The following is a 288,358-nucleotide window of genomic DNA, read 5'->3' on the forward strand; positions in this document are numbered from 1 at the left end:
CAGTATTACGTTATTGCCCGAGAACGTGGGAATTCAAACATCAAAATGAAGAACAACGATAGGATAATATTTCATAATAATTTTGTGGTAAATTTGTATGCAAGTCTGATAAAATCAGCAAATTGTGATAGGAGACGGGCAGTCTGGGTGTGATAATGTTCGTAGCTATGTATATAATTAATAACATAAATATTTTAGAATTTCACCAGCTCCATATCTTTTAGATTATCACACTCGACTTAGAGTGGCGAGACGCGATGTGACGCGATGTGACGCGATGTGACGCGACGTGACGCGATGTGACGCGACGAACTTTCATCTAGAAAGGCTACATTCAAAATAACAGATTTGACAGATTCATAATAAATGACAATTACTCATTTTATGCCATGCCACGTCTCGTGGCATCTCTAGTAATACCTCACATTTTTTGTTTGGCAAAACTCCTATCTTGATGACGTATTTTACATATGTACATACTTATAACTGGTTCGACAAAGGCAATTTACAATAAAAATATATTGTTCTATATTTATATTAAAAGTCTATCCACTGGCGGAAAACAGTTAAAACGCACATGCTGTCCCTTACACCCATCTCAACCAATAGGATTTCGCAAGTACAATGTTCTATTGTCTGTAGGAAATACTATTGGTCGAGAAGCGGTGTAAGAGACAGCATGTAAGTTTTTCAAGAGTATCTTTCTACAGTGGACCAACTATAGTAATTTGGGTACCCTATGCAGGGCCGCCGAGGCTAAAATTCCAGGGCCTGGAATACTTGAGGGACCCCGTGTTGGGACGTTCGACTGATCGATATTGATATTTTATATTATTCTACATAAAAATAAATATATTTCTTCAATTTCCGCGCATTCTTTGTGTCCATGTGAAATCGTATCTGTTCTTATTCGAATATTTAAAAAAAAATAGCATTTAACATATAGGTATTTTTCTAATAGTTCTGATAGATTTTTCGCATATTAAAATTTTTCGGTTTGTTATAGGGTATGGAATTATTTTCCAGGGTCCGGGATTCCTCTCGTATTTATTATTGCATGGTCTTAATCACACACAGGCAGTCAATAGTTTGACTCCAGAAGGAATAGAAAACGTCATTATACTGATTAAACACAAACTAAATTTCGCGGAGTGACTCTTTCACCTGTGGGGACCCTACGATGTGGTCGAACATGGGTTGCCATCCTGTGAATTCATGCACCGATTCGGGAATGTTGTTAGTTTCCAATATAATTCCTTTTCGCCCGTCTCATATATACAACAACATCTTCGTTTCACTCCTACCCCCCATTGTGGAATAAGTAAAAATAATAGTTCTCGATTGAAAATCACTGCCTTATTTAAATGAAGTTCGTTCCGTCGCATCGCGTCGCGCCACTCTGCATATAATCAAAGCCATCACTGTGATTAATGCGGTTATTTACATTTGTGTGTATCCATATATTATTTTAACGTAATAAGATCCATGGTAGTAATTTCAGTTGCTTGGTCAATGGGCTGAAAGAATTATATTACATTATTGCATTACATATATTAAAATTACATATCAATCCACTTCTCATAGAACAATTCTGTGTATTACAAGCATTATCTATTTTTATTTTATTTTAATCCGCGAATGGATCGTGTGATTTGATCGCCCGCACACATGCAATATCCGTGCTGGAATATAATGTGTCCGAAAGTAAAAGTAATTGTGCGGTAAATTTGCAACATTAAAATCTACTTTTTCCCGCCGCATACAGGAAATACGGTCGATTGTTGAATTGGAACATTTTTTATGTCACGATTTCGATACACAAAGACGAATGTGCGAGAGCTTCGATATATGTATGCACATACATACATATATTATATTAAGGCTGGAGCGAAAAAGGCGAATTTTAGATTCATATTGATGTACCTAATGGAAAGCTTGCGTCATAGCAAGGAAATGTTAAATAAAAAATTTAATTTTAAACAATGTCCCGTGCCTCCAAATAATTCGTCAAAATAGGGCATTTTGGCGTCCTTATACATACTTCTTTTCTTAAAGTTCTTAAATTTTTTCAGCATAAAGGTCTGTTCATACCTATCCAGCACGACCTGAATCCTGCAAGTATCCTGCAAGTACGGACAATATTCTTTAGTACATTCTATATGGACGCGCATGAATGCGTAAATGCGCATGCGCGAATGGAGTATGAATACGTCCATATAATGTACCAAAGAATACTATCCGCACTTGCAGGATACCTGCAGGATACGGGTCGTGCTGGATAGGTATGAATAGACCTTTATTTGTGTTTAAATTATAGTTATATACCAAAGGAAGCTTCCAACGACTTTTATTTTCAAAATAATGACGGGAACATGAAAAAAATGTCGTTTTTCTAACAAGAATGCTTCCGTCATATAAATGATCGTTGTAAGCGTGGCGCGCTTTGTATAGGAGTTTCAAATAAAACGGCGATCTTAAATTCTCGTTAATCAGTCAAAACTTATCATAATCTACAAAATTAAACTGAAATAGTCAATATTAGGGTTTATTTATTTTTTAAATAGTAAATTGTTCTAAAAACATACGTATATATGAAAAAACCCGCTTTTTTGAAATTTTCGTCGAGATAAATTGATAAGTTGGGGCACAGGACATTCATTGTTCAAAATCGATAAAAATTCAACCGTAATCCGAAATGCGCCATTTTCGCTCCGGCCTTATTTTTATTTTATTTTACAAATATATATACCAGGAAGGCCTAACAGGTAAACCCCAATGCACCTTCCTAGATAATTAAATCCAAAAAAATAATTAATTAATCCATAGACACATCTATGGATTTAGACATGTAGGATGGTTTTTGCCAGTTTGATGAAGTTTCAACAATGAAATCAAATAAATTGGCAAACTCTGATAGGAAACAAATATCCAAGTCTGACCAGCAGCATTAAAGATTAACATGGGATCGAACCCGGTAATTTCTCGGTGCTAAATGCAACCACCGAGCCATATTGCTGGCTATGTACATACATACATATGTGTGCTATCGTAAAAGACAAAAAATTATAAATCCTATCATTTAACGTAGTGAAGTGGTAAAAGTCCGAAGATGTTCTTATCGCAAGATAAATTGGTTATTTGTGTATAGCATTTTTATTTTATCCATCTTAGATACCCAATAATTAAGAAATACATTATTCAATAATTAAAAATGAATGAAATAGTTAAGTGAAAGTCCGAAATGGGAACGTTTACACACCGTTTTTGAACATTTATGATTTCACAATAGTAAATGCTAGGATTTATCGGTTTTCGGTATTGTATAGTATGTAACAGTGAAGAATGTAGTGTATATATGTACATATTATAGATATGTATATTCAACAGTTGGACACATACGGACCTGTATATATAAATGAAATAATTTCACATGGGACATTTTTTTAATGCGAAATACCATTTTTTTTTTTAACGTGTGAATTCTTGAAAATTTAATTTTGGCCTGGTGCAGAAATTGCATCATGAAGTGTTGGAGTTGATATTTTATGAAGCAATCAATCTGGTAGGCAAATTCGATGATAAAATAAACTTATCAACTTTCAATATAAAAATGCATTTATATATATTATATTAATGATTCTTCAATGTTAGTACAAACAAAATTATATATTATTTCGTATCGTATCTTCTATATATGTACATATATAATAATATGATTAATTACAAACGTTAAAAATTTCATTATAAAAAGTTTTTTAAAAACATACCTCTTCTGTAATTTGTATATAAAATTATTATTTTGAATAAAAATACTAATAATTTTATTTTACTACCGCCATCTATGTTTAAAACTAAAAACTGGATAGACGTCAGTCACTTTTCAGAAATTCAAATTTCAAAAGCGTCTTACACGATATTTTTGCACCATCGTAATGGCGGAGGATCCATTTACTTATATTGATGACCGAAATGAGCAATATGGCAAAGTATGAAAACGATCGCATAAGAGGCAAATTTTTTTCTGAATTGTAATCGTAAGTGAAACGTAAAGGAGGTATGTAAAAATTAATGTCTGTCTGTCTGTGTGTCTCGAATAGGCTCCTAAACCACTGAATCGATTACGGTGAAACTTTCAGGATTTGTTGTATGCATGTCCGGGAAGATTACTGTGAAAAAAAAAACGGAAAAAACGGGTTGCCAGATGGTATCCAAAAGGAGGACATGTCCTCCTTTTCCATGTTTTGTCCTCCCTTACCTACTGTAAGTCCTCCTTTTTGCTAAACATCGGGCGGGACTTATTTATGATGATTTAGTTTCATGCATTGAGTTCTTGAGCATCAGAGGTGTAGAGATTGACGATGTTAAGCTACACGATCAATTTTGTAACTTGATTTCATTTCTTAAATCAAAATCAGATGAATATGAAGCATATTATGATTTGAAGTTGCACGAGCAGTGGACAATCTACTTCAAAAGTGTTAAAAACATTGAATGTTTCTCAGAACTGCTCAAGATCTGCAAGTTTTATTTTTGTATAAGCGCACATAATGCAAATGTGGAAAGAGTTTTTTCACTGATTAATACTCAGTGGAGCAAAGAGAGGAATAGACCAAGTGTGCAGTCAGTTAAATCTTTAATTCTTACTCAATACAACTTCAAAAACATGACATGTGAAGATTTTTATAATTATTTGTTAAAAAACCAAGAACGTCTTTCCAAAATTGGCAGCTCAGCTAAATATGATTAAAATAAAGTAAAATAATATAAAAAATTCGTTTAATTTCTGAATGTCCTACTTTTTTTACAGAAAATCCTCCTTTTTAGACCCATCTGCCCTCCTTTATCAAATTATCATCTGGCAACCCTAATTGCAACGCATGCCGGGTTCAGCTAGTATGAAATAAAACAAATACATATTTGTAACTTCAATATCAAAGTGACCTTTTGGTCATTTACTATGGTTTCTCATCTACACATATGTACACATGTAAGTATAATTGATATAGTTATTCTATTCTGGAAATGCATGCTGGTGATGCACATTGCGTAGTATGAATAAGTTAAGAAACCTTATGTAGGTAATTAAGTGAACCGTTGAATGAAGTCATACAAACAAATTAAGTAAGTACTACATAGTAGGTGTAGTACTTGTACACATATTTAAATACATTTACATGTAGGTATATAAATGTGTAAGTTTTTCTATGTAGGTATTTTAGTGTTGTCATACTAAACAGAAAAATTGAAATTCAATAGCCATACACGGATTGCAGAAAATTTCTGCTTGTTTATTCAACTCGGCGAAACCTACATATTTCGTAAACAAATCTAACAGGCCACATACATGAGCCGTCCTTATGTGTTTACGATTGAGTTCAAAACCATAGAATACCGCGGTTTTTACTAAAATAATAATGAATGTTATTTGCCTTGTAAATTTGCACATAATCGATATCACCTTTTAGAAACGCGGCTAGAAGATCTTTACCGAAATGTACTATTAGGTCGTTTCGTGAACATTCAAATCAAGTTATAAGTTCAGCTTGCTTTATTACTCAATCATTTTTTTTTTAAATAATGATTATATATTATCTTCGGTTTTTTTAACATTTATTATTCGCCAAAAGAATTTTTACTGAGATTGTGTAGATAGTAATTCATCACAACAGCAGCGTTCAGAAGTAGCTTTCAAATTGCTAGCCTCGCAAGTTATGAGTCATACCTAAGAAATAATATGTAATTAGTTTGGTGAAAAATTAACTCATCTAAGGAACGCATAACTCATTTGTGAATGTGTGTAACATTATATTCCAAATGAGCTAACAATATATGTCATGGCAATAATTTGTTCAGTAAATAAAATGGTGAAAATAAAAATTTTCAATCATTTGACTCTAACGTGTTTATAATTGCTATTGTCAACTGAGTGTTGGTGCAATTGCTGTAACAGTCTAAGTCTGGGTCATAATCCTGAAAATTACGTTCTCGAATGTATACATTTCTTCTTTTTATTGACTAATTTTCAAGACCTTTTGAAATTGGGTCGATACGGACTCTTTCAAATTGTCTTGACTACGCTCAGTTTTTAATTTAAACCATGAAACATTTGTTCTTAAATAGTTGTACCTTAAAATACTGTCACGATGTCAACCTTGAATATAATGATCGAAGTTGATGTTCGTGAACGTGCGTCCTGAAAACAAAATGAAAAACATCCGTTGGTATGTTGATACTTGATTCAGATGAGAGGAGAGGGTTGTGCATTTAAATGATTTACTTTGTACATACATATGTACATATTACGATGATGTCGATCTTGCTTTTTACATTCATACTAAAATTGTATAAAGTCCGTTCTCTATAATTGCAGTTGTAGCAGAGCTTGGAAAACAATTTATTAGAATATGAGTTTAATTTTTCATCAGTTTAAGTGATTATATTTTCAATTAACCCATTAACCTCGGTCAGTTGATAGATTGGCTCGCTAAAATGTAGATTTAATCTTGATAAAACATTATACGCAAACGCATATGAGATGGGTAAACGCTTATTTCTTATCTTAAAATAAGAATTTAAATTGGGTATGCTGTAGTTATAAATATTAAAAGATAAAAAATAGCGTAATAAATTTATATCAATAGTTGTAGAAAGTATTGCACTGATTGGAATAACAACCTGGACATTTGTAACCTTATACCTAACTATAATTCCATCTCTACACTGAACTAGGATTTTACTATTTCAGTAAATAAAATTTTTGTTAAACTTTAAAGGTTGTTGCATGTGAAGTTTTATTAATTCCATGCATATTTCGGAGAGAAATAAATATTTGACGGTTTCGCGTGTGGTTTTTACGACCACTGCATAATACATTATCATCATCATCAGCCAATTTAAGTGCATATTAGACGAAACAACTACAATACTGCAATTTCATGTGCAACGACGTTTGGCAATGATAAATGGGTGTAGTACTATTCTGTATTTATGCAGCACACGATAGACTTCTTGTCGAATTTTTCAGGTTCTGAATATGTGAAAGAAATCTGGTCTGCTTTGGTCGTATGCGAATATTCCACTTAAATACTAATAAAAAGCATAGTCAGAACCTGTCGGTATACACAACAGAAAAGCTCACTGTGCGATAGCTCTAATTTTATTTTATTATTACGGACTGTTCAATATGTTCAACAAGATTTGTTCAAATTTTAGTCACTTATGTGAAGAAAGTGGAATAAGTCCACTTTTCTTCATTTCGGAAAACTTTAAATATAATATTTTGCGTTTAACAATTTTTAAGATTATTAGTGATCTGTTTTACGTTTATTCTGCTTTTCCGAAAATCTGGACATATCGAATTTAAATAAGTGATGAAAATCTGTAAATTAAGTCAAACAGAAATAGTGTTTTTGGAATTGAAAATGGGACTGTCGTCACTGTGAAATATAACGGCTCATATATAGGTGTCCCAAAATTCACGCAAGATTTCAATTTTGCGCCATTTGTGCAAAATTGAAATCAAAACGAAAAAAAAAGATAGCGTGACAGCTGACAGTTCAGGGCAGAGAAATGTAATATTAATAGAAGTGGCTTTCCACGGACAGATCTAAATAATTTTAGCATCAGTCGTATTTGACGCTTGGTGCTTGACGTATGTCCGATAAAAACTTATCTGTTTGTTTATATTACTCGCAAGATGGACAAGCATCGGTAAAAATTGCATAATATATTCAAAAACACACAATAAACAACATGGGATATATTTTTATAAGTAAATTGATCCGATTGTATTCCGTGCGATGTAGCGTATTTATAGAGACGTACCGCGTAAAATTGACAACAATTATTTATTCGTAAGTGCCCCTCTATTCTTATTACATCCCTCTGGCTCAGGGTTATTAAAAGTGAGAAAAAAAATATCAAAATAAGTATTAAGTAATTCAATTACTGCTTGAGTCAAACGGGAGGGTAATTTCCTGTTTTGGTGATTAGAATTGGCTGTCCAGATTATGCGATTTAATACCTTTGGACTTTTTCTTTGGGGATTTTTGAAGTCTAAAGTTTATGTCAACAAGTGCTGTATCAAAAATTATTAATTATAAAACTGTATTTTCTATCACAATTACTTCTTGCTTGAATTTTGAGACATCTACATATATATGTATGTACGGTAAACGAATTATTGTGCAAATTGCCATCGCGCGCATGACAATCATTGCCACAAAAATCGCGAATACCCGGAACTCGAGTTCTCGTTAGTACAATATTTCGCGTGATTACTTTCGATCGATGGAAAGTACTCACGTTTTTGGGTGCCTGATGTTCCGTGATCGAGATTTTAGTGACGTGCGTGAGATCGCTTTTTGCGGAATAATCACCGAAACATATGTACATAGTTTTAATATACACATTTATTATATTTCTCATACAGAGTTTCTAATAGCGAACGGCAATAAAGGAATTTACGGTCAACTGGCATTAATGCATTATTTTAATCCAAGTGACCAACAACTATGTATTCCATAATCGTCACCTGATATTTCTCCTACTATACATCGTTTAATTTTAATCCACCTTAAACAAATTATAAAATCTTATTATTATGGAGAGATGAACGAATGAGACGACTGGCATGTTAATGCACGTGTTTATTATATGACAGCTGAAGACAGAGTGAGTAGTAGCTCTCCGAACCCAGCCGGGTTGGTCCCCACTCGCAGGAAGGCAACCAAACTCGACCATGTCGTATAAGCGAGCCGCCACATTATTTTTTTTAGATAACTTAAATGATTACGAGAGACCGGTGGACACGATGCTCAACGGCTAAAAAAATGTTTCACTATTGTCAAATACCATTGCCAACTATTTTTTTTTACTCTCTTGCTTTCTCGGACTATGGCACCGTTAACACTAGCGATATCTACACCGATATGTACGAAATTTTCCATATCCAGTTCCCATATTGCAACCTGTGGAAATGGAACTGGATATGGAAAATTTCGTACATATCGGTAATTGGACTATTCGTCACATTGGGGTGGTCACAAAGACAATTTTTGTCATGAAAATCGCGAATACACAATATTTGGCACTCAAGTTCTCGTTACTATGATAGTTATCGTTAGTATGATGGACTTTTCGGCTGCCAGATGTTCCGTTATAGAGATTTTAGTGACTTCGTGACGAGTAATTTGTGACCATGTAATCACCGAACCATAGATATCGCTAGTGTTAACGGTGCTAATGGAAAGGTCTATTGTTATTTTAGGGCAGCATCCACGCCGTCTAAGTCTGATGATTACAGTTAATTTTCTTATAACGCTCTAGATCTGTTCTTCAAAAAAACAAAAATAAAACTAAGAAGGGAAAAGAAAAATAATGAAATTGTAGGAAAACAATTGTACATGATATACCGCCTTTCTAGATTTTTATTTATTTTTAAAATTTTATTTTATTTTCTGACGCCTTTTTGATTAACCGATTATATATGGTTATATGAGGGTAGAATGTATTTTTAATTATTCATGGTCTGATAAATAAAAAAAAGTAAAAAAGCGGAACATGTTGAAGTTTGACAAGTGAAAAGATCATGTTGGCAGCACTCGCTCGGTGATCCAGCCGGCAGCAGTCGTTCCTGTCTTCTCTATCTCATTCGTCGGACGATTCGTCAGTAGAGGTAGAAAAAGAACGGCTGGTGAGGGAATCCGCCCCCTTTCGATTTCGCCCCCTTCTCCTGCTTCCGGCTCGGCCACGACTAGACCAGTCTACACCCCTCACATAACCTCACTTACCATTACATAATTCAAGATTACCTCTTTTGACACTTTCGCCTCTTCCACCAATCTCCTACTACCGCCAAATTTGTCACACACTTTAATTACAAATCATCACTCACACTTCATCTACTTATAGGAAAACATCACGACTGAAAGTACATACTTATGAAAGTACATATCTATATTGATTTGTGCAATTTTCTTTAAAGATTTGGGTATTCGATTAACAATAAATTATTTCAACCCTTTATATACTTAAGTCGATATTAATAGATTTTCAATGATTTGTCATCGAATCTTATGCACGCATTACAATTTGTAAAACTTTTGTCTGTGACATTTTATCCATCAGTTTTACGAAAACATGCATTTGAAATATTCACAGAAAAATCAATCGTTTGCCGATTATTTCATCAAAAATTCAAAATCTTAATTGATGAAAATTCTCTCATGTAATAACAAATCTATATAAATTACAGATTACAATGGCTTTCACACTTCGCAGTGCTCGCTTGTTGGCAGGTCGCGTCAATGTCTTGCGATCCATGCAGACCAGAGGATATTCCGATGAAATGGCGTTTACATTTGCCGCCGCTAATCAAGTGATTATAAATCCTATTATCGATAAAACGACCCATCTAATATTGTTCTATTATCCATTTAAATGATTAAATTGCTTCCTTACAGGTTTTCTATGACAACGTCAACGTTAAGCAAGTAGATGTACCCTCATTCAGCGGTTCATTCGGTATCTTGCCCAAACACGTACCCACTTTAGGTAAATTCATGAAATTATCCTGCTATATGTTGAATATTTGCCAAAAATTCAATTTAATATTTTCTTCCAGCTGTTCTTAAACCTGGCGTTGTCACTGTTTATGAAAATGACGGTAAAGTCAACAAAATTTTCGTATCGTCTGGTACTATCACAATCAACGACGATTCTTCCGTCCAGGTTTGTGCATAATGATTATTGTTTTGTACACTTTATATAATTACATACTAACTTATGCTGCGTTCAACATTGTAGGTTTTAGCTGAAGAAGCCCATCCCATCGATAGCTTGGACAGATCTGCCGCACAAGAAGCTTTATCAAAAGCTCAGCAAGAAATGAACCAAGCCTCTACCGATATTGTAAGTTCATTCGTCTATTTAAAACATGTTTTCATAATGATTTTTGAGTTTATATAATTTCTATGATGTTTTCAGGCAAAGGCAGAAGCTGCAATCGCCGTAGAAGTCGCTGAAGAAATAGTGAAGGCGGCTTCCTAAATTATTTTCTAATTAAATGTTAAAATAAAAAATAGTGTATATTTAAAAACAATAAAATAATTGTAAATTGATTTGAACTGTTTTTATTCACATTTGGTCCATTTATTAAAGCAATATTACAATAATACATATATTGTTGAGAATATCCTTTGGGACTTTGTGGAGTCAAGGTATGGATAAAATGAAATAAAATCAAAAAACAAGTGTTTAATCAATTTATTGGCATACAGATTATAAAACACTTTGGTACAAATTGATTAGGATAAATAAGACAAGTGACTTACATTTCGTAAAATGTACGTTTGCAACTTTAACTATGAGATTTATGATTATCTAAAAAATATTCCGTAAAAAATTTATGGTTCTGATGTTTAACTATGAAAGAGGATTGTATTATCTAGCATTGAGCAAATTTTTTTGTGATTAAATGACTAGCCTCAAAATGCTATCCAAAGTGCTTTCAAATAACACGATTTGTTAAAAATAGTTTTCATTAACATTAAAAATATACAAAATTGTCAAAACAAGATAATGTCATATAAATATATATATAATATAATTAATGATGGCGAATTTACAGGTAAAAGTATAAAACCAACGTTTATTTTGGATTATTAATTTGATAAAAAGCAAGCAAGTACACCTACGACAAAACACTCATTGGAAAACATTTAATTGTATTTGACATTAAATATGTAAGACTTAGACATTAATATATATCTTAATCAATATCACTATATAAGAGATTATATATGTTTGAAATAGAACAGCTGGAGATTATAATTTAATAAACCTCAAGGATTAGCCACTGTTCGACAGAGACGCAGCCGCAACTTCGGCACTGTGTTTTCAAGATTTTAACTTATAATTACAAATACTATTAATTATGCGTTGTTTGAGGCGGGTCTCGCCATGTAAATGCTTCGTTCAAAAACATATTAAATTTTCATTCGTGATTGTTACATCACGATGGCCACGTCTCTGATTTTTCTCTCGCGTAGAAAAATTCCTTCAGACTCGACAATTTCGTAATGAGCTTCACACTACATCTGTAATCTAACAGCAATGAGGATTAAACACCTATACATTTATATTATACAATAGTCTGATTTGTTTTCATTTTTCTATATAAATATTATAATGGTTAAACTACACTTAGTACAATATATTTTAAAAATTTGCCACAATTGCATTTGCGTGACTCAAAATGCAAGGAAATAATGTTACAAACAGATTACAAATGCATTTTTTTTTATATATTTTATTTTAATTAAAGATCACATTTCAATTTTAAAAATTCAAAATTGTTATTTTTTCCAAAAAATTTCACATGAGATAATTAATTAGTCAAATTCTACACGTAATATTGATTAAGAATATTTCACTACATTTATTACTTTTTATTATTATTATTTTAATATTAGAAAAAAAGAAACAACAGCTAATTAAAAGTAATTCACAATTAATATAAAATTATTAAAAATTACATATTGTATAGCATCCAAATTTGAAAATGATTTATACACAAAATTACATAAGATTATTTTAAATTGGGATAAAAATATCACATGTACAATGTTGAGCTTAATTTATGAAGAGTAAGAACTCGTCTTCCGATCAAATAAAGACACTCAAAAACGTTTAAACGAAATTAAGCTAACAAAAATGTACCTATCCCAAGAGTAACGAAAACACGACTAAAAACCATCAATTGAACAATTAAATTAAAACATTTTTAAGACTCGATAAAACGAAAACGAAAAAAAGTTCATATTACGTGAATTGAATAAAACAAAAATGGCAGAGAAACACAAACAACAGCGTGACTAAAATCACCGCAGTTTGTGCTTCACAGTGGTACCGGTTGTACACGACGACAACGATGATGATGACTACGACAGCGAACGACGGACCTCACATATCCTCAAACCGACGATTCAACGGTATTGCTACACCTGCCAAGACTTGAAAATTGCTGTTGCGATCAGAACTTACTCGGATCACGTGCAGTTTTTCCCCCATTAAAACAAAATATAACATAATTTTGCACAAGTATACGAAAGTCAACAAATAAAATAACTCGCTTTCAGAAGCCATACACAACCATAAATTTCGCAATAGAATAAAACATAAAAATGCATTTAATAAGACTTATCATATAAAAAGTTCATAATAGGGCAAGAAAAAAATCATACAATAGTGTTCTTGATTACATACACATTAATCGTAATAAATATATATATATTATATATAGTACATACACACTGTAATCCCAATTCACTTTTTAACAAATTCAATCAAATTTTTTTAAGCTCAATTGTAATTAAGTCATGTTTGTTGTCAATTCAATATGTATAAAAAACGCAAACGTCATATCAATTCATTCAGTTTACAAAAATGAGTAAGAAAATCCTCTAGTATTAAAATATAATATCAAAATTCAATTACATTGGGACAACATTGTATATATATATAAATACAATACAGTACACACTTGAAATCTTAGTTATCTATAAATATCATATAGTTTATTAATGAAGTAAATAGGATATTGATATAGCATATTGAGACATTAATACGGCAACATTTATAGTTAAATGCTCTCGATAGATATAGTATTTACGCTTAGTAAATTTTTATTTAAATGTACAATAATTGTAATGGGGCATCTATCGAAGGAGTGAGATAATTTTGACACAATTTTGGTAGACAAGCGAACGTAAACGTACGGTAATTTTGAATAAATTAATTAGGTTTAAAGAAAATCAATATGGTGTTTACAGATTACACTGCCACAGTATCGTAGGTTGTGAGTCCCCCGCTGCTTTGGAATTGTTGGTGGGAGTTTGTTGCTTCGTTTCTAAGGATGGGAACAACGTCAACGGTTAATCAGACTGATAATAAAATTCACTCGTAACATATATAACACACTTAATCATGCACATTCATCGTGTACACGCAAATGTGTGCACGAATACAAGCAAGTGTACACACACACTCACTCAAATACTCATTTAGTGTTGGGAAGCTCTGTTGAAAGGTATAGCTTTCCTGTTCCATTCATGTACAAAGAGAAAAAGTCAAGTTAATAAATCAACTGAATATTAAATATTGACATTTTATTTGCTCAGTTGTCCTCTATTCAAGTAGTCGTAACAACATTTATACTATTTTTATTATATACATATTTTGTATGACTTTTAAAAACACTAAGAAAAAATGAGCAAACAAACAACAGCATATTATACCTAGCAAAGTATAATACACATACAATATATGCACATATGTATGTATCAGTGGCGTGCCGTATATGGATGCTGTGGATGCGGCGCATCCCTTAAAATTTACGTCAAAAATATTTTCATACTGTTTATTTCTTTTATTATAGTTTTATTTATTTTTCATTTATTTTTGATTATGTGATTATGATATATAATATCTTTTGTCTGATCCAAAATTGACATAAAAGAGCATCCCCCGTTGAAGGGCTAGAAGGGCCCGACCACTGCCGCAGTCGGTGCTCGCTTCACTTCAAATCACTTAGCAAGAAGCCTTGGATGCTGAACTTTTCTACAAATCTTTTAGCGCATGCACAAAAGTGAGCTCTCAATCTTGCGTATGTCTTGACACTTGACTGAGACACTCTCACTCTTGACACTTGCTGAAGCTCTGCTCTAAAAGCAAAACCGTTGATTGATATTTCGTACGTTAGTTATTTACTTTCATTATTTTATTGTAATTTATTATGTCCTTATTATGTATTATGTATTGTAATTTATTAAAGTATTATTTAGTATGGCTCTAAATATGGCTAGCCAAAGTAACAATGCAAGTGGATTTATCGCCGTTGTTAGTAATAATTGCAATTGTTTAATTAAAAATGTACTAAACAGGACATTTGCTTCTCTACCATATAATGAAAAAGAGATTATTGTTAAGAGTCCAAAACCCACACCAATATTGAATATTCATTCGAAAACGAAGACATATCAAGGACATTTAAATAAGTATATATGTATGTATATATGACAAAATTTCGAAAAATGAAATATTATTAAAAAAAACAATTGATTGTTTTTTGGACAGCATCCTCAGGTTGAAAAGTCACCGCACGCCACTGGTATGTATGTACATATATAACTATAGGGTGAATGATTTTAGTAAATGACAATAATAATAATGCATTTACATATGTCTATTTTCAGGAATATAAAATTACGTCCAAGATAGAAAATAATAGGTTTGTATTGTATTAAGATTTGAGAAGTTAGTAATTTGTTTTTTTTTTAATTGATTAAAACACACGAATGTACAATATTATCACACAGAAATGTGTATAGAAATCATTTGAGTTAACGGATAAAATAAAGCAACAATTAATTCTACTTTTAACAATCATGCAACGGTTAATACTTACGGTTTCCTGTAGATTGTTTGTCATGTAATAAATCACAAAAAATAGGCTAAAATTCGTGAAATATGTATGTGTGTATGTTCAAATTTGTTATATGAATCTACATAATTTAATGAAATTTCATAAATTGTCATACTTGATAAAAAAAAAATTATATATATGTACTTATTAAAAAGGGAACAATTTAAACGTTCATTTTATAAAATAAATGTGCATTTAAAAAAATTTTTGTACATGAAAAAAAGTTTCTGTAGATTACAAAAAAAATTGTGTGTATTTCTAAATGATGGATACAGATTGTATTAGAAACTTTGCTTTGATCATTGAAAAAATCATTTGCTACTTAAAAAGCGGATGAAATGTGCATTAAAATTACACATGAACTGTATGTAACGTCGCGGATCCCAAAATATGAACCTACAACGACCAACGCTTCTCTCTACTGGATTCCTTCTTTTTTACTCTTCGGCTTGCGAGCTTCGACACCTACGACCTTGGCTTCGACTCTACGACCTGACATCATCATTCATATTCATACAAAATATGTAAACAAAAGCAAACACTTTTGACAGTTGACTGCAACGTTGCCACTTTTTTTTAATCTATTCTAATGCTAAAATCTATTTTTTTGAATGATTGTTTCAATCTTTTTTTTAATGGTCACTTTATGTCAAAATATGCCAAAATATTTTACTCGATACACAATACGAGATTGTTTAATACACCGAAAATAATGCAATTTTTTAATGCACAAACATTTTTTTTAAGATACAAAGTATTTTTCTCAATGTACAGTTAAATCGACCCTATTAAAAATATGTATGTAACAAAATTTAACTTAATGAGTGATGTAAGATGCGAGTTATTTATAAATTATACAACAAAGAAACAATATCAAATGATGTGAATTTATTAGTGTGTTATTAAATGTGTGTGAGGCTGATGGTAGTCATAAATGACTGACCTTTCAATCAATTTTCTCATTTCTTCGGTGGACATGCCATCCTTGGTATTGTGTGCTCTAACTGCAATTACAATACAACACATGACATCACAAGACAATATCATATCATCGCAATACAAGAACACATGAAAAATCAATCTACATTTACTCACCAATATCAACATTTATAAGTCTACCGTTGAAAATTTTAATGTTTAAATAACAAACAAGCAAAATAATGCAAACATATAAAAAAATTAGTGTTTAAAATGATATTGGTGTGTATTTTTGGTGAAAATATATTAAAAGCGTAACATATAGTATTAAACACAAAGCTCAAAAACATATTTAATACGGTCATATCATACATATATAATAATTAGGGGTCCACCTCACGGCACCAAAAGTCAAAAGATCGAAAGAGCAAATATCGGAAGGCAAAGATTGAAAATCGAAAGATCTTAATAGATCTTAGTACTATGTATATATAATAAATATGTATATCAGTGGCATACGGTGAAATTATCTCTCTTTTTGTCATACAGCCTTGTTTAATGTGCGCGCGCAGGATACCGGAGGAAAAGCCTGTTCCTCTTGTATCCTGCTCGCACAAATTAAGTGAGGATTTAAAAAATTAAGTGAGTTTTACCGCACGCCACTGATATCTATACTAAACGTTTAGTATAGATATCAGTGGAAAGATATCAGTAAAAATCGAACATTTTCGATTTTTTTACTATCGGTGCGGTGACGGTCACCCAATAATTAGACATACATATGTATGTATGTAGATATGAAAATTTTGCAACAAATAAATGTATGATATTATTGGTAGTAACATCGCAATTCACAATTTTTTATAAAAAAAATAGCAAATGCAATACTTCATAATACAATGTATTAAATATATGTAATATAGAAGCTTTCTTTATAATAAAAAAATACTTATTATAAGATAATTGAGGAGTTTCATGAGAGTACCTTTTAAGTATTGCATTTTCTATAAAATATCATGCAAGATTAGTCAAAAAATTAAAACACGTATAATATTATCGACAAGTTTGAATAAGTCACAATTGTTATGAAGATATGGAAAATGACCTGTTGTTAAGTATGATTACATAAAATGAATTTCGGAAATATGTGTGTATTAATGAAAAGCATTTTATGCGTAGTTAAATTAGTAAAAATATAATAGGTAATGCACAGACATATGTTATCCAAGGGTAACAAATGTTTAAAGGTTTTAATACATATTTGAAAAAAAACCTGAAATGTAAATAGCATCGATATCATGAATGGTATGTAAATGTGTATGAAGTCATCTTAAAAGCTACGAATTCATTTTCAATATCAAAATATTTCACCAATGGACTTTAAAAAATAAATAAATTTACTCTTATTCTATCAAATCAAAGTTTCAAAGTTTTACAAAATTTTAAATTAGCTACTAATTTGAACGATCGCTTCTCGGTTTCCTAAAATACCTGCAATGGCGCGTGGTTGATCGCATTCAGCTTCGGAAATTTCGTTAGAATCCTTTGAGTCATTGAAAGATGAACCATTTCCATCTCCGTTAGGAGTTTGATTCTGATTGCGTGGTGGTGGTGGTGGAGGCTCGGGCGATGCATTCAAATTGCGTCCAGAACCAGCTTCAAATCAAAGTCAAAGAAACGTTTCAAACAAATAAAGAATTTTAACTGATCTAAACAGCTAAATTTTGATATGTTTATATATTTTTTTCCAACGTGTAGAAGAAAAAAAACTAAATATTAACCGAAGCTTGGGCGAGATCCATAGTGTTCATAGGGGGTGCCATATTGTCCGGTGTATTGATCATCTTCAGGTGCGCAAGAAGCGGGGTCATCATATTCGGGTCCACCAGCACGTCCATATGTAGGGCGAGAATAACGGTTGCGCTGCAATAATACAAGAAAATAATATAAAACGAATAAATATCACCTATTATATTACACTACTGTTGTGCCCGTTGATTTCAATGCATGGTTTCGGAAAGGAAGTGATACACAAATTAAAATAAAGTTATATGTTATCTATATGTATATATATAAAATTGAATGTCTGTTTGTGTGTCTCGCATAGGCTTCTAAACCACTGAATCGATTACGATGGAACTTTCAGGATTTGTTGTATGCATGTCCAGGAAGATTACTGTGAAAAAAAAATCGCCCGAAAACGGGAATTGCATGCGTTATTGTGGCATTGCAACGCATGCCGGGTTCAGCTAGTATATTAATATAATGTAAAGCATTCAATTCGATATTTAAGAGCATTCAATTTATGGATCTCAACTTTAATTAAAAGTAGCAGTACAAAAATTTTGTCTTCAGCGCAACAAAGAAGTATAGAACGCTGTACGCTTGGCATAACGAGAAGATATTGAAAACGGGATTCGTGGGTAAGAATGACAAAGGTGGTTGATGTAATGATGAAAGTAAAGAGATTGAAATGGTGATGGGCGGGTCAAGTAGCTAGAACAGTGGTTCTTAGCCTTGTTGGAGGTACTGACCCCCACCAGTTTCATATGCGCATTCACCGAACCCTTCTTAATTGGCACCTGTATCATATGAATCGGGTGTGAGTCTTGACTTCCACTGAACCTCTGAGACTGACTCACCGAACCCCTGGGGTTCGATCGAAGCCAGGTTAAGAATCATTGAGCTAAAAGAACAGACGATAGATGAACGAAAGAAGTGCTCAAATGGTACTCAATTAGACGATCTCGGGATACCGGGATCAATCCCAGGATCGTGATTATATTTAACTAGTGTTGTGCCCGTTGATTTCAACGGGTGGTTTCGGAAAGGAAATAAACTACTTGTTCTTGTATAAGCTGTGTTTTACTAATTTCTTACCAAACATCCCTACAAAGAATCCCACATATATAAATATAATGTAAGGTAATTTATAGGCACGCACACACATTAATAATAAAATTTTGAATGCGCGCATTACACACTCGCTGATCCAACCCGTTCATCCGTTCGAAATGATGAATGATAGTGTGTCACCGTGGATTTGTGTACGATAACACGCAGCGCATCTGACGCTGACGTAACCGCTTTTAAGTCAGGTGCTCAATATCAGGAGCACATGTCAGACGCTCCACACCCACCCACTTCCCCACTACCCTACTTCCCCGCGTCTCCTCGACACGATCGGTCGTCACGCCACATCCCTATAGGGGATGCTTAAAATGCACCCATTGGTCAGAATGTATCGTCGTTGCTCTAATTGGACGTGGACCACTCCACGCTGATTGGCTTCGCTCGGTATTTGTAATATAAACCACTTAAACATGACCAATCTAATAGTAAACATTTTATTAAATTTCAAAATTATATATTAGATATCTCTAGGCACAACATATACTCCTAGAATTCTAAAATTTGTTTTTCTGAAATTTTCACTTGTTGACGCGTCCGCCACATACATACATACATCGCGTCCGTTTTCATTTATATATATTAGTATTATATTATACAAATATGACTAAGGATACTGACATATTGGTCTTCTTCGGCGCAGTTGGCTGGGTCATCGTATTCGGGTCCAGGAGTGTAGATAGAGGTTCCACCTTGAGAGTTCTTACGGGCATAACGGTTATTCTGTCTTGGCTGAAGAAAAAAGCATGTTAAATACGGCCATATTCACGCACATTGAGTATTAGTGGATTTGTTTGCAAGTATACCATGCTTTGAGATCCTGAGCGTGAATGAATATTGTGAGAGTTATGATGAGGAGGTCCCATTGTTCCAGCATGAGGTAATCCATTGCCATGGGGGAATGTTTGGAAGTTCAAGCCGGCTTTGGTGGGGTCCATTTCTTCGCGGAATCCGAGTAGGTGGAAAGTGGCGTAAGGGCAGATTTCATCTTCCATACCAGCTGAATAAATTATACAACGTAACAAAATGAATTTAAGAACAGTATAATTATTCAAATAATATTTTAATAAGCAGAGATCATGAAATATGATGTGTAGCACAATTCCGCACGAGGAATCCAAGCCACATGATAAATAATTTGAGTATCATGCGGTTTGGATTTTCAATGAAAAAAAAAGTCCATTTAACGGCATTCACAGTTACATTCAATTAAAGTAAAAGCTCAAAAGCATGTACCTCGATATTCCGATGACGAGAGCTAAAATATAATATTACTCACCTTCGGATGGATGAATTTATGTTCGTTTTGATTAAAATCTATACTTAAAATGTGAATTAAGATTATTATACCTGGTCTATAGCCGTCACCAGATCCTCCTCTTCGGACGCGTCGTCCTCCGGATCGCAAGTCCTCATATTGGTGACGACGTGGATCCCATGTTGAATGTGGAGATCGCATTGAATTACCTAATACCATAATAATGAGAGCAAAAAAACGAACACCAAGCAATTTCATACTGTAGAGAATAATAATAAAATATGGATTGATTTTTAACTGTTTTGTAAAATTAATAAATCAGACAATTAGCATTCAAAGGGAATTATAATATTACAAGCTTATTTTCTACAGTATAAATGATGGGTAAAATAAATAAATACATCAAAAGTTTAAAAAAATTAAAAAAAAGGTTGATATAATTTATGATTTTGGAGTACACCGAAGAGCTAATTTTACCAAGCATGATATAAATATAATCAATGATTGAATATATGTATGTATGTAGATATAAATGAACACTTAAATAATGTATACGGATGGGTGGGTATATGAAAAATGTAGCACATTGCTGACCAAATTTCAAATTAGTATGCAATAACAAGAATATTATAAAAATTAATTTCTTGCAACATGAATTTGAAGGCTTTTAACATTTCATTGGCCAGAAATGTGATGAAAGTAAATATGAATCTATGTAAAAAAAATAATAAATATTTAAAATTTATTATTTACAATATAAACATGCTTGTTACCTTGTTATGATGTCATGGAAGAATATGAATAAGTTGAAAAATATTTATATGTAGTGATTTAATTCCATTGGGATAAATTTCACCCAGCTCATATCATTAACCTTGTAAAGAGTTAAATTTGTATTTTGATGAAATTCGATTTTAATTAATAAAAAATGATTGAAAAAGGTCGATATTAGAAAAATTTATAAAATTTGGATCGAAAATGATTAGATGAATCACATAAACGCAAATTTATATAATGAAATCTTACTTATGACCGTTCCCCGTTTGATTCTGTCGCATGTATTGTAGTTGGATCCGGGTACAGGAGGCAATTTTCGGTTCGGTGGTGCAATATAACCAAGTTCGTCTCTCAAAGATGGGCGGCGTTTGTCGAGTGTGCCGGCAGGATTCATCATCGATTGGTTATAAACTACATCATCTGTTAATAAAGAACGTCATGATTAAAATAACAGTAGATATAACTAAATCAAGCAGTTTCGGTTTAAAAAAAAAAACACATTATTTATTCATTTAATCATCATTAAGTAAACTACGTACATATTACCAATTTAAATATATAAAGTTTAAAACGAAAATGACGGCACAGTTACAAATAGAAAAATACGTATATAATAGATTGTTTGTTAAACTATGGTGACGTCAATTGCAAACATTTGGGATTGATGAAAAATATGCTATGATACGGTCTCTCGCCAGATTATTATTGAAGGTTTTATTCTCAAACCAGCAATAAAATTCTAAAACAAGGGAAGTACACTCGGAGAAAATATAATTCAAATATCATCGAGATATGAGCTTCATCATCAACACCATGTATTTATGATCAACGACTATTATTCTAGTTTTAAACACATACATGCTAATTTTTAAAGAAAAACATTTAGCATCTAAAAATCAAAACGAAGCAATTGATAGATTTGCTAAAAAAAAACTTAATATCTGTGCAAATTTACAAGATATTTATGAATTAAATTTCAATTATAAATAAAAAGTATGAAGTTTTAAAACTTCTAAGTAGAAAAAAAATTTAGAAAAAGTATAAGAAATAAATTGCGTCACCCAAGACTACATACATCTAATTAATTAAAGTTGAATGCATTGCAATTAATTCAAAGAGACGTGATTCAACAAATAAGTATGAAATTGATGATGAAAAAATGTAAATAGAAGTCGGTTTAATCCATTAAAATAAGTACCATGAATCTGTAACACCATAAACACATTTTGAGAACTAAAATTTCTTTGAATACATTTTTATATCGATTTTAAACTCGTCTTCAATAAATATCAAAAGTATTATATCTTGAAAATAAACAATTGAAAAAAACATTAAAATAAAATCAGTCCACTTTTAATCTTAATACTAGTTGAATTTTAAATTTGATATATAGTAGAAATTATGAGAATGAATTTTGAGATAATGATTTAGAAAAAATATAGAAGAAGAAAAGCTGCATTCTTCATGCCACATTATACATACAATACACGTCCTTCTGACCTCGGAGTCTTTGGGGTTGATGCCTTCTTGCTAATGTAACGCAAATCACCACAATACCCACAATCAATACGACAATTGTAGCCAGAATAGGCACCAAGACTTCTGGTTCTAACCAAGCTTTGAGCCAGACGGGAATTTCGGCATTTGTTATACTACTAATGCCGCTTCCAGGCAGAGGTGCAACAGTTCCTATGCGCAAAGAGAAAAAAAGTAATAAGTAAAAAAATAACCTTTTCCGTCATCTCGTCCACCTCGAACCACACAGATAACAACAATTGCAATAATTATGACCAATATAGCAGCCACAACCGGTACAATGAGGTTCAGATTAGACAATAACAATCGTAAAGTTTCTTCTGTGGTTAGCGATGGAGTGTCACGAGCAGGTGAAACGGTACCTGAAATTCATTCACACCGAGTTAGTTTATCAACTTAGCCAAATTTTTTTTAAAAATTTTGCATATTGACACAAATATATTTACGAAACTTTATGAAATTGGCTTAAATGATAAAAATAATCGGCATGAATGAATTTACATAATGAACTAAGACTTAAAGTAAGTACTAAAAACTTCAACATCATTAAAGTTTCGTTTGCGTGAATGCAATATTTTGATTTATAAAAATCTAAAATGAAACACAATACAATCATCTTTATACAATTACAATTTTTGAAAATCAATACTAAAAAACTAAAAAAAATATTCATAAATTAATTATACCTCCAGTTACAGTAAGAGTAGCAAATTCATATTCGGCAACATTGAAACCAGCATTATTGTGAGCAGTGATACGTAATAAATACCAAGTGGCAGGTTCTAAATCTAATACAACAAAGTTGCCTCCAGGTTTTACACTATTTGAAATCTGATTCCATTCAGCAGCTCCCCTGAAAAATTCAATCAATTTAAAAAAAATTCAATTTCATAGTAGTTACATATACATAATTTTTATAAAAATATATACTTCTTCTTATTTTCTACGACGAAATGAGTCATGGGGCATCCACCGTCTTGCCATTGTTTCAGATGAAGAGTTACACTACCGCTAGATACTTCCATAAAATCAGCAGCCCTAGGAACAATTGGTTTGGAACCACGAGTTCTTGCGTTGAGTACATCGCTAGCTTCACCTGTTCCAATGCTGTAAATTGTTATAGTAAAAAAATTAGCCATCACAAATAATATTAACAGGATAAAAATAAAAGTCAAAATTACCCGTTGTAAGCCGTTACATAAACTTGATATCTAGAACCGCAATACAAATTCTCTAATGTGTACGTTGTTGCTTGATTTGAGACCTGAATTTTAAATAAAGTAATCACAATTCAAACTTTAATATGTAGTTTTATAAATTTTAATTTTAATTATTGAACTTAAATACCTGAACAGTTTCCCAATCGCCAAATTCTTGTTTGTAATGAATAGTGTATCCGTGAGTAGGTGTGGCATTAACGGGTCGAAGTCTTAATGACAATGCAGAAACACTGCTTGAATGTAATGTAACAGTAGGTGGGAATGGTGGGGCTAAAATAAGCAAAAATAAATAAAACCTATTTCACATGGTTTGGATACTATTTGAACAAATAAAATTCAGTATATTTCACCATGTACTGTGAGCTTGTGAGTTACGGTATCAGTTCCGAATTGATTTTCTACTGTGCAAGTATAGTCTCCGGCATCATCACGAGCAACTCCAGCGATAAACAAGGATCCTTCGGGCAATTGTCGAACTCTGTCAGACGTTTCTAATGGTGCACCTTTAACCTGAACAAAAAAAGAAAAATAATATTATATGCACAATGTTATTATTTTATCGAAGATATTTTATTATGAAATTTATGAATTAAAATTACCTTCCATGTGATATCCGGTGGTGGAACTCCGACGGCAAGGCACGGTAATTTAACATCCTCTTTGTATGTAGCAGTGAATGAATCATCGAAGGAAGCAATCTTGGCCGGAACTAAATTTAATATGTGATTGTTATTTTCGATTTTAAAACATTGCGCTATGGATTAAAAGCACCGAAACTATTCGCTACCTTTGGTATTTGGACTTGTGGAAACTGTTCGTGAGGGTTGTCCCTCTCCGATCACGGTGGATGCAGTAACCCAGAAATCGTAACGTGCTGGTTTCAAATCGGTTGCGGAGTAGCTCATTTGTAATGCGGCAACCTAAAAAAATAAATTTAAAATAAAAATTCTAGTACATATATTCAAGTATGTACATTTCTCTATTAAAATGTATTTACTTTATTGCTATGTGGTTCAGCTCCTTGCATTTGTGTGTAAACGGTGTAGTGAGTTACGATGCCATTTGGTTGGGTTGGTGCTCTCCAGGATACGAGGATCGAATCAGTGCTCATTACTAAAGCCTTTACATCAGTAGGGGCTTCAGGAACTATAATGTCAAAAATACAGAATGAACAAATTTAAATTAAAATAATTAACATTCACTTATTATAAAAAGTAAACACATATGCAAATCGACAAATAGTTAAGTTAAGTTCGTAAGCCAAGAATAAATTAAATTAATACCTATTTTATTACAAAAACTGCTAGTGTTTCAGGTACATATAGTAAATAAATAAAAAATAAATATGATTTTGTAAATTCCTAATGAAAAACTGTATACTATATAATATACTGAAAAGTTCCGCTCAAATTTAATGATCCCATGTATTTAAATTACTTTATTTTTCCCTTGTAAGGTCTCACCTTGAATTTGCCCCAATTATCTGGTCACCTTTTTATATATCCCATATTAATTGTATTGAAAAAGTCCAACTAAAATTTATTAAATCCTTACGCTACCGTTTTCCTATCTACGCCCATACTACTGTTTCCGATATTTTAAAACTCCTATCCTTTAATAATCTTTTTATCAGGCGACGACTCACTAATGCCAAATAACTTTTTAAGCTTCTAAATGGTTTTCTTGACTGTCCCGATTTACTGAGTAAGGTTGGTTTCAGGATCCCAGTTAGGTGTTCTAGACACGCTGCACTCTTTTCACTTAATCCTTTCAAAACCAATTCCCTAAAATATTATCTACATCGTGTTTATCGTATGTTTAACAGGGAGCTGAATTACGTTGATCTATTCGGTATTTCCTTGCATCAATTCAGGACAGCCATCAGGAGGATCTTGATTGATCTATTTTTATTTCCATGATATAATTTGTATCCAATATTATATCACTTTATGTCACTTAGTCTATGTATTTATTCATGCTTTTGATATTCTATTCTTTTCATTTGTTTGTCTCTATGTACCATTTTATGTAATTTGTAAAAATATATAATTAGGCTCAGATGTTATTTTGTTACATTTATTCTTTAGTTTCATGCATTTCTACATCCGTTGTCTGTTGATTTTTCAATAAATAAATACAATAACGTTTCTTACCGTCTTGTTCGGTTTGGCAATGAATAGGGGTAGACCTTACGCCATCGCCTCCGGAAGTGGTAGCCAAAACTTCCATAGAATAGTTGGTGTACTTTTTCAAACCGTGCAAAATAGTTTCGCTGCTTGAGGTGATTTTAGTGTCCTTTGTTTTTTCATCTATATCATAAAATTAACAGTACACGTGTTCATCAGAATGATACTCATACAAAATATTCCATAAATATAATTTAAAATACTCACCATACCAGGTATCGCTTGGGCCGTAGATGACTTTGTACGATTTAATGACACCGTTGGCAGACGCAAGTGGAGGACTTACCCAAGAGACGCGAATTGTTTGAGCAGTAAGAGTGGTACATAGAGAATCGTGTGGGGGAGCGCTAGGAACACCTTCTGCTGTGTGAACTTTGACATCTTCAGAAATTGGACCCGGTCCGATTTTGTTGAAAGCTTGAACTACCACAGAGTATTGGGTGTAGGTTCTGAATTAAAAATCAAATTCCATATGAAAAATATACAGCACAACTGAAAGTTAATAGTATGTATGCATGTAGTCAAGCTCACTTCAAGTTGACGATCTGCAAGTGGTGTTCTTTTCCGGTTTCCTTTGAAATGTCAACAGTTTCGAATACATATACTTTGTCACTAGAAGCCAATTTATACCCGACATAATAACTGAAAAAATATAAAATAGATATAAGTATAAAATAATTAAAAATCAATATTTCAATTCTGGTGCACATCTTTTATTACCCTTGAATTTCACCATTCCAATCTTGGGCTGGGGGTGGCTTCCATGTAACCTTAAGAGTGTGTTGATCAAGAGGATCCACTTTCAAATCACTTGGTGGTGCAGATGGTGCTATAAATTAAAATATATAGGATTTAACAGCAAGTATAAAAAGTAAAACATTCTCTTTTTAAATAGTCTACCTTCTTCAGCTGTGATAATAGTAACGGTATCAGAGGGTTCGGATGTTCCCAATTCATTTTCAGCGACGATTCTCAAATGATATGTGGTGGCAGGGTGTAGACTGTATACGCCGGCTTCAGTTGTGCTTCCAGGTACAAGAACGCGGTCAATATCCTTTTCCCAGGTGCCCTTGGATCGCTTGTATTCAATGAGGTACTTCTTGATGGGAGAGTTTCCATCGTAGGGTGCAGCCCATGAGAGTTGTACGGAACGGCCAGATTTATCGACAACTTTAAGACCATACGGAGCTTCTGGTACTTCTATTATTTGCATACATAAAAATAGTGTTAAATTACATACATTGCATTATGATGCGTGTTAAGGATTAGGTTATTTAAATAAAAAAATATTGAAAGTAAGAATATATGCCTTGGATAATCATGTTAATGCTAGTGTCATCTGATCCGAATGAATTGGTGGCAACGCAGGTGAAAAGAGCACTATCTCCTCTTTCAGTCCGTTTGATTGACAAGTCAGAAAGTACGCCTCCAGGTAAGATTTCTTCACGGATTGTGTAACGGTTGTCGCTCTTGGGGTCAAGTCGTTTGTTATTCATGTTCCAGAGAATTCCAATGGGTTTCTCGCCACGAGCTTCGCATTGAAGTACGGCTGGTTCAGTCCTCCTAGCAGTTTGGTTTCTTTGTTTGATTTCGAATTGAGGTGGTGCTGAAAGAAAAAAAAGATGAAATTAATTGATAATTAATAAAAAAAAATTAACTGCGATGGTAAAAAAATTATACCTTGAACGCTAATAAGAATTACAGCTGATAGTCCGGATCCAATTCCATTCACGGCCTCACATAAATAGTATCCTTCATTAACCTTTTGAATGTTTGCAATTGAAAGAGTACCATCGACAACCTTAATATTGGGATTATTTGGTTTCAAATCTTTGTAATCGCCAGGTGTGTCGCCTAAAAATAAAAATAAATCATAATTCAGCACATATTATTCCTGTTTATATACAATGAATTAAATTTATGTTGTTTATACCTTCAGATCGCTTCCATGTAACTTGTGGTTTTGGGAAGCCATCAGCTTTACATTCAACTTGAGCATCAGATCCTTGAGCAAAAGCTTTATCGGTAGGCTCAAGTATCCAACGTGGAGGAACTAAAAATTTAAAATAATTAGCATGCATGCCAAGTGACTTAAGTTTTTATTTTAAAATTATTGAGTATGTGTTTAAATGTTAGTGTTCTGCTGTGTGTAATTGGTTTCATGGGATTTGTATATGTTGAGTGAGATGTGTGTGTTATGTTTGGGATATTGTGTTTTTGTATACTGAGTATATAATGTCCCATTATATGTATATCAACTAAACAAATTTTAATTAATTTAAAATATCATGTTTGAGGAAAATAATATCAATATATAAATGGGTTCATTATTATTGAATTTGAAAGTGTGACAGAGTAAGTGTATAGAAAGCAAAATAATTGCATTATACTTGGTTTAATTTAACCATTTCACTTGTCATGAAATATACGAAATAATTAATTATATTTAACAATCTCTTCGTTTTAAAAATGATCTAAAAATACTATGGTTGAGTAGGTTTTGAATTTCAATGTATAAAATAAATATTCGTAAGTTTTATGAAAGATTTATAAAAGCATTAACAGCAATATTCCGACAGCAAAGTTTTGTTATTAATATTAAAAATAAAAAGTTAATTACTTTTTAATATCGTACATCGATTTCTAAAAAGCATTCAGTGCTGTTGTATTTTAATAAATATAATATGGTTTTAAAGTTTAATGCAAGTATTTTGCTGATTTCATATATAAAATGATATGCATTTAAATCTATCGATTTGTGATAGATTTAAATTCATAAAAATTGACTATCTGATTTAAATGTTTTATCGTTTAATTAAAAAAAACAAAGATTTACTTAAAAAAACCTTAAAAAATGTAAAGATTTAATTTGTTAAATTTATGCATGAATCAGATAATCAAGGTTTCGTCATGGCTGCTATATTAATGACCGATTTCATTTTAATATATATGTATATTAAAATATACAGCAAAAATTTTATGAAAATTGAATTGAAAATCGAGCTAAATTCAAAAGAATATTTACATTTTAGTAATTTACACAGGAAACTATTGGGGTATGAAATTAAATGGTTAAATTTGCATAGTAAATGAAATAAATTATCGGTCATCAACAAAAGCCTAATAAACATTACTTATGTTTTGAAATACATCTTCCCGAAATTTTAAAACATAAATAACATTTCAATAAAATAATAGAGCTTTCAAAATTTAAGAAAAACGTATGTACAATGTTACAATCGTCCACGTTGGATGTAAAAAATATTTAAATGGAAATTTTTTTTATATCAATATATTAAAAATGATTAAATTAATGGTATTAGTTCTCAAAAATGTTCAATTAAAAATTTTTAAAGCTCTATTATAGTCATATTATTTTATACTGTTTAAAAATATAAATGAAAATGTTAAATATATTATATTATAAAGTTAATGAAATATGCGATTGACTGAAATTTTGTATCAAGAATGTGGTAATTATGTAATAAAAAAATATTTTCTTTATCAGTGCATATTATTCATACATATTCGTGTTAGTAAAATTATCCGACAATGATTTAAGTATAGAAGAAAACGACTTCAAAACCCTGATAAATGTATCATTTGTTAAAATTCTTATTAATTTTCATTTATATTTTTAAAACGTATGTGATTATATACATAAAAAATAAATAAAAACAAGCATGTCTATTAACTTGAAAACATAAAAGTAAATATAAAAATTATATATAGAGGAAAATATAAATGAAAAGTTATATACATGTGATTAAGTTAATAGACAAACATAATAAAGGAAAACTAAAATATGTGAATAGGTAGGGAAAGAGTAGAAGGAAAGGATACCTAGCCCCGTATTTTATTGTATTTGAAATAATATAAAAGGCATGATTCATGCAAGATACAATATCATAGAATAAGTTAAGAGATCTGTAACAGATAAAGAATACAAATTACATACATGAAATTAATCAATCGACTTTCATAAACAGAGTATCAAATGTCATTCTTGACAAAAAAAAGTTTTAAAAAAAAGGAGAATTCATACGAAGGGGTGCATACAAAATGCAATATTGTGTAAAATGTGTAATGATTTGAGAAATTGTGTACATATCTAAGAATCCTCATGACTTTTATTATTAGTTGTAATTTTCTTATAGAAACTAATTTACCCAACGAATATTATAATTAAAATTTTATTTTTATTTTTATTCTAAATATTTTAGTTGATATTATTAGAGTTTTTGTTTATTTGCTGTTATATTTTTTTGTTACAATTATTTAAATCAGTTCAGTTAGCTTAAAATAAATACCCACAACAGTGTGTAAAAAATATACCTTGATTGTTAATATTATAAATGTATACTAAGAATCTTATTAACATGTGTTACTCAGCCAATAGTCCAAAGACGTAGTTTCGAAAAAAGATATAGAATAAATTCCATGAAAAAATTCAATTTTAATTAATGTTTTTGGTAATTTAAATCCCTTGAAAACAGAAGCGAGATTTCAACAACTTTTTAAAAATAAAGACATGAGTATTATTTTTTATATGTTATAATTTCTATATAAATTTTGAAAATATAATTTCATACAAGATGATCGTAACTTTTTAAGGCTTCCGCAAGTTTTTGTGCCGGACAAATAAAAATGAGCACTCAAAATTTCAATTCATTTAATATCAGGGGGTTGAAAGTTGATAAAGAACGTTAAAATTTTCTGATAAATTATTATAGTTCATAAATAAAAATCGGTACCATAGTGCCATACGTGTATTTTTAACCAAGGAGATAAGTTTCATCATTTTGGAGATACAATTATTGCACGTGAAAATTTTAAACAAGAAATGGTAAATGATTTCAATTCATTTGGAGAGAACACCATTGATCGTATTTTAGGAATATGTATCAGCTATCTTGCTGAAGATGCCACTTTTAATATTCCATTAGAAATATTTGGTCATTTATCATTTGAATACATACACAGATGAATAAAATAATACGTAGAAATATACATTAATAATTACCCTTAACAATGAGGGATGCTGTTGAATTAGAATGTCCAGCTAAGTTTGTTACACGGCACTTGTAGAAACCGGCGTGCAAGAAGGTAACATTTTGGATCATAAGCAGACTCGTCTGCTTGCCAACAGTTACAGAAGAGATTCCCATTTCAGTTGATATTTTTTTGTCATTGAGAAACCACTCGAAAGCAAGAGGAAAATCACCCTTGGAAACTATACACGTAAGTTGCACATAATCTCCTTCGGATGCATATTCTGATGCGAAAGACATTGGTTGTGTTTGGGGTATTTCTGTGGAAAATGACAACACCCAAAAATGTGCATCAAAAATAATAGTAATAAATTTTAGAACCAACATTTAAAAGCCAAACTGAACATAAAAAAGAAATCTCTTGAAGTTTATACTAAAACAAACCCTTCACTTTCAAAATTGAAGAGTAATGCGTTTTTCCTGCCAGATTTGAAGCAACACAAGTGTAATTCCCCGTGTCGAGCAAATTCACATTTTTTAACACCAATACAGATGTATAATCATCTAAGCGTTGAGCCAGTCTATGGTTCATAGGGATAATCTCTCCATTTTTCAGCCACTGAATTTCTAATGGTAGGTCACCAGAAATGGTGCACATTACCCGTGTAGATTCTCCAAAATTAACACCATGGGCATGGAAATTGAATGGCTCTATCTCCGGTAATACTGATGACCATAAAAAAACGCCACTTAACAAAATTACATTCACAAAAACCGAACTCCACAATGTAGGAAATGTAATTTCATAATTTATATTACATGATATTGTAATTGAATAATAAAAAAAGCCTTTTTAAGAAGTAAAAGATAAAATTTGACGTTTATTTATATAGTTGTAGAATATGATTACTGCTATGAACAATATCCATCGGATGATAAACTGATGATAAAATATATATGCAAATATCTGAAATGGTATTTTTACAATATATTAAATAAATAAATTGTAAAGAAATGATTTCTTTTATATGAAATTAACTAAAAAATAATTAAACTCAACAAAAATAGGTGTGGATATAATAATAGAGTAGAATTTTAAATTCTAAAATAAAAAAATGTATTTAATAATAATAATACGACAGCAAAATAATGTATTGAATTATTTTGTAGATGAATACATGGAATGGATTGTACGAAACTTGTTGAATACATATGTATATAATTTTTTATAGAATTCATCAGAAATTCAGATTATTGTTGCTTTTTTAGCAAAAAGACCGCCTAACATCAATTTTGTCCGAAGTAGCGAAAGGATTTTCATGCGGGATTCAAAAGCCTGTCAAGCAACAAGTGATCCACACAAGTGAAATAATACCATGAATTTTCAAGGAAGCTGTATAGTTCACAACGCCAACAGGATTTCTCACGGTACAAGTGTAGTTGCCAATATGACCCGAGTCAGCGGGATCAATTAAAAGTAAACTAGCACGATTGCCGATTTTATTTGTGGTTATCCCATTTTGTGAACTCGTATGAGACGCTTGGAAACTCCAACTTATATCAATTGGATGGTCCCCCTCATTGACAAGACAAGTGACTTGCGCTGCTTGGCCCGCAAATATTGGGGATTCAAATTCAAATGGTACAATGTGAGGTCGTACTGAAAATAAAAACAACAGGTATCCTTCCAGAACACATTTATCATTTAAATAAAACATTTACCCTTCCATATTTAAAATTAAATAATGGGAGGTGTTGAAAGATCTCAAGATTATTAAGAAAGGAAATGAGTACCATAAAAGTTTGTGCAATTTTGAGTATGTGTAATAGATAATGTTAATTGTTTCTCGGGTTAAATTATTTCATAGTTAACGTGCCATTGACAACAAGAGTTGCGGCAAATTCACTTCTTCCGGCAGTGTTTTTAACAATGCAAGTGTAATTTCCTTGATGATTAGCTGTCACAGAGTTGATCATCAAAGCGCTCGATCTGGCACCCAACGGTGTAGTTACAATATCCTTTAGAAGAGTTGAATCCATCGTATCACTACTAAATGTCCATGATATGTCTAAAGGAGTATCTCCTTTCGTAGCAAGGCACGTCACTTGTACAGCGTCACCAGGATTAAAAGGGGCTTCACCGAATGTGAAAGGTATAATTACCGGAGGTACTAGATAAAAGTATAAGCATATTTTAAGACGTATTATAGAACATTTCTTAAAGCTGAAAAAGTAAAATTTTCATTAAAGCTGAAAATGTCGATAGCTTCTCAATGGCTGAAAACGAATAACCTACCTAGACCGAATGACAAATCTAAATACATTACGACTTTTTCTGATTTAATATAGTTAATTTAAATAATACAATTTTATTAACAATTATAAACAACGCCAATTTTACAGGGATCGGGATATATGTAGTATATATATAAAAATAATAAATAAAGGGAATGACTATAATATGTATAATTTTTAAGTTGCGACAAACCATCAACAATCAAAACAGTAGAATATTCAACTTTTCCAGCCCTGTTTCCTGTCGTACAGGTGTAGTTTCCGGCATGATCCGCAGATACAGCATCAATTGCCAAAATGCTACTTCTTTTAGAGTGGGTAAGCGAGTAAGCGGGATTTCGAGATGATATGACATTGTTATTGAAAGTCCATTCAAAACTAACAGGAAAATCTCCATGTGAAATTGTGCACGATACTTGTGCATATTCTGCGAGACGAGTAGACTCATCACCAAACGAGAAAGGAATTATTTTTGGAAGAACTGTAAAATATTAAATATGAACTGATTAAATAGCCATAGTCAAAAATAATGCGTTTTCAGTGAACACATGTGATTCAGTGAAGTTTGAATGTTGTTTGCATTTCAATATTTAATCTTTAAATGGGATTAAATGCATCCTGTGAAAGAAATATCCATACAGCATTGTATGAAAGTAGAAGAAATTCAAATTAACAAGAGCCAGAGATAAACATCGAGCTAGTGAATACAAATTAAATGGATTTGGTATCAAAAAATGCATACATATGTTTAGTCAATGTTGTAGAAAAACTGCTTACGATATGCATGGCAAATTTGAAACCAGTAAAGGATAGGTAAAATGATAAAAACAAAGGGAATAATTATACTACATTATGATTAATTTTTATGCAAGATATGACAAACCATCAACAATCAAAACAGTAGAATATTCAACTTTTCCAGCCCTGTTTCCTGTCGTACAGGTGTAGTTTCCGGCATGATTAGCTGATACAGCGTCAATCGCCAAAATGCTACTTCTTTTAGAATGGGTAATCGAATAAGCAGGATTTCGAGGTGATATAACATGGTTATTGAAAGTCCATTCAAAACTAATAGGAAGATCTCCGTGTATAACAGTACACGTTGCTTGTGCATATTCTCCGAGATGGGCAGACTCGTCACCGAACATGAAAGGAATTATTTTGGGAAGAACTGCAAAACATCAAATACTATCCGATTAAATAGACATAATAACAAGTATATGAATATTTAATAAACACGTTTGTGTTATGAAACTGGTGCATGTCAATAAAAATAAAGTTGTTGCTTTTGAATATTCAACCATTTATCAGGTTTTCAGGTTTCCTGTGGAAGAATTTTTACAGGAATATAGAACGGACGAAAGGAACAACCTTAGATAAGCAGATTTGAAATTAAGTTTTATAATGAAGGATGGAAATGGATTTATGTATATTAGTGTGTTGCATGCATCGATAGATACATTATTTTTTCACAATTGAAAATTGTACTAATTTCGTAGGGATCAGGATATACAAAATGTAGAAATAATAAATAAAAAGATTGACTATGAATATACATAATTTTAAGACGTGACAAACCATCAACAATCAAAATAGTAGAATATTCAACTTTTCCAGCCCTATTGCCCGTCATACAGGTGTAGTTTCCAGCATGATTCGCTGATACAGCATCAATTACCAAAGTGCTGCTTCTTTTAGTATGGGTAACTGAGTAAGCAGGATTTCGCGGCGATATGACACGGTTATTAAAAGACCATTCAAAGCTAATTGGAAGATCTCCGTGTATAACTGTACACGAAACTTGTGTATATTCTCCGAGACGAGCAGACTCGTCACCAAACGAGAAAGGAATTATTTTAGGAAGAACTGCAAAGCATCAAATATGAACTGATTAGCCACGATTTCAAACAATATGATTGTTTAGCAAACACTGAGTGTTCTGAAACTTCTGCTTTTGAGAAAGACGCAATTTTTAACGGGATAAGGACTTGTAATAAAAATAATAAATAAAGAGAATGGCTACAATATGATTAATTTTCAAGATTCGACAAACCATCCACAATCAAAATAGTAGAATATTCAACTTTTCCCGCCCAGTTTCCTGTCATACACGTGTAGTTTCCAGCATGATCAGCAGATACAGCATCAATCACTAAAGTGCTACTTCTTTTGGAATGGGTGATTGAGTAAGCGTGATTTCGAGGTGATATGACATGATTATTAAAATTCCATTCAAAGCTAACGGGAAGGTCTCCGTGTGAAACGGTACACGACACTTGTGCATACTCTCCGAGACGAACAGACTCGTCACCAAACGAAAAAGGAAGTATTTTAGGAAGAACTGTAAAACATCAAACATGATCCGATTAAATGACCGTAATCAAAAGTCATGCGAATATGCAGTAACAATTTAAGTAAAATGTGTTGTTGTAAACATGTAGAGTTGTCTCCCTTTGGGTATTGAATCATTTATGTATGTAATTTTTGTTGGATTCTGTATGAAATATTTATACAGCAACATAAATATTAATACAAGCAGAGTAAAGTCAAATTGGCAACAACCATAGATAAACAAATTACAAGTGAAATGATTTTTTTTGTATAAAAATCAATAAACATGAATATGACGATTTGAATCAGCATTCCTTCCCTCAACTTTCACTCTCCATTCTATGTGGAGCAAAATGTGATAGCTGATATTAATTTTTTAAGTTTAACTAAAACAAAATTATTATTATACTTATATTAAAAGATTGGATAAGTGATTGGAAAAAAATATGCATTTTATAAAAGAAAATTCTAAATGCAAAGGTACCATTTATGATCAATTCAGATGAGAAGGTGGTTTTTCCAGCCACATTTTCAGCTACACATGTATAGTGCCCTGCGTGTGTATCGGATACTGATGCAATACTCAAAATGGCACTGAGTTCCCCAATATTTATCACCGACATACCCATGTGAGATTTAATAGAATGTCCATTGTACAACCAACTCAATTTGAGTGGATGATCGCCTTCAATCACGGAGCAAGGTTGAGTAACAACTTGTCCAGGATTTAGAGCTTTTTCTCCAAATGAAAACGGTTGTAAAGTAGGCGGTACTATAATAATGCGTACAATATGATTTTTTTAATAATTCAATTAATTGGCTTATCAAATAATTTAATTATTTGATCCACGTTTTGGGAATAATTACTCTGGATGTTGATGTCTTGTTTGAAGATCGTAATGTTGGATTTAACGACTAGGCTGTTAAAGATAAATGGTTCGTATTGTGCAAAATACATAGGTGTGCAAAACAAACAAAAAAAAAACAATAATAAATGGGGTCGATATGATGTATGTATAATATATAATAGACGTTTTGGGTGGGAAAAATTCAGCAAAAGCATGTTTCAAGTAATTTAAGGTTTACAATAGTAAAAATGTATGTTATTTACATGTGATTCACGCAGAGAAGCGTCGATTAGATGTGTAATCATGTACAAAAACTATTATTAATGTAAACCTGAATTTACAATGTAGGCTAACGATTGTCTTAACTAGTGCATATTCCTTGCAGAATGAACACTTGGTAAGAACAAATCAGAACATTTAAAAATGACAGCATTTAAAGAAATCGGACGAATATTTTACAAAGAAAAATCTTAAATGCTGTTTATTTTTGCAAGCCTTTTATTAGTTTCACTGGTTGTATCGATCAAGCAAAATAATTAAAAAATTACCCTTTACATAGAGTAGGGCTGAGTGACTAGTAACACCAGCTAGGTTTTTAGCAACACACGTGTAGTTTCCACTGTGCACATCCATGACGGAAGAAATAAAAAGAAAGGAAGTTCGATCATTCATCTTAGAAAGTGCAATTCCCAAGTCGGGATTAATTTCTTGACCATTAAATCTCCAACTGATCACGACAGGAGTATCACCTTTTGTTACGTGACAAGTCATTTGAACAGACTCTCCAGAAAATATAGAATCTTCTAATTCAAATGGCATAATATGTGGTCTAACTGATAAAAGCAAACATGTATTGATCAGTTATATGTAGATATAAAATAATTATATGCATATACATGTGTATGCACACATGTATGTCTATAGGGGGAAAAGGGAAGAATGATTACATATATAATATATATATATATATACAAAAGGTAATAATATTAGAACCTAAACTATCAATTGTGAATCAGGAAACCAATACCATTCACGAGTAATGATGTTGTAAATGTTGACGCCCCCGCTTTATTTTTAGCAATACAAGTATAATTTCCACTATGACTTCCCATTATAGAAGAAATAGCTAAGAGCGATGTTCTATCACCGACTTTAGTTGTTGTAATTCCGAGATGGGTTGACATTTCTTGTCCATGAAAACTCCATGAAATATCAATAGGTGTGTCTCCTTTCGTTATGTGACACGTAAGCTGAACAGATTCTCCAGAAAAAACCGACTCGTCTATTTCAAACGGCATAATATGCGGTTTAACTGATGAAAACAAACATATGTATTGGTAAATTTATCATTACAGATTTCGGGAAGCGAGGAAGGGTGATTGATTACAAATAAGGGATGTATAGAAACCCAAACTATCAACTGGTGAATCAAAAAACCAATACCATGAACGTGTAATGTTGTTGTTAACGTTGAAACCCCTGCTTTATTTTTGGCAATACAAGTATAATTTCCACTGTGACTTCCCATTACGGAAGATATAGCTAAGAATGATGTCCTATCACCAACTTTAGTCGTTGTTATTCCGAGATGGGACGACATATCTTGTCCATGAAAACTCCATGATATATCGATAGGTGTATCTCCTTTTGTTATATGGCATGTGAACTGAATTGATTCTCCGGCAAAAACTGACTGGTCTAATTCAAGTGGCATAATATGCGGTATAACTAATGGAAACAAGCATACGCATTGATCAATTATACAGTATAGATTTTGGGAAGCGAGGAAGGGTGATTACAACAGAGGATATATTAGAAATCCAAAACTATTGACTTGCGAATCAGAAAACCAATACCATTCACGCGCAATGTTGTTGTTAACGTTGAAACCCCCGCCTTATTTTTAGCAACGCAAGTATAATTTCCACTATGACTTCCCATTATAGAAGATATAGATAAGAGCGATGTTCTATCACCAACTTTAGTTGTTGTAATTCCAAGATGGGACGACATATCTTGTCCGTGAAAACTCCATGATATATCAATAGGTGTATCTCCTTTTATTATGTAACACGAGAATTGAATCGACTCTCCGGCAAAAACTGCCTGATCTATTTCAAATGGCATGATATGCGGTGTAACTAAAGAAAATAAACATACGTATCGGTCAATAAAACATCAAAGATTTTGGGAAAACACGGGAAAGGGTGATTACAACACAGGATGTTTTAGAAACCCAAACTATTGACTTGTGAATCAGAAAATCAATACCATTAATACGTAAAGTCGTTGTATATGATGAAACCCCTGCTTTATTTTTAGCAATACAAGTATAATTTCCGCTGTGACTTCCCAATACTGAAGATATAGCTAAGAATGATGTTCTATCACCAACTTTAGTTGTTGTAATTCCGAGATGAGTTGACATATCTTGTCCGTGAAAAATCCATGATATATCGATAGGTGTGTCTCCTTTTGTTATGTGACATGTGAACTGAATTGATTCTCCGGCAAAAACCGTTTCGTCAATTTCAAACGGCAAAATATGAGGTACAACTGGGTGATACAAAAAAAATTAAAAAATTAAAAATGGATCAACATAATTTAGAATCCTCGAATGGGAAAATAATGTAGAATAAATACATGTAGATATGTATATGTATACTGTAAATGCGCATGTATTATGTATAACCATTGACTTTTAAAACTGTAGAATAAGAAGTTGTTCCTGCAATGTTTTTGGCGATGCAAGTGTAGTTTCCATTATGATTTCCTGTTATCGATGGTATATTAAGTATAGATGACCTAGGCCCGATTTTTGTTGTTGTTATTCCTAAATGGGAAGCCTTTTCCAAACCGTGGAAATTCCAAAAAATTTCGATAGGAATATCTCCTTTAGAAACGTGACAATTTAACTGGACTGATTCTCCGTAAAATAATGCCTGATCGATATCGAACGGTATTATACTTGGTGCAACTGCAGATAATAAAAAAATGTGTAAAAAATAATTGGCAAATTAAAACACAAGAAAAAACATAGATCAACAAACTAAAAACATTTCTCCAGATAAATAAACACATGAATGAATACCATTGACATTCAATAAGGTGCTATAGCTGATAAATCCGGCTTTATTTTTAGCAGTACATGTGTAATTGCCACTGTGACTTGCAGTAACAGTTGGTATTGACAAGAAAGAAGTCCTATTATTTATTTTTGTAGTAGACATGCCCAAATGAGAAGACATTTCTCGTCCGTGAAAGTTCCAAGATATGTCTAACGGCAAGTCACCTTTCGTTACGTGACAATTTAATTGTACTGATTCCCCGGCAAACACCGATCCATCAGCTTCAAATGGAACGATGTAAGGTGCAACTGTGATACAAGCATTAGCAATAAAATTAAATAATAAAAGAAACATTAATATTTTGTGTTAATCAAAGAAGCGTGCAAGTGCGGATGAGGATTGAGATTATAGTAGTTCCCTAAATTTTCATCTACCCTTGACATTTAATGTAGCCACATGAGTCGCAACACCAGCCTTGTTGGTAGCTATACAAGTATAATTTCCACTGTGACGAGACGTCACAGACGATATGCTTAATAGAGATGTTCTATCGCCGGCCTTCATGGTAGTGATACCAAAATGAGACGACAACTCTTGTCCGTGAAAATTCCATGATATATGAAGGGGTAAATCGCCTTTCGACACGTGGCACTGAAGCTGTACTGACTCTCCAGAATAAATTACATCGTCCAAATCAAATGGAACTATGTGCGGCATTGCTAATAAAAATAATGATTAAAGAATTTGTTAAAAAGAACAGGACATTTGAAATGGAGAGGGAAAGAGGTTAATACAAATAAAAAGTTAACAAATCAAATAACCCAATAAATACTTAAAACTCATCATTTATATACCCTTAACGTTCAAGATGGCAGTATAGCTGACAGTACTGACGGGATTGCTAGCTGTGCAAGTGTAGTTACCACTATGACCAGCCATTGCTGATGATATAGCAAGAATAGAAGAGCGACTGCCAAACTTAGCAGTTGAAATACCAAGATGGGATGACATTTCCCTCCCATGAAAATTCCATGATATTTTAAGAGGCGTATCCCCTTTAGGGATATGACAGGTCACTTGTACGGACTCGCCATAATAAACCGATTCATCAAATTCAAAAGGTGAAATAATTGGGGCAACTGTGAACATTTATAGTAAATAATTAACATTTAGATATTAAAAGTGACAAAATCAATTATAACAAACAAACATTGTTATTGACAAGTAAATCATATAAAATATATCTAATTAGCGCCTAAGAAATATTTACAAATTTAAGGGATAAGGAAAGGATAATTATAACAATGGAAAATATACATAAATCATTACATAAAAATAATTTCTTGATTAAAGATAAGAAATAATTTTCAAAACTGATTTATGAAGTAAAAATATAAAGCATATTTAAAAAATTGAAGAGCCCACAATCAATAGACTCTAGATTAAAAAAAATCAAGCAAGTGCAATCGATTTACCATTAACAATAAGTTCCGCTGAATGACTAGCAGATCCAGCTTCGTTTTTTACAATACAAGTATATAAACCTTGATTATCGTACGATACAGATTCAATAGTTAGTTGACTTGTTCGTTTCGAAGTTGTTATTATAACACCTTTTTCTCCTGACACAATTTCTTTATTTCGCAGAAGCCAAATTATATTCAAAGGAAGATCGCCCTTGCTGGCAGTGCAAGTAACAAGCACCATATCGAGCGCATTGACGGGATCATCGCCGAAATCAAATGGCATAATTTGCGGGGAAACTAAATTTATAAACATATCAAAGAATAAAAATGAGAATCTCATTTGAAACCGAAATGAAAATACTCATATATCACATGTTTTCGATATTTGTATGAGATGGGAAACCTAGACCGTCTCAAATTTAACATTCAGAAAGAAAAGGCAAGTAAAAGGTATCAATTAAGGATTTAAAATGATATTTAACTACTATAAATCTAATATAAAACAAAATAAAGATCAAATAATACCATTAACAATTAATTCGGATGTGTGATTAGTAGTTCCGGCTTTATTTGAAGCAACACATGTGAATAAACCACCATGTTGTGCTGTTATTGATTCGATACTTAGAGTACTGGTTCTTTTACTGGTTATGCTAATTAAAATTCCAAATGAAATTTTCTCTAACTTGATATTATTAAAGTACCATTCAATAGTGATTGGAAAATCTCCTTTATTTACAGTGCATTGAACGGAGGTCATATCGCCTGCATTCACCGGATCCTCGCCGAAATTAAATGGCATTATTTGAGGGGTCACTTAAAAATCCATAAACAAGTGTCATAATCAGAGATTAAAAATATGCAGGAAAGGAAAAAAATCAAATTTAAAGATGTAATAATTAAGAAAATCATATAATATTAATTAAATATATTTATGTATGTATATATATATTGTAAATCTAAATTCTACCATTAACAAAAAGATAAGCAGCATGTTCAACTACTCCAGCTTTATTACGAGCTACACAGGAATAGTTTCCTATATGTGTTGCCTGGATGGACTCGATGCTCAAAATAGATATTCTGTTTGTAGTTCTACTGTAAGTAATATCTCCATTATTGGAACGAATTTCCTTTCCATTAAAATTCCAATAAAATGTTATTGGTAAGTCGCCTTTACTAACAATGCACGTTAAATAAGCTGTGTCTCCAGCATTAAGTGGTAGATCGCCGAAATCGAACGGTGAAATTAGGGGAGCAACTGATTTCAATAGTAAAAAATATATTAATTAAAATAGCAGAAGAAATTTTACAATTGTACGGTTCTATATAGTGAAGGGAGTTACATATTACCAAATATTACATAAAAATAATATTTTTTCTTAATAAATAATAAAGGAAGATAAAATTAATAATTAATAAATTAAAAAATATATAATTCTAATCGAATTTCTACCGTTAACAGAGAGATAAGCAGTGTGGTCAACCATTCCAGCCATATTACGAGCTACACATGTATAATTTCCTTTGTGTATTGCTTGATAATTGTGTAATACATGCATATACATGTGTATGCACACATGTATGTCTATAGGGGGAAAAGGGAAGAATGATTACATATATAATATATATATATATATACAAAAGGTAATAATATTAGAACCTAAACTATCAATTGTGAATCAGGAAACCAATACCATTCACGAGTAATGATGTTGTAAATGTTGACGCCCCCGCTTTATTTTTAGCAATACAAGTATAATTTCCACTATGACTTCCCATTATAGAAGAAATAGCTAAGAGCGATGTTCTATCACCGACTTTAGTTGTTGTAATTCCGAGATGGGTTGACATTTCTTGTCCATGAAAACTCCATGAAATATCAATAGGTGTGTCTCCTTTCGTTATGTGACACGTAAGCTGAACAGATTCTCCAGAAAAAACCGACTCGTCTATTTCAAACGGCATAATATGCGGTTTAACTGATGAAAACAAACATATGTATTGGTAAATTTATCATTACAGATTTCGGGAAGCGAGGAAGGGTGATTGATTACAAATAAGGGATGTATAGAAACCCAAACTATCAACTGGTGAATCAAAAAACCAATACCATGAACGTGTAATGTTGTTGTTAACGTTGAAACCCCTGCTTTATTTTTGGCAATACAAGTATAATTTCCACTGTGACTTCCCATTACGGAAGATATAGCTAAGAATGATGTCCTATCACCAACTTTAGTCGTTGTTATTCCGAGATGGGACGACATATCTTGTCCATGAAAACTCCATGATATATCGATAGGTGTATCTCCTTTTGTTATATGGCATGTGAACTGAATTGATTCTCCGGCAAAAACTGACTGGTCTAATTCAAGTGGCATAATATGCGGTATAACTAATGGAAACAAGCATACGCATTGATCAATTATACAGTATAGATTTTGGGAAGCGAGGAAGGGTGATTACAACAGAGGATATATTAGAAATCCAAAACTATTGACTTGCGAATCAGAAAACCAATACCATTCACGCGCAATGTTGTTGTTAACGTTGAAACCCCCGCCTTATTTTTAGCAACGCAAGTATAATTTCCACTATGACTTCCCATTATAGAAGATATAGATAAGAGCGATGTTCTATCACCAACTTTAGTTGTTGTAATTCCAAGATGGGACGACATATCTTGTCCGTGAAAACTCCATGATATATCAATAGGTGTATCTCCTTTTATTATGTAACACGAGAATTGAATCGACTCTCCGGCAAAAACTGCCTGATCTATTTCAAATGGCATGATATGCGGTGTAACTAAAGAAAATAAACATACGTATCGGTCAATAAAACATCAAAGATTTTGGGAAAACACGGGAAAGGGTGATTACAACACAGGATGTTTTAGAAACCCAAACTATTGACTTGTGAATCAGAAAATCAATACCATTAATACGTAAAGTCGTTGTATATGATGAAACCCCTGCTTTATTTTTAGCAATACAAGTATAATTTCCGCTGTGACTTCCCAATACTGAAGATATAGCTAAGAATGATGTTCTATCACCAACTTTAGTTGTTGTAATTCCGAGATGAGTTGACATATCTTGTCCGTGAAAAATCCATGATATATCGATAGGTGTGTCTCCTTTTGTTATGTGACATGTGAACTGAATTGATTCTCCGGCAAAAACCGTTTCGTCAATTTCAAACGGCAAAATATGAGGTACAACTGGGTGATACAAAAAAAATTAAAAAATTAAAAATGGATCAACATAATTTAGAATCCTCGAATGGGAAAATAATGTAGAATAAATACATGTAGATATGTATATGTATACTGTAAATGCGCATGTATTATGTATAACCATTGACTTTTAAAACTGTAGAATAAGAAGTTGTTCCTGCAATGTTTTTGGCGATGCAAGTGTAGTTTCCATTATGATTTCCTGTTATCGATGGTATATTAAGTATAGATGACCTAGGCCCGATTTTTGTTGTTGTTATTCCTAAATGGGAAGCCTTTTCCAAACCGTGGAAATTCCAAAAAATTTCGATAGGAATATCTCCTTTAGAAACGTGACAATTTAACTGGACTGATTCTCCGTAAAATAATGCCTGATCGATATCGAACGGTATTATACTTGGTGCAACTGCAGATAATAAAAAAATGTGTAAAAAATAATTGGCAAATTAAAACACAAGAAAAAACATAGATCAACAAACTAAAAACATTTCTCCAGATAAATAAACACATGAATGAATACCATTGACATTCAATAAGGTGCTATAGCTGATAAATCCGGCTTTATTTTTAGCAGTACATGTGTAATTGCCACTGTGACTTGCAGTAACAGTTGGTATTGACAAGAAAGAAGTCCTATTATTTATTTTTGTAGTAGACATGCCCAAATGAGAAGACATTTCTCGTCCGTGAAAGTTCCAAGATATGTCTAACGGCAAGTCACCTTTCGTTACGTGACAATTTAATTGTACTGATTCCCCGGCAAACACCGATCCATCAGCTTCAAATGGAACGATGTAAGGTGCAACTGTGATACAAGCATTAGCAATAAAATTAAATAATAAAAGAAACATTAATATTTTGTGTTAATCAAAGAAGCGTGCAAGTGCGGATGAGGATTGAGATTATAGTAGTTCCCTAAATTTTCATCTACCCTTGACATTTAATGTAGCCACATGAGTCGCAACACCAGCCTTGTTGGTAGCTATACAAGTATAATTTCCACTGTGACGAGACGTCACAGACGATATGCTTAATAGAGATGTTCTATCGCCGGCCTTCATGGTAGTGATACCAAAATGAGACGACAACTCTTGTCCGTGAAAATTCCATGATATATGAAGGGGTAAATCGCCTTTCGACACGTGGCACTGAAGCTGTACTGACTCTCCAGAATAAATTACATCGTCCAAATCAAATGGAACTATGTGCGGCATTGCTAATAAAAATAATGATTAAAGAATTTGTTAAAAAGAACAGGACATTTGAAATGGAGAGGGAAAGAGGTTAATACAAATAAAAAGTTAACAAATCAAATAACCCAATAAATACTTAAAACTCATCATTTATATACCCTTAACGTTCAAGATGGCAGTATAGCTGACAGTACTGACGGGATTGCTAGCTGTGCAAGTGTAGTTACCACTATGACCAGCCATTGCTGATGATATAGCAAGAATAGAAGAGCGACTGCCAAACTTAGCAGTTGAAATACCAAGATGGGATGACATTTCCCTCCCATGAAAATTCCATGATATTTTAAGAGGCGTATCCCCTTTAGGGATATGACAGGTCACTTGTACGGACTCGCCATAATAAACCGATTCATCAAATTCAAAAGGTGAAATAATTGGGGCAACTGTGAACATTTATAGTAAATAATTAACATTTAGATATTAAAAGTGACAAAATCAATTATAACAAACAAACATTGTTATTGACAAGTAAATCATATAAAATATATCTAATTAGCGCCTAAGAAATATTTACAAATTTAAGGGATAAGGAAAGGATAATTATAACAATGGAAAATATACATAAATCATTACATAAAAATAATTTCTTGATTAAAGATAAGAAATAATTTTCAAAACTGATTTATGAAGTAAAAATATAAAGCATATTTAAAAAATTGAAGAGCCCACAATCAATAGACTCTAGATTAAAAAAAATCAAGCAAGTGCAATCGATTTACCATTAACAATAAGTTCCGCTGAATGACTAGCAGATCCAGCTTCGTTTTTTACAATACAAGTATATAAACCTTGATTATCGTACGATACAGATTCAATAGTTAGTTGACTTGTTCGTTTCGAAGTTGTTATTATAACACCTTTTTCTCCTGACACAATTTCTTTATTTCGCAGAAGCCAAATTATATTCAAAGGAAGATCGCCCTTGCTGGCAGTGCAAGTAACAAGCACCATATCGAGCGCATTGACGGGATCATCGCCGAAATCAAATGGCATAATTTGCGGGGAAACTAAATTTATAAACATATCAAAGAATAAAAATGAGAATCTCATTTGAAACCGAAATGAAAATACTCATATATCACATGTTTTCGATATTTGTATGAGATGGGAAACCTAGACCGTCTCAAATTTAACATTCAGAAAGAAAAGGCAAGTAAAAGGTATCAATTAAGGATTTAAAATGATATTTAACTACTATAAATCTAATATAAAACAAAATAAAGATCAAATAATACCATTAACAATTAATTCGGATGTGTGATTAGTAGTTCCGGCTTTATTTGAAGCAACACATGTGAATAAACCACCATGTTGTGCTGTTATTGATTCGATACTTAGAGTACTGGTTCTTTTACTGGTTATGCTAATTAAAATTCCAAATGAAATTTTCTCTAACTTGATATTATTAAAGTACCATTCAATAGTGATTGGAAAATCTCCTTTATTTACAGTGCATTGAACGGAGGTCATATCGCCTGCATTCACCGGATCCTCGCCGAAATTAAATGGCATTATTTGAGGGGTCACTTAAAAATCCATAAACAAGTGTCATAATCAGAGATTAAAAATATGCAGGAAAGGAAAAAAATCAAATTTAAAGATGTAATAATTAAGAAAATCATATAATATTAATTAAATATATTTATGTATGTATATATATATTGTAAATCTAAATTCTACCATTAACAAAAAGATAAGCAGCATGTTCAACTACTCCAGCTTTATTACGAGCTACACAGGAATAGTTTCCTATATGTGTTGCCTGGATGGACTCGATGCTCAAAATAGATATTCTGTTTGTAGTTCTACTGTAAGTAATATCTCCATTATTGGAACGAATTTCCTTTCCATTAAAATTCCAATAAAATGTTATTGGTAAGTCGCCTTTACTAACAATGCACGTTAAATAAGCTGTGTCTCCAGCATTAAGTGGTAGATCGCCGAAATCGAACGGTGAAATTAGGGGAGCAACTGATTTCAATAGTAAAAAATATATTAATTAAAATAGCAGAAGAAATTTTACAATTGTACGGTTCTATATAGTGAAGGGAGTTACATATTACCAAATATTACATAAAAATAATATTTTTTCTTAATAAATAATAAAGGAAGATAAAATTAATAATTAATAAATTAAAAAATATATAATTCTAATCGAATTTCTACCGTTAACAGAGAGATAAGCAGTGTGGTCAACCATTCCAGCCATATTACGAGCTACACATGTATAATTTCCTTTGTGTATTGCTTGAACAGAATCAATGCTTAGTACTGATATTCTTTTTCCATTTCTATTGATGGTTATTCCATTCTGAGAACTAACTTCTTTGTCGTTAAAGGTCCAGTGAATTGTCAACGGAAGGTCGCCTTTACTCACAGTGCACATTACAGAAACGGTGTCTCCGGCATTTAAAGTTTCATCGCCGAAATCGAATGGCGAAATTTGAGGAGCAACTACATAATTACAATACAATGAAACATTGTAAATCATAATAGTGAAAATTATGTTAAGGAAGAAAAATTTCGATAGTTTCGATAGAGCACTAATAATTAAATGAAATACATTTTTTAAATTTACGGGGAAGAAAGGCATAATACTAAAATAAAAAATTATAAGTAATATAAGAAAGCCATAAAAACTTGTTGTTTGAATTGTATGACTACCATTAATAAAAAGAGTGGCGGTATGTTCAACTGTTCCTGCAACATTTTGAGCGTAGCACGTATAATTTCCTTTGTGTATAGCTTGTACGGATTCAATGCTCAAAGCGTGCATTCTCTGTCCTGTTTTACCGAGTATTATTCCATTTTTGGCACTGACCTCTTCGCCATTAAATTTCCAATGAACTTTTAATGGAAAGTCACCTTTATATACAGTGCAGGTTAAAGAAACCGCATCACCAGCATTGAGGATATCATCGCCAAAACTGAATGGCGTGATTTGAGGAGCAACTAATTACAATACAGTAAATCATAAATTATTATACAATAGTGAAAATTGTGTTAATCGAAAAGAAAATTTCGGATTATGTACAACATTATAAGCAGGAACTTAAAATAATATTTTTTTACACAGGGAGATGAAAATAATGATAAATAATAATACTATAAGGAATAATAAAATATGTATACTATAAAATCTGTACTAATTTGTGATTTTAATTGAATGACTACCATTTATAAAGAGAGTGGCGGTATGTTCAACTGTCCCTGCAACATTACGAGCTATGCACGTATAATTTCCTTTATGCATAGCTCGTACAGATTCAATGCTCAAAACAGATATTCTCTGCCCCGTTTTACTGAGTATTATTCCATTTTTTGCACTAACTTCTTCACCATTAAAATTCCAATAAATTTTTAATGGAAAGTCACCTTTGTATACGGTGCACATAACAGAAACAGTATCTCCAGCATTGAGGATATCTTCTCCAAAATTGAAAGGAGTGATTTGAGGAGCAACTAATTAAAATACAGTAAATCATAAATTATAACACAGTTAATGACAATCTTGGATTTTGGAAAGAAATTTTTGGATAGTGTATATCATGGAGTAATCATTATAAATGGAATAAATAAGATATATATGTAGTGCATTTAAGAGCTGTACAAATTCATTGTTTTAATTAAATGACTACCATTAATAAAGAGAATCGCAGTGTGCTCTACAGTTCCAGCTAAATTGCGAGCTATGCAAGTATAGTTTCCTTTGTGCAAAGCTTGAACAGAATCGATGCTCAAAACAGATATTCTTTTTCCTGTTTGAATGATCGTGACTCCAGTTTTTGCACTGACTTCTTCGCCATTAAAATTCCAATAAATTTTTAATGGAAAGTCACCTTTATATACAGTGCACATTACAGAAACAGTGTCTCCAGCATTGAGGATATCCTCTCCAAAATTGAAAGGTGTAATTTGAGGACCAACTAACCAGAAGAAAGTAATTGTATATTAGATTATATAAAATAATCGCAAATTAAAAATAAAAATGATATATGGAAATATAAATTTTGAGGATGAACTAAAAATCATTATAAAGGTAGAAAATTATAACAATTTTTAAAAGAATATAAATTAAGAGCACTACATAATGCATGTGGAATGTCTACCATTAACATTAAGATGGGCAGTCTGATCATCTATTCCAGCTATATTATGGGCTACACATGTATAATTTCCTTTATGTATAGCTTGAACAGACTCGATGCTAAGAACAGATACTCTTTTCCCATTTCTATTTATAACTATTCCATTTTGGGTATTAATTTCCTCGTCATTAAATTTCCAATAAATTGTCAATGGAAGATCGCCTTTATACGCAGTGCACATTAATGAAACTGCATCTCCCGCATTTAAAGTTTCATCACCGAGATTAAATGGTGAAATTTGAGGAGCAACTATATGGGTGTAAGGTTTATTTGTATAAGTATTAAAATTATATTGTTTTACAGGAATAGATTAACATTTCTATCTTGTTAGGAATAAACGAATAATATATTAAAATCATAATATGGGAAATAATACGAAAATAAATCTTAAAAAAACTATACTATTTGAATTAAATTTTAAATTTAAAAAAACTATACTATTTGAATTTCTACCATTAACAGAAAGAAAGGCAGTGTGATCAAATTTTCCCGCCGAGTTGCGAGCTATACATGTATAATTTCCTTTATGTACAGCTTGAACAGACTCAATGCTCAATACTGATATTCTCTGTCCAGTTCTACTGATGATAATTCCACTATTTGGATTAACTTCTTCACCATTGAAATTCCAAAAAATTGTCAACGGAAAGTCGCCCTTATTTACAGTGCAGGTCAAAGAAACCGCATCTCCGGCATTCAGCGTTTCATCACCAAAATTAAACGGCGAAATTTGAGGAGCAACTAACAAAATAATATAAGCAACAATAAAATAACTTTGTGAACAATATCCTATATTATTTCACACAATTAAATTTGGGTATATGCAGTTGATCAAATGGGGTATGTGAGGATCAAATTAAATAAGAAATAAATATAATATAAAATAAAATACAAATAACTAAATCTAATTGGCTACCATTGATAAAAAGAAAGGCGGTGTGATCAACTGTTCCAGCCACATTCCGGGCTGCACATGTATAATTTCCTTTATTTACTGCTTGAACAGAATCGATGCTCAATACTGATATTCTTTTTCCATTTCTATTGATAGTTATTCCATCTTTAGAAGCAATTTCTTTTCCATTGAAATTCCAATTAATTGTCAACGGCAAATCACCCTTATTTACAGTACATGTTACCGAAACTGTATCTCCAGCATTCAGAGTATCTTCACCAAAATTAAATGGCGAAATTTGGGGAGCAACTAATCAAAATAGCAAATAAAATCGTGAATTAATTAATGAAAGATTAATGCCGAAAGAGAGACTATTTTTAGAAAGAAAAATTATACTAAAATATCTATTGTAAATCGACATCTAACTATTTAAGAACTCGGAGGATAAAAAATCCAAATAATCAAAGCGAACCACGCAATTTATGTTATTCAAAGGATTTGTTTTTTTTTTTGGATAGAGGAAAAAGTAAAATAAACTAAAATTAAAAGAAAAAATGGAATTATATCGGATGTCTACCATTTACAAGAAGGTTAGCGGTGTGATTAACTATTCCTGCTGCATTACGAGCTACACATGTGTAATTTCCTTTGTGCGTAGCTTGAATAGAATCAATGCTCAACATAGATATTCTTTTTGTGTTTCTGTTAATTGTCACTCCATCTTTAGAACTAACTTCTTTATCATTAAAAATCCAATCAATTGCCAACGGTAAGTCGCCTTTATTTACTGTACAAGTTACAGAAACAGTATCTCCGGCGTTCAGAATCTCATCGCCAAAAGTAAAAGGCGATATTTGAGGAGCAACTAATTTAATATAGCAAATAAATTAGGAATTAATATAAATTATACACCAAGAAAGACGGGTTATTTTTATCAATTAGTTTAAAACAAAATTCGTTTTTCAAGAAAAATTCCTCTTCGTATTTTTCTGTTCCATAACTTTAGTAAATAAAAATAATAGAAATATTAATTTAATTTCTTAAACCTTAAAAACATTCAAAAATATAAGCTTCAAAACTGTGTATATTTATTTTAGTAATAAACTAAGTAAATAAAATTGCAAATATTCAATATATAATTTAAAGGAAATTGTATAGCAAAGGAAGAATATAATAAAAAAGAAAAACACATAAGATAGAAAATTAAATTGCATGGGATGTCTACCATTAACCAAAAGATTCGCGGTGTGATTAACTGTTCCTGCTTCATTACGAGCTACACATGTGTAATTTCCTTTATGCGTAGCTTGAATAGAATCAATGCTCAACATTGATATTCTTTTTCCGCTTCTATTAATTGTCACTCCATTTTTAGAACTAACTTCTTTATCGTTAAAAATCCAATCAATTGCCAACGGAAAGTCGCCTTTATTTACTGTACAAGTTATTGAAACAGTATCTCCAGCATTCAGAGTCTCATCGCCAAAAGTAAAAGGCGAAATTTGAGGAGCAACTATTTAAATATAGTAAATAAAATTTGGAATTAATATAGATTCTACACCGCAGAATATGGATTATTTCTATTATCAATTACTTTAAGACAAAAAAATTCTTTCTACAAGAAAAATCCCTCTTTTATTCTTCTGTTTCATAGCTTTGATAAACAAAAATAATATTAATATTAACTAAATAATAGTAATTTAATTTCTTAAACCTTAAAAATGTTCACAAATATAGGCTTTAAAATTGTGTATATTTATTTATGTAATAAACTAATTAAATAAAATTGCAAATATCCAATATATAATTTAAAGGAAATTTTATAGCAAAGGAAGAATATAATAAAAAGGAAAAACACAAACGATAGAAAATTAAATTGCATGAGATGTCTACCGTTAACCAAAAGATTCGCGGTGTGATTAACTGTTCCAGCTATATTACGAGCTACACACGTGTAGCTTCCTTTATGTGTAGCTTGAATGGAATCTATGCTCAGCATGGATATTCTTTTTCCGCTTCTATTAATGGTTACTCCATTTTTGGAGCTAATTTCTTTATCATTAAAATTCCAGTCAATTGCCAATGGTAAGTCGCCTTTACTTACTGTACACAATACAGAAACCGTATCTCCGGCGTTCAGTGTTTCATCACCAAAATTAAACGGCGAAATTTGGGGAGCAACTGATCACAATCACAACAAAAATTAAAAATTTAATTTAAATGTAAATATCTAGCATAGATGAAATTCGGCGATTTGTCAAATTTTCTTATAATAATTAATTAAAAGTCACCAATAAGTGTGGGCATATTCTAAAACCCTTGATAAACCGCTACTTCTATCAATATTCATACACTGCACAGCTAAAGCATTACCCATAATTTAACAGTACATATACCATCATATGAAAAAGGTATAGTTTAAGGAACAACGAATAGGATAATCGGAGTTTATAGCAATCAAAATAACTTTTACTACTTAAAAAATCAAATAAAAATCTGTTTCTACCATTAACATATAACTTGGCAGTATGATTAGCAATCCCAGCTTTATTCCTAACAGTACAGACATAATTTCCTCTGTGCTCAGCCGAAACGGAATCAATACTTAAGGCAGATATTTGTCTATTCACTTTGGTTATCGAGATTCCAATATTATTTTTTGGATCGATTATTTTATCATTAAGACTCCATAATATATCGAGAGGAAAATCGCCTTTGTTAATGGCACATTGTACTGAAGCCATATCACCAGCATCGGCAGTTTCGGACCCAAATTCGAATGGCGAAATCTGTGGTGGTACTTTATGTAACGAATTAAATGATAAAATCATAGTGACGACACATTAAATTGCGCAAAAGTTGAAACAAAATAAACATCTTCAAGAAGAAAATCAATTAAACGATACGCTTATGTATAATATAACCCCACATTATTTTTTTAACATATATAAATAGTAAAATCAGTGGTAATAAATGTATTTTATGCACCATAAATATAGTATTACATTATATGTACCTATGGTTGGAACCTAATATGTACATACAAGCAAGTTTAAAGAATTCCGGATCGCACTATTGTTTCCTGAAAAGAACTTATATCTAACAAATAAATTGAAATTACACACATAAATATAATAATATATAATGGTATACCTGAAAATTGAAATAAAAAATGACATTTCCATAAAATAGTAAAATGAAAAATATCAGACAGCATTTTTTACCAGTCGTATGAGTATAATTGTCTTATTTGATTATTCAGTCAACATTTTATACAGCAATAAACAAAATCGTATCATGTATTTCTTGATTATAATTTGAATAAAAAAAAATCGTTTAATGATCAAAAATTTGTGCATTAAATTTAGACGTCTGATATTTTACATAAAATATGACAAAAAAAAATCGAGATAAATAATCTAATAGTATTAAACATTTCAATTTAAATACAAAATATTTTTTTAAATGACCATCATGTTATATATTTATAATTAATAAATACTATATTATACAAAAAAATTCTTTTTTAACTTTTTACAATTCTTAAACGAAAAATATACATACTTGTCAATAAATAAAGTTGAAAATGTTCAAAATTTAAAAGATTATTTATCTTCAATGTAAAACGTACAATAGACCACATGCTTTTGTAAAGAAAAGTATGTATTTGTTTTTATTAGTAAAATACTAATATTTAAAATATACTGTTTTATTTAAATGCATCTGGTCTCCTTGTACGTTTTCAAGTGTCTTATCATCTTTGTTTATTATTATTATATTATGAAATTGAGTGAAAGCTAATTATGTATGTATTATATGTATACATACATATCTATATATATAAATATATTAGAAAATGAAATAAGATGATTACCAATAATAAACAAAGATGAAATAACATAATTAATCATCGGAGCTCTTTATGTTCAGTTATCTGTTTTATAGCAAATATCGCACAGTATTTAAATTTATTAAATGAAATTAAACGATATATAATATATACATACAAATGTATATGTATACCAGCCAGAAAATATAACTATTTTTGGCAGTTTGTATATTCAAAATAAACAATGTGAAAGCAATGAAATCAAAACCAAAAACTACATTTATTTCTAGGATTGTATTTAATTTAATTTAGATAATTTGCTATGAATGAAATTATGTAAATGTGTACATACATTTAACAATGACATGTGTATTTGATTTCAGTTTTAATATTATGTTCAAAAACTGAACGTAAAGAGCTTTAATTAAATGGCAATAGAGAAAATATTTTAATAACGAGGATGCTTGAATTATTAATTTTATTAAAATTAAAACTATCTTAGCACAAAAATTATTGAATTGAATTGGAACTTCGGTTCTATTCCAACAACTAAATATTCGCATATGTATCAAAATTTAAAATAAAAAAGATTGACGATGAATGACTTTATAAATGTATCACTAAGATTTGTGGTTTTATATATAATACTATCACTACGCCGTAAAAATATGTCTGAAAAATGTATTAATCACATGTATGTATATTTAAGAAAATATGAATTTAAAAATTCAAGCATCCTAGTTGAAAACAATGTTCAATGAAATAGTTTCCGACTTACCCATGACTTTAACTTCGAGTGTTTTCCTATCTGCATATCCTTGAGCATTCTTGGCTACGCATGTATAAGTGGCTTCATCGCTCAATCTTTCAACATTTTCAATGACGAGGGTTCCATTCGGGAAAACTTTTTGTTTTCTATTGATGGGCAGAACTCGGGTTTCTCTTTCCCAAACAATGGAATCAATTGGGTATCCAGCGACTGGGCAATGTACGATGAGTGTGTCTCCGGCAACAATAGAGTGTTTATCCATGGGTCTGACAAATGGAAGTCCATAAACATTTACTCGAGCTGAATGTGATGCGCTTCCCACCTGATGTTTGAATTTGCCCAAATTTAGTATACGTACATTTTAGGTTTATGCACATAAATATTAAAACTGATTTCAATTTTATTTCTAAAAAATGTTTGAAATTAAATTAAGCTAATTTTAAAAATGTTTTTACCTTGCTGGTTGCAATGCACTTGTAAAGTCCTCCGTCGTTTGTATGAATGGATGAAATATTCAAATGTGATACGACATTTCCATCAACAGTTACATATTGGCCAACCTTAAAATAATAGAATACCATTCAATTTTTCTTTGTATGAAAGTTTGGATATTTATCCATTTCAATGGTAGTATGTAAATAGCTTAACGTTTCTAATACATAATTTAATTAATTATCATTAAATAAAAGCACAATCAAATAGTGACTAACTTGGAATCTCTCTGTATTTTGTAGTCTCTTTCCGTCTAGTTCCCATGACAGTTCAGGTGTAGGATTTCCAGATGCAATACATTTCAAAACGACGGCGGGTCCAGGATTCAAAGTTTGTTCAGTAAAACTGTGTCTGATTTGTGGTGGTTCGACTACAAATAATTATTAATAATTTTAACCAACCTTCTATTAGAATGGTATAAAACATTTAAAATTAATAACTCACATCGGCCTCCGAGTTTTAGCTCAGCACTAGCACCGGCACTTTCTTGATCATTACGAATAAAGCATTGGTACATTCCCTTATCTTCTTTTTTAACAGAATCGATCCTGAAATATTAAAAATTAAAATGAAATGTTAAATATACATTTTATTAGCGATAAACAACATGCTTATACAATAAAACCATTAGATAACTTTAAAAGACGAGAACATTTTAAATTAAAACTTTATTTAAACAAGTATAACCTGAGGATAGCATCATGATGGTTAAAATCTTTTCCATCTTTCAACCAGTTAATAGTCTTGATTGGATTTCCTTCAATACGGCATGTGAACAATGCTGGTCTGCCAAAATCTACAGTTTGTGTAGCGGGTTCAATAGAAGTCTTTAAAGGAGCAGTTACAGTTAGGACAGTTTCAACAGATTCACCTAAATTAAAATGGATTATTTAAAATAAATGTACATACAAACATACTGTACATATGGATATGCTATTTGATCAACCGATTCTTACCGCCAACAGAGTTATTCACAACGCATAAATATTTTCCAGAATCTTCAACAAGTGCTTCTTTAATGATAAGAGTTCCAGATACTTGTTTAACCCTATCGTTCAGAGTGACTGGTTGTTTTCTAGAACTTCCTTCAATAAATTTATACCATCTGAAACAAAACAGAATTGCATTCAGTATTACAAATAAAACTTAAAGACACAGTCTGCAACCCAAAATGCTGAGCTCTACATTATTACAGTATTTTAAATAAGAGACAAGAATAAAGATTTTAAAATTACAAAAAGAGATATTATAAAAAAAGAGTTATGTTGTTATTTGAATATACATAAACAGTTAGAGCATTTTGTAAAGCAGACTGTATTCAGTTTAAAATTTCAAAATTATTCATATTTTTATTAATAGACAAGAAATATCCCATTGATAAATATTCAAAATATTCAATTTAAAATCAGATATATTCAAGTATTATTATGAAAAATAATGCAGGGAATTTAAATCGACGTATAGGATATTTCAAGATAAAAGAAAACAATATCTAAGAAATAAATGGACTGTTTAATATCATTAGAATTCTAAAATAGAGCATACATAGAACCAAATATTATGAAATATTGGACAAAATAAAAAAAGGCAAATAAATAAATAAAAAGACAAATGGATCCATGGGTGGGGGAAAAATTTGTTTGTAAATAAAATAAAAACATATTAAATAATATTAATTTAATACCTTTCCCTTTGAGCAATTTTGTTAAGATAGATTTATGACAAAAATCATTTTCAAACTGCAAATGAATCTAACGCCATTGAAATCCAAGTAGAAATATTGAAAAACTTTACTTACATTTTAAAAATGATGAACACTTTTTTAAAAAAAAAAGTATATTTGATCTCACAAGCAAAAAATAATGTAATAATAAAAGCAACATGCATACTCACCTACAGCTTTTGATGAATTAAATGGCAATACTGTTTTAAATACTTCCTATATAATAAAAAAATTTCGATATTTTTAATTTAAAATATCGACGAAATATATACACATTAAGATATTTATATAATGATACAAAAGATGTATGTAATTTTAGATTCATAAATTTGAAATTTCATTTTAATAAAGTTTGTTAATTTGCTATAAAATTATCGATCATCATCATGTACTCATCATGATTTTATTTCAGTGTCAAAATTTTACATTCTTGTATGAATATAAATTTCCACATTTCATTAAAAGTACCTACTATAAAAATTAAATTATTTTTTATAGCGACACATGACAAAATTTTAGGTTTTAAGCTGTAAATGATAAAAGCAACAACAAACAATTAATAAGCATCACCCATGCACTTACCAAAGGGTGAGCTCATGCCGTCAATCTATACTCTCTAGTGTAGGTAGATCACCACGCCTTCATCATATCACAAGATAGTGGTCTGCAACACACCACACATTTTTATTTAATTTATGTATATCTAAGAGTACATAAAACTTAAATGAATCAATTTGAAATGGAAAATTCAAATGAAAAGATGAATGCGTGTGATACCTTTAAAATTAAAATAGTACAATAACTTTCGAATTTCTATCGGGTTTATGCATTAATCAATAATATGTATATGTACATTCATTCACTCACAACATATATGTATTTTCCTACAACCAAAAACTTACCTTTCAATAAAAAATAGAACATCGACTTTATGTATGTTTTATTCTCTTTAATAATCAAATAACTACTCTAGTAAAGAACTACAAACTAATGATTAACAGCCTATGAATCCATTGTGAGAAGGATAACCAATTTTTTTTTAAATAAAAGCTTTCAGTAATACCAAAACATTTTAAACAATTTGTAGTAGCTATCTTGAATGAATAAAATTCTAAATTACATACAAATTGTATGTTAAATGAATCCAAACAAACCTAAAGACAGGTGCAGGGTAACTGACCACATCACATGTAAGGAAAACATTTCCTCCAATTAAAATGTCAGAAATTTTCCAGCCTTGGAAATTTTCTCCATGTTTTTTAGGTGCAATGTTATTAGTCGGTTCTGTAAAAACATATATCTGACCATTTTAAAACACAATTTGAGAATGTTAAATTATTAATATATGTCTGTGGATAGTTTTTAACATATTAAATTTAAAATATTTGAATTTTGTACGAAAAATTACTTATTTACAATATTCAAGGGTATCCTGTATCTATTGCTTTACAAAATGATGAATAAAATTTTCCTTGATCGATTATTTTATGTCTATCAAAAAAACTATAACCATATGAAAATGAAATTTTACAAGATCTATAATAAAAATTAAGTTTGTAAAACCGAAATTCTACAAAAATAAATACTACAGCTATACACATATGTATGTATAATATTTACGAACCTGAACATAGGTACCGGGTATGCTTGAGCTGGGCAAAGCATAGCGAGACCCTCTCTTTCTAGTGCTATGGTATTCCAAGATTTTACAGTTGTCGGAACTTTTGGGGATGTTCCACTAATAGGTTCTAAATTGCCCAAAATATAAAAATGTAACTATGCAGAAAAACAAGTAAAAGATCTATTGCCTGAATAGAGGAACAGGAAACGCTTGAGCTTGACACAATAAACCAAATCCTTGTCCTATAGGTCGTACAAATGTGCTACTCTTTGAATCGCTCGAAAATGCAGGAGCTTTAGCACCAACTGGTTCTATAGTTACAATATAATAATTTTAAGTCGTACAGAAAAACAAAACAAAGGATTCATAAAATCTAACTTGCCTGACTAATGGTACAGGAAACCCTTGAGCTTGACACAACAAACCAAAACCTGAGTGGATCTCTCGCACAAATGTGATACTTTTCGCATCAGTAGAGAATGTAGGTGCTTTTGATCCTACAGGCTCTATATAAAAATATACAACAGTTTATACTGCGAGTATAGGATATTACATAATAGTGACCCTTACATTGTCAATATACATAGATTTAAATCAATAGTAATTACAAAATAAGCTACTTGCCTAAATATTGGACACGGATATCCTTGTGCTTGACACAGAAGACTAAAACTTTGACCAAGAGACTTTCGAAAAATGCTACCCATCGACTCGGACGAAAATGTGGGCATTTTAACACCAATGGGCTCTTAAATATATAAGTGTTACATATAATCATAAGTTTAAGCAAACAGTGTGAACTTGCCTGAATATGGGAACAGGAAATGCTTGTGCAGGACACAGAAGGGCAAAGCTCTGACTTTCAGAACGTTTAATTCGCGATAAGGAAGAATCGGTGGAAAATGTAGGTGCCTTAGATCCAACTGGTTCTACATGAAAATCAAATATAAATCTCTTAAAGAAGTGAATTTTGATATTATATATCAATGAATTTATACGATATGTACAATACATATTGTGAAATTGGATTGGAGGAATTAAATTTGGCCTATTTTAAAATGCAATCAATTCAGGGATATACGTATGTAGTTGATATGATGATAGTTTGGATATTTTTAAACGTACTTACGTCTTTAATGTAGAACCATGTTAAACACTTATGTACAACGAATTTTCAACTAACAATAAAATTAATTTATCATGCAAATATGTATGTAGTACGATTTCACTTAGCTTTTTTATGAAGGCACTGATGTCGTTTCAATATATATAAGTTTACAAAATAGAAATATACAGACCTTATTATTGAGCTGCCGTTTTTTTTTTTTTAGTAAAATGTAACAATGAAAATACAAATATATATTCTTATGAAAATATTCTTACCGGGATATCGGTATTGGAAGAGCTTGCGCTTGACAAAGAAGAGCAAAACTTTGTCCTTCATCACGCACAAATATACTACCCTTAGAATCAGAAGAAAACGTGGGTGCCTTCACACCGACTGGTTCTAAGAACATCCATTGATAAATAGTAAAAAAAAATCACAATAATAAATTAAATACTAACAGTAAATAATGCTAACAGTTAAAAAGAATTTTAAATTCAACGGACCTAAATAGCGGTTGTGGGAAACCCTGAGCTTGACACAAAAGCACTACTCCTTTATATGCATTAACTTTTTGCCCATATGTGGTAGCAGTATTTGGAAATGATGGGGCTTTTGCGGATATAGGTTCTATATATGAAGACATTATTTATACATGTGATTTTATATTAACGAACATACACTCACCTAAAAGAGGGTACGGGGTACGCCTGCGCTTGACAAAGTAAGACAAAGCTATAACCATATTCTTTAGTAAGGGCAGTACTCTTAAATTCCGATGCAAAACTGGGAGCTTTGGCACTTATAGGTTCTAAAATTAAGTTTCTTTTTTTAATACACATTGGAAAATTCCATTACCTGAATAATGGGACGGGATATCCCTGAGCCGGACAAAATAAAGCGAGTGGCAGTTGAGAATGACGTTCAATCCATGAGCGTTTTGTATCGCTGGGAAAAATTGGACCTTTGCCACCAACTGGTTCTAATAATTACCATAATAGAATTAGGAATAATAAAATTAATAATATGAGCGTTTCTATTATTTAATATACGAATAGTTATAACCAAGAATTAAATACGCATTAAAGAAAATAAAAACATAACACACATTTCCTTTGGTAAACCAACCTGAATAAAGGTACAGGAAATGCTTGGGCTTGACACAATAAAGCGAAATTTTGGCCTTGATTTCTCGTGATTCCAGAAAATTTCACATCAGTTGAAAAAGTTGGTGATTTTGATCCAACTGGTTCTGTTTCAAAATAATATGCATGCGTGAATTGCATGTAAATGCACATAAAGTATTTATATTAATCGCTAATTCTATCATCGGAATACATATATGTAACTTTAATGTTCATAGCATTTGCGAAAAAGAGTACATGCATATAATTGTTTTAATAAAAAAAAATTACCTAAATAATGGAACGGGGAAACCCTGAGCAGGACAAAGTAAGGCAAAATCTTGGTTTTCATTTCGTACAAACCATGCAAGCTTATTATCAGTTGAAAATGTTGGCGATTTAAAACCAATCGGTTCTGAAATAACATTTTTTTATAAATATGTATTATACCAGAAGATTTGTCGACTAACTGATAGTCATAATATAAACAATAAAAATAATTAGTGTGAAAAATATATTCGTTTTTAAATATCTTTTTAAAGAGGCAAGGAAGTTTATCTATTTTTAGGAAAAAGTCCCAAAAATGAATTGAATTTTAAAATTACCTGAATAATGGAACAGGATATGCTTGAGCCGGACATAAAAGTGCAAAGTCATGGTTTACATTCTTCACAAACCATGCCAATTTGAAGTCCGTGGCAAATGTTGGCGATTTAGAACCAACAGGCTCTAAATATAACAATAAAACATACCTTAATTTGTTTTCAATAAGACAACGATGAGGAGATTTCAAGACCTTCTATCATACATTTAATTTAATAAAATATTACTTTAAACATACAAACGCATACGTTTACCTGAATAGTGGTGTAGGATAAGCTTGAGCAGGACACAATAACGTTGTGGGAGAATAAATAGAACAATCGATTAAGTCGATAATCTTTGAAGCAATTTTAGGTGCAGTACTGCTGATAGGCTCTGCATATAAAATAAAGTAGGGAAGTTAAAAAAAAAATGTTTAAGCTACCTGAATGCTGGAACGGGATAGGCTTGTGATGGACAGAGTAAAGTTACATCACTGTTTAAAAAACTTTCAAAAGTTCGACTTTTGTCTCCACTGGGAAATTTTGGAGGAACACGACCAATTGGCTCTGAGAAAGACATTTTTTAAATAGGGACAAAAAATGGCAAAATTTACCTAACCATTGGCACTGGATACGCCTGCGCAGGACACAAAAGACTTATATTGTGGTATAATATCAAATCATAGGCATTGGTTTTGCTCACTGAAGAAAATTTCGGGGGCACTCTTCCAACGGGTTCTAAATAAATATTATTAAATTTAAACAATCGTTGAATGAGCATCAATGTACACATACATACAATATACATAATGATTTTAAATGTTTTATATTTAAATGATTAAAAAGCCTTTACATAAAACTTTTTATATTGAAATATATTATATTATATTATATTATTTATGCCTATCAATGGTCACCCGTAGTACAAGAAATATATGTACACATCGATCATAAATAATTGAAAATAAAATCCAAAGATAAATTCTATAAATATGGACCATAAAAAACAGTCAAAGAACGATTTTACAGAAATAATTATATTAACTTGGGATTAATAGCATAATTTTTACAAAAATCTAATAGACGCATTATTTCGATTTGATCAAAAAAAACACACATATATAATACAATTTAATATAATATATGTAACTCCTATTTTTAAGATACATAGCTCATAATAATAATTCATACATATACCTACATAATGTGTATTAACATACCTTTTAACCATAAACTTGTTGCCCGGTTGTATCGAGATTATTATAAATATAAAAAATACTTACCAATCAACGCATAGAACCAAAGTAAATGGAAATTTTACTATCGCTGATTTTCAATTATTTATGAAAATAAATTTTTTAAGCATATTTTTTTGACATTAATTTTGGTAACTGAACTGTACTGTGCAATAATAAACTTTCCATGTAACAGAGGTCAAGATTATAAAATAAATAATAATAAAATACATTTATGTATGTATATAAAAGTACCTAAAAAGTGGAGGTGGAAAAGCCTGTGCTGAACATAAAAGTGTAGAACTATCACCTTCAAAAGTTCGAAAAGCTCTACTCGTATCACCAGTTGGAAATTTGGGTGATACTTGACTAACTGGTTCTAAAATTAAATTTTATTGTTTTGGAAAGAGATTAGTTTGTAAGGTTTTATTTGTGGAAAAATTCTTGAGTCAAAATGTATGAAAAATAAATTAATATGTATGTTAATGTTGTATAAGTTTTGTTTTAATGTTGCCTAACCAATGTAAAAAATGGCCATTTAATAGAAAAGTTAAATAGGTTGACCATTACCTGAAAGCTGGTATGGGATAAGCTTGGGCAGGACACTGTATGCTCAAACTACTTTCTTTATGAATATCAAATCCACTAGTTTTTAAAATAGAAGCAAATTTCGGAGGTACTCTGCCAATTGGTTCTATTGAAACAATTTTATAGACCTTAATAATTATTTTTTTCATTTTTTACCTAAATGTTGGTATACGGTATACTTCATAAAATTGCAGTTAACACAAAATAAATAAATAACCCCCCCCCCCCCCATTAAAAAATAATTGTAATTGAGATGTTTTAAAAATATATAAGTATATAGGATAGAATAATTTTATAAGGCATTTTTATCAGTACCAGTCCATATATATTTTAAAAATAACACGCAATTATTATGTTAATTTAAAAAATAAAAATATTGCTCGACTATCTACCTGAATGCTGGTATGGGATAGGCTTGTGCGGGACATTGCAATGTAAAGGAATCATTTAGCTGAGTGTTAAACATCGTTCCTGTAAGGATTGATGCGAACTTCGGGGGAACTCTTCCAACTGGTTCTGTAGAGAAAGACATAAAAAACAGTTTGAAATGTGTTCTTTAATTTGATTGAAAAAGTACCCACCTATTAGTTGACATAAACGGAATGAAGATGTGCCATGATCCATAATTTTTACTATTATAACTAAGACTTACCGAGACATTGGCACTGGATATGCCTGTGCTGGGCACAACATTGTGATGCTATTACCAATGTCAGCACGAAATCCACTTGTAGTTAGAGAATTTGGAAATTTTGGTGAAACTCTTCCCACGGGTTCTGCGTTTAGAGAAAGCAATGTTCATTTCAGAAAAATTTATGTATAAATTGGCTTACCTTGTATACGGAAGATTTACAAACGAGTAGCAAAATCTTACCTGAATTTGTGTTTTTATTAGCTTTAAAGGTATGGGATATGCAAGGATGTGGAATTATTTTACTGAGAAGAAAGGATTGATTGCCTTTGTATGTTTAAATAACATTTTGTCCAAAGCCCAAAATTTTATCATTCTATTATGTGTCAACTTTGCAGGGTACCCTATCCCAACATTCAGGCAATGTTTATCAATTAGCAAATGTTTCTTAGGGTTGAAAATTAAAACGTATACATAGGTAATACTCACTTATTACTATTTTTTTTTTTAAATATAATAATGTATCAAAAAGTTTTAAAATATTTTCAAACCTATGAAAACAATTAAAATATTTACATACATACACACATACACACACTTGTGCTACTTTTGCATTTTAACACAATAATTATTTGAGAATTATTGAGATATATTTTGTATTCAAAAACAAAAACTTTATATTATAAATATTTTTAGCATCACAAAATTAAATATTTTATCGGTCTATGCTTTTAGTTTATTTATGCATATAATAGATAAAAATTCAATGTTAGAAAATTTTTAGTTTTGATTTTTAATTGAATTTTAGCACTAAAGGCTAGCCATAAAATATTAAGATTTTTTGAAAAAGATTTTATAATTCTAATTGCCAGGTGTAAGTTTAATCATGTTTTTCAATATACAGATGAATGTATGTGTGTATGAAGTAACATTAAATGAATTATATTTATAATTATAAGGGAATTGAAAAATGTAAATGTACTCATTTGTAGTATTAAAAAAATACATTTAATTCAAACAAATAAAAAAAATATTGTATAAAATCTTTATACAATATCTGCATCACTGTGAAAAATATTTTATTTTTATGACAAACCTGTATATAAATAAACTACCTTGTTTACATTTAAATTTTACTAAATTTCATCTGTAATAATTTAATTAATAAATGCGTAAAAAAATGGATAAACTCGTGACATTCGGTACGAGACATTTACATTTTTTCCCAATTCAGATTGAATGAAATACATATATGTAGTTCAAGTAAATTTATTAAATGAATCAATGACATAATTCAAGAACAAAATTATTTTTTATATTATTTATTGATTAATTTTCAGAATCATAAATTCATTTAATAAATACAGAAGCAAAATGATCATTTTGATTATAAAAATTAAAAATTTTACATAATAAGGCAAATTGAAGTATAAATATTTTATATTTTGTAATTGTTTGAAAGCCAGATATGAAAATCTCAAAATATACAGTAAAAAGTACATTAAACAATTAAAGCATCACGAAAAGAGAAAAAAAAATTATTAAGTAATTATTTTAAGAATTTTATTGTTATCGTTGATTGAATAATGATCAGTTTACTTCAAACTCAATATGTATATCAAATTATAAAATGCTTACCAGTGATAACGAGTCTTCCTTTGGTAGCGCTAAGTCTAGTTTCTCCAGTCAAACGATGACGGGTTCTGCATTGGTAAGATTTATAACCATCCTCAGGTCCTACATCTCTGATATGTAATTCTCCAGATGGGAGTACAAGATATTTGCCATCTAAATAACACAAATAAGAAATGTTATAATATGTAATTTTTTTACAATTCAATGTTAATCTAGAATAAGAAAACAAATTCAGGAGTCAATAGTAGCAAATAGCAAAATTTAACAAATATTATGAATTTAAAATAACTTTATAAGCTCAAAATTTATAAACTTTTAGTTTTAAAATACATACATATGTATGTATGACAAGGAAAATGAAAATCAATTTTGTAACTATAAACACACTCCTAAATATGTTTAAATCATTATTTTTAGTGAACTTCCAAGCAAATGATCATTAAAAGTACTCAATTTTTTAGATGATTTTAAGAATAAAAAATAAGCAATTAGTATTTTTTATATTAATCACTGATATTATGTGAATAATTTATAGTTTGTGATAAGTATAATTTGTGATTTTAAAACAATCTAAATTAATTTAGAGTTCACTCACTAAAATGATTATAATTTAAAATTACAATTTAAAGCGTATGTTTAAAGAAGCACTAAATATTATATTTATTTAATTAATTTCAAATAATTTTGTTATATTATATAGCTCATTGTGTGATTTTTATATGAAGTTAAGATAGACATTTTTAAAATGTTTTATAAAAATTGTTAGATATGTACTTCTAAAAACACATGCTTTGTATATATTATACATACATGTACAATGAAATCTCTTAGAAATATGTATGTAGGTATATGACGAATTGAGATGAAGTAAAAAACTACATATATCATGTAAACGTGATCAGTGATCTCGAGTTCGAATTTTCGCATGATCACAAAACTTCATCTACTGTTACTACGTACATATGTAGATAAAGTAACTAGGTACACGAGGAATATGATTAATATACACATATTCAAATCATACAAATTCAAATTTATAATTAATAAAAAATTAATTTGCAATCTACATAAAGTGTTTTTGAATTTGTGATTTTTACTCAACTAGACTTTGTATATTAATTTAATTATATTGAGAGATTCCATTATAAGCGTATGAAATAAAGAATATAATAGAGTAAATGAAAACTTTTAGTCAAAATCATGTATGTAGTAAATCTAATCAAATATTGCACGATATTCCATTAAAAAAATTAACTAAATAGTTTCAATTCCTCCATTATATGTGTATATTTAACTTTTAAAAAAATTAATAATATACATTCATATGTACGTACTAATTCCATTTCAACTTCATAAGAAAAGATGATAAAATAAAATGTTTTTATAAATTTACTATGCATTCAACTAGATACAATTTCATTATTATATTGTAAATATTTTCAGATAGATTCAAAAAGGTTCATTTAAAACATTTAAAAAGGTTCATGTTGTAGTAATTAATTCATTAAATAAAAAAACAGCATCAATATATTATGTAAGAAATAATTTATTTAATATTAATAATTGAAGTTAAAATGGGTTGAACATACATATGTATGTATGTGCATATACTTAAAGAGAGTACCGAATATATGTTAAATTTTTGGAATTTTCTTTCATGATACTAAAAAAATTTTAATGTAAAAAATAAACAAAATACTATAAATTTTTAGAAACGAAAACATTTGACGGCCTTCTTTAAATATATTATCATTAAATATAGCTTATAAATAAATGAAGAAGGATAATTAAGTGAAAGGTAAGCCGTGAAGCTCATGGAAACACAGGATATTAAATTATAATGGGTTAATGTAAAACAAAAAATAAGATGAATCCTAAAATCAAAACACCTAATATAAAATGTTTACAAATTTTGTGCCCACATTAATTTCAAATAATCAATAAAATCAAACAATGAATAGTCTCTAATTTTATTTTGTGGTGACGATTTGTTTTAAAAATGGCAAACAGCACTCAATCGATTAAGGAATGGAGAATTGTTACGAAAAGAAAAATATAGGTACTTCAGAACTGAGCGCATCTACCATTTGGATCAGATAAAAGTTCTGATGTTATTTCCTTCTTGTCGCCTTCCTCAAATATTAACCAGGACATAACTCCAACATAGTCAGCAACAAAACTCGGAATATGACATTTCAAGATGGCCGCATTACCACGTAACACATACTCTTCCATAATGCTCACTGCATAAGACTGGGCAACGACTGAAAACACATGATTCAGAACATAAAAAATGTACTCGCAAATTAAATCTGTTTTCGGTACGGTGGATATGGCTATCGAAAGCCCACTCATATATATAATAAATATATGATTGAAACACTAGATAATATAAACGGCAGTGTGGAGAAAAACATTGTCGCCAGCAGTCGGTTGTGAAATTCAACGTATTTGTGTTGTGAGGATTAGAGAAAAATGGATTCCAGGACGTAAAATAGGATTTGAAAGGATAGATAACATTGGTACAATACCATAAGCTGAATCATGTAAATATTCCCCTTTGTCTGTATCATGCCAAGAAGTAATTTCCACGTGATCGGAAACGAAAGATGGGATGTGGCATTTGAAAACAGCAGCATTTCCCTTTATAACGAACAGGTCATATACTTGTGGTTCGTAATACTGATTTACAGCTGAAAGGGATATATGAAGAAAAACTTAGTGCTTGTTGCGGTTAAAAATGAGTACATTCGGGGTATGAAAGTTAACCTAGTTTCTGCATCAAAGTTAATTCCTGTAAACGAAATGGATAAAATATGAGGAAGGACTATTGCAATGATGGTTGGAAGATTTTAAAAATTGATGTTGCATTTTTTACCATTATTAAGTGATTCATTTTCATCGGCAATAGAAGGCCTATAGGATGTACCATCATTCATGATCCATTCTAAAACCAGCACGTAATCGGCTACGAACGAGGGGATCAAACATTTAACAATGGCTGTATTTCCACGGAGTACATATTCATCAATAACTCGCGGTTCGTATGATTGATGTACGACTATAACAAATTTATAGTACACGAAAATACTATTATTTATTGCTCAGTATACAAGTTAAAATACTAAAAAAATAAAATCATATAGATTTTCTGAAATTATTGTAGCAAATTCGAAAAAATTAAATTGTGAACTGCAACAATATCAATTCCTGCAAATGAAATGGATAAAATATAAGGAAGGACTATAATAATGATGGTCGGAAAATTTTTAAAAACCACTTTTTAATTTTTACCATTACTGAATGAATCATTTTCATTGGAAAAAGAAGGTCTATAGGATTCACCATTATCCATGATCCATTCTAAAACTTGTACGTAATCGGCTACGAATGAAGGTATCAGACATTTAATAATAGCAGTGTTTCCACGGAGAACATACTCGATATCAATTACTCGCGGTTCATACGTTTGGTGTACAACTATAACAAATTTGAAGTAAACGAAAAAACTATTACTATACACATTAAAATACCATGGAAATAAAATCATATAGATTTTCAAAAATTGTGAAACTGGGATTGCAAATTCGAAAATGGGAAATGTACGGAGGAGTGAATAGCACGTGGATTCAAAATTATTGGAGACCTTATTTTAGTTACCATGATTGGAATCTGTAATATTGGGTAAAAATATTGCACCATCATTCGTATGCCAGCTAACGATATGTACAAAGTCGGCTACAAAAGAAGGCACTATGCACTTGAGTAGAGCTGTGTTTCCGCGCAGTACAAACTCATCATTGACACGAGCTTCGTAAAACTGATGTACGGCTAAATAAAAAACAAAAGTTAAAAGGGGATGTTTAATCAACCTAAAATAACCTGAGGATTGGGAGAAACTAATTGTTGGTTTGAGGCTGAAGTCCAATTTGTCGTTTACCATAATCGGAACCGGGATAGTAGGTGCCACCTTGGGAATCGCTCCACATTTCAACAGAGACAAAATCCGACACAAAACTGGGTACTTCACATTTCATTACGGCAGCGTTACCTCTGATTACATACTCGTTGTCTGCTTCGGCTTCGTAAGACTGAGCGACAACTAATTTAAACAAATGTGTCAACATTTTTGCATTTTCAAACCACAAAAACATGTACATACTTATATGACAAATACACAAGTATCAAAATTTGTGAACGTCGAAATATTTAATGGTTATCAAATGATCAGAAGCGCGGTTTGGGGAAAATAGTGGTAAGGATTTTGGAACGCTGATACTTGTATTGTTGAACAAGTTACCGTCATCCAACTGAGAATTTCTAGTATAGACTTCATTAGTATCTGAAATCCACGCTTCTACAATAACGAAATCGGCCACAAACGAAGGAATTTTACACTTCATAATAGCAGCATTTCCCCTGATGACATATTCATTTTCGGCTTCCGTAACGAAAACTTGTGATACAACTGCAAATATTGTACAATGCATTATTTTACAATTATGCTCATAGTATTTAGGAATCGCTGATGAGGGAAAAAAGTTTGGTACAGGATAAAGAATGGCCCTTTTTTATTGCTTAGTTTTCAGATGTTTTACCATAATCACTAGTGGCAGTCATGACATGTCCATTTTCATCAACCCATGAATCAACCTTGACAAAATCTGCTACAAACGACGGGATAGAACACTTCAACACAGCTGTGTTTCCTTTTATAACATATTCTTTTAATATTTCCGCTTCATAAAACTGGTTGACAACTGCGGGCACCAAATTTAAATAAAAAAATAAATACTAATCAAAACTGACATTAAATCAAACAAAAAAAAAAGGAATCCAGTAGAACTATAGGGAAATTTTAAGGAAAAAGATGATTATTTGCAGATAATTTTGCTATTTCTTTTACCAAAATTGTCTGAAGCAAGAAATTCTGATTCATCTGATCCAACCCAAGCCTCAACTTTCACAAAATCGGCTACAAATGATGGAATGTTACATTTGAGAACAGCTGTGTTTCCCCGAATAACGTATTCGGAGACCACTTCGGCTTCGTAGTACTGGTTGACAACTAAATAAATTTTGGGAATAATTACAATAAAATAAATTGTTTCTAAAACCACATGTGGATTTTCAGATGTGGATAGGAGAATTCAGGATGTTAAGCCTAGAAGTCAGAATGCTTTTTTTTTATATTTTGTACCAATTTCAATAGACGGTAAACTGGCTTCCATTGAGTAAGTATTACCAATATCATCTTGCCAAGATAACACCGATACAAAATCCGCAACAAATGAAGGTATGGAACATTTCAATATGGCTGCGTTTCCTCGGATGACATATTCATTGTTGACTTCTGCTGCATAGAATTGCTGAACGACTAGTAAAAGCGAAAACCAAATATTTACACAAAATATCACAACCATGTGTAGGATAAAATTGGACGTATGGATTATCGGGTGGTTCGGAAGGATTGAAGGACTTGTAGAACGTGTAACTGAATCTTTTCCTGACCATAGTTGTCACTAGGATAGATGTTATCGCCTTTGTCGGTGTGCCAAGATAAAACGGTTACAAAGTCAGCTACAAAAGATGGGACTTGACATTTTAGAACAGCACTATTCCCAGTAATTGCATACTCCTTGTTCACATCAGTATCATAGTTTTGCGACACAACTGTGATTTCCAATAAAAACATTAGTTCATCAAATTTTAAAAAAATAATACCTCTTCAAATAATAATGAACCTTAAATTAAGAGAAATATAACAAATTCAATCTTCCTAAGTCAATTAAAATATCTCGAAGAACTCATCTGAAAATGTAAGCTATGTACATATTATATATAAAACACACAATTAAAATTTTAAATAAGCGAACCATTGCTAAAAATTGGAAAATGGTACTGTACTTGAAAGTAATTTACATACAGAAATTCTATACAAGTAAATAAATTAAATATCCTAAAAATAATAATAGAATGATGATAAATAATATTGTATTTTTTAAGCAAATTCGAATTGCTTTATCTGTTATTTTCAATTGTTTCTTTAAATGATATTTGGATTGTAGTTATATACAAATACTTAATAGCATCCAAAGTATCTTATAATTGTAAAAACAAGAATATAATTTTTTAATTGTATAATTTGATAAGACTAACAGTGTGAAACTTTAAAATACAATACATTATTTACGCATTAATCTATACATAAGTACATGTATAGCAAGTAAAATTGAACCGGTGGGTTTGGTTTCACTAATTCTCGTTTAATGAACTCTTTGTTTCTATACTTGAATATAATTTGTCATCAATTTTGAAGAAGATTAATAATTTTACATGCATATGTATGTTATGAAACCAAAATTTTTTAAATTGAAAATTCTAGGATAATAATATTGTATTTAAAATAATCAATTTGCATTTAATACATATTGAATTTAAAGTTGAGATAAGTCGGAAAGAAGTAGAGATATTGGAATATGTTTCTGGAATAATTACTATGGTGATCCTAGTACCATTTCGACGTGACAAGTATAGAAATGAAAAGTTCATTTAACGAGAATTGATGTTTCGCAGTGGACCCCAAATGAACATGTATTAAAAATAAATTGTAGTCTGGATTTTTTTTATTTTTGAACACTTAAGCAACCAAAAGATTGACGATCGTATTTTAAATCGAAAAAAATAATAAACAAAGTTTATTTCATAGTGAAAAGCTAAAGCTAAGTTTAGCTTTTATTAATTTATTAAAAAAGCTTAAAATTATGTATACGCCATCGATATATTTAATCAACTATTGGATTATATAGTTAAGTATTTTATATTGGAAGTATGCGTACTACTTTTTTTAAGAATTTAATTCTATATTTGAAGTAAAAAAAATCCATCCTGGAAAAACATTGAATGACAATCGAATAATAAGCTTTATGCTTAAATCAGTTTAAAAAAAAATGAGGATTCTCACCAGCTCTGACGTTAACATCCTTTGAGTGAATAGATCCTACTGAATTACGGGCGAGACAAATGTATACTTGAGCGTGAACTTCTTGACGGTAATCCTCAGCACGGAAAGGAGGAAAAACCAAATTGCCATTAGGTAGAACCTGAATAAAATTAATTAGTCTATCAATTTGTATACTAATCAATATAATATACACTCAACAAAACATTGAACGTATTTGATACCTGTCTAAGGCCAGGAACATCTCCAACAGCAGTACCGTCAGCTCGTACCCAAATAAGATCAGGAGCAGGTGAACCTCTTGCGCGACATTCGACGATAGCACCAGTTGTATTGGAGAAATCAATTCGGTTTGGGGGTTCCTTCACAAAAATCGGTCCAACGGTATCATCTTCAGCAGCCACTGAAAACAAAAAATAAATACTATGTACTTCTGGTTTTTCCACATGCACATCAAACATATACATTTACTACGTAGCCTTGATCCATATATTTCAAATGTAAACAAAATTTTCGACACGGCTAATTCTAAAATCCCACGCATCCTTAATACATGGGTGGGTTACAAAACACGTTGAATTCTCATTGAATTTATTAAAACGGGATTTTGCTAGTTATGCGGCCAATCCGATTGGTCAAATGAGTTTGTTAGATCAGACGCTTTTTTTCCCTCGATGACTAACAAAAATGAAGAAAAAAAAGAAACTGTCTTTATATTTTTTCATGCTTAAAAAGGTAGTGCAACCATGTGTGTGAATAGAATGAACTTCAGAGAAGCCAATAGTCATTCCATGCACGTAAATGCAAAGTAAGTTGTAACTAAACGCAAACGCGAGACCAGAATTTTTGTGTTATCAGATACGCAGGCTCGAGTAGCCTTAAAACATATGGATATATAAACATAAAACCTAATATTATGTTACAGAAGAAAGTTCTTTAAAGTAGATATACATTTATTACAATGGTTCTGGTATCCAACATCTACCGACTTATGATTTTATCAAAACATTTCTTTTGAAAAGATAAACTTGAAAACTTAAACGAATGCTAATGAGAGCGTGGTCTGTGGTATATGTAATACGTTGAATGCAACGTTGTTTTGTTGCACAATACTCGTAGTGTAGTAGGACGATGTTTTATCAACTTAAATACATAAACACAAAGCGAGAATGGTTTATAGTTCTAGATATGATATAATATGGAGATGAGATTAATGTAGTGTAGTGTAGCTCAAAATTCTACCCACTGATTCACAACTAAGGGGGGGGAGGGAGATAAGAAGTTAAATCAGGTAAATAAATAAATAGATAAATCAGGTGTACCCTATCTTAGTACAGGCAAAACTATGAAAATACGTTTGCTTGAAATAGCAGAAAATAATCAAAAGAGAATATGTATGGGTGAGAATAGAACGAGTAAAAAGATTTAAAAAAAAATCGACAGAAGAATCGGTAGAGAATTGACAAAAGGATATGCTCTGTACTAAAATAATATGTAAGAGGATGCTGAAGAAAGTAAGCAGTGAAGGGGACCAATTGAACGGATGCACACAAGAAAGTGTTTAAAATAATAAAGAGAATTTGAAACGTTTCATTCCAGCGCAGTAGATGGTAATAGTCTGACGATGTTTTCTGAAATATCTAATCATATTAGCCGGATGGATAAAGTGGATAGAGTGAAGAGATTGAAATGAACGAAAGGTGGACAAAATAAGTGCTAGAATGGTATCCGAGAGAATGCAAAAGGGTAAAAGGAAGACCGCAGGGAAGATGGGTAGATGAAATTAGGAAAATGTGTGAGGTGAGATGGATGAGGGTTGCGCAAAACAGAGACGAGTGGAAGAGTGTTGGAGAGGTCTTCATTCTTGAGTGGATGGTGAATGGTTGTAGATGATGATTAACCCGATGGAGGCTTTTCTAATATATGTACCTATACTACATTCGTCCATTTAATTTCACACAGTTTTCTCATTTTGACCTATGGTATTCGCTCTTTTCCGGCATTGTCTTGGGTACCATTCAAGTTGCATAGATTGATCATCCGATAAAAAATACACGAAACAATAACAGTTCCAAAAATGGGTCCTATACAAAACCCATCGCACGAAAAACATAAACGCTGTCCATAAAAAATATTATAATGCATTCATTTTAACAGCGTATAATAATTCAACACAGAACATAAAAAGTGATACGATCATCGAGACACGCATTTTTGAGACATCTGTTTAAAATGTGTTCGGAATACTAGTGTAACCGTTTTCTTCGTGAGTTTCAAAGCTAAAGTTTTTGAGAACCTTCTTAAAAATGTATTTTGAGAATGGTTGTAGTAAATATATGGTATGTGGGTGTCTGTCAAACCCGAAGTTTGGTGGGGTGAGCCGGTAAGCAGTAGCACCTGTACGAGGACAGATGCTGCCAGCGAGCCTTGCTATTGGTCCAGATCTGCTTCACCTCGAACTCGCCAAACTTTTGGGATGGCAGTTAAGAATCCGTTAATTTGCAAAAACAACGGACTGGATATTTTCTTTTGACATTGAACGTCAATTTTTTATGCAGATTTATATAATACCAATCTGATACAATGAATAACTGGTTTCGCAGTTTTTTTTTGGACAGATAAATATTCAGTGAAGTGAGAAGCGCTCAGAAATTTCAATTTAACACATGAACGTTTGGTTATCTCATTAAGTTTCGGAACACGCACGTGTCACGATTGGAAGACGGGAAGTCGTGGCAGCTTAAGGAAGTGCGATGATTACGATACATGGTAGAACGATTGACAACAATGGCCCCGAAGGACAAAAATATAGACACGAGAGCTGTAGTCCTTAGTTAGCGAGTAATTAGGCAGAAATGATTCACTTGGAACAAGACCCGAAAAATGTTGTGTGCACTGAATCAAATCTGTTCAAAGTTTCAAGGTAAGCACAATCAAAACGGCAGATGGCGAATGGAAGTGGAACTCGAGGACTGCAGGTACACAAACGAGAAAAAAATGCGCCAGGTGTTAGCGTATAGCAGATAATAGGATCCTCTAAATCTTGATGCACTACGATGCTGTGTGTAAAGAAAGGACTCGCACACACTTGAATGATGCGGTTAATTCATGCATACGTGAAAAGCATTGTACATTGTGTACGTAGTGAGGTATGCGAGTTCAAAAGAATCTATCTATACGAGTACCTCATACCAGTTGGAATCCAACTGTAGGATGGTTACTTTTACTCAACAATGACTTTGTACGTCTCACATCAAACGTGGACGAATGTTTGCAATGTGAAGACAGTGGTGAAACTTTTTAATGTGTGTAAAGTATTATAATAGTCTAACCGTTGTCTTCATCATAGTTACTCATTTCATTGAATGACTCCAATTAACTTTAAAAACCCACTCTAGGTTTGTTCGCCTTCTTCTATGTACATCTTCTTGGGTACCATCGAACAATTTCTTGGTTCATCTGCCGTCTTTTTAACTAACCTTTCCCTAAATACATATGTATGTTAATATGTTTCACCTATTTCTCTTCAATAATTTTTTATTGTTCCAAATATATAGGTACATACTTGAAAGCTTTGGCGCCCCCTAACAATAAGGCCCTTTTTATTAAATTATATCTACATACATATGTACATAGTTGTTACTTATAAGTAGATATATCGAATGTCCACATCTTTTCAAACACAAATATAAATTTTCCAAACATATTCGTATTACTTCCGTTTGGTTTGATGTATGTACATATGTACGTAGTATTTTTGGGATCGAAAAAAAGTACATACATATCCATACATACATATGTAAGTACGTCATCACTAGAAAAAATTCTTTGATGGAAGGCTTTTTAATTCGCATATTACAAGTGCAAACTACGCTATTCGATTATCTAAAAATACTATTTATAGAATTTATGGCACATTCTTCAACTATTTTTAGAAATAAATACACAAATCTTATTATTCTTAATTTCGTAGTATGTACATACATATGTATATCATGATCATCATCATTTACAGGCATTCACCATCCAATGCTGGATGAAGGCCTCTCCAACACGCTTCCATTCATCTCTGTTTTGTGCAAATCTCATCCATGTCACCCCACACATTTTCCCAATTTCGTCTACCCATCTGCCTTTCCCCCTTTGGGCCGGGACGCAACGTGCAACTTGCGAGCGACTTAGTTGAGGGCGACCAGACCAATGCATGCAGGTAGATGGGACATGCCACACCCGTCAACTTGCTTGTCGCACACATTTCCATACATTTTTACGTGTCGCGCAACTAGTCGGCCGACAAAGTTGCACGGTGCGGCCCGGCCTTTTTACATTCTCTCGGGTACCACTCTAACACTTTTCGTCCATTCATCTAGCTACGTGACCCGCCCCGCATATATCCATTTTAATCTTTTTACTCTCTCCACTATATCCACTACCCTTGTCTCAACCGTATTACATTTTATCTCCTCGTTATGCCGAGCATACAGCGTTCCATATTTCATTAAATATGTATGTGCATAATTGATAGAAAAAATCCTTTCTTGCAATTTGTCCTAGCTATCAATAATTGATCCGTTATATTTGAAAGTGGCATAAGTCCATTTTTCTTCATTTCGAGAAATATTTCGCTAAATATTAAATATAATATAACATTTTGCGTTTAACAATATTTAAAAATATCGGTGGCTTGTAATACGTTTATTATGCTTTTCTGAGATTCTGGAAATATCGAATTAAAATAAATGATAACAATTTGTGAATTAAGTCAAACAGAAACAGTGTTTTTGGTACTGAAAATTGGACTTCCGCCACTTTTTACATATTACCATGTTTTATGAATTATAGGGGGAAGAAATTAAAAATTGATTCATAGCAGTAACTGTTGAAATAGTGATACAATGTTAAAGGACATGATATTTCAATTAATTCAAATTAATTATGTATATTCTTCCTGATTATAGACAAGATTTGATATCCATTTACAAGATTTCACAATCAAAAATTAATATGAAAGTTAGAAAGAAATTAAAGAGAAATATAAACAATTGAATTTAAATAAATAAACAATATTTTGCTATTGATGATATGTATGTATATAAAATGAAAACTGCTTCTAGAATTTGTTGTGTGAAATTATGCTAGACTGAAACTAGACTAGGATATTCATAGCAACTAAACAGATTTATGCAAATGAGAATATTTACATACATAATTATTTGTCTATTCTCAATACTTAAAAGTTGTTTCCGATAAATTATGTATGTATCCTGTCCTTACACGGAACAAAAAAGTAATTATACGACTTTTTCCTTAAAAATTTTACATTAAATTACTGATTATTCAAAAGAAAATACTCAACAATTATATCGTTAAATCACACATTTTGTATACAGCCATTGATAACATATTAACAAATCTTTTCATTCACACAAACCGCAGGAAAATAACGAAATCAATCCTAAAAGCAACACTCAAAGTAGACAGTAACAATTTCACAATCTAACGTCGATTGTACAATTTTGTAAATAATTGCACAATTTTGAACGCATAATTCGAATTGAAACTCTTAGTAAAATTAAACATATTAGTGAGTTGCATAGTTGATGAATGATATTACCGATCGGTGAGACGTGAATTTACATTCATACAGAATATATTCTTCAACACACCGATGTGTCGTAACCTTTAAATGTTGTATAAAATAACGGTTATTTCGCAGATGATATCACTTTTTCTTTTATGTATATTTTAATGAAGCACATGCGATCGTCGAGTCTTATTTTCACACATGTACTAATATAAATGCGTTCAATTAAACACATTTGCCATGTGGATAGTCTGACGTTTTCATTACTGAACTATCTGATAAAGAGCGATTCTCAACTGGTCCATTAATAAACACTTTTTAAAATATTTATTTTATAGATACAGCCCAATACTATACATACTATACATATGTACATGTATATAAATGTCACAATGAAATTATAATTTCATTGACGTTTTAGTGAAATCATAACCAGTCATAGTTCATAAAATGTATAGTTCAGTGAAATCCTATCCAATAACATTTTCACTGGCTCCTATCAGTGAAATAGTGCGTCGCCGATACGAATCACCCCACCCCACGTCACAACCCCGCACCTGTCCATTCCCTCTCTTCTCATGTTCCACGATCAGTTTCGATTTGGCTTTTTTTAATGCCGCAAGTGTGGGACTGGATGCGGAGGCAAACAGATCTTAATACCTTAGCAGCCAACACTTATTTATTTAAGGTTAGGTTAGGTTAGGTTAAGTTAGGGTTGGTTTTATTTATTTAAGATTAGGTTGTTAGGGTTGGTAGTTGCAATTCGAATTCGTACGCTGTAATTCGAATTACAAATTAACGAATCACAAATACATTGAGAAGTGAATTTTTAATTCTATTGTTATATCAGTGAAATTATAATTTCAGCGACAAAAACAGTTTCACTGTGACAAATATACAAAAAATGATAAAAAGAAAATTTCCGCTTCAATGATTCAAAATATCAAAAAAATGTTTTTAATCGTCAATAAAGAAAAGCTATGGTTTAATCTTCAGTAAAGAAAAACTATGGTTTAATCTTAATAAGTAAAAGTAAAAAATCTTCAGGCCAGTGTTTACTTAAATATTTTTTTTCAAATCCAACGATCAAATTAAAGTTACATATGTACATATGTAACTTTATTCATATGTACATATGTACATATTCGCTTCCAAACATCATTCAATCTTTTTTATTCGTGTTAGTCTGTCACAGGAATAATTTCCTTATGAACGAAATATTATTTAGAAATATGTAGCACGCAACTATGTATGCTATTTTTTCATATAAATATTTTAATGCTATTTCGCTCTTACAAACATACTAATGTATTTCTGTCGTGCGATTTAGAATGCTATCTCTTTCTTATATAAAATCATCATCCGTTAGGGTTAGTCACTTCCATTCCCTACAGTCGATACAAAAGTGGCATAATGTAGTTTCTGAGAAAAATTCCCGATACACTGGAAAAAACCACATGGAAATCGGTTGTGCCGGTTCAATGGTATTTGAAAGATTAGACACAAGGCAGACACTTTTTTATATTGATTTGACAACTATTTAATTCTTACAGCAGTACCAGAACTGGATATGCAAAATTAATGACGTATGCCACTGCAAATAATTCAATTCGGACTATGAACTTGCAATAAAACAATACTATCTTGAGACAAATTAAAAAAAAGTCTCATCTGCAAAATCAGTTGTCATCAATCACTGTTAACATGGCAATTAACTTGTGGTTTTTTTTGTATTCAAGCTGTAATTTAGTGCTAGTATAATATTTAGACTGATACATTTAACACAAAACAATAGGATGCTTCAAAAATTAGCAATAAAGATTCGCCTAGTTGATTGGTCGATCGTTTCGCCATTATAACCAGTATTGATGGAATTAACGTCAATGAAATGATATCAGAGTCTTAATATAGATGTGAATGTCGAACAAACTGCATTAGCGCATTGAAAAATAAAGATAATACAAATATCTTGACATAATATATGGACGACGCTTTCATGTTGACACCATACGCCATGCAACAAACAGGTCAAATTTGATAATGGTAACTGAAATCGATTGTTGTTATTTTTTTTGGATTCAACACGTTAAAAAAAGAATAAGGAAGTTAACATGGGACAACACCTAGTAATATAATAATTGTAGTCGAGTGCACTGGACTGTCACGTAAAACAGAACCAACACCATGGCCAAACGGTCAATTGGGGTCCCCAACAACACGCATTGTCAATTTGGGTTCATGTTTCCCAAACATTACTATAAATTCAGTCAGCAACCATTTCCATTACGTTCGAAAAAGTTCGCTGGGAACTGCAATATATTTCAAGATAGAATTAAAACAAACGGTTAGTCGATATTCCAGATGTATTGATATCTATTTCTTTTCTTGGCCGATGTTCAAAGTTGAATTTGTATTTTTATTGTTTCACTGTCAGTTTTTGCCCAGCTTGATTCCGTTATGTTCTTTTAGAGAGGCATTTCCTTACTGTCTACAGCTTTGTGGTGAATAATATACAGAATGGACTGAAGTATTTGAACAAAACGTTTTTACAATATCTTTTGCTAAATCGTTAGATTTGTCTAGAAGTGGTTCCATTCACGAAGCCCCCCCCCCCCCCCCTTCCTACTCCAAGAAAAAGATGCGCAAATTAATATCATATACTGATGGTTGCTTTAGCGCACATTTTTAAGGAGAGGGGGGGTGGGCTTTCGTAAATGAAACGACCTACTACAGTATTTTGATTTTTAAATGCTTTTTATTATTACGAAATTATGTTCACAATACATCTTATATCTATTTTAATAGCTACTGATCTACTGATCATTTTCTATTTTACAATTTTAATTTAATTTGGTTAGTAATTACAGTATTATATTATTCTAATGTTAATCTAAAGCATAATAGGAAAAAGAGCTCAAAAACCTATTTACAATCCTTACCTACTACAGTATAATTTAGTGATTTATATAGAAAAATAAACTAAAATGAATGAAAAGTATTTTAAAATATACACATTTGCATCTGAAAATGCACTTTACATACATACATATATACATTCTGTCTTATCAAAGTAGCTTTGAGAAACTAGCGGAGAAATATGTTTCCTTAGATATTTCACTACAAAGCGTCAATCAAAATCAACTTTGTATGCAATTAAGAAAAAATACAAAATAAAAACTAATACACAGTATAAATATATTTCATGTGGTAAAAGTGAAAGAATCACGTATTTTAAATCCAAATTCTGATTATTTTTCGTGAATTTTTATTATGAACACGCAAAATATGACACATGCATACAACTATATATGTTATATACACCAGGGCTGTGGAATCGGTTCAAAATTTTCCGATTCTGACCCCGACTTTATTTTATGATTCGACTTCGATTCCGACTCCAACTTGAGCGATTTTAGTAAGGTCGACTTTTCTTACCAACATATAAAATTATACATAAGTAACTAGTGGTTTTACCCGGCTTTTTTCGGTATTTGTAATATTAACAGCTTAAACATGGCAAAACATTTTTATTAAATTTATTTGAATCGAAAAAAAAATATTTAACGATTACGATGTCGTCGTCATAGAAACTTTAATTTGTTTTCGATGCCCCCAACAAACCTTACAAAGTCTCTTTAGAAATTGTATACTAGATTAAAAGGGATTTTCAAAATGTAAAAAATTAAAGGAATTAAAAAAATCAATATAAATTGACACGTTATCCGATTTATTGAATTATTGATAATGAAACGGGTATAAATATAAAATAAGTACATTGATAGTATATGAATTTCAGAATAATAATTCACAAATAAATCAATGAGAAAAAAAAGAGTAGGAGACGGAGGAAACAATCGGTTTTGGCCACAACACATCACAATACGTACAATTCAATGATTTTATTTATAACTAGTGTTGTGTCCGATGAAATATCATCGCATAGTTTATGGCATATTAAGTTATTAAATTTAAAAAAAATAAATATGTCGGTCTTGTGTTCGATCCGCACGCGATCGAATTTTTTCAAATACCTTTTAAATATATTTAATTTAATGTTTATATAATTGTTTAATATGAAAAAAAAATGGTAAAAACTACTTACCTACCTATACATATAAACAATATAAAAAATAAATTAATTAATTAATTAAATAAATTTTCAATAGATGGCAGTAAATGCTCAGAGACTTAGCGCTGTCTATAAGTTTAGAGGAAACATTGGTAGCAAACACTATATATAGGAGATTTTTTCTTTTGTTATTATATTCGTACGTTTTATTGGCAATGTTAATTTTAAACATATACATATGTAGAAAAAATGTGGCATATAGAAAAAATGTGTATCCCGTTATCGGTCACTGTCAAGCAAGGATAAATACTACCATACAATTTTATCGACATACCTAGGTCGAATGTGTTGTTTTGAAAGGACTATCCCATGCACGCGTCCCATGACCGCCACATTTTTTCTATGTTTAAAACTATCTAAAAAACACCACATGCCACATTCACTGCTGTCTGATTTCACCCTTATAGTACGGCGAGTGTTATCTTACACAGACACACAGAATACCGATATTATATATAATATATATACATACATATGATGTAATTTAATTTTACAAAGAAATCATTAAATTAACTAGTGGAGTTACTTCAATAAAATTGGAGACTTAAACTAAATAAAATAATAAATAATAAGAGGCTTGTAATAATCGTAAGTGAAACAAAAAGAAGTTTGTAAAAAGGAGTCGGAGTCGGTTGATTTGTTATTACTAGACACCGGATAGTCACAGTGCTATCCATTGTTCCATTGTTGTAAATCCTTTGTAAAAAATGGTTCGGCAAACCTTTAACAATGCATTTACAACCTTTGAACAATACGCAGCACTTTCTGGGTCCGGTGTCTAGTTATTACCACTCCGACTTCGCTTGAAATGCTCTGACTCCACAGCCCTGATATATACATACATAAATATGTAGACAAGTAATTTTTTTGTGTGCATGTGTTGGGTAAAATGTTAAAGTTTGCGGTTACAATATATAAATACTGATGACATTTAATGGTTTGCTAAACACAATCGTAGTGATAACTAACTCTTCTTAATAACTAACGTTGCTTTAAAAATTTAAAGCAAAAATGTCACATTCATTAAATAGCTAACCACATTTGTTGCTCTTATATTCTACAACGAATAACATACATATGTACATCAATGTCTGTACTTATAAAAAGATTAGAAACTGTGTGTATAGTGAACATCGTCGATCCCATAAAAATTCCTCGGAAGGAACTTGCATATATTTATAGCAAAAGGAAATATTTTTTGTTTACTTTATAATCATTCTCGTGAAACGAATGCATAATTGCATTCTGCAACAATAGAAATAATAAACATAATTTTCATTTTGTTCTATATATGGCTTTGACCATATTTGTACACGGCATAGAAGAACGTGGGTTTGTTGTCAATTAAAATGAACTAACGTAGCTTTTAAAATGTAATAAAAAAAATTTGCTAGATTCAACCACAAACAGTTGGATGTACTTGTACATGTGTAAATACAAAATTTTGCAAAAAGGATCTACCCCACACAATAATAATAAACAACAGCGTACCTTGTTGATGTGCATTGTTAAGCAATGATAGGCAACTAAGTACATACTTATCATACATACGAGTTGGCTATCATTAATAAGTGTACATTAATTTACGATACAAAAAAGAATATGCACTAAATTGATTAATAATTTTTATTAAGTACTGTAATATATTTACCAACCATACATAAATATATAGATAATATTGTTTTCGTTAATTTTTATTTACATAAACATTGGCAACCGTCATTTTTATCAATGTTGATTAGGACAATGTAAAAGTGCCATTTTTACTTAACATAAGATACCATTAATGTGTAATTCTAATTCTAAATAAAACTAGATTAAAAATTAACAGTGCGTGGATAGTGAATATATTATTACAAATTAAATATTTTTTATTAATTATAACGGTCTCAGTTTCGACACTTCGAAATTTGATATTAAATTACATACAAATGTTCGGCTCTACTTTTAACTGGACTATCAAAGTACACCTACACTTCAAACAGCCATATTTGACATATCAAGGTCAATAATTGTATACAATTTCTTTTCTAATTTTTGTAGAAGTAATTTGGGAAGTGGAAGTGGCTCTGGTCAGATGGGTTAGCCGATTCTTCCAGCCGCCATCAGTCTAAATTTAGACGAATTCCCTCTTTCGTTTCCCCTCTTTGTGGCTAAGAATGCTGGTGATCTCCTGCAGAGCCATAACAATTTCCCAATAAAATATGTTTGGAATAAAAACAAACACAACTAAGTCTTTCCCATCACCAAAAATGTGATTAATAAAGCAGGAATTGCTCCCAATACTTTTTATCACATAGTTCAGTGTGAAGTTCTAACCTCCTTTTAAAATTCTTAAACAGCCTTACAAGAATGTTTTTTTTATAATTTATTTATTTATTACCGGTGAATCTTGAGACGCTGAATAATTCAAGATTTGCAAGCGAAAAAGGGGAGGGAAAGCCAATTTTGCAGGAACTGTTTCAGAGGAAACTCTGATAGGAAACGATCGACCTGGAGTCACAAACCAAGGTGACCAGTGGGACTCGATAACCTAGCAGCAACCAGTGGGACTTGAACATAGCGAGATATGCTAACCACTAGTCCAAATTTAATTTAAAATGCCCTTCATATTCAATAAATCCCCGGCTTCTCGAAGCAATATGCAGTAATTTATGACTAATGAAAATATTGCACCATTTGGAATAAGTACCGAAGGGAAAGCAGTTGTTTTATTCTTTAGAATAAACACGAATGAAGACATCTTCAAATTAGTGTGACAAGATCAATGACTTGGTAAAAGCAATAAATTCAAGTCAATCTTCAAAGGCGAGTGTCAACTATTACGACTTGTTCTATTAACCGGACGCAGAGTGTTAAATGTTGCGATAAAAAAGAATAGGCATGATTTGAAATGGAAAAAAAAATATTTTTAACGACTTCACTACGGAAGTTTAATATATGCAGTTTGGATATGGGTATGTAATTCAACCGGCGCATAACTATGTATGTGCAAAAACGTTTAAACGTTGAAATTTCATGAAATATTTTATATATTTTATTTAGCATTGAACATCGGCAGTTGATGAGTTGAATTCCCCACATGGCGTAGTTGAATTGGTTCAAATTGAAGATCACCCACCACCCAGCCATTTCCTGCACTCAGAACTGTTGGGTCACACAAGTCACCGATTGTGAACGACTAAACGCACTGGCCCTTTTCACCTCGATTCATCACGCTGGTCATTCACAATTTAAATGACAAGAAACTATCATCGTAAGCTTGGTAGTTTCATTCTTTATTATTTTTACGTAATAACTCAAATAAACCGCTAGGATTTCATAAGTTTGCTCCAAACTTTTGTGGAGTCGTTAAAGAAAACACGACTTGGTCATAATATACATAAATACATATGTACTTGAAACTAATACAATGGCATAACGGATTTATCAAATACCAAATCTCTCCTCAATTAACCAGCAGAATAGACTAGTGGTTAGCATATAATGTTTTGGTGGTTTCTGCTGGCCAGACCTTGGATTTGTGACTCCAGGTCGATCACTTACTATCAAAGTTTGCCAATTTATCTGATTTGCATTGAAAAAGTTCCAACAAATTGGCAACCTTACCCATTTTCTCGCAAAATCTAGAATTTCAGCAATATCGAATTTCGCTGAATTGTTTAAAATGCTGCAAATTTACAAATTTGATCATAGATCTCTTTGAATATTAATTGATAAGTATTTATGTACTTTGTATAATACTGATAATATTATATTTGTATCAAATGTACAATGTTTCTGGCCAGGAAGATGCATTACGGTTACCTGTTAGGCCTCCTGGTATAAATTAAATATAAAATAAATAAAAAAAATTTGACCCAAACATGGGTCAAATTTTAGACAAAGATTTCAAATTGTTTCAGATATGAATACATTGGGTATTGGCGAGTCACTCTTTGTTAGTAGAATAATTCAATATTCATGAATATTAATCAAAAAAATCGATTGAAACGCGAAATCGAAGTCGGAGTCGTTCAATTCTTAATGAATCCGAATTCGACTCCATAGTTCTGATTCCAAGTACGTAAAAGTTATGGGGAAGTTTGAGACGTGAAAATGATTTCAAGTTCAATCTCGTGGCGTATTGCTCAATTTAAAAATACCGGTATATCGTTTATTTGTAAAGCTTTACTAGACTGTTATGTTCTTAACTTGTGGACGACGGTTGATGTTCGAACATATATTTTTAATTTGAACCGTACTTATGAACCCCCGGTATTTCAATGTATATTGCATGTGCCACATGCAATGCATGTGTATATTTTACGTGATTTATGTGGTGCAATTCTAATGGCCTTATTTGACCAAGCGTGATTCTAATAGCCTTATATATTAAGAGGAATTGAGCAAAACTTGAAAAGATTTCTCCACCATGAGAAAAATCTAGAGGCGTCGTTTCAGTTTCATCACATTACTTTTGATTTGATTTTTAATTCAATTTTTGTATATTTTGATTTACATTACAATTCAACGGACAGTTACTAACAATTGTATATATAAATACCTACGAAGTTTTCTTAGAAAAAATGTTGTTTGCCGACTTGCGCACATTCTTTAGTTGCGACATGTCAATTTCAAGCACGTCAATTTTCGTCAACTTCAGGCTTGCTTACTGAAACATATTTTTCTTCGTAACAACTAAGATAGGTTGTTTTCGAATTAGCCAAAATGTCGAATTTTCATAATACTGTTTAAGGTAAGAGTACACTCAAAAGTGCGGTACGGGACGCGTACGTGGACTTCAGCGGTGAAAGCAGTATCTTTATGTCATTATTAATTCGTACGATCTTATTATTTCGACAAGTTTCTTCCATGTACATTTCTTCAAATATGGGAATCGATCTTATCGATCACTGTCAAATCTATGTCAATACAAGGAAAAAATATCACCGAAAACACTCCAAGGGATGAGGCTTATGAAGATACACGGCGGTACAGATTTGACGTACTGGAATATGGCTTTATTTTTTTTTGAAAATATTAACACTTTCCTCACTGTGCTAAAAAAATCCGCTAGCCAAAGTGTTGGCCTCTAAACAGCCAGTTAAAAATGTGTGAGTTTAAGTTTAAATAATGCAAAATCTGTCAGTTTAATTATTTTAATTAGCTATAAAAATAATTTTATCAAGTATTAAATTAATATACAATAAGTGCAAGAAATGAAAAAAAAATGACATCAGAGCCGTCATTCCAAGGCGGATATCATTCTTACACTGACCGTTGAACGCGGCGCGTACTGAATTCCACCTGTGAGGCGCGTGTACAAGGGGCTTCCCGTGAAAATTATTATTTCTATAGATATTGATCCATATTTTTACTTCGCAATGGCGTAATTTGAATCATAAAGGTTTTGGTGAGGAAAATTAAAATATAAAAACCCTGCATTCAATATATTTGAAGAAATAAAATAAAATATAAGTCCTGGTCACTCACTATCCATCACAGTACGGCAAGTGTTAACTAACTAAAAAAACACGTCCCGCATGCCTCTCTGTGAACTTTCGCATTTACACATATGCATATACATATTTGCACATGTATGTACATATCATCTTCCACTGAGTGACCATTATGGTAAGGACACATTGAATCGTACGGTACGGATGTGCTCTTGGTTACCAGTTGGTATGGGGGTATCTTCATGTAATTGTTAATTCGTACAATCTTATTATTTCGATAAGTTTCTCCTACATTTCTTCAAATATGGGAATCACCGTTATCGATTACTGTCAAACCTATGTCAATACAAGAATGAGATATCACCGAAAATACTTCAGGAGGTGAGTTTTGCCAAGGATGCAATGGCATAGATTAGACTTGCTAGTATTTATTTTGCACGTGCAAAACTATCTTTAAAAATATACGTGTCGCGTACCACTCTGTGTGTCTGCACTTTTAGTCTTTTGGAATATTGGGTAGTTTACCTGAAAGCTACCCAAGCTTTCATAAATCGGTTTAATTTGAGCTATTATCAATATCATAGTAAAGACGATCAGTGTCTGTAGAGAAGTAGTCTTTTGTATAGAGATTAGCTTGACGTGTAACAGAATAAATGATCTAGATAATGACTAGGCGAATGCATATCGTTATTTGTACGCCTTGTCTGTTCTTAATCATTATAAATAAATTATTAAAGTAATTGTGTTTACCTCCAGTTGAGACGATGGCCATCAGTAGTAGTAAGGTCAGCCAAACAACACTACACACGCACATTTTCAACTTAACCCACATGACTCTGCTTTGAAACACTGCACTGATCACTTTAATCACTGTTGATGCTGGGAAGAAACAACCCTTGCGGGCACGCGTGGCCCCTTTGAGGGAGACCAGTTGTGGGGAGAAGATCGTTAGCTGAAAAAGAAAATGGGAAAACGAGTCAGAAAATGAAATATTGAGGTTTTTTGTTAATGTTTTTGAACTTTATGGTGTCATCATATCAACAAATATTTATCAGTAACATTCCCAGAATATGTATGATATCTCCACTTGCTTAAATTCGTGTTCCAAACAACTATTGAAATTTATTTATTTAATAAAGTTAAATCATGATTTCAATGACAATTCTTCTACAAATTGAATGTTGGAATATTTCCGTGTGCCGTTAAATACTTCCTCATATCATATATTACATATTGTATGTCATTCGTTTGTGTCATAACAAGAGTAGAGTTTTTCAGCTCTATATTTTAGCTTTCAATATTTTAAAAATTCAAATCATAGTCATGGTTAATCTATGCTATTCTACCCACCAAGTCTTTGGAAAACTCACGCAGCAGAAAAATTACAGACGTGTCTGCAGACAAATCTACATATCTGTGCCCATCTTTAGATCTAATCTTAAGAGCTCAGATGTCCTTAATTTTGTAGTTTGAAATATATGTGTGTATAAAAGTCATACTACTATCCATTCGTCGTGAACAAGAGAGCCATCATGTTAATGCATCGTTCATATTAATGGTATTTTTTAAATTAAAAATTCAAGCATCGTAAAATTCACTGAAAACTAAGTCAAATAATGTGTTTTCCCATAAAAAAATGAAATTCAACATTAAATACACTAAGTAACAAACAACATTTTTTACTTACTGAGCGGAGACTAATCAATCAATGACAATAAATTTTGTTGGTTTCTAATCGTTTAATAATCGCAATTTTTACAAATTATTTACCGCTCGAATTAGTACGTTAAGATAAAAAAAATATTGAGATTAAAAACCAATCCTTGTAAACGTAGTGGAATGTAAAACTGCCCCAATCGATAAAAATGTGTAAAAAAAAGTATATTTTTGACTTGAAATTCGCTAGATAATTAATTATGAGTACTTTATGAGAAATAAAATATCGAATTCAATAGAAAAAATCTGTCACTATTGATTCTAATACTTCCTTTTGACACAGAAATACTAGATGTTGAGTTAAAGACTGCAAAAGTCAAAAATCTGTAAAAATTGTGCATTTTTCAATACGCTAATTTCTCATAAACAAGAGAAAATCAACAAAAATAATTGGGATATTCAAATTCAGTGGATTAAACTTAGTAAAGATTGATTAGTCTCTGCTTCGGTATTTTTTTTTGTTGCTCGGTGATATTAGAGCTGGGGGGGGGGGGATTATTACTTTTTATATTAAAAAATGATTAATATATTTAAATTAGAATTAAAAATAAAATAAATTATAGATTTTAGCTAGACCAGTATAAATCCAAATTATTAGAAGAAAATATAACATTTCAACTTCAATAAAAATCAATATGGATGTTTATATTTCGTTATAATCATAGATAGAGTCATACTCAAGATGACCCAGTGAAAAATCATGAACTGCATAATCCAACAGGTACAATAACCAAGTCACTAAAGTGTGGGTTGGGTAACCTTCACCTAAGAACGTCCATGCATACATACATATATACTAATTGTGAGTCACAATTCTGATGTTATATACATTCCGAGAAACACATAAATATTATGACGAATTTAACTATGTGCGCATATTATATTTAATTAAAAAGCGTAACTTCTGACACTGCTAACATGCATTTGTTCCAATGGAGGGGGGAGGAATGATACGACACACAGGGATGTTGGGGTGTAAAAAAGCGCATGCTCCGTGGACACGTGCACCCTAATATCCTGGCAAAATGACTCATGCACAACACATTTAGCATTAAATTCATCGGTCATGTGTACACATACATATACTTTGAGAAAATTAACAGAGTGCACATGGGTGTGCGTTATTGTAATTGGTGAAATGAATACCAGTTGAAACGAGGATACGGTCAATTCGACCTAAAAAACGCGAAGATTAGTGCGAAAGTTATGTATGTACTATTGTAAAAATTGTACAATTTAAGTCGCATAATTTACTCCAGCTCTTATCTATGGAGAGTGATGTAATTGAAAAATTGCCGATTGACTATATTGTGTGTAAGATAAAGCGTGTGTGAATTTCCTTTAAACCGTTCGATAACTCAAATCGATAGTTACTCGCGTATTGTTTCGAATTGTAATAATATTGTACAACAGCATGCGGTCTACTATTCATGTATTGCAAACTGTAGGGTCGATGAACTCATAAAATTATTTTTATGTGCAAAAATAAAAACAATAGATTGGATTATACGAGTAAATAAAGGTAGCTTTGTAAAAAAAAAAGGATTTAATCTACATGAGTCAATATATTGACATTCGTAATTTTGAGTATTTTTTGTTCAATGTAAAAGAGTAGAAAATGTAAAATCGGATACGGATTTATTAGTCATTTCACATTAAAAAAAACTACAAATAAGTCATATTTATATCGTCTTCGAGGTGAAGCTCTCGAAAATTTAATAAAAATAGTCTACATGAATCAAAATATTGCCTACATGTGTCAATATAGTGACATTCATCTAATCGACATGAGTTAATTTATTAAAATTTTTAATTTTGAGTATTTTTTGTTCAATGTGAAGGAAAAAGTAGAAAACGTAAAATGAAATACGGACTTATTATTTAGTCATTAAAAATTTAAAAAAATTATCATATCGTCTTTGAGATGAAGTTCTCGAAATTTTAATAAAAATAGCGGTGAATTTCTATTATTTCAATTGAATTTTAGTTAATTTAATTATTAGTATTAATTAATGAGATTTAAATAGCAATAGGCGGGTCACGAAGCTAGAAGAACAGATGGTAGACGAACGAAAGAAGTGCTCGAATGGTACCCGAAAGAATGTAAAAGGGTACAAGGAAAGCGACAGGGGAGATGGGTGGATGAAATCAGAAAAATGTGTGGGATGAGATGGATGAGAATTGTAACAAAACAGAAACAAGTTATAGCGTGTTGGAGAGGCCTTCATCCGGTAGTGGATGGCGAATGGCTGTAAATGATGACGAGGTGCAATAATCGTAAGTGAAACGTAAAAGACGTTTGTAAAAAAAAAACCCACATATTTGTGCGATTTTGTCGCATTTATTTATTCTCATATTACTGTTTCCTAAAAAATTTATTCCTTATTTGTTATGTTAGCTTTAAATTGTATGCATTTTATAGATTCGATTTATTTTGAAAAATATCTCAATAGAAGCTAAAATTAAAAAAAAAAGAAATAGGTGCTGAAAATAGGGACCTAATAATATATTATTAAATTTTACCAAATTATAAAAAAAGCGTTTAAAAAAATTGATAAGTTGATAAAATTTTAATTATAAGCTGTTATAATTCATCGGTTTGCGTATATACGATATTATATATGCGACATATTGCGTATTTTTTTAGACGAATTTGAACACCACAAGTGAACTTGGCATTGAAACGTTTTCAGTGAAAGTAAAAATCGAGATGAAAATTCTCAGACACGAACATGTGGAAAAGCCAATGGTCAATAAAAGCGCATGTCTTCCACGTTGCGTTTTCCAGACGTCTGTCTGCCGGAAAGTGTAACCGATTTTCCGAAAAGAAAACTCCGAACCTTTTCGTTCGATTCGAGAATTACACTGTGTTTGCTAAGCATGAAAAGAATGGCCGATTGAAATTTTCAGTACATACGTATGAAAAATTTTACATGGCAAATGTTAGAGCCCGAAAAGGGTAGTCAATGAAACCATGAATGAAAATCTAAAAAGGATATTCGCAAACCCTGTCAATCGCTAAATTCTCAACACACACTCGCAAACCGGATACGACCGGCATTATTCGAATTCATTCAGTAATGAATACACATCGATCTTTCAGAATTCTGCGAATAAAACAGCACGACAACAATAGCTGTCGATGAATGGGCGTGTGCAGAGATCGCACGCTTGTAAACACGGGCTCGAAGTCGGCTCGCGAGATTCGGGACGGTTAAATTTGCACTGGAATAAATTAGCATACATCGATATCAGCCGAGAATTGCATTGAGCATTGAGATGAGAGATGAGAGATGAGAGATGAGAGATGAGAGACGAGAGATGGAAGTGGAGGGCGAGCGAGGCCAACAACCCGCCGTCTTCCAAAACGCACCCCCATTAATATCGATTCGATTTGGCGCGCGGCGAGGGGCGAGGGGCGAGGGGCGGCTGCAGGGGCAGGGGCGGAGGGGCCGGGGTCGGGGGCGCAGGCTCCGGGGGCGCAAACTCACCTGTGGCCGAGTGTCGGAAGGCGTAGTCGGGTCGGAAGTGAGATCGAATCGCAGCCGGCAGTCGGCAACCGGCGAAGCGCGACACGTACGAAGAGCACGAGACGCGCGAGGCGAGTGACTCTCTACGGCTACGAGACGGGGAGCGAAGGGGGCGTCTCCCCTCCCCTTGCCGCACGATCGTTTCCGAACTTGCACGACTCTGGCCGAGCTTTTGAACGGCGGCCGTTTCAATTCACGAACTTACTCATTTCTTATTAATGTAACGTGTATGTACGACAATCTTCTTTTACACAGTTTAGCGGCTCTCATTTTTGTTTTTATTCGATGGAAAAACACAATACTGACCATCTTTTTTTTGGCTTGTGTTTTACTGGGAAGTATCTTTGTCAGTATGTATTTACCTAAATATGAAAGCTCAATATTTATATTAAATCACCAGTATCCATCGTTCAGTATATAAGTGGTCAGTATAAATAATAAAAAAATCAGTATTAAACATAGATGGTAAGTTTTATTTTGACGAATGACCAGTATTACAGATTTTTTGATTAGTACAACGCAAGATTGGTACGATCTTGATAGACAATTACATCCAACAAGCATTGCTGTTTGTTCTGGCGAATCTACATATGTACTTCAGATTTTTATACTGTCCATTTATTATTTACACTGACATTTAATATAATACTGACCATTTTTTAATAAAAATACAGGCAGAAATCTAATTTATATACTTACCGAAATTGAAAGGTATCAAAAACGTATAAGAGGTTAGTAAAAATAATCAAAATATACCCAAAATATAGGAAAGAAATTAAAATTATATTTTCGAATTATTATATTACTTTGATTAAAACATTATATTAAATATAATTTAAAATATTGTAATAAAATTATCAGTTTTTTTCGTTTTTATTTCGAACTTCGCCTAAAAACGATACATAGTCTAAGGACGTCACCAATTTTCGTCATAATTTCTCTCCCATTACACTATTTGCCCTTTCTTGGATAAATTGATAAATACCGATTGCTGTTCTCTGTGTTTATCAACGTTACCAGATGATTGTTTTTTCAAATCGGGATTTTTACTACGTAAAATAAAAAACGTATAATTCAATATTTCTAATGTTTATTTCTGTAATATAAATTATAAATTACATAACATAAACTATCAAAATGATAATATAACACAATATTTTTTCCGACACTCGCCTATTTGTACTTGGTTGAAGATTTTACTTTAGCTTTTTTCTGTTGTTAAATATATTGGTAAAATTCAGCAAATGAGTATAACATGTTGAATATAACATCTGAGAAAATGCCCGTTCGGTATAGCAATTAAATATTGATATGCTTAAAATGACGAAATTAGCTTTATCTTAATCTAGGCGTCTTATTTGTATTTGTTAAATAATCGTGAATTTAGCTATACATACAATGCGGGAAAATTCAATTTTGATTTAAAAAACGAGACGCCTCGCAAAAAGCAAAACGTCTGGCAACGCTGGTTTATATTAACAAGAGCTTATTATTTATTTTTTAAATCAAGTAATTTCTGCATAATTATTTTGAATAAAAATACCAATAATTTTATTTTACTACCGCGATCTATTAATGTATAAAATTAATGACTATAAGACGTCACCGATATTAAAAAATTTCGATCTTGAAACGCTTCTTAAACGGTATTTTATCTCTATCGTAATGGAGGAGGATCCATTTACTTATATTGATGACCAAAATGAGCAATATGGCAAAGTATGAAAACGATCGGATAAGAGACAAACTTTTTCCTGAATTGTAATCCTAGTTGTAAGTAGAGTAAAAAAAAATAAGACAGCTGGGGGTGTTTTTCACATGGGTGTGCTCATGTATAATGCCCTCCCTGAGTGCATCAGGTCTGCTAAGACCATGGATGCAATCTTGCGAGGTGCGAAGAGACACCTCTGTGACGGACAGTACATATAGGTTAATTATAAATTTTAGAGTTAAGTAATTAAGATGTATTTTTTTTGAATTAGCTTCATAGCTAAGATATATATAAATAAATAAACAAATAATCGTAAGTGAAACGTAAAGAGGTATGTAAAAAACGCCAAAACCTCAAATCACGTCTCCGTGTATCGCTTTTTATCTGTATAGAAAATTTTTATAAAAATGGCTTCGGGAAAAAGAAAAGAAATGATGTAAAGTCCTAAACGAATCGTATGCAATGCAATTATTTTAAATTGGAAAGCACCATAAGTATTCTTTGTAACGTTTTCATCACTCAAATATTCGATAATATTCATCGTTTGGATTTAGCAGTCATGGCTGTAAGTAAAGTGTGTCGAGGTGCGAATTCGGCCAGTTGTGCCAACTATCCCTGGGAATGTGCGGTGACGGCATTGTGCAATAAAAGATACGTCAGTTTGACGTCTGCGTTCAGCGTGGCGCGTCGTCTGCTCTTTTGATCCAGGCTTGTCAATTATCACTCACCGGACAAAGCATGTTAGTCATCACGTTATTATACTTATCTGCAATTGCGGTTAAATCATATTTTTTCTGCAAATTGTTATTATCGTCGTCCAATTATAGCCAGAAACACTACACAATCCTCGACTACATATCAAACATATTTCAGCTTTTTCACTAAAAATTTCCGTTTATAGCGGTGTCGTATTACTACTTCGATGCCGAATCTGATTCTGTCGTTATGCGAATAATATTTAGTCGTTGGATTTTTTAACGTGGAAAACAATATACACGGACTCATGTTTTTATTCTTTGTTGTATTTGAGTTAATGTAGCGTTATTTAAATGAATTCTTAATTTCATACATGTACGATATGTTTCAGTTGATCATTAATATGGTTGATGGAACATCGTTAAATATCATCAAAGTGAGTTCGAATTAATATTATTAACATTGTTTATTTTGCATGTTTTTACCTTGACTCATATAGGCTATTTTATTAGTGTTGTTCGCTGAAATCAATTTCGATTTCAAAGGTGAATATGATGCATGATTTTAAATATTTTAATTTGCTTTTGATTATATTTTAATAATATATAATTTTCTACTTTAGGCAGCTTTGTGTTCTGGTTTTTATCGGTATTATAAAGTTACATTTTGTTGAACATATGTTTGATTTCTCACACTTCGTTTCTAAATTCAAGTATATTATAAAAGTATCCCCTTGTTTGATAATCAGAAATTCATCCAGAGAAGAAATGTGGCAACGTTAAAAATCACAAATTAAATTATGAAAATTGAAAGATTTTAATCTAAACTTTCACTGTAATGTTGCTTTGTTTATATGTTCTTAAGTGAGAATATTTCCAGAAAGAGAATTCGATCTGCACGGTCAAAATGTAATGTTTTTAATGTGCAAATTTGAAAATATTGCTTCTACGCTCAATAAATATATTTAAAATATGCATTAAGGTGTGGTTATCAAAATTATATTCCATTATATTGTACTTTTTTGGAGAACAATGCTTGGCTGATTTTTTTTTTGTTTCCAATGTACGAAATATGTCATATCACAATAGGTTAACATGGTGTATCGAATGACAAATAATGTAACCGATATGTATTTCTAGTCAAAACAGGCATATCAAATTTGTTCGACTATAAATTCTTTGATTAATAAATATATAATTAATAGTTAAAATACATTTTAAATAATTAAATCATCATTACTACAGAATAATATATAAGAAAGTATTTCATAGAGGCAAATTACTTTTATTATTGCACTCTTGAATAAAAATATGTCCAATATTCGAATTCTATTGTATGGAAAATTTTGCCATACAATAGTACGTTCGTTTTATCTCTTGACCTACTATTTTTTGCCGAGTAAATTGACTTCAGATATTCTAACAGGTCATGATTCTGAATATTTTTATTATACAATTATTACATATATGATAACGTGATTATAAATAGTATTTGAAGGCAATATTACTACATACCTTGAATTTAAATTTAATCAAATAGTAGATAGATGCATGCATACGTTTGTCATGTGCGCTTTAGATTTGATAATTTTTAGTACTTTCAAAATTCGCATTTTTTATTTATGTATAAACATTATGTTTGATTAAAAAACTTCTGACTTGTTCTTTTAGAACAAAATGAAAGACGAACGGCAACCGCTTCTCATCGCTACGAACGATCCAGAAGCAAACGACATTCATCCGATAGATGTTATACCGTCTTCGATAGTATCAGATCAAGGAGAAAATGAAAATAAAGATTCAGCATCGGAAGCGGGAAAGTCTACGCCCAAGAAAGACTACAATCCATTACTCGAAAGAAATTTAGAACATCCGACTTCCAACCTGGACACACTTATACATTTACTTAAGGGCAATGTCGGCACGGGAATTTTGGCTATGCCAGATGCTTTCAAAAATGCAGGGCTGATTGTCGGTAAGAACTTTTTATTATATTTGAGTTAATGCTTGATTTATCTTCCTCATAATCATTAATATTGTATAGGCTTTGTTGGAACTCTCTTGATGGGTGTGATATGCACCCATTGTATGCATATGCTTGTTGGATGCGCTCACGAGCTTTGTTACCGTTGCCAAATACCATCACTGGGGTTTTCTGATGTGGTTTGCGTTGCATTTGAAACAGGTCCTCAAAACCTTCGAAGATATTCCAAAATCGTAAAGTAAGTTTCATCGATTGATCCGTCAACATGTATTAACAATTATACAGATGTCAATTATTTTAAACATTGTTTTTAGGAACATCATTAATGTGTTTTTATGTATAACACAGTTGGGTTTTTGCTGCGTCTACTTTCTGTTCGTGGCTGCTAACATACAAGATGTCATGTCTAATTATCTTTCGTACAATATCGGAGTGCATTGGTGTTTGTTTATGATACTGATTCCGATGATGCTTTTGAATTTAGTGAAGAATTTGAAATACCTCACTCCTGTATCTTTAATTGCGGCAATATTGACTGTATGGGGATTGGCTATCACCTTTTATTATATGCTACAAGATCTTCCACGTGCAAGCAGCGTCAAAGCTTTTGCTTCGTGGAATCAATTACCCCTGTATTTTGGTACCGCTATATACGCTTTTGAGGGCATTGGGGTGGTATGTATTTTACAAGGCTTATTTTATTAAAATTTCCAAACACGTTTTGTATCTAGTTCCTTTCACTATACTTTATCCAGCACTTATGTATTAGTAAACAGTATTTTCAAGATGTATCAAAAGTAAAACATAAAATTAGATGGAACTAATTAAGCATTTTTCTAAAAATAGTTGATGCATATTTTCATCACTTATTGGTAATTTTTAAAATCAATGAAAATTTTAGGTTTTGCCTTTGGAGAATAATATGAAAACACCTCAAGATTTTGGAGGTTGGAATGGAGTTTTGAATACTGGAATGGTCATTGTAACCTGTCTATATACGGCTGTTGGATTTTTTGGTTACTTAAAATACGGAGAAAATGTTAAAGGCAGTATTACTCTCAATCTTGATCCTAACGATTTGTAAGTACTGCACAAATTATTCAATTTTAATTTAATAATTTAAAACATATATGATTTATTTTTTTTCCTTCAAAATATAGTATGGCACAAAGCGTGAGGGCTATAATGGCTGTGGCAATTTTCATGTCGTACTGTTTACAATTCTATGTCCCTATGAGTATTATGTGGCCAATAATCAAACCAAGATTTGAGACGGAACGAGCACAACAAATCGGAGAAAACGTTTTGAGGATAATTCTTGTACTATTCACATGTAAGATTCTTTAAATATAATTAATTTAAATTAAAATATATATATATTCAATTGTTTAATATGAAAACAGAAAAAAATGGTTCAAAACTTCGCCACATAAAATTATTATTACGTATTTTTTATATGGCTTGAAGGAGCAATTTCGATTAATATTGACAAAAAAAATCTCAATTAAAGAATCGACGATGGCTTAGTGGCCAGAAAATCTCAAATATCCTCTTATAGGTATATTCGTAGAACTCGAATATACCTATAAGAGGATATTTGAGGTTGCGGGTTCGATACCGCGGCAAAGTCTCGACGAAATGAATTTATACAAAGTTTAGGCTTTTTATCGATTGATTATGTTCGGCTAGCGTTATGACACACACACATACTAGGGCTTCCAAGCCGGCTTGAACCAAAACTGAAAAACCAGCTTTTTGACCATTTTCAAAAAACCGGCTTTTTAAGGTTTCCTTTGATTAATGTTTTTTTTTTCCTCAACAAACTATTATAAATTTTAATTTCTATGAAAGATCAAAAAAAATGTGTATTGGATCCAAACTTTCTCAGGGAGTAGGCATCTATTTCTTTGAGATTTGAGATAGTAATGGACGAATACCAGGTCAGAAAGTAGTTTCAATAACCTACAAAAGGCTTTTCAGAATTTCGCCAAATTGGGTTTTCCATAATTTGTATGTAGTTTTTGCGCGTTCTTCTTCTTGATAGCTCTTTCAATCATTTACTAATTTTGTGCGTATTTAGGATCTGCCATTTTACGGCCGTGATATTTGTAATAATGATCTTATGAAAGTTCATAATGTTTATAACTCATTTTAATTTATAAGCAATTATTATTTTGCATAATAAAATATATATTTACAATTTTTTTTCGATATAAAATTTAAAACTTAAAAAAATTTTAATTTTTTGAAACCGGTGAAAGCCGGTCAACCGGCTTTTTATTTGTAAAAATACCGAAAACCGACTTTTTCTTTCGGGCGGCTTTTTGGAACCCCTACACACATACAGAATAGCGTCTTTATATATAGTAATAATGAGTTTAATCATGTTTTTAAATACAAACCATTTTTTTTTTATAGTTGCTTTAGCTGCTATGATACCGAACCTGGGAGCGATTATTTCTCTAGTGGGAGCTTTCAGTAGTTCGGCCCTTGCGCTCATATTTCCGCCATTAATTGAAATTATCACGTTCTGGCCCGACAGACTTGGACAGTACAATTGGGTGCTTTGGAAAGATATCGTCATTGTTTTGTTAGGTTTTGCTGGATTTTTCTTTGGAACTTATGCTAGTCTTGCGAATATTTTGGTAGCGACTAATTAATATTTAAATCAATTTATTATTATTGTGATTTTTTTTTTTTTTAATTTTTGAACAATAAGTTGGATTATACCTATTGTGGAATATTTTTATGGCATTTTTTTTGTTGTTCAAAAATTTAATTAAAAATGGCGTTTATACACAATTTGTTTTTTAAAGTGCTTTATTTATTTTATAAAATTATATGAACAAATTATACTAATTTAGTTATTATTCAAAATACGTATATCGATTTTTTTCAATAAAAATTGGTTATGTATTTTATTTGAGAACAAATTTTATGTGCATTTTATTGCAGAATCTAATATCATCATATTTATCTTGTATATGAATGTTCAATTCTATGTTTATGAAATGATTAGGTTTATTTTAACTGGGTCCAAATGATTTTTTTGCTAATTTATTTAGTTAGAACTTCTGATTTTTTCTCAAAATTATGTCCCTATTACTGATTATTCCACAAAATATGTGCCACGAGCCAAAAATTATATTTAGATTATTTTCAAATTAATGTATTAATATTTTTTTCCTTGTATATATATATATATATACATAGTTTTATTAATTTTAGCCATGAAAATAACGACAATATACTTTAAGATAAAGCTGTGAATAAAATGATTTTACACAATGTCCAATAGTTACCCAGATGTTGACATCATCTGAGATTAAACACTTATTCACACTTTTCTTTTTCTATCAAACTATTAAGTTTGTAAGTAATTAAAATATTTACGTATTTTTATAGCTCATTTTAGTTTTTTCTTTAATTCCTGTGATATATTTGTTAAAATATACTACTATTATGTGTAATTTATTGTATTTTGTAAAGAAGCTCTCAAAAGTATTTTTTGTGTATGGTATTTTAAATTTGTGAAATCATTTTGTGTTTAATATTTAAATGAAATACATGTGTACATATGAACATTGTTCGTGTAATGTACATATATACTACTTAAATAATGCTTATTATGTATAATATAAGGTACTTGCTGTCAATGTAACAAATAAACGTGTACTCAAAAGATTAGCACCATTTTTAAAACATTTTCCACACAGGAAATATAACTTTTGTTTGAAAAATATCTCATTTATATGTAACAATTTCAATACATGTTTGTATTTAAATATTATGCCATTCCCATTAATATATGGAGGCATATAAGCTATAGATGTAGCTTTTACATTTTATCAGAACAATCATCAACATGATAAAAAATGTATGCCTTGTATCATTCCCAATTTTGTGTATACATGAGATTCAATCCTTTGTCCTGCGTACTTCCATATACAACATACTCCCGGTATTATTATTATACCTACATATGTATATATCTTAAAAAAAAATACATATATCAATTCACTACAGGAATTGAGGAGCTATTTGAATAGACGTTAAATAGATCTCTAGTATCTGGGAATAAAACTGTAATGATTATACATACATCATTGTAGTTTTTCTTGCAAGATAAAAATTTCGAATCGTACACCAGTCTCATATTTCCGACTTAACCAGATCCTTAATTATGTACGTATGTTATATTTACTTTTTAGTTGTAAAAATATGCATATATTATTTGCAAATTTGATTAATTGACTGTGAAAAACTTGTTAAATGTATGCACTATGAAATATACGTATTGTGGATCTCAATTTTGATGACATTTTAATTAAATTATATTGTAACATAATACAATAAATAAGACAATAAGCTTTATATGATATAAATGTGTTATATTACAAAATATATTTGAATGCATTTTTGTAAATGTAATTGTAGACAATTTGAACATACTGAATACTAAATAATATAAAAATACTATTTATTGTATTTTCAGAAAAATGTTTATAGCAAAATGTATAATAAATAAAAATAAAAGCATATATAAAGATGGAGTGTTAAATTTATCTTAACAAATTATTGTATCACCATGAAATCGTTTTATCTGATAGTATGTCTTGCAGTATGTTTTTTGTGATGAGTCTGAAAAGATATAAAACGTAATAGAAACGTCTATGCAATAAAATTTTCATTACAAAATATAATATAAATCACCTCATTGTTGTAAGTGGGACGACTGAAGCATACAAAACGCAACAAATATTGTGTTCTAATTTGTATGCATGACAATTGTGATACTCGGATCGCCAATATGTTTCAGTTACGTTACTTTCACTACTATCTTCAATACTGTTTTTAGTTTCTTCATTTTGATTGATCGGAATTTCTAATGGTGTTAAATCTTCATCCAGCAATCCAAAATCCTATAAACATTATATTTATATGTTCAAAAAAACGCTTACTGTCATGTAAATATTATTTTAAAAACTTTCCACATAGAAATATTACTTGTATTGCATGTAGATAAAATGTCCGAAGAATATCAAAATGATGGGCCTCTGTTAAAAATCTTCTTCCGTAAACGACAGGTTGTAAGCTTCTGGAGGCTACATATTTCTGCTCTTCGTAGTGTGATAGTAAAACCCTTGTAATGAAGCCAAATCGTTATAAGTTTAATTACCAATTTATAAGAATTTTAATTAGTATGTTGATTTTATTTACCCCATCACTCCATAAGGGAATTGTAAAGAAGATGGAAAATTTCTTGGATATCGTTGCTTAGCTATTTGAAGAGTATCAAAGTGCTGCTGCCACGAATTTAATACAATATCATTGACTTCAGACAAAGCAGGGTTTGCTCCGCAAATCACTATTACGTGAACTTCCGGAACCAGTTGGCATATCACTGCCCGAAATGCAACCTTAAAAAATGTATATGTATTTAAAATTTGTGGGTAAAAAGTATTCAACATAAAGCTTGAAGTATATGTTACATTGGGACTACGCTGACATAAATAAACAGCAGTATCTCTTAAAGATGCTTCACTATCTATGGATACTAATCGTAATAGCAAATGCTTTTCATGTGATGATAATGTCCGCCAACCGACAGTTCCGCAAGCGAACCGTCCGTAAATGCATAAGCTTCCAAAAACGCTTCCCATCCGTGATGTAAAATATTCTAAAGCTGGCTGAAGATTTAAAAAAGTTAATACATACTATAGTTTGAAATTTTAGTTAATATGCGTAGTGATATACCTCTAATGTTTGATTTTCAGGACACAAAATTGCCTCAACTGAGTTGAGAAGGAATGCTGGATGAGCCGTCGTGGTGTTTTGAGAATCCAACGACTCTATTAACTTATCGATGAGCGGATAGCAAGGCCTCAAATCTCTTTTCAATCTTTCCAAATTGCGCGGACTCTTCAACTCGTCTAAGCTTACGAACATAATCATTGCATTAAAGATTGCATCCAACAATGAACTTATATCGCATTCTAGATTCCTATTTGTTACGCCAATCAAAGTTATACTGAAAGTGAAAAAAGGTATTGTATTAAATAACAATTTTCATTGTAATTATAAAATATGTAAAACTTATGTACCTGCCAAAATAGTCTTTCCAAATGATTACACCATTGTTTATTTTGGTACTTTTTAATACAATATCTTGACACTTACTGTACATGCTAACACCATTGAGGGAAGCAATCGATGAGAATGGTAACTAAAAGTTATAAAGGTCAATAAACTTTTGAGTATTATTCGGCGTGATTTAATGATCATTCAATACATTGTGTTTTACAGTTGAAATAAATTGGATTGTTAAATTATATAAAAGTTTTTTACAAATTCAAGATTGATAGAAACATATTGCAGTATTGTATTGATAGAGCCTTCCGTTGACTCAATTTAGGTTATGGTTTAATTTTGCTATGAATAAGAAAAGTTGAGGGAAAAAAAATCACTTATCTATAGATCATTATTGAACTTGTTAACAGTAGACTTGAGTATTAGTAAATGTAGTTTATATATATAAATAAATAAATAAAATGTATAAAATAACTTTTTTTTTATCTCCACGCTTTTTGGCGAATATTGGTAATCCACTGACTGTGGCCAGGGCTAAGATATGAGTCGCCATCGATAATTCGCAATAAATCCATTCAATAAACGAATCGACAATAAGAAACTTTCTGCTAAACGAAGTATAAACAAAGCAGTGTTGCCACATACAAAATACATACGCTACAAGCTTTCCTCCAAAAATAAAATGAAATCGTGAATAAAATGCATGGTTTAAACAATTATATTAATTATTTTACTGTGGAAAAGACACTTATTTTATTTAAATAAATATTTATTAATTTATAAAACTTTTAAATTATCTCTTTTTTATAGTACATTAATATTTTATTGAGACCGAGATCATTATTTAATAATATATTTATACAGTAAGGTTGAATTTAACAGAAAAAAAACGATTATATTGTTTTTAGATTATATACGACTGCTCCAGTTGCCAGAAAATTTATGTTACTTCACTAGTTAAAAAAGTGACCGATACTACATATCTAAGCCACTAATGGTACGGTGATTATTCCGCAAAAAGCGATCTTACGCAAGTCACTAAAATCTTGATCACGGAACATCTGGCACCCAAAAACTCCATCAATCGAAAGACACACACGCGAAATATTGTACTAACGAGAACTCGATTGCCAGATGTTCCACGATCAAGATTTTAGTGACTTGCGCGAGATGGCTTTTTGCGGAATAATCCGTTTACCAACAGTAATCTATCGTCGCAAGAGCGTATTTTAAGAATTATATCCCTCTGGAACAACCTGATGGCTAACAAAATTTTGTTAGAAATATAAAAACTTTTAGGTACCTCGATCAGTTTATTGGAAGGCCGTTTGACAAAATATTACAATGATCCGGGTAGTGAAAAATGATAAATACACTTTTTTATACAAATTAATTAACCAAACTGCTTTAAAATACAACTCAGTGGCGTGCGATGAAATTATCTCTCTTTTAGTCGTATAGTCTTTCTTAATGTGCACGGGCAGGATATAAGAGGAACAGTCTGTTCCTCTTGTATCATGCTCGCACAAATTAAGTAAGGCTGTACGACAAAAAGAGAGAGATAATTTTACCGCACGCCACTGATACAACTAGTTCTTTTTGGTCTGATTGAACAAAATTTTATTGTAACGGAGACATTTTCAGAAATCCCCTCTAATCTAAATCATTTGGAAGAAGTTCTCCAGATAATAATAATAATTATCTGGAACATTATTAAAATACGATTTTATTTATTGTAGTATGTTTCCTGTAAAATAATTTTTTTAAAAGGGTTGTTTCTGGAGTTTTGTTCATCATTGTGAAGAGTTTGATTCCAGGTTGAATTTTGATCATTATGAAAACATGAACAACTATGCTGAAAATGAGTAAGTTAATTGTAATCGCTTTGGTCACCCTGCGTGGTTGCTAGGATGCGAGCGATCGATCTAACCACTGCAGTCGCCGCTGCGGAAGTGTTCGGTCGTCCTTCGGTTATGTACGTCTCTTTGTTCATCTATTAAAACATTTATCTCTTTTAATTACGTCAATTTTTAACCGAATCGCATATATTGTAATTTGTGTAATATACATATAGAAAACATAATATTTTTTAATTGTTCTATAGAATTTTTATTTATTGACCTAAATAATTATAAACTTTTAATAAAATAAAGTATGTAGTTCAAATACTATTCGATTACTTTTTGTCCTAACGTCTTAAAAACGTTGGCATAAATCTAAAAATGTTATTATTTATTAATCCAAATGAGTTTGTATTTGATCATTCAAAATTTATTCAAAATACGCTGAATATCGATTGTAAGAATTGTCTTTGTTTTGTAAGTTTCGTCAAGTATGTTTAAGAAATTTCATAAAATATGGCGGGAAGTTTTCAAAAGCATCCAAATATCGGACTAGTAGTTTTTTCTTTATTTCAGAACTATTTTCCTGCTTTTGTCTTTAATGAATTATTAAATTTTATAAGATTTCTTAATAATCGACTCTTTGATTTTTTTTCAGTTTTTCATGAAGTGATAAAAATAATCATTTGGAACTTTTAAACACGATATTTCACAGGAAGATAGAAGCTATATATGTATATATATATTTTTATATTTCTTGATCATGATATGCTTCAAAAGTCATGATATGCTTTCGTGCTTTTTTTTTGTTTACCTCGAAAAATACTTCTAGATCACAAATATCATTTTATTAATAGATTCTCAAATAAGTTCATTCTTGATTATAATCTAATGCAAAAAGTTTGAGGGTCGACATTTTATTTTTTACAAAGCTTTTCTATGTTTAATTTATACACTTATGTATGTATATGTATGTACCTATGACAAAAGATCCACTGTCTAATAACTTGTTTTTGAAAGTTTAAGTGATTACACTCTCCTCCATATCTGCATATTTTGATTTATTGATGTGCAATGATCATAATGGTTGAAATTTAAGCAATGCAATCTACCGAATAGGCAAAATAATTTTGTAAAAGCTATTTACTTTTATTGTAAATTTTCAGGGTGTCCGTGGGCGGCACGCTGGAGGGATGGTGGGGAGGTGGTGGAGGAGGTGCAGGAGAGAGTGGAGTCCCGGCTTTGTGTGGAGCAAAAGTTCATCCAAGTCCGGGAGCAGCACGTGGAGTTTGGGCTCTTCCGGCTCCCCCTGCCTGTGGATGCGGCGCTGGAACCGATTCGGATGCCCTCTCTTGCTCTGATTCTTCAGACTTACATGCCCTGACTCCTCATGCCTCTGAACTCATCTTCGATGCCGTCAAGTCTGGGTATATATGAGTATTCCTCACTCCATCCAATACAAGTTTGAACCAGAATATCTTTAATATTATTTCTTTCCAGGGATGTTTCAGATATAGAAGTATTAGTTGAAAAATTAGGCTCGGAAGCATTATGTGCCCGAGACAAACACGGCTATACCCCGGCTCATTGGGCAGCTCTGGATGGCTCAGTGGAGGTGATGAGATATTTAGTAGAAAGGAGTGCACCCGTTGATTTATCCTGTCTTGGAACTCAAGGTCCGAGGCCGATTCATTGGGCTTGTCGGAAAGGACATGCAGCCGTAGTTCAAGTACTATTGCAAGCTGGAGTAGCTGTAAACGCTGCAGACTTTAAAGGTTCATCATCATCATATATATAATATAATATCGCTATTCTGTGTCTTTCTCGCTTCAATCGACAATTATAATTTTAATCACAACACCGAGCAACGCGTCATCATATGCAATTATATTTAACAGAATTAATAAGGAGACAGCAGGTCGAAGACAATTTGTTCGAATTGTTTTTGGACAAAATTAAAATTTTCTGGCTTCCGGAATCATATATATATATAATAGCGCTATTCTCTGTGTGTGTATCTGTGTATCTGCAATAACGCTCGCCGTGCTATAATAGTCGTTTCGATGCGACATACGTACGTCACAGTTAAAACACTGCCAATAAAACGTATGAATATATTAACAGATCAACAAAAAACTTCTATATATACTGTTTGCTACCAATTTTTCCTCTAGATAAATTATTTTACTGAGAATTTAGCTCCATCTGTTGAAAATTTATTTAATTTATTAATTAATTAATTTTTCAATTGGTGTTTTATATTGTTTATATGTAGGTAGGTAAGTAGTTTTTACTTTTTTTTCATATTAAATATAAATATATTTAAAAGATATTTGAAAAAAATTAGACCGCGTGCGGATCGAACACAGGACTGACACATTTCTTTTAATTTTTTTCTATTTAATACATTAATATGCGATGATATTTCATCGGGCACAACACTAGTGCGTATTTTTATATGAACCAGAAAAAAATAAAGCTATAATTCTTAGAAATTTTCTAAATGTTAAAATATTATTGCAAAAACTTAAATATTTATATATAATTGTGTCGATAACATAATAACCTCTATGATATCATTTGAGCGACTATCAATATTTGTTTACTTTTTGATTTGTTGTTTTAATATAATACATAATTTCAGGATTGACGCCGTTGATGACAGCTTGTATGTACGGTAGAACTGCAACAGCAGCATATTTGCTCGGAATGGGTGCTCTGACCCATCTGAGTGATATTAATGGCGACACTGCCTTACATTGGGCAGCTTATAAAGGACATGCTGATTTAATTCGGTTGTTGATGTATTCAGGCGTCGATTTGCATAAAACTGATAACTTTGGTTCAACACCCTTGCATTTAGCATGCCTTTCGGGAAACATTGCTTGTGTGAAACTGCTCTGTGAAAAGGTTGGAATCAGTTTGGATCGGATTTCTCAGTTGAAACGATTTGTTTGATTGAACATTTGTGTTGCAGATAAAAACAGAGCTTGAACCGAGGGATAAAAATGGAAAAACGCCACTGATGTTGGCACAAAGTCACCGTCACGCCGAAGTTGTGAAAATGTTACAATCGGAGATGAAAAAAAAGAGCCGGTGGCTACCACCGATATCCGAGTTGTGGGGTCTCTTGTTCGGAGGAGCTGGCGATTCAAAAGGTCCTCTGCTGTTATTTTTGATTTCAGTCCTTTTATGGGGATATCCCATGTATATTATCAGGGTAAATATTTTCAATACAATCAGAGTTGTACATAATGAGGTGACACAACATTAGCATTTCAAATATGAGCGCACCATAAAGCAGTATAATTTCAAGAAAATTTTCTACTTTCAGTGTATACCTATAACGTGGAATAGTTTACGAAGATCCCACTATTGTTTCATATATTGGAATGTTGTGATGTGGCTCAGCTGGGTGATAGCTAATCGGAGGGATCCCGGGTACATCCCTTTAAATTCAGACACATACTACAGAGCCATCAAACAGATTCCGTATTTCGACAAGTGGAAGAAGAGAAATGTTACTTTGTCGCGCTTGTGTCATAGTTGTAGGTGTTTGAGACCACTGAGGGCGAAACACTGTCGAGTTTGCAACCGTTGCGTGTCTTACTTTGACCATCACTGCCCGTTCATTTATAATTGTGTGGGACTACGCAACCGGATGTGGTTCTTCTTGTTTGTCATGAGCACTGCAATTAATTGTTCGTTCACCATATACTTCGCATGTTACTGTGTGATGATAGAAGGATTCGGTCTTCTTTACATTTTGGGACTCTTGGAAGCTATAATCTTCTGTGGTTTAGGATGGATATTGACATGCACATCTGTAAGTATGACATACCTTAAAGCTAAAATATGAACTATACAAAGTCCAAAGGGGCTAATTGGATTTTAAAGTTTAAAAAATCATCAGAGGGTAGCTTGTATGTCCACAATAGTGCTCGTGTTCATTATTAACCCTTTGAATGCTGACCAACGCCGATCGGCGTTTTGCCAACAAGTCAACAATTTTGAGTTTGTAAAAAATAAACAAGAATACTACCCGCTAAGCCTTCCCAGGTAGCATTCAACATGGGTCGTGTAATCTGTGTCAATGTTTATAAAGACTGGTTTACACTGGAATTTCTGAATTTACAACCATAGCAGAATTCCCCGATGGAAATCCCTAGCTGCTGAGTATTTTATTACTGAGCATTACATTTTAACAACAATGAAGATGTAACTAGTTTTGGAAAAATACATTCATTAATGGACTTCTATTGCTTATTTTATATTGTTGCAAGATATATTAGAGACTAAATACACCTTTACAAAACTCGATATCTCCGGCGGTAGTTATCTAGGGGTTGTTTGGATTAGCTACAACTTTTATACCGGCTTTCTATTGGATTTTTAAATAATTCTAGTTGGAAATGTTGGCGAAATTTTCAGCGTGGCCTTCTTTCAATAGAAGAAGCGTCAGCACTCAAAGGGTTAATCGACAACAGTATGAATGTTGACTAAAAAAATTATATTTACAATTACGGGCTTTGCCCAAAGGTGACACCTATGGCCAAATTTGTACATATGTACTTTATATGAATCTATAACATAAATTTGAAATTATATTCAAATAATGGTAATAAATGAGGATGGGTTGTTAATTTGTTTGGAAACGTTTTAATAATTAAATCAAATAGATTGTCAAACTTTGATAGGAGTCAAATATGTATAAGGTTTGGTCAGCAACACCGGGTCAGGGATCCAATCCATATTGCCTCAGTTGATAGCACTATATATGAGTTTAATCCTAATTAAATTACTTAAAACTAGCCAAGTGTAGTTATGATTTGAGGGTTTTAAAATTGATTATATATAACAGCGTAAGCCACGGGAACCATTTTTGGGCGCGAACCTTCTAATAAAGGACGAATACCAATCAAGGAATTGATATTGATCTCGCATCTTTTGAAAGGATGGATAGGAAAGGAAAAAAAACTAGGTTCACGCCTAAAAATGGCTCCTGTAGCCACTGCTGACATATAATTCAATAATTTTAAAATAAAAAAAAGGTTTTTTTTTAAATAAATTATCAATTTTCAGATACTGCATGCATGTATGAATTTGACGACAAACGAGATGTTCAATTATAAAAGATATCCATACTTGAGAGACAAGCGTGGACGATATCAAAATCCATTTTCTAGAGGTCCAATTTTGAATTTGATTGAATTTTTTGTTTGCCTGCCTGACAAGTACGACGAACAGGATGTCATAACGGAAGATCAACTTTGATGTGAGAAGTGATAAAGAAATAGCAAAAAAAGCTTAAGCTAACAATTTAGCGAGTGTTGCGTACATTTTACATGCTTATAAGATTATATTACATATATTATGAAGTTTGTTAAAGCTACAAGTTTACGAATAAATCACACTATTTTTTTATGAGAATTAATATATGTATACGTATGTTAATATAAATCGTGTATTTTTATCGGCAATTCAACGCTGCTTGAATTACCGTTCACACATTTTCACTAACATAATATAATATGTATATACATATTATTACACGTTCTTGCTTTCGTCCAACAATGGTTTATTGCTATTGTCATGGTATGATTTGCAGTGGAATTTCTTCCACGACGTTGTAAATTATCGATAAGCTTCTTATTTATTCTTATGACACACTTCGATGTAACTCTTGTAATGCCTTATTAATTTTAAGACTCTGTTGACTAACTCGAAATATAAATTATCCAGGCTTTGACTGACTATTCTTTCCATCAATTTTATGTTATCGGTCAATTTTTTAATTAAATTGCGAGCACGTAGTTCGAATGAAACGAGTGGAATAAAAAAAAGACATGTGTTATACAAGTATAAAAAAATTTCTGGTGTATTTTAAAACCTTTGGTATATTAAAAAATCGTTTTTCAATACATTATACGAAATGATATGAATTTTATATTAATAAAGCACACATACACACGCACACATACGATATCTAGAATATTAATTAAAAACATATTCCTTATACATACGAAGTATAATTGTCCAAAATAAATAACATAAATATTTACACACTAATTAAACAATCAAGTCAAACATTATAATATAGAATGTCACATTGATTTGGCAGTATAGAAAATTAAAAAAAAAATCACAATATAATATATTTATAATACATAAAACATAATACTAAAAATGGTAGTTATCACATCTTAACTCGCGGTTACATGCAACACAATCAAGTTTGTACATTTTTTATAAACTTAAAAGTCTCAATGTTCAATAGGAATGATAATACTCATCTATCTGCATCTAATATATTACATTATAATACGACGGATCAACACGATCCAAAGTACATACGTATATGTAATCGTAAAAAATGATTTTATATTTAATTATTGTATAAAAATATAATTCATCTCTGCATCGTAATAAAATAAAGCAACGGTGTATGTCGTAGAAAAATTTGAAAAAAATAAAAAATGTTGAAGTGCATATTAAGACGTGAAAAAATACTGAATCAAATATGTTTTTGTTGAGCATTGCAGATAGGTAAGCGTATCGTTTAACATTAACACTAAAAAGCATAAGGCTGGGTTAATGTCGGCATCATCGGCACATCTCGTCTCTCTCCTGAAATATTAGACGGCTGACCGTCTAATAGTGATCCACAACTCAATTTTTTCACTTTCGCACTAGTTTCACAATTGTCTGAACTCGACGTCACGTCGGAGCTGGACACCATAAGACGTGTGGACGCGTGACTTCTGTTCGATCCGGCCGCACTGAGTTTGCGCGGAATGGTGCCAGATAGAGACCCGTTCGAGGATGAATGGTGACTAATTAGAGGGATCCTCTCTCTGGGATCGCCGAGCGAATGAGGGGGTCTCTGCCCCGAAAGGGCCCCACTAGATTCCGAGGTATTATCGCCCCCATGCACTATGACGCTCGATTGGATCCATTCGCTTAATCTGAAAATATGATTTGCATTTAATACTTTTTTGAGAAAAGTTAATCATCTTATCGATTTGCAAAAGTTAGCATGGAGTTAAATTGGCTATATATGTATCTGTACGTATAAATATTTCAATACCTATTAGATATGAGAGTGAAATTTGGCCGTCTGGCTGGTGTTTGATGCCAACATTCTCTCATTAGATTGAACAAAGCACGAGGACATTCAGACGGACACTGCAATAGTTCTCGACCCCTCACCATTGATATAACTTCTTGATTACTATAACTGAAAACGATAAAATAAAATTTCAATTTATTACATATACACAAGTAGACTTCATTTTTTTGATTTATGGTAATTTCATTGTATCCGTTTAACAGTGGATATTCCATGTCGACATTAACCCTAGTACGGATACTAAAATTTTCTAACAAACAGATATGGATATATTGGTTTTCTTTTTTAAATGTTTTATTGTGCTTTTAATTAAAGGGTAATCTTTCTATACATATAAAAAATCAATGTTTGTCTGTCTGTCACGTATGCGTTCCTATACCATTCAACCGATTGCGATGAAACTTACATGAGTTATTGTGTGCATGCCCACAATGGTTTCAGTAAAAAAAATCCCCCAAAAACGGGAACGGGAAAACAGGAATGAGTGGCATTGCAACGCATGCGTTATTGTGTGCATGCCCGCGATTGTTTCTGTATAAGAATTCACCCAAAAATGGCAATGGGAAAACAGGAATAAGTGGCATTGCAACGCATGCCGGGTTCAGCTAGTTTATTATATAAGTTATAATATGATTTCTATTGATTAAACAAAATATATTTAATTGAAAAAAGTAAATGGCACTTAAGATAAGATAAGTAAGTTAGTTGATTTAGTTCTATATTATATGGGTATTATTTTGATTAAAAATAAAATTAATTGATTTATATCGATTAAAATAATGTCTCACGTTCGAGCCGTGATAAGCAATGTGTGGTTTTTGGTGGTAAAATTGCATACTTAAAATATGTAGTTAAATTTTATTCCATACTTATAGGGTTTTTCATAACATACTGTCGAAATTGACATTCAAAAACTCATTCTGGCTTATTAGATGAATGTAATGAATTGATGATCGAATATAAGGTTATCTTTGGACATACAATATTATCGTATATTATCGTTTATTTTATCATAAATATCTTACATAGATATCTTACATGATTTAGCATTTTTTCCTCATTTATATTTACTATTTTAATCATTGAATGTAATAAAATGCAGTAGAACTTCGGAAATGCATAATTTTATAGTGATTGACTATGTACTTGTATCTGGTTGCAAAAATTCGTTTTATTTTTTATTTTCTAACAAGGTAATTAGTCGATAAAGGAAGTAGTAGAAGGATATTAATTAATTTGTTTCTATAATTGAAATTTTAATAAGAGGCGAATGGGTACGTTGGAACCATCTTAAGGCGAAAACACACTGAGTGGTATGGGACTATACGTGTCTTTGGCTTCCCGCTGTGCACATGCAGAATGCATATTTTTGGGAGGTCGCACGTGTATGCATATATCCATATGCAACCGACAATTTTCTCCTACATTTCTTCAAATATGGGATTCATCGTTATTCAATCACTGCCAAGCAAGGATAAATATCACAGAAAACACTCCAGGGGGTGATTTTTGGGACATAAGTGATGTTTACTTTAACACAAAGTTGTTAATTTCAATTACAAAATAATACTGACCCATAGTACGGCTGGAGGCCGTAGCTATAAATTTCCCATAGGACTACTCCATAAGACCAGACATCACTTTCAGTTGTGAATTTTCCATACAGAATGGATTCTGGAGGCATCCAGCGGACAGGTAGAAGCGATTTCGATTGTACCTGAAATGTTTCAATCCATTATCAGCACTCGTTATTACAAGTTAAAAGTGTGTGACAAAGTGTTAGGTACCGACCCTATAATAATCTGAACTGTAAATGTCTCTCGACAGGCCAAAGTCGGATATTTTCACGACAAGACTATCGGCAACGAGACAATTTCTCGCAGCTAGATCACGATGTACGTAATGATGGGCTGCTAGATATTCCATTCCGGCTGCTATATGATGCGCAATCGACAAAAACTGCGAAGAAGTGAGGCCTGATCCTCCCGGAGGCGCTTTACTCACGAGGAATTCGTGAAGGTCCCCCTTGGCCATAAATTCAAAAAGCATACATAGCGGTTCCTCGCGTAAAACGACCCCTAAAATGCATACAATGTTATCGTGACGAAGTTCAGAAATGAGTTCGATCTCTCTTCTGAAGTCAGATTGCGTTTTGGGAGACGCATTTTCTTTCAATGCCTTCACAGCTACGAATATTGCGTCGGCTCCTCGGTTAAGTTCGCCTTTAAACACCTTCCCGAAAGCACCTTCTCCCAATTCCTCCACGAATTTTATTTGAGAGAGGCTGTAGTGGGGAACTCTCAAAATTCTATTGGTGCGCGATCCGGAATTATTTCCCAAGGAACCTTGGCCGTTGAGCAGATCGGTCAGTTCAATCGGAGAATTCAATCTCGAGTTTCCGTAAATGTTTTTGTCAGCGTTCGGTAAGTTTATGTTTCGAATGGCGGCCGTATTGTTCTTAGAATTCTGATGACGAAGGCAAATGTATACAATACATAAGGAAAATAGCGTAGTTAAACCGGCGATGACCGATATAATATATATCCAGATTCTTTTGGAACATTTTGGTACATCGCAAAACTGCTTTTCAATTTTAGAACCCTTCTCGATAAAACACCAAGGTTGGATTTCTATCCCGCCAGGATTCCGACAGTAACTATGCCCGCCGGCCAATTCCGGATTGTCCGTCATTTTATATATAAACTGGTGGGACCATTTGATACAAGGCAAGCCAGAATTTGCCACATTAACGTGGCCCGTGTAATCCAATCCAGTTTCCCAATAGCAAGTGTCGGCTGAACCAGAGTGTCTTTCAATACCAATCTCCAAGCAATCGGAAGCGTCGAATGGAAGATTAATGCACTCTTCCAATATCAACTTTTGACCAATTTCTGGATGTCTTTTAGCGATGGCATATTCCTTTTGACAGAGTTCGTTTTCTAAGATTTCGCAATCCTCTCGACAAACTCTTCGGAGAGGAATTGCAGCACGAGACATGCTAAATTCTTCAGTCGGCTGTTGCGTAAATTGAGCCTGCCGTTCAAACCTCGTCGGTAATTCTTCTCTGACGACTGTTTTGGTTTTGGTATCGATGTGAAATTCGACATCAGGTTCCGTATATCTGAGTTGTGGCGTTACGTTCGTATCGAAGAAAGGGGTCGCGCTGGGATTTAAGTGAGGAGGTAGCCCTCCAGGTGGAAGATTGTCGAAGAATATTCGAGTCGAAATATCGTCGGAGTCTGTTATACGAGAGATTTTCTTGATCGAATTATCTCGGGGATCTTTAGCGTTTTTCAAATGTTGCAAAAATTGAAAATTCGTCTCGTCCGGTGTTTGGCAGATGGGAAATGTGGAGAAACATAAGCTCGGTTGAGCGTAACTCTCGCAGTTGGAACTTATTTCATTCGAATAGGATATGACGCTGAAAGCTCTCGTGAGCTTTTGCTCTAGGGCAGTTTGAGTAGCCGGATACGGAATGTATACAGATTGATTTTGTAAGAATTTGGAACAAGCGGCTCCGACGTACTGTTGACACAAAGTCGGCAGCGGTTGAGTGTCATTGTGTAGCCGCAGTTCTAATTGTGGTTCCGTTTCGGCGGAGAAGAGTGGATCGAGACCGGCGGCGGGGAAGTCGTCTTCCGTGTCTATGACTTTGACTACGGCCGAGGAGGAAACCTGTTTGCGACCCTCGGAGACGACGCACTCGTAGAATCCCATGTCGTGGATTGTGACACTTCGGATGCGCAGCGTGGAGGTGACGGACGTGTTGGTGGACGAGCGGCGAGTTTCGATGCGACTGCGATTGTTGATCTGCACCTCGTTCTTCATCCAGCGCACTTTGAGGCGGGTCGTCGGCTTCAGGGTGGTGACGGAGGCCTCGCATCGCAACTTGAGCTGGTCTCCCGCGTTCAGTGTCTGCTCGGAGAGCTTGCGAGTTATCGCCAGCGAGTCTTCCGGTTGTGGTGCAGTTTCGCCGGCTTCAGAGGTTTCGGCGGTTTCAGCGGTTTCAGCGGCTTCAGCGGCTTCAGCGACCGCCACCACCAACAGCAACAGGGTCACCCCCGCGCCCGCCCTCACCTTCGCCCTCGTCCTCATTTCCTATTGAAGAGCCCACATTTCAGTTATCTCTCCCTCCTGTACGATGAAGTTTGACAGACGATAGACCGGTCGCCGCACCCCACCGATCACTCACCACCGACGGCAGCACCTCGACACTCGCAACCTCAACACTGAATAAATATGCCCATGCTCGACGCTTCTACAAGCTGCCAACTTTTCATTTCTTCAACTTAAAACCCCAAACACGAGAAAATCACACTTTCTCATTATATAATAAATGTGAATAGAATATTATGTAAATACGAGATATTTAAGTAGAGAAAACACTATGTGCTAATGGCGTTTACCACTTGGATTTTAAAATTCAAAAATAAGTACCCCATGCAGGGGCGTCATTTCAGTTTTTCCTAGGGAGGGGGATAAAATGTTTAAGTAAGGTATAGGGCGGGTTAAAAATCACGTAGGGGTCACTAGTTATAGGGTGGATTAAAGGTTTAGACCGTTTCCCGGCCTATGGAAATTCAGTTGTATTTTGAAGAGGATCTTTATTACTCGATTGATACAGGTGTATTTGTATGTACAGCGAATTAGGTAGGTGATTCGCTGGAACGAGCCAGGCCAAGTCCCTGAAGCTCACTGGCGTCTGGGGACGATGCACTGGTTTATAAAGGTGTTGCTTGAGCAACGTGTAGCTGGGCTGGTGAGATCACGTTTTGGAAGATTCCAACGGGGTCGAGGTCTTCCTTTGTGTTCTATGTTTGATGCGTAGTTGCGTAGCTCCTTGGGATTTCCTGTGTACTTGTGATTGCGTATCTGGAGCGAGTCGAATCGCCTTTATGGGTATCGCTGGACAAAGTATTTCGGCCACGGCTGACTTTCGAGTTCGAGAACAGGACAAGATGATGTCATTTGTACAGATTAAGTTCGATGAGGGAAATAGGTGATATTATCGACCAAGTTTCGTATGGTACAAGTCGTGCTATATCCCTACAAAGGAATGACTTTCTAGGGGCGGGAGGAGGGGGTATTATTTAAAAAAATGAGTGTATATTAAGTACAAAATAATCTCCTGAAAATATTTCAAAGCAAGACAAACAAAACAAAATATATTTGGGAGTTAACATTTTTTTTTCTGGGAAAAATCGTCATGTTTATACCTGATGGTTCTAAAGAATTTCAATATTTTATTTTTGTCGGTTTAGTATTTTAATACAAATTCATAATAATCGTTTAAACAATGTGGATAGTCCCGTTTAAATCTAGGGGGGGGCGGTTGCCCATCTCAGCCCCCCCAAATGACGCCCCTGACCCCACGACATTAATGATTTAAATTTATTATTATTGTAACGCAGAGATTAGATGACTGGCAATCATTAAGGGGCGGGAAGTGAAATAATACAGCACATTGCGATCACCCAAAAGACAATTTTTGCCATGAAAATTGCGAATACGGAATATTTGACACTCGTTAGTATGATGAACTTTTCGGCTGCCAGATGTTCCGTTATTGGGATTTTAAGGACTTTGGGCGAGCGCTTTGTGGGCAATAATCACCGAATCCAAAGCAACATGGTCGTATCGGTCCCAACTTAAAGGATGGTGACTAAAATTAGACCATATCGTAGAGCCGCTACATGCTTAAATGTAGGCGCACCGAATATATTGCAGAACCTATTTTAATATTATCTGCATTGCTGTCATGCACTTTGATTAAAAAAACACTGGAAAGCCACCGTCGAGGAAGCTATTAATTAATGAACAAGTTATTTAAAGATAAATCCGCGTGCCGTCTTATGTATTGAACAATTATTATCAAGACTCTCGATGAACTTGATTTATTTCGTCTAGTTGCTTCAATCGACAGTTATAATTTTATGGAGGATGAACGAATGAGACGACTGGCATGTTAATGCACGTGTTTATTATATGACAGCTGAAGACAGAGTGAGTAGTAGCTCTCCGAACCCAGCCGAGTTGGTTCCCACTCGCAGGAAGGCAACCAAACTCGACCATGTCGTATAAGCGAGCCGCCACAATTTTAATCACAACACCGAGCAACGCGTCATCATTTGAAATGATATTTAGCAGAATTAATTTGGAGGCAGCAGGTCGAAGACAATTTGTTCAAATCGCTTTTGGACAAAATTAAAATTTTCTGGCTTCCGGAATTTAAATTATAATACTAATTAGTAAAAAGTGATGTAACTGAATGAAAATTGTGTCAAATTGTGTCTATTGTGTGGAAAATGATGTGAAAATTAATTTATTTTATGCTATGGATTACACTCGTCGCACACAAAGACAATTCATAAGTCTTACCTACATAGCGCATGTTTGTTGTGATATTTATAGGTAGGTTGGTAGTTCCGAGTGTCAAAGAAAGAAAGTACATATATAGCCATATTGGCAAAATAAAGCAGTCGCGCGCTGGCCTCGGCGCGATGGAGTCGGCGGTGGGTCTGTGCGTGGAGGGCGGTCCGCGGGTGATGGTAGTGGCGGCTCGGGACTGCGATTGCACCAGCGACTGCGACTGCGACTGCGACTGCGAAACGGAGACCGAGTTGGCGCCCGAAGCAGAGCTGGAATCCCGCGAGCTCGTGCCGCCCCACCCCCCGCCCTCCCACTCCCCCCACCTCTCCAAATCTCCCCACGACAACTACTACATGGTGTACTGTCTCTTCTACCTCTATGGAATCACCTCGATGATGCCCTGGAACTTCTTCGTCACGGCCAACGACGTAACGTGCTTTCCTTTCTAGCTACCCGCAGCCACAGCCGCAGCCTTTCGATTTCGATGACTAACACGACGCACTTATTGATTGCTCTATTCGAATTATTATTTGCCATACGTTGCTTCAATTATGGCGATTATTTGCCGTCACATTGAAATGGTGTTTAATTAACACTCCCATTCACGCTCCTTGGACATTTCCACACAAAAATAAATACAAATTATTATTGCACAAAGTTGAAACGTATACATGTAGTTTTCGGTACTACCCTTTTCATGATCCGCCTAAACATATTGTAAGTTTTTAGTATAAAATGTTACTAATGATCACTGGAGTTATAAGAATATCAGCTCCTATTCCATGTCTTATGAACGATGAAAAGTCAAAGATATCGTCACTTGGAAACTTTTGATTATTTAATTTTATATACGACTTAGTATGTACATATGTCACAAATTCAGGTCAATTTTTGACTAGCGATGATATCATATTTAAAATTTGTATAAATGTCGATTATCCGGATTGTTAAAAACAAACGCAAATTTTACGATTTTGCTGCTTTGAAATGCATAACATAAAAAATCGAAAATAAGACAGATAAATTATCTTAAAAACAGACAGTTATCTTAAAAATTCAATACTCGAAGGATATTTGTTTCTTGAATGTTTAATATTACCAATATGGAAAAGAAAATGTGTTGTATTATCATTAAAAGACAAATTATATATAATCGATGCTTTTTAAAGCGGTTTCTAAGGACGCTCTTTGTCAAATAAATATGGTGTTGGAACGTCAACGATCTCGGATATAAAAAAAAACAAAGTGAAAATATTTTGAGTTTACTGATTCTTTAATGTCAGTAGATGGTAGCTCATTCCATTTTATTTGGTTCATTCAAAGACGATCGTCTGGACAGCCAATATCTGGTTCATTATTGTATGAAAAGTATTCGCGATTTGGTAGCTTCAAAAAGAACAGCTAACTTTAAGCAAAAATCCATAATTGAATTTTTTAATAAAGAATAATTTAATATTGATCTTCATGTTATTACATATGTATGTAAAGGTAGACAAATAAAAATTATTCATACTGAATGTACACGTCTTTCCCCATCAATTGTAATGGACTACCTTTATGCCGAATTAGTCCAGATAATCGAGGCATACATGCTATATTAGAAAATCTGTATTTCAATGACGACACATAAAAGGTCAAAACTTGTTCTAGTGTTATCGTTAATTATGATTATTATATATGTCAGTTTAACAATACGTATGTAGTTGTCCATACAATAATAGAATGACAAATTTTATCAAATCAACTGGTCCGATTGATAGACCTCACTATATATTCTCATTTTGTAAAAACGTCGTAGCTTACTTATTATTTAAATTTGCATTTCAGTATTGGATGTATAAATTTCGCGATGTGACTCCACACAATGGAACTATCAGTATAGGAAAAACTTCTTTCCAAGCAGAATTCACGTCATATCTAAACATCGCTGCTTCCATTCCGAGCACTATTTGCCTGATTTTCAACATGTTTATCAGTCATTTGTAAGTTTATTTAATTTAATTGTGTCTATGTATGCATATTATCTAATAAATAGTACATAATTGCATTGAAATTTCAGAATTCCTCTAAACATACGTATCATATCTTCTTTGTCGATCATCACGCTGTTCTTCGCATTGACTACTGTTTTGGTTCAAGTTGATACTGACAATTGGCAAGATGAATTTTTCATTGTCACTATGATAACAGTTGTGATTATTAACGGTTTGTATATAAAGTTTAATTCATTCGTCTTCTGATTTACATCGTTAATATCTACATATGTGGTATATTATACGTATTACAATTAAAGAACAAAAGTTAGTACGTACATAGTGGTTGTGTCATCAACAGCCAGGGCCGGCCAACATGGGAGTGTTTTTGTACCTCGAGCATTAATGGGACCCCAAAAAATGAAAAAGGTCACGTAGCTAGAAGAATGGACGAAAGGTGCACAAAAGAAGTGCTAGAATGATACCCGAGATAATGTAAAAGGGGGAAAGGAAGATGGGTAGACGAAAAATGTGTGGGGTGAGATGGATGAAAGTTGCGCAAAACAGAGACGAATGGAAGGGTGTTGGAGAGGCCTTCATCCAGTAGTGGATGATGAAAATTATGTAAATTATGATGATATGTATGTATGCATATTTTTCAGTATTAATCTGATTTATACATATATTTATTATCACAATTTTGCCATAGTGACAATCAGGGCCGCTGAGAGGGGGGGGGGGGAAGTTGGGGCTGAAGTTCCAGGGCCCAGACTACTTGAGGGGCCCCATGTTGGGACGTTCGATTGATCGATATTGATATTTTATATTATTCTACGTAAAAATATATATATTTCTTTAATGCTAAATGTTTATTATTTTTCGATCTGTGCATTCTTTGTGTCCATGTGAAATCGTACCTGTTATATCATATGTATGTACTTACTTATTCTATTATTTCAAAAAATAGCATTTAACGTCAAGGTATTTTTCTAATAGATTTTTCGAATATTAAAAATATATCTATAGGTATTTTTTTTGGTTTGTCATGGGGTATGGAATTATTTTTCCAGGGTCCAGGATTCCTCTCGACGGCCCTGGTGACATCACAGAGTAGTTCCAAGTTGTTACTATGGCTAAACGAAAAAGTAAAAAAAGGATACAATGAGAAAAAATAAAACATTATAAAAAAACAAAATTAGCATAAATATAAAACAAATAATAAAAAAAAAAAAAAGTCATCATCCACAGCCATTCGTCATCCATTGCTGGAATGAAGGCTTTTTCAACACGTTTCCATTTTTTTCTGTTTTGAGCAACTCCCATGCATCTCACATTTCACACATTTTTCTGATTTCATCCACCCATCTCCCTTGTGGCCTCCCTTACACCTTTTTACATTCTCTCGGGTACCATTCGAGCACTTCTTTCGTCCATCTATCCTCCGTTCTTCCAGCTACATGACCCGCCTATTGCCATTTCAATTACTTGCAAAATATATATTTTACCGTTTATTTAATGGCATTTTATGCAGACTGATAACACATTGTACAAATTCTGACTAAAAACGAGTCATCTCAAATAAATTTTTTTTATATTATATTAATGCAATGTATTATTTAAAAAAAAAAATCGCACCCATCAAAAGAAGGCGGACCCTGTCAACAGCACGTATAATATAAAGTAGTATACATACATATATCTATGAATAACTCAATATTAGTCAGAAGTATGGTGACTCATGGTGTAATATTGTACCCGATGATGCTTTAATTTCTTGCAAGACTTTTCATTCAATAATGTGATATGTTTTGTTGTGTCCGTATTTAATATGTTTCTTTTTGTATTATTTAAGGTGCTGGCGCCGTTTTCGGGGGTAGTCTTTTCGGAATTGCGGGTAAATTCGAATCTTCGTATATGGCGGCCGTTATCAATGGCCAAGCACTTGGTGGGGTTATTGCAGCAATTGCTCAAATTTTATCCTTAGCTTTCAAAGTGTCGGCGACGCATAGCGCGTTCATATACTTTATGATTGGTGATTTTATGATAATGTTTTCTTTATTCTCGTACATCCGTATTTCGAGAGTTGAATACTTCAAATACTATATTTATGGTTCCTTGAATGACACTGGTATTTCGACAAACAACCGTATGACTTATGTCTCTAGTCTGAATGTGCTTAAAAAGATATGGGTATACGCACTTTCATTGGGAATCGTATTCGTCACCACGACGTCGATTTATCCCGGTGTAACTGTTTTAGTTGAATCTCATCATAGTGGTGCTGGTGGTGATTGGAATAGTACGTATCATTATTTTATATGAAAGATATGTATATGTGTAATTATGGATTTAAAAATGCGATTTTGTTGCAGATGTATATTTCGTCCCAGTTGTTAACTATCTGATTTATAATACCGGCGATTATGCAGGCAGGGTCTTAGCTGGTTTTATACTCAAGGTAATTGTTTTGCTATTGTGTATTTTAGTAATTTTTTAATAATTAAAAATGGATAAGATTTAACGGTGCATTTAAAAAAATAATTTTGCTCATTAAAACGAATCATTTGCGCATTCGAATAAAAGAAATGACGCACTAAATAAATATATTTCTCTTAAATAAAAAAATTTACATTGAGCAATAGTTTATTTGTAGTAGGAAATAAAAAAAAAATATTTCGATCACTTAACAATTAAAAAGTGCGCAGAAAATTTGCAGTTTAATTCACAAATTCCTAACCCTAGAGTTATTAAAATTAAACTCCCTCTTATACAGAATGGGCCAACTTGGGCGGTTGCCGGTTGAGACGTTGCTGATCTTATATGCGAGATCGTTAATGCGCAATTAATTCATTTTAAGTTGCTTTTTATGTTGTGGAAGTAACTTATCAAATGCCCGCATCATATATACACACATATAATATCGCTATTCTGTTTGGCTGTGTATGTATCTGCGATAACGCTCGCTGTACTATAATAGTCGTTTCGATTTGACATACATATGTACTTCACAGCTAAAACACTGCCAACAAAATGTACGAATATAATATCGAAAGAAAAAAACTTCTATATATACTGTTTGCTACCAATGTTTCCTCTAGGAAAGTCTGAGCATTTAGCGCGATCTATTGAAAATTTATTTAATTAAGTAATTTTTCTATTGGTGTTTTATATTGTTTATATGTAGGTAGTTTTTACCATTTTTTTTATATTAAACAATTAAATATAAATATATTTAAAAGGAATTTGAAAAAAATTCGACTGCATGTGGATCGAACACAGGACCGACACATGTATTTTATTTGTGATTTGCAATTTTTCAAATGACCAAGTGTTTTTTTTATTTATTATGGGTTTTTAATCTTATTTCGTATTCTATTTTTTAAGTGCACAAATATTATATTAAAGAAACAAGACTTTTTATGTTTTATAATTTAACTTAAATTTTTTTCTATTGCTGTTTTTTTTTTAAATATATTAGGAATTATTTTTAAAATTTACGTTTACTTTTTAAATGATATATATTTTTTAATTCACACAAATGTTATGAAATGCTTACGATTCATGCGCATTTAAATTGTACCCATTAAAAATTTTGTCGATAAAAATTTTATACGATTGTTATTTGTATATTCATAAGAACATTGATCTTTTTTATTTTAGCCAAGGACAAAATCGTGGATAGTTGCTGCGATTGCAATTGCAAGAATAGCCATTGTACCATTATTTATGATGTGCAATGCCCATCCCCGATCTCATCTTCCTGTTATTATTAATTCTGATACGCAATACATTCTGTTGATGCTGATTTTCGCTATGACAAATGGTTATGAAGCTAATATTTCAATGATTAACGCAGCAAGGTAGTATTTCCCGTTTGTTTAAAATTACATTTATAAATATTGTTCATCGAAATATTTTTTGCTAATGTCATATAAAAAAAGATAGTAAAGTCCTGTATTTTTTTTAGGGTTGTTGAAAATCACGAGAAGGAAAGAGCTTCTATTTTAATGGGTGCTGTTTTGGGTATTGGAATCAGCATTGGGGCGGCCATCGGAATGTGTCTAGTGAGATCATTATAGTCACATTGTAGCAGATTAGACAAATTTATATTTTATTAGAAATAACTTGTAAAACATATCATTTGACCAATTATATAATTGTGTATCACGTGATATTTTGCTAAAATTTAACTATACCAAAGTACATACTATATTTTAATGTGATCTGTAGTAGAACTTCTTCTATTGACAATGTGTTTATATGTATGTTTGTATTGTCCCTTAATTGTTTAAATGTATTTCAATGAGATAAATGTTAACGTTGTTTTGTAAAATAGCCATTTTTTGTATTATGTTTTAGATTTATCGTATGTAATCGTAATGGTTTTAGTGTAGGTATTTAATGATGGAAATATGTGTACTTATTATCGAAAGAATATCAGTTGCTTGCCATAACGATTTCAAACCGACACATGATTGGATAAACAGGGAGTTTATTGTTAAAATATTACACATAAGTATTAGAATAGTGTATTGTATGTATCCGACGTAATTTATATACATAACTTTTCATTACTGATGACGTTCCTCAAAAGTCCAAGAAAATCTGATAAATTTTTATAAAATTCTACATTCAACATCAATGGAACAATAGGACGAATATTTGCACAAAAATATAAATAATTTCTGTATATATTACGTCGATATATTATATCACATATTTTATAAATTTTTCGGATGGTTGATGAGAATTATCCAAAATATTATAGTATGCACACATACATATGTATATAAGAATATGAAAAAATATGTTGAATGAATCTATGGTGTATAATGCCAAAAATCAGTAATTATTTTTTATTATTATTTTATATATATATATATATACATACCTATACATAAAGTGCATATGAATTTACACAGAATATTTTTTTATCAAATCATTTAAAAAAGTTTTTGAATTAAAGTGGAATAAGTTTATTCATTGTAAAATAATGTGGTCTCTGTTCAAGTTTAGTATAAAAAAAGGTTGCAAAAATATAATGTTTACCAGCGCATATCTCGAATTTGAAAAATGGACTTATCTTACTGTTTTTTAAAACGGTTTATTTCACAGTACTATATGTGATAATTTATTTTTAACGTATGTATGTATGTAAGTGTTAGAATTATTTATATGTATAATATATTATGTGTATTTCTATGTTTGTAAAAATGGGAATTATGTTTGTATTTTTTTTAAACAATTTCAAGGGTGTGATATGTAATTTGTTTTATTTTAAATTTTCAAAAGTTATACACATATATATGTACATCGTCAGTGACATTCCTAATTTGTATGCAATTATTTTTTTTTAATGATTTTAGTATTGCAGTATATGTACTTATTTATGAAATTATATCATATGTATTATTATTAATTGTAATCAAAAAAATGAATTTACTATAATGTAATAAAATATACCTATTCGTGTTGAAAATAAAAATATAAAAAGCCTGTTTCATTATTGTTTATTTTTTTTCGCTCTCCGATCACCTGTTTGGGCAAGGAGCTTCTGTAGACTGATGGTTTGTTCAACTAGGAATTGTCACTGGCCACCACTGATGTATATGTATGTACATACGCAGTGGCGTCGCTAGTCAAAAGTTTACAAAGGAAAAAAAAAGAAAAAAAGTTTGGATAGCCTGAAATATGGCTGCTAGATCTTTAAAGGTTGTTGATCTGATTTGGAGTTTAAAATGAAAACGGTCAATGCATTCAAACATCGCTCTCACGTTTTCTCTTTGTAATCTTTGTCTTCTCTGCCAATATTTTTTTAACCCTAGATCTTCTCTGTTGCGATTCCATGATCAATTGATTTTAAAAGCACCTGTTCAATTGCGTGTTCCTAGGACTAGGTGACTGCGCTCCTTTAGATGTCTTCTAGCTTCTAATAATGATAATGGTACCTCTAGCCACCCTTGAGTTGAAATGTCCTTTCATTTATTTATTTTTTGCATTGTGTTGGAAATATTTCTACGAAATTCAAGTAAACAAACATATTCCCCAGATGGACGAATCGTTTCGGCTGCGCATTAATTCAATTAAAATTTGTGATATTGTGGCAACCCCAATTTTTTTTACATACCTCAGGTGACAAAATATCTAGTGACATAAAATGTAATGTAATAAGTACAAAAAAATCAAAATCATGTTTTAAAAATTATCGAGCGCTCCCATTCGTGAAAAATTTCAAAGAATTCGATCCTTAAAGTCTTCAAGATGGGTCCGGTGATTATTGTTCACAAAGCGCTCGCCCAAAAGTCACTAAAATCTCTATAACGGAACATCTGGCAGCTGAAAAGTCCATCATACCAGCGGTTCTTAACCAGGGATGCGAGAAGGCATATCAGGGGGTGCGGCAGGATTTTCTAACAATATAAATTTAGTTTTTTGATATTTGAAAACTATTTTAATTTTCGATGACTTTTTTTCATTTCCAAGATGTGACGAAAGCGCTTGGGAAGCTATAACTAAAATAATATAATTTATAGCAGGATATCGCGTCAAGCTCTCTCCTCATTTCTCGCAAAGAATAACGACAGTTTTCTCGGAATTTGCACACCGTCTGCTCCATTGGTATACTGTTTACAATTGTTTTTGCGACAGTGGCAGTATAGCAAAAAAATCTTGAGACTAGCATGTGTACATACACGAAAGTTAGATTGCAAACGTTATCTACCATTTTAAAGCAGAAACAAATACATACTTAATTGTTCAGTGATTAAAGCCCGAATAGGATATATTGATCACACAAACGTAAGAATTTTTCTCGCAAAATTTTGAATAATATATTATTATTATTTTATACGTTCTTTCTAATTATTATTTAATTGAAAAAAAAAAACGCCAGTGGAAAGACGATTATGTTGGTTTCGGATTCACTTGTACAACATAAAAATATGGTACGTAACGACCTCAATGCATCTTATGTTCCAAGATGTTTTCAAACTCCAATCTTAAACCATCAAAGTTGTTAGAACGTTTCAACAATGTGCATGGTGGTGAAGGTGCAGGTCATAGTCTGAACATCTTGAAATCAAAGAAGGCTCGATTTGATGCCAGTGGTACAATTATGTGGCGCAACAATTAAAAAGCTCTTATTCGAAGCGTCCTATCAAGTGGCATATCTGTGCGCTAAGAAAAAAGCCTCTTGATTGCTGAGGAATTAATTACATCTTTTGCATTAATAATTGCTAAAACTTTATTAGATTCTGAAGCACAAAAAAAAAAAAATCCAGCAGATTCCATTATCGAACGATATAAATCGATCGCGAATGTGTTTTTAAATAAACAATATATCTTGCAATAAATGTATTTTTCTAAATTAAAGATTCCAAAACTCATTTTTCAAGAGGTTGCGGAAACACATTTTCAGATTCAAAGGGGTGCGGTTAACTAAAAAGGTCAAGAGCCACTGATCATACTAACGATAACTTGAGTGCCAAATATACCGAGACGGTCGTCCACCATTATTGCACAAGAACAACCAAACATCACTTCTCTATACAAAAACCACAATGTACGTACTTAAGTACAAAATAAACAACAACGCATGGAAACATAAAGGTGTACATGCATTAGAAATTAATAATTGAATTGTTCGGTGCGAATGTACCCACCAGAGAAATGTTATAATAATAGAAGCGCACTTTCGAATACATTTCTTGTTTCAATAACACGCGTACTGTTTCCATAACTACGCAATATTGTACGCGTATGCGTATGCTATTGCCGAATGATAGCTGTGACGCTTTCATGAATAATATGCTACTTAAATGATAAATTTACTTATAAAATGCATCCCATGTTGTTTATTGTGTGTTTTTGAATTCATCGTGCAATTTTTAACGATGCCCTTGCCCATTGCACTTGCCCAGAGAAGTTTTTATCGGACATACGTCGACCACCAAGCATAGGCGGATCCAAAGGGGGTGCCATGGGTGCCATGGCCCTCCATTGGGACGAATTTAATTTCATATATATTGTAAATTTTTAATATTTCCTGAATGGGGTTTTACACCGTAATAGTTTTATTTAAAAACAATACTACAATGTAAGTATCATATCTACTATTATCTATATCGTAATGTTAAATTACATAAGTTTTAATTTTTTTTTATGTTCAATTTCAAAATGGCACCCTTCTTGACCACTTTCTGGATCCGCCTATGCCACCAAGCATCAAATCAAATACGACTGATGCTAAAATTATTTAGGAATGTCTGTGGACAATCGTCATTTGACAAGGGTAAAAGTGAGAACGCTCGACAGGAAAAGCGGGGCTAGATGTTGGTTGCCATTATGCCGGCGCCAGACATGTTATGGGGACGAACGAATGAGACGACTGGCATGTTAATGCACGTGTTTATTATATGACAGCTAAAGGCAGAGTGGTAGTGGCTCTCCGAACCCAGCCGAGTTGGTTCCCACTCACAGGAAGGCAACCAAACTCGACCATGTCGTATAAGCGAGCCGCCACAATGTGTTCAAAGATGTGATCAAATAAGTGTTCACATGTGTGGCAGGGGCATTTGATACTATTGTCACATGTTTGATCACTTAAGTGCGCTTTGCCGTTCCGTGTCGGTTTCATCAAAGGGATAAAAGTTCAAATGTTTTTTGGCGTGCCACACTGCGCGAAGCCCAGTTGCGCGAGCCTAGTTGATCAAATCTTCGAACACATATCTGGCAGATACAACAATATGTGACCAAATGTGTGAGCAAAGTCTTCAAAAAAGTGATCACTTCTTTGAACTCATGTTTGGCACCGGCATAATGGCAACCGACATCTATCCCCGCTTTTCCTGTCGAGCGTTCTCACTTTTACCGTTCAAAGATTGTAAATGCATTGTTAAAGGTTTGCCGAACCTTTTTTACAAAGCAGCATAGCAGCATAGCTCGGACGTTAAGCTTCTGCTTACCGTCAAGAAGGTGCCGGGTTCAATCCCTGAATGAAAATGAATTTTTCAGAGTATGCTGTTGGTCAAACCTGGATTTGTGACTCCAGGTTGATCGTTTCCTAACAGAGTTTGCCAATTTTCTCTGATTTCATTGTTGAAACGGTTCCCGGAAAAAAAATTTGGCTAAAAATCCTTCCTACCTACTATGTCACCACTATTTGAAATTTGATTGATGTACAATAAAAAATTATGTACAATTCATAGATGTCTCGTTAATTTGCGAGTTTTTTCAGTGTCTCGCAATTCAACGACTTATAATAAAAATGCTGCATTTGTATTTGTTATTGGCCAGGAAGGTGCATTGGGATTTACCTGTAAGGCCTTCCTGGTATATATGTAAAAATAAAATAAAAAAAAAATTACAACAATTGAACAATAAGCGGCACGTTTCCGGCCCCTGACACGCACACTTAAAAAATGTAATGTACACATTGTGACGTTAGATTTTTGTGCAATGTAGAGTGGATTGGCAAGCGTGCTATGTGTGGAAGAGGAGAGAGGGTAAAGCGTGAACGACGACGGAGAGTAGTGAGTAGCGAGAGTGGGAGGGGAGTAGTAGTGAGTCGAGTTGGAGTGGAGAGCGCGCGGTGAGCGGTAGTGTGACGGGTGTGCGGCAGTCGGGCGACGACAGTCCTCGGAGACGCGCGGCGCGGGCGGGCGCCGGTGATGGTAGCGCGCGCCCGCCCGCAATGGTCGAGAACGGGCTGGCGGGCGGAGCGGGGGCGGCAGTGGGCGGCGGATGTGTCAGCAGCGGCAGCGGCAGCAACAGCGGCGGCAGCAACAGCGCTGACAGCCCCGACGAGGATGTGGGCGGCGGAGGGGGCGGCGGGGGCGGCTCGCTGCTGGGCGCGGGGGGCGCAGGGGGCGCGCTCGAGACGTGGGTGCGCGCCGGTTGGCAGAGGGTGCACGTCCGGCTCGACGGCGACTACCTGTCGGTTTGTTTGGAAGACGGGGGCGGCGTCGGCGTGGGCGTGGGGGGCGGCGTGGGGGGGGGCGCGGAGCCCTGCACGGCCCTGGCGGGCGGGCAGCCGCCCCCCGACACGCCCAACGGCGAGTTCGCGGAAGTGCCGGACGCCGTGGCCAACCGGAAGCGGCTCGTGCAGGTGGTCAAGTCGGACAGCAACGGGCTGGGCATCTCGATCAAGGGCGGCGTGGAGAACAACATGCCGATCCTGATCTCCAAGATCTTCAAGGGCATGGCGGCCGACCTGACCGAGCAGCTGTACGTGGGCGACGCCATCCTCTCGGTGAACGGCGAAGACCTCAAGGACGCCACGCACGAGGAGGCCGTCAAGGCCCTCAAGCGGGCCGGCAAGGTCGTCCAGCTCGAAGGTAAACAATCTCACGTGTCACTTTTACATACATATATACACAAACACAAATACAATAAATCCTTTTACTGAAATCTGACTTTTCTAACTTTGTTCCAACTTTTTCACTTCGACGACGATCCGAAAACTTTTTTTATCACCCGAGATACTTTCCGAAGACTGAAGTCGTCCTCTGTGCTGAGGGTCGTGGTCTCCCAAATCCGCCGCTCATCTGAGGGCGAAATCACACAGGAATTGCCCAACGGTTTAATCTCAACGCAGTGAGATCTATTGGTCGATTAGTCGCGAGATCTCATTGGCTGTTGAGTGAAGTTCGCTCATAGGCCATTGAGTCCCGATTGTTTTTAAGACGATACAGGCGAAATCACACAGGAAGAAATGCGGCACATGTTTTTTTTTTTTAGATACTTTTCAACATGCGAAAAAATGTGGCATGCCTTGCACACATTCATGGCACACCGTCCCAAAATCACCCCCTGTAATGTTTTCGGTAAAATTTTATCCTTGCTTGCTTAACGGTGTATCCCATATTTGAAGAATTGTAGGAAAACCCCCGCAGCGGGGAGCCAAGCACACGACGTGCCATTCTTCCATGTGTGAGGGCGAAATCACACGGCAGCGAATGTGGCACATAGTTTTTTTTTATATACTTTTAAATATGCGAAAAAAATGTGGCATGCCTTGAACATATTCATGGCACGCCCAGCACACCGTCCAAAAATCACCCATTGTATTGTTTTCGATAAAATTTTTTCTTTGCTTGCCAGTGATCGATAACGGTGTATCCCATATTTTAAAAATAGGAGAACCCCACAGTGGGCAGCCAAGCACACGACGTGCCGTTCTTCTCTGTGTGATTTCGCCCAATGGATTCGGTCAAAAAAGAGCCGGTAAACCTCACCCTTTCCTGAAAACCCACCGCATGTCCAGTCGGTTCCTGGAAGAATGCACCCAAATGCACTGAATAGTGGCGCAGTATCCTAATTTCCAAAGGCGCTCGAGAAGAATTCACGCAAAATGTAGGATTCACATAAAGCGGTCAGCACTCTTGGATAACATGCAATACCCTTTGATGATTTTTTGTGCAATTATATTGCGTACCTTTGAAAGTTTGGATGTCTCGAGAGTGCGGCTCTTTAGGTGCATTTGTCCGATCACCGTCTACACCGTCACAAACTATCCGGCTAGAATTCTTTGAAGACAGACCGATGACTAGACTTCGGCGTTGGTTTGGTGCTCTTTTTATAACAGACTTCTCAATTAGGTAACAAAACAAGACAGCAAAAAAGCATGGTTGACGATAGTAATTGACAATGGTGAACAGTTTTTTTTTTCAAAAAGCATCGTCCCAACGCTGATCTCTGCTCACGGCCTATTGGCGATCTTAACTTCCTAGAGAACATACTTATTATTTCTCCTATATTGCGCAATATAAAAATTGTAGATAACTTACATTATGTACTCAAAATCAACTGAAAATATAAAATTCTTAAACTCAAAAATAAATGAAATTTATTTATTATTTATATTTGCATACATAAAAATATTTTCATAAGACTCTCATGTCTGGTAGTAAAAAAGAGGAAATAATGATACGTATGAAATTAGGATGAAGTGCATTTGAGCAAAACGCCACCTGGTATGAAGAAAAAGATCTTCGATCAATGTGTTTTGCCAGTGATAATTTTGGCATTAAACGCCCAAAATGTTGCAAAAAAGTCCTATGCACTTAAAAAAGTATGAAACGCTGTATGTTCGGCAGAGCCGCGAACAGAAAATCTGGGCCCTCGTATAACTACGTACGAACCCGCGCATACGCCGAACCCGCTCGGTTTTTTTTCATTATTACAACCTTTTTATTAGCTTCACTCTGTTAGTTCAGTCACATTCCTGCCCGTCAAAAAATTATGATTTGATTTTGAACCACTTTCACTCTTTAGGTCACTTTGATATCTTACCGAAATACGGGGAAGGAGTTTAATCATTTACTAAATCATTAAAATTTACATCGGCATCTTGTGTCGGATCGGAGTGATGACAGATCGCTTTCCATCTCATATTAACTTAATATTACAAGCTTTTATACTTTTAAATATGATAAAATATGACCCGGTTCCTGGTTATTAGCATCGGCTGGTACCCCCCTGTCGTCAGGCCTGATACTCGTCACAAAGAAGGGAGATTTGAAACGGAATACGTAGGTCAGTAGGTGAGAAGTATGACAAGGTTAGTTGTTATACATGAGGGTGAAGAGGCTAAAATGGGAGTGGGCGGGTCACGTAGCTAGGAGAACAGACGAGAGAAGTGCTCGAATGGTACCCGAGAGAATGCAAGGAAGTTCACAAGGGAGATGGATGGACGAAATAAGAAAAATGTGTGGGATGAGAGTTGCGCAAAACGTAGACGAATGGAAGAGTGCTGGCTTCGTCTAGCAGTGGATGAGGAATAATAGCTGTAGTTGGATGATGTATGTATTTAAATAATTTCAGCCGTATATTTATTTTGATTATTTTTCGAGGAACAATTGTATTCATTGTGCGAAACAGTTTTTAACAGGGTAATGTGATTTTTATTGATTAGAATGTCCGAGATTCGATAGAAATTCACGTAAATTAAAAAAATTGAATAAATATATGTAGACCATTATGGAATGTTTGATTTTTTTTTAAATAATTTAATTTGTCTTTTGTTTTATTTTACTTAGATTGGCAAATATATGGAAGTATGTATGTAATTCAATACGTTGACTATGAATTCAAATTTGCAAAAAAGGTCCAACCCACGTGAGTAATATTTTGATTGACGCAACGCAAACATAATCATAAAATTGAATGAAAGTTGGCACTGGTAAGTTAAAAAGTAAAAAAAATATACTGTTGCCTAATGTTAGATTTGATTTTAATGTCCATATATCATGTAAGTTAGATTTATTTGCAAAACTATTCTCGATGTCGTACGATAAAAATATAATATATTTTTGAAACTTTCAACCGATTTCAACGTTACCAAAAATATCAAAATAAGATAATATATATATATTTTAAGGAAGCATTTCTGATCCTTTCTAATCGCCCATATTTAAGAGTACAGACAATTCAAACGATCTTTTGTATATAATATTATGTTATCTGAAAAAATATACTTGATGAGACTGCATCAAATGATCAATTGCAAGATTGATTAAAATTTCAACAGAATTGAATTTAAAAGTTTTAATTGTCTTATATTGTATATAATTATTTGAATTAGAAAAAATCATTCGTTGGTAAAATATAATACTTCGTGACTTAATATTACAATAATATGCTTTTTTCTTAAATAAAAACAAAAATGGTCACGAAATTTAATAGTCATTTAATCGGCGACTGGATTAGATTTTTTTTGCATGAAACATTAGTTGGCAATTGCTCATTCGAGAAACATACGTAATCAGCGTATTTTACTGTAATATTTTCATTCACTTGTTATCAGACGTATACTTTATTATGAATTTGTGACGAATTCTGGTTTGCGCTTTCTACGATTATGATTTTTATGTAGATTTATTTTCTTATATGTTAAACTTATCTCGGTAAGGCTATAAGGAAAGAGTTGCCTTTTCCACGAATTTTCATTGTGGTTCTTTGTTTTAGACGATGCGTTTTATATATGTCAAATTACATTTTGGTATTAGATTTGTGCATTTTATACCAATATTTATATTTATCCAGTTACAAAGTATGTATGTATGTATGTATATGTACATATGTACGGCTCACATATTTTTCGTCTGTAATATAACTTTTCTCTCTAGACATAGGAAAGTTGGCAACCTGATATATGTATGTATGTAGTACTACTTTCAAATATGTTGTTTATGTTTTTCATACGGTGAAATTGATCTTTTATTGCAGTTATATATCTTAATGCAGTTTCTATAATACCAGCTCGTATATTATAATTAATAGACTTCAGTTTAAATATATATTCTTTTGAACGAAGACGACTTCTCAATCACGAGGAAATGACTTTCTTTTTTTTTCAATTTATATTTTCTCATGATGTCATTATGGGTTGCCCTTGAATGACATCTGGTATTAAATTTTGACATATGTATGTATGTATGTATATGCATTTGAAATCAAATTCATGTAGTGATGACATAGTGGGTAGGATTGTTTTGCCAATTTGAGGAATCGTTTCAACAGTTAAATCAGATAAATTGGCAAACTCTGATGGGAAACGGTCAAAAATATCCAAGTCTGATAAGAAGTCTCCAGAAATATTCCCGAATAAACTCAATTCAATCGAAGTCAACTTTGGGCTTGAACCCAGGAACCTCTCGGTGGTTAACATGAATGCAACCACCGAGCTATACTGTTGGCAAAGCAAAACAAATACTACGATCTGAATGTTCTTATTAGTGTAAAAAGAAATTTGTGATTTATTTTAGGAAGTACATACATTGAAAGTAGTTTGATTGAACACATATATATGTTTTTTTATTCAATTAAAATGTATTGATCAAGTCAAATATGCAGAGTTTTGCTTTCATATGATACCTATATGATATCATTTTTTACTGTATTATATGTAGTATTCAATACATGGGCGAAACTAATAATCGCTTATTGCGCAATATTACCACAATATTTTGTTAGCATCGCGTTTATTTATTCTCAAAAACCTGGTACAAGTCAGCACCGTCATCAGAATGCACTTCACTATGAGAGAATTGTGCAAACCACCCAAGTGTGGCTAGACGTCTTTTCTAGCCATCGTCTCGTATTCCCAGCCGTAATGCGCAGTATCTCAGCATCGGTGCAATTGTTTTCGCATGAATCAGCCGGTTTTAACCTTTAGTCTGCGCCTCGAGCAATTGTCATTAATAAATTCACTAATTGAGAGCGTCCGTATCCAGTTGCGATTCGGCGTCAATTAGTGACAATTGATGAGATTATCATTGAATTTTTTTTTGCAGTCAAGTATTTAAGGGAGGTGACTCCTTACTTCCGGGCGGCCAGCATCATCAGCGAGGTGGGGTGGGAGCTCCAGAGGGGTTTCCTGTCTGCGTCGCCTCCGCCCCCTGCGGCGCGCCCCCGTAGGCCGGATGCTCGGCTCGTGCCCCTACTTCTGGCCTACGTTGCACGAGGACTCAGACATCCAGACCAAGGTAGGATCGCTTATTTTAATATTGGCGTATACGCAAACCTCCTATAACGCGATAGATCTGCAAGAAAACGAAAAAAAAGCAACGAGGAAAAAGAAAGATAATGAAGTTATAATTTAATTTTCACTTCTTTAAAAAAGTTACTTCTTTTTGCTCAATTGATTTGGCGCGTTATAAGAGGGTTGACTGTATTTTCAAGCCAAGCCTCTTCTATGTTTGCCTTCACTTTGATACATACATTTGGATTTGATATCCTACATTCATCCCATCGTTTTGAAACTTTGCCATGTTGCGCGGTTTGGTCAACAATATATATTCAAATTAAATCCGCCAGTACGGTGGTGAAAAATAATCGAAATAGACAAGTTTTAAAAATGCTACAATTTTGACCATCCTGACGTCTAATGGTAAGTTGCCGTATTTATTTTCCTTTTCACCTATAACTTTATCTTTTTCACACTATATCTTATAAAATTTGCATTATAGGCTCTCATTATCTCTCATATATATATATTTTTTACTTTATCTATATACGTAGTAACAATAGATCATGCGAAAATTCGAACTCGAGATTTTGACTTATTCGAATTCGGAATCAATCACTCGGAAAAAATGTGTGTGTCAGTGTATTTTGGGGATTTTTTTGAACACCGTTCGTCCTATCGAACCGAAACTTGATATCTATCGGTTACTGAAATTCTTATCGAAAATACTTTTTTAAATTTTTAAGTTGACCGGAAATGGTACCTCCCCTATAGGTGTCCTCTTTTTTTAGTTTTTGAATTCAATTATCTCCCAAACCGCTAACTGAATTGGACTGAAATTGTTTTACATGCAATGAAATTTTGGTTATAAAATTTATCAGATTTGAATTGCTTAAACGCCTACAACTTTTTTTTCACTGTATATCTTATAAAATTTGCATTATAAGTTCTCATTATCTTTCATATGTATATATTTTTACTTCACTCATAGGTTATATAATTAGATTTATGCGATCTATTAAGTTATGTCTGCCTTCTATCCTGTCTCAGTTGTGCAATGTATGTAGCTCAAAGTAACGAGTGGGTGCTAGAGTGCAACGTTCATATTTTACATATGAAGAATGAATGACTATTACAAAGTTGACATTTCAATTATGGTATGAGATCTGATGCCAGATGGGCGATGACTCCAGTTAATACGATCGCCACTTTCCAAAAGCTGAAAGATGTTTGAATTATTTTAGTTAATCTTTATCCGTATTTGTTCTTGACTGAATCAATGTTATCGCGATTTTCTGAAACTTTTACATCATGAAGGGATTCTGAAAAGTTGAAGGATGAAGTTTTGAAGTTAGAAAGAGGTAGAATGCATAGAGGCGCAGACACACAGAACGGTACGTGGCACGTTTTTTTTTGTAGTTAGTTTTGCACATCTAAAAAAACGCTAGCACTCCTGATCTATGCTATGACATATGTAGGCTTGACAGTGAGCAATAATGGTTATTCCCATATTTGAAGAAATGTAGGAGAAACTTGTCAAAAAAAAAAAGTTTACGGGGTGAGACAATTTTTCACCACAGGAGGCCAAAAACGCGCCCTTGCCGTACGATTTTGTGTTTTCGTCTTACTAAGCATCAGGAAGATGTTAGTTATAGAGTACTAGTTGTTTTACCCGGCTTCGTTCAGGATTTGTAATATAAACATGGGGAATCTAATAGTAAATATTCATTTGTTTTTTTATTAAATTTATTTGAATCGAAAAAAAATAATATTCATCCAATCGAATCGTCGTCATAGAAACTGACTTATTTTCGATTCCCAACCAAAAATACTTACAAACTTACAAAGTATCTTTCGAAATTATATATTAGATTGTGTTCTCATACGGATATAATACAAAACGGGTTTTTACTTGTTTAACATTTAAATATTTAAACTGGTTTTCCAATGATTTTATAATGGAATTCAAATGGGTGCTTTTAATGTATTATATTGGTATATTTGTTATATTATAAGTTCAAAATTGATTAACGGAAGGGGAGATATATTTTTTTTTTGTAAAATGGAGATCGTTATATTATATGTATATGCACAGTTAAAGTGTATTTTCAGTTGTAATATATTCTAACTGGCGTTTTAGGTTATTCATATTCGAATACAATTCAACTGGTAAATTATATCTCTACAAGCGCAAATACGCTTTCAACAATGTGCGTCAGTTGTAATATAACAGTCGATTTTTGACAGCATTGATGTTTTTACGAATGCTTTAGAATTCAATAATGCGTTAATATTTGCTAGATATTACGAATAAAGGTAATGAGTACTGTATTAAGATAACTCTATGAATGTGTTCAAAACGAAAATGTGACTTTCCAACTCAATTTAGGTACTGGTCGAGTAACGTTTACACAAAAACCTAACATCTCCATCTAACCTGGTACCGACTTATAGTTCATCTGTATTTTGAGTTGTAATATATTTTGACCAGTTGGAATGTAATTCGCCATATGAATCAACTTAACTTGAGTTAGACGGGATGTATTCCAACTAGTCAAAATATATTAGAACTGAAAATACAATTCAACTATAACGGTAGTTGGTACCAGGTTAGATGAAATATATTCCAATTATTTCAAATATATTACAACTGAAGGATATACTTCAACTATAACATATACACGTTTTAATTTTTTGTTACCAACAACAATTTTTCACCCAAAGATAGTCGAGATCGCTTGAATAATATACATATGGGTAAATGGTATGTTGTTTTTACGATGTTGATATAAACCTGTATTTGAATTTGCGTACATCTTGATGTTTTCATCGTCTCGTTTCCATATTTAAATGTCAAAGCTGATTTTTAATTTCTAATTTCGTTACTAAACGATAACCAGCTGCGTTCCGTTGCTTTGGTAAACAAAGCGATAAACCTTTTTGATGTTTGAATCTCATCATTCCGAACACTTTGGGCCTTTTTGGATGTACATAAATCATAGTTAAATATGTTTTGATTTGATACCGTTAGTTAATTTTTGGTGTGCTTGTATTGAGTTGTTTGCTTACATTCAAGTTTGTAAATGCGTGTAGCTATGAAAACTTAACTATTCCCTCGTCACCTACGCTGGAGGCCTTCTCAAATACCTTTGATGAGATTTAGTTCGATAATTATAATTTATTTATAGAAAAAGGGATATATTTCGCTGAATGTATTTGAATTATGTTTCATCCATTTAATACACCCGAGACTGATGTGTTATTTTTCCGTGTTTTATAAAAAACTTTTTTAATTAAAATTTTTATACCGAACATCCTTGACATATTGTAAACTCAACTCAGCGGGCTCAAATATTTGAAATATTTGATTTTTTATTGACATGTTGATGTATTATATTATACACATGTATAGTAGTTGTAATCATTGGAACGTCTAAATTTGTATTGGTTATAAATACTATTTACGATTTCAACTTAAATGGTCAACATATTAAAGACGGAACTATTGTACATTGTACATATGAACGAAGACTTCAAAAATACACATCTCAAAATATACAAGTTTTGTTGCGTGAATGTGAAGAGTGGGTTTCCAGATCGGGGCGAAGTATGCAGTGGGTAATAGTAAAAGTAGTTTTTTGTTCACATCTTGGACAGCCAGTTTCGAATGAATCAACGATCGTGATTGATCTCAACGATCGCAGCTTCTCGCAGGGATGATTTGTGGAGAAGTGATTAACGCTAAGGGCGAAAACACACAGCGATGATCGGTACATCATGTACTTGGCTCCCCGCTTTGGGGGGTCTCCTACATTTCTTCAAATATGGGATATACCGTTATCGATCACTGTAAAGCAAGGATAAATACAGGGATACAATTTTACCGGAAACAGTCCAGGGGGTCATTTTGGGGTGGGGCGTGCTGGGCGTTCCAGAAATATGTGTAAGGCACGGCCCATTTTTTTTGCATGTTTAAAAGTATCTAAAAAAAACCACGTGCCACGTGAATCGCTGTTTTCGCCCTAAGTAGAATTAGTGCATTATACGTGATATATGGATATTGTAATTGCTATTTACAATTCTCAATTTATGTTATTGGGGTAGTAATTTTAAGCTAAGGCTTAGTAACCATTTGCGTCTATTTAACCTATACTTATCTTCAGGACGTCGACGGGCCTTTGATTTGAAGTGAATTTAGTCTCACTAAGAATCAACAGAGCAATCCGTCGACCATTTAATATACAACGTTTAATCTCAACGCAGTGAGATTTATTGGTTAATTAGTCGCGAGATCTCATTGGCTGTTGAGCGCAGTTCGCTCATAGGCCATCGAGTCCGGATTGCTTTTAAGACGATGATTGTTGGCCAAACACTGTTAATAAATTAATCCATAGAGACATCTATGGATTTAGACTTGTACATATTTTTTTACATATTGTACATAAATCAAATTCAGAAATTTGTAACAGCGGGTAGGATGCCAATTTGATGGAGGAACCGTTTCAACAATGAAATCAGATAAATTAACAAACTCTGATAAGAAACGATCAACTTGGAGTCACAAATATCCAAGTCTGACCAGCAGTATTAAAGATTAGCACGGGATCGAACCCGGTAACCTCTCGGCGCTAAACATAAACGCAACCAACGAGCCATACTGCTGTTATAGTTTGATAAAATATTCTTAGAAAGATGTCTCACTACATATGTGTGTCGCAATTCCTCTAGCTAGGACAAATTTCGTAGACAGACTTCGAGATACTATACAGTCTGGCGAAAAATCGCTACTCAACTTTTCGCGTCAATTGCCAGAAAAACTTTATAATTCTTTTTTTGCAGAGGGTCGTACCCTGGAAGTGCACTCACCAGACGGAGTGCACACGCTGCGATTACGTGCTGCTGATGCTGCAAGTGCAGCGAGATGGCATCGCGCTCTGGCTGCAGGGGTTCGTCGAGCTCAACGTTCAGCTTTGGCGCATGCGCGTGCAACACTTGCACCGCTTATTGGAGATCTTCGTCGAATGGGATGGCTAGCCAGAAGGCATGCAGACTCACAGGTATGTAGATACGAGTATGTTGTCCAGGTCAAAGGTAGCCTTTGTGCCCGGCTTCGTGCGAACGTTCCACCCCCGAGCTAATAATCCCGATAAACCTCTGTTTGAAGTCCTGGGTCAGTTTGAACTGGAACTTGAGAACTTTGAGATGGGTGCATAATGTATGCAATTCAGGCAGACCAGCTTACATATATGAATCGATTATTTCTGTTCAAAAATTTTGCTCATTTTCATAGTTACTATATTTTCGTTCGAGTATTCGTTTTGAGAAGTATCACACATACTAATTTATGTACATGCACACGTTTCAATAACTTAAACAATACCTCATTTCATTTTATGTTTGTATTATTATGTTATTTGCTTTTACCAGTATGTTCCTTGTTAATAGAAGTTTTACTTCATTTCGAATAGTCAACCCTTTTATAACGTGCTGGATTGGTTCAGAAAAAAGGCGTTGGAAATACATGTAAGAAAAAAATGTGAAACTGTACGAGGACGCCAATATCATTTATTTATTTATTTATTCTTGGGAAAAACGGCATAGCCGATGGACCCAATTTTATATTTTCCCAAGATACCGTTATCGTGTTCCCCCGAGTGACATCTATGGTATTAAACTTGTACATGTATAAATTTGTAATATTTTTCAAATAGTGGTGACAAATAGTAGATAGGATAGTTTTTGACATTTTTATGAGGAACCGTTTCAACAATGAAATCATCAAATTTGGCAAACTCTGATAGACAACGATCGATTTAAAGTCTCAAATATCTAACGTCTAACCAGCAGCACTACATATACTACTCGGAATAAATTATTTTCAACCGAGGTCAACCTATGGGATAGAACCCGGTAAGCTTTCGGTGGTTAGAATTAATGCAACTACCGAGCTATGCTGCTGGCGAAATAATGTATCATGTTTTATTTACAATTTAAATAGTTTTTTTTTTTTTTTTTTTGGGTTGTTAGTTATTTGCGTTTACATTTTCATTAATCAGTTTAATTGAAATGTATGTATATGTAGTTTCTTAGCACATCTGTTAGTGTTAGGTCATTGTTTTTAAAACGTAGTCAATTCAAAATGACGTTATCGGAATTAAAGACGATTAATTTTAATTATAAACCACGTTATAATTTTGTTAACATACGGTGGGATTATTATTGCTAATGACCTAAAATGATTATTTTTTATTAAAATCAGCAAACAAAGAATAAATTGTATTTTTTTACTAACGTTTTTTTTATATTCATTGTGCGTTAATAATTTTGGAGGATCCGGTTTTACTTTTTTTTGGCAAATTTATTACGAGATTTTCTCGGTAAATATTTTTACGTTTTGCGAGTGTGCTTACGTAGGTATGTGTGTGATTATATTGGGTTTTAATTTATTCACAACAGTTGAAACAAGATATCTATTTAATGTGGTAAACTTATTTAATCAGGATATGCAGATAAACTAGAAAGTTTTTTCACATTTGCCGAAATTTATACATATGTATTATGGTGATGGTGTTTAAAAATAATTTTATTTTTTTGCAGACTAGTCTTTCGGCAAGCTCTGAGAGTTCCGAAGAAACAGATCGTTGGCAGCCTGTTTTTGCCGCTATTACAGATACAGAACTCCGGTAAGTTTTTTTGACAATGACAGATTCTAGTGTCCCTATGCCGTAGTGAAAACCTAACTTATGTGAAATTTATCATTTAAATAAAATTTGAAAAATTTCCATTCAGAACGATATCCACCGTTATACGTACATATATCAAATTATGGAAAGTAATACGTATTTCCAACTCTACTGCTAAAAGTTTTTTCAACGAAATTCCATCTGCATGTTTTTGTTATGCGCCGTCATATCAAAAAAGATTGAAAACATGCCCGCGAGGTGCTCTTAAGTTTTGCAGTTTTTTCCCCCTCGTAAGTCGGACGGTAGTTAAGGTTCGTTTATACCAGTACAGCTCAAGCCGGAAACTGCACATAAACAGTAGTATGAAAAATATTCTTTAGTGCATTCACATGTTCCGTAATTTGTACGTGGCGTATCGAAACAGTAGTAACCGACACAATCTATTAATAAACTGCAGTACATGTCACCGAAACGTATCAAGCAGAACTGTTTTTCACGCTTATATATTCATCCATGGCGTAGCGTCATAGTGGCGAGTGCACCCGTACTAATGAAAGTGCTGCCATGTGCATATGAATATTTTCGGAAACGTCATATTGTCACATTATTGACTCGACGATACCACGCAAGCAATATTGCGCCGTATAGTCGCGGTCTGTAACGTACATGTAAGCCGATTTTACCTTGCACTTCTAAACTAGTATGGACGTGTAGGAATCGGTCGGTGCTGTATTTTATGAATAGAAATAGTCTTTTCCGTGCAGTTGTACCGAGCTGTTGACGCACAGTGCTGGATAATATAAACTAAGGAGACCAAACGTCCACCTTTTGGAAACCTTGTCCTCAAAAATTGTGTCCTCCTCTAGGGAAAATTGTCCTCCTTTAATCAAATTTGGTAAACGGTAAAAGACAACGACAATTTTTTATTTGGCAAAGTACAAAGTCAATCATATTATTAAAGAGAGTGGACAGAAGATATAATTGATAAGAAATGGATGACTATTTTTGATTTGTTGAAATATCGAAATATTCCCCATGACAATATAAAATTTTTGATTGAAATGGCATTAATGGTGTTTGCCGGGTACAAACACCATTTACCATTACGAACATTTTCCTATTGAAACGATATCTGGACAGATGAAAAATCCAGACTAGCGGTTGAAACATTGGCAGGAATGATAATAGTTAAATGTAATATAAATCTAGATTGCATATCGTTCCTGAATTAATTGAAGAAAACTGAAGATTTACTCAAACATACAAAGAAACGATAAATAGAGTTGAGTTAGCTACATCAAGTTACTAAGTAAATTTTCAGTAGTTTTCTAAAGGTTTTTGACCTTTGAACTGGTTTTTTTTGGTAAAGTAACATCGTTAACATTGTAATAAATCGAATATATGATCAATAAAGAATGTTACTAAACGATTTTTTTAAATCTAGTTTTGCCAAAGTGTCCTCCTTTGACATTTTCAAAACCTGGTTACCTTATATAAACGGACCTTAACTCGTCACTTTTGAGTAGCACACAAATGGTTTGACTTTTCGCAGAGTACTCGAAACGATTACGGAGCTAGATTATTTCATTCGGAATTATTTCTATGCGAAAAAATTGCAGGGTTTCGTTTAAATTATGAAAATTTAATGGAGATTATTGAGAGACCCTCCCGGGAATCTTTCAAATCATGACAATCTGCCTTAATGGGATTTCGCCCTATCGTTTTGAAGTCGCGGAAGCTTAATTTTAAAGCTTTCCGTTCACCGTGCGTATTTATTTTGTGCATGGCCCTTTGTCTTCCGAGGAGAGGAGGATTTGTTTATCAGTTTGATTTCGATTATTGCTCTCATTTAGGCAGCTTCAACAGAGCGCAGTCGTTGAACTCGACTGTAGTCTCTCGTTGATTTCAATTACGTTTATTGGATTTGTCGAAACGGGGATTGCTATTACAATTCGTGCCTACTTCAATATCAATACTAATCAGTGTGAAGCGACGAAAATTGTTCGAATGTACATATTTAAGATTTTGAACTTGGAATCCAGATATGTGTAGAATGTGTGTTGTGTAGGTTTGCGTTTTACATTTATTTCAATTTTCGTTTTGATGCCGAGCACGCGTGTGCTCCCCGTGTTAATGGAAAATCGATATTGTTGTAAATGTGAAGATTACGCATTCCGTGCTATGAATTATATACCCTCTCCGAAACTAGTCGGAATTAGGCACTTTCGGGCCCTTTCCTTTGGCCTTTTCCTATTTCGCGTGTAGAAATCGGGTATAATTGACTTAAATTGGTCGAGTACGAGTCGCCTTCGACCATTCATTAGCAACATGCAAATGTCGGCGTCTACGCCACTGGTTTTCTCTGATCACCGCTGGCGAAATCCCAACCCCCACCATCGTTTTTCCGGCGTGCTTTTCGCTGTAGACTGGTTGAGCGTTGGGTTTATGGACTCGCTCCTTGAAGTACGTTCAAAAATTCTGTGATGCTATCACTATTCAGTGTTTTTATGTTTAGCGGTAGCCCAGATGTACGAGATATGCCAGGCAGCTCGGTTTTTACGCATGCGAGTATGTAGACTGGTGCTGGAAACTATGCGAGGTGTAGGTTTGGTGGCTGGAGGAGTCGTATTGAGAGTGACGTAATTTGACAGTGATGTCAAAAGTGACGCATTTTGAATGCTCGTGTATGTAATATGGGATATACAGTTATGTGCATATGTATGTATGTATGTGTATCTAGAAAATCAGTAGTTGCGTCGCTTGTAATGTGGTTATTTGTCATGGTTGCCGCTTTATTTGTGAGATTATCGTTTGAATTCAATTTGATTTCTCTTTTTCAGTTTTGTTCTTTCACGAAGTAAATTTTTTTTGCTATTTTATTACACAGTGAAATTTTCTTGAGAAATTGTGGAAATGATTTTGATAAGTCATTTTAGTGAATAGTTCCAGAAACTGACTTTAACGGTTAATCTGGATATCATTGGCCGACGGATATTGGGCAAAAGTATAAATAAAATAATAATCTGCATCGATATTTTCTTTGTATCTTACTTATCCCTTTTTTCATATTATAAATAAATTTAAACAACTAAAAATTTCATTCGTCCTATTGTCTGTCGGCCGAATGTCCGCTCGGCTGAATATCCGTTCGGTCATATGTCCGTCGACCTAATGTCCGTTCGAACAAATGTCCGTCGACCAAGTGCCGTTCGGCCAAATGTCCGCGCATGATTAGATTATCGCTCAGTTATTTGTAATGTTCGCAATTATTATTGAAATCTCATTGGGGATATTAACACGCGGATTTCAAAACAACCCGAATTCACTACTGTTTATCACGATACTAACCTATTACACTATCAATATGGATATTGATAGGCCTCGTTGTTTTGGCGCACATATGTATTTTCATATACTTAATACGTCTTTCGAAAATAATTAACAATATTATGTACATAAAGTCAATGACTCACATATACGTACACACATATGTATGTATGTATGTATATACATATATTTAGTCAAAAGCTCATTTATAAATGGTGAACGACTATTCCTTGTAAGAGGATTGCCCATATGAATATTGTAAGTATTGCTTACACAAGGATCCCACATACAGAATCCTTATAATAAATAAAAATATAACCTATGGAAAATCCGTATTTGACAGTCTTCTTGTCGGGAATAATCTGTTCACCATCTATAAATGAGTTTTTTTGATTAAACACTAGTGTTTTTACCCAGCTTCGCTCGGTATTTGAAATATTATATAAACTGCTTAACCCTTTGACTGCTACAACAACGATAAATCGTTGTTTTGAAATCGGCGAAGATTGCTACGACGATCGTTGTTGACGTCATTAATTGTCGTATTTCAATACTTTCTTTGAGCCACCAGCGCATCAGTGGCACGAAACATTTTTTTTATATACGTATTTATATTTATTTTTCAATCAAGCTTTATAAATATTTATCAATTTTTTAAATAAAAGCTCTTCAATTTCGGGTTCATCATCAAAGTAAATTTCGGGTTCGTTGTCAATGTCATATAAGGAGTTATTACTTGGGAATTGATTATTGTCGATAAATTCATTTTCAGAATCAGTAGAGCTGCTGATTTGTCGAGTTCCTCGGCGAGGAGCTATTATTTCGCTTTCATCACTTTCACTGTCCGATATCATTTTGCAGAGTTAAAATAAATGGCAATAAACAATAGAAATCCGCTTTCAATTATATAGGTCACGAGACGTCACGAATTCATGCAATCAATCAATTCAACTGAAATGCATACAAAATGTTTATGATACATGTTGAAAAATTATTTGATTATTAGAAACTTCGCATCCTTGTGTGTCTCGCTCACACGTACACAATTAAAACCAAGAAAGAAAGAGAGAAAGACCGCTACCTGTTTCGAATATATCGCATGTTGTAAGGATACATCGATATCTAAAAATAGATTATTGAAAAGAATAAAGCGTCGGAAAAAAATCGTCAAAACTTATTTAGTGTATATATGTAGGTATCTCTTTCGCACGCACGCATGTAAAAGCAAGACAGAAAGAGAGAGCACGAGTCCACGACTGCTTCTTAAAAATGTATATAAAGTATTATAAAAATTACGAGTGTTCGGCGAAGTAAGTATGTAAAAAAAAATATTATATTTATTTTTTTTCAAAATAATTACAAATGTTAGCATTTTTCACTTGGACATTGAAAAACCTCGTAGCAGCCAAAGGGTTAAACATGGCCAATCTAATAGTAAACATTTTATTAAATATATTTGAATTGTTTTATTTTATTTCAATATTCATCATTATTTAAATTTCAATAAATTTATTTGTTTTTTACTAACCTCTTCTTATTATTTAATTGAACGTCACGAAATCTACGACCCAAACAAACATATATACATAAAAAGTCTCTTTCGAAATTATATATTAGATATGTACATATGTGTCGTCTAGTTCCAAAACCCGGTAAAAGCATTTCACTCATTTGTTGGTAAACGCAGTTTTTCTGCCACAACTTTATTTAGTGGATTTCAATATCAAATTTTTATTTTAATGGAAGACATACGATTTAAAGTTATTTTGCAATTCAGTTTTTTGGAAAATTTTTGAGATTAAATGAAATATTAAGACTTGAAAACGATTTTGCCGAGTTGTCCTTTCACGGCGATTCCGTTCCTTTGCTCACGATTTCTTTTGGATTGTTTTCTTTCTTGTATCTCCATCTTTGTTTTTTTCAATACTTTGAGACAGATCGTCCATGATAACAGCAATTACGAAGGAAATGCGGAATGACAGTTGCACCCAGGTAACTGGCCGAAATGGCCGCCATCTTGCCATATGCAGTGTTCTGATTGGCTGTCGGCAGTTTTGCCGTTAATTCGAATAAACAGAGAATTTTTGCCGTTCTTTGGAACAAAACAAGATTTTAAATATTTTTTTTTAGTCATTTAACTTGGTTTTAGAAAGAATTCAAGTATAGAGTATTGTGTGAAAATATTCCTAGACTCGGAATACATTTTTATCTCAGTTTTGACCAAATATGCAGATACCGGGTTTTGGAACTAGACGACTCATATGTACGTGTATCTGAGTCATTAGATTTCCTTGCAAAATACATTTATTCATTACTGCACTAGGTACTCTTCAAACCATTTTTCATCAAACCACTTGCTAAGTACCCTTTCCAAAGCACTATGGACATAAAAATTTCTGAAGCAGCTTGAAATCGAGTGTGCATTTCGAGGGAGTGATTTGTCTGTTGTCATAATTATACGTTTTCATAGGTTGTACGAGGTAGCTCCTTGGTCTGTGGAAGCATGGGGTTCTCCAGCCGAGTGTCTTCCATTGGCAGCTTTACGACTGGTGGGATGGGCTCGCGCTCCTGCAGCAGGTCTCGTGCTCACCGTGAGATGTGGAAGTGCACGTGGAGTGCTGCAGCGTGCTCTACGTGCGGAAACGCATCGAGAGCTGGCTGCGTGGGCGGGTGCACTGGTGAGCGGTGCACACGAGGCAGTCATGCACCAGAAAGAGTTCGTGTTCCCCTGCCTGCATCTGGGCAGGAGTGCACAGCTCTGGTTGCACTACGAGGTCGGCGCCACCCTTCGTGCCGGAGGCCGAGTTCTCTGGAGGGCGCCCTTCCATCGACTTCGATCTTCCGCTGATGATGGAGAGCGTCTACTCTGGCTGGACTTTGGTGGAGACGAAGGAGAAATTGTAAGCTCTTTTCTACATCTTAAACAGGCTCGTTCTGTCTTGATCATCATATTACATATATACATATACCAAACCAGGTAGGCCTAACAGGTAAACCCCAATGCGCCTTTCTGGTCAATTACAAACATTGCAGCAAATTATAAGATACGTCGCTGAAATACGTGCACGTGACAACGAGACATCTATCAATTTTAAACTTATACATAAATTTTATTGTACATGAATCATACTCAAATAGTAGTGACATAGTTTGTAGGATGGTTTTTAGTTCTGTTTTAGATGGTTTGGTTTTAGATAATAATAAAATCAGAAAAATTGGCAAACTCTGATAGGAAACGATCGACTTGGAGTCATGAATATCCAAGTCTGACCAGCAGTATTACAGATAATATACTCAGAATAAATTATTTTCAATCTAGGTCAATTCACAGGATCGAACCCTGCGACCTTTCGGTGCTAGGCAAAAGCCATGCCATGCTGCTGGCTAACAGTATCATTCATAGCTTCCAGTTTTTAGTTGAATCTCTGCTTCTATAGTAAGTAGCTTCGCTACAATTACAAACTGTGCATCTGTGCCATTTTATTTACAAGACAATGGCTTCTTTTATCCACATCTCTGGTGGGTAGATTTTCTTTCATGATGCATAAGAGTGCGATTGAAGGAACTGTAATATGTAGAATGCAGCCTCTCGAGTAACAATTTAGCACATTGATGTTTCATACTACGCCGAAATGGTTGTTTCACATATGCATTATATATATATATATATATATATATATATATATATATATATATATATATATATATATATATATATATATATATATATACATATATATATATATATATATATTTTTTTTTTTTAAATTTGATATTAACCTTGTCAATCACTACTTCATTATGATTCGGAAAATTTTTTTATAAAATTAAAACTGAATTGTTTTTTTTTGATTGACGTGTAATTATGTTGTACCACGCCTTTTAGATGGGAAAACGTTTTTGTAATATGATGATAAAGGTGGTGCCACCCCCTGTATATTTCATACGAAAATAGTTAGATGTGTGGGTGAATGTGTAAATTGATCGATTTGTGTGGTAGGAGTTGGATATGGAGGGCAGTCCCAAACCAGCAGTATTCATTTTGCACAACTTCCTGTCGGCTCGAGTACATGGACTACCACCCTAGTGGGGCGCCGGGGACTCTGGCCGAGATTCTATCGCCGATGCGAACTCTCCGCTCGATATTAAGGTATTTTGCATAGTTTACATTGAAAACAAATATGGACATGTCGTGCCGAGGACGTTATATTGTTTACATTTGATTATTTTCTTTTTAGTCCCCATTGTGTTGTGAAGATGTACAAAGTGTTTTGCCTGAGTCCAATGGCGCTCTGACTTCCTGTTAATGTTGTGTTTGTATTCTTGAAGACGTATTATATTTCTACTTTTTTTTTTTAAATTTTTTCTACGATTATACTGATTAAGATTCAGTCCAGCTCTTGTCTATTTATGGTTCACGCAAAAAGTAAACTGATTTAAAATTTAATGTTAGCTGTGATCAGTCGACGAATATCAAATATCGCGAGTCGACTCGATCTGAATATCAAATCAATTCAATAAATGATAAGTTACTTCATATATATATGCATCACTTGCTTTTTGTATAGAGGGAAAATTTTGCGCATTGGTTCAGATGTTTGAACATTGTATTAAGTCGCATAAAATGCGTTTTGTATATAATAATTACAATAATAATAATTTTATATCATAAGGTTTTTGGGAAAGTGTTTCATTACGTATTATCGCTACATATCTTTTAAATATTCCTAAATTATTAACAAATATAATTCTACTAACGCATATTTGAAGGAAAAATACATCTTAAAGTTTTTCGTTACTACTTATCTAACACTTAATATGGTACTCGAGTAAAAGAATATTAGTTCAAATTAATTTCGGCGGGCATTTAAAGCCTCAAATTAAACCAATAGGCAGTCATGTAATTTTTGTAGTCGTCAAAAAAATGATCGATATTCAACGGAAAGTTTTCTTTTTATGCAATGTTGAAAACAAATACATATAGATCTAGTGGAAAATCTTTTTCATACTCATATCAAAAGAATCAACTATCTTTATATTATAATAAATAGATGTAGTTTTAAGACTGGATTAAAATTCATTCCATTTTAATTTTGTTTGTGTTGATTATTTATAAATTGTATTTGAATCTCAATAATAGGATGTGTTTTATACAATTATCATCTCAATGTATAGTCAATAAATAAAGGCAATTTTTTAATAATACTCAAATACTACATAATATAATCAAAAAGTGTTAAATGTGCGAATTTCATATTGCTATTTATTTAGCTTTTTAATGAAATCTTCCATATATTATTTGTCCATATGTTTATTGTTGAAATTGTATGTTAATGTTTTGTAAAGTTTTTATTTATACATATGTATGTAGATAGATAAAAAACGGCCGTAATTTGAAACAATAAATAAAAAAATGAATCTCATTGAAATTTGGTATAGCAGAAAAGTTCTTTTTCGGAGTGGTTATGGAGGGAGTGAAATCTTCCAGATTATATTGTAATCGTTAGGTAAGCGAGAATACTAGATTTGAAATGATGATGGTAGTTGGAGAAAATATTTTTTTTAATCATTCTGTGATAGGAATATGTGTATAATATGTCAATTTTACTAAAGTTGTATATTGGAAAACATTTCAATAAATAAATTAAAAAAGTAAAAGAAATTGTCAATACCTACTCGTATACTACATATAAAATGTAAATCATTTTTGGACTCTTTGTTTTAATCATGTTTTTGAAAAATATTTGGCTTCATTTATTGGCTTTTCAGAAATACTTTGTATATGCATAAATATGTACAATATTTGATTCATTTTTGTTTCAATGTATATAAATTAGACAATAAAGTAATTTTTCAGAGATTGTTATATAAACATATAAAATGTGTTAATGCTTCCCAAGTGCTTTTTTTTATCACCCTATATTTGATTATAAAAACTTTCAAAATCTAAATATACAACCCTATGTCGACATACATACGTACACATGTATGTGTGTGTGTGTGAAATATAAATATAATGCAAATGCATGTCATACTTGTATGAAAATATGCGTATTTTTTGAAAGTCATTACTCTACACATGTAATATGTACAGATATTAAAAATTGGACTTTGCCACGTTTACAAAAAGTCTTACTTTTTAAAAATTATTATTAGCAAAAAAGAGTCTAAAATCGGAACATAGCCCGATGGGGGAAAAGAGGTCGAGATTGATTGGAGATGAAACCTTCGTCGCATGTTCATAGGATGATAAATGACAGCGAGCTTACTGGCAACAAAATGAACACTAATGGAGGGAAAGAGAAATGAAGAAAAATGAATAGAAGTTTTTAGTGACAAAGGAACTTCGCCTGTGATGTCCCAATTCGCAAGGAGCTTTCTTAATGGATTTTTAATATTTATATTCTTGAAACAACCGATTTTATATAATGAAGACACATACGCACACTTTTGGTATACGAAATCACTTAAAAATATGTATTATTTAAAAAACCTTAAATATTGAACATCAAAGGTTAAACAAAATGGTGGAATGGTTAAATGCTGGAAATCTTTTATTTCGCTGCAGATAATTGGGTATTTGGCAGTTGAATTCAAAATTATATGTACGTAGTTGTACACGCATTTTCTACGCAATACGATCATAAATTCTTGTGCTACGGTCGTACATATATGCAAAAGCCTCTAACGTGGTTATAACGTGATTCAACGTATTGGAATAAAATACTTCGCAGTAAATAAATCGCAGTTCTACATCAAAACAACTCTTTAAAATATCACGGGGGACAACACTGTTTTTCGTATTTTTCACCTTTATATAATAATACACAGGGCCGCGCCTAGGAGTTCGGCCGCCTGTGTCCAAACTTAAATCGGCCGTTCTTTAATGTTATCAGCATTTGTATAAATCATTAATAAAAAAAAAATGCATTGCATGCGAGTAGTGCAAAAATTTTACCTTTTGTGAGAAATATAGTGCTGAAATTTTGATCACAATAAAAATTAACCAGAAAAAACCAAAACGTTTAGTTCTGAACATGACCAGAGAGACTGAATGTTTTCGAGTTCATTCGTGGAAATATAGTGTTTTTACCCCTAATCCCACATCTAGGACATTGTTCTTTCGATGATCAACCAATACTCAACATCATTGGAGAAATAAATCTAGCAGTCGTAAAGATAACATAAATGATCTAGCGATATGTGGACCGAAGCTATATCTGCCATCCCGTTATTTCATCGAATTATAGTTCGGGTGTGTTACAAGTTGTAACTTGCAACAGCAGTCCACAAGTATACAACAAAAGTACTATGTATTGTTTCGTATTGTTAAACGAATACAATCTTTTCGACTCTCATTTCTTTCGGTCGCCTGTGTGCATTGCACACATTTGTACACATGGTAGGCGCGGCCCTGATAATTCATATATTTAAATAATATTTTGGGTGGTACATCCAATCAAGTTAAAATTAAATAATGTACAGTATTTTTATTTCACGTTCGCGAATGGCCTTATTGACGTTAAATCGACGTGCTTTTTCCCCTCCAAATAAGTTCACTAATGGTAAGAACTAAAGAGCGGACCCAGAGCGCGCTGTTCATTGTTCACGTGTTGTAAAAGCATTGTTAAAAGGTTTTCCGAACCTTTTTTACAAAGCATTTACAAGAATAGAACAATAAACGGCGCGCTTCCGGTCCTACCTCTAGTAAGAACACACTCAATAGTACGGCATGGCATGCCCAGGAGGACTAGCTATAGGCGTCCCTTCATGTCGTTGTTAATTCGCACGATCTTATAATTTCGACAAGTTTCTCCTACATTTCTTAAAATATGGGAATCACCGATATCGATCACTGCCAAACCTATGTCAATACAAGGATAAAAATTCACCAGAAACACTCCAGGGGTGAGTTTTGCAAGAATCGCGTTGGCATAGATTAGGCTTGCTAGCGTTTTTTGTATATAATAATATAAAAAAAATACACTTGTGTACCATTCTGTGTGTCTGCATCTTAATACATGATTTTTATGCGACTGTTATCTCGACACGTCTGGGCTTGTCCAAACGTTACAGTTTATTAATATATGGCTCTTGTGTAAGCTTGCATCCCGCTCGCGCATATATAGTCTTGCTTGCCAGTTGCAAAGGTAATTTCATCCCCTAAATGAGTCAGGATCCATTTCATTGTGATTTTAGGCCAAAAGTTGGTAATGGTTATTTTAGTAATTGATGATCTTTGGTTACAAAGTTGTTGCGGATAGTGTTTATATGAAATAATTGAAGTTTCGTTTTGGCTGTAAAGACTGCGTAAGATTGCGTGACGCAATTTTGCATAATGCGTATGTTACGACGACAATGGCCATGAGCAGTGGCTCTGCGACGGTTGTTGTCCATTTTAAATGGCACGGAGACCCGACAAATGTGCTTAGGGGGGTAGGAATCTGACGACCGAATATCAAAAGACCGCGTCAAAACAATGATGCGGCAAGCTTCAAACTTGCGCAGAATTAAACGAGCTGTGGGCTCACCGGAAGTGCTCGGCAATTTCCCGGGAAATTGTGGAAACGGGGTGCGTGCTCGCAGCAAATGAACGGTGTAAACATTCCGCCGTTAAACATCGCCCAGAGCTTTGGGACTTCGAACCCTCGATTTTGGACCCTGTGTGTGAAAAGAGACGTTTTATACAGGTGCTATAAACGTGTCGTCGTTTTCAGTACATACTCGTTTTTCACGCCAATATAAAAAAAGAAAATCGGTCTGAAGCCCGTTATTTAGATCGACGATCTGGTATATGTACATACGTATTTGATGGATTGTGTGATGCTTACATATGTTGAAATGGAAAATGTTTTTTGTCTAAATACTACATAAACCTTTTTAAATTTGTATGGAATACATGAAAACTAGCGTTGCAAAACAAATGAAAAGTATATTTTAAATTAAATTGACATTTGACATGTAAGAGTGGAAAAATTGGAGCTTTAATTGTTTTAAATGCCAATTTACATATTTATTTATTTTAAAAACAAAAACAAATAGCATTACAACGTACATATAACATTGAAATCAGGAGGGTTTCTAAGAATTAATAATAACGATCAAAAATAAATAAATGAAAAGGAAAAGCATTGCATAGTGGTACATACGTGATAAGAAAAATGATCAAACAATATATATTTAAAGGGAAAAGGAACAACAAAAAGATCAAGATGAGGAAGACTATTGTTAAGAGAAGAGCAAGATCTATACAAAAATAAATTACATGAATAGTTGGTAGAACAGGAATTAATGTGAAATAATTACGGTGGGATCTGACATTGGACATTGGAATAAGATCTTACTTAATAAATGAAGACTATCAATTATATTAATTCAAAAGCTTAAACAAAAAAGCATAAATCATAAATTTTCCTCTCAGATTAAGGAAACAAAACGATCATTGTGAAGAAATCTGGAATTGCAGTAGGGATGGAATTGTTAATTTATGTGTTCTAGATTATTAATATACTTATGTATGTATATATGTACATATATACGCGATAGAAAAGAGTCCAAACAGTATTAGCAAATTCCAGATGACCTTACAAATGAATTACCTATGTATGTATGTATGTATGTATAGAGAGATAATGTAATTATAGAATCCAAAAAATACATTATTGAAAAATTGGTTCATTTAAAAAAACAAATTTATATTGGTTTAAATGGTCTAATGGTTTAAAAAGTGGTTTAAAAAAACGAAAGTTTTTGTATTGATTCAAAATGAATTATCTATCGTAAAGATCTATATATTGTAATTTTAGCAAGTTTTTAATTAGTTTTGCCAATATACAGTTGAAATTTAAGTCAAATTATTCCCAGTTCTACCTGAATATACATATGTACATACCAATGTATCAGGTAGATGCTAGTTTTTTGAAATAAGACTATTGTTTCTTCGAATAAGGATAAGAAATGTTTATTTTCAGTAATATAATATAATGTATGTATGGGCTTTAGATTACGTGGAAAGTTTTTGTCGAACGATTTTTTTTTCGTTTTATTGGAATTCAATTCCAAAGTTTTACCGCAATAAGATTATTAGTTTTTCGTTCGTTATTTCTTTTTCGTTTTCGATAAATAAGCGCCTTCTACATATTATACATAGATGTAACTTTCGTATTGACGTTGCCTGAGGCGACTTGTGCCGGATAATCGAGGCTTACGAGAAGATTAAACTTTATCCGGCGCGGACTCGCCAACTTTTCATAAACCTTGGGTCAATTTTGGATGATTTATTTAATTGCTTGCGAAATTTAAAGCTAAACTAAATAATTCCACACCCAGACAGTGGTCATTACATATTATGAGGATCTTGAACAATCACATACATACATATGTATGTATATACCTATACTACGGCTCAGTGTATAGTGACTAAAATATATATTATATTAATTAAAACCGTCTTATTGTGTAACACTATTTATGGTAAATGTTCAAGGCTTTATTTCAGCCAGTTACGAAATTAAAATCACTACAAAAATTATAATCCTGCCCATCGAAGTATTGACCGTTCTTTCGTTTGATTTTTTTTTCCAAATGATAGGCAATATTGTCACCCTAAGTTATTATTCCAAAATTATACAACAATATGACAGACATTAAAAACGTGTCATACTGAAATGGCAGGCCAAGGCTTGAGCTATACAAGTGTTTAAAGGTGCCGAAACATAGTGATACGTGTTATGTATTTTTTTCATACAGTTTTGCTCATTCAAAAGAACGCCAGTACGCCAAGTCTGTACCACCGCATCTCTTCGTAAGCCTCATCCTCTGAAGTGAGGATGCGAATATTCATATTTAAAGAAATTTACGTGAAACTTACGTGAAATAATGAGATCGAACGAATTAACAATGACATTAAGACGTCTATCACAGCTGAAGTCTACCTAGGTGTTCCGTGCCGTACTTTCGACTGAGTTATTACTGGAGGTCGGAATCTGAAGGGGCCGGAAACGTGCCGGAAACGTGCCGCCTATTGTTCCATTGTTGTAAATCCTTTGTAAAAAAGGTTCGGCAAACCTTTAACAATGCATTTACAATCTTTGAACAATAAACAGCCCCTTCAGATTCCGGGCTCTAGTTATTACCATAATATACGACCATTTATCTTTTTTAACATTTAACAAAAATGGAGGAATTAAGCGAATCGTCTAGGACTGGCGTCGGCAACCTTTTTTGGCTGCGGGTAAAAATTAACCAATACATATGTGATTATTAAGAAGATGTTTCGGGTCAATGTATATTCTCTTTTTAAAACAGTCTTTTAGTGAATAATTATGTAGCGTAAGGATTAGGTGATTGATACTCGTCGACCACTGGTTAACAAGCGATAATCACCTGTTCTCACGTTTGCGCCAAAAAGGCCTCAAAGTATAGACGAGCCGTATACAACAAACATATGTCTCTAACCGTGATCGATGATCTCTGTGCGGAGAGTATCCGATGAGCATAACTATTCGGTGGTTTTAGTCCAGGCTTCATACGGAGCTGGCAGGTCGATGGATCAAGAACAATACACTACCTCTACCACTACTGCCGCGTCTTTCACTCCGATCTTGGAAGCCCTTCTACACATCCACGCTATATTGGTGTCAGACAAGTGAATTCTTAACCCGTTAACTCAAGTTGGTCACTTGAAATTGTCAAATGAGTCACTTGGTGACCCGTGGATCTACATATATGCATAGGATAAGTTTGATTTAAATCGTTTGAAAATTTCCAGTGTCAGAAATAGTTGTATATATACATATTTCGACTCTCGTTCTGAAATGGAGTGATTGCGTAGCTACATTTATTTATATTTGTTAGATCCGATTTGGATGTGACATGTGGTTGTGCTGGAAAAATAAGACTCATCATTCTTTTTTGGCAGAAGCACATTTCATAGTACGAAATATCGTTTGGGCTATTATATCATGTATTTATGTATGCAGCTTGTGCACGTATTAATGCATGTGTACATATTTTAATTATCAAAATAAAAATAAATTTCCACGAAAATTGGTATATGTAGATATTCATCTGCGTTATATGTAATGGTGAATGATCACGTTCCTCTCGCACAAATTTCCATATCAGATTGATTTGAAATATTTGAATGTGATTGGCGAAGTCCTCGTTCGGCCCTGGTAATGGCTTTCTTATTCTCTGGAGAGGTTTCCTTTGGTATTCAGAGCGCGGCGCGTCACGCTCCCTTTATTCAGGCTGTCCTCGAAAACGAAATAAAGAAATTGGCCCCAGGGCGCTGCACGCTAGCCGCCCTGAATAAAACAATGCATTTAATAATGCAAATTTTTTTGACAATTTTTTTATCTAAATTTAATAAAATATATATTATCTGTGATCTGTGTGCGTGATACTCCAATTATTTTTGCAAAATTCCAATTAAAATTTTAATAATAAGAAAATCTAATGTGTATTTTATATAGAATTATGTCAAGAATTCAATATGTAGGTATATTAAAGCCGTTTTGTGGCGAATTTAATGAACGTCAGACGTCCTTGTCCAGTATTTCGTTTCGTCGGCTCGGCTTTTCTTTTTTTTCTCAATTACTCGAGGATATCCTTCAATGTCTTTTAAAGGACTCGTGTTTTTTGTTTGTGTCAGCGTGCTCGTTGGTGGCAGGAGACAATTTAAAGTGGAGACAAATGTTCGTTTATACGCTCCACTCCTTAATTATGCCGGTCTTATTAAAATCGCTCTCGTATAATATAATATAAAGTCTATATATATAATATTATATGATATATCGTTTTATTCAAATGATCATTTATTCAAGTCAGATAAAGTAATTTCAATTACTCAACTCATACATATAATTTTAATATTACTCTAATTGGTCTGGCAACTTCGTATTCTGTAAGCACACTCGTGTTCCAATCTACAAATTTACATTAGTTAAATGCATTAAAGGCAATATTGACTTTGCTTGGGAGACGGAAAGTTTCCAAAACTTGTTACTATTCAATATATCATTTTCGTTTGCCGAGGGAGCGACGAAAACTTAACAGTTAGGTACTTAAACCGACGTCTGATATGCAATGTTTAATATGATAGGGATGGTTATGGGAAAACCGTTCGAAATCAATTGCTTGTAAATAGATGTCGTATTTGCATTTCGGTAAGTATCTCATTATAAATTTATGTTACAGTCCAAGTGTTTACTCCAGTTCGTTCGTGAACATACTACATAGTTTGTTCATACACGTAGCTTTTATAGCTCCGACAAATGTCGCTGTCAGATACTTTCCTAGATACGTCATCTTAGAACCATGTCTTTAAAATATGTATATCTATAATATGTACTTATCATCCCCAACCACTGCTGGACGAAGACCTCTCCAACACGCTTCCATTTGCCTATTTTGCGCTCATTCATTTTACCCCACACATTTTCCTAATTTCATCTACCCATCTTCCTTTTACCTTTTTACATTCTCTCGGGGTACCATTCTAGCACCCACATATTCCGTTTCTTGTCTCTCCTCGTCATTTGGAGCATACAGCGTTCTATACTTAGCATTCAATGTCCAAGTTTTACATCCCTATGTCATCAATGAATATACATACATATGTACATATGTTATTATATTTGAAATTGGACACTAGTCCACTTTTCTTTATTTCGAGAAATATCTCCCAAAACAAAACAGCGTGTAACACGTACGCGTGCGCCTATAAAATACCTTACATTATATGTATTCATATATAACATATAACTTTTAATTTATGTATCAATTCCTTTCCGAAACCACCCGTTGATATCAACGGGCACAACACTAGTTGTATATAATTGTCCAATGCGTGCGCACGTGCGTGCGTGTGTACGAAGTGCTGACCGTTAACATGTTCGGTCTCTGTTTCTCCCCTTGGAATCTTATATCGTGGAAAAAGACGCGGCATAGTGTGGGCTTTGCGCATATCACTTCGTTCACATTTATAATATTCAAAATTTAATTCATTTTTTTTTTTTTAAAAATTCGTATTTGTAATTTATTCTTTTGTCGGCCGAATAAATGGCGGCTTCCGTTAATCCGAATCGCGATATTTTACCGAGTGCAGAAGTACATATGTATGTGCACACAGACCACTAGTTTTCTGATAAAGGTAATTTACGATATCTGAATGTGTGCTTGCACATAGTATGTACGTATGTAAATATGTACATATGTGCTATGTGCATAAGGGATGCAGTCAAGAAGACTTGATTTTCCTTTCTATGTACTTATCTTGGATTGCAGTGAAATCCAGATTGCCGAAATGCATAATGCATGCATCAATTTGAATGTATACATTTGAAAATTTGAAAATGTTGAAGGGAAACTCAGACGTGCACTGTATAGGTACATACATATTTTAATATAAATCCTTGTTTGTTTTAAAATATGAGTCGAATAAATATATCGACGTCGGTTCGTGTAATAAAAGGCTCGTTCTCTGGATTGTGTGATAAAACTGATTCGTACGCGATGTAATCTACGATCCCTTTTTAATTCGCCAACGTTGACCGGTGGGATCGTTGACTGGCACGTTGCGATTAAGGGATTATTTCCTCGGGTAAAACAAAAAATAAAAATAAAAACAAAAAAAGGTAGCAATGGAAACAAACGAAAATGAGGAGACCTTCAGTTTATGTGTGGAATTGCGATATTAAAAATTGCGCGGGCGTTTCACGGAGACAGAAGCGGTTTACGTGGATTTGCACAGTCTGACGAACGAGCTTTTCATTATTTGCGTTGCGATAGAACTTGGAAATAGTGTCAGTGGTTTTAATTTTGAAAGTGTGTCGAGTGCGCAGTATTTTTCATTAGTAACAGTGCTTTTGCTAATACAATATAATGCGCACAGGGATGTAATGAAATATGTATGTATGTTTGTGTTATACATATGTATGTACACATATTCAATGTTCTCAGCGAAGATTAATTTATTTCGTAAATGTTGAAACATATCCTAAAGTTCTATAGGTAATATCAATTTGTGTTCCTTCAAATCAAACCAGCAGCATATATCAACGGTTCGCGTGTAATGTTTTCATTTGTGTAAACTGTAAACAAGTGACACATTGAAGATCCTACGGAGGATAATACAGGGCAGAATTTATTCACGGTGTGAAGAGGCGATTGGCAGAGAGCAGTTTGGGTTCAGACGGGGCTTGGGTACTCGAAAGGTCCTTTTCAGCATGAAAATACTACTTCAAAGATGCAAAGAAGTCAGTAAACCCGTGTACATCTGCTTTATAGACTTTGAAAAGGCCTTTGGCCATGTCCAGCACGTTCGCCTGATGGAAACTTTAAGAAATATTGGCCTGGATGACGGAGATGTCAGATTGCTACGAAATATTTATTGGAATCAGACTGCGATAGTGCCTGTCGATGATCAATTCACTGATGAGATTCCTATAGAACGGGTTATCAGGCAAGGATGCATCCTATCCCCTACTCTTTTTAACACCGATACCGAATCTATATTTTACGATGCTCTCAAAGAAGCAGAGGGTATTCAGGTAAGCGGCGAAACAATCACTAATATGCGATATGCTGATGACACGACACTAGTCGCTGACACTAATTTAGCGGACTTGCAAAGGTCTCTAGACCGCGTGCATCAAGAAAGCAATCGAAGAGTTCTGCGCATAAATATTATATAAAGAATGTCAGTGTTGCTATATGGGTGAGAAACGGGAACTCTGAAGACCAGGATGATCAGCCGCATCGAAGCTTTTGAGAAATGGGTCTACAGGCGTATGCTGAAGATGCAATGGACCAAAAAAGTCTGAAATGAAGCTGTCATCAGCATGGTAGGGAAAGGTAGGCACTTGTTTCTGTCATCAAGCGGAGAAAGATGTGGAGGAAGATATTAAATTAATTGAAATGAGGTGAAAGCAGACGGTATGTAATATATATAATATCGCTATTCTGTCTGTGTATCTGTGTGTCTGTCTGTCTGAGATAACGCTCGCCGTACTATAATAGTCGTTTCGCTTCGACATACATATGTGCGTCATAGCTAAACCTCTGCCAAAACGTATATTCGAATACAATAACAAAAAAAACTTCTATATATACTGATAGCTACTAATGTTTCCACTTGGCAGAAAAATTTCCGCCATCTATTGAAAATTTATTCAATTAATTAATTTTTCTATCTGTGTTTTATATTGTTTATATGTAGGTAGTAAGTAGTTTTTACCATTTTTTCATATTAAACAATTAATTAAATTTAATAACTTCATATGCCAACACCCATACGATGATATGTCATCGGGTACAACACTAGTATATAAGTATAAAAGTACTCAAATGGGTTTTGAATTAAAGATGTTAAACATTAAGATAATACATATATAAAAAACCTAATTAAGAAATCACCAATTCTCTCCGTAAACTTTGATCATGAGTATGGCAAAGTGCTCAATCTGACATAGCGAGAGTCAGAACAGTGTGGACAAATGGGACAGTTTGGACGATAGACGTTACCGTGAAGGAAGATGCAGTATTTTCTATTATTCCACTTAAATTGACAACCAAACCGAAAAAATGACAAAGTTTGAAAACGATCGGATAAGAACCCAAACTTCGTCACACGACTATATCGTTTGCAAGCTAAGAACAGGTAAGTAATAATAATAATAAGTATTAGGTAAAAAATGATTAGAATTCGACGAGATAAACGTCTAAATGATTTAGAAAATTAATATGAAATTAGTACGGATTCAAACTGAAGGTGTGTTAGATCTCAGAAATATTTTATTACAGGTCTCTGTGTGAACTACAGCTTGATGAGCATCCTCTTTCTTTTGGCTTTTCCCTTTAGTGGCGAGGAGAAATGCGAGGGTTACGATTTGGCGCCATTTGGAATTTTTCATTAATAAATTCGGCGCCGCTCCATCTGCATTCATGAATACGCGGAATAAATTCCCGTTTTATTACTCATTTGTTGGCTGAGTCGTGCGCTCCTTTTTATAATCTCATTTACATGAATGTCCCCGTTTTGGGTGTGCGGGCCCCCCCCCCTCCCCCCTGTCGAATACAATTTCGCTTCAAAGGATTTTATAGGCAATAAAAAAAAGTCCCGCGCCGGCCCTGCCTCGTGCTCAACTGCCACGTTTAGGGCGCCCACCCCCCCTCAGTACGTATTGATTTCGCATACTCGCGGTTCTCAAAAATGATGCACACTGACTCTTCATTTGCATTGGCAATCTTACGATTCGATCTCGACATTTTTTTTAAACCAATATCTAGAATATATTGTAAATTGCAAACATCAAAAACCGACTCGTTTGCAGTATGTAGTGTATGTATTTAAAACATGCTTCTCGAAATATAAACTGTATCATTAATAAAACAAATATAGTGCAGGTGTGTGTGTGTGTGTCGCACGGTAGACGTTAAACTTTCGAGTTGTAAATGTAGCAAAACAGAGTTTGTATCTATGTATGTACGGTCACCTGTTAATGTACTGACCTCTTCCAATGTTCCTTATCTTATGATTTTTACTTCTATCTAATGACAGTGATCGATCGTCGTCAAATTTTTCATCTACATTTTCGAGTTAAGGTCAAATTTTGGAATTTTTACATGTGCCATGACAAGTTGCCCCAAGGCGACACCTATGGCAAAACTAAACAAATCTAAACACATTACAATAGCGGCGTTCTATAATGTAGGTAAGCATATCGGTTTTACCACTCCAGTATAGAGACAAAGAGACAATTATTTCTGTACTCTTGTACTACACTGGAGAACTATGTATATATGTACATATACAAAACAACAACTGCTACCGTGCTGTCTTCGGGCTACCAAGAAAGGGGTGGTAGTGCGTCGCAGATGTTTGTAGAAGAGCACGTGCCTCAATTTGAGGCCATTCTCAGGATGAGAACGGCCTCCCTACGCCGTCGGGTATTTGTATCCTCAAATTGTTTTCTTGCTGCCGCGTCTTCTCATTTCCGCTCATCACTGTATGTTCGGTGGATGGAGCAATGTACTTTACTGACCGCCATAAATTGACTGTCAATTGATTTATTAATTAATTATTGTTATTATATGTACATACTTGTTATTATATTACAGTGAGCACCACATGGTGCTCACTGTAAATGGAATATTATATTTTTATTTATGTTTATTATTATTTTTTGTCTCATTATACAACTTTCTTTTTATATTTTATTCTGTATGTGTGCCTATTTAAATAAAAAAATAAAATAAAATATGTATGTATATGTTTATAATTATTATAATTTTTATTATATCATTATATTATATTTATTTATTTTATCATTCATTTGTATTATCTATATATGATTTAAATGAATGATGGGGATTGCACTATTCTCCCTATCGTCTGGAATAAAAAGTTATATGTATCATAATATTATTTTTATCATAATAATCAACAAATTCGATATGCGACGAATTTTCAAAAGTGGCGAGATGATGCTGATTTTTATTGGATGCGTCACAATAATTAAGCTAGATAAATTGGCAAATTCTAACAAGAGACAGTCGATTTGTGTTTACTAACCATCCAGATCTTGCCAGAAGTGTTTGAAAAGGTTCTACCTAACTAACAGTTAAAACAGGTAGCAATATACATACATATACTAGGCCTAATAGGTAAACCCCAATGCGCCTTCCTAACCAATTACAAATATCGATAACACTTACATCATAGACGTACATAACTATGGAAAAAAATATATTAAGAAATTTCGAGAATGCTATTAGCTTTAATTTTTGTAAGAGAAAGCTTGCCAATTTGGTGGATCTGTTTCAATGAAGTTAGATAAATTGGCAAACTCTAATGAGGAAATGATCGACCTGGAGTCTCAAATCCAAGGTTTGGCCAGCAAACACCGGGCCAGGGATTGAACCCATGACCACTCAATTGAAAGCATTACACGCTGACAACTGAGCGATGTTGCTGTTTGATATATAAATGTTATGTGAAGTGTTAAGACCAATATTAATCGAGGTGTTGTCGAGGACAATAGAACGTTAGCAACGTATTGGTTCAACATGGTGTATCGGTTTGTGGCCAGCCATCGAAGATGCGTGTTATTTTATCGTGTGGAATTGATCGATTTAGACTTCATTTATGTGCAATGGTATGTCATATTTTGGAATTTTTAAATATTTAAGTTTTTGCTTAAATTATATATAAAATTTTATATAAATATTCGATTGTTTCGATTGTTCAAATTTTCAACCGCTCTCTTAGTAGGTAGACTTTTCAATCTGAAAATTTTGTATACATTTGTAATTTTTTAACAAAGGTTATTCTATTCCATGGATTATACACTTATACATTTTAGATTTTGTAATGATTTTTTGAATCTAGGCTGTATTTTTAAGACTGAATTTTAAACCTGTTCGACTGTTGCCGAATCTATGACAATTCTCCCTTAGTCGCAGCCATTATGTTATCATTATCTGCAGTCGAGGCTTTCATTTGATTGATGCTCGGCGTTGTAAAGTGGTGACTTCAATAACTCCAAATGTCACCACCTAATACCTATCTCCTTTTCTTCACTAAAGCCTCAGTTACTTAACGAAAATCCTTTCAAAAAGTCGACGACAATTTTCTTTTGTCGTTCAAATTCCGGTTTTACTTTTTTTTTCTAATTTTCATATTGAAAAAAAAATTGAAATTTCAAGAGCTATAAAATGCACTACCGATGTCGGAAAATTTTATGGCTTGAAATGGGACACGCTGCATATAACGACCGTCATATATTTGCACATCTTCACGAGCAGTGCACAGCAAAAAAAAGTGCATGCGCTTGGTACAATTCAACGTTGACTTGCATTCCACAATTTTCCCAGACGAATTTTAAAATATTTTAGCATGAACATTACTTTTGAACCTTTTATGTGTAAGAACGTTGTCAAATTCGATACACGATACTTACATAAGTCGTTATACATCGTACACGTGATTTGATTTCCCTGAAAAGCTATTCCATTATGTTAGATGTTTGTCCATGATGCTGTTTGTTATCATTATGAATGTGTAATATTCGCCTTTAATTGAATAAAAACAGTTGTTTTGCGCACTCGCTGTAAAATACAATAAAAAATAATTTACGACGAATATCAAATGAAAATTTTGCACGAGAGGAACCGTTTTTACCAACTCGATTTGATTTTCAGACACAACAATGTTTTAGCTCCCTTTAGCCATATTCATTTTTGCCGAGGGTTTTCTTCGCTTGTGTGCAAGTGTGTGTTTGTACGGGTGTATGTGTAATACATCGGGTTTCCTTGTTTTCCCTGGTCGGCTGGCGCTTTGGGAAAACGATTTTTACGATGCGTCGTAAATGATGAGTGCTAAAATGGAAAATTGCGGTGTTTTTCACCGCACCTATACCAAACCGAAGGGAAAATTGTAATTATACAGGCCAGTTATGTATGTATGTACATGCATACATAAATGTCAGATACACACACGTACACGTAAAAATTTTACACAGATTTCGGACCGTAATCCAAAAGTACCCCAACCAGAATACCCTTCAGAATCTTTTATGAAAAATAATAATGGTACATAAGAATATGTTTTTAGAACGGCGGGTAAAATCAAGCAACATTTATATTTATGTATCATCGGGAAAAAATATCCAATAGACATTTTCTTGGTAAAATTTTTAAGTTGCCTTATTTTATCTACATAGTGTTGTTGGTAAAATTTGTAAATATAAACTATTTTATAAATTATTTAGTGTGATCTAGGAGTGAGCAACTACCATGCGAGTTGTTGTATGTATACATTTGGGATGTTTTGATTTGAATTTATAAATACTTTCTAGATTATTTTCTTAAATGATGTCGTGATTTTTCTAAAATACCCATCTTTAAGGTGCTAATGTTTTTATATTTTTAATTTAGCCAGCAGTATAGCTTGGTTGTTGCGTCAATGCTAACCATCGAGAGGTTTCCGGGTTCGAGCCTTGGGTTGACCTCAATCGAAGATAATTTATTCGTAGTATTTCTGCAGAGGTGCTGGTGCCGGAATTGTATATTTGTGACTCCAAGTTGATCGCTTCCCATTGGAGTTTGTCGATTTATCTGATGTCACTATTGAGACGGTGCCTCATAAAACTGGCAAAACTATCCTACCTACTATTTGTCACTACTGTTTGAATATGATTTCAAAATTATAATATACTAGTTGTTTTACCCGGCTTCGCCCAGAAGTTGTAATATAAACAGCGTAAACATGGCGAATGTAATAGTAAATATTAATTTGTTTTTTTATTTAATTTATTTGCATGGAAAAAAATATAATATTCAACCAATTGAATTGTCGTCATAGAAACTTTATTTTTTAGAAGTTCCCAACAAAAGATACAAATCTAAAAGTCTCTCTCGAAATTATATATTAGATTAGATATGTACATATGTACAAGTTTGATATGTGTCGCTCAGGGTTAAAACCTGTAAATTTACATTGTCGCTTGATATTGAAGCTATTTTCGATTTATTTTCACAGAGACCTTTTGTATATGACAGTGTATATCATATTATTTCATCGAGTTTATTCAGTGTTGTTATATAGCGTAGGAGAATTACGTTATATGACAATTCGTGCTCGATATCGCCGCTCGGTCATGGCGCTCCAGGTTTGTCATGGTTATTTTCGTTGTTTTGTACACTGTATTTTCCATTAAACAATTCAGATACATACAAAAACATATTTTTCATGCCCCATAAAACCTACGAATGTAAATAAAATTACTCTGAATTTGAAATAAAAACAAAATCTTCAAAAAAATAAAAAGCCTGGACTGAGGAGGTTAACATTTACAATATTAATTTGGTACATCGAAAATCGTTTAACATAATTGTTTATTTACTTTTTCATACATTTTTGAACCAAAAAGATTCTGAAAACTGGGTGGTTATAAATAGTGGATTTATTAATGAAGTCATTACGACAAACTATTCTTTATATAGAAAAACAATATGTTTTTCTTTATAAAAACTCTTTGATTAGATTGTTCGAAAGATATTGACGGCGCGAATAGCTCAGTGATTTATATCCCAAATCGTACATTATGTATATAAATAAGCGAATGTTCAAAAATAGTCAACTAAAATGAAACGGTTGATATTTTTTATGTACACCGAACTAAACGCCCAAGTTAAATTGTGCGTAATCATGTGCGGTACAAAAACGTGAAATTTCCCGGAGCGTAATAAATAAACCAAAATGAAAATACGCAAAAATGTAAACGCGAAATACGATTTAAAAACGTCTCGAAAAAATTGCCGAAGAACTCAATCTCAGGTCATGTTTATGAAGCAATCTCAGCGTATAAGATTAAGCCCGGTCGACCGGGTTGAGCCGCGAGCCTCCGGGGTATTCGCTCTTCTCAAACCCTCTCCAGCCCCCTGGGGAACCACCGAAGATGATTATCTTAAGTCAACTTGCCAGCGGATAGATATACCCTATCAAAAGGGGATTTAGATAACCGCCGACAACCATTAATTGGATGCGTCAGTGGTCTTTGAGCCGCGGCTTGCCGTTCGTGTTCGGAATAATCCGGAAGTCATCTCTCATACAGCGGATGAAAGTGACTTTTGAGATATTATTATTTTTACTGTGTACATCTGGGTATTTTGTAAGATTTTTGCAAGCTTTCCTCATTCAATTATGTATACGTACATACAAATGTACGAGCGACTAAAATATAGCGTATATCTTTGAAAAGAGACTGTATTGAATGCAGAATGAACTAAATTTCCCGTTTCATACTAAAAAAAAATGAAAAGTGAATATTTATTATTAACATTATTCATATGAGCCGTTAGAATTTTTACGTGTCATATTTTTACACTCGGAAGAGTGAAAATGTTAAATCGCTTATGCCGCATTACTAGACACTCTTACTGTAATCTCATTTTCGCCCACTTTTTGCGACCATTTCTCACTGTCCGAATTTCATTAATTTTATTCCTTCTGTTTAATTTTAATTAAGCTCGTTTTTCCAACGTTGAAATTGTATCAAGAAATTCGCTCAAGTGTATTCGGACGCTGTTCAAAACATTTTCTTCGTTTTACGGCAATGTCACTCAACTAGAAACTGTAAAAATGAGCGTAATTAAAGCTCGTCTTTCACCGAATCGTTTTGTGCACACCTATAAACGATCCTCGTTCAGTATTTCTAAAGTATTATTTGTTTTTTTTACATTTTATTATGAATCATTATATTGGAATGACTAGAAACATCGACGATGACAAATAGAAGATTCACGAATGCACGCGATACAGTTGTCATTATTTGTATGTATATGTATGTATGTACTTGTACAATTTACATTGGTGACGTGACGTGTTGCACTCGTACAATAATGTACATCACGTACATATAGTACTTACTGGATAGGTTGTGGTAAATTAGTTTACTGCGTTATTGACGTTTTGACAAAATTTTAGAATAAATGGAAGTTGTTGTGTTGACAATGACATGCGCACTCAGTCATCCACGTATAGTCTCGTTTAGTGAATGTTGAAAGGCCATGTTTGACCATCGAATGTGATGTGGTGGACTCCGTGATCCTGTCAATATGGTGAATGGTCAACGAGTAGGCCACCATGAGCACTGATCAGTAACTGTAGAGACATCTACAGGATAATTAAAGATTTTTGCGGTACATTTGAATCTGTAGAATGCAGAATTCAATTTTGTGTCGCACTGTTATTGGATTGGTTGGTTAGATTTGGTTATAAGATTGGAAATCAATGATTAGGATTTGTAAACGAGTATGGATGCGGCAAATGGACGAAAATTTTGCCAGACAAGATTGTCTGAGAGATAATTAATGATTTTATAGTGAAATCAGTAATGATCTATGGAAAACCGACTTCTTGTTGCGACAGTTATTCAACTTCGTTCAAAATAATTGGAGTGTTTACTCACTTCTGATATTTATTGAGAGAAGCAATCTAAAAATTTTAAATGAAATTTAATGTTTGAGCTTGTTTGACTCGAATTTATATTGTACGCGGTTTTTAAAGAGCTTGGAGTCCGAAGTTAAGGGGATCCTTACAATATTTTCTATTTATTTCTTCAAATTCTAGCCAATTCGGCTGGTCACATAAATACACACAAATCGTTATAATTTAAGTGGCAAAAGCCCACTTTTCTTCATTTCAAGAAATATATAATGTTTAAAAATACTGGTGACCTGTAATTTGTTTATTTTGCTTTTCCAAGATTCTGGACATATCGAATTAAAATAAGTGATAACAATTTGTGAATGAAGTCAAACAGAAATAATTTTTTTGGAACTGAAAATTGGACTTCCGCCACATTCAAATATAACGGCTCATACAATGATTGCTTGATGATAATGATTCAATAATTTTGTGGAATTTTTTATCCTTAAATTCTACACGTTTCCTTCAGAATGTAATTTAAGTGCATAAATGTACAATTTTAGAATAATTCTGAGTAAATTTACAGTAAGATATATTTTTTAAAATCATCATAGGAACCATATTATTTTCCCTGCCGTTTGTAAGGAATAATTCAATGCTATATATGTATGTACATACTTTTTTTAAGTAAATTTGAAGTATGCAATTTTATATGTCTATTATACATATATGTACATATACGTATAATAGACATGTAAAATTGTATATCGTACACGAGTTTAATAAAAAAAAGAAGTAAAATTGTATACAGAGCGCATCGTCAGCTGTGCGCTGTACGTATACGGCAAAACTCAATTTTCACGTTCGTTCAAAATATTTGCACTGCACTTGTGCAGTGTGAAGACCAACGAGAGTGTCGGAGGGTTGACCTTCTCTCTCGGTGCAGTTTTGTGCAACTGTGTAGGTGAATGCCTTTCCACCGACTTGCATCCTTCAGACAACAATGGTCCGTCGGATAGAGGTGGATTGGGAGCGCTCATAGAGCAATCTTCCCTGACGGAATGGCATTTTGGCCAGTTGATAATGATGTCACGTGAAAAAATATGAAAATAAATCGTTTACCGTAAAGCCATGAAGAATTCATGTCCCCGATGTGTTTCGAGTGACGTCCTCCAGGAGCGCGGAGACAGAATCCATTAAATTGATTGATGTATCTCCTCGGTTGTGCTAGTGAATGCTCCGCGTATACATACATGTACAATTCATGCGAGTCCTATATATGCATAAACCAGTGGCGTGCCGTAGGTTTTGACGCAAAGGTAGCCATTATTGACCAGATTTATGCGGGCGGGAAAATCTTCTCTGCAATTTAAATTCGCAGAAGGGATGGAAAATGCATAGAGGCGAAAAAAATATCTTTACGGTATATAAGTTTCGGGAAGAATGCCCAACAGTGGTGTATTGTAATTGAAAACTTCAGCGCTCGCCTGTCGAGTTTCTTTCGTATGCGCAATGAGCGGAAACTCTTCGGTTGCCAGTACATACATATATTGCATTTTATTCAAAGTTATTCGACTAGTATAACGCCGAAGAAACTTTTGAATATTTCAAACAAATCATAAATGTATAATCGAAATAACAGCAACTAAAAGACTTTCATCTTCCATAAAGTGGGTTTTTTATCATTTTAGATTTGAATTCACATATGAACGTGGTTCATTTCATAAAGTTTCATACAAACTAAGCGGTAGATATATTATACGAAAAATCACGAAAAAGTGTTTTCGAGAAAGAACAACATTGTCACCGTATCTTACATACATATGTACACTTGTAGATAGCTTCGGTCTCATACGTCATTGTATAAATTCACAGCAATTCACTGCTGGATGGAGGCCTCTCCAACACACATCTATTCGTCTCTGTTTTGAGTAACTCTCACCCATTTCCCATGTAGTCTTGCACATTTTTATACTCTCTCGGGTAGCATTCGAGCACTTATTTATTCCATCTATCGTCAGTTCTTATAGTTACGTGACCCGAACATTGCTATTTCAATTTCTTTACGGTCATCATTACACCAATCACCTTTGTCATATTTTTAACCCAAGCATTCCGTTTTCTATCTCTCCTCGTTATGCCAAGCATACAGCGTTTCATAATTCTTTGAGCACACTGGATCTTATGCAGGGTTCTGGAGTTCAATGACTAAGTTTCACATCTATGTATGTATGTACAATGGTAAGACACATTGATCGAAGATCTATTTCTTCAGGCACAGTGATATTTCAGATTTGAATACGGCATTCATTAGGCCAAATGCACTCCAATCTTATTTTATTATTTCCTTTTCTTTATTACCGGACATGTTAATGATTTGAACCAAATATAAATAATTTCCAACTATTGTCCTTTTGTCTAATGTAATACTATGAAGCAGCAAATAAATAAATGGGTTTTGACACGATACGAGAAAACCTAGATCGCACCCAATTCATCGTGCCTTTAAATTCATTTGAATGTCCAGATTCTTCTATTCGCTGAACGGGAGAAAGCTTAATGAATATATAGGGTTTACCTAGATGAATTTCTAGATGTTTATCAATATTTCCACGACAGCTCCTACATATATTTCGCAGTAACAGATCCATCATTTTAAAATTTTCCAATTGACGATTACGTGTCAAACTCGTTTACGAGTCACTTATACGTCCAAGTAGCTCGTCTGAGATTTACTCGTATCGTGTTAAACGAGAGTATTATCAAGTATATAATTGGTAACTATGTACATATGTTTACATATTATAGCAGTATGGCTCGGTGGTTGCGTTCATGCTTAGCACCGAGAGGTCACTTGGTTCAATTCCATGCTAATATTTAATACTGCTGGTCAGACATCATTTCTTATCAGAGTTTCAATCAATTTATCTGATTTCATCGCTGAAACGGTTCCTCCATCAAATTGGCAAAACTATTCTATCTACCAAATGTCACCACTATTTGAATATGATTTCAATTTTCAAATTTATAAATGTTCGTAAGTTTAATACCAGGGGCTTCCCTTAATGGCACCCAATTAAACTGCAATAGGTGAATATTAGGCTTTTTTTTTTGATAATATATGAGAAAACCCCCGTTTTTTTGAAATTTTCGTTGATATAAATCGATTGGCTGGAGGACATTGCCTATTATTTGTCACCACTTTTTGAATATAATTTTATATTAATAATATATAAATTTTACGTACAAGCTTAATCATAGGTGTTGCTTTGGGGTAACCTGTAATGGCACCATGGTAAACATATATGTACATGAAAAGTATGCATATGGACATACAAACGTATGTATTAGAAAAAAAACGATTTTCAATTAAAATGTTATACATTGTATAAAATATTCATTTAATTGTTGTTAAGGTAATTTTAATTAGATCTATGCAGTACATATATGATCATATTTCTCTTGTTCCAAATTAAGAACAGAAATTCAGAAATTATCGGGGGACTTATCAATTGAACGAATTAAAATTCAAGAATTAAATCTATAAATTGTACAGTTCGTCGGCTTTCGCATGCGGTCGCAGTATCAAAAGGAAAATTGTCGGTTAGCGCATAATATTCAAATCTGATAATGAGAAAGCGGTGAAATATATCATCGTGAAAATTATATGGTTTAATATCATACTTGGCTATTACGGGCGTCTTCCGGCTGAAGTATTATTACGGCGCCGGCGCTGCGGATAAAACTTTGTTTCTGGAATGGGCCGTAACTACCACTTGCGCCGACTCTGCCCGCTGCCACCAGGACCGGAAAAGGGATTTTTCAACATTATTACACTTTTTTGAGAGTAAATCCACCAGGGAACATCAGCGCAAACGCTTATTTTTCAATTCAAATTCAACGACTGTGCGACTATGTCCGCGCCTTGAGACTTTCTAATATGCTATGTATGTATGTGATATGTATGTAGTATGGTATCGTGAAAAAATTCTACGCGCTTTGCGAAAAATAGCTACGCATGGACCGAATACGTTCCCACCTTTATAAAATCAATATGGTCGAGGTAAGTGAATGCTGCTTAAAAATACATACGCTTTTCCCGGGAGTATCGTCGGTGAATAATTAAATGCGAAGATTTTCGGGAAAGCAGTGTTAATTTTAAATATTTTTAACAACGTCCGCGGTGGCCAAGTGAACTCATTTAAAATTCGACGAAAAACCGCATTAATGTTTTACAATGTACATACATACCTGTAAGCCGCAGAGATAGCTCTGCTAAATACTGAAAGGGCTGACCCACGTAGAAGTCGGTTTTTCTTATTATGAGTATTTGCATGTTTTATCAATAGTGGCTTCGGCTAAATTTTTTTTTACTTAGATATGTACATATGTATTTCCATTATTATTTAGGCGAAACCATGTGCATCTCAACCATGTGCGTTTTTAACGTTTGCTTTAAAATAGCCTTTTAAAAAGGGTGCCATTTATCGGCCCGGCAAATAAAAAGAATACGTTACAAAAATGGTAACAAAAATATAATTTGCAAAAATAAAACTAATTTAACCTAAGCTAACCTAACCCTTAAATAAATAAGTGTTGGCGGCTAAGATATTACGATTATTCAGTGAAAATGTAACTGGTTATGATTTCACTGAAACGTCAAATTTTATTATTGTTACTGGCAACCCGTTTGACGTTTGATTTGACATTAAATGTCGTTTTGATATTTGTCGTGTAATTTAGTTAACAGTCGTGCCAAAAATATTATCCCTTTTAAAAAGAGCATTATTAGACTATTACAAAAAAGTTTTTAGTTAAGTTTGAGGGAAGTGCTAGTAGAAACTAAAATAATATTTGCAAAAGAAAAAATTCATTCCATGCTTACTACATTTCCATTAGTAGGAAATGCACTGGATGTATTTAAAAAAAAAAACAATAACATCGCGATGATCCACAAATGTTTGAAATCGAGTTTGCGTTATATTTATTTATACAAAAATGTATCCAGAATAAGTACGAAGAATATATTTCTCATCTCTTCAGTTTTCTTCCAACGCTTAACCAGTTTTTCTCGGGCAAAATAGACAAGTAGTTTCCCCGCCAGGATACGGCTGGCATTGATCCACTTTGCTCGCTCGTTTTGTTCGCTTTTATCTACTGCTGGAAACAATACGTGTCTCTGGCCGTTTTCAGAAGACAACAGCTGTCCTGGTGCACGTTGGAAGCGTGTTTCTCGACAAAAAGAGCACTGGAAAACGAGACGAGACGTGGGCAAAAATAGGCAAGTAAGTGCACCCGTTGCAAACGCTCTGATGGACAAGCTCTTCACCAAAACATCCCGGTGAAAACGATATCTGGTTTATTTCGAAATGAAAAACCTTGAATAATTAATTATTGGCGGTTTGCGATATAAAAATGTTGTAGTTTCCTTCAAAAAGGATCGAACTTCTAACGAGTGCAGCTTGTTAAAAGTAGTTGAAGTGAGTGAATTTCGCTTCAAATTATAAGTACCTGCTAAAAGTTTTATTAAAAAAAATGAGTTATGAAGTAACGATATTCAAAAAATAGTGAGAAATTTGTTTCTAAGTAGGTTTAATATAACATTATCGCGTAATATAATCTTTATATATGTATGTACATATTAGTAATATGACGTATTATGCAGGAATAAGGTATTAGCAGGAATTACATTAGCAGTGAATATTTCAACACGGTGTAAACGCGAAGAACAATGATTGATGATATGAGCGAAATTATGGTAAAATTATTCCATGTCTATTTCCATTCAGAAATTAGTTTTCTTATGGCGTTTATGTCAATTATGGCGTGAACTATTTCCCTAGAAGCGTATTAATGGAGGCAACGACTTTGGCTCAAGGAGCGCTTGCGAGATGATATTACGATCCTTTCGCATCGGTGAACACAAATGTATCATTTTTTTGTTGTATTTTTTATATGTGTTTACAAAACTGTAAACACTTCAATAAATTGTTTGGCTGGGTTTATTAGCAGAACACATTTTGAATTGTTCTGCTCCAAATTCAGCTTCGTAGTAAGCGTTTACATAATTCGAATTTTCAATGTTGAAAAATAGATTTTTTGTAATACAACAATGTTAATAAAGTATTTAAATAGTTGTCTCACAAGTGACGAGTATTTTTTTTAAATTAATGATGGAAATAGTTAAATATAATTGAACTTTATTTTTAATAGTAATTGTACACGGAACTTTATTTCAAATACTTTAAAATGCATACTATTCACTTGATATACCTTGAATTTATTTCGAATACTTTTAAAATAAAAAGTGTTCACTCGGTACATCTTATCTTTATTTCCAAAAAGTTAAGATGTACCGAGAAAAACATTGTATCATAATTTTTTAATTTAATGTTTTCAGTTGGTAATTGCATTTTTGAGATATTTTTGAAGATAGATGATATAATTTTTCTTTGAAATTGAGTTGGTAAGGGCTTTCGTTTCATCTTTGGCTTACGTTTGTTGTGAAATATTGCAATTGATTGTCATTTTCCGAATCATTATTATTGGCTAATTAAATAAACGATAAAAAAATGATTAAGTAATTTTTAAGTGCAAATAAATAAATTCCAGTGATAATAATTTTTTCATGCGCAATATACATACATATGTATGTATGTACATATATATGTATGTTGCATATTGGAATAATATATTTAGTGTTGAATACATTTCAATAAAGTTAAATTATGTATTGCTCGTGCGATATATTTGTTGTGAGTATAGATTATTATTATGAAAGTGAAAATGGTCAAAATTTAAATTTAATTAATTAGCATCCAAAATTTATTTTTTAAAGCAGTGAACCAATTGAAATTTCTTATGTTTGCGTTCTGGGTAAAACCATTTTGCTCCGCTGTTTTACGTTCCAGGTCTTGATTCTACTCCAAAGCCTTGGTGAATAATCTGAATTTTAATATTGAATCAATACTGATTGAAAAAGAGGTTGAAATCGAAACTATATACCTACATAAATATAAAGACAGGAGTTGGAAAAATTCTAGCAACTGTAACTAGTTTTGTAAAAGAAATTCATATGAAAATATTCTGAGATAGTTGGATAGGTGTTTTTCGGTGAGTTGTGAGTAGGATGAAGTGGGAGGTGGGAGGTTCGAAGTGGAGGTAGAAACACTTGAACGTGGGTTGTGTATATTGAGAGCGGGTGCGTTCCGGTAATAACGTTGATGAAATCCATAGGTTTCCCTGGAATTCAGGGCCCAGGGTCCCTAGGGGGCCTAAGGGCGTTATCGGCCGCAGGGATTCGGGGGTAACGGTGCCTGTCAACTTATCAACTGACGTACCCCTGTCCCTCATCCCAGACTTCCGCTAATCCCGGAAAAACTCCACAAATGAAATAGACCATTGCGCGACACATTTTCCAGCCGGGGGACAATTTGGCGGAATTGAACGAAAGCGTTGACGGCCAGTGACAAGTCGTTGCACACGTTCAGGTTTATTTTATAGTATAGATTGGGTACACGTGCCGATGTCCCAACTTTTCCTATATTATACGCACGTGTATATATATTATATAGTATATAGATTGTCAGTTTGAATGTCAAAGTTTTTTGAGCGGTAAATTCGTTTTTCGTTGAAGGTGTCTTTCGTTCGCAAGGCGACTTAGCGGAGTTATTGACAATTCCGCTTGAACTTTTCGTGAAAAATTTCATCCCATGTCGTTCCAAAGTTTCTTTGAGTAATTCAATTGTCTTGCGGGACTTAAAATAAACTCTGCCTTTAAGGTGATTCAATTCGGGTATTTTAAAAGATTATATGTTAAAAATGTCAGTGCTACCTTACAGTAAAATTAAAAGTATGTAGGTGGTTTTAATTTAAAAATATCTATTCATTTAAGCCAGCAGTATCAGGAGGTTCCGGATTCAAGCCCTAGGTTGACCTCGATCGAAGACAATTTATTCGGAGTTTTTTTTCACTGCAGACTTGGATGTTTGTGACTCCATGTCGATCGTTTCCTATAACAGCTTGCCAATTTATCTGATTTCATTGTTTAAACGGTTCAAATTAGCAAATTCATCCTACATACTATTTCAAAATCAGTCTACCCTTATCAGTGTTAAAACCCGTGATGGTATCATGGTACAATATAAATTTAAATAAATGAATAAAAGGCAATTATTAACTGAATGATTTTTTTTATACAAATGTTGCTAACCATTTAATTTGAAAATTACTGGATCAACTGAAATTATTGATTAAATAGCTCAATATATGCCATTTACTAAAATATAAATATTCTACAAGTAAAATTATAAATGTAGATATAATATGAAAGACTTAGTTAAAATTGTATTATTACTAGTAGTCGACAGTCTCTATATATTTTAAAAAAAAGAAGATACATTTGTGCTTCACTTTCGTTTAACAATAATTTTTTTCTACGTTTTGTATCGCAGAAATGTTTGTATTGATTAGTTTTGTAAAGTAGAAAATCGTGTAGCAAATGAAGTAAAATGATTTGAATGGGGGAACATTTTTCGTAACGCTTGTGTTCATTTCGAAATTGTTTCAATTACACGTATTTTCAATATTCGATGAAATGACAAAGAATAAATAATAAAAAATAAAAATACGTCTCATCAAAATTGAATACAAAATAAAAAAAAGTTATTCGCAAATTTCAACTTTTTTCTTTGGTGTATTTTTACTCATGATTTATACACGTGCGATATCAATTGTTGAGAAAATTAAAAGTTTAGATGTGTAGGTGACAAAATACGAGCGAATGTTTGCCTAAGTACGTAATATGTAACACCGAGGGAAATTTTCACGATAGATGTTGTGAGAGCTTTTTACTCTTCAATTTCTCATTTCCTTTTTCACAAGGATCGTTAAGAACAGTTTTTTGCAAGAGGCCCCGCCAACAAAAGTCCAATTCATTTTCTTTTGTGTACCTGACAATTCAGGTTGTATCGGGAAAATCCTTACCGGGGAAAGGTCGTGTTGTACATGATGTGTTTTCAACGACAGCCGATTTGTTAACCGTTGCAGGGAAATTCACGACCCCTTTAGTGCCTCAGATATATTTATGGTGTGAAATTAAATTGCGGAATTGCAATGCGGTATCGCTTAATATATTGATTAAGAAAAAAAATTTGAAAAACCAAAACGATATTGGAAAGCCTGTGTCGTTTTTCAAAAGAAAAACTAGGTGCAACTTTTCGCCAACTTTCCCGGTACGATTTCCCTCAGCCCGACAAATCCCGTCGGCTCATCCGCTAACAGTAATAAAGAACAATTTATATGGACCGTTAATATCTCGATGTGTATTTTCCCTTCTAACGTTCTCCAACTTTATTGAAAATTATATAACTTTTTTTTAAAAATCAAACAAAAGCATAAAAAGCATAGAATATTATTATTTTGATCAAGAATATTATTATTTTGAAGTTTTGAAGATAGAGATGAATTATAGATTGCTAGTCAAAATTAAAGGGAATCATAAATTTTACTGCAAAGGGGAAAACATACAAAGGGGTACACGGCAAACGACGACGGTACAGGTCAATTCTGTACCGTTGCATTCCTTCGTAAAAATCACCACTTTGGAGAGTTTTCGGTGATATTTTATCCTTATATTGACATACAAAGGTTTGACAGTGATCGATAACGGTGAATCCCATATTTGAAGAAATATAGGAGAAATAATAAGATCGTACGAATAATAATGACATGAAGATACACCTATTACAGCTGGAGTCCACTTACGCGCCACGTGCCGCAATTTTGTGTGTTTAATATCTATAAAATAGTCTATCGTGGATGTGTAGATTATTTTCCAAGATTGGAGTGAAAGACGAAGCGAGTAGCAGTAGAGGTAGTTAATTGTTGTTCCGTCGACGAGTTAGCTCCAAATGATGCATGGAACAAATCCGCCGAATGTGTACACAGCGTGTACTCTCAGTACAGAAAGGTAATTGGTCACGAAATCTTACTGGTTGTTTTAAAGAATACTTTCTGGTTACGTGCAGTGCTAGTATGAATAAACCTTAATTCATACAGCGAGTCATTTTTTGCACGAATGTAAGATCAGGTGATCAGCGTTAGTAAACCAGTGGTTGACCTAATCTCCACGTTACAATAGTAATTTAAGGTTTATCGAAAAAGATTTCTGACTAATGGTGTATAACGTTTGTAATTTTACTTGTATATATATTGATTATTCATTAGAAAGTAAGAAACGGTTCAGCTCAAACCGAAGTAACGGCCAAAATTATAAATGTTTGGTATTTGATTTGACATGATGATTATGTATATTATACTTAAACGTAATAATTCACATTTATAATATAACATTATTTATTTGCTTTCATGCATGAATTGTATTTGTAATTGCACCTAACGAGTCGTATAAAAATCGAATAAAGTCGCCTGATGATTTACGTATTCGAATTATTTTTTGGGAAAATTAGTCTTTGCTCATTCGAAATTATTATTTTTGATATTAATTATTAGACAGACACATATTTATAATAATATTGTTGCGTAGGGGTGGGTGGAGGATCCAAGTAAAAGGCCAACAGTCGTATCACAGCATTTATTGATGATTAAGGAGATACACGCATTGTCAGTGCTAAGTCCAGAATTACATGATATCGCCTACGTACCGCCTTATAAAGGGTAGATCTCACAGGACGCCTAATCTGTTTACCTGTTGTATAGTCACGTATTCGGATATGTATTTCCACGACATTGGGTCTGCCCGTACCGATTCTGAGAAATAACTAATAACGGTCATTGTTTAGCCTAAATGCACTTAGAGTCCAGATATAATCTTTGGAAGTAAGTGCATGCATTTAGTTAATCCGATAACAGATATCCGTTGGTCTAAGTGCAATTCGCTCAATCCGCGGCGTACGTAACAATATTAATATTTTTTTGTTTTTAATGCATCTATTGTTAATATTTATGAGTAATCTTCAACTATATATTACATATACATATGTGGATGAATTTGAAAAAATAAATTGGAATCGTTTTACGCCAGAAAGTACTCGGATGGATTCGATAATACGAAACGTTTTAGAAGCGTTCGATTTTCTATACGATCCGTTGAGGTTATATCTCGTTGGCGAAGACGAAATCCGGTGATAGAAGTTCGTATCGCGCCGTTATGATGAAGTTATCTTCAGGTCAAATCCAGCGCCGTGCGAGCGAGACGGCGCTATAGGGCGCGCCGTGTGTGCGACAAGGACAGAGCATTCGCGCAAGCGGTGGATGGCGGATGCCGAAGCCCGTTGGGGCGGAAGAAACGGAACAGGACATTGCTGGTGGGTGGGAGGGGTGTGGGAAAGGTGGGGTTTGGCGAGGAGGAGAAGAGAGAAAGACCTAGAGTGAACTGGGAAGCTTTTCCCGCGCCGGTGGTGTGGGAGAGGATCTGGAAAACGGGGACGGCGAAAGGGGAAGGGATAAAAGTATGCGAAAAGGGGTAGGACGTAGGATGCGGGCGACCTGTGCTAAAGGAGATTATACCAAGAAAGGGCCAACTTTTGCAAGTAATAATTACAGTTTGACCGGATTAAAAATGCTGATTCCCGTCTTATCAGAAGAAAATTCGATTAAGAGCCTTTTCCTTCGTTGTTACGCCGCGCCTACGGAAAATCGAATTTGCCTTTGAAATATGTATTTTAAAATGAGAAGCAATGTTTATTTGTAAGCATTACATTTGTAGTAGTCTGTGTCGCCTACATTTAACGCGACGAAGGTTCTTCTTGATACGGCTTTTTCTTCAGCGGTTTGATATTTTGGAGGTGACGTAAAATGAAGAAAAAATTTAAGAAGACTTAATTTGATAAGAAACAAATTCAACACGAGATTTTATTTGTTACTTGTAACAGGAGATTTCCCTACAACATATGTACATTGTACCTATACATATTTTAATTTAATTTAATTTTTTTATATAGATATATGTACATATACCAAGAAGGACTAACCGCGCCTTCCTATACAATTAATTATAAAAATTGCAGCATTTTTATTACAGAAATCGCTGTATTTTCGAGAGGTTGAAGAACACGAAATTAACAATTAATTAATGAATTAATCCATAGTCATATGTGGATTTTTTACGTATTGTACATAAATTGAATTAAGATATTTGTGACAAAGTAGTTAGGAGGATTTTTGCCAATTTGATGGAGGAACCGTTCCAACAATGAAATCAGTTAAATTGACAAACTGACAAGAAACGATCGACTTGAAGTTACAAATATCCGAGTCTGGCCAGCAGTATTAAAAATTAGCATGGAATCGAACCCAGTAACCTCTCGGTGCAACCACCAAACCATACTGCTGGCTGGCAATAATATAGTATTGCAACGGTTCAGCAGTTTCTTCTTAAATTTAGTTTATAATTGTTTTTTAATATCAAAGCTTCATGCTCATGGGCATCATGTATAAAACTGTTATAAATATTTTCAAAAATCTAAATTCTGATACTACTTTCATTTTCCTAATTGACACGACGCATTATATTATTTACATATTATATAAATTCATACGGATTTTTTTTTTGTTTACCGTAAAATATGTCGGAAATGTCAAACATTTGACGAAATAACAAAATAAACACAAGACAATAGAATTCGTATGTTATGTTTTATATAACATGTTTTCGCGTATTTTCCTGGAATGTAATTCGAAATGGCACGTAATTTGAATAAAATATCCTAGCGGGCTCGCCACCGGTATAAAGAAAGAATTAACTTTGATTTATAGCAGACTTGACGCTAACTTTTATGCTCCAGTTTCGCAAATAAACTATAACACTCACGCGGATAAACTTTCTTACTGGAGGCAGTAGAATCTCACGCATCAGCGCTTGTCAAACATCACAGTCGAACTACTCGAGCTGTATCATTTTCTAAAATCGAGTCACCTCACAATTTCCACTTTTTTAGAGCGAAAATGGCTCAAAGTGAAATTCACGATACGCGTCAATATATATTTGTTCATACATTTTCACGCGTGGAGTATGGTGTGAGCGCGAAACTCGGCAGTTTGGAAAACACACGGGGGAAAATAAAAGTTCGCCGTGAATCATGGCGCGTTTTTATATCAAGATTAATATTTAACGGCTTCAACATTACGCTCTTTAAGGGTTACCCTGTGAATTATTCGAAGGGATTCGCATTCGGATGGCGGGTGGGTGTGTCGTCATTGTGCCACAGTGACATGAACGGTTTATGTCTTCGCGACAACTACTACATATGTACATATTTATAGTGAATTTTAGTGTTGCGAACTTTTTCCACTCGCATAAATAAAACGAAACTTTTACATCTTGTTTTCGAAGGTGCATTTTTGCGATGTCAATCTGTTTTATTCTTTCGTTATTAAATCGACAGCATAGAATCGATGGCATGGCAGTAAAATAACAACGCAGAGAATAGAAAATTTTGATACAATTTAGATACATACAAAGTTGAGTTATATTTTATTTTTTAAATATGGACCATTTTAGAAGTTGAAATCAATATAATTTACTTAAAATTGCGCATAAGTATTACGTTGACTGATACTATGTAAGTTTCGGTCTGGATTAACGGTGTTCGAATTGTCTCGAAAATATACAGAAAACACTTTTAAACAAGAACATACTAAAACACTAACATACAAACACTCACATTTTAAACATAAAACCATGCCAGCATGCCATCAGTAATCGATACTAGATACAAATCTATAGAGTCGAATTTTCTTAAGATCACAATACATAAATGTGTATTTCATCCATTGATACTCTACGTATTGTCGTAGAATCGTTTTTTTTAGGCAAAACGATTCGTTAAACTAAATATATACCTATACATACATATAGCAACCAGTAACACAGCTCAGTGGCTAGCGAATAATGCTAACAACTGAGGGGTCACGGATTCGATCTCTGATCTGATCTGTTGCCGGCCAGAACTTGAATATTGTATGTGATTACAGATCGATCGTTTCCTATCAGAATTTGCCAATTTATCTGGTTTCATTGTTGACACACTTCCAAATTGGCCGCCTACCCTCATTATTTGCATTTAATTTTCAAATTAAATTTTTTCAAATTAATAATATTATAAATTTTGATATGTATGTATAGTACACACTTATGTATGTACAAAGTTGGCCATGGGGGCTATCCCAGATTGACACCATGGTAAAAATAAACTATCTTCAACATCGAAGTTTGGGAAAATTGTCTTTGGCAAGTTTCATTTCTATTAAACAGGTATTTGATTTTTAAAAGATTTTTATTTTCATATATTATGTATGTTCACAATACAACTTAAACCTGTTTTGATAGCTACCGATCTTGTGATCATTACTTATTTTACACATTATTTTTCTTGTTAGTATTACATTTACAGTATTATCTTATTTTGATATTAGTGCTTAAGGCATAAAATGAAACAAAAGCTCAAAAAACTGTTAACAATTAATAACATAACTGGTAAAATCTTATCGTTTTTGTATACATTTAAAATATATAAATCTGAACACATGAAATATTCACTTTTTTGTGAAATTGTTATTTTTTTAAATTTTATTTGCATCTATGTATGTAAATGTGTAGGGATGTTGGCGAGCATTATATGTACATACATACATACTTAAAAAGTATTAAAAGTAATAAACAGATGAATTAAAATATACTATAGTATATATAATAAACTAGTGCTATTAACTTTACAAGTGTAATATTCTTAATTTCCAAATTGTGAGATATTTATAATAATATAAAAAAAAGAATATTTTTGTCATTTGTGTAGATGAATTTATGGAAATCGCCGGTATGGATTTAATACGGAGAGTTTCGTTATTTCACCCTTTAAAATTCGACAAGTGGAGCTTACTCGTAATTCGTGTAATTATTATAATAAACGATAGGTTACATTATATTATGTTAATTTTATTCAGTGCTTAAATGTAACTAATTTATTAAAAATAACCGGACGACTGCTCCAAGGTGAATTTCTTTTCGTGTTCGGCAAGGGGGGCCCCGGCTGGTAATTATGGCCCTAATAAAACGTCAATCAAAAGGTTGATCTTAATAACATTTTGTGACGTAATAATCATTTGGCGAATTAGCCAGGAACTGCTAGACCGGCTAATGAACAACCCTGGCCACTGAAATCGCAATCGGCGAACAAAGTAGTACATATGTAATGCGATCGTATGGTGGACTATTACTATCATAAGCTATTGAGTGATTACATATGTATTATACATACATACGTACACACACGTTTGCGTTGTATACACAGAGGTTCACTTTTCCATAAATATTTACATTTTACTGGCACTGTTTTGACCTATTCCGATGTTATATTGATGAATTTTTGTAGTAATGATGTTGTTGATGTAATATCGAGACTTTAGTTAGTCAAAAAATGGTGTGTGGGTGGATGAAGAGTTGTATTGTGTGAATGTATGAAATATTTTGTGAATGTAATGGGCATGTTGTAGTAATTTAAATCAAATTTTAATAGCAACGTCGCATAGTTCAAGAGCAAAATTGTCGACCACTTCTGAATCCGGTCCTGTAATATTTCACCGCAAACGGTAGTGCGGCGGGAAAAAAATAAAATTTTCGCTCATATATTTTTCTCTCACTCTTTATGATTCCATTTTCTCTTGTCATTGTGTTTTTGTCTTTGTCCAGCCAAATATATGTTTTCAATTGAATTTTTTCTAATTTACGCGAATGTATTGTTTGGTAAATTTACGTACGTAAGTATGTACGTACACTCCAAGAATGGTGAAATACAGTTGGATTTTAAAGAATTCGTCTTTAATTTAAGTTTAATAACTAACGCATTGTTTTATATACAAAGTTGGAAAGACTAAAAACGTTTTTTGTGTTGGACGTTCGTCGAGGGAAATTTTCAGTTGAAAAACACGTTAAGTAATGAAAAGCGTTTTCATTTTCTGTGTTTTTCATCATTAAGTAATTAGGCGCTCGCGAGGTTTTGTTATGACGGTTCAATCTATTATAATTTATTATTTTGATTGAAAACGTCTTTACGTAATTTTAATAATAACTATGCCATCGCAATTGCCGTTATAATGAATATTTAATTACAAATGTCTAGAAATATCGGTATTTATAATGGATAGAATTATGAAACGGAAAGTATTTTGACGTTTGATATTAGTAATTATTAAACTTCTTTACCAAAATTAATTGCAATTAAATGTCAAAATGCGAAAGAACGATATCGTTTTTGATATTAAATTAATAAGAAATTGTGTTGTCACTTTTGAACGGGACCAGTTAAAATTTTTATCATGTCTATAAATATTTCCATATCAGGGGTATATACTTTTTTTGTCAAATAATTTTTAGCAAAATTATTTTTACACATTTGGGAATATGTCACTATTTAACTTCTAGGAGTTTATTTTGAGCTATACCGAACATTAAAGTACATAATATGACGGGCTGAAAACCAGACTGGTACAAGTAGCATTTAAAAAAAAAATCTAGTTTAAGTGCTAAAATAATAACATATATGAAATGCTATTATTTAAGGACTTAAACCAGCTTTTTTATAAAATGTCACTTGTACCAGTCTGGTTTTCAGCCCGTCATATATTAAAATAAATTTTAACTAAAAATCAAATGTAATTACGACTACCACACAATAAATCATTTATATGTACATATGTATGTATTTACATATATACATATCCACATACAAAACTTGATCAATATCTTCAAGTGTTTGTCAATAAATTTTCTATTCTAGATTCTATTCACGAATTCAATTCCATTACTCAAATCCCTTATTTTACTTAAGACCCGTAAACTGTCACTTCAGCTATTTTCACCAGATCTGGCATATACAACATAAATATGTATATGTTACGCCGAATCCGCGAAATTGCCTATCACATGTAATCGCCAAGAGAATTGCCGAATGTGTAAAAAATGCAAGCTCCGTCGACCAGTTCACGCAGTCGGCAAATTCTTTGCCGATTACTTGTAATCGCCAAGAATTTGTTTGCTCAATGCGTGGAGTCGGCAAATAGACAGCAGCGCTCCGGTGTTGTTTTTAAGAACTCATCAAATGTCATTAGATCAACGGTCACCAACATTTCGGACCTCACGAACCACTTATGTCATATTTTTAAATCCTGTTGACCACTAATATGATAATCATGACACTAATTCTTAATAATAAGTTGACTCATTTTTGTCTTCATTTTTGGCTTGAAGTAAAACCTGCTCTCTATATCATATGATATAGAGAGCAGGTTTTACTTCAAGCCAAAATCATGAGACAAATAAAAAATCATGGTTTTTGCAAAATTCATGTTAAAATTTAGACGTCATGCTGTGCTTTTATTGTTTTCTTTCTCCAGTACAGATCGTGGATTTAGTGCGAAACATTCTCATGGACTTAATATTAGATTATGGAAAAATAAAACAATCATTAAGCCCGATTGTAAGAAACGGTTGTCAAACATACAGCTGTCAAAACTGTAATCGTCACAAAAAATAACCTATAACTTGGGAGCATCACCTACAACTTTATATTTTGAATATCAAATTTATAAAATATTCTATATATAATATTATAATAAGAACAACATCATGTACCAATTAAATTATAATTTAATTCTTTAACAGGTCACCACATATTCGCAATAGTAAAAACCAGACTAATCTAGTAATCTATTAACTAGACGCTTGTTACTTTTATTTTAGAAAAAAGAAATGTGATCAGACAGATACAGACAGTACTTTAAAATTAAATAAATACTTTAAATTTGGTGCATTTCACAGGAGTTGTTAAAGTGTAAAGAATTAATGATAAAAAATAATGGCCACTAGAAATAATGAAATTTCAATTATAATTGAAATGCATATAGCTTGTGGTTATAAAGGGGAAAAGAAAACCCAAAACAAAATTTCAGAACACTGCAGCAGATATACATTGTATTTGAAAATAGCAGGCAGCGAATATACATATTCGAAATTATTGCCATGCAATGACAGTCATTCCCGTTTTTCCCGTTTTTGGGTGATTTTTTTTCACAGTAATCTTCCCGGACATGCATACAACAAATTCTGAAAGTTCCATTGTAATCGGTTTAGTGGGTTAGGAGCCTATTCGAGACACACAGGCAGACAGACATTCATTTTTATTAGATTAGATTATTGTGTGATGAGCAACATGGTTTTACACCATGTCGTTCCACTACCACTAATCTCGCCTGCTTCACACATTTGATCATGTCTAAAGTTGACGTTGGTCAGCAAGTTGATGTAGCCTACTTTGACTTTCGTAAAGCCTTTGATCAAGTCAATTATGACGCTCTTTTGATCAGGTTAGCTGAAGTGGGTTTTTCAACGCGTCTTCTTAAACTCTTTGCTTCTTATCTTAGTGATAGGAAGCAATTAGTTAGATATGGTCTTTATGAATCTCCTTCATTTTTTACTCGATCTGGTGTTACTCAGGGGTCCACTTTAGGCCCATTACTATTTACAATTCTTATTAATAACCTCCCTAGAGTTTTATGTAATGCATCATGTCTCTTGTTTGCTGACGACGTTAAATTATTTTTTGCTGTCAAGGATGAGAGGCAAGCCTCTCTCCTTCAAGCTGATATTAACGCTGTCTTGGAGTTCAGTTCTAGTTTAGGCCTTGAACTTAATTTAAACAAATGTGCAATTATGAGCTATGGACGTGCACATTCACTCTATTGTCACGGATATTCCATTAGATCCGTCTTGTTGAAGCGTGTGGAATCTATTGTCGATTTGGGTATCACTTTTGATCCTCAGCTCACCTTTCACAACCATATCAAGAAAGTCGCTGACGTTTCCTTTCGTCGACTTGGATTTGTTTTGAGATATGCAAGATTATTCTCCAATCCTTTGTCTTCTCGCTTGCTTTTCAATTCGCTTGTGAGAAGTAAGCTAGAGTATAATGCGATTGTGTGGAATCCGCATGAAGCAAATTACTCTCTGATGATTGAGAAAGTGCAAAAAGCATTTTTTCGTTTCCTATATAGGAAAGAATATGGGTATTACCCATATCTCTACCTCACTCCTTTCCTTTTGGGCATGCTTGGGTATAATTCCCTTGAACTTCGGAGAAACTTCTCATTAATTCGTTTCGTTCTCCTGCTCTTACGTGGTAATACGTCATGCCCGTTGTTGCTGGAGCAGTTGGGACTTTATGTCCCTAATCACTATGTGCGTGGTAGACATCATCATTTGCTGGCTGTACCTCCTGCCCGCACAGTCCTTTTTCGAATGGCTCCTATTCCAAGAGCTATTCGACTTCTTAATGAAATCGTTGCTGCCGAGACTGAATGTGATATTTTCCACCTTAGTGAGCGTAAATTGTCGGAAATTACTCTAACCCATTTATCTGGTAGTTTGCGCTCATCATTGTTTTCATGATTGATTGTGATTTATGAGTGAAATTTTGATTAACTCTCTTCCATTTGGGCCTTACAGGGATGTTTTGTATTTGTAGTTGTTTCTTATATATTTATTGAAACTGGCTGTAGGTGCAAGGCATTTCTTATGCTATATTTTATTTGATATTTTTACTATATCTGTTATTATTAAATGCTATTTTTTATGTTTATGTATGGATGTATTTATGTTTATGTTTAATTGTTATTTTTTTTTTTTTTGTGTTATATTTTTTGACCATTGTGGCGCTTTAGGAATCCCTGTTATGCCACAATGGTCTGTTAAGAATAAATAAATAAATAAATAAATTTTTATATATTTATTTATTTTAACATATTAGCCACAGTGACATTACAGAGAGCTCCAACGCGTCACTGTGGCCGGTCATTCAATAATAATAACATGATAACAGTAATAATAACTTATTATAATAACAATATTAACACAACATCATTAAAATCATAAAAAAAATAACAATCATTCATATTTATAATAGGCAAAATCAACCACTGGCATTCCTCAACTATATAGATTACCCAAAATATTTTTTAATTATATTCGAAAAACAATTTTCATATCAATCAAAGTGACAGGGCGGCGACCTGGCTCAAAAATAAGTACCTGGCCCAACTACACCACTGAATATAGGTATGTACATAAATGCAATTAGCCTCGCTTCATCCCAATTTCACTATCCACCCTTAATTGGTACATACGAATGCATCCGGAATTGCATTGAGCGCAGACAACCTTTGGCTACGTCGGATCGGCTCGGGATTTGTGACCTAGCCAAGTGAACGGACACGATGAGCAAACGGTGCGAGCCGTGACGTATTTGATTGCGGGGTGAAATTGCGTCAATGAAACGGCGGCCCGTTATTTAATTAGTGTGACCGGTTGGACGCCCCTGTCCAGCTAGTAGGGTTGTTACGGCGTCGGTGTCGCGGCCGTAACGACGCAATTATTCTGCTAACACGTCCCCCGCCGACGACACACACACTCAACACTATATTGCCGGAGCACACCGTACTCGTAATGGCTAGCATTATTGTCGACTTGCCATTATTACGGCTTCAAATTTTCAAACTGTGGTGTTTGGATAGTGCATGCGCGAAAATTTCATCTGAATTTCTGTCGTGCGAGTCAAAGGGGGCGGACGGCTTTGTCTTGAACTTGAAGCAGTGGTGTATCGTCGACAATATGGTGGCATATCATCGACCGGTGACCGTCACCGCATCGAAAGGTCGAAAAATCGAAAATGTTCGTTTACCATGAATACATATGAAAAGCGGGTAGTATATATATATATATATATATATATATATATATATATATATATATATATATATATATATATATATATATATACATATATATATATATATAAGTGGCGTGCGATAAGACTCTCTCTCTCCCCCGTTGTACAGCCTCACTTAATTTGCGCGAGCAGGATACAAGAGGATCAAGAGGAACAGGCTTTTCCTCCCGTATCCTGCCCGGGCACATTAAGCAAGACTGTACGACAAAAAGAGAGATAATTTCACAGCATGCCACTGGTATATATTATATATACATAGTACCGTTTACCATACATACATTCTTTTGGATCTTTCGATTTTCGATCTTTGCTTTCCTATATTTGCTTTTTCGATATTTCGACCTTTCGATGCCGTGATGTAGAACTATATACATATATATGTACATATGTAGAAGTTTCTTCTTTTGTTATTGTATTAAAATATACGTTTTGGCAGTGGTTTAGCTGTGACGTACATATGTACATATGTCGAATCGAAACGACTATTATAGTAAGGCGAGCGTTATCTCAGACAGATAGACATACACATAGACAGAATAGCGATATTATATATGTATATATGGTACTTAAAGGAAGCTCTCAGCGACTTTTGATTTTAAAATAATTACGGGAATAGGTCTCTCTAAATCCTTAATCGAAAATCCAAAATTTCGCTCCAGTCTAGAAAAATATACATATTTTATATTGCCTGAAGATGTCTAATATTTGCTGAGGTCATGAACGGTGTAAGGTAGTTTCTTATATGTATATGTATGTACATATGTACATAAGATAGGAAAATATGTGATAGGGAAGAGGACTTTGTGCTTCAAGAATCAAAGAAAATGGTTTGCGTAGAAGTTATAAGAATCTTATAAGAATTTTTGTTGTTGCTTTTTTAAGTTCTTATAAGCTTCATTTTAAAAGGCAAAACATCGTTGAATAGCTGCGGAAACAGCATCATTTTTAAATTTTCATAATTTCGTGACTCGTCTTTCAAATATAAAAAAATATAATAAAGCATTTTTTATAGTTTGATATCCGTGATATCCATATAATTATAAGAATATGCACACAGTAAAATGAATAAAATATCTGAAGAAACTTAATTACTGGATGGGTTAACAAGTGGAGTATATAGAAGCGATTTGAAAATAAGTAATCGATGTCAAGGAGTGGCATAGTTTACTCTCCTGCAGAACGAATATTTTTTCGAATTATGTCGAAGCAGTTACGGGGAAGGGGTTATATTAACGAAAAACATATATGTACTATAGGATTGCTAACTGAGAAGTAAAAAAAAAGGACATTTATCAGAAAAATATTTAGTTAATTTCAATCGAATCGATTTAAAAAATAGAAAATCCAGATATTAATAAAAATTTGGATGGACTAGTTTTATTTAATACAAACTCAATTTTATTAAAAGGGTCCGTCCCGGAATAGAAAAGATATCTTCTTGAAAGGATAGAAAAGAATAACGAAGTGGAATGAAGATTACTATTATTTTGTACAGAGCCTAGTATAATACGAGTAAATGAAATTAGCTTATTTTCACGGGAGATAGATAATTTGCGTTCATTGTATGTATTGTATGATGGTACGTAATACCAAAATATTCCCAGAAACTGTAAGTAATATTCTGAAAAATATTATATATTTTCCAATTAAGGCCAGAATTGGGTTTCATGAATATTTTTCTACGACCTGAAAGCAAACGTAGGCAGTTGAAACAATGTAAATTTCCCGAAAAAAGTTCGCAGCCAAAGATGTGGCAGTCAAAATATTACTCGTGTATTGTGCCGCTCAAAGCAGTCGATCTCATTGTGGAATTTTAATTGAAATCGCTGAATTTGAAATTCGCGTCCGTCGCGCCTCACCGGCCCGATTGATCTTCAATCCTTTTGTTCCGCGCAAATATTGAGATCAACTGACGCGAAAAACCTTCCGACAAATTGCGAGATCGTTTAATGCCGAAAGAGATAAAAATAAAATCAATGTTATCGTTGAGGCAGTGGCCGACGCGGAAAGCACTCCATTGAATGCTGGAGGCTTAGGGAGTGGGCAGACCGCGGGCTTAGACAAATACAGGTGTCCTGTCCTGACCGCAATCCCTTGTCCATCGAAGGAGGCCTCGATTGATTGGGGCTTAAGGCTTATCGGGGCTTGGGCATCGCACCTGAACCCCCAATACGGAACTGGATCAACATTTTAATGTACCCCCGGATGGCTTATTGTGGACCCACACGGCAAAATCTACCCCAGACCACCCCCCCCTTCTCCGAATACAAAATAGCACACCCCTTCGTAACAATAAATACGGTGGAATTTTACTTTTGACTCGACCCAATAAAGTGTATAACAAAACCGCGCAGTCCTCCGAAACGCTCGAATACAATATCGCAGATTTGCATAATGGAACGAGTTTAATTAAATTTAAAATTAAACGAAACACAGCTCGGCAACTTATTAATCACCGTGCGAAATCAATTCGGCGCAATTTTCGAAAATGATTCGATGCAATTTTTAAATGATCTGCCCGCGTTTATGTGCAATTTATAAACGCTTTGTTATGAAATGTTAAAGATGAACTATATTTGTATATATTTATGTATCTCCTTTATGCAGACAGTTTCCTGTTACTCGTTAGTCGTCTGACGGTTATCGAAGTTGAAGCGTTCGATTCCCACGAGGACGAACTGTGTTCTAACGAGTACGTTGGAAAAATGTTTATCGTTTATTTTGTAAGCAGTGAGTCGTTGCTTGTGTGTCGTCTACATTGAATCATTAGCATCGCGGTGTACCAGTTATCAAAATAAACGTGAGAGTAAGTGTGGTATTGTCGGTCCGAGATTGGGAAAAGTCGACAGGTACTTAACAGTTACTACAGGTGTGCATAAGGGTCGAGGCTCAAAAGAGCCCATTACGGACCGAACTCGGGGTAAAAGGGAGCCATTAGGACCCAAGTTAAAACAAATGAGAGTTTTATGCAATTATTATGTAAGAAAAATTAAATTAAAAAATTCCATTAGACTTTCCTTGATAAATTTTGGCGCACGACGTTTCTAGAACTTTTTTTTATACGCGCTTGCTAAAAAGAATGTGGCGAAATTTTAATAATTTGTGAAACGCAAAATTTTACATTTGAGTCGCATTAAAACAAAATATATTCAACAAGAAACAGGAGAATATATATTTTTAAATTAAACACTATAATAAGTTAATGTTATGGAATAAATATGAAGGATTATTTTAAATAAGAAAATCATTCTTACGGAATTCTAGCTATGTAATATGTTATTTATAATTACAATTATATCAGGTTAATTATGTACAGCTTTGACAAATTTCATAACATTTTAGAAACCTACTCTCATTTCACGCACCTCGGTAGGAAATTAGGACTAAAAATTAACGTAAACCAAACTAATGTTCAACAGTTATTGTATATTTGTTATCATTACATTACATGATAAAAAGGTAGAAGTAGTCAACACTTATTTGTATATATCTAATATATAATTTCGAAAGAGATTTTATATATACATATACATGGGCGCCCGCAGAAAATTTTCTATGGGGGGCAAAATATTGTTCTGTCTCTCCACACTTTCTTTATGCTAACACGAAGTGATTTAAAATAAAAGTAACATTATTTTACAATTTTCAATCAATCCAGGAGGGGAGGCAAGTGCCCCCCCCCCTTTGCCCCCCACCTGCGGGCGCCCATGAACATATATGAATGTATTGTTGGTTGTCGAAAACATGAGATTGGACATTTTTAAGCGGTTTATATTACAAATACCGAGCAAAGCCGGGTAAAACCACATATATTTAGGGAAATTTATAGACAATCCAGTTGCAAATAAGTGGAAATAAAGAAATGTGTAAAATTGCATTTCCGCGAATGAACGTCGTTTTTAAATAAAAAATGACACTTTGCCAGAAGAAAAAGATTTTGACACAATTTGTATTGCCAGTTTTGGCCAGAAACTAGGACATTGACCGCGGAATGTTGCATACAGTCCAATTCATTCAAAGAAGTATGGAACTTTGTATCTTCGGCATGACGAAGATAGATGGAACAGAATACGTGGATGACAATTTTGACAATGGTAATAATTGGTATAGTGAAGAGATTGAAATAGCAGTAGGCAGGTCAAGTACGTAGCTAGAAGAATGAATGACTGATGTACAAAATAAGCGCTCGAATGCTACCCGAGAGAGCGTAAAAAGGTGAAAGGAAGGCCATAAGAAAGATTGGTGGATGAAATTAGAAAAATGTGTTAGGTACGATGGATGAGATTCGCACAAAATAAAGACGAATGGAAGCGTGTTGGAGAGATGTTAATACAGCATTGGATGATGAATGGCTGTAAACGATGACGAAATTAAGTTTTGTCAAATATTTTTTAGCTTAGAAATAATTAATTCTCGTACACTTAAATTTTGTTTTGTTTATGTTTAAATGAAATTTTACATATGTATGTAGGCATGAATAGTAATAAATGCTTCCTAAAAAAGATTATATATGTACATACATATGTATATTTTATACGAGACGTTTTGACATGTGACAGCGTAACGTACTAGAAAAGTGTACTAGATTAAAAATACTCAATAAAAAGATCGTTTGACATTTTTTTTTACTCTTTTTTATATTTTCAAATATATCTGTGCGATAAAATCTTGCGAAAAATCTACGATGTGACGTTAAAATTATTAATAATACTAAAGAAAAAAAATCACCCTCTTCAGACCGCTGTCAAGATAGGTCTTCACAAGTCGCGCCCTTTTTGGCTTTTGGGGTCAAACGGTCTAGCGCATAATATTGAATAAAATTTTATTGTATCTGGTTTTGACACAGAACAAACAGGATTCAACTGAGCTACTTTTCACATACATATATACATTTATATGTACATATAACAGATACGAATGGAATTGGACCAAGTCAATTTTCACTGTGGATGTCACTTAAAATTGTGTACACGTCTGGATGGGAGGGTGTACATTGCCGCTGTGAGATTGGAATAATTCTCGTTTCAATCACGAGGACGATTGTAAAACTACTTTGTTCCGGAACAGTCTGTAGCGGAGAATGCCCCGAGATACTGTAAATTTTAAATGCCAGCCTTTGTTGTTCACAATGTGTGACTCTTGTGTCGTGCCAAGCTGCCAACACATATTTTAAATAAAGTTATCCGTGTGATATATTTCAGGTTTTAAAACTCCACTTTGAAAAAATATGCCGAGTGAAATTTTATACGGCAAAACGAATATTAGAGTAGCTCGCATTTTGCCGAAAATTTGATTTTTTTTTTTGGTATTCCAGTATCGCGCCCATTTCGGATTGAGACATTACTTTTATTTTTTACGCTTCGACTTCATTCCTAAGAGAAAAAAATTAAACTATGCCGACTTTTATGTGTACTCAGAATAATTGGAATATAAAATATTTTTTTTAACCACTCTTATTGTATACATATGTATGTTGACTGTACAGTAAATGATTGAAGTGCGTTTGTGTCTGTGGAATATTTCAATCAAGAGGAAATCTTTAAATGGAAAATGTATTTTATGGCGCAGAATGTGGGGAAATAAGGGGAAAATGCCTCGAGAAACAGATATGGCCGTTCGACTGCGACATATCTTAAGATTCAATTCGCTAAAAGGTTTTTTATGTCTCTTATTCTGTCTTTTATCAGACAGAGCAAGACCGACGATATGGGTCATTCATTTTTAACCGAAACCTTATAGATTATGTACATATATATATATATAAGAGATTTTTTTCCTTCCGCATCGCGGTACATTCATATTACAGAGGGTGTGCGGGTGTGAAACGCATTTCAGATGAGTAAACCTATAAAGTAATCGACCGAAAACACCACACTATGTTACTCGTAACGAACCAAAAACCAAACATCATGTACATACCATGTGTAATGTATATACGTATTATTATTTTATTGCTAGGTGTTGTACGACGTTTGATGCTCGAAACTGTCGAGTACAATTTGTATATGAATTGATTAAATTGGACATTAAATATACCGTTCTGAAATTATTGTCAATGTCGCTTGAGTTTCATATAATCAAGCAGTATTACTACACACAGTATTACTAGTATAATAAAATATTATACGGGTAACTTTTCTAGGTAATTCAATCTATTAAAGATAATCCGATTTTAATAAATTATGGATGGTTTGAATCATGTCGTAATTTGATTTTTTCGGTAAATTTTTCGGATAATAAGAATTTTATAATTGGATCTTTTACGGACGATTCGAATATTGCGGAATACTAATCTGAAGCTGCCCGAAATTCGAAACTTTTGTTGTTAGTTCCCGGACCAACTTAGTAATTAGACTTTTTAGTCGAGGATATTGAATACTATTAGCGAAACGCCATTTGCATGTTGAAAGCATAATTTAATTTGTATGAAACGTAATGGAATTTGAAGTTCGATTTGCGAATGATTGCGATTTTCTGCCTTCATAGCCGGTAACTTTTATTTTTTTAACTATTACAAATTGGCTTTATCGTCACAATTAATCAAATGAAGATCATTTTATTTAAAAAAATATAACATATGTATTTGATTTGACAAAAATTTTATACTTCTTCTTTTGAATATCAATTAAATTTGCTTTGTGAACATTATTGGAATTAAAAATATCATTTTGAACATTTTTTACATTAAGTGATTGACTGCAAATCTAATTTTATTTTTTATATTAACACCATTTTAGACAACATTTTTGCGTTGCGACTAATACCCTCACGAATAGACGTATTTATACAATATTTATATAGTCACGATTCGCAGTAATAAAATAGACATAATTTTTTATCTCGAAAAAAGTATCAATTCCAATAAATGTTTTACATTTAAATTTAGCCAGCAGAATATGTAGCTCGTTGGTTGGGTTAATTTAATTCTAAAAATCGAAAGATTCACGGGTTCGTGCTCTGGGTTGACCTCGATTGAAGAGAATTTATTCGGATTATTTCTGTAGTGCTGCTGAACAGACTCGGATATTTGTGACTCGAAGTCAATCGTTTCCTATAACAGTTTGTCAATTTATCTGATTTTATTATTGAAACAGTCCTCATCAAATTGGCAAAATCCTCTTAACTACTATTTGTCACCACCATTTGAATATGTTTCAAATCCATAATCTATTAATTTTTATATGTAAAAATTTACCAAACCGGTTTAGCATCTACCGGTAAAATTTCATAAACCAGTAAACGGTAAATGATTTTTCCAACTACCGGTATACCGGTATTTACCGGTAAATGAAAAAAAAACCAAGAATTAGATAACTGTATGTATTTGGTTAGTTTTCCTAAAAATGTTAACTTATATTGAATAATGATATATAAATGTATTTAAGTAAATTAGCAACAATAAATAAATTCAATTTTTTATTTTTTATCATTTTAAAATTTACCGATGTTGAAATTTTGTCGATTTACCGGTAAACCGATATACCGGTATTGCAATCTCTAGCCATAGGTGTCACTTAGGAGTAAAACCCGTAATGGCATGATAGTAAAACGTAATTAAAAAAAACAACCCGCTCAATTTAATACACATATGTATGTATGTGGGTTGAGCGAGCTCGGTGCGGACGTGTGTTTGTGTGTTGTCCCGATAAGTATGTAGAATTTTGTGTTAAATTGGAGCTAAAGAGGAGGTGCTGGGATGAGTATTTAGCTCTTCTGGCGCCTCGCAAGTTAGTACATATTCAGAATCATTACCTATGCTTGATTTCATATTTTTTTTTTAAATGGAATTTAAATTTATAATATTTTCATATTTACATAATTACCCACATAATTTCGATCACATTTCTTTTGATAATAATTTATTATTAACGTCAATTGATTTATTAATGATAGTATTGATAATGTTTAACGTTGAATTATTTCATATTTAATATTGAGTGTTGAATGGATTATATTTCAATGTTGAATTATTTCATAATTGATTATTTAATATTGAGTGTGAATTTTATTTAATGTTGATAATTTAATATATTGGATACTTGTACTCAACGTTAACGTCATTGTTTGGTACTAATTTCATAAATATTATGATTGTGAATAAAATGTCAATATATGTAAATATATCATAAATGGAAACACACGTCCGTCCGCACGGAGTAATTACTAAGCTCAGAGCAGAGCTCCATGCAACCGCTCAGGTCCCCAAGTTGCAAATAGGGGAACGACTCTTGTAGTCAACTACCATGGCGACATGGTGGTCCTGGACAAGGAGCGCTGAGATAAGAGTGGTGATGAGTGAATCCGTGGTAAGTTTCACTCTATAAAATGTCACACAACACTATGACGGTCTCAGGTCAGCGGCGAGTAAGTGCCGCCGCTTAACAAAAGCACAACCCGGTTTTGAAAGGTACCGTAACACCTTTCATAGAGAAGGAAACTCCATAAAAAAATTCCCTGGCAGTGGGCAGCAGCTCTGTCAGTACCATCCACGGCGGAAGTATATGCAATATACTAAAACGGCAAAAGATGGAAGATTCAAAGCGACGTGGCAGCCACTCAATCGGTTTGAATTCTGCGGAGCAGAAGGTTTGGGGAAAACTACTGTGCTCTCATATCCCTAGTATAACCACCATGAAGAGAAAACCTAAAACCACGGCCCCGAGTCTCCGGCGTCCCTTCAATGGGACAGGGGTGCTAAGAATCCCCGGACTCAAAGTGGTGAACATACGAAAAATTGGTACATGGAACGTTAGGACCATGTATCAAGCAGGTAAAATTGAAAATCTGCAAATAGAAATGAAAAAAAAAACCAAATACAGATGCTCGGCATAAGCGAAGCTAGATGGCCTGGAGCAGGAAAAACGATGCATTGCAATGGATATACGACTTACTACTCGGGATCGCTTGACGGCACTCATAAGAATGGTGTTGCTGTGATTCTGGAAGACGACATCAGTAAAAGTGTGAGAAACTTTATTCCGTTATCTGAACGAGTCATGATGATACAATTAGCAGGAAAACCTATAAATGTTAACATAATACAAGTGTATGCCCCCACTTTTGATAAAGAAGAAAATGAGATTGAAGAATTTTATCAACAAATCAAAGAATTGATGACATATACGAAAAAACATGATGTTAACATTATAATGGGAGATTTCAACGCCAAAGTTGGAGACGAAGAAACAATGGGTATAACTGGTCGCTTCGGACTTGGAGAAAGAAATGAGAGAGGAGACAGACTAGTTCAGTTTTGCCAGGAAGAGCAGTATGTTATCTTGAATACTTTCTTTAAGCTACCTAAAAGAAGATTATACACATGGAAATCCCCAATGGACTGTCCTGATAATATTGTGCGAAACCAAATTGACTTTATTTTGATAAACAGTAGATTTAAAAATAGTATAAAATCGGTGAAAACCTACCCTGGTGCAGACGTGGCATCCGATCATAATCTACTTTGTGGGAAATTGAAGATAAGACTGAAAAAGATTTTAAGAGCATCAAAACCTAAACCAAGATTGGATTTAGAGCTGCTTAAAAATCTTACGATCCACGAACAATTTACAAAAGATCTCAATAAAAATTTTAAACAAAAATGTATTGAAGAAAATAGTAATGTAAACTTAAAGTGGGAAGGTATGAAATCAGCAATGACCCAATCTGGGAAAAAGTTTCTTGAAACAAATCAAATAATTAATAAAAAACAACCTTGGATGACGGATGAAATTATACATTTAATGGAAGAACGTAGAAAACACAAACATAATAATCCAACACAATATAAAAATATTGACCGCCAAATTCAAAGGAAAATTAAAGAAATCAAAGAAAAATGGATGGAAAATAAATGTAACGAAATTGAAAAATTACAAGAAAAACACGAAGAATTTAACGTACATAAAAAACTAAAAGAAGCAACAGGATCATTCAGAAAAAAAGATTTCATACTCCTTAGGAATAAAGATGGAAAAATCATTTTAAATATGGATGAGAAGAAATCAGAATGGACCGAGTACACAAAATTGCTCTTTAAAGACAATAGAGAAACCGGAGGGCATATTGAAGATCCAGAAACGGGACCATATATATTGAAATCCGAAGTGGAACATGCTATAAAACTAGCAAAGAGTCGGAAAGCTACTGGACCGGATCTGATTCCTGCCGAATTTCTCAAGTTATTGGACGACGATAACATAGAAAATCTAACAAAACTCTATAATAAAATATATTTATCAGGCGAAGTACCTAGCGATTGGTTACAATCCATATTTATCCCGTTGCCCAAAAAGAGTAACGCGAGGACGTGTAGCGACTTCAGAATAATTAGCCTAATGAGTCACACATTGAAGATCCTACTAAAGATAATACAGGGCAGAATTTACTCACGGTGTGAAGAGGCGATTAGCAGAGAGCAGTTTGGGTTCAGACAAGGCTTGGGTACCCGAGAGGCCCTTTTCTGTATGAAAACACTACTCCAAAGATGCAGAGAAGTCCGTAAACCTGTGTACATCTGCTTTATAGACTTTGAAAAGGCCTTTGACCGTGTCCAACACGCTCGTCTGATGGAAACATTAAAAAATATTGGCCTGGATGACAGAGATGTCAGATTGCTACGAAATATTTATTGGAATCAGACTGCAGTAGTACGTGTCGATGATCAATTCACTGATGAGATTCCTATAGAACGGGGCGTCAGGCAAGGATGCATCCTATCACCTACTCTTTTTAACACCTACACCGAATCCATCTTCCACGATGCTCTCCAAGAGGCGGAGGGCATCAAGGTGGGCGGCGAGACGATCACCAATATAAGATATGCTGATGACACGGCACTAGTCGCTGAAAATTTAGCAGACCTGCAAAGATCTCTAGACCGTGTACATCAAGAAAGCAATCGAAGAGGTCTGCGCATAAATCTAAAGAAAACAAAATTTATGATAGTAGATAGAATGCAAACAGACACCGGGAATCTAACCTTGGATGGAGAGGTGATAGAAAGAGTAAAAAGATTCAAATACCTGGGTACCTGGCTGAATGAAGAGATGGACCCAGATGAAGATCTAAAAATCCGCATCGAGATGGCTAGAACAGCATTTGTAAAAATTAAGGCGGCCCTTACAAACAAGCATCTCAATCTTCATACGCGGTTGAGATTCGCGAAGAGCTACGTCTGGACAGTATTACTACACGGATGTGAGACGTGGACTCTGAAAACCAAGATGATCAGCCGCATTGAAGCTTTTGAGATGTGGGTCTATAGGCGTATGCTGAAGATTCCGTGGACCAAAAAGATATCAAACGAAGCTGTCCTCGGCATGATGGGGAGAGGCAGGGAACTTGTTTCTGTCATCAAGCGGAGAAAGATGGAGTACCTCGGACACATGATACGGGGTCCAAAATACGAATTTCTCCGTTTGATAACCATGGGGAAAATAGAAGGAAAAAAATGGATTGGCAGGAAAAAGTTATCTTGGCTTCGAAACATGCGCATGTGGACCGATATGAGCGCCGAAGAGCTGTTCCGAGCCGCTGAAGACCGATGCGGATATATTCAAATAATCGACGAGGTGGTCGCCAACGTCCGGATGCGGACAAGGCATTAACAAGAAGAAGAAGATGTATGTATGTAGATCTAAGTTAAAATAAATTAGATTGTATATCTTATATGTATGAATAATACATCGTATTTTATCTTCATTCTTCATTATATTATACCAAGCTCGATTCTGGCGTCGACTTCTTGCGAATTTCGGACAATCTGTTTGATTTTCTTCCCGACTACTTGAGCCGTGAAATAGCTTTTCCACAGAGGTAACACCTGTCCTGTTTTTATGTTCTGCAATCGAGACAGGTGTTTACGAGCCTACGTACTATGCTATGTTCTTCTACATTTTCCTCTATAATTATATGCAATAGGCTCAACTTTGGGTTCAACAATGTATTTATTTTTATTTTATGGATGTGGCTATTTGTACATACAGTATCGACGTAGTATTGACTATTTGTACATACAGTATCGACGAATTATTGGATATTTGTACATACGTTATCGACGAATGATTAGCTATTTGTACATATAGTACATAGTACATAAGAAGATAATAAGAATTAGGATTTAACATTAATCAATTATAAGATTCTAATTTCTAATCTTATAATTTATTAATCTTAAATCCAAATTCTTATAATCTTCTTATGTTATATGCACTGTATGTACAAATAGCCAATAATTCGTCGATACTGTATGTACAAATAGACACATCCATAAAATAAAAATAAATATAGCCACACAATAAGGTGCACCTGAAAAGATGAAATCAATACTTGAGAGGTTAGACAACGTTAGATGGTGGATTGTTGAACGTTAACCACCTGATTGGAGAAGTTATCACATCTTTCACATGTTTGAGCCGCTAATGACGGGGAAAGGCTTCGATGCGTCCCTCTCGGAGGGGATAGGGCCACGGCACGGGGGAGGATTGCGGGATTAATGCTTGGCGGGATATGTCACGGGAACCTAATTACGCGCCCCCGGGAAAGGATAACGACAGTTGAATTAACTTTGACGAATATTAATAAAATAAGACCTCTAGGCGAATGAAACGGGATCTCGGAGTTACAAAGTGCGGCGCTAATAAAACGGGACCCCCAGTACGAAATTGCCGGTGTCTATCACCACCGACCTCCCTTTTTCCTCCCCCGCAGCTTCCCGCTAATCCGCTAAAAGCAGAGCTGAAAACACACGTATACACACACCCCCGCCAAGTCGCTTTCATTTGGACGCCCTTAGCTTGTCAACTGCAAATTATTTTATTTTTTTGATTGATCGACTCAATCGATTTTAATTTATATATTGGGTCACCGCGTGGCGTTGTATGGAGAATTGATCGGAGCTGATGCTTGATTGATTGATTGATTGAAATTGACGAGTGTCACACCGCTGAAATGTAAATGATGTAGTGATCGAATTTCACGCCGTTGATAATTAGAGATGCATACATATGTATAGGTATGTATAACATTTTGATCGACGAAATTTTCCATCGACGTTCTATGTATATACTTTACTATAACGTCGATGTAATGAGTAGATACGTCAACTCATGTCGATTTTGATATTTCACAATTTGAAAGGCATCATCAGTGCCTATGAAAAATTCGTTTGTTTTTTTCTTCATGTCATTCTATCCGTTTTAATTATCTAAATTTTTAATCAATTTAAAATTTTACAGCCCTGTTTAAATATTTTTTAATGAGTTCTCAAAAAACATCGAAGATTCCGTTTCTATTAACTTTAAGAATTAACACATTAAAAATGGTGGATTTTGTTAAAAGTAGTAGCAGCTGCACATGTAATAATTATTGTTGGTCTAGAATAGTGTTCGGGATACTTTTAACTGCAAAGAATCAAATCGGGAAAAATTAGTCAATTAGCAAATTCTGAGAGCTGCAGCATATTTTTTTAGAAATAATAAATTAATTGATAACATGGCTTAATATTCTTTAACAAATTTCAGTTTTCTGATTGTGCATTCGAAAATCTTGTAACCAATAACATTTGCAAATGATTTTCAGATTTTATGTCTGTTCCTGTAAAATTGTAATTTTTTCTCAATCATACAATTTCCATAAATTCATTCGAAAATCCTTCAATTCAAATTCTGGTTTTTAGAACTTTTAAATCATTATACATCTGTAATATGAACTGGTCTTGAAGTTTTACAGAAAAAAAAAATATTTACATATATAGATGATGAAATTTATGACAAAAAGGCACAACAAATACGCAGCACTTTCTCATTGAAAATAAAACGTACACATACAGAAATATGTACTTTTATTTTAAAACAGAAACAAAATTAGGTTCGAGGATCGTTTTATATCTTTAATTATACTTGAAAATCAAAATATTGAATTAATTTGAGCAACTAACACTTTCCGCACTGTGATGGATAGCGAGTGACCAGGACTTATATTTAATTTTATTTCTCCAAATATACAGAATACTGGGTCTTCATATTTTATCAATTCCTCATCAAAACCTCTATAATTAGAATTATGTCATTATAAAATAAAAACATTGACCAAAATCAACAGAAATAATTATTTTCGCGGGAAGCCCCTTGTACACATGCTTCACAGATGCGAGAGAGAAGGGGAATTCAGTACGCGCCACGCTGAACGGTCGGAGTGAGAATGATATCCGCCTTGGAATGACAGCTTGGCTTCAGCCGTCATTTTTAAATTTATTGTACTTATTTTATTCTATTCGACGTTTAATACACGATAAAATAATTTTTATAGTTAATTACAATAATTTAACCCACATATTTTGCATTACTTTAACTAAAACACACATTTTTAACTGGACGCTTGGCGTACAGAACAGTGGATAGCGGATTTTTATTTAGCACAGGTAAGTGATAAAGAGCAGGTGATGTTGAGAGCCGCACTAAATCATACAAAAGCCGCATGCCGGTTCGGAGCCTCCGATTTTATATATTTATATATTTGCTCAAAGAAACCCAAGGAAATCTTGGAACTAGCAATAAAAAAAATTATTTTGATTTTTAAATGCTTTTTATTATTACGAAATTATTTTCACAATACATCTTATATCTATTTTAATAGTTACTGATCTACTGATCATTTTCTATTTTACAGTTTTAATTAAATTTTTTTAATAATCATAGTATTATATTATTCTAATGTTAATGTACAGCATAATAGGAAAAAGAGCTCAAAAATCTATTTACAATTCTTATAAATGCTCATAATACATCTAATACATAATATTAATTAACTAAAGCAGATTGTATTTAGGTAATCTGTGTTTAACAATAGAAAAATTAAAAATAAGATTAAGTAAAAAAGTCTATGATTAATATAATGATGTCAGTTTGTATCGCTTGTGATTTTTTTTACAAACCCCTTTTACGTTTCACATTAAGACGACTTTTTTTATTATAAAAGAAAATAGAAATATTCGAAAAAAATACTAGTACTCCACACTTTTCGATTAATCTTTTTTAAACTGCAGAATATGATCCATTGACAAAATAATAAATATTTCACTGGATTGGCGAAGCCTGGTGCAGAAGCTTTTCGCGCGCGGTGGGGCGGCTCACTCAGGTTAATCTTATCAAGAAGTTTGTCGGAGAGTTTAGATGTCGTTCTATGAATATTTGACGTTTCAGCCTCAAAGGCGCCTAGGTTGGGTATCTATCTATCGACGAAGACACCTCTAGACAAACTATTCAAGTCGTATGAGCCCCTATACTGATAATGTAATTTAATAACAGTTCATCACGTGCCCTCAAGTATGGCGTAGTTGTGTACCCGTGGTGTACGTGTTTGATTAGTATTTTCAAGGCTGTGGTTTTAGTGGTGCTCACAGCGTTCGTTGTCATGGATTTTATCCAATGTGATCGCTTGTGTATTGAAGTTGACGGAAATTGAAACAGTTTCCGGTTTTCGAAGAAAACAATTTTCCGACTGTGATGCGAAAAACGAGCTCAAATATTTTCATTTGAATTCTTGTTTGTCTTTGGGCTTTGTGAATGGGTTTTGCCAATTGTGTGTTTATGTTGACTTTTTTTTTAATAATTGTTTGTTATATCCCGAAAAGCGCTCGACTCGTTTTTGGCGAATGTTTGCCATTGAAATGACGACGGCGGAAAACTTATTTTCCGACTGGAAGCTTTCTATTTAATTTCGTACGGTTTGTACTTTCATCGTTAATATAATGTCAATATTGTGTTAATTGCAGAGTGCTTACATTGAGCTTTGCAAATAATTTTGACTTCTGTCTGTTGCTATAGCGTGGAACAGTTGGCGTGTTAAATCATTATACATACATACATACATATGTACATATGTATATATTTATTTGAACAGAAATATTTTTATTTTTAAGTAATAAAATCTACGTTATTTCTAATAAATTTAATCATACTAAAAAAATATACTAATTCAGAATATGATATCGAAATTGGTAGTAAATAATTTTATGCCTACTTATTAGCTTTTTTCTGATTCTGTTTCAATATTTTGAAAAAAAATACTATTTTGATCTTCTGACTATGACAAAAATATTGGCAAAAGCTATTGATCAACATACATATAAATAAAATGTATAGAAAAGCCCCTAGAGACGGTGAAATTGTTATGGGTAGAGCTTCCAGAGGTTGGGGTAGAGTTTCCAGAGGCTGTGGGCTTGTATTGATGTTGTCTTCTACAGAGTTATCCTAAATAAAGTTTACCAAATATTGTAATCTCACCTTAACCTTTATTAATCCTTTGCAAACCTTACCACGCTAGTGCTTTACACGCAACAGCATTTTCATCAACAACGATGTATGTATATACATATATATGTATATATGTATAGAAGTATTATATTAAATTTTGTTATATGAAAATGTAGCGTTTTAATTATGTTCGAACACTATTTAACAAGTTTAGAGTGGAATAAATCTCTATTTACTCACTCGGCGTGGAGCTGAAATGAACGTTTTTCAGGCGAATTCTCCATTTAGCGTAGTATAAAGCCTCGAACACAGGGAAATGACCGTGTTTATTTTCAAGCTATTTCCTCTCCGGTTATATCTCTCTATTTATAACGAAGATTCAGTACGTTCTTCGGGCACTTTTCAACGGGAAATGCATAACAGTGAAAAAGACGTGCATTTAAATAGGATTTTAAAAAATGAGGGCGCGCATCTACCACTAGCCATACAACTGCAGAATGAATGGGCGAAAAAATTCTGCAGCAATGTTTTTTTTCTGTAATATTCCAAACATTGAATCTATGTACTAGATAAACGTTGGCTTGTTTGTCCGTTATGTAAATCTCCAGATTTAAATGTTTTATATTATTTCATAGCATTTTATTGCGGAATTTATGATTTACTGGACTCAAATATAAAAAATAATTTCAAAAGTTGCAAATTCTGTTTAATATTTTGAAAATTGGTCCAGTAGGTACTACATAGGTATCTTACTTCGGCTTCGACTCAATATCTTTGAGGAGGATTATTGCCATTTTCAAATACTCTGGAGTATTAGAGTACTAACAACAACCCTTCGAGCACTTCGAGCACGTTGAAGTACTAACAACCTTTCGAGCTTTTATCAGAGTTTAAATTTTGGGCTCTTGAATATGGTAGAGCTTTGCGTCATCGTCAACTTCTAAACCTATTATTGCGATATCGTCTGTTTTTGGCAACTCATCTCTTATAGTCTGTCTGGTTCCTTAGCGTGACCTGTTTGATTGTCATATTAATGAACTGGTCAGTTTAATGAGATTCAATACAATTCTACATATTTGAATAAGATGAATGATTGATGATTTTTACTTTATCTATGTACGCAGTAGCAATGAAGTTTGTTGATCATGCGAAGTTTTTTAATTCGTTTTTATCATTTTGTAGTTGTTTTTTTGTAAGATTGATGTGACGCATTGAGGTAACTTGTCATACCACAGCAGTCATTAATGTGTTATTATTATTTTTTATCCATTTTTTAATGCGTTTATTATAATAATATGCTTATAATAAAGCTGTGGTTTCTGAAATACTTAGCTACTCATTGACAGAGCGATTAATCAGACGACAACTTGGCCAAAAAACTCTCACTACGATGTTGTTGATAGCGAGCGATACTATGACCAGAAGCGTCTACGAGAAACCAGTTGAGAAAAAAATCTCAATTTTGTCTCCGACAATCTTTTATCAATCTAAAATTCTTAGACAACAAAATTTTCTGAATAGATTTTATTCGATTTTTTACACTTTTTACAGTTTATTATAATATGAAGATATGTAATTTTTAGTAAATAATATATATATAATTCGTGTTTTGAGGTTGAGCATTCGTTTGAAATTGTCACAAAATAAATAAAAGATACGAACGTTGAGTTAACGATTTTCCGCTTTTCCACTGCAGCTGTATTTATTACCGGAAATTATGAAGCTTTCGTCGAGTTTAATTCGATTTTTCACATAAACGACAGCATTGCTTGTCTATATCTCGTATCGTACGATGGTAGGTGACTTGAATTTCTTTTTGCGGATTTTTTCGCCTTTTTCGAGATCGCAGTGATAGAATTGGCGCGTCCGTGTCGGAGGTCATCCCGCGGGAGTCGTAAACTGGAACTTGGGACGCGGATGAGGGATGCCGGACCTTCGGGAACTTATCGTCATTGGAAGTGTCTTGGTGTTTAGGGCCACTTCAGGCAAACCCTGAAGCCATGGCGGGGGTCGGGAGCTAGAGCCGGATTTTGGGTGAATTGGGTGAGACGATTTAGTAGAGAGGCTTTTACCCGCTGGAAAACATCGACCTTTGTGGATGTGTGTCGCTTGCAGACCTCAAAAGAACACCGCACAGATTTCTCATTTCAGATAAACGATAGAATGCCCAATATTGTATGTTAATTATTATTGAAAAATCAGAACGTCCTTTTTGAACGATATTTAGATCCTCATTTTGAATGCGATATTTAAAACGACATCCTTTACATTTTATCAGTCGTAGCGTACTTGGTATAAAATTTAGTGGTGTACTACTACAGTTGAAAATAGCTTAGAGCAAGGGTTCTTAAGTCTATGGACATGTTAAAGAAAAAATCTATGGAGTTTTTAAATAATTATTATTATCAAAAATACTTTTTTTCTTTTCAAATAAATTTATTTTATTTATAATTTAAGTTAGAAAAAAGTGCAGAATGGAAATTTTTTTCAAATGATAAATTTTCGGTTTTCTTTTTATTATAGAATGAAAAATCTCAAAAATCAATATGTTTCAATTTTATTTGTTTTAAATGTAGTAAACATAGATACATAAATTAATTTATAAATAAAATTTATATTTTGCCATAGTACCGTTACAGATTGCCTCAAAGCTACACATGTATGTAAATATTAAATATTAAGTATTAAAATATTATGGTATTAAACTTGTACATATTTAAATTTTTAGAACGTAAATTTGAAATTATATTCAAAAGTGTTGACAAATAGTGGGTTAGGATGGTTTTGACAATCTGTTGAGGGACCGTTTCAACAATAAAATCAAATAAATTGGCAAACTCTGATAGGAAACGATCGATTTGGATTTATAAATATCTAAGCAGTACTGCAGAAATAATAGGAATAAATTCTTGGTCAACGCAACCACCGAGCTATTATGCCGGCTTTTAATGCATATATGTACATATGTATATGACAGAATAAATTTTCTTAAAAAAAAATCGTATTTTTTATTTAAATAATTATATACATATAACTTTGTATTTAATTGAAATGGTCAAAATTATAATTAGTAAACCTAAAATAATATAATATAATTCAACGTAGCATTTTATTAAACTTACGTATATAATTACGTCATCTTCCACAGACGTATGCATTAACACCCTTCAAGAAAGCACCAATGGTACTAGCACCTCTAATGTTCTCAGGAAGGTCATTATATATTTGAACACCTCTTTGGAAAACACCTCCTGCAGTTTTTGCTTTCTTAACTCTACCTATAATTAATTTATTCCTATTTATAGTTTTATAATTATGTATATTTCTATTCCTAACTATATGATTATTAAAATATTTAGGTAATAGATTCTTATCTAGCTTATATATAAATTTTAAAGTGTTTAATTTAAGGATATTTGTAATATCCAACCATTTCAATTCATCTAACATACTTCTTATATTCTTACGTTTCAAAATTGCACGCATTGCTCTATTCTGCACCTTCTGCAGTTTATCAATCAACTAAATAGATTGAGCACTGTAGCACAATACATATACAGTATGAGGTCGTACGATACAATTATATAATAGTATTTTACTTTTTATACTTAATAAATTTCGTAAACTACAAAGTACACCAACTTTTTTTAATAATATAATCTGCCTGAACCTTAAAATTTAATTTACAATCCAAATAAATGCCCAAATATTTAATATCATCTACTACTTTTACCACTATCCCATCCATAATTACATCACTCACAACGCTTTTATTATTCATCCACATCATCTAAGTCTTACTTACATAAGTTCACTTTCAGTTTATTCTTGCATAACCAATCACTAACATACTGTAATTCTTTACGTAAAATAGCACTCATAACTTGCACATCATATCCTACAATATCAAACTAATAATAAATTCTGTATGAAACTTATATAGCCAACCTTTGTTCTGCGGATTGTATTTTGAGAAACGCCGGTCTGAGAATGATAATTTTATATGTAATGGAGCAATAGCAAACAGGTGCACGGCAGTTGTAAAATTTTCGATTTTGTCGTGGAAACCGCAAAGCGCTGGTTCTGGGGGTTGTTTTCAGTGACAGCCAAGCAAACACCGGTGGTTGCGAACAGATAAAACATAATAGACGGCAGGCAATGTGCTGGCTGCTCGTTGTCGCTGATTTACGATCGCTACAGCCCACTTATTAATAACTGCACATCCGGTCTGTACCACCACCCGCCCACCTGTACTTCCCTTACCTCGGTAATGAGCCGATAAAGCCTACAGCTGTTTGGATTTCCTCGAGACGATCGTATCTAACCGTAGAATCGACGACGTCGGTGCTTTCGCTCTGAAATTTTATACATTTTCCATTAATTTTTAATAGTTTTTACGGTGTTTCCAAATTTCATTCGATTATTTTTTAACGGGAAAAAATCTTTTCATCCTGGTGTATACTCGTTCACGCGTGTGTATGAGTTTCAGCTCACGTATGAAAATTTATCGGTCATGCTGACCCTTTTTAACAATAAATATATGTGGTCGGTTATGACCAATAAATCGTTTCGTACATTATACACATTCATATTAAAATCGGTAGCGGAACAATTTACCACTGCGAATTTATATCTTCGCGTGTTCGAGCACAGGCTGATCGAATTTTGTCAGACATAAAATATGATATACATATGTAGAAACACCCTCCCCCCCCCCCCTTCCACGATAAATGTGGAATTATACTTGTAGCCCCAAAGTGGCTTAAACCAAGTACATACCGGTATATTCATAGCGGTAGATCTTTGTTTCTTAATGTGTGTAGAAACACCCTCCCCCCCCCCCCTTCCACGATAAATGTGGAATTATACTTGTAGCCCCAAAGTGGCTTAAACCAAGTACATACCGGTATATTCATATCGGTAGATCTTTGTTTCTTAATGTGTGTAGAAACACCCTCCCCCCCCCCCCTTCCACGATAAATGTGGAATTACACTTGTAGCCCCAAAGTGGATTAAATCAAGTACATACCGGCATATTCATACATCGGTAGATCTCTTTGTTTCATAATGTGTGATGAAACAGTGGTGATTTAAAATAAATCACAAGACTTGTAGCCCCAAAGTGGTTTAAATCAAGCACCCACCAATTTAGGGTTGTAATTTCTTCCAAAATATGTTGGATAGATTCTGGTGATAATAGTTAAAGTAGAATATTAAGATTCACGGTTAATCATTGAATATTATTACCTTATCTCTACGAATAGTTCAATTGACAGCTATAGTAGAGAACAACTGTATTTATGAGACGAAATAGTGCAACTTTCTGAAACAAATGTCAAGTGCTGAAAACGAGGAAATAGAAGCTTCGACTTCCAAGTCGCATAAAGGTCGAAATCCAACTAGGGACGTAGAACCTATTAGAGACAGGTCAAGCTCTAGAATACATCAGACTCGAAGTCAGACTCAATCGATAGAAATATTAGCGAAGGAAAATAAAGTAGAAGTTATAATGACGTCAATAGAATTAAGGTATTCAGGCGCGGTACAAAGACTAAAAGGAAAAATAGATAAATCCTCCGAATTAGATGAAGGACAGTATCAAACCATTAAAGAAGCATACGATTATGTCCGAAAACTCCATTACGAATATTTAGATAACCTTACAGACATACCGAAAGCGGCCAAAATAGACGAAGAGTACGATGCAATTACAATAACAGTTAAAAATCTTAAAGCAGCATTAGATTGCCAATCCTTTCAAGATAGTAAACTAAAGGTAGAGCAAGCAACAATTAAATTTGCTAGAGATAAGTTACCGACGTTAACCATTCCCACATTTCAGGGAGATCCATCTGAATGGCAATCGTTTCAACAAGCTTTTAAGAATATAATAGGAAACAAAACGGAATATTCGAATGTCACGAAATTGCAATATTTGCATCAATCCTTAATCGGTCCCGCTTTGGCAGCTGTATCAGGTTTAGATATTAGCTCAGACAATTACGAAATAGCTTGGAGTATTTTAGACAAGCAATATAATTTACCAAGACTTAATCTCAAAACTAGGATTAATTCACTTTGTGACTTAAAATTAATCACAAGAGAATCACATATCGAATTGAGAAATCTATTGAATCAGGTAACAGTGTGTATTAAAAACATTGAATCGTTGGGTTACGCGAGAGAAATTTTAGATCCATGGGTAACATGTTTAGTTCTAAGGAAATTACCTTTTAATATAGTAAGAGACTGGGAAATATCGCTGGTTAGCAGAGAAATGCCACCATATGAAAGTTTAGAGACATTCTTGCAGAATAGATGTAATGTATTACAATCTACTGCATCTGTAACTACGGTGAAGGAATTCCCTCATAGTCGTCAAAGAATCATGAGAACTCATGTCGCGAACAAAAACCCATCAAGTAAGGTAAACGCATGCGCATTCTGTCGAAATAATCATTTCATAGGCAAATGTGATAAATTCAAAGCAAAATCCAGTATGGAAAGAAATGAATTCGTTAAATCTAATAACATGTGTTTTAAATGTTTAAATTCATCGCATAAGATAACAAATTGCAAGTCTAACTATAATTGCTTAAGGTGCAAACAAAACCATCACACTTTGTTGCATCAGGACGATACATTTAGTTCCAATAATACGGGAAGGAAGTCAATTAATGCTCATTCTACTCATTTCTCTCAAAGGGAGATAATTTTACCGACGGTACAAGTAGACATTATAACGTCCAATGGAACGGTCGTTAAGGGTCGCACATTATTAGATTCCGGCTCACAAGTCAACTATGTTACCACATCTTTCGCTAAGAAGAATAACTTCAAGTTAGAGAAAATCTCTCAAAAAATTGTAGGTATCGCTAATCAAGAAAGTAGCATTCGTCACATCACCAAGGTGACCATAAGGTCTTCAACCACTAATTACTCAACCAAAGTGTTGTGTTTGGTATTACCAGAAATTACTGGCGAAATTCCAACTGTGAAACTGGATCAACAGTTAATTTCAATACCAGCGGGAATCAAGTTATCAGATCCCCTTTGGAATAAACCGACGCCAATCGATTTCTTGCTCGGCGCCGAGATTTGCGTTCATGCTATGAAAGCAGGAACCATCCAGTTAGGAAAAGGTATGCCTATCTTAAAGGATACCGAATTCGGATGGACAATAGTTGGTCCATATCCCGAAGTAAATAATGCTCCAGGGAAGAGCCACATAGGCTTAAGTCAATTAGACAGTCACATTCAAAACTTTTGGATGATCGACCAGGTTCCTATGGTAAAACATCAATCTCTTGAGGAGAAAAGATGTGAGGAACATTTCCAAGCACACACATCACGAGATAAAAACGGTAGATTTTGTGTAGCTTTACCATATAAAAATTCCCCGGTAGTATTAGGAAGTTCATTGCACATTGCGGAGAAAAGACACAAAACTTTGGAAAGACGTTTTTTAGCCAATAATAATTTAAAAATGGAATACAATAAAGTTTTAGAAGAGTACATAAATTTAGGACATATGTCAGAGTGTGAACCTCCGGAGGCACATGAGGTTCATTGTTATTTACCTCATCACGTCGTGGTTAAGGAGTCTAGCCTTACCACTAAATATCGTGTAGTTTTTGATGCGTCCGCAAAGACAACGTCTAATATCTCACTAAATAATATTTTGATGGTGGGACCTAGTGTCCAATCAGATTTGTTAAGTTTACTACTCAACTTTCGACTCCATAAATACGTGATTACTGCGGATATTAAGCAGATGTACCGACAGATTCAAATAGCAGAGAAAAATAAAAATGTACAACGAATCATTTGGCGAACAGATCCCCAGAGTAAATTCAAGCATTACAAGCTTAATACAGTAACATTCGGAACTGCTTCAGCCCCATTTTTAGCTACTAGATGTCTAAATCAGTTAGCAGAGGAGAATAGAAACAAATATCCCATCGCTAGTAAAGTGATCGAACGTGATTTTTATGTTGATGATTTGCTCACGGGAACTAATACTATTGAAGCTGGTAAATTATTAAAGGTTCAACTGGAAACCATATTATTATCAGCCGGTATGCCCTTAAGCAAATGGACATCGAACAACTCCGATATAATCACGGATGTTAAAGCTGACGATTGTTCAGATTTTAACTTCTCTAACGAATCACACAAAACTTTAGGTTTATTTTGGAAACCGCGGGAAGACGTTTTTGTATTTAAGGTTCAAACCGAAGTCGAGACTGAAAATATAACAAAAAGAAACTTTTTATCAGTAATTAGTCAGATCTTCGACCCATTAGGACTATTATCTCCATTGTTAATTAATTATAAGATATTAATGCAATCTGTCTGGCAACAAACCATTGGTTGGGATGAATTCATTCCTCAGACAATCTTCAAAAAATGGAAAGATTGTCAATTATCCAATACAGTCATGAAACTTTATAAAATTCCTAGATTGATAATACTAAATAATGTCATTAATATACAGGCACACGGATTTTGTGACGCATCCGAGAAAGCTTATGGTGCTTGTATTTATGTAAAATGTACTGATCAATTGGGAAATTCCAAATGTCATCTTGTGTGTTCTCGTTCGAGAGTCGCTCCGCTCAGTTTTGTAACTATTCCGCGTTTAGAGCTGTGCTCCGCTATGTTATTATCAAAGTTAATGAAGTCAACAATAGACCAATTAACAATTCATATTAATGAAAAATATTATTGGACGGATTCAACCGTCGCATTGCATTGGATTAGAGGAGAGTCATGTAAATGGACCACCTTCGTTGCCAATCGAGTGGCCGAAATCCAATCAATATCTCAACCCATTGAGTGGTACCATGTCTCCTCTACAGACAATCCAGCAGATTTAATTTCTCGAGGGACTCAACCATCAGAATTAAATCATAATTCGTTATGGTGGGACGGCCCTAGTTGGTTGAAATTAGACGAATCACGATGGCCTCGAAGACCTCCTGAGATCACAATAGATCTTCCAGAGAGAAGGGTAGTCACTAACGCTACCCTTGTGAGGGAAAATAATTGGATAGATAAACATTCTCATCTTCCAAGACTCCTTCGAGTTTTATCATATGTTCGTCGGCCACTAAGGAATAAACAATTAAACGTTAAAGAAAATAACGAACCGTCCGCTTTAGAATTAAAAGATGCTTTAAATAATTTGATAAGGTTATCGCAAATGGAATCATTTCCATTGGAATATCGTTTGCTGAGCAAGGGACATCCAATTCCCAGTAGCAGTAAATTAGCTAAATTGTCCCCTCTATTCCACGAGAATTTAATTTGTGTTGGAAGTAGACTTCCTCTGGGAACAACTCTATCAACGTCACCCATTATCTTGTCAAATAAGCATAAACTTACACACATGATTGTCCGAGATGCGCACTTGAAATATATTCACTTGGGTACTCAAGCCTTACTGTCGTTATTGCGGCAGACCTATTGGCCATTGGCCGGACATAATACTGTCAAAGGAGTGGTGCGTTCATGTGTCATTTGTTTCAGAAATAAACCACTGTCACACAATAGATTAATGGGATTACTCCCGCTTGAACGTACCACTGCGAATTTTCCTTTCAGTCATGTGGGGATAGATTTCGCAGGACCTTTTCCTGTGAAGAGTGGTTGCAATAAGAATTCTAAGATAATTAAGGGTTACGTTTGTGTCTTTGTGTGTTTTTCCAGTAAGGCAGTTCACTTGGAACTTGTCGGAGACTTAACGAGTTCAAATTTCTTAAATTGTTTAAGAAGATTCGTAGCCAGACGTGGCAGGCCCAATACGATATATTCCGACAATGCTACTAATTTTGTCGGTGCAAGTCGTGAACTCGTTAATTTAGTAAAATTAATTTACGAACGTCCTCATGAGGAGAAGCTACTACGGTATGTAGCCTCCGAAGGGATTCGTTGGAAGTTTAACCCGCCAAGGGCGCCTCACATGGGAGGGCTGTGGGAAGCAGCGGTTAAATCCATGAAGATTCATTTAAACAAGGTGTTAAAGGCCACCACCTTAAATTTCGAATCATTTTGTACGGTATTGACTCAAATAGAAGCTTGCATGAATTCCCGTCCTCTTAGTCCCTTGTCTTCGGATCCACTAGACCTTTTACCCCTCACACCTGGACATTTCTTAATTGGCAGATCCTTACTCGCTCTTCCAATGGAGGTTAAATATAACACTAATGTCCATGCCAATCTGCTTCAGATACAATTGACCACAGCAGCATTTTGGAAACGTTGGTCGGCGGAATATTTACATTCTTTGCAGTTACGACACAAATGGAAGAAGGACTCGAGCAACAATCTGAGTGTGGGTCAAATGGTCCTGTTAAAGGAGGAACACATGCTGCCAACCCGATGGGTCTTGGGTCGAGTCACTAAATTGTATCCCGGACCAGATGGCAGAGTTCGAGTCGTCGACGTCTTTACTGCCAGCGGAGAGTTTCGTCGGTCCAGTCATCTAGTGGCGCCATTGCCGATTCTACCACAAGGACCACTTGACAGGAAGGAAGATCAGCAAGAGGGAGGAGAAACAGCAGCTTCAATTCCGTCAACTTCGGTAGCTTAGTTTAACCCGAAGACATTACCCCCAACTCATATTACTTATTAGATGTAATCATGAGTTTAAATCATTCAATGTTAATAGTAGTACTCCGTAATTCACTTTAATTGTGTCGTGTGTATAATTTAAGCTATTTTCATTTTAACATTCGGCAGTATATATCTCCGAATTTAATCTAATCATTTTGTCTTTATAATATAAGACTTGTCTCATGTCATCACTCGGAAGGATTATATCCGAGTTTAAAATAAACTGTTCAAATTTGACAGTTAAAATTAGATTCATGATTTGTTAATGTTAGTCTCCAAGCCACACTTAATGGAGCATCTTAAATTATTTCATGTCTACTTAATTATAACCTGCCGGGAGTCATCCGCAGGTCTTATGTTTCTTGTTATGAAAACATAAGTTAACTCTTACTGTTTATAGTATTTATGTGAATCATAGAATAAGTAAATATTATAATACTGAACATTTCGATGTTTAACGTAGAGACATCTATAATCATAGTTCGCCTTCATTTCCTGCTTGTAGGAATGAATGAATGACTTTCCAATTTACTTTTAATTTAGCAATGTTTATGCTACTTGTTGATGAAATCAAGTTAACTTAGGAGCATTACACTCATTAATCAAGTTTAATTGATCGGTAATAGCTGATCTGTCGTGACAACTGTAACAGTGTCAACATTGTATTGTCTAAGTTAACATCAAGATGAGGAATGCTTAAGTTTTAAACCATATACAGTCCACTCTCTCTTCTTTAAAGTAAACTTATCTTGTAATGCTTATTCACAGCTTCAAAGGAGATTTCAAAAACTTTAATGTAAATAGAAACAACATTCACCAGAGGTATACCTATAAGTTGAAATATTACTGAACCAATAAATTGATTTTATCCTCACACTGGATGAGGCAAAGGTTTCATTATTCACCCTCTATTTAATTATTTTAAGAGCTATGATTTATTGTAAACGACTCGTCAGTAATGCTGTAACTCTGTAGAATAACTGTATTGTTCAACAGTTTTCCTATGTGGGACTATGTTCCGACTTTTGTAATGACGTGTGGCAAACAGTCTTATTAACTGATTGTCGATTGGCATTATTGACGAGTTGGCATTAGTGTCGGCCCAAGCGGAAATACGCGACGGTCGACAGAGTTCGAGCAGACGGCGTACGGACAACTTGTGTTCCGTACGCTCCGCTGAACCACCACGTGCAAATTTTACATTTCAATAAACTACATCAAACCATTATCGAAGTCTTTTCCATGATGGTCACTTCGAACCGGACACCAGTAACCTAGGCCACAACACCAAACGGACAAACCAATAGGAAAAAACGTGGTCGAGAAAAAATGGATGTCAATTAAGAAATCGGTATCGTTCCTTTGTTACTATCCATACCTTTCCAATACTAATAACATGTTTGCTTCTATTTCAGCAATATATTGATTGATGTACAGAGGTACATGACCGCGTGATTGACGCAGAAAATATATAAATAAAAACATAACCTACAAAGACGCATGGGACACAGAGGTAATCCAAAATTATCGGAACGATCACATAAACATCGTAAAGGATATTCAAGTAAGTGAATGTATTCAATCTCAGGCAATCTGTTCAAAAGGCAATCATGTGGGTAGGTCAGTTTTTAAAAATATGTTTTAAAGTATAACAATTAATTAACGCGATTGTATAAAATAATATCGCGCTACGAAGGAATGTTTCATCGGTCGCATCGAAATTCGTATTAAAAGTGTAAAATCAGATGTAGTGTAAAATTAGCAAAGCACGTGGAGAATTATACTTGTAGCCCCAAAGTGGATTAAATCAAGTACATACCGGTATATTCATATCGGTAGATCTTTGTTTCTTAATGTGTGTAGAAACTTTCTCCCCCCTCCCCCCTCCACAATAAATGTGGAATTATACTTGTAGCCCCAAAGTGGCTTAAACCAAGTACATACCGGTATATGCATATCGGTAGATCTTTGTTTCTTAATGTGTGTAGAAACACCCTCCCCCCCCCCCCTTCCACGATAAATGTGGAATTATACTTGTAGCCCCAAAGTGGCTTAAACCAAGTACATACCGGTATATTCATATCGGTAGATCTTTGTTTCTTAATGTGTGTAGAAACACCCTCCCCCCCCCCCCCTTCCACGATAAATGTGGAATTACACTTGTAGCCCCAAAGTGGATTAAATCAAGTACATACCGGCATATTCATACATCGGTAGATCTCTTTGTTTCATAATGTGTGATGAAACAGTGGTGATTTAAAATAAATCACAAGACTTGTAGCCCCAAAGTGGTTTAAATCAAGCACCCACCAATTTAGGGTTGTAATTTCTTCCAAAATATGTTGGATAGATTCTGGTGATAATAGTTAAAGTAGAATATTAAGATTCACGGTTAATCATTGAATATTATTACCTTATCTCTACGAATAGTTCAATTGACAGCTATAGTAGAGAACAACTGTATTTATGAGACGAAATAGTGCAACTTTCTGAAACAAATGTCAAGTGCTGAAAACGAGGAAATAGAAGCTTCGACTTCCAAGTCGCATAAAGGTCGAAATCCAACTAGGGACGTAGAACCTATTAGAGACAGGTCAAGCTCTAGAATACATCAGACTCGAAGTCAGACTCAATCGATAGAAATATTAGCGAAGGAAAATAAAGTAGAAGTTATAATGACGTCAATAGAATTAAGGTATTCAGGCGCGGTACAAAGACTAAAAGGAAAAATAGATAAATCCTCCGAATTAGATGAAGGACAGTATCAAACCATTAAAGAAGCATACGATTATGTCCGAAAACTCCATTACGAATATTTAGATAACCTTACAGACATACCGAAAGCGGCCAAAATAGACGAAGAGTACGATGCAATTACAATAACAGTTAAAAATCTTAAAGCAGCATTAGATTGCCAATCCTTTCAAGATAGTAAACTAAAGGTAGAGCAAGCAACAATTAAATTTGCTAGAGATAAGTTACCGACGTTAACCATTCCCACATTTCAGGGAGATCCATCTGAATGGCAATCGTTTCAACAAGCTTTTAAGAATATAATAGGAAACAAAACGGAATATTCGAATGTCACGAAATTGCAATATTTGCATCAATCCTTAATCGGTCCCGCTTTGGCAGCTGTATCAGGTTTAGATATTAGCTCAGACAATTACGAAATAGCTTGGAGTATTTTAGACAAGCAATATAATTTACCAAGACTTAATCTCAAAACTAGGATTAATTCACTTTGTGACTTAAAATTAATCACAAGAGAATCACATATCGAATTGAGAAATCTATTGAATCAGGTAACAGTGTGTATTAAAAACATTGAATCGTTGGGTTACGCGAGAGAAATTTTAGATCCATGGGTAACATGTTTAGTTCTAAGGAAATTACCTTTTAATATAGTAAGAGACTGGGAAATATCGCTGGTTAGCAGAGAAATGCCACCATATGAAAGTTTAGAGACATTCTTGCAGAATAGATGTAATGTATTACAATCTACTGCATCTGTAACTACGGTGAAGGAATTCCCTCATAGTCGTCAAAGAATCATGAGAACTCATGTCGCGAACAAAAACCCATCAAGTAAGGTAAACGCATGCGCATTCTGTCGAAATAATCATTTCATAGGCAAATGTGATAAATTCAAAGCAAAATCCAGTATGGAAAGAAATGAATTCGTTAAATCTAATAACATGTGTTTTAAATGTTTAAATTCATCGCATAAGATAACAAATTGCAAGTCTAACTATAATTGCTTAAGGTGCAAACAAAACCATCACACTTTGTTGCATCAGGACGATACATTTAGTTCCAATAATACGGGAAGGAAGTCAATTAATGCTCATTCTACTCATTTCTCTCAAAGGGAGATAATTTTACCGACGGTACAAGTAGACATTATAACGTCCAATGGAACGGTCGTTAAGGGTCGCACATTATTAGATTCCGGCTCACAAGTCAACTATGTTACCACATCTTTCGCTAAGAAGAATAACTTCAAATTAGAGAAAATCTCTCAAAAAATTGTAGGTATCGCTAATCAAGAAAGTAGCATTCGTCACATCACCAAGGTGACCATAAGGTCTTCAACCACTAATTACTCAACCAAAGTGTTGTGTTTGGTATTACCAGAAATTACTGGCGAAATTCCAACTGTGAAACTGGATCAACAGTTAATTTCAATACCAGCGGGAATCAAGTTATCAGATCCCCTTTGGAATAAACCGACGCCAATCGATTTCTTGCTCGGCGCCGAGATTTGCGTTCATGCTATGAAAGCAGGAACCATCCAGTTAGGAAAAGGTATGCCTATCTTAAAGGATACCGAATTCGGATGGACAATAGTTGGTCCATATCCCGAAGTAAATAATGCTCCAGGGAAGAGCCACATAGGCTTAAGTCAATTAGACAGTCACATTCAAAACTTTTGGATGATCGACCAGGTTCCTATGGTAAAACATCAATCTCTTGAGGAGAAAAGATGTGAGGAACATTTCCAAGCACACACATCACGAGATAAAAACGGTAGATTTTGTGTAGCTTTACCATATAAAAATTCCCCGGTAGTATTAGGAAGTTCATTGCACATTGCGGAGAAAAGACACAAAACTTTGGAAAGACGTTTTTTAGCCAATAATAATTTAAAAATGGAATACAATAAAGTTTTAGAAGAGTACATAAATTTAGGACATATGTCAGAGTGTGAACCTCCGGAGGCACATGAGGTTCATTGTTATTTACCTCATCACGTCGTGGTTAAGGAGTCTAGCCTTACCACTAAATATCGTGTAGTTTTTGATGCGTCCGCAAAGACAACGTCTAATATCTCACTAAATAATATTTTGATGGTGGGACCTAGTGTCCAATCAGATTTGTTAAGTTTACTACTCAACTTTCGACTCCATAAATACGTGATTACTGCGGATATTAAGCAGATGTACCGACAGATTCAAATAGCAGAGAAAAATAAAAATGTACAACGAATCATTTGGCGAACAGATCCCCAGAGTAAATTCAAGCATTACAAGCTTAATACAGTAACATTCGGAACTGCTTCAGCCCCATTTTTAGCTACTAGATGTCTAAATCAGTTAGCAGAGGAGAATAGAAACAAATATCCCATCGCTAGTAAAGTGATCGAACGTGATTTTTATGTTGATGATTTGCTCACGGGAACTAATACTATTGAAGCTGGTCAATTATTAAAGGTTCAACTGGAAACCATATTATTATCAGCCGGTATGCCCTTAAGCAAATGGACATCGAACAACTCCGATATAATCACGGATGTTAAAGCTGACGATTGTTCAGATTTTAACTTCTCTAACGAATCACACAAAACTTTAGGTTTATTTTGGAAACCGCGGGAAGACGTTTTTGTATTTAAGGTTCAAACCGAAGTCGAGACTGAAAATATAACAAAAAGAAACTTTTTATCAGTAATTAGTCAGATCTTCGACCCATTAGGACTATTATCTCCATTGTTAATTAATTATAAGATATTAATGCAATCTGTCTGGCAACAAACCATTGGTTGGGATGAATTCATTCCTCAGACAATCTTCAAAAAATGGAAAGATTGTCAATTATCCAATACAGTCATGAAACTTTATAAAATTCCTAGATTGATAATACTAAATAATGTCATTAATATACAGGCACACGGATTTTGTGACGCATCCGAGAAAGCTTATGGTGCTTGTATTTATGTAAAATGTACTGATCAATTGGGAAATTCCAAATGTCATCTTGTGTGTTCTCGTTCGAGAGTCGCTCCGCTCAGTTTTGTAACTATTCCGCGTTTAGAGCTGTGCTCCGCTATGTTATTATCAAAGTTAATGAAGTCAACAATAGACCAATTAACAATTCATATTAATGAAAAATATTATTGGACGGATTCAACCGTCGCATTGCATTGGATTAGAGGAGAGTCATGTAAATGGACCACCTTCGTTGCCAATCGAGTGGCCGAAATCCAATCAATATCTCAACCCATTGAGTGGTACCATGTCTCCTCTACAGACAATCCAGCAGATTTAATTTCTCGAGGGACTCAACCATCAGAATTAAATCATAATTCGTTATGGTGGGACGGCCCTAGTTGGTTGAAATTAGACGAATCACGATGGCCTCGAAGACCTCCTGAGATCACAATAGATCTTCCAGAGAGAAGGGTAGTCACTAACGCTACCCTTGTGAGGGAAAATAATTGGATAGATAAACATTCTCATCTTCCAAGACTCCTTCGAGTTTTATCATATGTTCGTCGGCCACTAAGGAATAAACAATTAAACGTTAAAGAAAATAACGAACCGTCCGCTTTAGAATTAAAAGATGCTTTAAATAATTTGATAAGGTTATCGCAAATGGAATCATTTCCATTGGAATATCGTTTGCTGAGCAAGGGACATCCAATTCCCAGTAGCAGTAAATTAGCTAAATTGTCCCCTCTATTCCACGAGAATTTAATTTGTGTTGGAAGTAGACTTCCTCTGGGAACAACTCTATCAACGTCACCCATTATCTTGTCAAATAAGCATAAACTTACACACATGATTGTCCGAGATGCGCACTTGAAATATATTCACTTGGGTACTCAAGCCTTACTGTCGTTATTGCGGCAGACCTATTGGCCATTGGCCGGACATAATACTGTCAAAGGAGTGGTGCGTTCATGTGTCATTTGTTTCAGAAATAAACCACTGTCACACAATAGATTAATGGGATTACTCCCGCTTGAACGTACCACTGCGAATTTTCCTTTCAGTCATGTGGGGATAGATTTCGCAGGACCTTTTCCTGTGAAGAGTGGTTGCAATAAGAATTCTAAGATAATTAAGGGTTACGTTTGTGTCTTTGTGTGTTTTTCCAGTAAGGCAGTTCACTTGGAACTTGTCGGAGACTTAACGAGTTCAAATTTCTTAAATTGTTTAAGAAGATTCGTAGCCAGACGTGGCAGGCCCAATACGATATATTCCGACAATGCTACTAATTTTGTCGGTGCAAGTCGTGAACTCGTTAATTTAGTAAAATTAATTTACGAACGTCCTCATGAGGAGAAGCTACTACGGTATGTAGCCTCCGAAGGGATTCGTTGGAAGTTTAACCCGCCAAGGGCGCCTCACATGGGAGGGCTGTGGGAAGCAGCGGTTAAATCCATGAAGATTCATTTAAACAAGGTGTTAAAGGCCACCACCTTAAATTTCGAATCATTTTGTACGGTATTGACTCAAATAGAAGCTTGCATGAATTCCCGTCCTCTTAGTCCCTTGTCTTCGGATCCACTAGACCTTTTACCCCTCACACCTGGACATTTCTTAATTGGCAGATCCTTACTCGCTCTTCCAATGGAGGTTAAATATAACACTAATGTCCATGCCAATCTGCTTCAGATACAATTGACCACAGCAGCATTTTGGAAACGTTGGTCGGCGGAATATTTACATTCTTTGCAGTTACGACACAAATGGAAGAAGGACTCGAGCAACAATCTGAGTGTGGGTCAAATGGTCCTGTTAAAGGAGGAACACATGCTGCCAACCCGATGGGTCTTGGGTCGAGTCACTAAATTGTATCCCGGACCAGATGGCAGAGTTCGAGTCGTCGACGTCTTTACTGCCAGCGGAGAGTTTCGTCGGTCCAGTCATCTAGTGGCGCCATTGCCGATTCTACCACAAGGACCACTTGACAGGAAGGAAGATCAGCAAGAGGGAGGAGAAACAGCAGCTTCAATTCCGTCAACTTCGGTAGCTTAGTTTAACCCGAAGACACTACCCCCAACTCATATTACTTATTAGATGTAATCATGAGTTTAAATCATTCAATGTTAATAGTAGTACTCCGTAATTCACTTTAATTGTGTTGTGTGTATAATTTAAGCTATTTTCATTTTAACATTCGGCAGTATATATCTCCGAATTTAATCTAATCATTTTGTCTTTATAATATAAGACTTGTCTCATGTCATCACTCGGAAGGATTATATCCGAGTTTAAAATAAACTGTTCAAATTTGACAGTTAAAATTAGATTCATGATTTGTTAATGTTAGTCTCCAAGCCACACTTAATGGAGCATCTTAAATTATTTCATGTCTACTTAATTATAACCTGCCGGGAGTCATCCGCAGGTCTTATGTTTCTTGTTATGAAAACATAAGTTAACTCTTACTGTTTATAGTATTTATGTGAATCATAGAATAAGTAAATATTATAATACTGAACATTTCGATGTTTAACGTAGAGACATCTATAATCATAGTTCGCCTTCATTTCCTGCTTGTAGGAATGAATGAATGACTTTCCAATTTACTTTTAATTTAGCAATGTTTGTGCTACTTGTTGATGAAATCAAGTTAACTTAGGAGCATTACACTCACTAATCAAGTTTAGTTGATCGGTAATAGCTGATCTGTCTTGACAACTGTAACAGTGTCAACATTGTATTGTCTAAGTTAACATCAAGATGAGGAATGCTTAAGTTTTAAACCATATACAGTCCACTCTCTCTTCTTTAAAGTAAACTTATCTTGTAATGCTTATTCACAGCTTCAAAGGAGATTTCAAAAATTTTAATGTAAATAGAAACAACATTCACCAGAGGTATACCTATAAGTTGAAATATTACTGAACCAATAAATTGATTTTATCCTCACACTGGATGAGGCAAAGGTTTCATTATTCACCCTCTATTTAATTATTTTAAGAGCTATGATTTATTGTAAACGACTCGTCAGTAATGCTGTAACTCTGTAGAATAACTGTATTGTTCAACAGTTTTCCTATGTGGGACTATGTTCCGACTTTTGTAATGACGTGTGGCAAACAGTCTTATTAACTGATTGTCGATTGGCATTATTGACGAGTTGGCATTAGTGTCGGCCCAAGCGGAAATACGCGACGGTCGACAGAGTCACCGAGTAGACGGCGTACGGACAGCTTGTGTTCCGTACGCTCCGCTGGCCCACCACGTGCAAATTTTACATTTCAATAAACTACATCAAACCATTATCGAAGTCTTTTCCATGGAAAAGACTTCGATAATGGTTTGATGTAGTTTATTGAAATGTAAAATTTGCACGTGGTGGGCCAGCGGAGCGTACGGAACACAAGCTGTCCGTACGCCGTCTACTCGGTGAATCTCATCCCGTCCTTAGTGGTGTTCCCCAAGGCTCTGTTTTAGGGCCAATTCTTTTTTTAATTTTTATTAATGATATAGCAAATGACCTCACTTGTAAATATTCTATTTTCGCTGACGACATTAAACTTTATTGTCCTGCCAACTCAGATGGCAGAAATTCCCTTCAAAGCGATTTGGACACAATTGTCACGTGGTCTAAAACTTGGCTTTTAACTTTAAATGTTAAGAAATGCTCTGTTCTCCACCTAGGAAATAATAACCCAAATCTTTCCTACAAAATAAACAGCCTTTTCCTGAATTGCGTCCAATACCAATTAGACCTAGGTATCATCACCACTTGCGACCTAAAATGGTCCGCTCATATAAATCATATTGTCAACAAAACTTACTCATTTTTGTATGTTATAAAGCGGGTATTCAATTTTCTAAATTTAACTATTTTAACAAAAATATATAAAACTTTCATCAGACCTAGACTTGAATACGCTTTTTGCATATGGAATCCTCATTTTAAAAAGGATATTACATGTATTGAAAGGGTTCAAAGGAGAATTTCAAAGATTCCTTCTGAACTCAAATCACTTTCTTATAATGAAAGATTGAAAATAATGAATCTCACTACATTGGAGACGAGAAGATCTAGAGGTGACTTAATCGAAGTCTATAAAATTCTTAATAATCACTATAATTGTCATATGTCTAATGTTATTTCATTCAACATAAACACTCACCTCAGAGGTCACACGCTTAGACTCCAAAAAGATAAATCTAATAAATTGATCAGAGATACATTCTTTTCTAACAGAGTGGTTTCAGTTTGGAATAGTCTTCCCAACGATTTAGTAACCTCTATTAATATTAATATTTTTAAGAATAAACTTGATACTTTTTTTAAAACCAAAGGATTTTTGTGATTCTTCTTTCCCATAATCATATTTCTGTATTTTTATCTTTTTTTGTTTATTTATTTTATATATTTTTTTTCTTCTCTTATTTTATTTTATTTTAATATTGTTTTTTTTTAATGTATTTTAATTTTTCTCATTGTTTTATTGCATATATGTATAATTTGTAAAATTATGTTTATTCAAACCCCTTGGGCCTATCGGCTTTGCCGCCTCCCCCAAGTATATTAAATAAATAAATATGTTTGTATGTATGTACATACATGTGCCTACTATCAAACTATTTGCTTTTTCTGTTGGGTCGTCTTAAACGAGTTGGCTGTGATATATTTTATGGATGATTGTAGCTTGTGAAGAAAGACAAGATGCCGAAAGAGAAAAGGCTTACATGGGTTTATAAAGGATTCACGAAAATTAGCGAGAAATGGCTGAATATAGACTGGCACAATACATAATTTCTTAGAGGATATGGATGGTGGTTTCATATCATATTTCGTGTTATATTTACAAACTCGAGCAATAAAAACTTTTTTAGCATATTCTATAGCTGAAGAAACATACATATTTTGTGCAGATTTTACGTATTCGGTTTTTTCATATGAACATTTATCATATAACCCTAAATGGCTCTAATGATGCTGTTGTTTCAGAGAATTAATATATATCAGACTCTTTTCACTTATTTATAATCGCTACATCCAATTTTACAGTACATACATACAATATATATATATAGCACTGAGCAATCACGTTTTTCAATTACTGGAGTGGAAACTAATAATTTTAACTATTTGATCCACCGAATTCAATGGTTTTTGTTGGTTGTTTATCGCTAATGAGATATGAACGTTTAAAAAGATTTGCGATTTTTGGCTTTTATAGTCTTTAACTCAAAATCTAGTATTACTATGCCAAAAGTGAATATTGGAATCAATATTCACATGTTTTTCCATTAATTGTGATTTTTTATTATTTTAAAATATTTATAATTAATTATCGAGCGAAGTCAAAAATATGTATATTTTTCACACATCTTTCATTTTTTTACATCTAAAAGTACTAATTCAATCAGTTAATGATTTAGGTAAAAAAAGTTGCGAAATAATAAAAAAAGTTGCTTATAATATCACGGAAAAAGTGTTTAAAAAAAAAGTATATTTTTCTAAGGTATATATCTACTTTTTATACTTTTAAAAAAGTATAAAAAGTAAACTCGCTAGATAATTAATTATAAGTTTTTTAAAGCTATAAATAGGAAAAACAGCTGGGTTTTTATTCCAATACTCACTTTTGGCACAGCAATACTAGGTTTTGATTTAAAGTTTGCAAAAGCCAAAAAACTGTAAAGATTACGTATTTTTTAAATCGTTCATATCTTATAAATCAGGAGCCAACAGACAAAAATCAATGTCATATTCGAATTTAGTAGAATAAAAATAGTAAAGATTGGTAACTCTCCTTTCCGGTAATTTTTTTTATTGTTCAGTGTAATCAGTATTTTTAAGTAATTCATGTTTTATGGATTTTAAGATAGAAATAGCAGTTTACTGGGACCTGTGCATTATTTAATATATAAATATGTATTATATTCATAGTTTTAGCACCTGCAAAAGTTTTTCACAATTCTCAAGTATGAATACAGGTCATTAGCCGTATTTAAAAGTTTTTCTCACGTTTACTATCGACTTATTTTCTATCTCAACTTTCGGACACCCCGATTGATATTTCAAAACTTCTACGTTGATTGACTAATTACAGGACGTTGGCCGATGATATATACGAGTATGACCGTCGGTGGTAACGGCCGTCCGATCGAAAATCGCATTTTAACCGTGACGTTTGATGCAGACAGAATGCAACCCTCGGTAGCTGTGATTTATCTGGCTGCAAGTGCGATAAATCCATCAGAACAATATCAGCATTCGGTACGCATTGCAATAAAAAACGAAAGCGAAAACAAACATATGCAGGCATGATTTGAACTGCGCTTTTCAACTGGATTTCACGGCTCGGCGATTTTAGTTAATTAGCGAGACAAAGAGACGAAACGGTCCAATGAAATTTGCCTAGTGCGAGTGTTCTCATTAGGACTAGCGCACCTTATTGTGAGATGAAGGCGGAGTAAGATGAGAGGTAAGGATGGATGCAATGTGAAGTTGAGCTGCTTTTAATTGACTCTCATCCCCTTTTGGTGTTTGTTGTCTGTACTTGACTCTATAATGATTATTATGCCGTCGCAACGGGTTTGAATTTCAACGCAGTGCAATAACTAGCTTGGGTATGTAGACATTGCATCAATGCATATTCAAATCAAATTTATTAGTCAAAAATTGAAAAATAAAACATTTTTGCGAGTAAGATTTAATAAAATGGTCGGATGATATTAGCTTCTACATACATATGTACATAGACTGGTGTTCTCATTGCATATATATTGTAGTGCTTATAAACATACATACGTAGAGTTGGCTAATTTATCGGCTGAAAGGCTTCACATATTTGTCTGCCGTAGCAGATCCGTAGAGACCAACAACTTGTATGCTGACAGAAATAAAGATTTTTTCACAACACAATACAATTAGTTGGACGATCATTGCTGTCTCTCAAAATATGAAGGTTTAAGGATTTTGAATTAGAATTTTTACATGTTTGTGTATATAAGTAATTGTGTGGTAAAACTTTCGAACCAAATTGATTGTGGCTATTTATTTGCAACACCAGTAACCGTTCGACCGGATATTTGATATCGAACGGCTATTCGGATATTCATTCACTTTGCTATTATTCGTACATTTAAAAGTATAGTACGTTTTAAAAGTAGTGTTTATTTACATAGTATGTATGTATGTATATAGGAAATCCTAACAGGTAAACCCCAATGGGCCTTTCTGGCCAATTAAAAACATCGATAAACAATTTATAGAGTAATTTTACAGAGCATCATAGAGACATCTATGGATAAATTATTGACAAATTTTGATAAATTTGCATTTTGAAAATGTGCAGCTTTTTATAAATCAGTGAATTGGAGATGCTGTAAACCCGAATTTGTTGGAACCGTTTCAATGGTTTTAGATAAATTAGCAAACTGTGCTAGGAAACAATCGACCTTGGAGTCATATATTCAAGGTATGGCCAGCAACACTGCAGAAACACTCGAAATAAATTATTTTCAATCGAGGTCAATCCAGGGATGAAACCCGGGAACCTCTCGGTGGTTAGAATTAACGCAATCACCGAGCTATAATGCTGGATTTTAATCTTTTTACAAAACTCATGAAAAAGTTTGCCTCTTATCCGATCGTTTTCATACTTTGCCATATTGCTCATTTTGGTCATCAATATAAGTAAATGGAGCCTCCGCCATTTGGATGGTGCAAATATATCGTGTAAGACGCGTTTGTAATCTGCCCGCTGACATTTTTCCTGACGTTAATCGCCCTAAATGTTCAGTGGCATTGATCACCCACTGCGCTCGCCTCGGCGTTTTCTTGGTGAATATCCCTTTTCACCGTCATCTAGCTTTAATTGCTTAGATCGCCTATAACTATTTCTTTTTTCACTCTACATTTTATGAAATTTGCTTTATTAATCCATATGTATAATATATGAGAGTTAATTTTCTTGAAAAAAAATTGATTGAACTTGAATTGAACCCGAGACTATACAATTGAAAGCATTACACACTTACCAACTGTGCTGCATATTTCGAAATATGTAACCAATTAGTAATATCAAAATTTATAGCCATGGAAATATGTACTTAGATCAGTTGATACACATGTGACCATTGGCGCAGTTCAATTTAAGCAAGTTTAAACAATAGATTTCATTGTTTAATTAATTGAGATTTTTATTCCATCAATTATGTTTGTGTTTTATATATTATTTAAAGTTGAAGTTACATATACATATCTACATACATATGTATATAAAATGTTTGTTTGTCGACAAAATGCGATCTTCGATAGCAATGTACAAGGGGTATAAATAGGTCGGCAAAGGTCGCAGGTGTCCTCGCCATTTCGAGTCTCATATTTTTGACCGAGAAAAGGCATAATTCAGAGGGGTCACTTTGTGTAGGAGGCAGTTTCAAAAGAGGGAAAGTCCCCCGTCGAACACACACGGACGTATCGTACGCGAAAACACAATTTTCCGAGTGGTAAATTCATTCTTTTCTTCCCATTCAGCGAAATAATATCATACGCGTACAAACATATGTATGTATATGTGTGTACAGATATATTTTCTAATGTAAGATACGCCGATGGGATATCGTATTTGATAGAAATTGACGACGATTCGGCACCGCCATTAGCTCAAATGGATAAAGGGGGTGGGGGGGTGGGAGGGGTATTAAATTGTGATCGGGTGAGTCGTGTCCCGGTAATATTTGCCATTGTCGATTTTCATGTCGACTCCGGTTTCCCATACATAGTAATTGCTTCTAAATGCATACGACCCCCGATAATGTATTCACAGTATAGGGATAATAAATGTTAATTTTATAGTGAAAATTTGACTGTGAATTTTTACAGTCACAATAGCTTTTATTGGTCTGCTTTATACTGGCAATAGTATTTACATTTCAATTTACGAAAATTTTGGCTAGTATGTATGTATGTATCTGAGAAAATTGTATAAATGTTATTTAGAATTTTGTATGACCAGGTTAGCTGTTAGTTAAATAAGGATGTATACCTATACATATATTTTCGAAAAGATTGCTTATGTATGATGTTATGATGTGATGTTTTTACTTGAAATTTTTATATTACCTTAACACTTGCCTTACTGTGCTTAAAAATCTCCCAGCTACTGTGCTGGTTGCCTAGCGTCTAGTTAAAAATGTGTGTTTTCATTTAAAATGATGCAAAATCTGCGAAGTTAAATATTGTAATGAGCAATAAAATCATTTTATCAAGCATGAAACGTCAAATAATAGAAAAATTAGTGCAAGAAATGAAATAGATAAGGTAATAATGGTTGAAGCAGAGCCATAATTTCAAGGCGGATATCATTGATCGTTGAGGGCAGAGTACTGAATTCCCTCCCTCTCTCTCTCGCATCTGTGTGGCACGTGTACATGTGGCTTCCTGCGAAAATAATAATTTTTATTGATATTGTTTTTATTTCGTAATGATATAATTCGAATCATGGAGATTTTGATGAGGAATAGATAAAATATGAAGACCTAGTATTCAGTATATTTGGAGATATAAAATAAAATATAAGTCCTGGTCACTCGCTATCCACCACAGTGCGGAATGTGTTTAGCAAGTGAAAGATGATGCACCTGACTTAAGCAAGTTCACAAATGCATTATCGTGAACGGTATTGAATGTTATAATTGAAATAACAAAAACTTTTTTGAAAACAATTCAATCAAATCTCAATTCAAGCGATCTCGCATACATCACTAAAATCTTTATCACAGAACATCTGGCACACGAAAATTCCATCAATTACCCATGCAAACTATCATATTAACGAGAACTCGAGTGCCAGATATTCCGTATTTCTGTGCGATTTTCGTGGTAACGATTGTCGTGTGCGTGATTGCAATGTACGAAATAATCCGTTTACCACTAAAAACAATAGTTCGTGTATAAACAAATTAGTATGTTCAAGAATGAATTGGATTAAACTCTTGGACTGTAATACATATATACAGCAAAATAGAAAAAGCATGTATGTACAATTCTTGTGAATGTTTTTAATACATACATTATTTTTAACCAAAGACTCTTTAAAGTTGTCGGTCTAGAACGTATTGCGTTTAAGTAATATGTATTTACATATGTATAGGTATATCTGACGGGTAAAGACATCAATTAATTGATTTATTATATATGTATAAATACTTTATATAAAATGTGTTTGATGTAAATATAGAATGTCAGCAGTGTATGTACTATGTATATAATTTGTTCATTGAACTTTTGGATAGTCAGAATTTTCCTATGGGAGCAATTAGTCATATTATCCTGACGGGCTTTTGCTCTACTCGATATAGGGCATTATGGCTACCAGCTGCTCAACTTCTGGACCGTCCGAGTGCACTTAGTGTTGTTTAAGGATTTAATATCAACGTTAATGGAAACTTCCCTATCGGATTTTATCAATAAAAGCAAAACGTAATATAAAATATTTACGACACACTTATGAATAAAATATGTATGGTATAATATAAGAGATATTATGTATATGTAATATGCTTTATTATAATAAATACTGGCTAATAACTTAAGGATCGTAATCGAGGCTAGGGTACAGGGCCGTAGAGAGAAAATCCGGGCCCAGGTGCCAATTTGAAAGTCTGGCCCCCCCCTTGACCCATTTTAGTAAAAAAAAATCAAAATATGTAAAAAAAGGTGATGTGGGTATTTCAATTAATATCGTTACTAATTAATAAAAATATATTTCATATTAATTTATATACATAAATACAATACAGTGAAACAAATTAAATTAATTAAATACAACAATAAACTACAACACCACATAAAATGAAACATTAAATAATTAAAACATATGTATACACACGTTAAAAAATAGTTTCATTTAAACAAAAAATAATGCTGTTATTCATGAAATAAAAATTAAACATATAACATAAAAAAACCGTAAAATATCAACTTATATTATTTATGCAAAAGCCGGTATTATACCATATTATATTATATTCATATACATTTATTATCGATGTAAAAATGCATTAATCTCGTACTTTTAACTGTCCGTTTGTTACCTGCTTGAATCGGCCAAGGGTTATTTTACTAATTTGTTTTGGATATTGTGACGAAGGAACTGACCATTCTGAACACCAGAACAGATCTTTCCCTAAATTGTATTATGCCATAAGTAGATAAAATCCGTTACTCGAAAACAGTTATACCATTTTGCTTATTGTCCAAAAATTCCTAAGAGTTTAAAGGCTTAATAATGCTTTTATACTTTTGCTAAAAATGTACATATTATTTGCGGGGACCCGGGTCCTTCTCGTCGGCCCTGCTAGGGTATACAATATTTTAAAACAATTTATTTTCAGATTGTTGTTAAGATTTTATATTAATGAATTTATTTAAAATTTAAGGATGCTGTATGCGATAAAATGTCAGGTACATATTATGGCCTAGTGCACAGATATTGTATGTCCATTTTTGAATTTGTATCGAATTTCAAGTTTGTAAATTATGCGGTATGCATAAATTATGTACCTTGAAAAGAAAAACCTGAATTATTGCAGAATCTACAATAGAATAGAATATCTGTGCACTAAACCATCGATATGTACATAGATGTAGGTTTTGTTAATTTTACATATTTATTAGTGCTTGTATACATGTATAAATGATTTATTTATTTCAATTCATTATATCTGGCATTCTCTCGGTCATTAATTTTGTTCGGCATAGAAGTTCCTAGGGGATTGAATTTGGAAATTTAGCTTCCTAAATGGCTTTTCCCAAGTATGTACATATGTATATATTACCTACATATTTAGCCTCCTTAGACCTAGCGCACATTGCAATGTACATTGATATTAAAGCTATTTTCCATTTATTTTAACCGAGACCTATTGTACACCAAAATGTACATCATATTGTTTCGTTGAGTTTAATCAGTGTTGTCATATGGCGTTCGAGAATTAAGTTATATGGCAATTCGTGCACGATGTCGCCGTTCGGTCACGCCGCTCCAGGTATGTCATGTTTATTTTCGTTGTTTTGTATGAAAAAGTCAATTACATATGTACATGTATTATTTTACATAGATACATTCAGAAAAATACAAACAAAATAATGTACCTTTAAATAAAATAATTCCACAAAAAAGTCAGGACTGTGAAGATTATTGGTGTCCTAAAATTTCATTAAAATCGTTGGATATAATTTCAAGATAAAATTTGTAAACATTCAAGAATTCCTCGTTTATCAGCATATGAAAAATGTATACATCTAATATATAATTTTGAAAGAGACTTTGTATATATGTATGTATGTTTGGGTTCGTAAATCCGTGACGTTAAATTTAATATAAAAAAAAAACAAATGAATATTCAAATAATTTGAATAAAATAAATCTAATAAAATGTTTACTATTAGACTAGCCATGTTTAAGTGGTTTATATATAAGTACCGAGCGAAGCCGGGTAAAACCACTAATATACAATAAATATGAATGTTAAATAATATACACATGTACGTAGAATGAATTGAATTTTATTAGTGTCTAGAAAATTAATATAAAAACAGCGCAGTATATTCTTTATATCTGTAGTTAGAATTTTATGTGAGCGTAATAAAACATTATATTACGGAGCTTTATTAAAACATTTTTAATTTCGACGGTATATAACACGTAAAAATAAATACGCCAGCGAGTTAAAAGAGCCGAAAATACTTTCCAAACCGTTCCCCAAATATTTTGCATAGCGATATTCGTGTAAAATTTGCGCTGTTTCGTCGGTAAATATGCAACGTGCATGCACACATTCCAACATGCATGCATTTGCAACGAGAGCGATGACGCTTTGCAGGGTGCATCAGCAGTGGGCGGGTTTGATTAGATCATGAATTCTGAGCGAGGTGCAAATCCGTAATGCATTCGATGCAAAGCGATGTATGCACGTGTACGTTATTGCATTTATACAATAGACCGAGTAATTAATTCTGCACGAGCGAACGTTGCAATTAGCAATACTGCGTATTAACGCGTCATATAAGCACATCATAAACGCCTCACTAAAGTCTACACAGATGCACTTCCGGTGTGAATTAATGCATTTCGCAAGTCGCTTTCCAATTATATTAAACTATTAATTTAATCAATTGCATGTGTATTAGAAAATAGTTACTACGTTTTCCCCGACTAGGTTAGGTTTGGTTCTTTAAATTTCAATTTCAATTTCATGCACATCTATACTAAATTATTTAAATTTCATACACATCTATACTAAATCACATGTTAAAATTTATGACTTATTAAATATACCTATATTATGCGTATACGTATGTATGTGAATTCACATATAAAGAAGTTACCGTAATATATATTTTTATATTAACCATAGAATAGGGTATTATATAACAAAGAAAGGTCTACATATTTATTATCAATGTCGAAATCGTTCATTATCCGCAGTACAAATTTATGATTGATGATTGTTATTATAATGTGAGACTTTATTTTGTTTTTATTACATTTTGACCTATACACATATGAATATTAATACTAATTAAATCAGGGTATAACATCATTTTAATTCCAGTATATGAGCCGTTATAATTGAAAGTGGCATAAGTCCACTCCAATTCGAGAAATATCTTGCAAAACATTAAATATTTAAAAATACTAGTGACCTGTAATACGTTTATTCTGCTTTTCCGTGATTCTGGACATGAGTGATAACAATTTGTGAATTAATTCAAACAGAAACGGTTTTTTTGGAACTCAAAATTGGACTGCCGTCACATTCAAACATAACGGATCATATGTATATTTAATTTGATATTTAGTTGAGAAATTTTCCGCTTAGCAGAATATCAAAATTCTAGAAAAAGTATCATTTTATTTCGATTATAATACATATATATGTACATACATACATTGCCGAGTAACAATATTTTAATTTTATTGATCGAAAGGCGAGCGTAATAATAAATATACATATTGTCTGTTATTTATAAAATTTTTATATTTTTACAATGGTGCCTTAACAGATTGCCCCAAAACGACACCCATGGTATTAAACTTGTGCACATTTAAATTTCAAATTATATTCAAATAGTGATAGGTATGATGGTTTTTCCAATTTGGTGAGGACCCGCTTCAATAATGAAATCAGATAAATTGGCAAGCTCGAATAGGAAACGATCGACTTGGAGTCACGAATATCCAAGTTTGACCAACAGTACTGCAGAAATACCCGGAATAAATTAATTTCAATCGAGGTCAAACCAGAACTTGAACCCAGGAACCTCTCGGTGGTTAGCTTTAACGCAACCACCGAGCTATACAGCTGGTAGTTATATGTAGTATCCATTTGTTAATTAATGATTATATGCAAACATAATTTTTTCCCATTTTAAAAATCATTGGCGGCAGTAATTATTACGGAGATATGATATTTTTTTAACACGTACTGAAAAAATTAAATAAAAATTTTCAAACGTCTTTTGACCCATGATGAAATGATTGCTCAGCCAGGTGTGCTCACTTTTACTGGGGAATACAAACCCTCAAATAATTTATCCGATTGATAAAACCGAAATTTAATGTATGTAATTATCCAAAATCATGATAAATTTATGAGGAAAAGAAAATAATGTGGGTCTATCTGACAACAAATTGGGAAACACTGTTACGAAAGATTCAACCGATTATTTTTATTTTATTGTGTTGTGGATATACATATGTTTTGACTTCCCATAATTATTTTTTTTCGAAATTTATTTTTCATTTTTGGAAAACGTAATACGACAAAATTAATTCTGAACTGACAAAACCCAAACTTGAAATAAATTTCGGGCGGAAAAGGCTAGTATGTATGACATTCAGCTGGAAATTATTTCAATAGCTTATCATACATACATACATACTCAGAGTCTCATTTGTCCATACATCGGCGATGACATATTACACACAGCATTAGAGTGCAAACTAAAAATTTTAGGGGTGTGTATCTCGTGAAATGGTGGAGGTTGCTCTAATACACACATACACATACAGGAACGGGGGAGAGAGAGAGAGTTAATAAATTTTCAGGCAGAGCTTCGGAGCTAGAGAGCTTCTTATTTTTAAAATTGCCACACTAAACACTTTAATTGAGGTGATATTTCATAGGTGGCAGGGAAATACGTTTCGTATGGGGTGTGGGCGATTTAGTGCGGTGCACGAACGCGAGCGCGTATTTCACGCGCGGTCCGATTTACGCGAAATTGAATTACGCGCGCATAAATCATGACGGAGCGCGCAAACGCACGCACAAAACGCTTAACGATAATAAAATGCAAATTAATCCGGCGGTAGCGTTTGCGAGATTGATTAAAGCTACCGGAAAATCGGACGAAAAGTGCAAACTCGTAAATAACGCGCGAGTATCATTGGCAGCCGTCGATATTTGTGCCGATGCGATGGAAGCTTACATTAATCATTCGTTATTTATTTTAACGCGGACCACTCGTAAATTGGACGTTGACATGCGGTGCGGTGACCAAACGTTTCAGTACTAACGGGATGGATCTCTTCTGGGTGTTCGTGTGTGAAATACATATGTACATACCAGTAGCATAGCTCGGTCGTTAAGCTTCTACTTAACACCGAGAGGCGTCGGGTTCGATCTCATGAGCTGACCTCGATTGAAAGGAAATTTTTTGAGTATATCTGTAGTGTTGCTGGTCAGACTTGGATATTTGTGACTCCAGGTCGATCGTTTCCTATCAGAGTTTGCCAATTTTCTCTGATTTCATTGTTGAAACGGTTCCCGTTTAAAATCCACTATCACCACTATTTGATTTTGATTAATGTACAATAAAATGTATGTACAATTCATAGATGTCTCGTTAATTTGCGGGTTTTTCAGTGTCTCGTAATTCAACGACTTATAAAAAAAAAGCTGCATTGTTTGTAATTGGCCAAAAAGGCGCATTGGGGTTTACCTGTAAGGCCTTCCTGGTATATATTAAAAAAAAAAACCCAAATAGTAAGGTATTGGAACAATTTCAACGTATTATAAAATAAATGTGCATTTAAGAAAGCAATTTAAAAATATTTGTACATTAAAAAAAGTATCTGTACATTACAAAAATATTGTGTGCATTCTACATGACGGATACAGATTACATGAAAATTTTTGCTTTGATCATTGAAAAAAATATTTGCCACTTAAAAAGCGGATGAAATGCGTATTAAAATAACAGATGAACTGTATCAGCAACGTCGCGAATAGCAAAATACGAACCGACAACGACCAACGCTTCTCTCTACTGGATTCCTTATTTTTTACTCTTTGGCTTGCGACCTTCAACACCTATGACCTTGGCTTCGACTCTACGACCTGACATCATCATTAATATTCTTATGTTACCTTTTAAAACAAAAGTGAACACTTTTGACAGTTGAAAATTGTCAATAGCGGAATACTGCAACGTTGCCACTTTTTGTATCTATTCTAATGCTAAAATCTATTTTTTCGGATGATTGTTTCGTATTTTTTAATGGTCACTTTATAATGCCAAAATATTTTATTCGATGAACTACACGAGATTGTTTAATGCAGCGAATATAATGCAAATTTACATACAAATAATTTTTCTATAAAAAAAGTATTATAAGGTATTAGATAAAATATTTTTTATCTAAAGTATTAATCTTTAATGTTTTATGTTGACTGTACTTTTTGGAATGTACATATATTGAAAACGTTATTCAAATATTTGCAGCAATGCTTTTTTCAATTATACATACATACATATGTAGTTATTATTTTTTAATAAAATTCATTGAAAACTTTCTAGCTTTCTTTTATCAACAAAAACAATAAAGTATATATTTGGTTTGAAATTTTTTATTTCCGTATAGTATAGTTAAAAATATTTGCATGAATTCTATCGGCGAGTTATGTCCGCGATGAAATTTATTTATTTTTTTAATTTAGACCAGGACATCCTAACAGGTAAACGCAATGCGCCTTACTGGCCAGAAAAATTGTATTAATTATAAATTAAATACATGACAATTAACATCCACAGAGACATCTATGACAAATTTGTAAATTTGCATTATTTTTAAACAAATCAATAAAAAAAAACTATTGACATTCACAGAGACTTTTTATGGTCAAATTTGTAAATTTGCAGCATTTTATACAATTCAGCGAAACTCGGGATTGATGAAAACTCGAGATTATGTGAGAAAATGGGTAAGGTTGCCAATTTTTTGGAACCGTTTCAATGAAAATTAGATAAATTGATAGAAACGATCAACCTGGAGTCACAAATCCAAGGTCCGGCCAGTAGAAACCAGTGGGATTTGAACCCGTGACCACTTTGTTCAAAGCATTATATGCTAACCACTAGTCCTAGAATCGGTACCCAATAAAGTACTCGACGACTTTTATTTTCAAAATTATGACGGGAATATAAAAAAAGATGATTTAAAGAAAAAAATGTTCTGATCATACAAATAGGCGTTGTGAGCGTGGCGCACTTTATATGGGAGTTTCTGGTACAAGGGCGACTTTGAATTTTCGTAACCTGGAACAGTGTAACTCGACGGTTGTGTTAATGATAGCCACCGAGAGGTTCCTGGGCTCGAGCCCTGGGTCGACCTCGATTGAAAAGAGTTTTCTGAACAGAGTTTGCCAATTTATCTGATTTCATTGTTGACACGGTTCTTCACCAAATTGGCAAAACCTTCGTCACTACTATTTGTCACTACTATTTGAATATGATTTAATACCAGGTGTTGCTCAGTTTAATTTAATACCAGGTTTTGCCCAGGTGCAACCCGTAAAGGCATCATGGTGAAATATAAATTAAGAAAAAACTTATCATAATCGACCCAATTAAACTGCAATAGGTGAATATTAAGCGTTTGTTCTTTAATAACATGTAAAAAACCCCGCTATTTTAAATATTCGTCGAAAAAAATCAATTGGTTGAAGACATTGCTTAAAATCGATGAATTTTCTTATTTAACTTAATGTTTTTATTTAAAATATATAATGGCACTTTGTTTCGTTGAATACCATTTTGATTTTCACACTGCTATGTACAGTCTGGTTTTCATTTGAAATTCCATGTCGAGTTTCACGTTGAAATCTACTACGAGATCAAATCTGACATTCCTTTTATTCTCTACAACTCTGCAGACAACTTTGAACTTCTGATTTTTATACTTTTTGAGCTTAAATTTTTCTTTACTTATAGATTTAAATGTAATTTCCATTGTAAATTATATGTTCTTTTCAAATCGTTTTTCTGATCATATCTTCAGGCATTTATAACACAAACCTCATATTAAACTTTACCAATTTTTGATCTTCATACTGCACCGTCAAATAACAGTTTTGTTAAAAGTATAACTCTTTCATAATTCAATTTTATTTATAGTTTATTTCAATATTATTCCAAGTTTCAAGTAAGTGAAAAAATTAAAAATGCTCTATTTTGCCTTCGTTTCAATAAAAATACTTGTATATACATTCATATAATTTTTTTTACCTGTTTCTCATTCCTTTTACGAGCTTATGGAATGCAACGTTCTGTTGGCACGAAAGAACTTACAAAGGAGAAATGTGCATACTAAATTATAATATAAGCACTTTTAAATTTAGCACTTTGCTATCGGACATGAAAATTTCATATAAAACTTGAATTTTTCCCTTATGGAAACCTACATAGTATACATATTTTGCTGAAGTGGAAGCTTCCTTAAAAAATATATAAATACATATAAAATTTCCATGATAATTTTCATATTAAAAACAATTTAATAAAACGTTGATTGTGCTTTATGATCTGATCAGATGTAAATATATATTTTTTAATTTGTCATACTATTGATCGCGGATGAGGTTGAAGAAAACTTCTAAATAATGGACTATTTCTTGATTTTCGATCATATTCACATTTGAAAAATTACGCTGCGTCACCCAGCGTGCCGAAGCGTATACACTTCAACCCCTATCAATTTGAGAAGCGTCGTCATAATCCGTCGATACGAGTGTTGATTGATTCAAGCGGAATTATCGAAACTCGTTTCAATTTGCGAGTCTTCGCAAACTCGTTATGTACACTTTGAAGATTTGAGCGAAAAATACGTACAATTTCAAATCGAGATATAAATGAAAATTTCAAATGGTTTCGGCACAAAGCCGTGACTTCAATCATTTTGCTGTCAGACTAATCTAAATTGGATATATTGGAAATGAGGTGTTTTTGTGAGTGCGCTTTTATGAAATACGAATCAATATTTAATGATTTACGTAGTGTACCTATTATTTTTTTTAATAAATTAGTAGTACTGTGGAGTCTATCTATTATGTATTTGTTAATTTTCAATCCAATCGCCATTAAGTGAGAAAAGCTTTGAAACGGTTAATTAAAATCTCATTAACGTGCTATTTGAAATATGAAAAGTAGAAAATGTGAGGTAAAAAGGAAAAATCTTCAATGTTCATAGATTTTAAGAAGTGAAAAAATAAATTAGTTATCCCAATTGAAACTTACATATACTTAATCAGTTATTAGTATGTATTTTTGAAATATATTTATGGTTTGTTCGAGTACATAATTCAATATAATCAAATTTATGAAACTTGAATTCCTTTGAATCAATAGTCGTCATTTTAAACATTAATATTTAATGATATATAAATGTGTATATAATTCGTAGTCTGAGTTCGAAAACCTTGTCAACACGCGTTGATTGAGCGTCAGTATTGACATTTTCCTGAATTCTACGCACTTTCTCAGTGCGAGATGTACCATGATAAATGATCTGATCCGTATACGGTCTCGGTGATTAATTACACCCGAGATGACTATACTCGAATGTCTGCACTCACTATAGCGATAAGTCAAAAGGCTTTCGAATTGAATTGGCAAAAACAGAAGCGGCACCGAATCAATAGGACGCCTCGCCGCTTCCTTTGCCCCCGCAACTTTATTTAATAAAATCCGGAAACCGGAAAGTTTCCAGATGAGAAAGTAAAAGCGAGCCCACACTGCACACACGTACGCATCGACATTTGGGCAATTTGGAAAAATAAGACGTCAAGTGATGGACCAAAATTCAATATAAACTTTCGCGAACAAAGTGAAGTAATTGTCATGCCGAGCCGAGCGGGTGGGAACGTGCGCCAAATACAGATGACTCTATTATCCGACAGGTGAAAAAAAAGTACGCACGCTGTATACATACCTGAAAAAAAGGTGAAATGCTTTCTTTATGCTTATGAATCTCTGCCGCGTTTCGGCGCATTTTATATGTTTTACGCGCGTGCCATACACATACACAGACGTTTCATTGAACCATCAACAAAGCACGTTTTTTGATCCTGAAAATGAAAAAAGAAATATACAAAAATGTTATTTTTTTTGTTTACTTCTCTTCTTTTTGTACATTAAATGAAAAGCGTGCGGATTTGCTATTCAAATCATATTACATATGTATGTATGTCTGCGTCGTGAATATTACGTATGTTCATGTGTACGAGTGCGTTATGTTCAGATGCCTGCAAAAATTGAATATTAATACAATAAGCTGTGTTCATGCTTATCAAACTTCTTACTTCACATGTATAGACGATAATTACAAAATTTCATTTTATAATTATCAAAACTGATATGATCAATGTCAAAAAGTAAAAAGAGGTTAGTAAAAAATAGTAGAAACGCGGATTTAATCTTCAGTATTAGAATTTCGCGGATTATTTCTTTCAGTTCTAGAGCTTTCAAGACGAAGATTATTTATGATACGATAGACTGATAGAGTATAAAGCAGAAATTATATTATAGTATAGTTATAGAAATTATATTATAGTTTACAAAATGAATATTTTTTTACTGTTGCAAAAATTCAATAAAATTAAAATATATATGTATGTATGTATGTATGTTTGAACATATTATGCCGCAGTTTGATCTCTTTTTCTATGGCACGTACCAATTTGGTGGCTTCGTCACCTGTTACAAAGGGCATTTAGTTTCTCAACCGGATTTCCGTTTTAGGATCTGTTTGAGGGATTGTATAATTTGAGATCATAAATGTGTTCTAATATTGTATTTGTTTTTATTTACTGATTTGTTTGCTAAGTATTTCATCTTTGCTTTGTTTATTATTTGCATTTTTTTCTTAGCCATTATGACATAACGATATGAGCAATTATGTAATGTAAAAAAAATAAATAAATGTGGATTAACTTTTCATTTAAGAACACTGAAAGCTATTTTTTAATTATAAAGTATGTAGTTGTTATCAAGTTTTTAAACGAAATTCTATCAAGTTTCACATGGGCAAATTTTTCAAAATTTTCTAGAAAATAGTAAAATTATGGAAGACAAGTTTATATTCTGAAGACTATTATCAATTTTCCTTTACAGTGTTCTTAATTGTTTTTTTTTCAGAAAGCAGAAAAAAAATGGAAATTGAGAAAATAATTCACGAATTCAATTGAAAATTCCAAGTTGAATGGCAGGCCATACAAGTGACCCAATTAGCGTCAGAAATCATTATTATTATTTAAATATAATAATGGTAGATTGTGAGCTTAAAAGTTTGCTTGGAATATAAAATTAAAATGTACAAATGAATACAAAATTAAAATGAAATGGTCCGGATCAGCCGAGTGGAATTAAAGAAATAAATGCTGAACCTCACATTAGCAATTAAAGGGAAAGACACAAAAGTGCTTCGTGTTCCGTTAAAAAAAATTTTTTGGAGGGCAAAAGGCAGATTCAAACAAGCGCGTACATTTAATTATGTAGGGGTGCCTAATAGGCATATTTTTTGCGGACGCAAACAAAAAAATTTCCTAATCCCGAAATTGCGCGCTTGCGAGGAATTTTCTCATCCGTCGAAAGCTGTGTTTGGGTTGCATTACCATTGTAAAGTGTATTTGTAACAAAAGAAACCTTTCCCAATGGAATTAATTAGGAAACGCAGGGGTTGGGAAATTCCCGGAATTCAGCACCACCCCCGCCCACTCATCGGTGGGTCGAAGGGGTGGGGGAGGAATCTTCTGGTTTGGCGGCGGGCCATTATATTATTTCTTCACAAGTTGGCGGGGAATTAAGCCACTCGAACTTTCTGCTTTTGTTGTATTGTGATTCCATTGCCGCAAGGAGTGCCACCATTTGTCCGCATTCGAGAATGTTTGCCGCCAACAATTCGCGAAAACCGGAACATCATTGTCGATTCGGCGGGTTGCGGGGAATTTATCAGCAAATTTCAATGTACAAAACGGTTGAATACACCGGAACGGTAATGGCGCATAATCGAACTCCTCGCAATTATTCTGTTCTATTCCTTACCGTCGTGGTTAGCTACTGAAGTACATAAGTACTCGCGTATCTATCGTGTTTTATGCCGCATTAGACCCTTGCTGCAGATATCTTCAATGGTTATATACAGGTATACATACATATATACATACATACTATACGTATGTATATTTTGTGACTATGGCTAATATGACATATCTTATTTATTAAAATGATTTTATTATTTTAAAAACAGCAACAATGAGTGTTACTAGGGCCGTGTGGTAGATTTTCTCAGTATGATACAAGTCTTCAAAATACCTCCCCCAAAATGTTTTTTCTAACCATTGACTGTGATTTAAAAAACTACACAAAATGTACGAATACTATTTTTATTTTGAAAATATAAACTAATTTAAAATAATGATATCAACTTTAACTTTAGTAAATTCGTGAATTAGGGATGTGTAATTTAGAGTGGAAGCTAATGTAGATTCAATAGAAATTAATGACGGATTTCTAAGTTTTGTTTGGCTTATTTAACTTATTAAGTAGTGTTTTAACATTAAAAGTGATACATACAACAGTATTCGGTAAAGTTATTATGTATTCGGCAAAGTAATTACGTTATTTTGGCACAAATAATTTGAAACATCCAAAAATTTCATAGAATATGGTAGTTCTTATTGAAGATTATTTATATCTTATTCATTTTCGACCGAAAGTATTGATTGAAGACTGGAACAATAATTTTCTAGCGATTTTTCATCTAAATCCTTGAGTTTTCATATAAAAATATATAAGTTTTTATTTAACAAATGTCATTTAAAAAAAAAAAAATACTATGGGTTTTTAGAAGTGTGACTCGTTCATTCAGAGAGTTAAGGATAATTTTCAGAATATAATCGAAAAAAGTTTGTTTTAAATGTATTCTTGTCTCTTGAGGGTTCATCGACAGTTCCTTTTTGGTTAAATTCTATTTTGATTTCGCTGCTTATGCCGCTCCCCTTAAGTTGCCGCTTGATTCGGCCGCATCACTGTATCATAGCACGGCACGGCCCTGAGTATTACATACAATGTACATAAAATTGACATAAATAAGTTTTAACAATGATATAAATTAAAAACAAAGAAGAAAAGTTTTGAATATAGTAAACAATAAAACAATACAAATTTAAAGCGACAAGGTACAACAAAATGGATCACTGTGACGGGGAATATTGTTAAGAGAATAGTAAGATATACGTATATATAAAAATTAATTAGAGGAATAGTTGGTAGATCAGGGATTAATGTGAAATAATAAACGATTACGGAGGGATCTGATTTGACATTAGAATAGGATCTTGCTTATAATAGGTATGAAAGTCTGAAATTTTTGAACATAGCTTACTACATATAAAGAAAATAATATATTGGAGTGTGGAACGAGAAGTATTATACATAAATACACTATTTGGAAATCGGTTATTTAAAATAAATTTACATTTACCATGGTACCATTTAGGGGTTTGCCCTAAAGAGACGCCTATGGCCGAATTTGTACACATATGTATATAATACTTTATATATATAGCCAGCAGCATAGCTCGGACGTTAAGCTTCTGCTTACCGTCAAGAAGGTGCCGGGTTCTATCCCTGAATGAAAACGAATTTTTCAGAGTATGCTGTTGGTCAGACCTGGATTTGTGACTCCAGGTTGATCGTTTCCTATATCAGAGTTTGCCAATTTTCTCTGATTTCATTGTTGAAACGGTTCCCGGAAAAAAAAAATTGGCTAAAAATCCTTCCTACCTACTATGTCACCACTATTTGAAATTTGATGGATGTACAATAAAATTTATGTACAATTCATAGATGTCTCGTTAATTTGCGAGTTTTTTCAGTGTCTCGCAATTCAACGACTTATAATAAAAAATGCTGCATTTGTATTTGTAATTGGCCAGGAAGGCGCATTGGGATTTACCTGTAAGGCCTTCCTGGTATATGTGTAAAAAAATAAAAAAATAAAAATAAAAATATAAATTTATAACATTATTATTATAAATTTGAAATTATATTCAAATAATGGTGACAAATGAGGATAGGTTGCCAATTTGTTTGGAACCGTTTCAACAATGAAATCAGATAAATTGGCAAACTCTGTTGGAAAACAATCAAATTCACAAATATCCGAAGTCTGACTAGCAGCACTGCAGAAATACTCAACTCAAATCAGAACTTGAACCCACGGTCGACCTCCAACGATCGACCTAGAGTCACATACATATATCCAAAGTCTGGCCAACAACACCAGGCCGGGGATTGAACCCATGACCCATCAATTGGTAGCATTATACCACTGAGCTATGTAGCTGATATAAGAATATGTTAGTGAGTTGACGAATGTTTGTAAGTATGAAAAGTCTTAACATGATTGAATTGAACAAAGAAATTTATAATTATTATGCAATGATTTTGGATTTGGATTATGCAATGTACTTATGTATGTACCTACAAATCTGATTTTTTCTTATATAATTGATTTTCGGGTCAAATTTATTGAATGATGTACATACATATGTACATATGTATGTATACATCAATATCCAATACATTTATTATTTAAATAAATAAATTTCAAATATGCAAAAAAGTAAGGTGTGTTTTAAGAAACAGTGTTTGCTGAAAATCATTGCAGAGTAGAAAATGGAAAAATGTTTACGACCTATAAAAAAGTGGATGCGTTACCAGCTGTCTTTAAATAAAAGCCTGCAGTCTAAAAACTAAGTAAAATATACTCGAACTGGTTTTTCCAGTATAATTTTTTTGAATCTAATTTGAATATATGAAACGATGTTTTCAAAAGGAGTATTTTTATTAAAAACTGTTTTAATTATTTTTTATTTTGTATACACATTTGTGTGTATATATATATACAATGTAGGTATAAAGTAAAGAATAAATGGTTTAGATAGAGTGAATACTAGGAAAAAAGCATTTCGCTAAAGGGGAATAAACCTGTAGATTTTATTTTCGCCACATGTTGCCGTCGAAGAAAGGTAATCCAACTGGAAGACTATCTTTCCTGTCTGTCGAGTATTTTCAGCACATTATACCCATACATTGTTCGAAAGAGAGAGAGGCGAACAAAAACACTAAACTCGTATATATAAACGGTATATATAAATGTATAAACGGGCGTAAATTGAATATTTTTGAGAGGAAAGCACTTTTTGTTGTAAATGGCAAATAGGGAAGTTCTCTCACAAATTAAATAAAACTTATAAAACGGACATAAAATAAACACACGAGAACGATGTTTCGCTTTCGGACGTTATTTAAAACAGAATTAGTTCACTTTGTGAAATGACTTTTTGCTAATGTATCAGACGTAAAATAAAAAGCCGTAAACTTTCCAAGTTTTAATGCCATTTACTGCCTGAACGTGCATTACTAATTTTCGAATAAAAAATCAATATTCGTGATGTTTAAAAATACATTAAATAAATATACCACAATTATTTTCAGAAAATGTTTCATCATTATTTTGTAGGGTGACCTTAATTTGGGTCACGGTACACGTTGTTGGAAAACGATGTTTTCGGGTCGCGTAGTTACATTGTAAATTTTACGTTTTGAATATCTTAAACCCATCCCGTAATAAAACAGCGTCCTGTTCGTAGTTCACTTGATCTTTGCTAAAACGTCGTGGAGAACTGATCTTTTACAATCGCATAAAATTCGAAATATAGTAAGGGTTGAAATTCATGCTCTCCGAATGGAATTATGGCGATCGTATTATGAAAGAGAAATTTTATTTGTACGGTGAAATCGGATTGTGGAAATCCCCTTGTTGGATGTAGCATTATGGGAGATTAGCATAAAATATTCCTGACGCGATAGTTTCTACCCAGGCAGACGTCCAAATGTAATGATATCTAATGTGAAAAGTATTCATATATTCAGGCACCTCTTGTGACTGCTCAGTGCTCACTACCGTCACTTTAACTATTCATATTTTACTCGAGAAACGCACTCAAAGTGCGTAAATTTCACCTGCACAAACAGAAATAGTTAACACATCATTTTGATTACAATTCAAACCCAAAAAAGAGAAATATAAATAAAAAATATTTTTTCGGATATGATTAGGTAGATACGCTTAATTTTTAATGACCGCATTTTCATATATTCTAATTCATGATTTAATTAAAATTTGCACTTACGTAAATAAATAATTTCCTTATAGAAAGTACTTTATGTTGGCGAAAATCGTAGTCAAAATGAGTTATTACTTCCTACGGATGCATAAAAAAAGAGGAGTTGTGCTTTCGCTCGAGAAAATAAAAAAGAACGGCAAGCTTATAATTTTTCCAATATATTTTTTTAATTAAGAAAGTTTCCTTGAATTAAATTAACGTAAGATTTTTGGAAAAAAAAAATAATGTTCAATCAAACTTCAATTAAAATAAAATTTTGGGGGCGAGGAATTACTTTGAAATCAAGTCTAAAAATTAAATGAGAAAAATGTTTTCATAATAGAAAATTTTGCTATAATATTCTATGTATGTATGTACATATATTTATCAATGGATCTTTTCTTAATATAATACTGTAAGATAATTTATTAATATAATACTGTACACGAATATCTAAAACATAATACAGTATGTCGGTGAAATAAAATTATTTCAAAATAATTTATGTATATGTACATATTATCTTAGGTATATGTACATACTATAGAATGAATGGGCATAAAATTGTCAGGGAGGTATCGCATCTGTTTTGCTCTGACGTACGCTTTATATAATTTATTTCACTTGTCTATCAAAAACGACGAAGAGTGATCCTTTCTACTCATTTTATCTTCGCCCTTTTATATTAATCCATTTTCTATAATTTATCAATTCATATGAGTACTAGCAGTTACTCTCTTAAGTACTGATTCGTCATATTTATCAATAAAAAAAATAGAAACCATTCTCATCATTGACAAACTAAAATTATAGCGAAAAGCCTTGTGACAGAAGTTGAAAATGACAATTTATCTTCTGTTAGTGATTTCATAGATAAGATGACAGAAAAAACAAATTAAAAATTAAAACTGAAAATAAAAGAGTGCCTTAAATATCTGAATCTGGAACTTGATAAAAGGTTCGAAGAATTGAATATTTTTACTGGAAGAATTGAAACTGTTTCTTTTGTATCTTCCCCTTATATTATGATGACAAATGAAACTTTCATAGTACTAAAAATCGATTAAAATCATTTTCAGTATTGAGATTAATTAACTGGGCTAACGTAAAATATGCATTATTAGAAATTAGTCATGATCAAGTACTTAATAACCATTTTAATAATATTTCGGTTCAAAAATTTTGGTCGGAAATATACGTTGGCAATAAAACAAACCAATATACAGATTTGGCAACAATTGCTTTATTAATATTGTCTATTTTTCCCACTACCGTAAACGAAAGATCATTCAGTTTAATGCACTTTATTAAAAACAAATTTAGAAACCAGCTGACAGACGCAAACTTAGAAGCAGCAATGCGGCTTGCATTGGAAGAAAGGAGTATTGAGCAATTTCAATTTGCATTATAATTAAATAAATATACATATACCAAAATGTTAAAATTTCTTTTATTTTATGAATAAATTGATCCACTTTTTTTGCAACTTTAATTTATTTGATTAAATTTGGTGCGGCCACCAGACATTTCCATGGGACCACTATTATCACCTGTGCGGCCACGGTAAAATTTCGCCTGAGAACCACTGGTGTAGACGTAGTAAATTATGATGCCCAATCCTATCAGTTTAAAATGTTTTATATCTGATTTGCATGAAACTTTAACAAAGAAAAGACATCGTAAAGTCATAAAAAAGACTTCGCAAAAGACTTAAAAAGTTTAAGCTGTTATTCGACGTATTATTCAGTGTCCTATTTTAAGTAATAAAATGGTAGGTTACGAAAAGGCTTTGCCCGAATAATTTTTTTCATTTAATGTGAGATGTATATCAGGCATAAAATTTTATACAAAAAAATAATATATTTCTGTGTTTCTAAAATAGTTCAGTAAGTCGTAAAAAATGTAATTTGTAGCGCTAACTGATTTCAGAATAAATTGGGTATGTAAGGGGTATCCGTGTGAGGAAATGCGCGGAAAAACCGTACAAAATATAGGTATATAAATGATGAATCATGAGAAGTCGTAAAATAAAACTACCAATAAATCTTTGCTATCTTGTAAGACATTTTTCACTTTTATAAGACCTAAATCAGTACATTTATTATTTCGGTCAATTTAACCACAGCAACTTGTATAAAGTTTCGCCACGAAAAATTTTTCGAGTCAACCGTTGCGACACGATTTTGATTAATACGTGCATGAAAAACTTTCTTCAGACTTTCCATTTCAGATAATTCGCTACATAATAATCGCATTTAAACTTTGTGCTTCTTCATGTACGAAACACGACACAGAGATTATTGCTATCGTGCTAAAAAATGACTTTTTGTTTTGTTACGAGATTTATGTATAAGCCATTGAATACGGTATGATATAAAATATTAGAAAATAACGAGTTATAGCAAAATTGTATTAAAATTATCATCAGTTGTCAATTTTAATATTACATTTGATTTTCAAATTACCTATAACCTAGATTGAATTAATAATGGAGAAATATCAACAGCTTGTTAGTGAATTTCCACTAGTTATTTGGAAGCTCTTGTAGAGTTTGCCAATGCTCAGCAATTTAATAAAGCTCAAGAGTTAAGCCACAGCCTGACGGAAGGGTTTCTAACCCAAGTTTCATCCTTTCGAAACTAGTTCGAACATTCCAAAATAAAAAAAATACATATATTTGAAATCACAATTTTCAAGGAGGCAAAGGTATACATTTTTATTTATTTCTGAAACGCGAGATCGAAGCATACTTTCAGCAAAACTTCGGAAACGAAAATTCGCCAGGGGATTAAAAGAAATAGGCGGATCGGCTAGAAGCAATATCGAACTTTATGAAAAACTATTTCCAGTTCCACGTTTATGATTAAAGATGGAACAAGTTCAACGGATCGTAATTCTCTAAAGACGGGATATGTTTTTGAACAAATATGATCGCCATGTCAGATATCGTTTGTCATCGTCCGAATGTATGAACGTTGTTCCGACTTTTGTAATGACGTGTGGCAAACAGTCTTATTAACTGATTGTCGATTGGCATTATTGACGAGTTGGCATTAGTGTCGGCCCAAGCGGAAATACGCGACGGTCGACAGAGTCACCGAGTAGACGGCGTACGGACAGCTTGTGTTCCGTACGCTCCGCTGGCCCACCACGTGCAAATTTTACATTTCAATAAACTACATCAAACCATTATCGAAGTCTTTTCCATGATGGTCACTTCGAACCGGACACCAGTAACCTAGGCCACAACACCAAACGGACAAACCAATAGGAAAAAACGTGGTCGAGAAAAAATGGATGTCAATTAAGAAATCGGTATCGTTCCTTTGTTACTATCCATACCTTTCCAATACTAATAACATGTTTGCTTCTATTTCAGCAATATATTGATTGATGTACAGAGGTACATGACCGCGTGATTGACGCAGAAAATATATAAATAAAAACATAACCTACAAAGACGCATGGGACACAGAGGTAATCCAAAATTATCGGAACGATCACATAAACATCGTAAAGGATATTCAAGTAAGTGAATGTATTCAATCTCAGGCAATCTGTTCAAAAGGCAATCATGTGGGTAGGTCAGTTTTAAAATATGTTTTAAAGTATAACAATTAATTAACGCGATTGTATAAAATAATATCGCGCTACGAAGGAATGTTTCATCGGTCGCATCGAATTTCGTATTAAAAGTGTAAAATCAGATGTAGTGTAAAATTAGCAAAGCACGTGGAGAATTATACTTGTAGCCCCAAAGTGGATTAAATCAAGTACATACCGGTATATTCATATCGGTAGATCTTTGTTTCTTAATGTGTGTAGAAACACCCTCCCCCCCCCCCCTTCCACGATAAATGTGGAATTATACTTGTAGCCCCAAAGTGGCTTAAACCAAGTACATACCGGTATATTCATAGCGGTAGATCTTTGTTTCTTAATGTGTGTAGAAACACCCTCCCCCCCCCCCCTTCCACGATAAATGTGGAATTATACTTGTAGCCCCAAAGTGGCTTAAACCAAGTACATACCGGTATATTCATATCGGTAGATCTTTGTTTCTTAATGTGTGTAGAAACACCCTCCCCCCCCCCCCCTTCCACGATAAATGTGGAATTATACTTGTAGCCCCAAAGTGGCTTAAACCAAGTACATACCGGTATATTCATATCGGTAGATCTTTGTTTCTTAATGTGTGTAGAAACACCCTCCCCCCCCCCCCCTTCCACGATAAATGTGGAATTACACTTGTAGCCCCAAAGTGGATTAAATCAAGTACATACCGGCATATTCATACATCGGTAGATCTCTTTGTTTCATAATGTGTGATGAAACAGTGGTGATTTAAAATAAATCACAAGACTTGTAGCCCCAAAGTGGTTTAAATCAAGCACCCACCAATTTAGGGTTGTTATTTCTTCCAAAATATGTTGGATAGATTCTGGTGATAATAGTTAAAGTAGAATATTAAGATTCACGGTTAATCATTGAATATTATTACCTTATCTCTACGAATAGTTCAATTGACAGCTATAGTAGAGAACAACTGTATTTATGAGACGAAATAGTGCAACTTTCTGAAACAAATGTCAAGTGCTGAAAACGAGGAAATAGAAGCTTCGACTTCCAAGTCGCATAAAGGTCGAAATCCAACTAGGGACGTAGAACCTATTAGAGACAGGTCAAGCTCTAGAATACATCAGACTCGAAGTCAGACTCAATCGATAAAAACATTAGCGAAAGAAAATAAAGTAGAAGTTACAATGACGTCAATAGAATTAAGGTATTCGGGCGCGTTTAAAAGACTACAGGAGAAAATAGACAGAATCTCCGAAATAAATGAAGGACAGTATCAATTTATTGAAAAAGCATACGACTATCTCCAAAAACTCCATTATGAGTATTTAGACAACATCACAGATATAGAGCAGGCGGATCAAATAGACGAAGAGTTCTACATAATCACAATGACAATTCAAAATCTTAAAGCAGCATTAGAGAGACAATCCATTCAAGATTGTAAACTGAAGGTAGAGCAAGCAACAATTAAATTTGCTAGAGATAAGTTACCGACGTTAACCATTCCCACATTTCAGGGAGATCCATCTGAATGGCAATCGTTTCAACAAGCTTTTAAGAATATAATAGGAAACAAAACGGAATATTCGAATGTCACGAAATTGCAATATTTGCATCAATCCTTAATCGGTCCCGCTTTGGCAGCTGTATCAGGTTTAGATATTAGCTCAGACAATTACGAAATAGCTTGGAGTATTTTAGACAAGCAATATAATTTACCAAGACTTAATCTCAAAACTAGGATTAACTCACTTTGTGACTTAAAATTAATCACAAGAGAATCACATATCGAATTGAGAAATCTATTGAATCAGGTAACAGTGTGTATTAAAAACATTGAATCGTTGGGTTACGCGAGAGAAATTTTAGATCCATGGGTAACATGTTTAGTTCTAAGGAAATTACCATTTAGTTTATTAAAGGACTGGGAAACATCTCTGGTTGACAGAGAAATGCCACCGTACGAGAAGTTAGAAACGTTTCTGCAGAATAGATGTAACGTATTACAATCTACTGCATCGGTAATTACGGTGAAAGAATTCCCTCATAACCGTCAACGAATCAGGAGAACTCATGTCGCGAATAAAAACCCATCAAGTAAGGTAAACGCATGTGCATTTTGTCGGAATAATCATTTCATAGGCAAATGTGATAAATTCAAAGCAAAATCCAGTATGGAAAGAAATGAATTCGTTAAATCTAATAACATGTGTTTTAAATGTTTAAATTCATCGCATAAGATAACAAATTGCAAGTCTAACTATAATTGCTTAAGGTGCAAACAAAACCATCATACTTTGTTGCATCAGGACGATACATTTAGTTCAAATAATACGGGAAGGAAGTCAATTAATGCTCATTCTACTTATTTCTCTCAAAGGGAGATAATTTTACCCACGGTACAAGTAGACATTATAACGTCCAATGGAACGGTCGTTAAGGGTCGCACATTATTAGATTCCGGCTCACAAGTCAACTATGTTACCACATCTTTCGCTAAGAAGAATAACTTCAAGTTAGAGAAAATCTCTCAAAAAATTGTAGGTATCGCTAATCAAGAAAGTAGCATTCGTCACATCACCAAGGTGACCATAAGGTCTTCAACCACTAATTACTCAACCAAAGTGTTGTGTTTGGTATTACCAGAAATTACTGGCGAAATTCCAACTGTGAAACTGGATCAACAGTTAATTTCAATACCAGCGGGAATCAAGTTATCAGATCCCCTTTGGAATAAACCGACGCCAATCGATTTATTGCTCGGCGCCGAGATTTGCGTTCATGCTATGAAAGCAGGAACCATCCAGTTAGGAAAAGGTATGCCTATCTTAAAGGATACCGAATTCGGATGGACAATAGTTGGTCCATATCCCGAAGTAAATAATGCTCCAGGGAAGAGCCACATAGGCTTAAGTCAATTAGACAGTCACATTCAAAACTTTTGGATGATAGACCAGGTTCCTATGGTAAAACATCAATCTCTTGAGGAGAAAAGATGTGAGGAACATTTCCAAGCACACACATCACGAGATAAAAACGGTAGATTTTGTGTAGCTTTACCATATAAAAATTCCCCGGTAGTATTAGGAAGTTCATTGCACATTGCGGAGAAAAGACACAAAACTTTGGAAAGACGTTTTTTAGCCAATAATAATTTAAAAATGGAATACAATAAAGTTTTAGAAGAGTATATAAATTCAGGACATATGTCAGAGTGTGAACCTCCGGAGGCACATGAGGTTCATTGTTATTCACCTCATCACGTCGTAGTTAAGGAGTCTAGCCTTACCACTAAATATCGTGTAGTTTTTGATGCGTCCGCAAAGACAACGTCCAATATCTCACTAAATAATATTTTGATGGTGGGACCTAGTGTCCAATCAGATTTGTTAAGTTTACTACTCAACTTTCGACTCCATAAATACGTGATTACTGCGGATATTAAGCAGATGTACCGACAGATTCAAATAGCAGAGAAAAATAAAAATGTACAATTAAATCATAATTCGTTATGGTGGGACGGCCCTAGTTGGTTGAAATTAGATGAATCACGATGGCCTCGAAGACCTCCTGAGATCACAATAGATCTTCCAGAGAGAAGGGTAGTCACTAACGCTACCCTTGTGAGGGAAAATAATTAGATAGATAAATATTCTCATCTTCCAAGACTCCTTCGAGTTTTATCATATGTTCGTCGGCCACTAAGGAATAAACAATTAAACGTTAAAGAAAATAACGAACCGTCCGCTTTCGAATTAAAAGATGCTTTAAATAATTTGATAAGGTTATCGCAAATGGAATCATTTCCATTGGAATATCGTTTGCTGAGCAAGGGACATCCAATTCCCAGTAGCAGTAAATTAGCTAAATTGTCCCCTCTATTCCATGAGAATTTAATTTGTGTTGGAAGTAGACTTCCTCTGGGAACAACTCTATCAACGTCACCCATTATCTTGTCAAATAAGCATAAACTTACACACATGATTGTCCGAGATGCGCACTTGAAATATATTCACTTGGGTACTCAAGCCTTACTGTCGTTATTGCGGCAGACCTATTGGCCATTGGCCGGACATAATACTGTCAAAGGAGTGGTGCGTTCATGTGTCATTTGTTTCAGAAATAAACCACTGTCACACAATAGATTAATGGGATTGCTCCCGCTTGAACGTACCACTGCGAATTTTCCTTTCAGTCATGTGGGGATAGACTTCGCAGGACCTTTTCCTGTGAAGAGTGGTTGCAATAAGAATTCTAAGATAATTGAGGGTTACGTTTGTGTCTTTGTGTGTTTTTCCAGTAAGGCAGTTCACTTGGAACTTGTCGGAGACTTAACGAGTTCAAATTTCTTAAATTGTTTAAGAAGATTCGTAGCCAGACGTGGCAGGCCCAATACGATATATTCCGACAATGCTACTAATTTTGTCGGTGCAAGTCGTGAACTCGTTAATTTAGTAAAATTAATTTACGAACGTCCTCATGAGGAGAAGCTACTACGGTATGTAGCCTCCGAAGGGATTCGTTGGAAGTTTAACCCGCCAAGGGCGCCTCACATGGGAGGGCTGTGGGAAGCAGCGGTTAAATCCATGAAGATTCATTTAAACAAGGTGTTAAAGGCCACCACCTTAAATTTCGAATCATTTTGTACGGTATTGACTCAAATAGAAGCTTGCATGAATTCCCGTCCTCTTAGTCCCTTGTCTTCGGATCCACTAGACCTTTTACCCCTCACACCTGGACATTTCTTAATTGGCAGATCCTTACTCGCTCTTCCAATGGAGGTTAAATATAACACTAATGTCCATGCCAATCTGCTTCAGATACAATTGACCACAGCAGCATTTTGGAAACGTTGGTCGGCGGAATATTTACATTCTTTGCAGTTACGACACAAATGGAAGAAGGACTCGAGCAACAATCGGAGTGTGGGTCAAATAGGTCCTGTTAAAGGAGGAACACATGCTGCCAACCCGATGGGTCTTGGGTCGAGTCACTAAATTGTATCCCGGACCAGATGGCAGAGTTCGAGTCGTCGACGTCTTTACTGCCAGCGGAGAGTTTCGTCGGTCCAGTCATCTAGTGGCGCCATTGCCGATTCTACCACAAGGACCACTTGACAGGAAGGAAGATCAGCAAGAGGGAGGAGAAACAGCAGCTTCAATTCCGTCAACTTCGGTAGCTTAGTTTAACCCGAAGACATTACCCCCAACTCATATTACTTATTAGATGTAATCATGAGTTTAAATCATTCAATGTTAATAGTAGTACTCCGTAATTCACTTTAATTGTGTTGTGTGTATAATTTAAGCTATTTTCATTTTAACATTCGGCAGTATATATCTCCGAATTTAATCTAATCATTTTGTCTTTATAATATAAGACTTGTCTCATGTCATCACTCGGAAGGATTATATCCGAGTTTAAAATAAACTGTTCAAATTTGACAGTTAAAATTAGATTCATGATTTGTTAATGTTAGTCTCCAAGCCACACTTAATGGAGCATCTTAAATTATTTCATGTCTACTTAATTATAACCTGCCGGGAGTCATCCGCAGGTCTTATGTTTCTTGTTATGAAAACATAAGTTAACTCTTACTGTTTATAGTATTTATGTGAATCATAGAATAAGTAAATATTATAATACTGAACATTTCGATGTTTAACGTAGAGACATCTATAATCATAGTTCGCCTTCATTTCCTGCTTGTAGGAATGAATGAATGACTTTCCAATTTACTTTTAATTTAGCAATGTTTATGCTACTTGTTGATGAAATCAAGTTAACTTAGGAGCATTACACTCATTAATCAAGTTTAATTGATCGGTAATAGCTGATCTGTCGTGACAACTGTAACAGTGTCAACATTGTATTGTCTAAGTTAACATCAAGATGAGGAATGCTTAAGTTTTAAACCATATACAGTCCACTCTCTCTTCTTTAAAGTAAACTTATCTTGTAATGCTTATTCACAGCTTCAAAGGAGATTTCAAAAACTTTAATGTAAATAGAAACAACATTCACCAGAGGTATACCTATAAGTTGAAATATTACTGAACCAATAAATTGATTTTATCCTCACACTGGATGAGGCAAAGGTTTCATTATTCACCCTCTATTTAATTATTTTAAGAGCTATGATTTATTGTAAACGACTCGTCAGTAATGCTGTAACTCTGTAGAATAACTGTATTGTTCAACAGTTTTCCTATGTGGGACTATGTTCCGACTTTTGTAATGACGTGTGGCAAACAGTCTTATTAACTGATTGTCGATTGGCATTATTGACGAGTTGGCATTAGTGTCGGCCCAAGCGGAAATACGCGACGGTCGACAGAGTCACCGAGTAGACGGCGTACGGACAGCTTGTGTTCCGTACGCTCCGCTGGCCCACCACGTGCAAATTTTACATTTCAATAAACTACATCAAACCATTATCGAAGTCTTTTCCAAACGTTAAAGGCACATCGTAATAAAAACCATCATTCGATATCAAATGACTGATACGAACTATTGCAAGTGTGAAAATATATATTTCGAATTAATTTATTATGTAAAAAGAACTGGAATGTAAATATATTATTTATTCTGTTTTGAAGTAGCATTCATTTTTAAACAAAAGCTATAAAGTAAGAGGGAAAGAAAGCTATGATTAAATTTTCAACGAAAAATTTTACGAAGAAGAAAATATTTTGAACACGACTAACTTTAACTTTTAACTATTTAAAATGTTAACTAATGCTAATGTTATTTAAATGCATGTAATAAATATGGATTACTTTTTATTTGGAAAGTAAAGACGTTCCTCTATTATTTAGATATAAATATCATATGAATTATGGTGTAAATTAATCTTTTATGTCTCATCAGAAAGAAAATCCATAGCATCCGATGATGAGCATGATCATAAATTTTATTTTATGGCGTATTATTTTGTTTGAAATATGACTCGAGACAGTTTTCACTGTATTATGATGTTTCAAAGTATTCATATATAGATCATTTAAATTTAAGAATGTATATGAATTTTTGTATTCATGCTAGAGGTGCTTTTATATTTGATGTTACAACAAGTCCAAGTCATGTTTTACATTACACCGAGAAATCAAATCGGGATATCAGAGGAAATTCGGCAATTTAAAATACAACTTTTTCGTCACATTGAAAGAATTTAAAAACATAATTAAACACCCAGTCTAAGGTAATGAGGGGACAGTTTGCGTGCCATGGCACAGTTAGCATGGCGTTTGCCGTTCGAGTAGTAGTATTCGTCACGCTCGTACTCGTGGCCGATTAGGCGCAATTACACAATCGTCAAACAAATAAACCAATTTATTCTTGTAAAGAACAAAATACACTTCCCCATAAGCGTACGTGTAATTACGAATGCTTATTACTTGCCCGAGAGGGTACACGCGACGTCTCTGGAAAACCAATGGTCTCCCAGACGTGTGCAAAAATAGCCAAGTAATACATCATCTACTTTAGATTTTCATTTTTTTTCCATTCTCTATATATACCCAGGATAGAATTGATGTTTATGTATTCAACGCACGATCGTAGGGATGATGCTATATTCAGAATGCATGCGCATAATTCACATCCGAAATCTATATACTTGAACTTCGTGCAGAATATGAAAACATGACTGAAATGTATCGTGTTTTATGATGGTACATTTATACAGGTAAAAGTGGTTTTTAGTTATTAAATTTGATCAGCTGTATGGACACGTTTCATTGAGGGAAAAAATCGTTTATGCGATACAACGACCGTAAAGCTTTAGTGAGGCTTTTCCTTTTTCCAGCGGCGACGATACCATCTTTTCATTAGAAGTTTTTCCTGGGAATATGGGAGACAGGCGGCAATATCGCGCAGCTCCCGGGACCAAACTTCGTTATTGGTCGAGACGATAAGTAAACAAATATCCATTATTATTGTTTACAAATGTGATATGGGATACAGGCTGTCTGTTTACTCCGTTTCTTATGAAATTCAATTGAAGTCCAATCGCTTCACAGTTACGTGTTTTTCCACTCTCATTCCGTATTGTTTCAGGTGTTGATGCTGTTTGCGACGCGGTGGAATAATCGTCAAATAAAATATCGTCGTAGAGATGAAATTGGGTGTGAATATAACGTTGAAAGTATACCTTTGATATACGAGCATATGTGTAGAGAAAGGAAATCCGATACCTTGAACAGATAAATAACCCGAAACAAAAACAATACGATGTTCGATAACTAATATTTGTTTTCATGATATATTTTCAATAACACATTCTAAGAACGTAACACAGTGACAAAATAACTTAGTTGTATATTTCGATGATTTTGATTAACATTTAATAGAACTAACTTTTTCAATATGCCGAGGCAAACAATTTCAATTCGACTAAAATATTCGCGACGAATTTCATCTACTAGTGCGGTTTCTTTCAGGTGGATTAACTGAAATGAGTTTCACTTTAGTTAGAGTAGTCTTCTAAAGGAGACGAACTACACCCTGTTCATGAGAACAATTTATACCCTTCGTCCTTACAACAGGATCGAACCTTTTTAATCCGACAAATAAATGACCGCAGATGAGGCGAAGCGGGGCTGAGTGGGTCGTTATCATCCGGGTGATGTATCGCACTCGTTCGGTTCTTCTTGGGTCGGAATCAAATGTTTTCGGTCGAATGATTGGTCCAGATTAAAGTGGTCGATTGAGCTTTTGTTTCGAAGAATTCGGAAAATCCGAAAATAAGTGAATTTCGCTTGATGAAAAATAACAAAACAGAAAAAAAGCATGAGAATCTGACGTCGATAGGATATTGTACGTATGTATAGGAGGGTCGCTGAAGTTTCGAATTATTCATTGAAAATATTTTCGTATTCAAGAAAAGTGAAGAGGTACTTTATAATATATGTATAATAATACCTTATGATCGAAAAAAATAATGGATATGGAACGCTTTCTATTGTTAAAGATCGAAAACATGTTTTTAATCATACGTATATGAAAAGTATAAGTATATGAAAAAGTAATAAATAATATGATATATTTATATAACTAAAAAACATGTGAGTCGTTATATTTGAAAGTGGTATATCTACTTCTCTTCATTTCGAAAAATATTTCGCAAAACATTAAACAAAATATTTTGCGTTTAACAATATTTAAAAAAAGTTTCAAAACGATTTGAAGACTGTAGGAATTTTAGCTCAATCTTTTACGAAGTGAAACAGAAGAGGCTTGCAAAAATACTGGTTGCTTGTAATACCTTTATTCTGCTTTTCCGGGATTTTGGACATATCGAATCAAAATAAGTGATAAAAATTTTTGAATTAAGTCAAACAGTGTTTTTGGAACTGAAAATTGGACTTGCGCCACTTTCAAATATAGAAGCTCATATATGTAGTAAACATATATTGATTTTAATACATATCCCACCATGCGAAAGTTACGTGATAGGATTCATAATATTTTAATTTTGCTAAATCTGTCCTATTGAAGGTCCTTAAACATATGCATATGTATGTACATAAATTACATTTTACAGATAATGTAATATGTATGTATATCGTCTGAAAATTCGTGACACTCATATCCATATATGTATGTAGGTACATATTACTCGTATATTAAAGTACTGTACACAAAGACTTTTTTTTACTTGGCAGACGTCTAGACTGAGCCGATTTGACAGTGTTGTAAGAAATTTAGCTACTCGAGAGAGAGAGCTTCGTCTGGATGACATTTGGTATCGATATCAAATATTGGTCAAATGGGAAACTCAATACTCCAGCTAAGAATATTTCAAATACTCATGTATGTACGTATGTATGTATGTACGTGCCCGGTACTAACGATACCAGGGAAAATCTAAATTACTCACGTATTTTCCGTTAATGCCTCTGAGAGAAAACGGTCGGAAAATTGGATTTGTATCGTAATAACATTCTACGACTTTTTTTATTTTTATCTAATGACGATCTCCGATAGCATTATTCCGTCGTTAATTTCCATATGCAAAATTCTTTATAAACTAAAAATATGGGTACTAAAATTTTTCCTTTTATTGTATACATAAATCGAGGGTATATGTTGTAGAGATAGCGATGATCCAATAAGGCTTTATAAATATACTTTACAATTTTTAAGTAAGTAACAATATTGATTAATTTAATAGGTTTAAGCTTTTATAGTTGAGGGATGTTTTCGCAAGATCTATTTAGTGACATGGATGTTTAAGTTTGTGAATGCTTTTTTGCTGTGTTGTCAACTTAAACGTCGTGATCGTTTTGCGAATATTTTCGGCACATTTTCCTCGAGAATATGTGCCTGCGATCGAATCGGCTCAAATGAATTTTCCGACTGGTCTCATAAGACACGTAACAAATGCTCGACTCGATTTTCCGGTAGGACTTGTTGCTTTCGGAGAATATTATCTCATCACGCATGAGCTGCCTGGCTCATTTATCCCCGTTGCTCCTTCCGCCGCTTATCTTCCCTTCGCCACGAGTCCTGTTGTTTTTATCTGTTCGGCTACATCCACTGCTTTTTCTCTTTGCGTAGAGAAAAAGAAAATAACAATTTTTTATTCGTTTTTAGCTCAGAATTTCCTTTCGACGGGGTTATCTTGGCGACGCTTTGTTACTCACCAGTGGAGCAAGAGTCGCTGTTTATATTCGAGACATTATCTCGGTTGATAAACGAGCCTAAAACAAGTTTCTTTTACATGTGAAGCGCGTTGTTATTACAGCCTGTTATATAATATGGCAAATTTTCATCGAACGTTTTGATATTTTCTTACATCCAAGTAATAATATGCATATTTTATTTTTATTCTACGAATTTCTTCGGATCATCAATTTGAATGTATTCTATCATATATGTATGTACATAAACGTGTCACGGTAGAGTTTCTAAATAATATATGTAATACGTTTCAAGTCACAAAAAAATTGGGGATATTTTTTAAGGGTAGATCAAATTGATAAATGCGTATCGCGAATAAGAGAAAAGGTCAAGCGATCTTGATTTATGTGGAATTATACGGGAGCGGAAATCGATGTCGTTTCAGCTTACATTTATAGAATAACAATAATATCAATAATAGTACCATTGCGTGAGAAAACAGAAGGTTTTGGTGGGTATGAAAACCCTTTCGAATGTATGTACATTGCGTCTGTTATGGATGGTTACGGAATACCAAATGGTTTGGCGAGTGTTCCAGAAATAGTGCTTTCTCCGGATTCTGAAGGGACGCTCATTCCCTCTCGTTGTGTATTCTTCAATTTACATATTCAACATTATATAAAACAATATATTTATATATTGTGGGACAATGTGGGACGAAGCATGCATATGTACACATGTGTGTACGAACCAACACATTCCCGTCTACTGATAATTTACGGTAAAACTTTTACAATATGAAAATCCGCTTATGATAATCCCAAATAATATTAATATCGTGTGAATTGGGAGTGGAAATATTAGGATATCCGCAAATTAATTAAAAGTATAACGCATTATATTATACATATGTTAAATTTTAATTAAAAAAATTACACGCTGTGTGTTTCATATTACATATTACACATTTGCGACATTCAAAATAGTATTATTACATATAAATATATATATTAGTCTTTAAATTTTAGAAATTGTACATTATTATAAAAGGTTATGTTGTAAAAATAAAAAAGTTATATTTTATTTATTTGTATTTGAATAAAAAAAAGTGAATATTTGCGTCGTAAGAAAGGCTCTTCTCAAGTTTATAGGGATAATTCAAGAACAGTGTACCGAAGTTGTTTGATATTGTTTAAAAAAAAAGGGTCACATAAAAAAGTTAGTTGAAACGTTTGCAAAGTTAGACAAAGAAGAATTCAAAGACGGTAAAATGGAAAGTATTTCTATCATTTGATTTGAAAGTTTTATAAGAAAATTGTTATATAATAGTTATCGGTTGCTAACCGCAATTGCGTTCGATTCAGTGCAATGAATGTACTTTTCCGTTTAAGAATGGTCGATGACACTTTTACGAATATAATCCATTCAATATTCGTGGATTAGGGTAATAATAAAATTTTACGATACGATAATTTCGAGCGTGTTTTTGCCGTTGTTATATAAGGCAATTAGGAAAAAAGCGTTTAGGGTGAAATCTGCAATTATTAAACGGATGAAGAAAAAAAAAATAACACGGTGAAAATAACAAATATGTTATGTAACTACATGTGTACATTCAGTATATCTAGTTATGGAATCTTAATCAATACAAACGCTTTTATAATGATGGCCTCAGATTAAACAGTGAATGAAGAGGCATATATTCAATTGAATAGAGGACAAATTTGATTAAAAATTTATAGTATGACTTAAAAGAATTTTATCCATCGTTTGCATGTTTATCGAAGTATCATAAAGTGAGTCTAAAACCATTTTTTTTGTATCTATTTGATTAAAATGTACGACTGACGGAAAAACATCGTATTGCGATCCATATATTTCCCACTTCGATTTCGAGCGGGAAAACTCGAATTAACCATCGCGTGATCACCAGCTGTTACGACTTTTTAATTCAAATGAAAGATTATTAAATTGTAAGCGATTATTATTTTTTTGTCACGCTTTCCTTGCACCTCCGTCCGAGTCGAATATTTTTCGTAAGTTTTCCACGCGAATTTGACGTGTACCCCGCTCAAGCTCTACCTCGTCACCTGACGATTTCGGACCTCACCCCACTCACCTGTTATTTTCCATTCGGTCCCCAACTCAAAACATTGGCTAATTTGTATTTGACACGCCACTGGTCATTTAATACGAAGTTCCTCGATTGTCGACTTAGGAAAGTGCGCCGTTTTCCGCCAGAAATACAACGGCAAAACGCGAAAATTCGCCATACGACACGTGTAGCATAAAAAAAGCACCCGCTAGCAATATATTGTGATCTTGTTGGTATACAGATATCTAAAATAAAATATGTTTAACAAGCAGTATAGATCAATGGTTAGCTTGCAATACTTTCAATTATGTGATCACGGGTTCTATATCTGGCTTTGTTGCTTTGTTTCCATTCAGAGTTTGCTAATTTATCTGAATTCAATGGAAACGGTTCCAACAAATTAGCAATCATGTTATATTTCTCACAGTTGTTCAATTTGAGTTAACACGATCTCAAAATTTGTTGATATTAAAATTCTGCAAAAAATTGTCCATAGATGTCTCTATGATTGTCAATCGATGTTTATATTGGCCTTAAATAATATTTACAATACTGATGTATAATTTTTGACCATATATATCGTGTGAAATGAGTGTACACCTGTATAAATAAATAAATGTTCCTTTCAATACTAATAGTTAGTGATATTGTAACGTAGAGATTAAGTAATTGGTGCTCATGAACCACTGATAAACATTACATTTCGCCTGATCACGAGTTCGCACCATAAAAGGCCTCGGCTTATGAACAATCTGTATGAAACAGCTAATAAAGTCTCGCAAACCATTGACGAATGACATCTCTGTGCTGAGAGTACACGCTGTGTATAAATTTTCATCGGATTTGTTCCGTGCTTCATTCGGAGCTAGCTGGTCGATTCGTCGACAACAATAAACTATATCTATTACTACTCACTGCGTCTTTCACTCTGATTTTGGAAACCCCTCTACACGTCCACGTTAAAATATGTTTACCCAAAATATAGTGATGTTTAGAAAATATGTATAATTTTGTAAGAGAAAATTGGGAAAATTGTATGTGAAGAAAGTTACGTGTTCATTTATATCAAATTTCATTATTAACTTGTGTGCCAAAATACAAGGACGATCTTTTATAAAATACGGAATTTTTAATAAAAGTCCTCTATCATCCCATGGTACCTTTAGTGAAGTTATCTGGTTCAAAGTAAATTATAAACCTTTTGCTCTAGGATTTCATTATGAGAGTAGCCCTCTACTTTCTTTTCCACTGCCGTCGAGAAAAATACTTCGTCCTTTCTATTCAGTTCCTTTTTTTGTGTCTCTTTACACCCACGAGTCTTTGTTATGCGTCTGGCCCATTTTTTCCATGTTCCTCTCATTGTGCGCATATCAAATATAATACAACACTAACTTTATGGAAGGAAAAAAATATTAAAGAGACCCTGCTTGATTTTAAACGATGTTAAGTATCGCAATAAAGGGATATTAATTAAAATTTTATGCGGATTCTGGTTAAAAATCGAAATTTAATATCAAATTAAATATATTACAATTGTATTTTTCACTAGGAAAGCAGAATGGTTAGCAAGCCGATTCAACGGGGAATTAAATAGATTTCAGCAGAACAAATACTTAAATCAAGTAGTTGTTGACTTTATCTTAATTAAAAGTATTCAGACTCTCGCAGTTTCGAGTTATGATTGTAAATCTTTTGTTTATACTGACAAACAATGAAATGTTTTACAACGAGCGAGTTTTCCTTCAACGATGTTTGAAAAGTATTACATTTTTAATATGAATTTGTAAGATGTAATGCGAAACTTTTTTCCAAAAAAATGAACGGCAAGAACCTAATAAATAAATTCTAAGAATTTATATTATTCGTTATAATATATGACAAATAAAGAACAATTCACGTGAAAAGCAATAAAGGAAATCTCAAACACTTGAAGTGAAATATCTATTGAGTTGAGTATTGTTCAATTTAATTGTAATTTGATGAATTTTGAGCCGAAATGGCAATTTATTATTGAAGGGTTTGTATCGGTATATAAGAGAATTTCATTATATTGGAAAAAATGAAGAGTGCTATTGATATGGGTATTGTTGTACTGTTATATTATAGTATGTATGTACATTATGCACATAAACAAGCAAAAAGGAAAAAAATAAAAATAAATATATAATATCTATGTATTTATAGTCACTAAATATATTATACATATGTACATACGTGCAAGTGACGATCGAATTGATAAAAAATAAAGTAAAAATGGGATATATTCGTTTCGTTGAAATACAACATCAATGCAAGATAAAAAAGGTTTTTCAGGCCTTTTTTGAAAACGGACAGTTTGTATTTTTTGACATAAACCTATTCGGAATTTTCGTCTGTCCTTTATTTACAATACATTCCGCGTCTCTGTTTGTTCGCCATCAAATTAACAATTCCACTGGTGTACAGTAAAACAAATACACAATAATGCCGAATATGATAAATAAAAATGACATTATATACAATTTTCTGACACACATATAAAATCATGATCAGCGTCAGGGAGTAAGCGAGAGTTTGCTCAGATAACGCACAGCTGAAAAGATATTTTTTCATGTCGTGAAAACGTGAAAAGCCTACTGATAAACTCGAAACGGGCGCACGGAATTATTATTGTATTAGCATGTGGGGTTAGATAAGCTTCAAGCTAAATTTAACACACTTTACTTTCTATTATACGAGTGTAGCTCCGACCTTTACAATAATTAAATTCAGTTTTAATTTTCCAAATGTATGTATAGGTACATATGTACATACATATGTATATACATGCGATTTAAATTCCATGAGCAATTCAATTTAATATATTCATAACGTGTTCGTATTGAAATAAATTCACAAGTTTTCATTCATATAAACCCATCTATGTACATAAACACAACTGTAATTTAACTATCAACTCGATCATTCACCATCCATTTTCCATTTCTATTCCTGCCGTACTACTTTTATCCAGCTTTTTTCACATGTATTCAGTATTTTATTCAACAAACTTCAATTAGCCTGTTTTGCCCTTTTCTGCATCTACTTAGGTACTAAGTGCTTTGCTCATTTTTTTGTCCTTTCATTTACCTTGCTATACTTCGCTTTTACTATTAATATGTACTTTAACCAGCTTTTAACTCACTTAGCTATATTTGAAATTTCAATTCGGGTTCTTACTAATGCATAATCTAATATTGATAACATTATGTTACACAAAGAATACGTAATGTTATTATTTTTGTTATACGAAGCAAATATATAATATACATATGTATATTTTCGTGCGCTTTATATACAAGTGTGATGATACAATACATTCTACTCAAGTTTTCATCATTATACTAACCTATAGTAATAATATATAATTAAAACGGAAGGGATGCATGTATATGTGTATGTGGTGAGTGCATCGACAAGTGGAGATTTAAATTAAAAAAAATAGTATTATCAAGAGTTATTGTATCGATGATTCTAAATACTTGACGCTTTCAGAAATGAGAAAATATGGCCATTCATATACGTATGTCATATTCATTCTTGTTATTTGTCATTATTATTATTATTTATTTATTTATTTATTTATTTTAAACAGACCATTGTGGCATAACAGGAATTCCTAAAGCGCCACAATGGTCAAAAAATATAACACAAAAAAGAAAAAAAACAAAATAACAATTAAACATAAACATAAATACATCTACATACATAAAAAATAGCATTTAAAATAACAGATAAAGTAAAAATATCAAATAAAATATAGCATAAGGAATGCCTTGCACCTACAGCCAGTTTCAATAAATATGTAAGAAACAACTACAAATACAAAACATCCCTGTAAGGCCCAAATGGAAGAGAGTTAATCAAAATTTCACTCATAAATCACAATCAATCATGAAAACAATGATGAGCGCAGACTACCAGATAAATGGGTTAGAGTAATTTCCGACAATTTACGCTCACTAAGGTGGAAAATATCACATTCAGTCTCGGCAGCAACGATTTCATTAAGAAGTCGGATAGCTCTTGGAATAGGAGCCATTCGAAAAAGGACTGTGCGGGCAGGAGGTACAGCCAGCAAATGATGATGTCTACCACGCACATAGTGAATAGGGACATAAAGCCCCAACTGCTCCAGCAACAACGGGCATGACGTATTACCACGTAAGACCAGGAGAACGAAACGAATTAATGAGAAGTTTCTCCGAAGTTCAAGGGAATTATACCCAAGCATGCCCAAAAGGAAAGGAGTGGGGTAGAGATATGGGTAATACCCATATTCTTTCCTATATAGGAAACGAAGAAATGCTTTTTGCACTTTCTCAATCATCAGAGAGTAATTTGCTTCATGCGGATTCCACACAATCGCATTATACTCTAGCTTACTTCTCACAAGCGAATTGAAAAGCAAGCGAGAAGACAAAGGATTGGAGAATAATCTTGCATATCTCAAAACAAATCCAAGTCGACGAAAGGAAACGTCAGCGACTTTTTTGATATGGTTGTGAAAGGTGAGCTGAGGATCAAAAGTGATACCCAAATCGACAATAGATTCCACACGCTTCAACAAGACGGATCTAATGGAATATCCGTGACAATAGAGTGAATGTGCACGTCCATAGCTCATAATTGCACATTTGTTTAAATTAAGTTCAAGGCCTAAACTAGAACTGAACTCCAAGACAGCGTTAATATCAGCTTGAAGGAGAGAGGCTTGCCTCTCATCCTTGACAGCAAAAAATAATTTAACGTCGTCAGCAAACAAGAGACATGATGCATTACATAAAACTCTAGGGAGGTTATTAATAAGAATTGTAAATAGTAATGGGCCTAAAGTGGACCCCTGAGTAACACCAGATCGAGTAAAAAATGAAGGAGATTCATAAAGACCATATCTAACAAATTGCTTCCTATCACTAAGATAAGAAGCAAAGAGTTTAAGAAGACGCGTTGAAAAACCCACTTCAGCTAACCTGATCAAAAGAGCGTCATTATTGACTTGATCAAAGGCTTTACGAAAGTCAAAGTAGGCTACATCAACTTGCTGACCAACGTCAACTTTAGACATGATCAAATGTGTGAAGCAGGCGAGATTAGTGGTAGTGGAACGACAGGGTGTAAAACCATGTTGCTCATCACACAATAATCTTTTAAACTGCGCAAGAATCAAACGGTGAAGGATGATGTCAAAAATTTTGGGAATAGCCGAGATAATAGCAATAGGTCTATAATTTTCAACCTCATTTTTAGAGCCACTCTTATGAATAGGAATGACTCTAGATAATTTCCATTTTTCAGGATAATTACCAGAAGCAAGAATAAGGTTAAAAATAAACTGAAGAGGCTCTAAAAGCGAATTACAGCATACCTTTAATACGTCAGGGGGCACACCGTCAGGCCCAACAGACCCCTTCAGCTTCATAATAGCCATCCTAACATCTCCCAGCGATACCCGCGGAATGTCTATACCGACACCCTCAGTACCAATTTGTGAAGCCAAACTAGCATTAAGGGATGGTTTTCTCTGGTCAAAGACAGAGCTAAAAAATGAAGCAAAAGCATTGGCGATCTCAGGACCGTCAAAACTTTTATTACCAAATGAGAATGAATGCTCAAGACCATGTGAAATATGCTTACTCTTAATAAATCTGAAAAAGTGGTTAGGATTAACCGCAATAGCACTCTCCATCTCATTAAGATAGACAGTATATCGCTCACTCACACCACGTTTCACGATCTTCCTAAGAGTCCGGAATTTCTCATAGTCACAAAATGATTGGCTACGTTTCCATCTTCTATGAGACAACCATTTTGCACGAACATCAGCTATAAGTTTGCACCCAAACCACGGCGGAAATACCCGCCGATGTTGTTCCGAATTAGGATAACTGATGAACCGAGGAACATGACTGTCAAAAATATTATAAAGTGTATAATACAAATATTCAACAGCATCACCAGTATTCATGAGGTACATTTGGCGCCAGTCAATTGAACGAACCTCATTATAAACCAATTCAGAATCAACACGAGCAAAATTCCATCGCAGTGAGGAAACCCCAACCGATGAACAAGCTGAAGCAGCTCTCACAGAAGAAATAAACAAAAGCTCAATATATAATGCATCATGATATAGGTCCTCAGGGATGATCGCAGTTCCTTTTGGGCATTGGATCATCGTTGCTGACACATTACATTCATTCACTAACATAATATCAAGCATACTTGGATTAATGGGTGAACCAATCTGTATTATGTCGCAATAGGAAATCACAAAATTAAATTTATTGCGGACATGAATATTAGCACTAGGTAGATTAAAATCACCCATAATTAGCAATATATCACGTTCATTCATAAAATCACGCACATTCATCATATTCACAAACAATAACTCGTATACGTCCTCTTTCGCAGCAGGCGGAATGTAAACCACACATATAAACATTCTCAAAAATATAAAATCAACTCTCACCCATAAGTCCTCACCAGATAGAGTTTCAAAATTTGTCATCCGGACTGACCGAAACCAATCACGACAAGCAAATAATACACCACCACCACGTCGATCAACTCTATCGCGACGATGCACCCTCCAGGAAGAATCAAAAAGTTCAGCATCAAAAAATGATGAAGTCAACCATGTTTCCGTTAGTGCTACCATATCATCACAAATAGTAGAAACGGCTGAATTAAACGCAGCCAGCTTTGTCCTGAGACCTCGTACATTTTGGTAATAAATTACCAATTTTCGGTTTCCCAGTTTGGCGCGTGACTTTCTTTGAGACAAGAAATGGCAGTTTTGATTGAGCCAACGGAGACGAAACGGAAGAGGAAGCAGAAGAAGAAGCCAACACAGTCACAACAGCATCACGACTATCAGGACCATTTGAGCAGGCAGATGTAGGAGAAGAGGCAAATGTAGGAGAAGAGGCATACATAGACGTCACTGCGACCGTTTCCATAGAAGATTCACCAATACTTGCAGACGTAGTTTTAATATCAGGCTTCAAACATTTAGCAGCTCCCGAACAAACATCAGCAAATGAAACACTTGGGCGCAGCTCTAATGATGAAACAACGTCAGTGGCAGACATAGAAGTAGTATTAGTATTCGATTTTATATTCTTAATGCTCATTCCCCAATCTTTAAATCTACCAAAATGAACACCAGCAGGCCAAGAACCAGCAGAAAATAACAGGCCAGCGACAGAAGCAGGAACAGATACCTTAAAGGATGTATATGATCCTCGTGCATTAATAGGGGAAACCACAATGCCATCCTTTAATCCACAGATGGCACTAACGTGAGTCAAAACCTCGTCACACGAAGTGTCCAACGAGAGCTTCCATATACATATGTATATTGACATTCCTTTTGACGGAAACAATAACTCCCGAAGCTGCTGTTCCCACCTCAAATTTACGTCTAAGTGGAGGATGTTCAGCCGAAGGTCGGTCAGGTAATGCGGGTTGTCCAGGTTTTTCATGATTAATTCGCAGACCAGATTTACGTCTATTTCTTTTCTTTTTGCCCATCTTTACGGCTGCATCAGCAACGAGAGAAACAGAAGGAGAAGGCACAACACTTCTAATAAGTACAGGAGAATTCAAGCCTCGTATTAACTGCTCTAAGGATGAAAATCTTTTCTCAATACGATCAATTGCATTGACACATAGTTCACGCCACATTTTACAACAATCGCCCATTGTAAAAATTCAAATAAAAAAAATAACAAATGACAATTTTTTCTTATTCTTTCTTCTTTTGTTATTTTTTACCGTACTAAGTATATAATAATTTATCGATATATATTTTCAGAAATCAGTTTAACCACTGTATTTAAATCACAATTGCAAATTTTTTATCAAAAATGAAAGCAACACCAATAACACTACACACAATGCAAAAACACGACACTATTAATCGATAATATATTCTAAAAAAGCATCCGAATATCGGACAATCAAAACAACGAACCAGCTAGTTAGTATGCTACCTAGCAACGTACATTTATACATAAACCTTTATTTGAATGCCTTCATTCCTTTATGAAACCATTCGTTGAAATATCAACAGGCACAACACTAGTAATACACACTAAATATCGGAACATTAGACAGAAAGATCACACATGCGTATTATGTTTAAGCATTCCTTCTAAATTTAGTGGTTCTTCTTATTTATTTTATCCTATATAGTAAATATGTTTTACACTTTGGTTGTCGTCACCTATAATTACCTACCTTCCTTGCAAAATCAAATGTAAAAAAATATATCAAATAGGTATTAAATTATGTATGTAAATATGTGCATGTGCATATATTTGAAACCATGATGATACTAATTTGTCTGTTAACGGTTTTATAAGGCAGATGGATTTTTTGAGTGTGTTCACAAAAACTATGCAGCATGATACCTCAATGCAAGGCGACATGCACTTTGTAAAACTTTCCGGTGCACTCGCCTCGAAAACCAACCCCTTCATCAACACATAACGTTTCCCCACTCTTAAGAAGTGAAAATGGCGTAAATCGGTGTACACCTAGGTACACATATATAAAATAAGTTGACTAGTTGGTTGAAGAGGAGTCTGCCAGTTTGTCGTAGCGACTAACAAATCTCGCTGACAACACCACTCCGTTCTGGAGTAGTTCAAGTCGAACCAAACTTTGTTCCGGTGCAAAAAGATAGGATGAGAGGACACAAAGAGCTCGGATGGACCAAGTTTCATATTTGCTCGTTTGTTCCACACAATCCCCAGCTTCGGCCTCGGTTCGGTGCAATTTTGTCGCAATTAATTGCACGCCCGTTACGTACACCGCTTTGCAAAATTTTAATAGCTTCTCCAATAAGACGGATGAAATTGCAGGAGAATTTCGCTACCTATTTCAACATAGTCGCTTTCTATTGTTTCACAACGAGAGAAAAAAGATACGTCCAAGCTGATAAATATAATACAAACATGGTATATTTTATTCTCTTAATATATACATAGTTATGAATTGATACAGAATATTTGCCTAGTGATAATAAATCAAGATCGTAGCTAATAGCGTATAAATATGATGTATTCCATTCAAAGTATAATATATATATATATATATATTTTTTTTTTTTTAATTTAATTTACACCAAGAAGGCCTAACAGGTAAACCCAATGCACCTTCCTGGCCAAAGACAATTATATAAACATATATGTACAACATCCATATATACACAAATACACATACATACATTCATAAATATAAAAATACACATATATACATATACATACATACACACCTACACACATATACATATATATATATATATATATTCACATATACATACATACACATATACATATACATATACACATATACATACATTACGTACATCCATAAACATACAAACATTATACATGCATATACACATAAACACATAAATACACATAAATAAAGATAAATTACTCATATATATATACTATAATATGTACTATATATGTATATATATATATGTATATATTGACCGTACATGGCCGGTATATCGTTATCTATCTTGTAACTGAGTGTTATTGATTTTAAAATCAAAATATGATATTTTCAATGAAGCCATACAAAATACTAAATATTTATCATTTTAAATTATATAATACCCGAAAGCTAAATAGACTATGAATTCATAAAATAATGAGTTTTCCCTAACGGCACCTTTAAATACGTACAATGTCCATACACAATTAAATTTTATTATATTAATTTTGCTATTTTAGTTAAAGCAGTCATATTCAATTCCATTCGAATTAGCTAAAAAATCATTATTATTCATCTCTTCATTCTGATCATTGTTCAAACCTGATCGATTCCTTTTATCAGACATAAGGAAAACATAAGAATATACCTTTCCAAAGATTACTAAACAAAATAAACATTAAAGCGTATTCAAATGACTGAAAAGGAAGTGATAAAAATCTGATGGAATGTTTGTTCATAATAAATGTTGTGTTTATATATATTTTACTTTACTTTTTGATTGATTAATTACACTGTTCGACAAATGACAAATGACGAGATATGACTTTTCTTATAGAAATATGCCCAGTGAACACGAATCTGGTAATAAAAAATGTGGAAAAACACAGGGAATTGACCGAACAACACCAAGATATAGAAAAATCGTACAAATCGTAAAAATCGTTTTTTAATCGATATAGAAAAATCGATTTAAAAAACACATACTATATCTCCGAATCTCGAGCCGATCAACATTTTTTATTACCAGATTCGTGTTTACTGGGCATATATGTATCTATAAGAAAAGTCATATCTCGTCTCTGAAACATTTTTCGTGTCGAACAGTGTTATCATAGAAGGTATTTTATTTATTTTTTTGATTTTTAAATGCTTTTTATTATTACGAAATTATGTTCACAATACATCTTATATCTATTTTAATAGCTACTGATCTACTGATCATTTTCTATTTTACAATTTTAATTTAATTTGGTTAGTAATCACAGTATTATATTATTATAATGTTAATCAAAAGCATAATAGGAAAAAGAGCTCAAAAACCTATTTACAATCCTTATAAATGTTCATAATACATCTAATACATAATATTAATTAAAGACTCTCTAAAGTCGATAACCTAGAGCAGATTGTGTTTAGGTAATCTGTGTTTATACCTGAAGGGTATAGACATTTTGTTGTAATCACCGAGACTTTTCACAAGTGTGTTAGTATGGTTATTAGTGATTCTGTCATAGAATCTACTGGTTAGTTTGTTAGTAATGTCTGTAACAAACGGAATATTATATATAGCATGAAGTTTTTTCAGGTTAGTATATATGGGTGTATTATAAATTATTTTAAGGGATTTATTTTGTATTACTTGGGGCTTGGAAAGGTTAGTATTCGAGGCGTTATTCCATACAGGTGAAGCATAGGTTAATAATGGTAATATGAGCGCGCGATATAATTTTATTTTATTTAGCGTTGATAAAGAACTATGGCGATTAAATATTGGATATATTGAGGATATACCCCGCATCGCCTTGCATTTCGCTGCCTCAATGTGAGGTGCCCATCTCATTCTTTTATCAAACGTTACTCCTAAATATTTTATTACTGACTGCCATTTCAGACTTTCTCCAGAGGGGATTTTATGTTGTTTAGAAAACGTATGAATCGTCCTTAATCGTCATTATGCCATGCTGCATAATCATTGTTTTTATTAAAAATCTAATTGCAGTTTCAATGATTATAGGCTTCAAAATTCCCATTATGAAGACAATTACGTGAAGTATTTCGGAATTCATTAACTAATGCACTACTTTTATTATCCAATGTGTCTGTATATTTGTATTTGTGCGAACGATGAATTCGAGATATCGACTTTTACAAAGAGTTGCTTATTTTCTTGCTCGCTACATGCATATATGTACATATAAATGTTACATAAACTAAATTGTTTCAAAGCATCATAAAGACCAACATTGAAGCAATTTGTTGCATTATGCATTATCCTACGAAAGTGCTTACGAGTACAACATAGAGAAAGTTTGTGATGAGCTTAACAAGAGACTATACATGTGTATGTTCCGATGCTAGACTAATACATAATTTAATAATAGTTTGCGAATTCCATTATATTTATGAGAAACTTATGAGGTGTATCTCCCATAGCAGTTATGCTCTCTAACGGCCAATAAAATCGGCGGTAAATTGTTCAATTGTGACAAATCGGTGTCGATAAATAATGTTTTATAATCCGTCGAATAGACAACAGTAAATCGATAATAATCTAGAATAGCAATAGCGAAATTGGTGTACGGGACACTGGGGTACAACGGCCGCCATCTATCTCCCGGCGGTCCACGCTAAGGGAAATTTATGGGGAACAGACGCGTCCCCCCCATATAAACATTATTTGTTTTCTATATAAAGATCGGTATATTCATATATGGATTGAATAATTTCGGAGCGAAATTGGGTGAATTTTGTCGGTTTAATTAGTCATTCGTGCTCTGTAGGTATGTATGTATTATATATTGACTTTATGCATGATATGAAAGCAACATTTGTATTCTACGCTATTAAATTGATTGGATTGCATATCATCGATATTTATCTTACTAGATTGAATATAAATATGTATTTTGTGTATAATTTAAAATAATTGATGTAATATACATACATTCGTATTTGTTTTGAAATGGATAATTAATCAAATATGTGTTACAAATGTTGGGACTAATTATTTATTCTTTGGAATAATTATGAATCAAAAAGTGTAGGCTAAGTCAAAGAACATGCATAATACTGTTGGATAATATCAATTTCATTTTAACATGCATGTATGTACATATGTATATGATGAAGAAAATACTTACATTATGATAAATCGTAAGAGCTATTGTAGAATTTGTAGAAAATATTAAGCTTTTAAAAGAATATAAAGGAAAAATAGGTTGAATAGTTACATTATTTTGAAAAAAAATGTGACTTGTAAAATTTTCAGGTTCAATATTGACACTTACATATTATGTAGTTAGGTAGTAAATATTATTTACGATGTACAAAATGTTTTTTACATGAAAAACAAAAACGCCACGTTTTGAATCTCGAAATTTCAAAACAAAACTTTGAAACTCAAAAAGGTTTCCCATTGCTGTAATATGCTACCGAATCAAATAGATGTTTTCAAAATTCAGTGTGTTTTAATTGAAATTTCACTTTACAAATTTATAGAGATTGAAAATAAAACTAGTTTTTATTTCATAATATTTTGAATAAGTTAAAAAATAAACCGAAAAAATTTGAAATCAGAAAAATTTTATCGGAAATATTAATTTGGACGTGATGTCAAACAAATAAAATTTGCTTGGTGTGGCAAAATATGTAATTTTTTTACTTTACTTCTATTAACCTGCAACATAGCTCAGTGGTAAGCCTATAATTCTATCAAATAAGGGGGTCATAGGTCCAATACCTGGCCTGGTGTTGTTGCCAGATCTTGGGTAAAAGTATGTGACTCCAGACCGATCGTTTCTTATCAGAGTTTGCCAATTTGACTAATTTCGATATTTTTTTTAGGTTATAATGAAATAATGGCAATCAAACAATTTATTAATAATTATAAATGTTTTGAATGATATAAACGAAGCATGTTTGGAATAGCAGAAGTTTCAGTACCTTATAAGCCGTATCGTAAAAAATTGTAAAACGTCAGGTGAGTTGGTGTGAAATACTAAAATGATATTAGAAGCGACCGAAGCGATTTCAAGGCACAAAGGACACTATATTACAGGTGTTCTCGTTCAGGTGAGTGTATGGATATAGGGGTCGTCCACATACCGACACCCGGACACCCTCTGCCCCATATTGCCAATAAACTGAACGTTACGTTTGCAAATATGCCGCGGCACCCGCTTCGACACTGAGATATCGGTTTAATAAAGTAAAGCGATAACGCCCTTATAAATAATAAAGCGGGATATGAACGCGCAATAAGTTGGGGCTTCGATTCCACGAAGCCTTGGGGCTTGGGGGCTCGGCGCTCAAATCCGACGCATCACTCGCACCAGCTCTATCCGACACTAAAATGGCTCCGTTCGTCTTGGCAAAATGGCGAAATAAATGCGACAATCTAATAAGACTTAGATCTGAATATCTCTTCGCGGATATTCACGGTCGTTTTAACCCCGAGGCGGCCGCCAGCCCGCTCTAATACCAAATTTTGTTCAACTTTGAAAGAATATATGTATTTCCAATACACAATCCAATCAGGGTAATACAATTTATTTTTATGAAATTTAAAATCTATGGATGATTACAATTCGATATGTTAGTTATTTGTATCGTTTTCTTGAGTATGTCATGTGATTTATTTATATTTTGTAAATGACATTAGTGAATGCCAAGTTAAAAAAGTCAAAATGTACAATGTACATAGTCTCAATGTCAAACTTTGAGAAAAAATATTGGTCGCTTCTAATATATGTACATATGTAATTTTAGTGTTTCACACCAACTCACCTGACGTTTCACATTTTTTTACGCTACGGCTTATAAGGTACTGAAACTTCTGTTATTATTCCAAATATGCTTGGTTTATATCATTCAAAACATTTATAATTATTAAGAAATTGTTTGATTACCATGGTTTCATTATAACCTCAAAAAATTATCGAAATTAGTCAAATTGGCAAACTCTGGCAAGAAACGATCGGTCTGGAGTCAGATACTTTTATCCAAGATCTGGCCAGCAGCACCAGGCCAGGTATTGAACCATGACCCCTCATTTGATATCATTTTAGACTTACCACTGAGCTATGTTGATGGTTGATAGAAGTAAAGTAAAAAATATATTGTTTTTAATGTACAAGTTTATTACTAGAAAAAATAAAGATTTTAAAATAAAGTTATATAAGATTTGCGTTCCACTATTTATATTGTTCCAAAAATAAAAATTTTAATATCAAAAATATAGTTCAATGATTAATATTAAATACTAAAACAATATCAACGATATTATGGAGTTTATTACATTTTTTAAACAATGTGTATATAAAACTTCAAAATAAAAATTGTATATGATTGGATAAAATCTCCATTCGGCTTTTAAGTATTTTTTAAAACTTGATATATTATTATTTAAGATTTAAGGTTTAAAATGTAACAAAATGTTGAAAATTAAGGCGTCTTTGTGTGTTACCATCATTGAATCCCGTTGAATAAAGTAGAAAATTGTTTATAAACCATTCTAGAAACTATTAAAATGTGATGCTGCGTACAAAATAGTCCAAATATCGAAGTCGGTTTTTTTCATTGCCATAGTATAGGTATTTCATCTGTTGAAACTTCGTATATATATTTATATTTTATGTTCATATTTAAGAAAAAGATATTTACCATGGGTTACCATTACGATTTTTTTATACGAAGACAACACTTGGCCAAATTTGAACATATGTACTTTTGGAACCTACGCTATATTATACGCTAACCACTGGTAAATTATATGAGAAGTAACTGCAGACGCATCTGATAGCGAGCTGTCATCACGTCGATTTGACAGTCAATTCTGGTGATTTTACAGTTTACAGTTTTGATTTTTTTACAGCAGCTTTTTATTAAAAAGTTCATCTATTATATTAAAATCGTACTTACATGTAATAAAATATGTGACCACATTTTCATTTTATGAGTATTTATGTTTGATGTATAATATAATAAATAAAGAGTCATAAAAAGTCACATAAAAATTACAGGTCTGACATCGATCGCACTATTGTCAATTTAGTATTCTTGCGACACGATAACGTACAAAATCCAACGTCGATAATAACAAACACATTTATTTCACACAGAAACGTTCGACCTGTACGAGGGGATGGAGAAGGGAGAATGGAGAATGGAGACTGGAGATGGGGGCCAATAAAGGTGAGAGCACGTCCTCCGTATGAGTTGTCAAGCCGTAACATCAGTATGGCAGCGACAGATGCCGCGACAAACGTGTGCCATTCGACCAGGACCTTTATTAGATAACTTGACAAAGTTCGGCCTTTAAATGGAGGAGACATGTTACACGACCGCAACATCAACAAACCCCCGAAAAATAAATATACGCGAAGATTACACGCGCAAATTTTCACGTGGAACTAATAACTCCCACGATATGATAATGTGTGTGGGCCGTGGGAAGGGGGCAGTGATGGGGTGGGTGGTCGGAGGGGGTCGTAGATGTTCAAGTCCTGATAAAAAGAGGTTCGGGTCCTGAATGAGCTTCCCGTGGGGCTGAATAGCCGCCCCCAGGTGAGTCCGGCGCTGGCGGAAGCAAATGCTAATGTAGCCAGCTCCGAGGCTAAGGCAACATTAAGCCATAAATCATATCCGGATCTTTGTGTTCGTTACCTTTTATTTGTTTGGATACTCGTTTTATGGCCATAAATTACCGGAGGGCCCGACCGTGTAAAGATACGTGATTTTCCTCCACCTATTCCTCATACTTCTTTTTTTTTTAAAGAAGTTCCGGCCGTAAATGTTGCGGAACTATTGATCCCTTTGCCGGACCAGTGCACCTTCACAATATACGATGCAAATATGTACGAGTAAGGAAACGGCGGAAAACTTTGCTTATGAATATATCTATAGTAGCAAAAGTGTGGAAAGTCTGGAAAATTCCATCTCTAAATGCCTTTTAAGAAAAATAAATAGCCTTATAGCTTTATAGTGAAAAATTTTTCGCATGAAATTTTTGAAAACAAAATAAATATAATAAATACTCCCTTTGCACATTGCATGTATGTATGTATGTAAAGGAAAATTTTAAATATATAGGATAAGAATTAGAAATTAAAATTTATATTTTCATCTCATATTAAATATAAACTGTCCATTTTTGGAGTATAAAAAAACTGTTCTAATGTCTGACTTGTAAAAAACGATTCAGTTAAATTTAATAAGCATTTAAAATAGAACACATGGTAAACTACCGATACATCATAAAAGGAAAACAGCTTAATAACCCATTTGAAATTCTTATATATTCATAATATATTTCATACGTATGAACCAGCAATATATGTAGCTCGGTGGATGGCGTGTAGTGTTTTCAATAGATTTTGCTTATATTATAAATGATTCCACTCGGAAAAATATATGTATGTATGCATGTATTTATCGAAATATCGATATTATCGAATTTGTCCATAGATGTTTCTATAATACTGTGTAAGCATAATTGTTTATTGATGTTTGTAATTAGACAGTAAATTGCATTATGCTTTACCTGTTAGGCCTTCCTGGTATATATGTATGTAAAAAAAAGCAATAGAACTGAAAGAAGTTCAATTTACACAAAAAACGTATGGGACACTATACGTACAAATGTTCGGCAATATAAGGAGAGATAGGAAACGGAATACGTTGTTGAGAAGTATGAAAAGAGCAGTGGATATAATGAAGAGAGTGAAGAGATTGAAATTGCAAAGGGTTGATCATTCAACTCGAAGAACGGACGATGGATGATCGAAAGAAGTGTTAGCATGGTACCCGAGAGAGTGTAAAAGGAAATAAGGAATGCTACAAAATGTGTGGAATGAGATGGACGAGACTTACCCAAACAGAGATTAATGGAAACATGTTGGAGAAGCCTCCATCCAGCAGTGGATGGCGAATGTCTGTAAATTATATTATTTGTATTTGAAGACTCCTTAAAGTTGACGATTTAATGCATTTTAAATGAATAATTGTATAATACTAAAATTCAACGATTTTTTTCATAATACTACATATTCAATTTCATAACATTCCTAAAGTTACTTAAGTATAAGAGCTACCGTATTTGAATCTACATAAGTAATAAAAATAATAAATACATTGGATTCGATATCGTAAACTGGAAACATGGCTCAAATCGTAATATTATACAAGCGAAACAAAACGCGCTCACAAAGACACATGGGGACACAATGTGCCAAATTTTGACAGACTTTTATACTGAAAAATTGCAATTAATGAAATATTTATAATTCGCTATATTCATACTTATAATTCATTTATTTATAACGAGATAAAAACCGTCTGGTCGATTGTTTAGAAATATTTTAACGTGATATTACTAGTTTGTCGATACGACAAGCTTTAACTATGTACATATGTAATTGTTACTCCAAAACTACGGGATTTTAAATATATATATATATATATATATATATATATATTTATATATATATATATATATATATATATATATATATATATATATATATATATATATATATATATATATATATATATATATATATATATATATATATATATATATTACATGTAAATACTCGACACCAAACAACCCTGAAAATTTTGATTCAAATAGTCAAACGGTGTAGAAATGTTTAACAAGACATACACAAAAAACGTACATATATTATATGACGCCTATGTATGTACATACATACATATGCACATTGAATGTCAAAGTTCATATTTACATAAGTATAAAATTTATTGGTGTAAATTATGAATAGATTTATTCGAATATTATATCATAGAAGGTCTATATTTTTTTGACAAATCGGTGAAATTTCAATGCTAGTAAAATTAATTAAATTTCAGGTAATATATATTCAGGTAGTTGATATATACGACTAGTAGCTAGAGTGTAAAATGAGTCGAAATATATTCGATTCTCGCATCTGGTTCGATGACAAAGAGCTTAATTAAGCTCATTTGACACTGTTGCGCCACGTTGACTTGTACGCGCCAACCACTTAAGCCGCAAGCTCGAGAATTAAAATGTTGTGTTCATTTTGTGGCACGCCACAAAAGCGACTTTCCACAACAAAAGCTACATGCCCAAAAGTTTCTCTCGCCGACAAATGGAACTGCACTAATCAAGCCTAGAAAATCCAGTAAACAAAGAAAATTCAAAGTGGCTCACTTCAACGCAGCACTTCCAAATTAAAAATATTCTTCTCAAAAATAAGCTACTACACCCGCCTTATATAAGACGTACCTGCACATCTAGAAAGGAGATATTTTCACAATCGGTACGATCTGCGTTTTATTAAATGTCTTTTTTTATTTTTTCTTTTTGAGGGATGAGATGGGTATTACCGGTATATTTGACGACGAAAAGGGTGACCGTTGTAACGTAAAGGATTAGACGGAATAAAATATAAAGGGCGTAACTTTTTCTTATTCCCTTTAATTTCCCTCTTTTTTTTGAGGTGCCGCCTTTTCCATTTTTATTTTCAGCCACCCAATTGTCTCGAGACGAGGCGAGATTTAATAAAGCCGTGACAGATTCGGTTTTTTCAGCATTTGAATGCGGAGCTTGATGAGAAAGATGGTCGCAATCTCCGTGAAAGGTTTTCTTTTTCAAGTTTTCTTTGATGAAAACTTAAGAATAAGAGCAATTTTCGATCGGCATAGTTTTCCTTTCTTCTTTTATTTTTCAATAAAGCTTTTGTTTTGAATAAGGTCTACTACAATATAATACTTTTGCGTTTTGAAACGAAAAGACTGCTTATGTTGGTGGAAAACTTTAGTTCGCCCTTTTTCATTTTAGCTTACATGGCAATATCTGCCGACACGACTTTTCCATTAAAAGCTTTTTTATATTTAATAATTTAAATACATATACTTGTGTACCATCGGTATACGTAACAATGTGGATAAAGTTCACCAAAATTCGATTATGATACTTTCATCGCGCCTTTTTGTCAAACTGTCATACGTACATAGATATACAAAATGAAAATTAATTCAATATAAATTTCATAATGATTTTTAAAAATGAAGCTAAAACAGTTTATTAATATAAAAAATCCATGCATTTTAGATAGTATATGAAATAGATAATTGTATGTTAGCCACGCTAGAATTCCAAAATAAAGCCTCTGTGAAAGAAGGAAAGTTTTCTTAGTTTTCCCAATCGCAGTGGGACAATATTTTGTGCGACAATACCTGAAAGGGAAATGTGGGTCGTTACTAATAGAGAACGGCGACGATAATCATAAAATAATAGGGTCTTTAGAGGTCTGACATGGGACGCTCGGGACACTTCGTTCCTATTATTTTTGTTTCGCACAGGTAAATACGAAAAGGGAAGAACGAGGAAATGGAGTTTGTTTTACGTGTATTGGACTTATTTTATTGTATCAGTTAGATATAAAATATTAGTTATTTGTGCGATTCATATCGACCTTTTATAAATTCAGATTCATTGTAAATTTTCACAACGAACATTTAAACTAATTTCCTCACACGAATATATTTCCATGGAAACGCACGTGAAGTTTAGCTATGTATATTTCTAGTGCGGAGAAAATTTGACTAAAAGAGCCGTGTTTTAAAGTGAAAAGTTTTTAATGAGTATGTCATGTCAGTGTTGATTTATGAAAATAAGTTAGATATAGTTTTGATGAGATAGCGCTATAATTTTTAGAAGCAAAATTTATAATCGTACAGAAGCCATTGTCAAAAATCCCACTATTTTTATTAAAACTGTGGAAATATTTAATGAAAAATGAAACCATTTTAAAATTAAAAATCGTAATTTTAAAATAATAATGACTCAGTTCAGCACTAAACAGAAATATAAGAAGCGTGGTCGGCTGCATTTTATAGCTGTTCTTGTCAATAGAAAATTTAAATTAAATTATTTTTTTTATATTTTCTAATTTGTTTCATATTAATTCAGTAAACTAATTCAGAATTCAGGCCAAGTTTTTGAAGAGATTGGATGACAAAGGTATCGGGATGCTTCTGGATCTTTGTAATTCGGTTTGGAAATCGGGAAGATGGCCACCAGAGTGGATGGAATCTATTTTTATCAGGAATCTATTATTCATAAGAAGGGATCGACGAATGTGAAAATTAGAATCTCATCTCTCATCCAATTAAAGTATTGCTCTATATTTTTATTTCATGTTATTTATATATTAATATTTTATTTATATATTAATATTTATACCAGGAAGGCCTTACAGGTAAACCTAATGCGCCTTCCTGGCCAATTACAATTATACATACACACATACATATGTATTAGAAAAAATATATACACAGATGTATATCCATACAGTAAATATATAATAAACTGAATAATAAAATTACAAGTCATTCAAAATATGTTGCTTGACAACTGTATGATGCAGTAAAAACAGTAAGACCGTCAGACAGCAGGTTAAGCAGTCGAATTAGGTATACTGAAGGCAAGACTGAAACACTACCTTGATTGGAAAATTCCGAAAGAGCAAACTGGATTTACTAAAGGTGGAGGCACACGAGAACAAATCTTAAATATAATACAAATAATCGAGAGAAGTCGGAGAACTCAAAGTTCCCGTAATACTTTGCTTCATAGATTAAAATTTACATAATTCCAATTTACACAGCTTTTGACTACATAAATTGGAACTGCTATAAGCTGCTTAATGAATTGACCGAAATTTGTATACATGCAAATAAATAATAGGAAATTTATAAGTCGATTTTTTTTAAATATACCTTAGTAAGAATTTATTTCCAAACTTTTTTACGCGCACATATATTTTATTTTTTTTTTTTTTGTTTTATTAATTATACATATATATATATATATATATATATATATATATATATATATATATATATATATATATATATATATATATATATATATATATATATATATATATATATATATATATTGCACTCTACAACTTTTTTACGCGCACATATATTTTATTTTATTTTTTTTTTGTTTTATTAATTATACATATATATATATATATATATATATATATATATATATATATATATATATATATATATATATATATATATATATATATATATATATATATATATATATATATATATATATATATATATATATATATATATATATATATATATATATATATATATATATATATATATATATATATATATAT

General features: G+C 33.3%; 9 protein-coding genes across 11 annotated transcripts; 6 read left to right on the forward strand and 3 right to left on the reverse strand.

The window, feature by feature from the left end:
- The first annotated feature begins 9,546 nt into the window (after nt 1-9,546).
- Nucleotides 9,547-11,120, forward strand: ATPsyndelta (ATP synthase, delta subunit). 2 transcript variants are annotated; one of them, XM_077430596.1, is made up of 6 exons: nt 9,547-9,676; nt 10,256-10,378; nt 10,464-10,554; nt 10,625-10,731; nt 10,807-10,911; nt 10,987-11,119. In XM_077430596.1, exons 2-6 carry the CDS (start codon nt 10,262-10,264, stop codon nt 11,047-11,049), a joined length of 483 nt encoding a protein of 160 aa, XP_077286722.1. In that variant the 5' UTR covers nt 9,547-9,676; nt 10,256-10,261; the 3' UTR covers nt 11,050-11,119. The 2 variants fall into 2 exon arrangements, with proteins under 2 accessions (XP_077286722.1, XP_077286723.1); XM_077430597.1 differs by having other exon boundaries at nt 9,592-9,694; nt 10,987-11,120.
- A 2,636-nt stretch (nt 11,121-13,756) lies between these two features.
- On the reverse strand, nt 13,757-93,593 carry Dscam1 (Down syndrome cell adhesion molecule 1). The gene is made up of 39 exons (XM_077430418.1): nt 93,484-93,593; nt 89,027-89,228; nt 73,347-73,525; nt 73,126-73,264; nt 68,246-68,425; nt 66,165-66,314; nt 59,642-59,765; nt 56,872-57,020; nt 56,603-56,786; nt 56,360-56,463; nt 56,134-56,285; nt 55,879-55,983; nt 55,433-55,745; nt 34,459-34,746; nt 28,223-28,342; nt 27,970-28,143; nt 27,599-27,895; nt 27,190-27,489; nt 27,010-27,118; nt 26,821-26,931; nt 26,497-26,738; nt 26,257-26,412; nt 25,101-25,249; nt 24,891-25,023; nt 24,703-24,812; nt 24,454-24,613; nt 24,231-24,373; nt 24,065-24,147; nt 23,814-23,990; nt 23,570-23,736; nt 22,830-23,036; nt 21,597-21,767; nt 20,663-20,779; nt 20,119-20,312; nt 19,934-20,044; nt 18,184-18,325; nt 17,894-18,058; nt 16,428-16,488; nt 13,757-13,909 (listed from the first exon to the last, which is right to left on the reverse strand). The coding sequence occupies exons 2-39, from the start codon at nt 89,106-89,108 to the stop codon at nt 13,834-13,836; spliced, it is 6,024 nt and encodes a 2,007-aa protein (XP_077286544.1). The 5' UTR covers nt 89,109-89,228; nt 93,484-93,593; the 3' UTR covers nt 13,757-13,833.
- A 2,264-nt stretch (nt 93,594-95,857) lies between these two features.
- LOC143911740 (proton-coupled amino acid transporter-like protein pathetic) lies at nt 95,858-100,723 on the forward strand. Its single transcript, XM_077430755.1, has 7 exons — nt 95,858-95,973; nt 97,600-97,903; nt 97,973-98,150; nt 98,227-98,587; nt 98,814-98,992; nt 99,073-99,245; nt 100,331-100,723. Exons 2-7 carry the CDS (start codon nt 97,606-97,608, stop codon nt 100,570-100,572), a joined length of 1,431 nt encoding a protein of 476 aa, XP_077286881.1. The 5' UTR covers nt 95,858-95,973; nt 97,600-97,605; the 3' UTR covers nt 100,573-100,723.
- A 949-nt stretch (nt 100,724-101,672) lies between these two features.
- On the reverse strand, nt 101,673-104,657 carry fy (fuzzy planar cell polarity protein-like protein). The gene is made up of 8 exons (XM_077430706.1): nt 104,478-104,657; nt 104,017-104,138; nt 103,670-103,943; nt 103,405-103,602; nt 103,133-103,332; nt 102,920-103,055; nt 102,626-102,834; nt 101,673-102,553 (listed from the first exon to the last, which is right to left on the reverse strand). The coding sequence occupies exons 1-8, from the start codon at nt 104,643-104,645 to the stop codon at nt 102,496-102,498; spliced, it is 1,365 nt and encodes a 454-aa protein (XP_077286832.1). The 5' UTR covers nt 104,646-104,657; the 3' UTR covers nt 101,673-102,495.
- A 1,249-nt stretch (nt 104,658-105,906) lies between these two features.
- On the forward strand, nt 105,907-111,963 carry Patsas (palmitoyltransferase Patsas). The gene is made up of 7 exons (XM_077431337.1): nt 105,907-105,977; nt 107,010-107,270; nt 107,344-107,618; nt 108,488-108,753; nt 108,821-109,063; nt 109,178-109,669; nt 110,926-111,963. The coding sequence occupies exons 1-7, from the start codon at nt 105,913-105,915 to the stop codon at nt 111,115-111,117; spliced, it is 1,794 nt and encodes a 597-aa protein (XP_077287463.1). The 5' UTR covers nt 105,907-105,912; the 3' UTR covers nt 111,118-111,963.
- On the reverse strand, nt 111,697-117,203 carry Ror (Tyrosine-protein kinase transmembrane receptor Ror). The gene is made up of 4 exons (XM_077431336.1): nt 114,764-117,203; nt 114,547-114,689; nt 112,931-113,080; nt 111,697-112,808 (listed from the first exon to the last, which is right to left on the reverse strand). The coding sequence occupies exons 1-4, from the start codon at nt 117,065-117,067 to the stop codon at nt 112,415-112,417; spliced, it is 2,991 nt and encodes a 996-aa protein (XP_077287462.1). The 5' UTR covers nt 117,068-117,203; the 3' UTR covers nt 111,697-112,414.
- Nucleotides 117,204-119,412: 2,209 nt separating this feature from the next.
- Ent1 (Equilibrative nucleoside transporter 1) lies at nt 119,413-126,789 on the forward strand. Its single transcript, XM_077430693.1, has 7 exons — nt 119,413-119,769; nt 121,169-121,323; nt 121,401-121,546; nt 123,167-123,613; nt 123,687-123,772; nt 124,975-125,174; nt 125,282-126,789. Exons 1-7 carry the CDS (start codon nt 119,473-119,475, stop codon nt 125,391-125,393), a joined length of 1,443 nt encoding a protein of 480 aa, XP_077286819.1. The 5' UTR covers nt 119,413-119,472; the 3' UTR covers nt 125,394-126,789.
- Nucleotides 126,790-130,208: 3,419 nt separating this feature from the next.
- On the forward strand, nt 130,209-152,686 carry Syn1 (Syntrophin-like 1). Its single transcript, XM_077431268.1, has 8 exons — nt 130,209-131,275; nt 131,318-131,648; nt 136,608-136,799; nt 141,620-141,837; nt 143,378-143,463; nt 149,261-149,690; nt 150,791-150,940; nt 151,029-152,686. The coding sequence occupies exons 1-7, from the start codon at nt 131,006-131,008 to the stop codon at nt 150,875-150,877; spliced, it is 1,614 nt and encodes a 537-aa protein (XP_077287394.1). The 5' UTR covers nt 130,209-131,005; the 3' UTR covers nt 150,878-150,940; nt 151,029-152,686.
- Nucleotides 152,687-253,670: 100,984 nt separating this feature from the next.
- On the forward strand, nt 253,671-260,780 carry LOC143912092 (uncharacterized). 2 transcript variants are annotated; one of them, XM_077431270.1, is made up of 2 exons: nt 253,671-254,482; nt 254,735-260,780. In XM_077431270.1, the coding sequence occupies exon 2, from the start codon at nt 255,199-255,201 to the stop codon at nt 257,830-257,832; it is 2,634 nt and encodes an 877-aa protein (XP_077287396.1). In that variant the 5' UTR covers nt 253,671-254,482; nt 254,735-255,198; the 3' UTR covers nt 257,833-260,780. The 2 variants fall into 2 exon arrangements, with proteins under 2 accessions (XP_077287396.1, XP_077287395.1); XM_077431269.1 differs by having other exon boundaries at nt 253,703-254,496; nt 254,749-260,780.
- Nucleotides 260,781-288,358: the final 27,578 nt, after the last annotated feature.

Source organism: Arctopsyche grandis, chromosome 5 (assembly GCF_051622035.1).
Source record: "Arctopsyche grandis isolate Sample6627 chromosome 5, ASM5162203v2, whole genome shotgun sequence".
NCBI lineage: Eukaryota > Metazoa > Arthropoda > Insecta > Trichoptera > Hydropsychidae > Arctopsyche > Arctopsyche grandis.

What these genes read in the sequence shown, in the direction of transcription:
- LOC143912092 (XM_077431270.1), top strand. Translation starts at nt 255,199, where the DNA reads ATGTCAAGTGCTGAAAACGAGGAAATAGAAGCTTCGACTTCCAAGTCG.
- Ror (XM_077431336.1), bottom strand. Translation starts at nt 117,067, where the DNA reads ATGAGGACGAGGGCGAAGGTGAGGGCGGGCGCGGGGGTGACCCTGTTG. An exon ending in ACAGTTCAGATTATTATAGG is followed by an intron (nt 114,690 to 114,763) that starts GTCGGTACCTAA and finishes GAAACATTTCAG; the next exon opens with GTACAATCGAAATCGCTTCT. An exon ending in GGCCTCCAGCCGTACTATGG is followed by an intron (nt 113,081 to 114,546) that starts GTCAGTATTATT and finishes TATCGTTTTCAG; the next exon opens with TTATAGTAATCAAGAAGTTA.
- Dscam1 (XM_077430418.1), bottom strand. Translation starts at nt 89,108, where the DNA reads ATGTGGGTTAAGTTGAAAATGTGCGTGTGTAGTGTTGTTTGGCTGACC. An exon ending in TTGCAGATCGTCAACTTGAA is followed by an intron (nt 26,739 to 26,820) that starts GTGAGCTTGACT and finishes TTTTTAATTCAG; the next exon opens with AACCTACACCCAATACTCTG. An exon ending in GTCGTAGAAAATAAGAAGAA is followed by an intron (nt 23,737 to 23,813) that starts GTATATATTTTT and finishes TGAATTTTTCAG; the next exon opens with GGGAGCTGCTGAATGGAATC.
- Patsas (XM_077431337.1), top strand. Translation starts at nt 105,913, where the DNA reads ATGCGAGCGATCGATCTAACCACTGCAGTCGCCGCTGCGGAAGTGTTC. An exon ending in AAACGCTGCAGACTTTAAAG is followed by an intron (nt 107,619 to 108,487) that starts GTTCATCATCAT and finishes ACATAATTTCAG; the next exon opens with GATTGACGCCGTTGATGACA. An exon ending in TGAAACTGCTCTGTGAAAAG is followed by an intron (nt 108,754 to 108,820) that starts GTTGGAATCAGT and finishes TTTGTGTTGCAG; the next exon opens with ATAAAAACAGAGCTTGAACC.
- Syn1 (XM_077431268.1), top strand. Translation starts at nt 131,006, where the DNA reads ATGGTCGAGAACGGGCTGGCGGGCGGAGCGGGGGCGGCAGTGGGCGGC. An exon ending in GAAGGCATGCAGACTCACAG is followed by an intron (nt 141,838 to 143,377) that starts GTATGTAGATAC and finishes ATTTTTTTGCAG; the next exon opens with ACTAGTCTTTCGGCAAGCTC. An exon ending in GTGGAGACGAAGGAGAAATT is followed by an intron (nt 149,691 to 150,790) that starts GTAAGCTCTTTT and finishes TTTGTGTGGTAG; the next exon opens with GAGTTGGATATGGAGGGCAG.
- LOC143911740 (XM_077430755.1), top strand. Translation starts at nt 97,606, where the DNA reads ATGAAAGACGAACGGCAACCGCTTCTCATCGCTACGAACGATCCAGAA. An exon ending in AAATGCAGGGCTGATTGTCG is followed by an intron (nt 97,904 to 97,972) that starts GTAAGAACTTTT and finishes AATATTGTATAG; the next exon opens with GCTTTGTTGGAACTCTCTTG. An exon ending in AATCTTGATCCTAACGATTT is followed by an intron (nt 98,993 to 99,072) that starts GTAAGTACTGCA and finishes TTCAAAATATAG; the next exon opens with TATGGCACAAAGCGTGAGGG.
- ATPsyndelta (XM_077430596.1), top strand. Translation starts at nt 10,262, where the DNA reads ATGGCTTTCACACTTCGCAGTGCTCGCTTGTTGGCAGGTCGCGTCAAT. An exon ending in CATTTGCCGCCGCTAATCAA is followed by an intron (nt 10,379 to 10,463) that starts GTGATTATAAAT and finishes GCTTCCTTACAG; the next exon opens with GTTTTCTATGACAACGTCAA. An exon ending in ACCAAGCCTCTACCGATATT is followed by an intron (nt 10,912 to 10,986) that starts GTAAGTTCATTC and finishes TGATGTTTTCAG; the next exon opens with GCAAAGGCAGAAGCTGCAAT.
- fy (XM_077430706.1), bottom strand. Translation starts at nt 104,645, where the DNA reads ATGTGGCAACACTGCTTTGTTTATACTTCGTTTAGCAGAAAGTTTCTT. An exon ending in TGGAAAGACTATTTTGGCAG is followed by an intron (nt 103,944 to 104,016) that starts GTACATAAGTTT and finishes TTTCACTTTCAG; the next exon opens with TATAACTTTGATTGGCGTAA. An exon ending in GTCCCACTTACAACAATGAG is followed by an intron (nt 102,554 to 102,625) that starts GTGATTTATATT and finishes ATATCTTTTCAG; the next exon opens with ACTCATCACAAAAAACATAC.
- Ent1 (XM_077430693.1), top strand. Translation starts at nt 119,473, where the DNA reads ATGGAGTCGGCGGTGGGTCTGTGCGTGGAGGGCGGTCCGCGGGTGATG. An exon ending in TCTTCGTCACGGCCAACGAC is followed by an intron (nt 119,770 to 121,168) that starts GTAACGTGCTTT and finishes TTTGCATTTCAG; the next exon opens with TATTGGATGTATAAATTTCG. An exon ending in TCAATGATTAACGCAGCAAG is followed by an intron (nt 125,175 to 125,281) that starts GTAGTATTTCCC and finishes TATTTTTTTTAG; the next exon opens with GGTTGTTGAAAATCACGAGA.